This window comes from Acanthochromis polyacanthus, chromosome 4, assembly GCF_021347895.1.
Source record: "Acanthochromis polyacanthus isolate Apoly-LR-REF ecotype Palm Island chromosome 4, KAUST_Apoly_ChrSc, whole genome shotgun sequence".
NCBI classification, from domain to species: Eukaryota; Metazoa; Chordata; class Actinopteri; family Pomacentridae; genus Acanthochromis; species Acanthochromis polyacanthus.
Genome location: NC_067116.1, coordinates 43668171 through 43924127, shown reverse-complemented (window position 1 = coordinate 43924127; position 255957 = coordinate 43668171). Strand labels below are relative to the sequence as shown.

General features: G+C 39.3%; 7 protein-coding genes, 1 long non-coding RNA gene and 8 other non-coding genes across 24 annotated transcripts in view; all 16 read left to right on the top strand.

Annotated features, from left to right (window-relative positions):
- The window catches only part of abl2 (c-abl oncogene 2, non-receptor tyrosine kinase), a 45520-nt gene extending 34968 nt beyond the window's left edge, over positions 1–10552 (top strand). The window contains 2 exon segments of the mRNA XM_051947197.1: positions 3050–3736; positions 3739–10552. Coding sequence (XP_051803157.1) covers positions 3050–3736; positions 3739–4775 — 1724 coding nt within the window. The 3' untranslated portion in view covers positions 4776–10552.
- A 1970-nt stretch (positions 10553–12522) lies between these two features.
- Positions 12523–84224, top strand: osbpl9 (oxysterol binding protein-like 9). Of its 4 annotated transcripts, XM_051947199.1 has the most exons (24): positions 12523–12668; positions 16665–16715; positions 22737–22815; positions 40264–40340; positions 51058–51153; positions 52602–52649; positions 56245–56274; positions 56359–56409; positions 56962–57000; positions 63820–63913; positions 69042–69146; positions 72467–72626; positions 72828–72940; positions 74215–74333; positions 74471–74556; positions 74644–74824; positions 76723–76807; positions 77807–77917; positions 78002–78065; positions 78146–78286; positions 79576–79654; positions 79773–79864; positions 79953–80088; positions 82392–84224. In XM_051947199.1, the coding sequence occupies exons 1-24, from the start codon at positions 12558–12560 to the stop codon at positions 82464–82466; spliced, it is 2223 nt and encodes a 740-aa protein (XP_051803159.1). In that variant the 5' UTR covers positions 12523–12557; the 3' UTR covers positions 82467–84224. The 4 variants fall into 4 exon arrangements, with proteins under 4 accessions (XP_051803159.1, XP_051803160.1, XP_051803162.1 ...); XM_051947200.1 differs by lacking the exon at positions 56962–57000; XM_051947202.1 differs by lacking the exons at positions 12523–12668; positions 16665–16715 and adding an exon at positions 22585–22602.
- Positions 84225–87454: 3230 nt separating this feature from the next.
- On the top strand, positions 87455–93064 carry LOC110946834 (uncharacterized). Of its 2 annotated transcripts, XR_007941402.1 has the most exons (14): positions 87455–87514; positions 88496–88540; positions 89063–89110; positions 89292–89339; positions 89711–89761; positions 89946–89999; positions 90190–90220; positions 90403–90432; positions 90616–90655; positions 90835–90887; positions 92037–92082; positions 92261–92290; positions 92511–92563; positions 92984–93064. It is a non-coding gene; the product is annotated as an uncharacterized LOC110946834 (long non-coding RNA). The 2 variants fall into 2 exon arrangements; XR_007941401.1 differs by lacking the exon at positions 87455–87514 and having other exon boundaries at positions 88254–88540.
- On the top strand, positions 87832–87913 carry LOC127533820 (small nucleolar RNA SNORD74). The gene has a single exon (XR_007941696.1). It is a non-coding gene; the product is annotated as a small nucleolar RNA SNORD74 (small nucleolar RNA).
- Positions 89156–89224, top strand: LOC127533828 (small nucleolar RNA SNORD75). The gene has a single exon (XR_007941703.1). It is a non-coding gene; the product is annotated as a small nucleolar RNA SNORD75 (small nucleolar RNA).
- On the top strand, positions 89801–89882 carry LOC127533817 (small nucleolar RNA SNORD79). Its single transcript, XR_007941693.1, has one exon. It is a non-coding gene; the product is annotated as a small nucleolar RNA SNORD79 (small nucleolar RNA).
- LOC127533822 (small nucleolar RNA snR60/Z15/Z230/Z193/J17) lies at positions 90045–90123 on the top strand. Its single transcript, XR_007941698.1, has one exon. It is a non-coding gene; the product is annotated as a small nucleolar RNA snR60/Z15/Z230/Z193/J17 (small nucleolar RNA).
- Positions 90255–90337, top strand: LOC127533825 (small nucleolar RNA snR60/Z15/Z230/Z193/J17). Its single transcript, XR_007941700.1, has one exon. It is a non-coding gene; the product is annotated as a small nucleolar RNA snR60/Z15/Z230/Z193/J17 (small nucleolar RNA).
- LOC127533823 (small nucleolar RNA snR60/Z15/Z230/Z193/J17) lies at positions 90468–90549 on the top strand. Its single transcript, XR_007941699.1, has one exon. It is a non-coding gene; the product is annotated as a small nucleolar RNA snR60/Z15/Z230/Z193/J17 (small nucleolar RNA).
- On the top strand, positions 92125–92190 carry LOC127533827 (small nucleolar RNA SNORD78). Its single transcript, XR_007941702.1, has one exon. It is a non-coding gene; the product is annotated as a small nucleolar RNA SNORD78 (small nucleolar RNA).
- LOC127533819 (small nucleolar RNA SNORD47) lies at positions 92351–92425 on the top strand. The gene has a single exon (XR_007941695.1). It is a non-coding gene; the product is annotated as a small nucleolar RNA SNORD47 (small nucleolar RNA).
- A 1421-nt stretch (positions 93065–94485) lies between the features above and the next one.
- Positions 94486–104275, top strand: tor3a (torsin family 3, member A). Its single transcript, XM_022216154.2, has 6 exons — positions 94486–94805; positions 94932–95054; positions 96819–97084; positions 99045–99220; positions 100513–100637; positions 102877–104275. The coding sequence occupies exons 1-6, from the start codon at positions 94640–94642 to the stop codon at positions 103122–103124; spliced, it is 1104 nt and encodes a 367-aa protein (XP_022071846.1). The 5' UTR covers positions 94486–94639; the 3' UTR covers positions 103125–104275.
- Positions 104276–105560: 1285 nt separating this feature from the next.
- Positions 105561–116487, top strand: calr (calreticulin). The gene is made up of 9 exons (XM_022216153.2): positions 105561–105845; positions 106290–106391; positions 108443–108646; positions 108851–108945; positions 110116–110325; positions 110465–110578; positions 111783–111926; positions 112137–112229; positions 114865–116487. Exons 1-9 carry the CDS (start codon positions 105752–105754, stop codon positions 115096–115098), a joined length of 1290 nt encoding a protein of 429 aa, XP_022071845.2. The 5' UTR covers positions 105561–105751; the 3' UTR covers positions 115099–116487.
- A 739-nt stretch (positions 116488–117226) lies between these two features.
- eps15 (epidermal growth factor receptor pathway substrate 15) lies at positions 117227–166279 on the top strand. Of its 2 annotated transcripts, none has more exons than XM_051947363.1 (25): positions 117227–117326; positions 122783–122824; positions 123513–123602; positions 123672–123719; positions 124336–124431; positions 125616–125678; positions 126247–126372; positions 127235–127294; positions 128859–129089; positions 129326–129471; positions 131759–131915; positions 134139–134221; positions 139770–139842; positions 142991–143152; positions 143270–143467; positions 143775–144197; positions 144487–144564; positions 147528–147690; positions 147830–147874; positions 149532–149923; positions 152840–152909; positions 154216–154286; positions 156512–156647; positions 158946–159151; positions 163792–166279. In XM_051947363.1, exons 1-25 carry the CDS (start codon positions 117300–117302, stop codon positions 163930–163932), a joined length of 3327 nt encoding a protein of 1108 aa, XP_051803323.1. In that variant the 5' UTR covers positions 117227–117299; the 3' UTR covers positions 163933–166279. The 2 variants fall into 2 exon arrangements, with proteins under 2 accessions (XP_051803323.1, XP_051803322.1); XM_051947362.1 differs by lacking the exon at positions 117227–117326 and adding an exon at positions 119592–119680.
- A 3605-nt stretch (positions 166280–169884) lies between these two features.
- Positions 169885–229110, top strand: ttc39a (tetratricopeptide repeat domain 39A). 4 transcript variants are annotated; one of them, XM_051947365.1, is made up of 21 exons: positions 169885–170105; positions 172733–172783; positions 172927–172977; positions 173174–173227; positions 184343–184447; positions 201406–201537; positions 202886–202926; positions 211707–211774; positions 211874–211938; positions 212043–212142; positions 215087–215152; positions 217295–217403; positions 217499–217566; positions 217651–217710; positions 219182–219343; positions 220766–220857; positions 221087–221207; positions 221672–221783; positions 221996–222110; positions 222304–222420; positions 227183–229110. In XM_051947365.1, exons 1-21 carry the CDS (start codon positions 170053–170055, stop codon positions 227295–227297), a joined length of 1857 nt encoding a protein of 618 aa, XP_051803325.1. In that variant the 5' UTR covers positions 169885–170052; the 3' UTR covers positions 227298–229110. The 4 variants fall into 4 exon arrangements, with proteins under 4 accessions (XP_051803325.1, XP_051803328.1, XP_051803327.1 ...); XM_051947368.1 differs by lacking the exons at positions 169885–170105; positions 172733–172783 and adding an exon at positions 177615–177652 and having other exon boundaries at positions 172932–172977; XM_051947367.1 differs by lacking the exons at positions 169885–170105; positions 172733–172783; positions 172927–172977; positions 173174–173227 and adding exons at positions 177137–177294; positions 177615–177652.
- A 445-nt stretch (positions 229111–229555) lies between these two features.
- rnf11b (ring finger protein 11b) lies at positions 229556–254801 on the top strand. Its single transcript, XM_051947378.1, has 3 exons — positions 229556–230119; positions 248553–248722; positions 252337–254801. Exons 1-3 carry the CDS (start codon positions 229997–229999, stop codon positions 252506–252508), a joined length of 465 nt encoding a protein of 154 aa, XP_051803338.1. The 5' UTR covers positions 229556–229996; the 3' UTR covers positions 252509–254801.
- The last annotated feature ends 1156 nt before the right edge of the window (positions 254802–255957 follow it).

The following is a 255957-nucleotide window of genomic DNA, read 5'->3' as shown; positions in this document are numbered from 1 at the left end:
CAGGAGTATTTTCTGGTCCACATGTCCGATGAAAACCGTTATTTCTCGACTGTGACACGTGTTCTGTGCATAGGAAGTTACATAATCCTGATTTTGTTTTGTCTTGCTGCATCAATATTAATCCTGTGTTTCTGTTAACATATTAAATGTACATAATGTTGTCTGTTTTTTGCCTTAAGTTATTGATTATTTATTTGTTTTATCTTTACCTGGTCTATAAATTGTCTTTTGTTTGTCTTTGTCTGCTTTTTTTCTGTCCCTGTGGCAGATGGTTTGCTCCAGTATTCACCAATAAAAGCAAAACTAGTGTTTATGAATTCATAAAGGGAATGAAAGTGATGCTGAAAACATGCAGAAACAAAGTACAAAAGCACAAAAACACATTGATTTAACCCTCCTGTTGTCTTCATTTATGAGCAACAAGAGATATTTTTTCCTTGTCTGAAAAAAATCTAAAAATTCCCCTCAAAAAAATTCCCCAAATTTATGAAAATTTGCAAAACCTTCAGGAAGAAAATTCCAATAATTCCTTAAGTTTCCCTGAGAAGTTAAAAAAAAAAAAAAAAAAAAAAAAAAAACATCCCCTAAATTTGGCAAGGTAATTCTTGTAAATATTTTCAAAAAATGAGTAAAAATCCTCCAAAAAAATCTTAAAAATATCTAAAGTGATTACATATGTATCAGTAAAACTTCTAATATTTTCTTTAAGAACATTCACATAAAAATCAACCAAAATCCAGCGAAATTCACTGGATTTTGGTTGATTTTTTTGTGAATGTTAAGAAACATTTTTAGCGTTTCTTTTTTTCCACCAAAAAATGTTGAAAATGTGGACATCAGAAGTTTTTACTGTAGAAAAATATTATTTTTCCCACAATTTCAAACTTTAAAACGGGTCAATTTGACCCGCAGGACGACATGAGGGTTAAACTTTATTCCATCACTTTTTCTGTGAAAGTCCACTTAAGAAAATAACAAACTCACAAACCCTGATCGGAATCTGAGTCTGAATCATCGCACTTATGTCGAAATATTTCCTGTTTTTAGATGCAAACGCGCGTGATGTTGAGGAACAGAGAGAGTTGGGAGTTCACTGTTAGTGTGAAGCTCACAAGTCAGGTTTAAAGCTCACAAAAAGTGAAAATGTGTTCATCTTTGAGCAATGTATTCGGCTACAAAATTTCCACTGTCGCCTTCCTGAAATGCCTTTTTCTTGCTCATGAGAGGAGGAGAGACCCGTTTCCACTGTACAGAGGAGTGTATTTGGAGACTAAATGTCAGCTAGCAGAGGTGTTTCATGACCTGTTTCTTGTTAGATATTCAGCAGTCTGTGAAAAAAGACAGATGTGTTCCTGCTGATTTGGATGATTGTAGTCTGGGGTGTCCAACATGAGGCCCGTGGTCCAAAAGTGGTCCTCCAGAGGGTCCAATCCGGCCCTCAAAGTGTAAAAACTCCAGAGAAGACATTAACTGCAGATTGTAAATTAGTAAAACTATAAATTTAAAGTAATTTCTAGACCATGACAAGTTGTTTTGAACATAAAGTAAAATATTAGATTGTTCTTTTGTGTCTCATTTTTGTAGTATTTTGTCTGCTTTTGTTGCTTTTTGACTGACCTTTGTTGTTTCTGTTTTATTTTTGTTTATCGTTCTCGTTGCTTTGTGTTAACTTTTTGTCTTGCTTGTGTTTTTTTTGTCTTATTTTATTTTCTTCCTTCTTTTGTGTCGTTTTTGTCTGTTTTTTTTGTCTCGCTTGTGTTTGTCTTTTTTGTTGTTTTGCTTCTCTTTTTTCACAGTCTCATTTTTGTAATATTTTGTCTTGTTTTTGTTATTATTTGATTGACTTTTGTTGTTTTGTTTCTCATTTTTTTGTTTTGTGTTTCCTTTTTGTCTCACTTGTGTTTTTTGTCTTATTTTATTTTCTTCCTTCTTTTGTGTCGTTTTTGTTTTTGCGTTTTTTTTGTCTTGCTTGTGTTTGTCTTTTTTGTTGTTTCTCGCTTTTGTCTTCTTTTGTCTCTTTGTCACTGTCTCATTTTTGTCTTTCTTCTCATGCGTTTATTTCGTTTCTCATTTTTGTTGCCTTGTGTTGACCTTTTGTCTGGCTTGTGTCGTTTATCTAATTTTTTGTCGATCTGTGTTTCATTTTTGTAGTATTTTGTCTGTTTTTGTTGCTTTTTGACTGACCTTTGTTGTTTCTATCTTGTTTTTGTTTGTTTATCATTCTTGTTACTTTGTGTTTCCTTTTTGTCTTGCTTGTGTTTTTTGTCTTAACTTATTTTCTTCCTTCTTTTGTGTCGTTTTTGTCTCGCTTGTGTTTGTCTTTTTTGTTGTTTTGTTTCTCGCTTTTTTCTTCTTTTGTCTCTTTTTTTGTCACGGTCTCATTTTTGTAATATTTTGTTTTTGTTATTTGACTGACTTTTGTCTTTCATCTCATGCTTTTGTTGTTTCTCATTTTTCTTGCTTTGTGTTGCCTTTTTGACTCGCTTGTGTTTTACGTCTTTTTTGTCATTTTCTGTTTTGCTTTATTCGTTGTTTTTGTGTGTCGTTTTTGTCTTTTCTGTGGGTTTTTGTCTCGCTTGTGTCGTTTATTTAACTTTTTTGTTGCTTTGTAACTTTTTTGTGTAATTTTTTGTCTGTGGTTTTGTGTTGTTTGTCTTTTTTTGTCGATTTGTGTTTCATTTTTGTAGTATTTTGTCTTGTTTTTTTGTTTATCTTTTGTCCGACTTGTTTTGATCATAAAGTAAAATACTAAATCATTCATTTCCAGGTAGCTGTGACTAAATGTCGTGTTCCTTTGTCGACACTCTGATCTGGAAGTTGTGATGTGGAAATGATAAACTGACTCATGATATTTTGTAAAAAGATAATTCCTTAAATGTGAACATCTACGCTAAAACAAAGGAAAGATTTGGAGTTGTGGCTGTTTTTCGGTCATTATGCTGTGATTTTACTGGTCCGGATCGCTTGAGATCAAACTGGGCTGAATGTGGAACCTTTTGAATCCTCTGGTATAACCCCTTCCTCTCTCTTCTTCTTCTTCTTCTTCCAGGCTGGACTTCCACGTTACTCGGAGGCGACGGCCGGTCCAGCAGCTCTCCAGCTCTCCCCAGGAAGCAGCAGCCGCGGGATAAATCTCCCAGCAGCCTCCTGGAGGAAGCACAGGACATGGGCACATTCACACGAGACCGCAAGACGGGCTTCTTCAGCTCCTTCATCAAGAAGAAATCCTCCTCCTCCTCCTCCTCCTCCTCGCCATCCTCTCAGCTCCAGCAGAACCTCCCGACGCCGCCCAAGAGGAGCAGCTCCTTCCGGGAGATGGAGACCCAACCCCACAAGAAGTACGAGCCCACGGCCGACTTCAGCGCCCCTCCTCCCCTGCCCCAGTCGGACAGTTTGGGGGGCTTCTCGGCCTCCCCTTCCCACTCCCACGGGGAACCCACCCAGGCACATTCCCGCTGCTGTGGCGCCGCATTCGGACAGAAGCCTTCAGGCATCGGGTCGCAGGTGACGAGTGGCAGCAGCTGGGGGGGTCTGGCGGGTTTTTTCACCCCCAGACTCATCAAAAAGACTCTGGGGCTACGGACAGGAAAGACGGCCTCCTCAGAGGACGGTGGGAGTCTAGTCGGAGGACCTAAACCCTTCCCGAGGTCTAATTCTACCTCGTCCATGTCTGCCGGGCTGCCGGACCTGGAGCGCATGGCTCTGACTTTACCCCGGAACCGCAGCGCCAAGCCCCCCTGGAGAGGACGGCCTCCACCACCTCCCAGCCGGAGAACGGGGCCGCCCGGCACTCCGAGAGCCTGCTGAGGAGGATGGACGAGGGCACGGCACAGATCAGGGAAAGGCCCAAAGCCAAGCTGCTGCCCCGGGGGGCCGCCGTGGGGGTGAGGGCGCCGGGGGTCGGGGGAGAGGCGGGGGAGGGCCGGGAGGAGGGCGGAGGGCTGGAGCGGCAGCAGAGCTGGTCGTCTCCCTCCAAGAGCTCCGGCGTGTCGTCGGCCGGAGCGCCGACCCACAACCACAAAGTCCCGGTCCTGATCTCGCCCACGCTGAAGCACAGCCCGGCGGACGTGCACCTGGTCGGCCTGGACTCTCAGGGGAACCGCTTCAAGCTGCTGTCTGAGCACCAGGCGGACCGGGACAGGCCACGGCTGGTCAAACCCAAGTGTGCTCCGCCTCCTCCTCCCACTCTGAGGGGCCTCCAGCACTCCTACAGCGGAGACGGCGAGGAGCAGGGAGGAGGAGCGCCCGTGGAGGTGAACGGAGACACGCTGAAAGGTCACAGGTCGGGCCGGACGTCGGGAGGAGGAGGAGCTTCGACAGGCAGACCGTCAGTGCCGCCACCACAAGTGCCTCCTGCATCTTCTGCCAACACGACTCCCACCAAAATGGCCAACGGAGCCACCACCTCCTCCTCCTCCAAGGTGGCGCTGCGGCGGACCCGGCAGCAGGTGGAGCGGGTCCCCCTGGACCGGGTGAGCCGGGAGGCCCTGCTGGAGTGCGCCGATTGCCTGAGCAGCGCCCTCCACGCCAGCTCCGACAGCCCCTCCAGCAGCCAGGTGTTGGACGCCGGCCACCAGCTGCTAGACTACTGCTCAGGTTACGTGGACTGCATCCCTCAGATGAGGAACAAATTCGCCTTTCGAGAGGCGGTGGGGAAGCTGGAGCTCAGCCTGCAGGAGCTGAGGGCCTCCTCTTCCGGGCTGAGCGGGTCCAACACTGTACTGGACAACCTGCACAGCTGTATTAAAGAGATTAGTGACGTAGTGCAGAGGTAGCCACGGCGACGGTACCAGACGTCACCGCCGGCTACCCGACAGATCGCTTATATTCCGTTTTTTTTTTTTTTTTTACGTTTTTGGTTCTATCGACAGCTTTTTGGGGGACGACATGAGATGAATCTCTACAGTACCTCACAGAAATCACTATAAAATATAATCTTTTTATTGTTTACAAAAATCTGTTTGATAAGACGCCAGTGTGGACACTAACTTTGCTCTAAACTGTACATATTGAGAAATGTTATACCAAACTAAATGTGGTTTCTGTCGCACCATAAGTCTCCGTCGGGCCGCGATAAAAAGGCCTCTTTGTTAACTGAATGTCGACTTTTATCAGCTGTGTGTAGCCAGTGGGAACGTAGGTCCGGCTCACTGCTTATCTGCCCCGGCTCACTAGAACAACAAAATGTTTTCACCGACTTTAACTCAAGCATTGTTTCACAAACATGTGACTCGTCCGCCGGGTGTTTCACCGTGTTTTAGCTCCACGTCTGGGGAACCGAGTGACCATAAGCCATTTTTTTAAAGCCATGTAGTAATGAAACAGTCAAAGGTTTGGAGGTCTCAATCTGACATTTTTTATTTTGTGTGCAGATGTTGTTTTTTTATTTTTACTTTTAACTTAAGACGGTATTTGTCAGTAGTCGGACAAATGTGATAGCTATAAAATCTCCCCAAAACTGCTTGGGATGAAAACGTTTTTTTTTTTTTTGAGAATAATCAACTGCTTCGACGGTGACATTCCCAAATGTCCGCCTCAGGTGAGACTGCTGAGAAACGAGGGAAGGGATCACTTTCAGAGTTCTGACAAGCGTGTAAATAAGCTTGAACGAAACGCCGAGTTTCAGTAATACCAAATACAGGCTTCTCAGATCGGAACGGATTCTGTCATGTTTGCCCCCCCCCCCCATCCTGAAACCTAACGAGTGAATGTGGGGCGTCTTATCGTGCACAGCGTTTGTCTTCGCTTCAGTGACCGATGTTCACAACTTTATTAACACAGTGCCACAAACGCTACCGTTCAAAAGTTTGGGGTCATCCAGATAATTCCATGTTTTCCCCGAAAACTCCCACTTTTATCCATGTGCTAACATAACTGCACAAGGGTTTTCTAACCATCAGTGAGCCTTTCAACACCATTAGCTAACACAATGTAGCATTAGAACACAGGAGTGATGGTTGCTGGAAATGTTCCTCTGTACCCCTATGGAGATATTCCATTAAACATTTCCAGCTAGAATAGTCATTTACCACATTAACTATGTCTGGAGCAGGGATGTCATTTCAGTTCAGCCCAGTTTGATCTCCAGTGACCAGTAAATCACAGCATAATGACCTAAAAATAACCACAAATCTGAATAGTTCCTTTGTTTTAGTACAAAAAGTACATTCTGAACATTTCCATAGTAAAGGAATTGTGTTTTTTATTTTACAAAACATTATGAAGAACCTGAAATTTCTGAAGAAAATTGAGTTCAATTTCAACATTATGTCTGAGTTTATCATTCACACGTTACCGCTTCCAGATCAGTTTATCTAGATAGGAACAAAACTTTTAGTCTTCTGGAACTGAACAGTGTAGTATTTTAATTTATGATCAAACCAACAAAAGTCAGACACAAAAACTACAAAAATGAGACACAAGATCACAAACAGACAGATGCAAGTGAGACAAAAAAAGACAAAACGCCAAAAATGAGAGACAAAAGGACAAAAAATTAGACAAACGACGCAAACAAAAGGAAACACAAAACGACAAAAACGGGAAACAAAGAAAAACATGAGACAAGCAACTAAAGTTGGACAAAAGAAACAAAAACAAGACAAAATATTTTAAAAATGAGACAAAATGACAAAGACGAGAAACAAAGCGACCAAAAAATGGAGAAACAACACAAGCGAAACAAAAAGGAAACACAAAACGGCAAACAAAGAAAACATGAGACAAGCAACTAAAGTCGGACAAAAGAAACAAAAACAAGACATTTTAAAAATGAGACAAAATGACAAAAACGGGACACAGAAGGACAAAAAATTAGACAAACGATGCAAACAAAAGGAAACACAAAACGACAAAAACGGGAAACAAAGAAAAACATGAGACAAGCAACTAAAGTCGGACAAAAGAAACAAAAACAAGACAAAATATTTTAAAAATGAGACAAAATGACAAAGACGAGAAACAAAGCGACCAAAAAATGGAGAAACAACACAAGCGAGACAAAAAGGAAACACAAAACGGCAAACAAAGAAAACATGAGACAAGCAACTAAAGTCGGACAAAAGAAACAAAAACAAGACATTTTAAAAATGAGACAAAATGACAAAAACGGGACAGAAAAGGACAAAAAATTAGACAAACGATGCAAACAAAAGGAAACACAAAACGACAAAAACGGGAAACAAAGAAAAACATGAGACAAGCAACTAAAGTCGGACAAAAGAAACAAAAACAAGACAAAATATTTTAAAAATGAGACAAAATGGCAAAAACGAGAAACAACACAAGCAAAACAAAAAGGAAACACAAAACAACAAAGAAAACATGAGACAAGCAACTAAAGTGGGACAAAAGAAACAAAAACAAGACAACATATTTTAAAAATGAGACAAAATGGCAAAAAGGAGTAACAAAGTGACAAAAAATGGAGAAAGGACACAAGCGAGACAAAAAGGAAACAAAATGACAAAAACAATCTAGTGTGTTACTAATTGAGCAAAAACACCTGGCCTTGGTGTAGAAATCATTTATAAAAACACTAATTTAATGTCTTCTCTGTTATTTCTACACTTTACAAAGTCGGGCTGGGTTGGACCCTCTGGGGGGCCTTTTTTGGCCCGCAGGCCGCATGTTCCACACCCCTGCATTTCCGATTAATTTAAAATGATCCTCACTGAGCAAAAACTGCTTTTATTTCAAAAATACGGACATTTCTGAGTGACCCCGAGCCTCTGAACGGTCGTGTAAATCCAGGAGGGACGTCAACGGTCCCCCCCAAAGCGTTTCAACGTTTCTGTCCAGTCCTTGCACATTTCTTCCTCGTACGACGGATCGCAGACGAGCGAGGGGAGGGAGAGCACAGGGTAGCGCATGAGCCGGTGGCCTGAGCCGGTGGCCTGAGCCGGTGGCCTGGGCCGGCGTTTCTATAAGTGTCCTTCTGCGTACGGACGGCGCTGGATTCCCTGTAGCCTTGTCGCGGCCTCAGTGCCTCAAATTCTTCGACGCTGCAAAAAGAGACCCGCTTCACGCTAATCACACAGTACTGATCTCTCAACGAAACAGAACTGCAGTATGTCTTCAGCACATTTGTACATTATTTGGTTCAAAGAAAAAAAAATAACGCTTTTCAGAATGTCTATGTATGAACTTGAATTTTAAATTATTTGTTTTGTTTTTCTTTTAAAGCACAGACCTATTTTGAGAGAAAAAAAAGTTATGTAAATATTTGATTTATTTCATATCCAGGAAACGTAAAGATTTATGTGAGGTCACAGCGTAAAGAGCAATGTTTGTGAGTGAAGAGAGCCCAGACACCCAGATCTGAACATCTGCTTTATGAATGTATTGTTCTTCCGTTCTGAACCCGGCCGAATGTTCAACTGCATGACTCTGTTAAGGTGCCATACATTTTATTTATTGTTATTTTTTTAACAATTACTGGCCCGGATTTTTTTCATTTTTGGTCACAGTGAAATAAAAAACCCAGAGATTGCTGCTCTGTTTTTTTGAGCACAAACAAAAACTGTGTACAGCACACACACAGACACACAAACACACAAACTCACGGTTGTTTTGTTTTGTTTGTTTGCTTCGGCTCTCATCTTTTTTGTACACTGGACAAGGCCTCGGACACATCGGTTCACTGACACATAAATACGACACTTGATGGGAAATTTGTATCATTTTTGTGGTGCGTTTTATATCAGCATTTCTTGACGTTGTGTGTCGGCATAAATTAGCCTTTTTTGTTGCCAAACGGGACGCTTTGAGACGTTTGATTTCTGTTCACGGTGCATTTCAAACAACACGCCATCTCTCTTTTTTTTTAACGATTCTTGGTGCCTTTTTGTGAAGCGGTTTATGTGCGGAACACGATCACAGCCTGCGTTCATCATTAAAGCATTCATGTGTTCTCTCTTGCTTTTCCCCATGAGGTTGTGCGTTTCTGTCGTTTTGGAGGTTGTCGGTCAGATGCAAACTTGAAGCCGAACGGTGCACTTTGTCTATTAAAAGTGGAGTGTTTGAAAACTCGGTGGCTGAGGTGGTTCATTTGTGGCGTTTTATCACTGTGAGTGCAGCCTCACAAGCGAATTGGGGATGCACGACATCGGGTTTTTGCAGACATTTTGCAGCCCTTTTTGGCCGATATATGCACATTTTATTTTTCTGTTAACCCTCCTGTTGCCTTCGTTTATGGGCACCAAAACATAATGTTTCCTTGTCTGGAAAAAAATCCAAAAATTCTGCAAAAAAAATCCACAGATTTCAGAGAATTTGCAAAACCTTCAGAAAGAAAATTTAAAGTTTCCCTTAATTTTATTTTTTTTAATAAAATCACCCAAATTTGGTAAGAAAATTCTTGTAAATATTTTCAAAAAATGAGTAAAAATCGTCCAAAAAAATCCTAAAAATATCTAAAGTGCTTACATACATCAGTGAAATTTCTAATATTTTCTTGAAGGACATTCAAAAAAAAAAATCAACCAAAATCCAGCGAATTTCGCTGGATTTTGGTTGATTTTTTTTGTGAATGTTCTTAAGGAACATTTTTGACATTTCTTTTTTTTTCCACCAAAAAAATGTTTAAAAATTTCCCAAAAATGTTGGAAATGTGAACATCAGACGTTTCACTGTAAAAGTATTTTTTTCCACATTATCAAACTTTAAAACAGGTAAATTTAACCCGCAGGACGACACGAGGGTTAATTGCAGTTCCTCTTGAAGTGGAATTAACATATTATTCTTGTTTCTCACAATAAATACAAACACTACCTAGACATCAAACATGCCGTATTTATTTTTATGCAACATTTTCAGACTAAGTTATGAGTTTTTAACCTGACAGGCAATGTCTTCTGTAACTTTTTAATGTGCGGATATCTTCGTGCGTCCCTGCTGCACTAAACCCAAGCTGCTTTTTTGCCTCCAAATCTGGCCACATTGGAAGTTTAGTCTAAGATTTTTTTTTTTTATTAACTTGCACCAGTCTGGCCTTTACCTGTTGTTGATTTTTATTGCATCTCTGTGGAGCAAATTTCCTCAAAAAGCCTTATCAAACACTAAAATTTCTAGCCTGAACTGTTTTTTTTTTCAGTCAAACAGCGACTTGCCACCGATAGTGACTTTATTTTTTCCCTTAAATCTGATTTCTAGACCGATGCTGTTTAACATTTGAACTGACCACGAATCTCTTCTGTCATCATCAGTCTTTCACGTCGTCTTTATTTCTCTGTTTCCTGCGTTTATATGCGTTCTATGTTCTCGTGTCTCCCTGTTTTTGGAGAGCAGCTCTGGAGAACGTCATTAAGCCAAAGGCCACTTTTTCAGTTGTATGAGTGCAATGTAAAACCGACACACGCATACAGACACGCCGTCATGGAATATGTGAATCTAAACAGGGATGAAAAAAATGGCAGATGTTAACATTAACTTTTTTATTGTACAAAATATATATTTTGTGTTTTTTTTTTTATTTAAAGCTCACGTTATATTACTGTGAAGTTCTGCTTATCAGTGTTAAGCCTATTGTAAATAATAAAGATATTGATGAATACTGGTTTGTTTCTCGTCATCTGGTAGAATGTGAGAGTCTTGCAGAAATATCTATTTCAGTTTTAGAAAATCAATGCCTGTAAAGTGTTTTTAGCCAAGTACTAGAAGAATCAGATAGTTTACTGAGGTTCAGCTGAGCCAAAACCCTTCAATTTCACAGTTAGAAACACATAAGGCAAGATTTGACAAAAAATGTCAAATAATGCATAATTATCTCAGTCAGTGATGCATTTTTTTGGGTCTAGAAAGTGTCTGAAAATAGAAGAAATTGACTTATTTCAACAGCATTTTACCAAATAGATGATCTCACATCAAAAATATATTTCATTTCTAGAAAAAACCCTTTTGCAATCAAAAAATACTGCATTTTTTTTTATTTCTTGCTTTAAAAATTAGCATACAGTTGCTAATCACATCTGCTGCTAGTTGACATTTCAGTTATTTGACTAATTCAGCTCTAGAAAATGAATAAAGTCAGACATTATTTGTTCAACACACTTCTTACAAATAAAACAAATAATTGTGCTTTTTCTGTCCATCACACAAAAAGACTGTCAGAAATACAGGACTCAATAAAAAACAGGGACTTAGAGAAATGCTTTCATGAATAAATCTCATAAACTCAAAATAAGCAAACACCAGAGTTAAAACTAGCCTAAAATTTAAATTAGCAGAATAACACAATAATCAAAATGTGAGGTACCAAAAAAGCAAAAATTAAATAAAATTCATGACTGAATAGAATTGAGTTTGTAAAAAAAAAAAAATACATAAAGGGATACAGAGTCCCTGGATGTATGTTTCATCCCACTGTGGAACATGGTAGTGGCATCATGATGTAGAACATGGTGGTGGCAGTATTATGATGTGAAGCATGGTGGTGGCAGTATTATCATGTGAAGCATGGTGGTAGCAGTATTATGATATGAAGCGTGGTGGTGGTATTATCGTGTGAAGCATGGTGGTAGCAGTATCATGATATGAAGCATGGTGGTGGTGGTATTATGATGTGAAGCATGATGGAGGCAGCATCATGATGTGAAGCATGGTGGTGGCAGTATTATGATGTGAAGCATGGTGGTGGTGGTATTATGATATGAAGCATGATGGAGGCAGCATCATGATGTGAAGCATGGTGGTGGCAGTATTATGATGTGAAGCATGGTGGTGGCAGTATTATCATGTGAAGCATGGTGGTGGCAGTATCATGATATGAAGCATGGTGGTGGTGGTATTATGATATGAAGCATGATGGAGGCAGCATCATGATGTGAAGCATGGTGGTGGCAGTATTATGATGTGAAGCATGGTGGTGGTGGTATTATGATATGAAACATGATGGAGGCAGCATCATGATGTGAAGCATGGTGGTGGCGGTATTATGATGTGAAGCATGGTGGTGGCAGTATTATATGAAGCACGGTGGTGGTGGTATTATGATGTGAAGCATGGTGGTGGCATCATGATGTAGATTAGAACATGGTGGTGGCAGTATTATGATGTGGGAATTATACTTTAATTAACTGACTTCACTTTTGAAGAAATCTCTTCTCATTTTGACATGAAATCATCTTTATTAGTAAGTTCTTGTTAAAAAGAAAGAGTTATTAGTTGATAAGTAATAAATGAGGGAAACTTTATCTACTTTTTCTAAGCTCTGTAATCAGTGTGATACAGTATTAGTAGAATGAACAGTATGAACATGCTAAGAATGAGAATAAAATAAATTATAGACAATAAAAGCACACAGGAAAAAACTAAACTATTAAAAACAATGAAAACATGATAAATACAGGGATAAATGATAGAATGACTATTGGACATGCTAATGTACATTTTGTTGCTGCTACTTTCTGATCAGTTAGCGTTGCCTGTAATGAAGCTTTTTTATTCTAAAACTTTCCCTCAAGTTTGTGCTATCCTCTTCATCCTCTTCATCCTCGTCTCGTGCCGGTGACGTGATCAGCTCCATATCCGACTCCTCCCAGTCGGAGCCTGGTGTAAAGATGGCGTCCATCATGGAAGGGCCGCTCAGCAAGTGGACTAACGTCATGAAAGGTTGGCAGTACCGCTGGTTCGTCCTGGACTACAACGCCGGCCTGCTGTCCTACTACACGGTAGGTTCCTCCCGGCGGTCCGTAAGCCTTCCAGCGGTCCGGTGAGCGGGTCAGAGTGCGGGAGAAGGCGCTGGTTGCCACACAGAACTGGGGCAGCGGCCTGTGTTTGTCAGGAGACTCAGCTGGCTCCGGGGGGCGGGTCTCTACGTCGACGGATCCGCGTCTTCGCCAATCAGAACTGCTTCTCGACACCAACTGACCAATGGATCGGCCTCATTTTCTCCTCACTTCAGCTAATGTTGCTAGCTAGCAACGGTTTCAGGAGAATTACTGGTCGAAACATTGTTGTTAGGAGTTTACAGTTTCTACAAACAGAGAAATATGCTTGAATATGAGTTTCTGAGACGATATTTGTCTCCTGCCGTTAAAAAACAGTCTAATTCTCAACGGTTTTGTAGGCAAACAGCTATCAAGACACCGCGGGAGGAGACAGCCGTCGCTCGTTGGATTTTACCTCAGTCTCATAGCAACGAATTCACTGTGTTGTGCTTAACATTTACAATAATCCAAAATACACTTAAAAATATAAATAAAAATTAAAATTTACTCATAGGGAGCCCAGAGTATTTGGGGATTTCTTAAAGTTAATATTTGCCACTGAAATAAACTCAAATTCAGTCATATGTTAAGAAAAAATGTCATTTTAGTTCCCCAAATGTGACATTTATCTGCTTTTCTTTGTCTCATATACAAATTAGGAGTGAGAAATCATAAAGGTGTGTTTTTCTCGAACATATGAGCACAACAAAGTAATATAAATATAGAACAATATATAAAATACTAAATAAAAAGACATAAAAGACAAAGTTTGCTAATTGGAAATGCAGGGATTCTTTGTATTTAAAGTGTGTTAATGGTAGCTACACAGATCAACTCAGTTTCAGTAATGTTTTAGGAAAAAAACGGCAATTAATCTGACGTTTCACCACCTTAAATATGAGAATTAACTGCTTTTTTGTCACATAATAGTTAAGAATGGTACTGTTCAGAAATTATAAGATGCTTTTTCACTTTTATGTGAGCAGAAGCAAAATAATATAAAATAAAACAATCAAATATATAAAATACAAAATAGTACACATAAAGGGAATATATAGAATCCTTGGATTTGTTGTGGTTTCTTGTCTAGTTCTTAATTAGTCAGATTAATCTCCTTAATTAATGACACTGCATGGTTTTCATCTTCATATTTACACTCATCAGGTTAAATTATGATCTTAATTTCCTGCTAGAAAGCATGCTGTCTCAACAATTGTTGCTTTTAATTTGCTGTTTAAACACCGGTGGCTTATCTTATTTTTATTTGTCTGATTAATCACAAAATAGCACACATAGCCATAAGAATATAAGCAGAGTTTGCTCAAATGGACCCAGATACTCCCTGAATTTGTTGATTCATAACTTTATTTCAAAACTCCTGAGGTTAATCTTAAATCTTAACCTCAATATTTGAACTTAGGAGGTTAATTTGCAATGATGGTGTTGCTTTAAATGTCTGTTTAATTTCTAAAGCAAACCGTCAGTGCTGCAGTTAGTGAAACAACTTGTAAAAAAATTAATTAATCAGACTTTTGTAAGTGGAATGTAATAGTGATGTACAGGACAAAAGCAAGAATAAGGAAACAGTAGACGATTAATGCCCCACACCTCCTTGAACAATGTCTTATAGAAGAATGACTCCACCAGAACAGTAGCTGGGGAACTGAGGAATAAATACTGACATTAGTAAATAATTTTAATAATAAAATATTAGCTTAATTTATTCGAAAGACTATATGAAAGGCATCGGATCCAGAATCTTGTCCCACAATTTATTTGGTACAGATGGTGATGGATGGAAGAGTGATTTATTTCTCGGCATGAAATAAAAAAAGACAAAATAGAAGTAAAAGTAGTCAGTAAAACAATCTGACAGTACTTGAGCTTACTTCATTAAAGCATCCATGCACTTTCCTGAAAGTTTTAACCACAATACAAACATAAGATGTCCCAAACAGCTGTGATACACCCCCCACTGTGACATACTACCCTAATTGAATAACAAAGGTAGGTTAGAAGGTTTGTTTTTTAACGCTCCATGGTTTCCTTTTCAGTGCAGTGGTTTGGAGGGAAACGTGCGCTGCAGCCTGACAGGGTGAGGTTTTATAGCCTCCTGGGTGTGTTTAGCAGAAGGACAGGGAATGCAGTGCACACTGTGGAGACTTCAGGTGAGGGTAGATGTTTGTAATTTTAGCAGCCAGACTAAAAAAAAGTAGGTGTTGAGTTGGCTTTTTTAAAACATATCCCCACTCTCTGCTGCCGTCGGGTCTTCAGGAAAGCTGCTCCAGAGAACATAAGAAGAAAAGGAAGCCTCAGTGTGGGTTTTGTTTTAACATTTTAATTAGGAGGACACAGCTGGAAGATTTTAAAGTTGAGTAGGAAAAAAACAAATATGATTAATAATCAGTTTTATAGAGCTTCATAAGAGGTTGTTAAAGTCACAGCAGACATGTAGGCAGTGCAGAGGCTTTAACACCTGCAGCTGGGTTTGGAAGGAGATAGTAGAACTTTACAATCCTGCATATAATAAACAAAGAGCGTTCTAATGTCTCTGAGTTAGCTCTAGAGATAAACTAAGATAAGTAAGAGCTGACAGGCGATCAAAGCCTTCATTAATCTTATTTTAATGTTACACGCTTCATTTTCTTAACCGATAAAGACACACGAGTCCGATCCCTCAGTGAAGGAGGGTTTTCTTTGTTTAATGCATTAAAGAAGTCACTTTTAATGGTCAAGACGTGGTGTTGAGGTGTCAGAATGCAATGAAAATATATTTATTATGTTAATAAAATAAAGTTTAGTGCTGCTTATGTGTTAATATATATTTATAAAACCCTGACAGGAGCCATTCTGTAAAGAATACATTGAGTTTTGATGCTGAATGTGCAATTTGTCGCGAATTCTCCCCGCATTTACGCCAGTTTAAGGAATTTTACATGTAATTAATGATGTAATGGTTCATTGCTGCATGAAATCAGTCGCAGGGATGTTGTCGAGGTGAGAATAATTCAGCCGTTTGTGTACATTTAAGGCCAAAGAAAGTTTAATTATGTATTTACATACAATCATATGATGAGATTTTTGACTCGAGTCAGAGAAAGTTTAAGTCCTGAATCTGTCGAATGAAACTGTCTGGACTTAGAGCTTAGACAAGTTTCAGTGCATTGATAACTGATTAGTCATTTGAGTCATTGAAAAGCCAAAACTCCAGCATTTACTTGATGAATGCGAGCATTTTATTAAACTTACAATCATGCATTTGAACTCTGGACTGTTGCTCACACAAATATTTGCTTCTTAAGTTCAGTTTGCTCACTGCTGAGACGTGATAAGGCAAATAAATAAATCATCTGAAAATTATTAATTAGTCTTAGTCTGATGCATGTTTCTAATTGTTTTCAATCAAGATATTAAAGGAGGAAAACTGCTTTAATTTCAGTGCCTTAAGCTTTAAAAATACATTATAGATGAAGAACTAACTGAACCAAAGCTTGTCTCAGACTATCAAGTGAAGCAGTCACCATCCAGTGTTTGATTTTAGGACAAATGATCTGTTTTCTGAAGTAATTTTTCTTAACTGTGTAGCACTCCAGTACGGAGCAGAAGTTTAGAGAGAAAAGCTTCAAGTTTTGACTGTTATGCAAAACAGAAACTGTAGCTGAATATAGTCACCATGTAGAAAATGTGGAGCTGACCAGTTATGATCTCTGCATACTGATTTGCATAAGATGTTCCTGAATTAACCAGAATAACTTGACGCTTCAGACGTGTATGGTGCATTAAAGGCCTTTTTGTAACAGAAAAACTACAGTCAATGCTAATACCATCAGCAATGTCTCTGTTTTATCAAAGTGAGCTAGAATTATTATTCACACAGGTGCTTTTCATGTGTTTATTGAGAGTCCTTACCGTGCACCTCTGCCTGTATTAATCCATGCTTTTTGTTTTCGTTTACAGTCGAAGGATAAGATGATGCGGGGATCCAGAAGAGGCTGCGTGCGACTCAGGGTAAGATTCTCAAACCGTCTTATTCCTGACAGTGATAATTAAACCAACACTCTGCCTCCCTGCTATTCTGCTTCGTTGTGTGTCTGACATGAGACAGGATTTGCTTTGACAGCGCAGTCTGTGAGACCACGCTCAGCACCGAGCAGGTTTCATCTGAACTGCCAGGGAGACGGATTCAACGCAGGAGGATAGAAACTGTGCTAATTGCCTGATCTGATGGCCTACTTCAACAGGTTTCAGTTCTTTTCCTGCAGCAGTATCCACAGCCTGATTGTCAGAGTCGGTTTAGTCCGCAGCAGATGAGGCGGAATGCTTATGATCGGAGTTGCAGGACCGCATTTCTGGCACCGTGTTTTTCATGAACTCATTTTTCAGGCTGGGTAGCATGACGAACACTTGTTTACTGTAAAGGAGAAGGAGCTGTTGTAGCCCAGACACTGGCAAACAAAGAAATAAACACAGTTTGAGGTGGGATAACCTTTAAACCTAAAACTTGTTAGAAAATATTTGTTTGGAATAAACCTTTAAAACTACGAGCACATGGAGAGAAAGAAGTATTTTGAGTAGAAATGCACCTTTTAAACGATGTATTTTTGGACAAGGGTAGTATTTTGGGTGGAATAAACCTTTAAACTATAAGCGCTTGAACAGAAAGTAGGTGGAATAAAAGTTGTGTCTTGGTTGGAATAAACCTTTAAAACTGTAAGTACACTAACAGAAAGTAGTATTTTGGGGTGGATGAAACTTTCAAACTACAAGTACTTGAACAGAAAGTTTTGGGCAGAATAAACCTTTAAAACTGTAAGGACATGAACAGAAGAAAGTATTTTGGGTAGAAATGCACCTTTCAGACGACAAAGGTAGTATTCTGGGGGGATTAAACCTTAAAACTTTAAATATTTGGACAGAAAGTAGTATAAGATAGTCTCTTCTTAATTCCCCAGCTTTGCAATTATTACTGTTACAGTAGCAATGGGGATAGTAGTTTGGGTAGAAATATACCTTTATACCTTTAAAACTGGAAATATTTGGACAGAAAGTAGTATTTTGGGTGGAATAGACATTTAAGCAGATAACCTGTTTGTTAAAAAGTACTGTTTGGGTAGAAAAAACCCTTAAAACTACAAGTACTTGGACAGAAAGTGCTATACAATATCATTTATTCATTCCACAACATTGATGTTTAAAGTTTAGTAGTTTAGTTTGGGTACACCTTATAAACTATGAGTTTTTGGACAAGAAGTAGTGTTTTGGGTGAAATAAACCTTTAAAAGTAGAAGTACTCGAACACAAAGTAAAAGTACAAAAACAGTGCATAGTATTTTGGATAAAATAAACTCAATTTGTTTGCTTCAAGGCACCATTTGGGTGGAGTAAACCTTTGTAAAACTAGAACTGCTTGGACAGGAAGTAGTCTACGATAAGATAATTCCTTATTGGCACAATAGTGCGGAAGCTTGTCATGCTACATCAGCAATGGGGATCATAGTGTGGGTGGAAATACACCTTTAAAACTATGAGTATTCCAAGAAAAAATAGTCTTTTAGGTCCGGTAACCTTTCAAACCCATAAGTTGTTAGTTGAATAGTACTATTTGGGTGGAATAAACCTTTAAAACTCTAAGTATTTGAACAGAAAGCAGTATTTTAGGTGGAATAAACCTTTAAGCCCATAACTTGTTTGTTAAAAAGTTGTATTTGAGTAGAATAAACCTTTAAAACTACAAATACTTGGACAGAAAGTGGTATACAATAGGATGATCCTTAATTTATGCCACGGTGTTGATGTTTAAAGTTTAGTAGTTTAGTTTGGGTAGAAGTACACCTTTAAATCTATGGGTATTTGGACAAAAAATAGTATTTTGGGTGGAATAAACCTTTAAAAACACATAATTTGCTAGTAACTTCGATTTGGGTGGACTAAACCTCTAAATTATAAGTACATTAGCAGAAAGTAGTGGTTCTGGGTGGAAATAAACCTTTTAAACTAGAAATATTTGGACAGAAAGTTGCACTTTACAGATAATTATTGTATTCCCACACTGATTAGGTTTATTTTTCATCAAGTATTTTCCTCTTAGTGTGTTTCAGTGTTGAATCATGTCCACTAGATGGCAGCCAAACTACAATAAATGGTTTTACGTCTTCATGTAAGGAGAGGAAGGTTGGCTTTTCAGGTGTCTGTATTGAAAGTATAAGCTTTCATTTCGTGAAAAGTAGGCCAGTGTGTTCGTCCAGAGAGAAGCGGACAGAAGGTCAAACTTAGAAGGTAGGAATATATACTTAGACTTGAGCTGTTTGTCCTTCGTTGTGAGGTGAATCTGTGTTTTGTTGTAGTCTGGTTTACGTTGAGGTTTGGAGAAAATATGATATCTTTCTGATCAACGATCTGGTAGATAATCAGACAGCAATGGACGTCTAATCGCTGAGTCACTCCCTTTAAAATCAACAAAATCTAAAATAATTCCTCCTTGACCTTATCAGAATCGGCTCATTTTTTATTTACAGTAACTTCAGCGTCTTTATTGTAGCCGTGTAGAATTTTACCTTCACACTATAAATATTTTCTGAGTTACGGACCCTTGAAGTACATAGAGATGGATGGAAAGTTTGTGCTTTTTGATTAACCTTTTCCAGTATATCTTTATAAGTACAGATAGAAGTTTGCCATAAAATATTAAAATTTAGGTCTCGCAGTCTAAAAACTAAATCTTGTTTTTGTTTTGCGTGATTGAACACCATTATTATGGGATATGTTGTAGTTTTCAGTATCAAAACAATCACTGGTACCACGGATGTGTTTGTGTTTTCTGTTAATTCACAGGAAAAAGACTTTAAAAAGTGCATTTTGGATAAAGTTTCAAAGTCATCTCACAATTTCTATTACTCTACTCTGAGAAAAACGAGGTTTTGCCCTCACATTGTGACACCTGGAGTGGATGTAAGCTTGACTTGGTTGTACTTTTTAGTAGAACTCAAAGGTGTTTTTCAGTCTTTACTCACAATGCTGGAAATAAAACCAACGTGAATTTAAAAGCACAACATTTCAACCACTCCATGTGCTCTTCAGTGGCCTGTAACTCAGAAAATAGTGATAGCATGAAGGTAAAATTCTGCATGGCTTCATTAAATGTACTGAAGTTACAGTACATTAAAGGCCAGCTGATTCTGAGTCGATCAGGAGGAGCTGTTTGATTTTTCATGGCGTGATGCAGCTGTGTGCAAAAATCAGCTTGTGTGTCTTTGTCCTGTGTGTTTTCTGTACATCCTAACATGACTGTGATTAAAGCGTCTGATGTCAGCTTTGCATATCAGAGACCGGAGTGGAGGTTGTTAATATGCATGAGGTTGTAGTAAACAAAAGAACATCTTCTGCAGGTGATGAAAGATTAAAATGGTTGTCCAAGCCCATCTGACGTCGTCTCTGTTTGTGTGAAACCTGGTTGTGGTTCCTGCTTCACGTCTTTAATGTAAATGTGAACTTTTTCTGAAAAGGTGAAGTGAACTTTTAGAGCCTCCAGCATCATTTTAATGCCAGAGCCTGCACAGCTAGAGCCACATATTGACAGTCACTCTGGGTGAAGCTGGCCGGTTTTTATGTCCTGAATATGCTGTCAGTTCTCACTAAAAGGAGGAAGTATCACCTGAAACTACCTGAAAAGAGGATCCGGTTTTATAAATGCACGAGGTGGTTACAGGACAAAGGTTTCAGTTTTGGATTTAGGTCGGATCATTTCATACAGTTTACCGTGGATAACAACTACTTGACTTATTCTACAACTAGTAAATTCATTAAATACTCAAAATTCTCAGAGAGCAGCTTCTAAAATGTGAATATTTTCTAGTTTCTTTCCTCCTCTGTGACAATAAATTCAATATTTTTGGGTGGTGGTCAAAACAAGACTTTTTAGGATGTTGTCGTTAGCATGACAGTTAGCCTGACTATTCAACTGTTAGCCTGACAATTAGCATCACAGTTAGCCTGACTATGCAACATTTAGCCTGACTATGTGACAGCTAGCATGGCAGTTAGCCTGACAATCTGACAGTTAGCATGACAGTTATCATGACAGTTAGCCTGGCTATGTGACAGTTAGTATGACAGTTAGCCTAACAAATAATCTGACTATGTGAGCGTTAGCATGACAGTTAGCCCAACAGTTAGCCTGACTATGTGAGAGTTAGCATGACAGTTAGCCCAACACTTAACCTGACTATGTAAGAGTTAGCAGGACAGTTGGCTCAACAGTTAGCCTGACTATGTGACAGTTACCATGACATTTAGCATGATGGCCTGACAATCTGACATGCAATGGCAATTAGCCTGACAGTTAGCATGACAGCCAGCCTGGCTATGTGACAGTTAGCCTGACTATGTGAAAATTAGCATGACAGATAGCCCAACAGCTAACCTGACTATGTAACAGTTAGTATGACAGTTAGCTGGACCACATGGCTCAGTGGGTAGAGTGGCTCTCTTGTAACTGGCCGAGGATCGAACCAGTCGATCCTCGGCCCGTCGAGCTCACGTCGAGGTGTCCCCGAGCAGTTAGCCCATTACTTAACCTGACTATGTGACAGTTGGCATGATGACCTGACAATCTGACAATTAGCATGACAATTAGCCTGAGAGTTAGCATGACAGTTAGCTTCACAGTTAGCATGACAGTTAGCTTGGCTCTGTGACAGTTAGCCTGACTATGTGACAGTTAGCATGACAGTTAGCATGATGACCTGACAATCTGACAATTAGCCTGACTGTTAGCATGACAGTTAGCCTCACAGTTACAGACTGTGACAGTTTTTTTTTTTTACCATTTTCTGACATTTTTAGACCAAATTACTGATCGATTATCCAAGAAAATAATCACCAAGTTAATTGACAGTTGAAATAACAATGTGTTGCAGCAATAGTTTATTGTGATTAAATAATTAAAAATAAATTGCCCCAGCTGTTAAAAGTATTCGCTTCCAGACTTGCTTGGACACTGATCAACAGTAAAAACTTATGCATTTAAAAACGTATAATTAAACATGCAAACACTGATTTTTATTTTTCCAGATTTTAAGCCTAAGAAAGAGTATATAACTTTGTAGAAGTCAGTCCTTTTTTCAAAACCAAACTCTGCATGATATTATGTACCAAACACTGAGCTGACTTGTGGTGTTTTCAGTTTTTCACAAAGTGTTTTTCCCGCAGGCTGCATCTGTGCTCCTGCTGAACCAGGCATGCTCAGTCTTGTCTGAAATAAACAGTGAAACCATATCCTTTAATGTAATAATATACTTGTTTTTAATTGAGACACATGATTCTGATTTACACCTGTCAGAGTTTGGGGTGGGACTCCGTAGACTTTCAGAGACCATGCGTGTGATGCAAATATCAAAGTCTATTTCAAAAACCGAAGAAAATGGAATTAAATCATCTTTTTGGTTTGACTGAATTGCATCCTAATGTGGCACAGAGTTATAGTCAGTTTTATGGGGGAATATTTATAGAGAACTACTGTGCAGGACTGCAAAATATTTTCCACCTCTTGTAGTTGGTGTTATTTTTGTTATTTTCAGGTTTGTCGTCTCAGAAAGCTCTGAGTCACACACCCTGTTTCTGTTGCTAGGAGCTAATGCCCCAGCTAGCCAGCAGGCCGTTCCTCTGCAGTTCTGTCTGCTGTCGGTCCCTGGTGACTGCCTCTCTCCTCCTCTCCTGCCTCTCTCCTCCTCTCCTGCCTCTCTTCTCCTTCCCTCTCCCAAATCCCACCTCCTCCCCTCCCTTCGTCTCTCCCATGTTCCAAAAGGCTGCACTCTTATGTGTTCGACAGCGACAGAAAAACGCAGGCTGATTGTGGGAAAGAGATGATGAGGCAAGAGGAGATTTCAGAGTGGATAGAGTGAGCAGAGGGGGATTTATAAATGATGTTAGAGGGCTGTTGGGACATGTGGAGGACACAGGGATAGAAAAGGAAAGTGGAGTGTGACGTGTCCCGCTGTCTGACTGCATGCTGTTCTCGCTCTGTTTGAACAGGGAGCTGTGATCGGCATCGATGACGAGGACGACAGCACATTCACCATCACTGTGGACCAGAAGACTTTCCATTTCCAAGGTGAGCTGTCTCCCTCCTCCGTCCGTCCATCCGTCCTCTCGCTGCCCTCCCTGTCCTCTCTGATCTCCTTTGCATCCATCCCTTTCTGTTCATTCGCTCTCTCACTCCCTCACCCCCTCCTCCCACCTTTTAAAGACTTGGATTGGTTTGCTCTAATGCCAGGAAACACATGCAGCACGCAGGCATCTACACAATGTCAAAGTGTGCTGCTCGCATCCGAGCCGTTCATGCCTTTTTCCGCGGAAGCGCTGCCAAGTTGGACTGACACATATTCCTGTAGCTAAACAAGATTTGTTCCACTGCGAGCTCAACAGATTCCTCTGGAGCAGAAGGAGAGAGTAAGACTTTTTTTTCTTTCCCCCTTCCTGGCTGAGGCTGAAGAGGAAGATTGCTGCTCGTGTGTCTCTGCAGTTGAGCCTCTGGGAGTAATAAGGGAATACTGCTGAGCTGGAAGCTGAGAAGCTGAGCTCAGGTCTCTTCTGGCTGCTGCTGTTCGCCCTTCGCTGCACCACTGCTGCCGTCGCCACTTGGTATCTGACATCCAGTCACTCCATAGGGACAGGATTGGCTCCCAGCTCCAGCATCGCCCCCCCTCCCGTCCTGTCAGCCCTTTCTGACAGCGAGCCGTCCACTCCACCGCAGACTCCCTTTTTTATTCTGTCCCTCGGCCAGGTCTTTAACTAACCTCTAACTTTCCTTCATCTCTGTCCTCCCATTTGTCCATTTGTGTCCGTTTTGCCACCACCAAACCTCCCGCACACTTCACCCCCTGTTCCACCTCCTCCTTTGAGGGTCAGTAGCCACAGTCCATGGGCCCCCGGCCCCTCTCACCACCTCCATGCCCTCTCCCATGTCTGTGTTCCGAAGCTGTATGCTGTGGTTCTACAAACGCAAGGGTAAGATGAAAAACCATGCACGACTCTCGGTCAGCATGCATGCCAGGCCCGGGCGAAAGGATTTGTGCAAGGAGGCGTTGTCTGTTTGTCTTCTGGGATGTAGCGTCAGGGTGGAGCAGCGGTTTGTTATCAAGGTCCAAGGACGGTCCCGAACAGACGGAGGTTTAGGAGCTGAGAGGGATTACTGAGGAGAGCAGAATCAAGTGTTTGCTCAGACTAGGTGTGTTATTCAGAAAAGGTTGTTTGCTTAGCCTGGTGGTTTAGCTAAACAATGACGTCATCTTCCCCCTCAGGATGCTAATAATTGTATGTTAATTTCCTCAGCGAACTCTTCATCAGTGCTCAACAGCTGAAAATGTCTGCATTTTAATTTATTCTGGAACTTTCCGTGTCGCGGTTAATCAGTCTTTGGCGTCAGCTGTAGTGCCGTCGTGAGTTAAAGATGCATTTATTCCATTTTGTTTGTTGAGTTGTCTGTAGATATTATCAGTTACCTGAGTCTGACAGATTTGTACATCAGAGAGAAGAGCGGTAATGTATGTATGCTAATGATATTCTAACTTAATGAGTTCAACTTCAAGAGCTTCATTCAAAGAAACTTCATTAAAGCAGCCAAAGAAGGAATCCATTTCAGGCAGAGTGTTGTATAAAAAGGTAGCCGAGACAGCAAAGAAGATAAACGTGTCGTAAATATGATGATGCACTGATTTTTCCAATTTGTAGAGATTGTATTTCTGCTATTTTTAGATCAGCTAAATCCCCTCTGTGGGAATAAATTAACTTTGAGAGCGGCCTATCCCTGCACAGGACACTCTGTGTATGAACTGTGCATCACGTTGCAACCCCAGCGGTCATCTCTGTGTTTGAGAGGAAACAATGAAATGTCACTGTGAGATGCATCTGCTCTCCAAACACCCGGAGGAGCAGCTCATGTATCACGGCCGGAGGAAGGGGCAGAAAATTAGCACTTAACGTCAACGCTAGAACGCGAGATTCTGGATGCATCAGCTGTTAGTCTGGATATCAGCAGAGATGCACAGGATGTCGGGCAGGAGTACTTTTCTCTGTTGCTGTAAATGGATTCCGGTCTAAGCGTGTTATGCAGTCAGTCTCCCAGGATTCACAGCAACATCTGAACGTATCCGACTGTATATATAGATGTAGAGATGTGCCACTGCGTACGGGCCGCGGTAGGGTAGAATGTGTGGTGGGCAGACCGTCAGGTTTAAAGGAAGGAATTATAGATTATTGCCAGAATCATTAGAGAACATAAGTGTTTTTCATGTCGTAAGGTAGGATAATGCTTTATCAATCCCACATAGGGAAAATTTGCAGTGTTTCTGCAGCGAAGAGGGGAATAAAATACAAAAAAATGTATGGTTATTAAAAGAAAATAGAAAATGAACAAGAAATATGCACAAGTACTGTTTATTTTGTGCATTTTCTTCTACTGTTTTCGTAGAAATTCAACTTTATCCATCCCTCACATTGAGCCACGCTAAGTAGTATTATGTGCTTTTCATGCCATAAGATAATCCCACATTGGGGAAATTTGCAGTGTTATAGCAGCAAAGGGGATTGTGCAAAAAAATGGAGAAACATAATCAAAAAAAGTACTGTTGATTATGTGTACAAATTCTGTTGCTGCACTTCCTTTTGAATGTGGAATAAAAACAATATTGCACATGGTTATTGTAACTGTAGAAACGATTTGTCTTGTGGAGTATTTTAAATGTACAAAGTGTACCTAAAGCACAGGTTGAAATGCGGTGATGTTGCAGCAAAGTGAAACATGACAGAAAATGCTTGGACTGATCGTTGGTGCTCTGTGTGGGGACGGTGCTTCCTGCAGGTTCAGATGGAGCTCACCGGCCCTGTGCTCGCCCGGAGTGCAGCTCTGTACTCCTTCTATTTAGAGAAGCATCCATTATTCATCGGCCCCTCTCCCCCGGCGGTGCATAATAGTTGCCTGAGAGCCCTTTTCCTCTTTCCCCCCACTTTGCTCCTTGCTCGCCTCCTCTCATCTACAGAGGCTAGCAATCTCTCGTCATCTCCTTTTCCCACCGTCAGGCCGCCTGACCCGGTGGGAGCTTCGGTCCAGGATGAGAGACCCCCCCCATGTTCGCCGTCTTCGCTCTCCAGGATCCCCCTTCTCACCTTCACATCACCTGCACCGTCAGCTTTCGTTTTCTTTTTTCGAAGTTCTCACCTTGTCTCCGTTTTTGACCGCCTCCTGTCTCAGCCAATCCAAAGCAACATAATCTTTCGTTGCCACACCACTGGAGCTTACGAGATTACCTCCATCAAATTATTTCCGTAATGAAATTGTGGTTTCTCTTGCAGCACGTTTGCACAGCTGCAATGACTCATCCAGCATCAAACTCCGCGGCCTTGTGCAGGAGCATGTAGGAACACGTTTTATCTGCTTGTCTGAAGGAGAAAGAAGGAAAAACGGAGGATGAATAATTCACAGAGGCCCTTTGGAGAGAGGAGGAGCTGCATTATGAGCAAAGGCTGAGCACTGTAAAGGGCATTGATGGTGATGGATACTCTGAGATGAGAGTCCAGGGGTCAGCGATGCGTCACGGCTGCCGTTAGCTCAGAGTGTGAATTTATTTTGCACCAGTCTGGGCATCATATCTGTGTAACTGTGCCAGGGCTGGTGCACATGTTGGCACATCCGTCTTTGTTTACGTATCGATGATGGCTTCGTCTGCAGTCTGGGTGACTGTAGCTATCAGTTGCTTCATTCATCTCCTCGACTTCAGCTGATTTCCAGCGCCGTCTGCCAGATTGTGGCAGCTGAGTCGTTTATTTACAGTTGGACAGGTATCAGCATGGAAAGGATGCTGGTCCAATAGAGCTGCACAATATTTAGTAAGGGAGTGTGTTTGCATAAAAAATAAACAAATATTAGGTTTGTAACGTTTCCTACTTGGTGCAACACCAGCAAAGACAGCCAGAGTATTTTTTTACAGAGCTCTGTGGTCCTGATTTGATAGGCAAACCAATTGTTTCTCTGTATGGTGACAAAAATCACAAGGAACTGCCAGAGAGTACGTGTGTTTGGTCAAGCCGAAATATTTCCACACAACGAGGTTTTATTTTTTTGCAGCCAGATCTTCCTTTTTGTTGTTTCTCTTAAGCTTATTCCTTATTTTGGTGTACACATGTGCAGCCTGCATGCCAAGAAAAACTAAAAATAGCCAAATGAGTTGATCCCGGAACCCATAAATCAGAGTAAATGATGTTCTGTCAGATAGCTTTTCTTTTGGAAAAGCAAATCAAGCAACAGAAAAAGAAACTTGATTGATATGTTGGGGGATTTTTACATTTTGTTTGCTTGCCTTACTTCACATTGTTGATTTTGAAATCATGTATCGTGCAGCCATGTGCTCCAATAATGCCATTAGCTTCCATGTAGATAGCAGCTGATGCCACATATTCATCTCCATATCATAACGCCGTTTCGTTGCATTTACAGAATACAACACAAAATGAATAACAAAGTATTCTGCTCGCTAAAAGGGTTTATACACAGCCTGACGACTTTGGCCGTTCCTGCTTCCTTCATGTCAGTTTCAGTTTATGTAATAAATCCAAAAACGGCCAAAAAGTACAAGAAAAGCCACAGAAAATGAGAATGAAAACCATGCAGGCGGTCACATGGGATCATTGTTCAGGAGTTTCCCCTGAGAGTCGAACACATGAACACGTAGCATCTGCTGGGTTTTTCCTCAGCGGACCGTGTGCTGGAAAACATATTTACAGCTATGCAGAGGTGCTGCAGGATTTACGACCTACTGTAAGTAAGCCGAGGAAGAATTCAGGTGCAAATGGATCACCTGAGTATAAATTTGTCACCCTGCTTCCAAGACATGCAGGTGTAGCTGCAGTTTTATGGAAGTTATGTCACATTTGAAGACATTGAAGTACAAAGGAGCTCCAGATTCTTGTCATGGCTACGTTCACACTGCAGGGCTTAATGCTCAATTCCAGTTTTTTTGGGAAATCCGATTTTTTTGCGAGTTCGTTCACATTTCCAATTAAATGCGACTTGTATGTGATCTCCTGTGTGAACCTCACACGACCCAAAAGATTCCCGCAGCGCACAAGAGGACACAACAACGACACGCAGAAAGTTCAGTGTTTACGGAAGTAAACATGGACGCTAACAGTAGAGCATGTCTGGCCATTTTAAAGTTGTTGTCCAGCCGGAGCCAGCATATTTAGAACTTAATCGTTTTAAAGAGAAGGTCAAGAAGGAAGAGAGCCAGGATTTTGGCCCTGGCGTTTTGTGGGGCAGTGGCAGCAACGTCTGTCCAGAGAACTGTGTGGGTGCGGATGCAGGAGTGGTGGATAGTGATGTGAGAGGTTTCACAGATGTGGATTTCGTTCAGAATTTTTGAATGACAAGAGCGACGTTTACGTACATATGTGAGCGCCTCTTTTTAACACTCTCAAGGCAAGACACACGTCTTCGGCAGCCCGAAGACGTGTTTTGCTTGAACGCAGAATAGTGACGTTTGTCGTGTACCAATGACGTATAGGTCGGATAAATGTGACCTGGCCGTTCAGACTGAAGTCGCATGGCGAAAGATCGTATCGGAATTAGGACCACATATCCAAGTGGCCTGGGTCGCATTTGAAAAAACGGATTCGTCTCGTTCAGACTGTCATGATAAGATCAGAAACAGGTCGCATAGGGGCAAAAAAATCGGATTTGGGTCACTTGAGCCTGCAGTGTGTACGCAGCCTGTTGAATGATGGGGAACTTTCTCCACTGTGGGATCAATAAAGTTTATCTGTAATAAATGTATATAACAACTTTTAAAAGTTAAGATTTTACAGTAATTAGAAAAACACCAGAAAAGCAAAATTGGACAAATAGTTAAATATGTCAAGATTTTCAAAATAAATCAGCATCATTTGATACGATTAAATAATAAAAGCACCAAGAACCCCATATCAAATTAAGGATTTTTTCTTTATGCGGTTGCAGGATAAAAATTGGAATTTAATCATTTAGATAAAGTTGCAAAGCTTTTTTTTTAAAAATGTATTTAGTCTGAGGAGTTGGGTTGCTGCATCAATTTAATATTGTGTGTAATTTGAACACAAATATCTGCATTAACTGATTTAGAAGCATGTTTTTCCCAAAAGTGACTTGATAACTAAATTTTAAGTCAAATTTCAATGCAAACCCCTGACCTACCTAACAATACAGCAACTTAACGTTTTATATTTGACATCTTAAACATTTAATTTGACAGTTAAGTACAAAATCATATAAAATACTTGTTGGAACAAGTAAATTTTATGAGTAATCAACTTAAAAACTTGTATTTACACAGCCTATTGTTAGATAATTAAAAGATATCTTTCACTAATTCCTCTAAGTCGGTGTAGAGTGCTCGTTGTCTTTACTGTTTGTTTCATTTTTTGAATTTGTCGAGCCAAAACGTTATTTTCTGGAGCGTCCACTATCCGTTAAAGGTTGTTTTGCCGTTCGTTGGTGCTGACATCAGTCGTATCATGTGGAAAATTACAACAACACACCCTCTATGGCAGAGTCTGGTATCGGTTCCCCGTGTTGGATATGAGGTCAGTCTGCTGCTCTGTAGGAGGAAACTCTGCGTTCAGGTGTCTCATCTTCACTCGATGCTTTCTGCGGCTCTGTGCTTGTTTGTGTTGTGCGTGTCTGTCATCCAGCCTGTGTGTGATTATTAGAAAAGAGTGTGTAGGTGGATGGTTTGGAGCTTATTGGTGTGAGGCGCAGTGGCTCCGCTGTGTCCTTATTCCTCTGCTGTTTCTGCAGCAGAGAACCATCACAGGCTGCAGTAAAAAGGTCCTTTCTGTACACCTTCCTCTGATGCATCGCTGCTTATCAGTGCATCATAAAACAGACAGTGGTGTTGTTCATGTTTGTGCAGAGATACAAGGAAGAAAAGTGTTGAGCTCAGTGACTTTTAGACTTTTGGCCCATTTGTTTGTCTGTTAAATTACATTATTGCTGCAAAATGGAACACAACATACCCTGTAAACTCGTCACCGTGCAGCATTTTCACTCCTAAAACTTCTCATTTCTTCTTTTCTGATCAAGAAAATGAGCAAAAAGCACATCTTTCTTCTCATTTCTTCCTAGATCTATTATATTTAGGCAGGTTTTTACTCTGGTCAAGCTTTTTAAATCCCCTTTAAGTTTGCAAAAAGCCTGTAAACCCTTCATTGTGCAGTGTTTTCAAGCAGTTTAATGGCGTATGTATCTCTAGTATTATCAGATCAGATGACGCCACTGTTTTCACTTGTAATTGAGTGTTTTTGTGTTGGGTTTGTGCAGAGCTACAGGTAATAAAAACATTAAGCTTAGTGACTTTTAGATTTTTGTCTCTTTTGTTCCTCTACTAAATTTGAAAATTGTCCTAAAACGGAACTAAACAAGCCTTTAAACGCTTTACTGTACCGTGTTTTCAGTCTTAAAATATGCTAATTTCTGATCAGTAGCAGCTGAGTCTACCCTTCTGACCAGGTTGTGTCTTTTCTGAAATGACGTACAACTTGCTTGCTGTTAGATTATGAAACTTTCCACATTAAAAAGTAGTTTCATGGGTCATTTTATGTGAAAACACACAACTTTCAGAAAAGTGGTTGCTGCACCATTGACAATTTTCTCAGGGTTTTATGTGCTGAAAGATAGTTACAATAGAACTTTGCATGCAAAATTATAGATCTCTATCTCTACTAGTTCCAAAGTTATGACTTCTTCAAATTTCTGGAATTTGGACCTTTTCTTTAGAATAGGACAGAGCGGTTCTTGGGTCAACATTTATAACATTTCTAGTAATTTTAGACCCCTGAAACCTACTCGCGAGTGTGTTTTTCTTAATTTTTTAGCGTTTTTAGAAGGCTCCTGTGGTCTGTAGAGAGTAGCTAGGAGGCTGCGAGGCTACATGTGATGTCAGATGGTTGCTGTGAGCTTGTCTGCCAAATTTTAGCCATCAATTATGTCTAGAAGCTGAGAAATAAGCAGTTAAATAATGCAAAATCCTAGGCGAGGATTTAGGGGGTGGGTTTAGGTCCAAATTCTAAAAAATTCAAGATCCCATAAGTTTGGAACTAATAGAGCTAGAGCTGTAGTTTTTTGCATGGAAAGTTGTTTTGTGTCTATCTTCCATCACAAGAAATGTAGCCAATTTCTAGATGGTGCAGCAACACCCATTATTGAAACCACATGAAATGACCCTCATGTCAGATGCTATACGTGTTGTTCATGTTTGTGTGGAGCTACACAGAAAAACATCAGGCTCAGTGGCTTTTACACTTTTGTCCCATTTATTCCTCTATTGAATTATATTATTGTTGCAAAACAGTCTGCAACAAGCCTGTAAACTCTTCACTCTACATCGTTTTCACTCTAAAAATCAAGCTTTTTAACTGACAAATAACTGGCTTGTTGTTAGCATATGTAGCTTTCCACATTAAAGTATTATCGTGTCAGATGACGCCACTGTTTTCACTTGTAACTGAGTGTGTTTGTGTTGGGTTTGTGCAGAGCTACAGGGAGTAAAAACCTCAAGCTCAGTGACTTTTTGTCCCTTTTATTCCCCTGTTTATCCTCATGTTCTGCGGGTCAAAATTGACCCGTTTGAAAATGTGGGGAAAAAATTTTTTTTTCACAATGAAGCTTCTGACACCTACATTTTTAACATTATTGGGAAATCTTTGAACACTTTTCGGTGGAAAGAAAATGAAAGAAATGTTACAAATGATTCTTAAGAACATTCAGAAAGAAATCGACCGAAATTCACTGGATTTTGGTTGATTTCTTTGTCTGTTCTTAAAGAATATATTAGAAGTTTTACTGATAAATATGGAATCATGTAAGATTTTTTTTAGGATTTTTTTTGAAAGATTTTCATTCATTTTTTTTAAAAGATTGGCAATGTTTTTTTATTTTAATTTTTTGTCAAATATGGGGATTTTTTTTAAATAAAGGTTTTAAGGTAAACTTTTAAGGAACTTTGGAATTTTCTTCCTGACGATTTTGCAAATTTTTAGAAATTTGGGGAATTTTTTTTTTTGCAGAATTTTTGGATTTTTTTTTTTCATAGAATAGAACAATATTTTTGGTGCCCATAAATGATGACAACAGGAGGGTTAACCCTTTAAGCTTCAGTCAATTCCAGCCGTTTTCAGTACAAAAAATCGCTAATATTCTATTTTTAAATGAAAAAAAATTACAAAAAATACAGGGAATATTGGACGCACATCACGAGGTGCATTTCCTTGAAAACGACCGATTCGTGGATTTTATTCGTGGAAGCCGTGTATAGAGAACGGATGGATGAATATTCGTTTTTGTCGGACAAATGTGTTTTTCTCACCCGCTGTGGTAATCACATCTGAAAGTGGTTTATACTGGCGGATTCATGAGAATCTAAGCTTTCCATCGGTGTATAGTGTTTGTATAATCGTGTTTGCAGCCGTCGGACATTCTTGAAATTCCTATGCAAATTAGTAGGTGTACCGCCGGGGGTACACCTACGACGCACTGAAGCGTAAAGGGTTAAATTATTTTATTATTGCAAAATGCCACAACACAAACCCTATAAACTCTTCACCGTGCAGCATTTTCACTCCCACAGTCTTCTGATTTCTTATTTTCTGAATGAATGAATGGAAAAAAAAAAACATATTCTTTCTGAGTTCTTCCTGGATTTATTCTAATTTGGACGCTGTATGATTATGAGTCTTATTATCCTCGGCATCGCTAAGTTTTGAGGTTGCGGCAGCTAAATCTGATCCTGTTGTATCCATTCCTAACTTTGTTCTTTGTCAAAACAAACTGCTTCACTTGCTTGTTGTTGGAATATGTAACTGTCCACATTAATGGAGTAATTTCCTGTCACTTGTGATCATGTGCTGTTTGGGTTTCTGCAGAGCTGCAAGGAAAAAAAACATCGAGCTCAGTGGCTTTTACACTTTGACCCAGTTTCTCCTCTATTAAATTAAATTTTTTGCTGCAAAATGGCACACAGCAAACTGTACTGTTTTCACTGTGCCGAATTTTTACTCCGAAAACGTCTCATTTGTTTTTCTCTGATCAAATCGAATGAATGAAGAACGCGTCTTTCTTCTCTTTTCTTACTAGATCCGTTACATTCAGACAGGTTTTTCCATCTTTACGCCAGTAACCTTTGGATAACACTCAGTGGTCAACTTTGGCTTGTTCTTTTTGACATTTCTGGATTAAACGAGCTTTTTAAATCCCTTATAACTTGCTTGTTGTCAGCATCTGTGTAACATTAACAAAATAGTTTAATGTCATATCATCGCTTGTGGTCGACTGTGTTGGTAGTGTTGGGTTTCTGCAGGGCTGCAAAGGAAAACGCATCTAGGTCAGAGACTTTTATTATAATTTATTTCCTTATGTTCTGTTTTAAAATGTGATTATTGTTGCAAAACGGGACACAATAAGCCTGTAAACTCTGTTTTCACTCCTAAAACTTCTCATTTTCTGATCAGGAAAATGAATGGAAAACACATTGTTTTTCTCATTTCTTACTAGATCTACTATATTTAGGGAGGTTTTTTACCATCTTTGCACCAGTAACCTTTGGATAACAACCCGCCTCTTGCTGGAATCTGTAGCCTTCCACATTAACAAAGTATTTTAATGTCAGATGTCATCGCTTGTGGTCGAGTTTGTTGTTAAATTTGGTTTTGTTCCTCTATTAAATTACACTATTGCCAGATCACAGTCATTTACAATAAATGCTAATCTTAGAATGTTACAATATCAGTGGATTATGAGAACTTACATCACATCCGTTAAACTTAATAGATATAATAAGGATATTTCTGATTTATGTGTGAAATGTGGGGCAAAGGGTTCATTTCTTCATTTCCTATCGCAATGCCCAAAAATAGAAACTTTCTTGAACGATATTTTAATTTCAATTCAAGACATATTAGCAATTGTAATACCTAAGGATCCAAAATTGTTTATTCTTGGAAAAATACCGGAAAATATTAATTGGAACCAGAAAGAAAGGATTTTTGTGGAATTAGATATCGTGTTGGCAAAAAGACTTATTATGAGACATTGGAAGGATACTTTTGGGCCGAGTGCAGATGAATGGTTCAACGAGTTAATAACAACTTTACCTTTGGAAAAAAATTACATACACTCTTAGAAATAAACAACTAAGGTTCTATGACATATGGGGACCATTTATACACTATTTGGGAAGGACAGACTCAACCTATTGTGATAACGTAAATATAAATAGCTGATGTGTTTGTATTAGCAATCACTGACAAACTTCCATAAGTGACCATAAGATGTAATTGTAACCTCTACAAAATATAGAATAGTCTTACCTTATCTAGGAACATTAATAAGAGCAATAGGATGGTGATTTTTTTCTACTTTGTTTTTTTTTTTTTTCTTTTTTGGATGGTGGATGGGGGATTAATTATGTAAGCTTATTATTTATGTTTGTAATTTTCTTCTTTAAAAATAAAAACATATTGAAATGAAAAAAATTACACTATTGCTGCAAAATGGCACACATCAAAGCCTTTAAACTCTTCATTGCACTCCTAAAACATCTTATTTCTTATTTTTTGATCAAGAAAATAAATGAAAAACACATCTTTCATCTTATTTCTTGCTGGATCTATTATATTTCGGCAAGTTTTACCATCTTAGCACCAATAACCAGCCTGCTGGGTAGCGCTGCGGTCAGAGTGGTTATCATTGCCTTGTCATTTTTGCACCTTTTCGGAATTAAAACAAGCTGTTTAAATCCCTTATAACTTCCTCTTGTTGGACATTTAGAAAGAATTTTCATGTCAGATTCCATCGCTTATGATGGAGTGTGTTGTTCATGAGGAGTTTGCAGAGCTACAGGAATGCAAAACGCTGAACTTTGTGACTTTTCTCACTTTTGTTCCTCTGTTGAACTAGATTTTTGCTGCAAAATAGCACATTACAAGCCTCGTAATTTCTTCCTTGTGTAGTTTTTTGTTTCTGAAAATCTCTTTTATTGACAATGAATGAAAAGCACATCAGTAACAGCCGAATCTTGTCCTGTTGTGTCTATTGTTTGACTGTTCTTCTCCCCCTTTCTGTTCAGACACAAGCTGTTGAAATCACATTCAGCTCGCTTGTTGCCTGAGCATGCGACTCTCCACGCTATGAAGGAATTTCCGCGTCAGGTGACGGCCGCTTAAGTCCCGCTCAGCTGGCCGAATGTCCACACCCACCTGAGAAAGTAAATCGCGTCGTCCTCGGTGTCACAGACTACGACGAAGACGGGACTCGGTTCGTGCTAGTTACAGCATTTGTTTTCCTAAACTGACCCTGCTGCCGTCTCTTTCTGTCGCGGATGGGGCCAAACGACATTAGCTGCAGTAATCTGTTCCTCTGGAGAGTCTGTTTGGCTGAAGGGAAAGCGAGAGGGCAGTGAGGCGCTGTCTGAGTGGATTGGCCTGAGCCTCGGCTGCCTTTTAATGTCTTTAAAAGCTTTTCTGCTGTAGCGCTGCGCAGCCGTTCATCTGCTGCACCGTCCTGGTTCCGGCTCGCTGAAAAACGACCCTCACGCCGGGTGTAGTTTGCCGGATAATTCAAGGAGAATAAATCTTAAGTCCTGCTTTCACATTTTAAAACACTGAGGTTATTTTTGACTATGAGGGGAAATCATTCAGCTGCTTTACCTTTTGCTGCTGCTCTTGAGTCTTCTCAGAGGATGCGATATGTGTACGATTCTGGCACCAGAAAGTGTGCAGCGGCCATTTGCAGTTCGTATCTGTGCATCAAATCTGCCAGAGCCTGTGCTGGGTCGCTGTTTAATGTCGCTGCCGGTCTGTTTGTTCTCTGTCTTTGCAGCCTCTCCCTGCTCTATTTCACACTCTGACCCTAAAGGCTTCATATAAAGAAAAACAAAAACGTAGACTCAAATCAGTGCTGCATTTCTACAGAGATCATAGAAGATGAATCGGATTTTTTTGGTACCGATTTACTGTCATAAAGTCAATATGAGACACTGCTTTTACCAACCAAGAATGTTTTGTGAGTGCTTGGTCAGTTTCAGATTGCTTTTGTGTTGCTGAACCGATCTTTTAAGGTTGTTGCTAGAGGTACGGACCCGTACCCGTAGCCTGTGGACTACGGATACGGCATTTGCCATTTGCCAATCAGATACGCGAGATCTGGTCACGTGACTCCCGGTAGACGCTAGAGGTACGGACCCGTAGCATCGGTACGACAGGTACGGACCCTAAACCTGACCCTAACACTAACCCTAACCTTAACCTTTGCTTACCTTTCAACAGTTTGCAGTGGTTAGCAGCTTCTTGACTCGCGAGACTCGCATACGGGTCCGTATCTGTAGACACTACCATCTTTTAACCCCCCTGTTGTCCTCATTTAGGGGCACCAAAAAATATTGTTTCTTTGTCTGAAAAAAATCAGCAAAAAAGTTCCTCAAATTTTTTGAAAATTTGCAAAACTTTCAGGAAGATAATTGCAATAATTCTTTCAAAATTTCCTTTAGAAGTTTTATTTTAAAACAAAAGCCTTAATTTGACAAGAAAATTATTGTAAATATTTTCAAAAAATGAGTAAAAATCCTCCAAAAAATTCTAAATTCTAATATATATCAGGAAAACATTTTCTTTAAGAACATTCACAAAAAAATCAACAAATTTCACTGGATTTTGGTTGATTTTTTTTGTGAATGTTCTTTACAAATATTTTTCTTAACATTTCTTTCTTCCATCAGAAAATGTTCAAAAATTTCCCACAAATGTAGAAAATGTGGACATCAGAAGTTTCACTGTGAAAATCGATTTTTTTCCCCCCCCCCACATTTAAAAAAATTTAAAACGGGTCAATTTCGACCCGCAGAATGACACGAGGGTGAAATAAGTGGCACCACTTCTCAGAGACAGAAACTGTAAAAATAGTAAAAAAAAAGAAAAAAACATTGGGTCTTCGGCTAGTAGATGAACTATTCCATTGGGAAAATTAACCAAATCTGTGAATAAAATCATGATTTTCATTAAATTTGCATCATTCTCCGTGCCTCATTTAAAATTTCACCACAAACCAACCATTTGAACAATTCACATTCTGTAAAAAATAAAAATTCTGCACTCCTCCACACAACTGTGAAGCTTTCAGTGACTCTGCTGTGACCAACAGGCGCTTGGCAAAAATTCAGAGAATTCTTGGCTGAACTGCAGGCTGTGTTTACACCGAGCACAGAGCGCATGAGGATAGAAAGTAATTTAGAATCTAAAATAGTAAAATATCTACAGTATGTAGACTCTGTTCTTTTCCAGTATTTGTATCCTCTGTGGCTAAATGTTGAATATTGATTCCAGTTTTTTATTCCCTTTTTAATAAAATAAATAAACCTGAAGGGAGAGTCCCACAGATATAGCAGGCCAGATTGGAAAGGATGCTGGGTTAACGGGTCAAAATAAACCCCAATGTATGAAGTTGACTGTTTTTTTTTTTTCTGGAGTACTTTGTACTTTTCGTAAATAATTGTGTATTTCAATGTGCAGAGTTTCTGTCCAACATAAATTTGAAGGAAAATCAGCCTCGAATTGGTGGGACAATAAAGCACAAGGATTTTTTCCTACTGTTTCACGATCAGAAGTACCACTTTTTTTTGGGTTATATTATTGGTTAATCACATGAAGGCTATTGGTAATATGATGCTGTAACTTGTGTTGTTACTTCACATAGTTGAAAATGGTCAATTTACTGAGAATGCAGATTTTGTGCCCTACACTGGAAAAATGCTCCTCTCAAAACAAGAAAAAAAGAATTTGTTTCAAGGAACTTTTACCTTGAAATAAGGGGAAAAATCTGCCAACAGAACAAGTGAAAAATGGCTTAGGAAGATTTCCTGAAATAAGATTTGATATTTAGAATATTGAGATCTTAAAATTAGCTGGGAAAACTATATTTTAAGCTCTATTTTACCAGGATTGTCAAGCTTAGGTGTCTTAAAATAAACCAGGCATGCAAAAAAAAAAAAGAGGCAGTTTTTCACTCAAAAATAGATTTTGCTTTCATGTCAGCTCCTAATTTGGGAAATATTAAACTTATTTTGAATTTTCATGTAAATAACAACTCAAAACAAGATAATTTCAAGATTGTTTGACTTAATGAGGTATTTAAGATGTATTGTCTTGAAACAAGTCCCTCCATCTGCTGAAATATGACTTAAGTAAATTTATCTAAAATGAAGTGGGATGAAACATTTTGACTGAAAATTAGGACTGGCCCGAATAGTGGTTTATGGCCTCCGAATATTCGGGCCCTATTAAAGACGAATATGACTCCACCTTAGGGTGGAATAAGTCAGGTGGTCCAAAACCCTCGATATATCTAGCCAGACTCTTCTCCTCTGTTGTTTCCAAATGGTGGAACAAACTCTGTGTGTTCTGCTGAGTCCCTTTCTACTTTTAAAAGACAACTGAAGACTCAGTTGTTCAGAGAACACCTAGGCACTTAATATGACTCCACCTTAGGGGTAGAATAAGTCAGGTGGTCCAAAACCCAGCACTTACTTAGCGCTGATAAAGTTAAAACTTCTTCTTCTGCAACTTGATGGCAACACCTTTGACCAATGGCACTTGAAGCACTTTTTGCACTTACTACAGGTTTCTCCTTAAGTCTGAATTCTTGCTTGTGTTGTACGTCGCTTTGGAAAATAGCGTCTGCTAAATGAAATTGTAGAATTGTAGAATATCCGAATATTCGTTCCCCCACGTATGTCCGTCGGGGTGGGGGGGTGGGGGCTTGTGGCGGAGACGGCCCGAATATTCGGATCCCTTCATCTGGTCTCCCGGGTCCAAATTTTGCCTTTGTTTTGTCTTCAGTTAAACTGAAGAATTCCCAAACAGCAGAGGTCTTCAGCATCTTGTCTTGTGTTTAAGCAACGAAGTGAAGCGTGACGTCAGAGTCGGCAGCAACCCGGACATTCAGGTGGTGGTAAGAAACACGAATGGAGGAGCCAAGATGAGCCGAACACGACGGGATGACAGTAACGCCGCATATTCTTTGTGCGGGGGGGGGGGGTATTTTTTCGTCTTCACCAGGTTTCAGAATTTTGTGAAGCACCTGTAGGAGATGTGTTGTGTAAAAAGTCAAATCCTGTCGGATTGGAGTGTTTAAAGCACAGAAAAATTGTGAAAGTTTTGAAATTATAATGTTAGATTGTTGTTATTCACGTTGTCACAAAAACTCAAGCGGTTTGTTGAGTGTGCTTGAGATTCAGGTCAATTCTTTTTAATAAATTCAGAGACAGTTTTGACATATCATAGCTCAAATAATATCTGACTATAAACTGGATTCAAGGAGAATATATTGGATGTATAAAACAGGTTAGCCCACTTTAAAGGCATTAGAGGAGATTTAATTTCCTACGACTTTGAACGTAGCATGCGCACATACAACCTCTCCCTCACCCCCCTCTAACCTCCCCCCTCTTAACATTTACGAAGAAACGCCCCCCTCCAGAAACTTGCGTAGGACTCGTGAAGTTGCCTACAGCTGCAGTATAATCAATAGTCAATAATTTTCCCTGTCCAGAAGGAATTTAGCAACCAAGGCATCTGTCTTTAGGTCCATTTGTTGCTTGAGCTGACGCCATCGCCCAAATGACTCGCCAATAATCACTTTTGTTTTTGCATTCTCGCGATCCAGTTGTCTTTTATTTTCTCTGACCTCAAAAAATGCCTTTCTTTTACGGCTGGGTCCCCCTGGATCTTTATCTGCCATCATGTAAAAAAGATGAGCAAAACAAGTCGCCAGCTAACTACGAAGCTATACCAAAGCAACACATACAGAAAACACGTAAGTCCAAGGCGTACGTAATCTACGTAACTAGGCCTGAGCCGGAAGATTTTTGATTGACAGGAAAGGGAGCAAAGCAAACGCCTCGGTCCGAGCGCGTTGATTGGCTGATGTTTTTCAGGTCCTGCCATGTCCACAGTTTATTTTTTTATTTTTTTAGAAACCATATATACAAGTCCACTAAAGGTCAGTATATTCATTTTATGTGAATCAGACAAATTAAACAACAAAAACATCCTCCGTAATGCCTTTAAGCCCAGGTATAGTCTGGGTTTTGTGCTGAAATGGACGCAGTAACTTTCTGTAATTTTATCCTCACTGAAAGACGCTCTAGATGGTGATGTGTGGAAAAAAAAGACCATCACATAACACTCATTTAACAATAATGCACCATTTTTATGCTTTTAAATGGATTAAAAATTACAATATAATGCGTGAAAATGTGCATTAGTGAGCTCTCAAAGACATTTTAGTTAACTAAGGTGTTTTAGATAAGAAGTATGCCGTCGTTTGCAGCTGAAAACACGGCGTCCACTGCGTCACCATTGCTCATGTCATGTCGGTGTTGTGTCCTGGTGTCTTCAGAGTGTAACGCGAGTGTGAGCTTCGCTGCTGCCGACGTCTGTGTGGAAAACGTGGCTCACTGGGTGTGTCTGTTTCTTCTGCCCTCAGCTCGCGATGCAGACGAACGGGAGAAGTGGATCCACGCCTTAGAGGGAACTATCCTCCGTCACACCCTCCAGCTCCGGGTACGTAACCAGCCTCTTATTAGAGTCCAAGTGTTGAATCTGAACAAGAAGCAGAAGAAGCCGTTTTGCTTTGGGGCTCCTCGGTGTTTGCCTGCCTGTTTATGCTAAGTCCTGTGTTTGTACTTAAACCGTTTACTTTCCAAAGTAAACATGCTACTACTTCTTCTCTGTAGTACTTGAACAGTGTACTGGTTTAAATAAAGTCAAAAAAGAGGATCGGTGAGCGTATTTAGAGGCCAAATATGGTGCCTGGATAACAGAGCTTTCAATGTGAGATTTTTATTAAGCTTCAGATTGTAAGCATTTGCATACTCGAAAGGATGTGATGTGTTTGACCACAATGCTCATGTGATGGTTTTGCATATTGGGTGCGTTTAGGCTGTGTGTATCTTGCTTGTACCTGAAGCTCCAAGATCTGCCTTCTTACAACAAATGGAAATGATAATTCTAAGAGATGCAATCATTTTTTTTTATTCTTACGTAATAAACAGTAGCGTTATCAATCAGTAATTGCTCAGTCGTGCAGTAGACGTCATTTCGTATGCTAATAAGAACTTCTTTAACCCTCCTGTTGTCCTCATTTATGGGCACCGAAAAATGTTGTTCCCTTGTCTGAGAAAATACAAAAATTCAGCAAAAAGTTACCCAAATTTCTGAAAATTTGCAAAACCTTAAGAAAATTTCAATAATTCCTTAAAAGTTTTTCTTAAAGGTTTTATTTCAAAGCAATCCCCCAAATTTGGCAAGAAAATTTTTGTAGATATTTTCAGAAAAATGAGGAAAATCTTCCTAAAAATATCTAAAATAATTACATATTTATCAGTAAAATTTGTGATGTTTTCTTTAAGAACATTCGGGGAAAAAATATCTACCAAATTTTTTATTTTGATTTTTTTCTGAATGTTCTTAACCCTTTAAGCTTCAGTCAATTCCAGCCGTTTTCAGTACAAAAAATCGCTAATATTCTATTTTTAAATAAAAAAAATTATGAAAAATACGGGGAATATTGGACGGGCATCGCGAGGTGCATTTCCTTGAAAATGACCGATTCGGGGATTTTATACCGACTTCAGGACATGTTTTGGACAAAATAGTTTACTGGCTTGTGTCGTCTGGATGTAAAAGGTTGGATTATGGCCGTTTTTTGTGGAATCTTTTTTTTTGTGTGTAATAATGAACCCGGAAATGTGAGTCGCGCTGTGTGCGTTGAAGCCGTGTATAGAGAACGGATGGATGAATATTCGTTTTTGTCGGACAAATGTGTTTTTCTCACCCGCTGTGGTAATCACATCTGAAAGTGGTTTATACCGGCGGATTCATGAGAATCTAAGCTTTCCATCGGCGTATAGTGTTTGTATAATCGTGTTTGCAGCCGTCGGACATTCTTGAAATTCCTATGCAAATTAGTAGGTGTACCGCTGGCGGTACACTGAAGCTTAAGGGGTTAAAGAAATGAATGTTCTCAAAGAAACAATTTCTTTAACATTTCTTTTTTCCCACCAAAAAATGTTTTTAAAAAAATCCCAAAAATGTTGAATTTTCACTGTGAAAATATATATTTTCTCCACATTTTCAAACTGTAAACGGGTCAGTTTTGACCCACTGGACGACACGAGGGTTAAACACGAACACATTTTTGCTGTAAAAATGATTTCACTGGAACACTGGAGGCCATTAAACCACACTAAGTCTTTGTCATGGTGGCCCCTTTGCGAGCTCAGTCTCCCACAAAATAGGTGAAATTATTCATGGCAATTCATCGATTAATTATCCATCATTAGCATCCCTAGAAATAGCACAAACAATCTTTATTTATGTATATAAATTATTTAAAAAATAACTTGAAAAATCTTAAAATCTAGAATAAAACCACAGAAAACAGATTTATGGTGCAGTATCTTCTCTTGTCTCTATATCTTTTAACATTAAGGTATTTCTGAAACATTTCTCAGGTGAAATAACAGGATTGTAGATCAGCACTGCTCCAAACTCAGGTTGGCGTCAAACCGAGATTCTTTACAGCAAGTTTGATCTAAAAGAGAAGCAGCTGATTAATCTGTCACCCAATAGCCAGAATCCCAGACTGTGTTAAAAATCACGTACTTTCTTCTTTTTACTACGACCTGAGCTGTCCTCACAAACTAGACAGTTTCAGTATTAAACCTTAAACTTCGACTGTTGCAGTCTGTAGAACGAAAGGAGCTGCCATCTGAGTCAAGTTTGTTTAAACTCACGAGACATCAAGCTTTTAGTCTACGCAGTGTTGGTGCTTTATCATCAAATAAAATGCATCTGGAGTAATGAGGATAGTTGAAGGTACTCTGAGCAGAAAAGTACAACAGTCTTTTCTGTATCTGAGACATAAATGAGAGGAAAATGCACGAGTAATGACAGGATAATTACTGACAAATGTGTCTATATGTGAAATATAGATCATAAAACACACTGTGAATAACGGTAAATAGACACTGCATGTTCCCTCTGTTCTGCTCGTCTGGCAGAGGACGTAAAATCCAGCTGTGCCGTGTCAGAAAACAGCGATCAGATGATCCAGCTGTGCCTCACGTCATTTTAAACTGACGTCACTTTGAATTAACAGCTGAGAGACGAAGGGTGTTTCATTCTGTTAAGCCCCTGTTGCCTCGACTCCTCACGTCTGTGACCTAACTTTGCAGAGGATTGTGGGTCCAAGTAGCCAGATAAGCACGCTGCAGTAGAATATTCTGGTGTTTCTGCCTTGCTGTGTTTTATATACTCTGCATTTGGACCCGCTAAATGTTTTTCTGGTGTGGTATAGTGCGGTAGAATGGATGTTGGAGCCTCTGTTTGGTCTGAGAAATAATGGTGACATCTGTGCCACTGTAAATGGAGGATGTGAGTTTGGGCTGGTCCTGGAGAAAGGCTTTTTCACTTTAATGGAAAGTCTATTTAACTGCTGACCTGCTGGCAGTTTTTTTTTTTTGTTCCACTGGTGTTTGTCTGTTTTTTACGCTCTCTTTCTTGCCTCTCCTCCCTTAAAGCAAACCTTCCTCCTTGCTCCCTCCCATCGTCATCATCATCTAGAACACTTCTTCCTCCTCCTCCTTCATCCTCAGAACCAACCTTGTCATTTTCCTCTCCCACCCTCCCTCCTTCCTTCCCTCCCTCCGTGGCAAATCCTTCTGATGTGCGACGTGTTCCTGCTTGCACACATACACGCACTTATGCGGTGTTAGCGCGCTGCTGTCGTAGCGTCACGTGACCCCGGCGTCGCCCAATCCCGCGCCCGGTTGCTCGATCAACCAAACATCTGCCCCCGCCGCCTCGGCCAATCAGAGCGGCCGTTGCTGCTGGCTCCTGTCAGCCCTCGCTGCTGCTGCTTTGTGTGTTTTCTGTTCTGCCTGTGCAAGAGGAAGTGTGCCTTTCCTGCCAGGGGAGGGTCCCGGATTAACTGGGCTCTGTCCGCCTCGCACCAAACGCTCAGCTGATAACCGCTGCTGAAGGATACGCTGGAGGCTCGCAGTCCGATTGCTGCTGTGGTTTACACTGGCAGACTGCAGTGGAGAGCAAGAGGAGGGGATTGTTTCCTGCCCGGAGGAGGGAGGGAGGAGGAGGAAAGAATGCTAACTTCACTAAAACTGGTGATTTGTTGCCGTGGGGAGGAAAAACCCTGAGTAATGGAGGAAGAGATCTTGTGTCAGGCTGCGTGAACGGCCTGAGAGATGAGCAGGGTTTAATGCAGCATGTCCATTGGAGCGAGGCACCCAGTAAGTACAACAAACAAACAAAACGCCACTGCAGCATGGCCGGGAGAAGTTTAACGGCTGCAGTGCGCTGCCGGGGCATTTTAAAGTGGGTCACACTGTGTGGAAAGACAAACAGATAGGGGAGGGAGGGAGGCAGCGTTGTTTGGAGAGTCTGGGTTGGTTTGGTAGCTCCGTGAGCGTTCAAGATTCCGCTGTGAATATTCCCACCATGTGACGGGGATGCAGAGGCCGGGAACGAGTGGGAGAGGAGGCGCAGACGTCTGGGAATATTTCTGGAAGCAGCAGCGTTATGACGTGGCTGTTTAGAAACCCAGCACCTGCCTCTGACTTCCCACTTTCCAAACTTATCTGCTCCGTCTTCCCCTCCAGTATTGTGTGTGGACAAAACATGAGATGTGGTAATAATAGGGCACTGTCCTGTTTTTGCTTCCACCGTATCAGCCACTGCAGTTCGGTTTCCGATCACGTGTATTCAGGCCTAGAAATGTAAACATGTCTGATGTATGAGCAGTGGAAGTAAATGGCATGTCAACGGTACTATACTTTCATGAACATCAGGTCGACTCTGCTCTTTTTGTTGTCTTTGGGGAACATCTTCCAGAAAATATTGCGATCTGAGTCACAAGTTTAGCGTGAGCAGCAGTATTTTAATATAATGCGATCTTTGCTGCAGTCTGCAGGATTTGCAGGCTGGTGCATTTCTGCAGCGCCCCAATGCATCATTTAGAACGGTGCTCTCTGACACATTTTACATTTTTCACAAAACTGCAGCTGCTGCATTTCGGATAATGCACTTTGAAAGTCTGGTAGTATTTCAATTTACTGTGCCCTTATAGTTTTCTTACACCGACTGTAAATAAGCACAGTGTGTTTGGATGCTTTTTGTGAATACTATATTGTGAATGCAGTATGTTTTTACGTGAATATCATGTTTTAAATCTACTCTTTTAGTTTTCTGTGGGGCTAAATGATGTGAAAAAAACAGTTGCATTCATTTATTTTGGAAAGATAATTGCAATTCGAGTCACAATTTTAGCAAGGAGCCCAATATTTGCGTTGTTTTCGACTCTGAAACTGAACACAAAGTGATTTTTGCTGTGGTCTGCACCAAACAAACGCATTCCCAAATATCCGCGGAGTATGATTTGTAGGCCAGAACATCTTTGTAGCGTCACAATGCCGCATTTATATCGATATTTTGTGACATATTTTACCTTTATCCAAAAATTACAGTTCCAGAAACGCTAAGATTAATTGTTTGGAGTCGGTTTTATTACACGAAATCTTTGGACGATGTAAATTGCGTTATAATATTAAATGTTTGCTTGCTTTTTGCAAATATTATATTGTAGCTGTGGACTGGAAAAAATGCCCCTCTGAAAACAAGAAAAAAAAATATTTCAAGAAACTTTAACCTTAAAATAAGTGAAAAAATCTGCCAATAAAACAAGTAAAAAACGGCTTGGTAAGCTTTCTTGAAATAAGATATGATATTTAGATCTTAAAATTAGCTGGGAAATTTTATTTGAAGCTATATTTTACCAGGATTGTTAAGATACCTAAGCTTGACCCTCCTGTTGTCCTCATTTATGGCACCAAAAAATATTGTTTCCTTGTCCGAAAAAAAAATCTAAAAATTCAGCAAAAAAAATCCCACAAGTCTATCAAAATTTGCAAAATCTTCCGGAAGAAAAGTCCTCAATTTTCCGTTAAGTTTTATTTTTCAGAAAAATCCCCAAATTTGGCAAGAAATAAAAAAATTAAATAAGAAAATTGTAAATATTTTAAAAAATTAAGAAAAATCTTTCAAAAAAAAACCCCCTAAATATCTAAAGTCATTACGTATTTATCAGTAAAACTTCTATTTTCTTGAAGAACATTTGGGGGAAAAAATCATCAAAATCAATCAAATTTTGCTGGATTTTGGTAAAAAAAAAATCTGAGTTTTCTTAAAGAAACATTTTTTTCTTCTTCTTTTTTTCCATCAAAAAATGTTCAAAAATTTCCCAAAAATGTGGAAGTTTTCACTGCGAATTTTTTCTCGACATTTTCAAACTTAAAAACGAGTCAATTTGAACCGCAGGACGACACGAGGGTTATAGCAAGATAATTTCAAAACTGTTGGATTTAACAAGATATTTAAGATGCATCGTCTTAAAACAAGTCCCTCCATCTGCTGAAATGTCACTTGTAAAGCGAATTCATCTTAAATCAAGTGGGATGAGACATTTAGACTAAAAATAAGACAAACAGACTTGATAAGATTTTGAGTTTTTGCCTTGTATCGTTCAGTTTCAATGCTTCTTTTTGAGATCTGTGGTGTTCATTTAGTGCACTGCCTGTATTTACAGAGCTGCCTGTAGATGCTTTTGCACTGCTCTCTGTCTGACGTTTAGTTTTTGGCTTTTTTCAAGTAAAATCATCTGTATTTAACGCCTAACTAGAAAGATACACTGCAAAAACTCAAAATCTTACCAAGCTTATTTGTCTTATTTTTAGTCAAAATGTCTCATCCCACTTGATTTAAGATAAATTCACTTAAAAAGAGACATTTCAACAGATGGATGGATTGTTTTGAGACAAAGCATCTTAAATATGGTCAAACAATCTTCAAATTATCTTGTTTTACACACGTGGACAAAATTGTTGGTACCCCTCAGTTAAAGAAGGAAAAACCCACAATTCTCACTGAAATCACTTGAAACTCACAAAAGTAACAATAAATAAAAATTTATTGAAAATTAAATAATCAAAACAGCCATTACTTTCGAATTGTTGATTAACATAATTATTTTAAAAAACAAACTAATGAAACAGGCCTGGACAAAAATGATGGTACCTCTATAAAAGATTGAAAACTATTTGACCAGAGTGACATGATTAACTCAGGTGTGTCATTTAATTGACATCACAGGTGTTTCCAAACTCATAATCAGTCAGTCTGCCTATTTAAAGGGAGACAAGTAGTCACCCTGCTGTTTGGTGAAAAGGTGTGTACCACACTGAACATGGACAACAGAAAGCGAAGGAGAGAATTGTCCCAGGACATCCGAAAAAAAATTATAGACAAACATCTTCAAGGTAAAGGCTATAAGACCACCTCTAAACAGCTTGAAGTTCCTGTGACAACAGTGGCTCATATTATTCAGAAGTTCAAGACCCACGGGACAGTAGCCAACCTCCCTGGACGTGGCCGCAAGAGGAAAATTGATGACAAATTGAAGAGACGGATCGTTGGAATTGTATCCAAAGAGCCCAGAGCAACCTCCAAAGAAATTAAAGGTGAACTCCAAGGCCAAGGTACATCAGTGTCAGATCGCACCATTCGTCGTTGTTTGAGCCAAAGTGGACTTCATGGGAGACGACCAAGGAGGACACCACTGCTGAAAAAAACTCATAAAAAAGCCAGACTGGAATTTGCAAAAATGCATGTTGACAAGCCACAAAGCTTCTGGGAGAATGTCCTTTGGACAGATGAGACCAAACTGGAGCTTTTTGGTAAGGCACATCAACTCTATGTTCATAGACTCAAAAACCAAGCATACGAAGAAAAGAACACTGTCCCTACGGTGAAACATGGAGGAGGCTCAGTAATGTTTTGGGGCTGCTTTGCTGCATCTGGCACAGGGTGTCTTGAAAGTGTGCAAGGTACGATGAAATCTGAAGACTATCAAGGCATTCTGGAGAGAAATGTGCTGCCTAGTGTCAGAAAGCTTGGTCTCAGTCGCAGGTCATGGGTCTTCCAACAGGACAACCATCCAAAACACACAGCCAAAAACACCCAAGAATGGCTGAGAGAAAAGCGTTGGACTATTCTAAAGTGGCCTTCTATGAGCCCAGATCTGAATCCCATTGAACATATGTGGAAGGAGCTGAAACATGCCATTTGGAGAAGACACCCATCAAACCTGAGACAACTGGAGCTGTTTGCTCATGAGGAGTGGGCCAAAATACCTGTTGACAGCTGCCGAACGCTCATTGACAAATACAGAAATCGTTTAATTGCAGTGATTGCCTCAAAAGGTTGTGCAACAAAATATTAAGTTATGGGTACCATCATTTTTGTCCAGCCCTATTTCATTAGTTTGTTTTTTTTAAATAATTATGTTAATCAACAATTCAAAAGTGATGGCTGATTTTGATTATTTAATTTTCAATACATTTTTATTTATTGTTACTTTTGTGAGTTTCAAGTGATTTCAGTGAGAATTGTGGGTTTTTCCTTCTTTAACTGAGGGGTACCAACAATTTTGTCCACGTGTGTAAGCCTCGTGTCGTCCTGTGGATCAAAGTGACCCGTTTTAAAATGTGGGGCAAATAAAACATTTTTTTTCACAGTGAAACTTCAGATGTCCACATTTTGAACATTTTTTGGGAAGTTTTTCAACATTTTTTGGTGGGAAAACAAGAGATGTTTTCTTTAAGAACATTTGTGAAAAAAAATCAACCAAAATCCAGATTTTTTTTTCCCCCCAAAGGTTCTTAAAGAAAATGCTAGAATTTTTACTGATATATATGGAATTACTTTAGATATTTTTAGGATTTATTTGGAGGTTTTTATTCGTTTTTTGAAAATATTTTTTAATTTTTTAATTTTTTAACTTTTATTTCTTGCCAAATTTGGGTATTTAAAAAAAAAAAATACAACTTGCAAGGGAAATTTTTAAGGAATTTTCTTCCTGAAGATTTTGCAAATTTTTATAAATTGGGCGAATTTTTTGCGGAATTTTTGGATTTTTTTCAGACCAGGCAACAATATTTTTTGGTGCCGTAAATGAGGACAACAGGAGGGTTAAGACACCTAAGCCTGACAATCCTGATAAAATACAGCTTAAGATAAATTTTCTCAGCTAATTTTAAGATCTCAAGATTCTAAAAATCACATCTTATTTCAGGAAATCTTACCAAGGCGTTTTCACTTGTTCTATTGGCAGATTCTTTCACTTATTTCAAGGTAAAAGTTCTTTGAAATAAGTTTATTTTTCTTGATTTGAGACGGGCATTTTTTCCAGTGTAGCAACACTTCTGATGATCTTAGTGTAGCGAGCAACCAGACCAGCAGGTTTATGTCAGTGGAGTGACTTCCAACCCTTCGTTCAGATTTTTGCTCAGGCCTTTCTGTGGCCAGCTATGTTTTTGGGAGTCACACCGACAGGGAAAGCACCTTTGATCCCTGGAGGAAGTTTGCCCCGTTAGCTGCAGGCTTCATGGCTGCTGAGTCAACGCAGACTTTGTTCTCTATAAAGTGTTTCTACCGGTTTAAACTTTAGCAGCATTTGGTTCTGGGTTAATGGCTTTCCTTCACATTCCTATGAAACCGTCTCCAGCGGGAAGAAAAGCCATGTCGAACTCAGGACGCAGCAGGACAACGCGACGCAGCAAATCCCAGAAAGCAGCAGCAGCCGCCAAACACAGGGTTTGATAAGAGCTTGTTTTCCTAACAGCTGCAGGAAGCTGTTTATTTCACTTTCAGTTTTACCGTTTCTCTGCATGCTTTTTCGCTTGTAAGAGGTGTTGTTCTGTGTTTTTCCATGTCACTGCTGTGTAGGAACAAATCGCAATGACACACGTTAGTCATCTGCTGAATGGCCTGGCTTGACATAGAGGGGTTATTGTGTCGCCCTTGCCGTCGACAGGCTGATTTTTCTAAGGAAGTGTTGTCCATGTGTACGTTTATATGGAATTGCTTTGATATTTTTACTCATTTTTTGGATGATTTTTACTCATTTTTTGAAAATATTTACAAGAATTTTCTTGCCAAATTTGGAGGATTTTTTTTAAAGGAAACTTTTAAGCAATTATTGGAATTTTTCTTCCTGAAGGTTTTGCAAATTTTCATAAATTTGGGGATTTTTTTCCTGAATTTTTGGATTTTTTCAGAAAATGAAACAATATTTTTTAAATGAGGACAACAGGAGGGTTAGGCAAAGAAAAGCGGCACATTGTAACATTTGAGAAGCTGTAACTGGAACAAATTTGGCATTTTTACTTCACAAATGATTGAAATGTCTGTGAATGGATAAATTGGTTTGTCGACTGTTAGCTGCAGGATGCTAAACCTGCTATGCTTTACATGCATTACACTGTTGTTTATTACAAAATGTAAAATAAGTCTCAGATTCAGTCTCAAATCGAAGTTCAGTCAAATATTTTTGGCTCGATTAGGAGGATTTTATGCGTTCAGACCTGTCAAATCGCAATGACACACGTTAGTCATCTGCTGAATCGCCTGGCTTGACGTAGAGGGGTTATTGTGTCGCCCTTGCCGTCGACAGGCTGATCTTTCTAAGGAAGTGTTGTCCGTGCGTACGTTTATCATCCATCTGCCCGTTTTTAGCTTTGTGTCGCAGCCAGCTGGGTTGTTCTGGGTGAGCTCAGACGGATAGAGACAGATGCCCGATCACGTCTGCTCTGTCAATACTCTAGTAATTACCTTTTAATGGATATTATGTAATGAAATGTTCAGCTCTCTCTCTCTGTGTGTGTGTGTGTGTGTGTGTGGGGGTGCTATTAAGGGAAGCTAATTACCAAACACTGAATGTGAGTGCACCTCAGCTCCATTTATACACACCGTCCTCCGTCTGTAGATAAAGCTCTCTGCAGCCTTGAGTTTCCCGATTTAGCTTTGTTGCAGCCTGAAATGCGTTGGCCTCCAGTCAGGCGCTGAGGCAGACAGACCTGCCGGCCTTTCATGAAGCCGTCAAACAATAGTGTTCATATCTCCCACCGGTACAGTACGATGCTGGAAGATTCCGCCGGACTGTTGACGCTTTTGTCCACCGTTTTGTGCGACAGTTTACAAAGCCTACCTGGCCGTGAGGCGATGGGGACGAAATCATGTTTTTATGAATGGATAATATTGGCCGTGGTTGGGTATTTAGCTTTGAATATGCAAATACGAGCATGCCTTCTGTCAGGGATTTGGTCAGAGCTGCGCTAATGCTCGGCTTTGTCTGCTTTCTTGTCTCCAGGAGGCCGAGGCAGGATTCGTTCCGAGCGTTCAAGACTTTGACAAGAAGCTCGCTGAAGCTGACGCCTACCTGCAGATACTGATTGACCAGTTAAAGGTAGGATTCAGCAAAAAGATGCACCGACGCCGTCATTTCAGCCGGTTTATGTCACCCTTTTATGGCTGTCTGCTGCCCACTTTCACCTTTGTAGCTACAAATAAAAAGAAATATGGTCTATTTGAAAGAACTGCACCTGAAATATGCCCCCAATCTGTTCATGAATCCACAAGAATAGACAGAAGCGTAGTCCATTTGAAAGATTTGCACCTAAAGTTCACACTAAATCTGTACATCAATCCACAAAGATAGAAAGAAATGTAGTAAATTTGAAGTATTTGCACCTGAAATTTACCCTAAATCATTATATTAATCCTAAATCTGTACTTTAATACATAGAAATAGAAAGAAATGTAGTAAATTTGAAGTCTTTGCACCTGAAATTTACCCTAAATCATTATATTAAACCTAAATCTATACATTAATCCACAAAAATAGAAAGAAATATAGTAAATTTGAAATATTTGCACCTGAAATTTACCCTAAATCTCTGTTTTTCTCTGCAAAAATGGAAAGAAATGTAGTTAATTTCTAGATTTGCACCTGAAATTTACCCGAGATCTGTATATAATCCTGAATCTGTACAATTATCCTCAACAAAAAAGACAAATATGGTCCATTTGAAAGATTTGCACCTAAAATTTACCTTAAATCTGTACATTAAGCCACAAAATAAAAAATATAGTTAATTCAAAGATTTGCACCTGATCTTTAGCCTAAATCGCTACATTAATCCTAAATCTGTACATTAATACATAGAAATAGAAAGAAATATAGTGAATTTGAAATATTTGCGCATGAAAATTACCCTGAATTTCTACAATAATTCTAAATCTGTGCATTAATCCACAAAAACAGAAAGAAATATAGTTGATTTCAGAGATTTGCATCTGAAATTCACCCTAAATCTCTACATTGATCCCAAATCTGTACATTAATCCAGAAAAAGGGAAAGAAATATAGTTAATTTCAAAGATTTGCACCCGAAATTGACTCTAAATCTATACATTAATGCGAAATCTGGTCACTAAACCACAAAAATCAAAAGCAATGCAGTCAATTTGAGAGACTTTCACTTAAAATCCTTCCTAAATCTGCACATTCACCCACAAAAATAGACAGAAATATAGTCAATTTGAAAGATTTGCACCTAAAACTCACCCTAAATCTGTACATGAATCCACAGCATGGCTCGTAATCAAATCTGTGTCGCCACTTCCGTCGTGAGTTTTAAACAAAAACAGAAGTTAAAGATTAGATTTGCGGCGGCCCAGTGATGAAGCAGAAAGCGATGTTTTTAGAGAAGCACATCGCGTCTGTCAGACAGGACTCCTTCCAGCGTCCCTCCTTAAGATTCACCTCCTGATCCTTGAACGCTCGTTTTGCCGTGGAGTCGTCTCAGCTCACATTTCCATCTGTGTCTCTTTTAATTTCTTGTTCCCACACAGCTGTTTGATGAGAAGATCAAGGACTGCAAAGAGGATGAATCACGCAGAGTGAGTACCGACGACGCGACGCCGTCCTCGTGCCTCGGTTCTCTGGCCCGCCCCCATTAACACCAAAGCGAAATAAAAAGGGTGCTTGTGGTGCATATGTGTGAATTCTGCTTTTAGAGTGTATTGCATCGAGTCAAAAAGGACAGAACGCTATGACTCATCTGCCAGCTAACGAAGCATAATTTAACTTTGCTTTAATTTGCAAACAGTGTTTATGCAGACGGACAAACCTGGATCCTGCAGAAATGCTCAGCTGCACCATAAACTGTTCTCAACTCACTGACGAGCCAATTATCAGACTTGGATCAGACTAGAGCTAATGGTTGTTTTCGTTATTAATTAATGAGTAAATTGTCTTGTCTGCACAACTGCTTTAAAGGCAAAAATGTTCTGTTTTTATTGATATTAACCCTCGTGTCGTACTGCGGGTCAAAACTGACCCGGTTTAAAGTTTGGAAATGTGGAAAATATATATATTTTCACAGTGAAACTTCTTCCACATTTTCAGCTTTTTTTTGGTGGAAAAAAAGAAATGTTAAAAATGTTTCTAAGGAACAAAAAAATCAACCAAAATCCAGCAAATTTCACTGGATTTTGGTTGATTTTTTTGTGAATGTTCTTACAGAAAATATTAGAAGTTTTACTGATATATATGGAATCACTTTAGATATTTATAGGTTTTTTTGGAAGATTTTTATTCATTTTTGAACATATTTACAAGAATTTTCTTGCCAAATTTGGGGGATTTTTAAAAAAATAAACTTTTAAGGAATTATTTGAATTTTCTTCCTGAAGGTTTTGCAAGTTTTCATAAATTTGTGGAATTTTTTTGCTGAAGTTCTGGATTTTTTTCAGACGAGGAAACAATATTATTTGGTGCCTGTAAATGAGGACAACAGGAGGGTTAAAGAAAAGCGGCACATTTTAACATTTGAGAAGCTGTAACTGGAAAAATCTGGCATTTTTACTTCAGAAATTACTGAAATTTGTCAACTGTTAGCCACAGGATACGAAACAGTACGTTGTTGTTTATTGCAAAATGTAAAATAAGTCTCAGATTTATCCTCAAATCGAAGTTCTGTCAAATATTTTTGGCTTGATTAGGAGGATTTTGTGCGTTCAGACCTGCAATTTTTTTATTTTCTTTTGTAATATTTGCCCTCAACAAAGCGTCTTACCTTTCAAACAATTTTGAGGGATCAATATCTCCTGAAATATATCTCTCTCAGCCATGAAATTTAGTGTGGATATAGACAGAACAGTTTCCAAATGGCTTCAGCAGATGATAAATATTTAACCATTGGTCCTTGAAAATGGAAAAAAAGGTGCAACATTTTCCAACTGATGTGGTATTTTGGCCCCAGAAGCTTCCTGTAGCTGTGTGTATATATATATATATATATATATATATATGGATGTTTCCATATTTCCCACTGAAAATACAGCCTTTGGTCGACATTTCACCAACTTTTGAGGCCTTTTACTTCAGGGGAATGCGATGTGTTGCAAGTATGACAAGACAAAGTTCCAGTTTTTTGCTATTTGAGAAAACTGTGAACTGATCTCAACACACAAACTGCTGTTTATTTGGGTCTGTGCGTTGTGATTATATGTGCAAACTTACCGGTGGCTTCCATGCTGTTTCTGTGGTAAAATTTATTCAGTCTTACTGGATGTCCCGTGCATTCTGTACACGGGAACTCAAACAAAATGAGCGAAATCTGAGACATTGCCGTGCCGCAGCGATCTAAAATGACACTTAATTTTGCTTCTCTTGGCCGTTTCTTCCACAAAGCAGGTGTTTTTTTGTTTTTTTTTGTGTAGCCGAGTGAAAGAGGTGTTGGGTTTTGTTGGAGGAAGCGGTTCAGTTTCAGGGCGTCTCTGTAGCCTTTTGTGTTTTCCTACCACACTCTGCTCACTTCCTGTCTGCGTTTAACAGCTTCTGGTCACTTCTTGATCTCAGTGACTTCACCAGACATTTTTTCTTTTTTTTGTGTAGATTTAAAGGGCAAAAGGGGGAAAAAAGCTGCTACAGTCAGTCCTACATGAGTTACCTTCACTGGAAAAAATGCCCCTCTCAAAACAAGAAAAAAAAAACTTATTTCAAGGAACTTTTACCTTGAATTAAGTAAAAAAAAAACTGCCAATAGAACAAGTGAAAAATGGCTTGGTAAGATTTCTTGACATAAGATGTGATATTTAGAATATTGAGATCTTAAAACTAGCTGGGCAAACGTATTTTAAGCTCTAGTTTACCAGGTTAGGTGTCTTAAAATAAGCCAGACATGCTAAAAAAAGAAGCGATTTTGACTGAAAAATAGATTTTTGCTTTGATGTAACCTCCTAATTTGAGATGTATTAACCCTCCTGTTGCCCTCATTTATGGGCAGCAAAAAATATTGTTTCCTTGTCTGGAAAAAATCTACAAAATCAACAATTTTTGAAAATTTGCAAAACCTTCAATTCCAATAATTCCGTAAAAGTTTCCCTTAAAAGTTTTATTTAAAAAAAAAAAAATCACCCTTGAACATGATTTGGAAATGGGGTACTTAATGCCCTATTTTATTTTATTGTAAATCTTTCTTTTGCTTTGATTGTATTTTTTTCTTTTTATCTATCTCTTTCTGGTTGTGTCCATGTATATGTCTTTAACTGTTACATTGTTCTAAAATTTAATAAAATTGTTACTTTAAAAAAATCACCCATATTCGGCAAGAAAGTGCTTGTAAATATTTTCAAAAAATAAGTAAAAATCTTCAAAAAAAATCCTAAAAATATCTAAAGCAATATATGAAGAGTTCATTTGCAAAAACAGGTAACTCCATTTTCAGAAATCTCCTTTTTTATTGTTTACTTGAGATAATAATAATAACACTAATTTATTTTCCTCTATTTTGTCATGTAATTTTCTACTGAGTCAAATCCACTCAGCTTTAGTTTGATTGATATTATCTCAAGTAAACAATTAAAGAAAATTCTGAAAATTTATCAAAACAGTGTTACCTGTTTTTGCGAATGAACTCTTCATATACATATATATCAGTAATACTTCTAATATTTTCTTTAAGAACATTCACAAAATTTTTTTTTGTGAATGTTCGTAAGAAACATTTCTAACATTTGTTTTTTTTCCGCCAAAAAGTGTTCAGAGATTTCCCAAAAATGTTGAAAATGTGGACATCAGAAGTTTCACGATGAAAATATATTTTTTTCCACATTTTTAAACTTAAAACGGATCAATTTGACCCGCAGGACGACACGAAGGTTGAACTTATTTTGAGTTTTCTTGTAAAATTCAACTGAAAGCAAGATAATTTCAAGATTGTTTGACTTAACAAGATATTTAAGATGCATTGTCCTAAAACAAGTCCCTCCGTCTGCTGAGATGTCTCTTGTTAAGTGAATTTATCTTAAATCAAGTGGGATGAGACGTTCTGACTAAAAATAAGATAAATAGACTTGGTAAGATGTTGAGCTTTTGCAGTGTTGATGTTTCTCACTGCTTTGTGTTTCCTGTCCTATTAATCCAGTTTCATCAGCACTTCTGCTTTAGTTTTTTTGTGCTTACAGCCTGTTTTCTTTGTCTTTTTGACAGAAAATTGAAAATTTGAAGGAGACTACTTGTGTAAGTCAGACTTTACTAACATATTTTCCATCCTGACTTCCTGCTCCAGTCCAAATGTTTAACAGATTCCTTTCTGTTTTTCAGAGTATGGTAGAGTCCATCAAGCACTGTATTGTACTGCTGCAGATTGCCAAGGTAAACCCAGTCTCTCCTGCATGTTTTGCTTTCTCTCTCTCTGCAGTTTTTGGTGTGCCATCTCTCCATAATCATTGTTCTTGTGAGACCACATGCGCTGTGTGTTACCTTTGGTCCCCGGGGTAGTTCCCTGCTTACAGTTGCTATCTGGGTCGCTGGTTGATGAGGGTGTCGCCCGGTGCTCGTTTCATCACATGTTCCCTCTGAAAGGAAGTGGAGCAATCATTTCTGCTTCATGTGGCTGTGAGGTGCCTCTTTTGTTAAAACCAACAGCACTCTCACTTTTGAAAAAGATTCGAGGAAACGTGCATTTTTTGTTTGGCAATCTTGGTCTTTTTTGTTTTTGTTTTTTTTTGCAACACTGAAATAAAATGAGGATTTTACCGTGTGATGAAAGGACCGCCGCATGTGGCAAGTTTGGGGAATGTGATGCGTCTCCGTGTGATGAGAGGGACGGACCTCGTCGCCCTCTGCTCCGCCGACGCTCGGGATGCTTTGTGAAATGACTCTTCCTACACAAGCAGTCTAACGCTGTCTTCTTAAAATTTTAAGGACCAAAGTAACGAACAACAGCACGCAAACGGACTTATAGTAAGTTTGACACTTTTTGTCCATGACAGAAAAATTTTTTAAAAAATCAAAGAACCTGCTAACCTTCTTTTCTGGCTTAATTTACTCCCTCCTGTATGTAGAAAAGCGGATAAATCAGACCTGTTTTAGTGCATGCCGTCTAATTTGGAGATAAGCTCTATCTCAGGCTCTTTCCCCTCGTTTCTGCCACTGCTCTCCTCTTGATTAAGTTCATACTTTTCCTGACCTCATCTGGGATTTCAAGTTTTCTACCGTGGTTGGGAACTATTCTTTCACTTCATCAAGACACAAAATGTGTGTTTGTGCCACTAAAATACACATTTTTGCAGAGTGTGTGTGTGTGTATGTGGACTGTACGTGTGTGTTTGCATGTCTGCATATAGGAGTGCTGCACATCACCTCACCCACTAATCACACTCACCATTGATTTATCGTGCACACTGCCTGCTTATTGAACCACTCAGCACTAATAGCTGCAAAGCCGTGCAGAGAGCAGGATGGAGGCTTTGCAGGTGCTCTGTGTTCACCGTCACCAAGAGATATGCATGCTTTAACCAACGTACGTCTGCTTTACGTTGATGAAAGGCATTTTTCAAAGCGTTTACTGCAGGCTTTCAGATTGATTTCCCACCGTACGGGCAGCTTTTGTTTTTCATTCAGATAAACTTGCAGTGGATGGATAATCTGTCACAGACTTAAGCCCCTTTCAGACACAAGATTTACACCCTGGAAAAAAATGCCCCTCCCAAAACAAGAAAAAAAACTTATTTCAAGGAACTTTACCTTGAAATAAGTGGGAAAAAAATCTGCCAATAGAACAAGTGAGAAATGGCTTGGTCAGATTTCTTGAAATAAGATGTGATATTTAGAATGTTGAGATCTTAAAATTAGTTGGGAAAAATTATTTTAAGCTGTTTTACCAGGATTGTCAAACTTAAGGGCGGACTTTGACGCGGGGGGCCAATTGCCCCATACTTTTCACTAGCTGAGCTGCTAGCTGAGCTGCTAAGCTGCCTGCCTGGTTAAATACTGGAGCTATGTAGAAAATTCATTTCTCCATCACTCACATGTATGAAATGACAAATGAAAACAGACCCCAGGTTGAAAAAAAACAAAGTTCCCCTTTAAATCAAGTGAGATGAGACATTTTGACTAAAAATAAGACAAACAGACTTGGTAAGATTTAGAGTTTTTGCAGTGCAACATTGCAGCTTCGTCATCCTGTTATAGTGACGGCATTATGTCATTCAGATATAAGCTGCTTTTATGGGAATTATTTTCATTCTTGTAAGATTAAGCAGAGCATGTATGATACTTAATGCAACAAGAAGCAAAAGTCTGAATCTAAACTACTAGCAAACTGAATCACAGCATAGTTTATTGTTTTTAGAATCCAAAACACTGACATTTTACATAATCTAACTGCTACTTTACTAACAGTAAAATAAAAATCATTGGAAAGCTGTGAGGACGACCGCTATATAACTAATAATAATTTACCTGCAGCTGCTTGGCTTTAACTTTTTTGTGTGACATGAAAAAAGGTTCCCAGTGTGACCTGCTGTTAGATCCTGATCATTTATAATCATTAGTAGTGAATACAGTTACGGCTGTTGTGCATGAATGCATTTTGTAGACCCTCATATTAATCCTGCTTAGATATTTAATAAACTCAGAGGAAAATTGTGTACAAACAACTGGAAGCAACAACCAAAATTTCAGCTCCCGTTAGCCCTCCTGTTGTCCTCATTTTCGGGCACCAAAAAAATTCTTTCCTTGTCTGAAAAAACATCCAGAAAATCACCAAAAAATTCCCCAAATTTATGAAATTTGCAAAAACTTCAGGAAGAAAATTCTAATAATTCTTGAAAAGTTTTCCCTAAAAGTTTTAATTTAGGAAAAAAACTCTCCAAATTTATGAATATTTGCAAAAACTTCAGGAAGAGAATTCTAATAATTCCTGAAAAGTTTTCCCTAAAAGTTTTAATTTAGGAAAAAAACTCTCCAAATTTATGAATATTTGCAAAAACTTCAGGAAGAGAATTCTAATAATTCCTGAAATGTTTTCCCTAAAAGTTTTAATTTAGGAAAAAAACTCTCCAAATTTATGAAAATTTGCAAAAACTTCAGGAAGAAAACTCCAATAATTCCTGAAAAGTTTTTAATTTAAGAAAAAAAATCTCCAAATTTGGCAAGAAAATTATTGTAATCATTTTCAAAAAATGAGTAAAAATCTTCCAAAAAATCCTAAAAATAGGATTTTTATATGTAGTCTAAAGTGACTACATATACATGAGTAAAACTTATATTTTCTTTAAGAGCATTCACACATAAAAATCAACCAAAATCCAGTGAAATTTGCTGGATTTTGGTTGATTTTTATGTGAACGTTCTTAAGAAACAGTTTTTAAAAAAAATTTTCCACCAATAAATGTTCAAAAATTTCCCAAAAATGTTGAAAATATGGACATCAGAAGTTTTACTGTGAAAATGTGTATTTTTTCCCCACATTTTCAAACTTTAAAACGTGTTAATTTTGACCTGCAGAACGACACAACAGTTAACATGTTTAAAAAAAAAAACAAAAAACAAAAAAAACAATAAAACCAAAAATCTAACATTCTTAATTCATGGATATCTTTAATCTAAGGTGTGAGGCAAAGTAACATTTAGTTTTTATTGACCTTTTAATATAAAATAGATGTAAAATTAAAAGAGAAAGAAATTATTTTAGCAGCCAAGTGTGTCTTTTGCTCCTTGTGATGCTTTTGGATGAATATTGGTGCTGAAATGTGGAAAAATCCTTCCATAATTTGCTTCACACACCTAAAAGTAACGTTGCTGTGTGCAGGTCAGAGTCTTAAGGAAATGTTAGTACGTCTAACTGAGATTACTTTTGCAACTTTTAAAGAAAATAAATCAACACATTCAGATGCCGTCAGATTTACAGAATGTAATGAGGCTCCAGTTGCATGGAAATATGCCTCTTATTTAAGGAAAATCTGATTATTGATTTGCAAATGAGCCAAAACAATAAACTTTAGAAGTGGAATAATCAACCAAATTCATATTATGCTTTTCACATGTCGGCGTTGGGTGTTGCTCGTTTGTTTTCCCACCAGCAAACTGGCTCATAACTGTATTTCCACAAATGAAAATATGCAATTTGATGGAAAACATATCTCCATTGAAGCAACTACACTGCGAAAACTCCAAATCTTACCAAGTCTGTTTGTCTTTTTTTTAGTCAAAATGTCTCATCCCACTTGATTTATGATAAATTCACTTAACAAGTGACATTCAGCAAGATGGAGGGACTTGTTTTAAGACAAACAATCTTGAAATTATCTTGTTTTAACCCTCATGCCATCCTGCAGGTCAAATTGACCCATTTTAAAGTTTAAAAATGTGAATTTCCACAGTGAAAACTTCCACATTTTCACATTTTTTTGGAAAATTTTTCAACATTTTTTTAGTGGAAAAAAGAAATGTTAAAAAAAGTTTCTTTAAGAACATTCAGAAAAAAATCAACCAAAATCCAGCGATTTTCGCTGGATTTTGGTTGATTTTTTTCTGAATGTTCTTAAAGAAAATATTAGAACCTTTACTGATATATATGGAACCACTATAGATGTTTTTAGGATTTTTTTAGGAACATTTTCATTGATTTTTTTGAAAATATTTACAACTTTTAGATTTTTTAAATTTTTTAAATTTTTATTTCTTGCCAAATTTGGAGATTTTTTAAAATACAACTTTTAAGGGAAACTTTTTTCCTAATTTGGGGAATTTTTTGCTGAATATTTAGATTTTTTCCAGACAAGGCAACAATATTTTTGGTGCCGTAAAAGAGGACAACAGGAGGGTTAAGACACCTAAGCTTGACAATCCTGGTAAAATAGAGCTTAAAATAAGTTTTCCCAGCTAATTTAAATATCTCAATACTCTAAATATCACATCTTATTTCAAGAAATCTTACCAAGCTATTTTTCACTTGTTCTATTGGCAGATTTTTTCACTTATTTCAAGGTAAAACTTCTTTGAAAAAAGTTTTTTTGTCTTGTTTTGAGAGGAGCATTTTTTCCAGTGTAGATGCCAGGACAAAAACGACTGGAAACGAGTAGAGACAGAAAAGTGAAGGCCGGAGGGCAGATGAAACGCGCACTGAGCGATCAGACGGCCGTGCATTAAGCAAGAACCCAGCAGCTACCTGGGCAGGAGAAAATCGATCCCAAGCCTCTCTGCATGCTTTGGAAAATGCCAGATAATGTGGTAATGTGAATGGTCGGTAGATAATGGTCCAAGCCTCCTGTGTGGCTCTTGAAGCAAGAATCCCACCGGGGGCCGGACAGCTCGCAGGACTCACTGCTCTTATAGCTGACTTAATCTGGCAGTCATTAAGTACAGTGTTACGCCGTATAAATAGCACTGCATACGCTCTGTCTGCACGTATAACTCCACGTGTGTTTATACGCCAGATATCTTTGCAGCTTTAGAGCCTCTGGATGTCTGTGAACAAGTGATAAATGCACCGCAGACCTTTTGTTTTTTAGTACTTTAAACACCAGCAGCACGCTGGAAAAAATGCCCCTCTCAAAACAGGAAGAAAAAAAACTTCTTTCAAGGAACTTTTACCTTGAAATAAGTGGAAAAAAATCTGCCAGTAGAACACGTGAAAAATGGCTTGGTAAGATTTCTTGAAATAAGATATATTTAGAATACTGAGATCTTAAAATTAGCTGGGAAAAATTATTTTAAGCTGTGTTTTACCAGGATTGTCGAGCTTAGGTGTCTTAACCCTCCTGTTGTCTTCAGTAAAAAATATTGTTCCATTGTCTGAAAAAAAAAAATCTGCATAAAATTCCCGAAATTTATTTAAAAAAAATGCAAAGTCTTCAGGAAGAAAATTCCTGAAGTTTCCCTTAAAATGTTTATTTTAAAAAAATCCCAAATTTGGCAAGAAATAAAAATGAATAAAAATCTTCCAAAAAAATCTTAAACATATCTAAAGTTATTACATATATCAGTAAAAGTTCTAATATTTTCTTTAAGAACATTCAGAAAAAAAATCAATTTTTTAAATTTTTTTCTGGATGTTTTTGATAAACCTTTTTTTTTAAAAACATTTCTTTTTTTCCCAACAAAAATTGTACAAAAATTTCCCCCAAAATTTTTAAAATGTGGAAATTTTCACTGTGAAAATATGTTTTTCCACATTTTTAAACTTTAAAACGGGTCAATCTGACCTTCAGGACCACACGAGGGTTAAACTTATTTTGAGTTTTCTTGTAAAATTCAACTCAAAACAAGATCATTTCAAGATTGTTTGACTTAACAAGATATTTAAGATGCATTGTCTTAAAACAAGTCCCTCTGTCTTGCTGAGATGTGACTTAAGTGAATTTATCTTAAATCAAGTGGGATGAGATATTTTGACTAAAAATAAGACAAACAGACTTGGTAAGATGTGGAATTTTTGCAGTGCATGTGTGATTGAGCTCCGTACCTCCCGGGGAATCGCTCTAAAGTGCAGGAATCACTTAAACCCAGCACACAAGAAGCATTTATGTATCAAAAATGATTTATGTGATGTGATTGGGCAGAGCTTTTTGCCACATTAATATTACATTCTCTAAAAAAAAAAGAAAAATATCGATCGTGGCGGTGTTTAAAGCCCCATTTTTTAGCTGATGAGCGGCTGCCTTCCTTCCGTCCTCCTCTCCACCGGGCTGGTCCCACCATGACACACCGGTATTTCTGCTATAATTAGCAGCCCTCGACTTACTTTTGCGAAAGCACGTGGACGAATTAGAGAGGAAGGAACGGAGGCAGGGAGCAGAGATCTCCAAACTTATGTGTGTGTGATTTTTCTGCTCACAGTGGCCCTTTTCTTAACCGTTCAGATATTTCGGTGGCATGAAAACGCAGAAAGCTGCACCAGAGAGTCATTCCTGTGGAGGAAAATGTCCCATTCTGAAGAACAACCACAGCTCCCGTTTCTCTTCTTTGGCTCAGTCATGCAGTGACTCACCGTGTCTGTTCCTGTTAATCTCAAACGATGTCGAAAACTTTCCTAAGAAAAAAGAGGAGAAAAAAGCAAAGCTGCAAAAACCACACACCAAGTTTGAGTAATAGATAACACATCAGAGAGACTGGATGTCATTTCAGTGCTGCCAGGAGCCCCGAGGGTAAGTTGTTGTTGTCGGGACAGGAAAGGGTCGATATGTTTCGCTTTAGCTCGTGTTCCTGTCAGTCGAGTGAACGGTGGTGGTGACCCCATTACAGGAAGCCAACAGGCTGCTTTTTACATATATATATATGTGTGTGTGTGTGTGTGTGTGTTTGTATTCAGATCCTGGTTGGTCTTTCTTTACAGCCAGAGAGTTGAAATGTGTTACAGACTTAGAAAGCAGCCCGGCGGAGTTAATTAGCTCAGAGTTGAAGAGACAAAGCTGGTTATTGTGTAAGTCTGCTGCTGGTGTGATCGGTTTCATACTGATGAAACTGATCTGCACAGACTTGGTGGTGCACATGTGAGTTTATTGTTCTGGTTGTCCCATAGGTGGACCATTAGTCTGATCTATAACCAGAAGCTTGGATGTCAGAGGGATTGATTTTTCCTTGTAGTTAGCACGTCTGCACTTGAATATAGCGGCCAAATTCTGCCAGTTGCATCAGAAAAAACAGTTTTTGTTCCTTCGGTGTTTTGCTTTGGTAAGCAGGCAGTGATGTGGGTGCGTGCAGCAGACGTCTGTTGTCGGCTCAGGCAGGCGTTTGTGCCGTTTTGATGCCGTTGTTGTTCTTGTTCGTTCCCTGCAGAGCACCATCAACCCAGTGGATGGGATCTACCAGCCCCCTCTGGACACTCCTGTAGTCAACACCACGATGCCAACACAGACCACACTTCCCACAGGTACTCCTCACCACGCCTCGTTTAGGATCTTTTCACCTAGTTAATAATGCGCTAACAGGCTGAAACCGCAGCTTTAACCCTCCTGTTGTCTACATATTGTTTTCTGGTCTGAAAAAAATCCAAAAATTCAGCAAAAAAATTCCACAAATTTCTGAAAATTTGCAAAACCTTCAGGAAGAAAATTACAATAATTCCTTAAAAGTTTCCCTTGAAAGTTGTATTTTAAAAAAAAAATCCTGCAAATTTGGCAAGAAAATTCTTGTAAATATTTTCAAAAAATGAGTAAAAATCTTCCCAAAAAATCCTAAAAATATCTAAAGTGATTACATATTTATCAGTAAAATTTCTAATATTTTCTTTAAGAACATTCACAAAAAATCAACCAAAATCCAGCGATTTTCGCTGGATTTTGGTTGATTTTTTTGTGAATGTTCTTATGAAGCATTTCTTTTTTCCACCAAAAAATGTTGAAAAATTTCCCAAAAATGTTGAAAATGTGGACATCAGAAATTTCACTGTGAAAATGCATATTTTTTCCACATTTTCAAGCTTTAAAACGGGTCAATTTTGATGCTTATGCAATTTTGCCTTGAAACTTTATGCAAGCCTTAAGTCTTTTTGAATATTTTTTGGTCTGTTTGGACACATCCGTTAACCCACTTGTGCCTGTTTTGATCGTAGAACTTTTTGATTTCAGTAACTTTGCAGCGTCTTCCGTTATAATGCAGTTAATGTTTTGGGTTCTCGGTCGGACAGAGCAACATATTTGTTGATGCCAGCTTTGATTGAATTTGAGAAACTGTGTTGAGCCTTTTTCATGGTTTTCTGATATTTTCTCAAGATTTCGGTCAACTTGGAGCATCAGTATTATGGGATGTGTCAAAAACGGCAGTAGTTTAATGTTTGAGGTAAAGTCATGGAAGCAATCATTGGTACTCTGGATGTGTTTCTGATAATTCATCAGTGAAAACTTACAAAAATGCATTCTGGCTAAACTTTAACCCTTTACGCTTCAGTGCGTCATAGGTGTACCTCCGGCGGTACACCTACTAATTTGCATAGGAATTTCAAGAATGTCCGACGGCTGCAAACACGATTATACAAACACTATACGCCGATGGAAAGCTTAGATTCTCATGAATCCGCCGGTATAAACCACTTTCAGATGCGATTACTACAGCGGGTGAGAAAAACACATTTGTCCGACAAAAACAAATATTCATCCATCCGTTCTCTATACACGGCTTCAACGCACACAGCGCGACTCACATTTCCGGGTTCATTACTACACACAAAAAAAAAGATTCCACAAAAAACGGCCATAATCCAACCTTTTACATCCAGACGACACAAGCCAGTAAACTGTTTTGTCCAAAACATGTCCTGAAGTCGGTATAAAATCCCCGAATCGGTCATTTTCAAGGAAATGCACCTCGTGATGCCCGTCCAATATTCCCCGTATTTTTCGTAATTTTTTTATTTAAAAATAGAATATTAGCGATTTTTTGTACAGAAAACGGCTGGAATTGACTGAAGCTTAAAGGGTTAAAGGCTCATATCAGAATGTGTGATAGGTGGTTGGTCGAAACAAGTTCTGGACAATAAAAGATCTCATTTTTACCTACGTTTGATACCAGGATCATCTTCTAGCCAAGCAGAATTTGCAGTGTAGGCACCGATTAATTTTTCATGACATCACCTTAATAGACTCCTGGTTAAAAAGCATCAACTTCTTTATTAAGTACTGAGTCAGTAAAGTTTTAAGAGAAGTCGTTAAGCCGTCAGCAGCTAGATGGACTCCTCCTGATCAGTGAGCTGGTGGGTTTTTATCAGATATTTCCCTAATTGATTAATGAAGCAAGTTCAACATATGCAGGATATCTATTTGATATCTTGATTTACTGAACCAAACATCTGCAGTCACACAATCATTTCAGGGTTTCTGAATCTAGATATTGATGTTTGCTTCACCAATCACAAACGGGTGTAGAGCTGCAGATTTCTAACAAGAGGAACAAAATAGAGTTTTATAATATAATGAAGCAACACAGCTGCTGCAGCCAACGTCAGGAAGGAAAGCTGCAAGAACCTACAGATTGTGTAAGCTAACAGGCTTATTGACATCTTAGCCTTATATAACACAGATTTACCCTTCGTTTAGTTATGTGTAAGTGGCTGAGACGTAGGTTTCTTATTTGACTTTCAAGAATCAGTTTAATTATCATGATGATGTCACTAAATTACAGATATAATGCCGTTAAGCTGCTCACAAAAACAGATGGATTGTTTAAGTAGTAAACATACAAGCAGTTAAATGTTGATGTGGACGATAAATCTAGAGGTGTCACATTCAATCTCATGTTTACAACGTGTCAAACAGATTCAGCTTCATTCTCTCTGCTGCTGGTTTTGGTAGCAAACGTAAAAACTCAAACGAGTAAGTCGGTTTACTGCCAATCCTAGAAGTTCAGCAAGGCTTTAGTGCTTTATTAGTCTCTGTTTTAGGATTATGTTGCGCCACAGACATCTGTAGAAGAATGAAATGGCTTTAAAAGACGATGCTGTTTTCCAAGAGAACTGATGAGTCAGTAGATGTGTTTAAATATGCGTTGATGTTATAATTGCTCCAGAACAAGATGTGCCGCCTTAGTTACCATGAATATGCATCCCAGCAAGAGATTAACCAGAAAAGTAGCCCTGAAAACCCAAATTGAACCCAAAGTTATGTCGATAACCTCAGATACAAACTTCTGAATCCCAATCAGTCACTTTGAAGGCTTCTTGCTCCAACCGTCGACATTAAACCCTCCCGTTGTCCTCATTTACAGGCACCAAAAAATATTGTTTTCTTGTCTGAAAAAAAAATCCAAAAATTCAGCAAAAAAATTCCACAAATTTATAAAAACTTTGCAAAACCTTCAAGGAGAAAATTCCAATAATTCCTTAAAAGTTTTATTTAAAAAAATTCCCCTAAATTTGGCAAGAAAACTCTTGTAAATATTTTCAAAAAATGAGGAAAAATCTTCCAAAAAAATCCTAAAAATATCTAAAGTGACCCCATATATATCAGTCAAACTTCTCATATTTTCTTTAAGAACATTCACAAAAACTTCAGTCAAAATCCAGCGAATTTCAATGAATTTTGGTAGATTTTTTTGTAACATTTCTTTTTTTTCCACCAAAAAAATGTTCAAAATTTTCCCAAAAATGTTGAAAATGTGGACATCAGAAGTTTCACTGTGAAAATATTTTTTTTTTTCCACATTTTCAAACTTTGAAACGGATCAATTTGACCCGCAGGACGACGCGAGGGTTAAAGCCACTCTGAATGCTTTAACCTTTTTGTATAATCTGCATTTAAGATTATTTTAAATCAGGTTGTTTATGTTTTATAAGACACTATAAGGAGATGACGCCTCCTCCTGTTGTTCAGATCTCCACCTCCTCTGCAGCACAGTGACGATGTTACAGATATTTTTATGTGCTTGTTAACAAATGTTTTATTCTTCACAGAGTGTAATTTTCCAACATTCTGCCCCTCAGCGTCATTTTAAATCTTCATATTTCACCGTAGAAGTGCATTGCAACCTGAGACAAGTTCTAGTTTTACCATCAGTATCGGTTCTGACAAATATATTGAATGTTCTGTCAGTGTTTGAGTGTAAACTGATATTGTTTAGGTTCCTGATATATTTATCGCCATCAGGATCCAGCAACATGATACCTGCTGTCATTATTCCATGCAATTGTGTCGTTATATTTATTTTTCAGATGTGATTGACGCTAAAAATGAGTCTACACTGGAAAAAATGTCCCTCTCAAAACAAGAAAAAAAACACTTATTTGAAGGAACTTTTACCTTGAAATAAGTGAAAAATCTGCCAATAGAACAAGTGAAAAATGTCTTGGTGAGATTTCTTGAAATAAGATATGATATTCAGAATATTGAGATCTTAAAATTAGCTGGGAAAATTTATTTTTAAGCTATATTTTACCAGGATTGTCAACCTTAGGTGTCTTAACCCTCCTGTTATCCTCATTTATGGCACCAAAAAATATTGTTGCCTTGTCTGAAAAAATCCAAAAATGTAGCAAAAAATCACCCAATTTATAAAAAAAAAAAATATTGTAAAACCATCAGGAATAAAATTCCTTAAAAGTTTGTCTTGCAAGTGGTTTTTTTTTTTTTTTAAATCCTCAAATTTGGCAAGAAATAAAAATACAATTTAAAAAAAAAAATCTAAAAATTGTAAATATTTTCAAAAAATGAATAAAAATCTTCCAAAAAAGATAAATCCTAAAAATATCTAAAATGATTACATATGTATCAGCAAAAGTTCTAATATTTTCTTTAAGAACATTCAGGAAAAAAATCAAGCAAAATCCCGCGAATTTCGCTGGATTTTGCTTGCTACTTTTTTTTTTTTTCCCTGAATGTTCTTATAGAAACTTTTTTTTTCAACATTTCTTTTTTCACCAAAAAAATGCTCAAAAATTTCCCAAAGAATTGTGAAAATGTGGAAGTTTTCATTGTGAATATAAATATTTATTCAACATTTTTAAAACTTTAAAACAGGTCAATTTGACCCGAAGGACGACATGAAGGTTAAAACAAGATAACTTCAAGATTATTTGACTTAGGATATTTAAAATGCATCGTCTTAAAACAAGTCCCTCCTTCTGCTGAGATGTGACTTGTTGAGTGAATTTATCTAAAATCAAGTGGGATGAGATATTTTGACTAAAAATAAGACAAAAAGACTTGGTAAGATTTTGAGTTTTTGCAGGGTATTAATGTCCTGTCCTCGAGTCTAATTATGTTTAAAGTCACATCAGGCAGTACGTAATTGCCTGAATTTAATCCTGTAGCATGACTAAGATGTGACGACTTTTTCTTTTTTTGGTGGCTATTTTGGTCAGATGACTAGACGGTTTAAAAATGCTGTGAAAATGAACGGTTGCAAAGTAGGCCGTTCTAATTCTGGCCTCCTAATAGACTGTGTAATCCCCCTCACAGCTGAAGCCTCACATCATTTTCCTCCTCGCACGTGGGACGAGACGCCGGCTTTTAAACGCCGGCTTTTCGTTTCGCCGCTTTTGCTCATCTGCTTTCTCTTTTCTGCTAAAGACGCTTCTCAGGTGTGTAAATCAGACCAACGACCCTCCACGTTACCTGTTGGTCCCGTCGTCACGGTGATGGGCAGTTTGCAGACCCCAACTCCCAACAGCACAGGTGAACGCTCACTCCAACGCTGTTTTTGTCGTTAATGAATGATCACTGTGAATTATAACGTCAAAACGTTCTCCTGCTTTGGTGTTTTGGTGCAGTCACCCAGCAGCAAATTAAGTTTATTTCCCGAAAATACAATGAAAAGCAGCTGTTTTTCTCTTAAAAAAGGTCATATTATGCGTTTCTCATGAGCAGATGGAGTGTTTGTTAGATTTCAATTTTTACAAATCGCCTTCATCTTGGCTTAAAAGTTAAATCAGCTCATTTATACAGTAAATTTAAAGCAGCTATTGTGTTGAGGGGCTTTGAAGCAAACAAAAAGTCGTTCAAAATTCACCTAACAGCTTTAACTATTGAGGTTAAGATAAGATAAAGCTTTGTTCTTCCAAAAGGACATTCTTTCTCCACATATTGCTCAGGAAATCAAATTACATAACATAAGAAACGCAGTGCTGAGTGTGATGGGAATTAGATAAAAGTGCGATATATTCCTACAAATAGCAATAAAATAAGACCAGAATACAAAAAGAATACTTGCATTGATTCTGAGGTAATAAATGAATATCACACATCACAAAATATTGTGCTTTAAAGTGAGATATCACACAAAAAATGTAAATATTCCATCTGAAGAACGGAGTATTGCACCTTATGTTAACATTTGTCACACACAAACTCAGCCTTGTGTTATTTATAGTGTAAAATGATCGAAATTAATTAAATATTCTGGATTAAAACTGTACAAAAGTTATGTAAAATACAACTTTGCCTGTCTGTAATGAATATTACAGCAAAAATCGCACAGGATTATTATTTTAAAGATAAATTTAACTAATTTAGAGCAAACGCTTTGCAAAAATGTACACGAAAGCCCGACAAACGCGAGGAATTCCTGGATCCCAAATAAGCACATTTGGTTTTTGTTTTAATTTTCAAATGTGTTTTTTAGGGCTGGCCCCAATAGTGGTTTCTGGCCTCCGGATATTCGGGCCCTGTTAAAGACGAATATCCGAATATTCGTTCCGCCCCGTAACGTCCGACGGGGGAGGGGGCGAATAGGCGAATATTCGGACACCAAAACTAATATCCGGATACCACCGTAGCGAACGGATATTCGGGTCCAGCCCAAGTGTTTTTGTGTTTTGTTCACTATCTTTTATATTTTTTTGTTCATAAATTGAGGTTTTAAGCAGCTAAAAGTGTAGAAACTTATAATACAAAACCAAATGTGAAAGGTTTCTGTCGTAGTGATGACCCTGCAGTATGTTTTCAGCTGAATCTGCAGCTTCAATTCACTTTATGAAGCATTACAGAGAGTTTCAGCTCTTCTTTTTTTTTTTTCCCCCCCTTCACTGGTCCAATTCGTCCATTTACAGATCCAGCTCTGCTCGCTTAGTGTCATTTTGTGCTGCAGAAACAGCTGTTTTTAATGATAAACACTATGCTGTACCTTCCCAGCAGCAGATGGACACAATTGGTGACTATCTGGTGAACAGAGCAGAGAATTTAGCAGCTAAATAGCCACACTTTCCCCCCAGAGACCACGGTGAATATCGGACACGTTGCTCAGTAGCTGCTTGATGTTTAAAAATAAAGTTCAATATATCAGCGTACGATGTGAAAGCTGCGTTTTCTGCTTGTTCCGCTGCCCCCAAGTGGGCAAAAAAAACAGTTTCTGCAGGGTTAAAGTTCATTTTTGGCCTTGAAAACAACATTATATGACATAATCTTCATTAGCAGACAATAGGAAACTTGTTAAACCAGCTGCTGCTTGTCCTGTGTTATAATTTTCATGGAGCAGGAAGAAAACAGCAGTTAGTTTTTATAGAAAGAACATCGTGGGTCCTCTGCCGAACATTATCGTTAGATGCTTCAATTTGCAAGCAACAGGACGCTAATGTAATAAAGGCCGAGCCACTTGAGGAACAGCAGTAATATCATTAACTATTGCTGTGCATCCGTGTCAATGAGCATAAGGGGATTAAAGAGCCAAAGTGAAGGAGAGCAGAGGTTGCTGCCTGTTCGTCTTGTGTGCTGAGGCAGCAGTGTTAAAACGCTGCGCTGTGCAATAAGGAGGCCGGCTGCTCGCTGTCAGTAACGCTCTGCAGAGAAACCGTAGCAGCTTCACGCTTCTGAGAACAGCCTCAGAAAAGAGCAGCAACATGATGCTGATTCCATCACCACACTGGAAAAAAATGCCCCCTCAAAACAAGAAAAAAAAATTTATTTCAAGGAGCTTTTACTTTGAAATAGGTGGAAAAAAATCTCCCAATAGAACAAATGAAAATGGCATGGTAAGATTTCTTGAAATAAGATATGATATTGAGAATACTGGGATCTTAAAATTAGCTGGAAAAACTTATTTTAAGCTTTATTTTACCAGGATTGTCGAGCTTAGGTGTCTCAAAATAAGCCAGACATGCTAAAAAAATAAAGTAGTTTTCCACTGAAAAATAGATTTTTGCTTTCATGTAACCTCCTAATTTGGGATGTATTAACCCTCCTGTTGTCTTCATTTATGGGCACCAAAAATATAGTTTTCTTGTCTGAAAAATATCCAAAAAATCTGCAAAAAAATCTCTGAATTTCTGAAAATTTGAGAAAAAAAAAACCCAGGAAGAAAATTCCATTAATGCCTTTGAAGTTTTCCTTTAAAGTTGCATTTTAAAAAAATCCCCCAAATTTGGCAAGAAAATTCTTGTAAATACTTTTCCAAAAATGAGTAAAAATCTTCCAAAAAATCTCTTAAAAATATCTCAAGTGATTACATGTATATCAGTAAAACTTCTAATATTTTCTGAAGAACATTCACATAAAAAATCAACCAAAATCCAGCGAAGTTCACAAGATTTTGGTTGATTTTTGTGCGAATGTTCTTAAGAAACACTACGAACATTTTTTTTCCACCAAAAAATGTTCAAAGATTTCCCAAAAATGTTGAAAATGTGGACATCAGAAGGTTCACTGTGAAAATACGTTTTGTTTTTTTTCCCACATTTTCAAACTTTAAAATGGGTCAGGGTTAAACTTATTTAGAATTTTCTCGTAAAATTCAACTCAAAACAAAATAATTTCAAGATTGTTTGACTTAACAAGATATTTTAGATGCGTTGTCTTAAAACAAAAGTCCCTCCATCTGCTGAAATGTCACTTGTTAAGTGAATTTATCTTAAATCAAATGGGATGAGACATTCTGACTACAAATAAGACAAATAGACTTGGTAGGATTTTGAGGTTTTGCAGATCGTGAAAGCAGAAGCCTGATGTTTTATTGGATTAATCACATCAAACAGAGCTGACTCGTGTTTTCGTTGTGTCTTCAGGGAGCGGTCCATCGGGCCCCAGCAGCGGCGTCGCCTCCCCGGCTCACATCCCCCTCCCGTCGCACTCGGTGCCAGACTTCTCCTATTCCTCCAGCGAGGACGAGTTCTATGACGCTGACGAGTTCTACCAGAGCAGCACTTCCCCGAAACACTGCATAGAGTGAGTACAGCATCCTCCCCCCGCCTCCCGCCTCCCCTGAGCAGTAAATCCATTGTTTATGGCTTGAAAGCAGCTCTACCGTTATCGAGTTTAGCGGCTCGGGTGGGGAGAACGAAAATCGAGTTGCATAAGAGGCTTCAGCTGCCTGCGAGTTTTCAGTTCATCATCTTACGTCTCCGGCTTCCTCTCCTCCACCTCCAGTCCCTCGGGGCCTCCTGCTGCATCACCGCTCACTAATGAAGAAACGGCGCTGAAGAGACCCGACACCACCGAGTCCCTCAACTCGTCCATGTCCAACGGGACCACAGACGCAGGTACGCAAGGAATGCACAAAAATAAATTGAAGCCTCACCCGTTAGACGTAAAACTGGAGATGTGATGTGCTCGAATAATGTACGTCCACATGGCAAAACTACACGATCGGGTTAAAGTTGCACTCTTTAACCTTCATGTCGTCCTGAGGGTTAAATTGACCCGCTTTAAAGTTTGAAAATGTGGGGAAAAAAATAGATTTTTACAGTGAAACTTCTGATGTCCACATGTTCGACATTTTGGTGGAAAAAAAGAAATGTTTCTTAAGAACATTCACAAAAAAAATCTACCAAAATCCAGTGAATTTTGTTGGATTTTGGTTGATATTTTTGTGAATGTTCTTCAAGAAAATATTAGAGAAGTTTTACTGATACATATGTAATCACTTTAGATATTTTTAGGATTTTTTTGGAGGATTTTTACTCATTTTTTGAAAATATTTACAAGAATTTTCTTGCAAAATTTGGGGATTTTTTTTTAATGCAACTTTCAAGGGAAACTTTTATGGAATTATTGGAATTTTCTTACATTTGGAGATTTTTTTTGCTGATTTTATTTTTGTGATTTTTTTCGGACAAGGAAACAATATTTTTTGGCACCCATACATGAGGACAACAGGAGGGTTAATAAAGACACCATTGAGATTTTAGATAGCTTATCTGAGAAAGTTTAATTACGAACATTTTAGATTAAAAATTAATTATATCGATCAGTCAGAAGTTGTAAATTCAGATTTTAATTACACAGCTTAGCCTAACCTACAGTGTTACTATTAATACTGAAAATTAACCCAATTAATCACAAATAAAACAGCAAAAAATGAGCACGCAGTTTTTCTAAATGTGTTTTTATTTGTGTCATTTTTAGTTTTTTTTTTTCAATTTGTTTGTTGCGACATCATCTTTTGCCAATTTACAATCAAGTCCTATCAAAACTCCCCAAAAGAACTACTCAGCAGACTCATGCTAACGACCACCATTAGCACACGAGGACTCGGTGACATCTGTGCATTTCAACGACCCCCACCGATACTCACAACGACCATCGTTGAGTAGTCAGATGAATTTTGGTATCGGTCGTTGGAATAATAGCCCTGAACACACCTCACAGAGGTTTAAAATCTGAGGCAACACCAACCACCACCAGAACTGAAGAAGCCTCTTGGATGAGAGGTGAAACGTCTTCAAGGAACTTTCTTAAAGCCCAGTGGATTGATTTAAACAGTTGTGTTTATCACAAACAAGCCATTTAACGACTCCTATGCTGCTGTCTTCAGATCAGTTTGACAGCCACGATGACCGAGACGACGACGGCGAAGGAGAGTCGGTGGAAGAGCACAAGAGCGTCATCATGCATCTGCTCTCTCAAGTCCGTCTGGGCATGGACCTCACCAAGGTAGAGACCTCTTTATCTCCCTGATCTGTGAATGCTCTGTCTGCAGTGATTCCTCCTCAGTTTGCTTTAAAACATCACCTCTGTTAGACTTTTTCACCCACATAGCTTCAACTTTTCCCCTTCTTTGCATCACACAGGTGGTCCTGCCCACGTTCATCCTAGAGCGGAGATCTTTGTTGGAAATGTACGCCGACTTCTTTGCGCATCCGGACTTGTTTGTGACGTACGTACCATTTCAGCAACACTTCATCCAGATGCTCCAATACTGAGAACTGTAAAATTAATTTCTCATTCTTGTGACTCCCACCAGCATCGCGGAGCAGCCGGAGCCCCGAGAGCGAATGGTTCAGGTGGTGAAGTGGTACCTGTCGGCTTTCCACGCAGGGAGGAAAGGCTCGGTGGCCAAGAAGCCTTACAACCCCATCCTGGGCGAAGTCTTCTACTGCCACTGGGATCTTCCCAGCGAGACGGAGGAACCTTCTCCACAAACGGTGAGACCAAGTACCACCGCAAAGGAAGAGCCAATATTATGCACATTTACAAGTTCAGATTTTTATTTTTAAGGTGTACCAGAATCTGTTTGCATGCTTTAAACAAAAAAAAAACCTCTCATACTGTAGCATCTCTTCCAAAACGCACCATTTTAGCTCCTTTTTCTTTAAAAACGCCTCCTTAACCCATAAGAACCCACGGTGACACCAGTGTAACAAGCATTTTGAGAGCCCCAGTCTCTTCCTATTAAAGCTTTATGTCTGACCTGAACTCATTAAGTCCTTTAAGGAAAAATGGGTCTGGGTTCTTATGGGTTGAAAGCTCAGTCTGCTTGAACTGCATTGGTTAGCTGGAAAACTAAAAGCAAGGCAACACTGGTGGTAAATGAATGTAGCAGAAGCAGCTCTAACGGGAAAATAGTGACGAGAAAGCTGCTCGTTCTTTGTGCCAAAATAGACAGAAATTATGCAAATGTGTTACATGATGACACTAGCTGGGTTTCCATTAGTTTTTCGCAAAATAAAAGCGGTATTTCTAAAATTTCGACAAAGTCTATTTGCGCTTTGAACGTGTTTCCATTGAAGGTTGTTCTGGGCAGAAGCATCGTAACTCTCGTAAAATATCATCCCGCGAGATTTCACTGCAGGAAGATGGACGCCCAAAACCTGTTTCTATCTCCTTCTAACACTCTGCGTTCCTCTGCTGTTTGCTGTCTAGTATGGCAGCGATGTTTTTCTCAAGAATAATGGCAAGAAAAGTCTCGGTCTCCTCTTCTGTCCACACGTACCGCGCCATGTTTACTCTGAGAGAACTGGTCATGTGACCAGGTACGTCACGTCCGGTGACGTATAATTGCGGAAAAAGCGTTTCCATTGCGCTTTTGCGATATTTTTCAATATTGAAACGTCTGAAAATCCACTTCATGAGAGCGTAAAAACTTTTTATCGATATTTTAGTCCTTTTTCAAAATTCAGGTGTTTCCATTACCAGTTTTTTATTGCGCTATTTACATTTTGCGCATATCTAAGAGTAATGGAAACGCAGCTACAGATAAGTAGCAGGAAATAAACCTGGACTTCAAACGAGGTGTTTCAGAAAACACAAAACTTTATAACAAACTAAAGGAAAGAGAAAACCTCCAAATAAAAGCAGAAAATGGCTCTTTAATAAACTAGTGTGCCTCTTTTAAATCAAGTTGTGTTATAAAATTGTATTTTTTTTTACCTTAGATTAATACTGAAGATCACAAAACGTTTGTGCATCCCTGCTAAGGTTGTCTGGTTCATTGTGCTTCAGCATCTAAAAGGTCCTTTAATTGTGTGTTTTTTAAACAACCTGTCAATTTGAATAGCTGTTTTGAGCCTGTAAGGAGCATAAAGACACTGTATTATGTTCATGTAAATGTAATTAACTTTAATTACAAGAATTGTTGTCTTAGTCGTTTTAGCATCAGAGCTGGTTGGTTTTTATATATATTTTTTACTATTTCTCAGCTTTCTGCTACGGCAGTATCCGGATATTAATTTTGGTATCCGAATATTCGCTTCACTTCGTTGCATAAACACAAGACAAGATGCTGAAGACCTCCGCTCTTTGGGAATTCTTCAGATTAACTGAAGACAAAACGAAGGCAGTGTGCAAAATTTGCATCCGGGAGACCAGACGAATGGATCCAAATATTCGGGCCGTCTCCGCCACACTGCCGCCGCCGCCCCCCCCCCCCCCCTGTAGGACGTTACGGGGCGGAACGAATATTCGGATATTCGTCTTTAATAGGGCCCGAATATCTGGAGACCAGAAACCACCATTCAGGCCAGCCCTACTTTTCCTATTGTAATGTGGTGTTCTCTGTTCCTAATCCTTCCTTCTATGTTCTGCTTCTGGTCGTTTCCTCCAGGAGACGGTATCAGAAGGTCCAGTTCCCTGGTCTTCAACCAACAGTGTGTGTTTTGTGGCAGAGCAGGTCTCTCACCACCCACCCAGTAAGTACAAAACCTGCTTCTTCTGACTCGTTACACAACACAGAATATTGTAATATGCAGATCCCAAAGACTATGGTGGCATCTCTGATTTTAAAACATGACTGCCAGCTGTAAATATTTAGATCATTTCTGTTAACGTCATTTAACCCTCTGAACCCCAAAACCCATCAGCAGGTTTTTCTTGGCATCTTGTCTTACATAAAAATCACACAAATGAGACAGTTTGTTAGACACAGAAACTAAAAAAACAACAGAAAGAATCTTTGCATTTTCAACTTCATGACAATCCTTGAACTCACCATCTGTGATGTGGCGTTATATCGGGAAACTAAAAAAAAACCTAAGCTCAAAATCACGATATTTACTTCAAAATCATTTTATTCTACATACCTTATTTGAGAAGTTACCAAAAATAAACTGTTTGCTCCAATCAGAGTCTGTAAAAAACAAAAAATTCTTCATTCTTTGTCATAGTCAGAAAGTTTTGAGCTGCAGCCAAAAGTCATGTAGTAAAACTTCAGAGACTTTTCGCCTGAACAGAGCAGACACGAAACACATTAAAAACTGTAAGAAGTAAAATATCTACATTATAGAAATAGAGCCACTGTTTTTCTTGCCAATGTCGCTAACACCCGTGGGCATTTGGAAAAGTGGTATTCAAGTAGTCTTTTTTTTTTTTTTAATGGCATCATAGCTTTAGTATACTGAACAATAGACATTTTTGGCTCTCCATACTTTGAGCCATGCTTGTTCAGTTTCCACAGAGGTGCAGGACTTTATATTGCAGTGAAAAATGAACCCACAGTGAATAAAAATGTGACAGCCGCAACAAATTTCGAGGAGCCGAGAAAGTCACAAAACAGATCTGATGAGTCCAGGTGTCCAAATCTTTAAAAATAAAATGAACAAAACTGTTTGATTTTTTAGGAAAAAACGTGTTTGCTTCATTTTGTTATCTGCGTGTCCCAGTCTTGAATGTTTTCTCTTTTCTCTCTGCAGTTTCTGCATTCTACGCAGAGTGTTTAAATAAGAAGATCCAGTTCAACGCTCACATCTGGACCAAGTCAAAGTTTCTTGGCATGTCCATAGGAGTCCACAACATCGGCCAAGGTACCCTAGAATCCTAGCTACACATTTTACACTCTCTGTTCCACCTTCATGGAGCTGTAAGAAGCCTCTCTGGTCGTTTTCTAGGTTGTGTATCGTGTTTGGAGCACGACGAACATTATATTCTCAACTTCCCAAACGGATACGGCAGGTGGGTGTTGACGTGTCGTCGTGTTTTGTCTTCGCTGATTTTCTGCCGTTTGCTTCACTGATGCGATCCCGTGTTTGCAGGTCGATTCTGACGGTGCCGTGGGTGGAGCTGGGCGGCGAGTGCAACATCTCCTGCTCCAAGTCGGGCTACAGCGCCAACATCGTGTTCCACACCAAACCCTTCTACGGCGGGAAGAAGCACAGGATCACCGCCGAGATTTTGTAAGAGGATGACGATTTTGTAGTTTCACCCTCTGAAGTTATCGCTGCTGCCACATTTTTCCTCGCCGTGGGCTCATGTTTCACTGAAATATGACGTCCTGCAGCTCTATGGAAACAGAACAGCCATGGCTATAAGGAGATAAAATTTAAAAAATGTTTCTGTTCAGTACATTCAGGTTTTGTCATGAATTATAAAAAGGAAAAAACTGTATTTGTTTAAAAAAAAAAAAACTGCAAATTAAGTGTCCACAGCTGTTAGCAACACTGGAAAAATGATAGTAGCTCCATAATATTTTACATTTTTTTTAAGTTACCTCTGCTCTGTGTAAACACTGCCTGCAGTTCAGCAAAAAAAGTCCCTGAATTTTTTTCATGTGACTGTTTTTCGCTACTGAATTATTAACCCTCCTGTTGTCCTCATTTACAGGTACCAAAAACTAGTGTTTTTTTTGTCTGAAAAAAATACAAAAATTCAAAAAAATTCCCCAAATTTCTGAAAATTTGCAAATATTTCAGGAAGAAAATTCCAATAATTCCTGAAAAGTTTCTGTTAAAAATTTTATTTAACAAATAAAAAAACACCCCTCAAATTTGGCTAGAAAATTCTTGTAAATATTTTCAAAAATTAGTAAAAACCTTCCCAAAAAAGCATAAAAATATCGAGAAATACCAGCAAAACTCCTAATATATTTTTTAAAAACATTCACAAAAAAATCAACCAAAATCCAGCAAAATTCGCTGGATTTTGGTTGATTTTTTGTGGATATTCTTTAAAAACTTTTTCTTTTTCAACCCAAAAAATGTTCAGAAATTTCCTAAAAATGTGGACCTCAGAAGTTTCACTGCGAAAATTTATTTTTTAATCACATTTTCTAACTTTAAAACGGGTCAAATTTGACCCGTAGGACGACCCGAGGGTTAATCGCTTCGCTGTTGCACCGAGGAACGCAGAATTTTTTTGTTTTTTTAAAGGATTTGTTTCGTGCAAATGTTTTTTTTTTGGCATTTTCTCAAATAGAGGCAAGTAGAATAAAGCGATTTGGATGAAATATTTCGATTTTAAGCTTAGATTTGGTCGAGTTTTCCACAAGAACAGCACGTCACCGATCAAAATGTCTGGTGTTCCCGTCAGTTTTTACCGTTTCTGGTTCAGATAAATGGTTTTGGGATTCAGGGGGTTAAAACGCGTTTCACAGACTGTCAAAAGTCAGAGTAAAAGTAACAGATGGTGGACTCTTATTGAAAATACGATCTCTTTAACACCAGATTTATGTGTGTTTCTCTTGCAGTGCACCTAATGACAGGAGGTCCTTCTGCTCCATTGAAGGAGAATGGAACGGAGTGATGTATGCCAAGTGGGCGACTGGAGTGAGTCCTTTATTTCTTCTTCTTTCTTTTGAAATGAAACGAGTAATCCTACGTTTGTTAAACCAAAATCCAGCTGTCTAACTGAATGAGCGAGTTAAGGTTCTCTGTGTGTTTCCAGGAGAACACGGTGTTCATAGACACTAAGAGGATGGGCATCATCAAGAAGAAGGTCAGGAAGCTGGAGGACCAGCTGGAGTACGAGTCCCGAAGGTGAGAAGTTCTCATCGATCTCTAACCTGCACGTCTCAGAAACGCAATGACTCGGAAGCAAACCCTGTGTGACTTTTCATTCTGATAGATTATGGAGAGATGTGACTCTGAACCTGAAGCTGAAGGACATCGATGCAGCAACAGAAGCCAAACATCGACTGGAGGAGAAACAAAGAGCCGAAGCCAGAGAGAGGAAGGAGAACGAGCAGCAGTGGGAGACCAGGGTGAGACTTTGTGCCTCCAGAAACAACGAGACCTGTGATAAACTAGATGTTCCTGATACAGCGACGCAGTGATGCTACTGCTGCCAAACGATGACATGTTTAATCAGATTAATCACAGGGTTGCTGTGGATTCATTTTGATTAATCACGATTAAATATCATTCATTTTTAACTCATTGGCTGCCAGCTGTTTTCAGAGCAAAGAGCCCCCTACTGCCAGAGTTTTTAAGAATTTTGACAGATTTTTCAAGATCTACAGAATATCAAGTTTTAAGACTACATAAACATTGAAACTATCAAAAGAAAGTGTAGATTCTCTTCTTTCATCAGGAAAAAAAAGTTTGTTTCTAGCATTTTCGGTTCTAAAGTTATCGGCAGCAGAACATAGGGTAGTTTCAGCAAAAACACCTGTTTTTGACCAAAAAACAGAGATAACAAGCTTTTTGTACAGAGAGGCACATCAATCACTTTGATGCCAATATTTTTTGGTTTAGTGACATCCCACACAACTGAACAGTTGTTTACTCAAATGAAACAACAAAAACAACTCTGATAAAGCATTTTGAGGTCAACTTTTTAACCTTTTGTTAGCTAAATCATTTCTTTACAAACAAACAACACAAGTTAACATTTTGGTTCAGAACAATACATCTTACAAAATGTAAACAATCTATTTTTAGGTGTGTGTGTGTCTGTGTGTCTGTGTGCTCTCTCTAAACTCATCTGACTCGGCTTCGTCAGATAAGCTCAACAGAGCGGTGGTGACGAAACCGAAAACTAGCGCGGCTTTGATCGCCAGCGGCTGTTGGTAACGGCACTTTTTGCTGTCGGCCCACCATGGTCACTGTCTTTGTCATTCTTTTGGCCCACCGCAACACTCTCACGTTCCAAAACTCCAGGATTTTCACCGACAAGCTCCGACAGACTGTCCTGCAGCCCCCCCAGTCAAAAAACATGACTGACGTCTATAGACGTCATTGGCAGCGAATAAGTTAATGTAAATTAATCGCGTTTCATTTTGCATGTGCAAGCAGATTCAAGAAAGAAAAGAAAGTATATATATGTTCACGTAAGGTGTTTATTAAAGCCCTTTAAAGGTTCGTGTTAGAAACATGATTCACGTTAATGTGGGACTTTAAGCTGGAAGTGCTTCGGTGAAAAGAAAGCTTCTTCCTGCAGAGTGTGAATATTACTGGATGTCAGTCGATTGTTCTGTCTTGGGGGTTTTTGGACCCATGTAGATTTTTTGAGGCGAATGCTGATTCCAATATTCGGTGGAAAAAATTCCAATAACTGATTAATTGGTTTAACTTAGAAAATATAAAACGAATAATATAACTTCTTTTTTGGTCCCTTTAACACTTCCAACAATACAGATAGGAACTACAGGCAGAACATTTTACTGTTTTGCTGTACTTTGTCCGTTCGTATTTGTTTATTTATAACAGAGAGGATTTTTTTGCAAATTTATGGGATTTTTTTTCAGATTTTTTTGGATTTTTTTCAGACCAGGAAACAATATTTTTGGTGCCCGTAAATGAAGACAACAGGACGGTTAACAGTAAGAAATAAAAATCTTCAAATTTTCAGTTGAACTGCAGGCAGTGTTTACACAAAGCAGAGAGGAGACGAGTGTTGAAACTATTTGGTGAAAACCGGTTCAAATAAGAAATAAAATGTGTAAAATATGTCGTATCACCATTTTTTTCCCACTATTGGTAACACCCCTACACACACTGCTGGCTGGTTTAACCCTCCTGTTGTCCTCATTTAAAAGCACCAAAAAATATTGTTTTTGTCTGAAAAAAAAATCAAAAAATTCAGCAAAAAAATTCAACAAATTTCTTCAAATTTGCAAAACCTTCAGGAAGAAAATTACAATAATTCCTTAAAAGTTTCCCTTGAAAGTTGTATTTTTTAAAAAAAATCCTGCAAATTTGGCAAGAAAATTCTTGTAAATATTTTCAAAAAAATGAGTAAAAATCTTCCCAAAAAAATCCTAAAAATATCTAAAGTGATTACATATATATCAGTAAAACTTCTAATATTTTCTTTAAGAACATTCCCAAAAAAAATCGCTGGATTTTGGTTGATTTTTTTTTGGGAATGTTCTTATGAAGCATTTCTTTTTTTCCACCTCCAGGAAGAAAATTCCAATATTTCCTTAAAAATTTCTCCAAAAAGTTTTATTTAATAAAAATCCCCTAATTTGGGCAAGAAAATTCCTGTGAATATTTTCCAGAAAAAGCGTGAGCTAATCCAGCTGTGTGAGTGTGATCCCTGCTGTGTCTTGTGTCTCTGCAGCTGTTCCACGAGGACGGGGAGTGTTGGGTCTACGACGAGCCGCTGCTGAAGAGATTAGCGTCTCAGAGGCACTGAGGAGACTCGCTCTGACAAACACAAACACACATATGCATAAAGAAATGCACACAAACACAACAACGGAGTCTTCATAAGAACTCTTTTGCGAAAAAACCCACTTGTTTATCCAAGCCTTGGAATGACTGATGATTGATTATGTACACTGCTTTGCATTTGACTGTAAACCAATATGGAAACGAATGACGAGCATCGAAGATGTAACATGAGTATTAGTGAAGCTCCACCGAACACCCGCCGCCTGCCAACACGAGACTCGGCGGCGCAGAGCGAACAGACGAGTCTCTCCGCCGTCCGTTGGCGTCGCGCCGCTGCAGCGGGACGAGCCGGAGAAGCACTCCCTTCCCTACGTTACGTGGTTTTGTTTTTTAAATCCCGAGGGGGGACGAGAGGTGTGCGGTCGAATAAAACAGCGCTCTACATCTCAGGGAATCTGGTGACTGAGGAAAGAAAGCTGCTGCCCCCTCCAGAGTCTGACAGCCTTACGACGGTGGACGGATGAATCCTGAAGGGGCCGGAGAGAACCTCTCTGCTTGCCTGCAACTAGTTATAACTGTTGTTTATATATAGATATACATATGACGGATATATAAATATATATTCTTTTTTATTTCCAATGCTCTTTTTTGTTTATTTTCTTTTTTCCTTTCTGGCAATAGTGTAAAAATGTTTGAGAATATGATCTTTGATGGCTTTACATCTTTAGGAATCATTCCATTTAGCCTTTTTTGTTTTGTTTTGTTCCCATTTTTTTTCAACCTATCCGGTCACTCACACTGTTCTGCATTTTGATTTTTCATCCAGAAGCAGATCCCTTCATGAAGCCATAGCGTCTGAGCTCACACATCTGGAGGTAGATTTTAAGGAATATATGCAATACAGATAGAAGTAACTTAAAATGCCTGCAAAAGGACACGTTTGGATGTCCACGATGCCAAAAAAAAATAGAGAAAAAGGCTGAAGGGACTTTGAACAAACAGTCGAAGGTTTCGCTGAAGGCATTTCTGAACAAATGATTGTTTACATGTTTTTGTCTTTCTGGACTGAATAAAGTCGTGTTGTCAAAAAGAGCGAAGCCGAGAAAGAGTCCCAAACACCGCCGAGTTCTCCCGCTTCAGTCGTCTTGTTATATTTTTTATTTTTGTCTGATGTTTTTCAAGATTGAGAACCACACGGAGGGCGACGTTCATCCCGCCGAACACCTCCGCTACCTTCTGATTCACAGCCGCACATTTAGGATCTAAATGCAACTATATCCGGATGAGACGGAGAAATGAAAAGCATTTTCACCTGGAAGATTCTGTAGCGACGCTCACAGCATAGCAGCCCCCGTGTTCTTATCTTCGTGTGTTTTTTTTCCTACATATTTGGTTCAATAAATTAATTCAAATCAAGTAATCCGGTGAAGGGATCTCTGAAGTTATTTCTGGTGCTGTCGTGCAAATCTGGTGAACTTAAAGGTTCTCGTAGTCGTAGCCGACGATTAAATCCTGAATGGAATTTTAAAAAATGCCTTGTTTGAAATACGCCAACTCTAAAATCAGAGCTAAACTGGACGACTTTGTCTTTTTTCCTCCGTGTTCTGTCTTTGTACATTTTCTTGAATAGAGGCCTTGCCATTCATTTCAGTTTCGCTCAGTATTGCCTGATAGAGAGCAATCAAAACAAATGTATTTTTTATTTCCTTCTCATCATAACCATTGATTGTATCCGATTCTCCTGTTTATTGATGCATAATATTAAATCTCCATGAGTTCATTCCTGCCACGTTTTGTCCTCGTTCTTTCAGGTGAGCTGCTCAAGTCAGATGTCTTCAGGATGAGAGTCATTCGATGAAAAATCGATCTGTTCTTCCAGCCTGACTTCCTCAGAATCAGCTGCTTTTTTATGTACAATAACTTCAGTATTTTTAACGGAGCCCTGTGAAATTTTACCTTTGTACTGTGAATATTTTCAGAGTTAAAGGTCATTGAAATGCGTAGTCTGGAAAAAGTGCCCTTCTCAAAACAAGGGGAAAAAAAGCTTATTTGAAGGAACTTTTACCTTGAAATAAGAGAACAAATCTGCCAGTAGAACAAGTGAAAAATGGCTTGGTAAGATTTCTTGAAATATATTTAGAATCTTGAGATGCTAAAATCAGTTGGGAAAACTTATTTTAATCTTTCTTTTACCAGGATCGTCAAGCTTATATGTCTTAAAGTAAGTCAGACATGCTTAAAAAATAGTTCTAGACAATTAAAGGCATTAGAGGAGATTTAATTTCCTACGACTTTGAATGTAGCATGCGCATGCGCACATACAACTGCTCCCTCACCCCCCTCTAACCTCCCCCCTCTTAACATTTATGAAGAAACGCCCCCCTCCAGAAACTTGCGTCGGACTCGTGAAGTTGTCTATTACGGCTGGGTCCCCCTGGATCTTTATCTGCCATTATGTAAAAAAAGATTAGCAAAACAAGTCGCCAGATAACTACGAAGATATACCAAAGCAACACATACAGAAAACACGTAAGTCCAAGGCGTACGTAATCTACGTAACTAGGCCTGAGCCGGAAGATTTTTGATTGACAGGAAAGGGAGCAAACCAAACGCCTTGGTCCGAGCGCTTTGATTGGCTGATGTTTTTCAGGTCCTGCCATGTCCACAGTTATTTTTTATTTTTTTTTATTCTTTTAGAGACCAGACATACAAGTCCACTAAAGGTCAGTATATTCATTTTATGTGAATCAGATAAATTTAAAAAAAAAACATCCTCCATAATGCATTTAAAGGATCATTTTAACATTTGATACCAGGATTGAATGATTGTAAATAAAACAATCATCAGATTCTGAGGGAGGAAGGTGGGAACCGATTGAGGAATTTGGAGGCAGAAGAAGCTTCTGTTGGTGACACATCTTCAATATTTCACCCCCAGATCAAAACTGCCTGGTCTGTAAGCAGAACTTTTGTATTTTCACTCCCCTTAATGCTTGTGATGCACCGTTCTGATCCATATTAGAGTCTGTTACGTTAATTCCCAGAGGAGCTGAACTGATCTTCCACCCGACGACACGTTTAATCAGCAGCTTTAACTGCACCTGCGAGGCTTTAAAAATAGAAACACTCTGCAAGAAAACACCTAAAGAATAAATAAGAACGCAGCGTACCTGACACGATGCTTCAGTAGAGCAAATCTGATGTTATTTTGGGGTCTAAAAACAGGCCATGAAGAAGCACGTTCTCAGGGAGTCTGATGTGCAGAGGCTGCGTTTAACCGAACAACACATATTTTGCTGCACTGTTCTAATGCTTGTGTAGGTGTAATTTGCACAGACATACTCATCACCTAAATATATCTGGTTGCATTAGATGACTGGGTGAAATCCGGCTGGTCAATATTGAGGACTGTTTAATTTAAATATTGGATTTTTACATGTTTTTTTCAACAAAAATGAAGGTGTTCCTGCATGATTATTCTCCCTCAGTAGCACTTAAATGCAGCAAACTTTCCATTTTTATTCATATCTATATTCTGAAAATTATTGTCGAAGTTTTTTCATTTTTACTTTGTCAAAGTTTGATTCACAGAACATTTTATTGCTAAAATAGGTTTTTAAACATTAATGGTGGAGGCATACCTGTATATTTTTTTCTAATACTCTTTATCATGATGAATATTGATATTGTAATGTATAATTTCATACATTTTAGAGCTGTCATCCACCTGTTTTGTTTTGGGTTTTTTTTACATTTCACAACATGTAATTGGAGTTTTACATTTATGGGCACCAAAAAATATTGTTTCTTTGTATGAAAAAAATGCAAAAAAATTCAACAAAAAATTCCACAAATTTCTGAAAATTTGCAAAACCTTCAGGAAGAAAATTCTAGCAATTCCTTAAAAGTTTCCCTTAAAAGTTTTATCTTTAAAAATTCCACAAATGTCTGAAAATTTGCAAAACCTCCAGGAATAAAATTCTAGCAATTCCTTAAAAGTTTCCCTTAAAAGTTTTATTTTTAAAAAATTGGCAAGAAAATTCTTGTAAATATTTTTCAAAAAGTGAGTAAAAAATTTAGAAAAAAAAGAAATCCTAAAAATATCTAAAGTTATTTCATATATATCAGTAAAACTTCTAATATTTTCTTTAAGAACATTCACAAAAAAGATCACCCAAAATCCAGCAAATTTCACTGGATATAGCAAAATTATAGTTTTTTCTGTGGAGTGACAGTAATTACTAATTTATGAAGGGAAAACGGATATCAAAAAGCCCCAGTGTGAAAGCCTTTCATTTTAATATGACAACAATATAAAATTCTATATCTATATAATTCTGGAGCTGTTTTAAGCAATGTTCCTGCAAATCCTGACATTTTTAGATCTATAATTAGTTATTTGCATATTTAAAGATACATTTTTTTCCAACACGTAGAATACAAATGTTTTTCTGATTTTAAGTAATAAACCGGGGAAGTTTCAAGGTGCTATTTTGGAGAAAATTTATTTTTTTAACCTGTTGTGTCTCCTCTGTATTATGGAGTCACAGGAGTACCACATCAAAATATAAATAAATAACTAAATAAATAAATGTGGAAATATAAAAGGAAATAAATAAATAAACAAATGTGCAAATATAAAGATAAATAAATAAATAAATGTGGAAATATAGAGAAATACATATATAAATAAATAAATAAAAGGAAAAAAAAGAAAAGTTAAAAGCAAAGACAAAATTTTCCTTTATATTTATTTATTTATTTATTTGTCTTTATATTTCCGCATTTATTTATTGATTTATTTGTCTTCATATTTCCGCATTTATTTGTTTATTTATTTGTCTTTATATTTCCACATTTATTTATTTATTTCTCTTTATCTTTCCACATTTATTTACTTATTTATTTATATTTTGATTTGGCACTCCTGTGACTCTATACTGTATGTTCATATTCGGTCCTGCAGGGGGCGCTCCTCATCAAGACACTTTCTCCCATCAGCCTTTGCGGCATCGAGTATAAAAGCTGCATTCACCCGTTTCCCTCCCTCAGTCCTCCGCTGTCCGTCAGGTAAATATGAGGCGTCTTATGGGCTCTAACTCTAACATTTTAGGCTGTAACTGATGATTTTTACTGTAAACACATCAGGCGAGTTTTTAGGTTGATATTAATTTCTTGAGGCGGGTTATTTTCCTGTATTTAATGTGAAATGACGCAGTAACGGATCGCTAGCATGTCAGTTAGCATTAGTATGTCTGTTAGCATGAGCGTTAGCATGTGAGTTAGCAGGCCTCCACCACGTGTTTTATCGCCACATGTCTGGATGAGAATTAGCCGCCCAGCAAACCCGTTTCCACCGGTTAAAAGTCACCGCTTTGCAGCTTCGTCCCGTGACTGAATGATGAAATAAATGTTGGTAGGGACATCTGAGTCAATGTGAAGAAATGCCAACATTTCTGACCTCATGGGACGGAGGCTGCAGAAGCTGCTGCAGGCCGCAAAAACTAGTGCAAAAACTTCCCCTCATGTCTCTGAATTACTTTCCTGCTCCTGTGTGCTAATTTAGAAGTAGTATGCTTGTTTTTACTGGCTGTAATAACAATTAAATGCCAATTCAAGCCATGAAAATGCGGCGAAAAAGTGACTGCAGCTCCTACACTGTGATTAAAATGGAATTAATGGATCAAAGTTAATTGATTTTTAATAATGAAAGTGTGAGAATTATCTATTGGTTAATTACAAAATGGACAATTTCTTTACCTTATGTGTTGAAAAAACTATTTGTAAGTTGTGTTAATGATGATCTTAGCAAGAAACTTATCTACTACTACTACTAAATACATGTAATACTACTACTACACATATTTGTCGTAATTTAGGACACAGACCAGGGCTAATAAAGCTTAGACATGAGGGTAATTTCTATGCACATAGTACATCACCAATTGGATTTAACTGTACAGCTTCTGATTGCGAGTGTGTGGTGTTTAAATGAGTTTAAAATTGTGTTCTTTTTGCAAGATTAATGCGTGTATTTTTATCTGATTGCAGGTCTGTGGACTGAAAGTTTCTAGACATGGAAGTGAACATGAAATGGTAAGAAACTGAAGTTTTGATTGTCCAATTAACTTTAGAAGTAATTTCTAACAGTGCTCTAAACAGAATAGAAATGCAGCTTGCCGATAGTTTGTAGGTAAGTTTTAGTGAAAATAAACTTGGATATGATTAGATTTAAGACCATTGAGTCACTCCAAACTCAAGTCGGATGAGATTTAGTGTTGGCAGCAAACTCTATAAAACAGTGAACCCTAAAAGCATCTAAAAATGCAGCTTTATTAAAATTTCTGCTAGCCAGAGATCGGAGAAAGATGAAGGAGCTGCTGGATGGGATTGTTTAGGTTGTAATCAGACACTTGGACGTCCACAACTCCATCTTTGTTGCCTGTAGAATGATTTCAGACACATCTGGACAGATTCTGGATTCCATACGTTTAAAATCTACCGTGCTGCCTTCATGTTTTAGTTCAGTATCCGTCACTGAGGTTCAGATGGCTTGATTTGTTTCAGCTTCAGTGAAACACGTGAAGCTGTGAAACTAAGCAGTTTTTCTGTATTTAGGTTCACGATGCACATCCCAACATCTGGATCTCATCGGATATTTAATCGGTAAGTGTTTTGTGTCACTTCGTAGCCCTTTTTATCCTGAATTGAAGTCGGTGATGATTCAAAGTGTAAGAGTAGTGGACAGAAGCGATTTCTGAGAAACTTTACGCTGAGGCTTTTCTATTAGACCTGCTGTTTGCTCATTACACCGCCGGTACAGCGCTAATAAGATGAATCTCCACAGGTGTTGGAAAGGTCTGGAGACATGAAGAAGCTGTGAGACATCAACGAGGTAAGATTTAAACTTTCTCACTTTATAGACGGAAAAGATTGATTAATGCTTCCCTGAGGTGTTTCCTGCAGCCAGAACTGTATCTGTAGCTTCAGAAAGCCGCAGTTTTGTTGAATTGTTCTTATTTCCTCGTAGCTAGCAGCAGCTCTGATGTCCTAAACAACATAAAGCATCACCTCAGTGAAGCATTAATCTGCCTTTATCTGCTTTACGTCGTCCGTGCTGCTGTGATGACACTTATTTGCTACTCTTGACAAGCTGGATGACGAGATATTCAACCACCATGTTAAACCGTCTGAGGCACCGTAAACCTCGACGTGTTCGTCCTCAGCTGAAGATGTTTTGATCTCATTTTATGTCTTTACTTGCAGGTTTATTCCTTCGTGATGATCAGAATCGACTCTTCAGACATCCACAAAAAGGTAAATAACCAGAATTAATGAAACGGTGTCCTCGGAACAAACTGTCAGTGATGATTTTGTTTTAAAAACAATGGGAATCTCTCTGAAAAAGAGTGAAAGAGTACTTTTTTCTGATGCAGTGCAAGCTAAGACTTAATGTTTCAATCAGAGTTTGAGCTTTTAGTAACGTCTGTTTGATTCACAGATGGTCCCGATGACGTCGTCGGATCACATCTTCGTATTTTGGACTCTGCTGTAGGTGAGTTTGAGCTTAAAAGTCGACTTGCTGCTGCATTAAACGGGTCGGATGCAGTGATGAGTGCATAGTTCAGCTGAAAACTGTGACGAAGAAAAATGTCTTTCGCTCCTAACTGATGCTTCGACCTCCAGAAACGAGTTCAGCCGCTCAATTACGCCTTGATTTTTCATTTTATCCTTGTTCTTTTCAGAAACAAGAGTCCAGAAAAGCCTGAAATGAAGGTGAGTTGACAGTCTGATGTGCAGGTTTTATTAGTGAAGCTCGATGATGACCGCATAGTTCAGCAGATTGAACCGTGAAGATGATCTGTTGTCTTTCGCTCCTAGCTGATACTTCGACCTTAATAAACCCGAGGCTGCTGGAGTTCTGCAGCGATTTTAAATTTTGTCTTTGTTCTTTTCAGAAACTGGAGTCCAGAAAAGGCAGACTTAAGGTGAGTTAAAGTCTGAATAAACGTGTGGTTACAGTGTGATGCAGTGATGACCGCATAGTTCAGCAGATTAAACCGTGAAGATGATCTGTTGTCTTTCGCTCCTAGCTGATGTTTCACCTGTAGTTCTTCTCTCATTCTGAGGCATTTAAATCGGCGTGTTAACATAAATTCTCTTATTTTCAGATGCGTACGCCCTCCTGACTGACTCCTCGATGTTTTTCTGGTGAGTTTTCTGTCCTTTAATTCACAGTGTTGAGCTCGGATCATTCAGATGTGATGAATTTGAATCAGGTCGCTGATCCAGTTGAGGAAATTCGTCTCAAATTCTGATCTGGATTTTTCTGACGTAGTGAAAAGTACGTTATTTTTTAACATTAATCTTAAACTGTTCTATCTTTACAGGCAAAGTGGGGTTGGTCGTGGCTGTTCACGTCACAGAAGGTTCTAACAAAACGGTGAGTTTGAAACTGTCGTTTAAAGCTCCTCAGACCCAGATGACGGCAGGTTGTTTTTTTTAATCTAATCTGAAAACTGAAACCCTCTGAACTCCTAGAAGTCATGCATGAATTTTTTTCCACACAAACTGAGCGTGTTGGCATGTAAAAAGCTGTCATTTACTAAAACACTGAGTTTATTCCCTTAATTGCCTCATATCTCATCTGTATAAGCACAGCCTGCATTAGAGCCAAAGTATTCCTAAATTTTAGCAGCATTAGTATTGTTTGCACCTGATTCTGTTATGGCTGCTTAGTGAGGCCGACAAGTGCAGAATTTTTTGTATTTTACAGAATCTGATTACGACACGTGGTTTATTTTTCGCTCATTTTTATCAGTCGTGTTGTCCTGCAGTTTAAAATTGACCCGTTTGAAAATGTGGGGAAAAAAATATTTTGAAAGTGAAACTTCTGATGTCCACATTTTTGGTGGGGAAAAAAATGTTGTTTCTTTAGGAACATTTACCAAAAATTTACTCTAAATGTTCTTTAAGAAAATACCAGAAGTTTTCCATACATATATGTAGTAATTTTAGGTATTTTTAAGATTTTTTTTTTTTGAAGATTTTTACTTTTTTTTTTTTTTGAAAATATTTACAAGAATTTTCTTGCCAAATTGGGGGAAAATTTTAAAAAAATATTTAAGGAATTTTTAAAATTGTCTTCCTGAAGGTTTTGCAAATTTTCAGAAATTTGTGAATTTTTTTGCTAATTTTTAAAAAAAATTTTAGACGGCAAAAAAAGTTTTTTTTTTTTTTTTTTTGCTGCTCACAAATGAAGACAGCAGGAGAGTTAAATTAGTGATTTAAACTAAGTGTTTAAATTTTTTGCAACAAAACCTACAGTCACAAGATGAAGTGCTGCTGGAAATGTAAAAATCTTTGCATTTCTAGAGGAGTTCAGAGGGTTAAATGGTTTAAATGTGCCTGCTGTGGGTCTTTTGGAGCTCCCTGTGTGTTGGTGTGATCCTGAACCTGGCCTGTGTGATGACGTAGTGCTGCCTGACTAAACGGTGGAGATGTTTTATTAGCTCTGGCTGACCCGGTCAGTGGAGAATCTCTCATCTTTAAGCTCGCTGTGCTTGTTTGACTCATGCTGTCGTCTTTACAGGTTGTGGATCTGGACGTGGAGGAAAGTTTGAAGGAAAGAGACTGAGGTGAGAGATCAGAGACTTCAGAGTTTGAAATGATGATGGTGGGTTCAGTGATGTTTAACAAATGTCTGACCTGAACTATAATGTGGACAAATATCTGTAACTGAGAAACCCAGTGAGCGAAACCTTCATCGGCCAATCACCGACGTGTAATAAGGTTGTTTTTGTGTCACATCTGCAGGAAAGAAGACGGATTTCACGTCTTAAAATGGTGGGTATTTATTTTTAAAGAACCTAATAAATTGTCTTAATTGCTTGACTTTGGCCACTCGTCCTGTGATGAAGAGATTCTGCCAAATGATTTCTGCTGATTCTAACCCTTACCGTTCCATTTTTGTCTGAGGTTTTGTGGTCTGTTAAATGTCACTCTTCTGCTGTGGCGCTACTTTCTTCCTTTATTTTAATGAGAACTCTTTATTCTCTTCCTGCAGCTGTGAAGCTTTTTAGGCAAAGAGGAAGAAACCAAACATCAGTTTAAACTCAAGTGAGTATAAATCAGCAGGTAAAGTCTGAAGGAATGTGCTTTTTGTTGAATGTTACATTTAAAAACCCTTCAAGCTGATGTTTAACTGTAAAAATGCATAAAGTTGTGGCTGGTAGTTGATTTTTAAAACTGATATCTACTCACGACAGCACAACCGTATTTAAATCTTTTTTTGTGAATAAGGAAATAAACACTACAATGTTAAATTTTGATAATTATTTGCTCAGTAAGATCGGCTCTAGAACTGAAATGATCACATTTTCATTTATTTTATTTGAAATTGATTGATTTAAAAACATTAATAATTGCTGAATCAGTAAATTCCTACTTTATACTTAATAAAACATTTGAATCTTTGCATCTAAAGTTTAGAATTTGTTGGATAAATGAAACTGATTTGTGTTTTTGTTTGTTTCTCAGGTCTTTGGACGGTGATGCAACCTGTGGAAAAGTCAATTTGTCGTACTTCTGCACGGATGTCAATAAAGTCTAAATATTTAATCTGACTGTTTGGTGTGTTTTGTTTCAGCTGTTTGTGGATGAAATCTGAATAAATAAATAAAAGATGTTTGGTTAAATGTGGCCAAATCCTCTATTAAAGAATAACTGGACTAGATTTGGAGAAAATTGATCACTAGTAAATAAGCTGCTGTCCAAACTCAACATGGGAGGAAAGAGATCCAGGACAGGAAGAGATGCTGAGAGGACTACCGGAAGTGACGCCACTGTCTGGTCTTTTGCATAAGCGAAAGCAAACAGAACAGCTGGAGGTGGGTTCGATTTATACACCCGGTTGTTTTTCAAGGGCGGAGATGGTTTTCTTTGCTCATGAAGATGAGAATATCATTCTGCTGGTGTTAGATGGAGACGAAGTTGTGAATAAAAGGTACCTGAAGTAAATGTGGTATAAAAGGTTCATTGGATTAGATTAAAAAGAAATAATTTGAGAAGTTCCTTAACACTTAAATACAGCATTATTTAATGAAACTTTCCTGAAATACATTTTTAAAATGTAACTGAGTAGAAATTCCCCAAGATATAGTTAAAATGTAAACATTCCCTTAAATATTCAGAAAACTGATTTAAATGGATTTAAAAAAAAAAACCCTCTAAGTCAGCATGGCATTAAGGTTCCTTGAAGTAAATAAATGTGTGGCATTATTAAATATAAGTTCCCTGAAATAAATATACATAATTAAAAGGTGCCATTAATTAAATGTTCCCTGAATTAAATAAATGCAAATAATAAAAGTGTCAATATTAAATGTAAGATCTCTGAAAAAAATTAAAAACTAAATAAATAAATGTGCAGCATTAAATAAAACTTCCCTATTTTTTTTAAATGTGGCATTGCTCAATAAATGTTCCTTGAAATAAATAAATAAATAAATGTGTATCATTATTAGATAAAGGTTCTCTGAAATAAGTAAATGTAAGTAGAATTAATTTTGGGGAAAAAAAAAGCAGTATTATTAAACATAAAATCCCAGAAATAATTGAGAAAAAAGTGTGGCATGATTAAATTAAAGTCCCTAAAATAAGTAAATATAAATAAATGTGGCATTATTTTAAAAAACGTTTATTGCTTTATTTTTTATTCAAATACATCTTTTTTTATGTATTTCTGTATTTATTTCCTGCTTTATATTTTTCAGGATGTAATTCTTAGCAATATCTATGAATTAATGTGGAATTATTAAGTAAAACTATATTTTTTCGTTAATGTTTTAATTAATTAAAGCTTTTTAATCCATTGCTATATTTATTGCCTCTTTATTTCAAGGTATATTTCGTGTCAGTATTTCTTCGTGTATCTATGTAATAATGAATAATTATGCACTTTTGTTCCAGAAAACAGTTTCCTTAACATGATCAGTCTCCGCCCCTCTGATGCGGCACCGGGCGCTCCCGGCTCATTAACCGAGCGCTCCTCCTCGGCCACCATCTCCAGGTTTCGGGGCTGGATCGTCCACACGGAGCAGCAGGCCGCCGGTCAGCGAGCAGCTCCACATAAATGGGACAGAAGCACCGACGCTCAGCGCTCGCCTCGGCCGCCTCGGATCGTCCTCCTCCGGGATGTGGCTTCGCCCGCTGCCGCTGCTGCTCTGCGCTCTGAGCGCCCGGGCGGACTTCTTCCAGTTCGACAGCCTCTGCAACGTCTCCACGTACTATTTTAATTACATTTATTGCAACATATGGGAGGGGGAGTGTCAGCCGAACCAGGACGATGCCTCGCAGCAGGGTAAGAGGAATAAATGTTTATCATAAGGAGGATTTCAGAGCGTTTCTGGAGCTGTTGTGTAACATGGGACACATTCTGCTGCCGGTTTGCACATCGCACCTCTGATTCTGTGTGTTGCTGTTTCAGTTCCTACCAGGGATCTGTGGGCAGGTTTTCCTCAGGACTACTTGAGCCTGCTGCACCAGTGGTACTGTAGTCTGGGTCAGTGCTGCGAGTCTGGAGACTGCAGGATCACCAACAACATCACAGGTACAGGCTCCAGGCTCAAACCGTCAGACTGGATTTAAATCAGTCTCAGGATGCAGGTCTGTGGTCTGATAGCAGCTGCTCAGTGCAATAAACAAACTGGACTTGTTTTGTTGTAGTTTTACAGTTTGTCATGCAAGTTGATGAAACATAGGCGACTTCTGAAAGCTTTTATCGCAATAAAAGTTGCATTTGACTCTAAAACTTGCAGCTGTAGATCACGGCCAGTGGTTTAAATATGTTTTCCACAAGATCAGACAATCACGAAATAGGTTTTTATGAGACTTTCTGCAAAGATGAAGTTGTTCTTTATCATAAAAATGGTCAGAACAGCTGATTTTCTTGCACAAGCTGCAGAAATGCACTTAAAACTGAAACTTTCACACATTCTCAGACTAGGAAAAAACGGTCACAGAGTCTTTGTATTAAAGTTTTTTTGTTTTTTTGCAGAACCTGCAGGTTTTATTGTCATGGCTGTTTAAAATTGCACATATAGAGTATAAAAATCACTTTGCAGCAAATTTCATGACATCTGTTGGTTGTTCATTCACTGTATAGTAAAATAAGAGTGGATATTATCACAAAATGTGGATTTCAGATGGAAAATATTAGCAATCACACAACAGTAATCTGTATTTGACTGTAAAACATGCTACATGAAAGCTTGAGATGCCATTTCTGGTGCTTTGGAATGAAATCATTTAAAATCTACTGCATAAAGTACGACCTACAAACCTTGCTGAACTGTGAGGCTCTGTTTTATTTATTTTTATGAATTGGTTGGTGCATCAGTTACGTCAAATTTGTAGAGAGAGACATTTGATACTGGAGCCTTCAGATTTTCCGGGACCCGAGTGAAGGAATATGGTGTGACAGTTTGTGCATTTGAAAAAAAAAAATCTCTATTTGGCTGTAACTACACACTAGAAGATGTTTGTTCTGAAATACATGAAGGGTTGAGATGTCATTTCTGACGTTTTAGGAGCATATGGTGTAAAATTTTGTATATATCACATGACTTTGCAAAGCTAGTTGACCAATGAGGGCCTGTTTTTGTCATTTCCATATACAGTTTTCAGATATTCTGGGACTTAAAATCCAAACCGAACCTATCTTCAACTCTTAGAAATGGGTTTCAGTGTCGTTTGCCTCAGAGATTTTCCACAGAACCTGCAGACTTTGTTTTAACCCTCGTATCGTCCTGTGGGTCAAATTGAGCCGTTTTAAAGTTTGAAAATGTGGAAAAAAATATGTTTTCACAGTGAAACTTCTGATGTCCTCATTTTTGGGAAATATTTGAACATTTTTTGCTGGGAAAAAAAGAAATATTAAAAATGTTTCTTGAGAATATTCACAAAAATATCTTTATTGATTTTTTTTAAATTATGTGAATGTTCTTAAAGAAAATATTAGAAGTTTTACTGATTGTATGTAATCACTTTAGATATTTTTAGGATTTTTTTGCAAGCTTTGTACTCATTTTTTGAAAATATTTAGATTTTTTTTTTGCCAAATGTGGGGATTTTTTAAAAAAAATAAAACTTTTAAGAAATTATTGTAATTTTCTTCCTGAAGGTTTTGCAAATTTTCAGAAATTAGGGGAATTTTTTAGCTGAATTTTTGGATTTTTTTCAGACAAGGACACAATATTTTTTGGTGCCCGTACATGAGGACAACAGGAGGGTTAGGTGGACAAAATGTTCAGAGTTCCCAGCTATGAATCTGTTGCTGGTATTTAGTTTTTATCTGGTGCCGTCCCTGGTTCAGGTTTGGCCAGAGACCTCCAGACGAAGCTCCACGGGCAGCACCTGGCCCAGTCGGTGGTTCTGAAAGCCATCCAGGGTTTCATCAACAACCCCGAGTCCAACAAGCCGCTGACGCTCTCCTTCCACGGCTGGTCCGGCACCGGCAAGAACTTCGTGGCCCGGATCATCGCCGACAACCTGTACAGGGACGGGGTGAAGAGCGAGTGCGTCCGGCTGTTCATCGCCCCGTTCCACTTCCCCCACGGCCGGCTGGTCGACACGTACAAGGTGAGTCCGCAGAACCCAGTTGGCTCGGAGTTCTCAGTTCTGTGCCAGGAACACGGCGGCCGACTGACTCACAGGTTTTGTAATCCGGCATTGCGGTCGTGCTTTGGACGAAATCAAACAGTGGTGATTCAACACGTACAGGATTTTGGAACCTGGAGTTTGTCCCACGCAGACCCGTATTTTTTACACAATCACTGATTTCAAAATGTTGTTGACTCAGGATTATTACACAAAATGTTACAGGCTGGAGTGCGTAGAGTAACCTTTAAACTAATGCCCTGGAATCTGCTTCAATCTGGATCAAACCAACAGTAGAGCAGAGGAAAGTACCGTCTTTTCACATGACAACAGCACAAGCACAAGAATAGGGTAGATATAGAAGTATTTACCTGGTAAGATATGTAAGGGGTATTAACCTACAAGTAACACCCCTACATCACCTACAAGGGGGCAGAACTTACAAGAAGAGTATCCTTAGAGGGTAGAACTTACAAGAAGAGTATAACTAGGGGGCAGATCTTACAAGGAGAGTATCTGTGGGGGTATAACTTACAAGAAGACTATACATGGGGGTACATCTTACGAGAAGATCTACCCCCTATGTAGGGGGTAGAACTCACGAGAAGAGTATAACTAGGGGGCAGATCTTACAAGAAGAGTATCTGTAGGAGGTACAAATTACATGTAGGCTATATATAAGGATATAACCTACAGACAGAGTATGTATAAGGAGCATTAATGTCCAAGGAGGGTATACAAGTGGTTTTAACCTACAGGTAAATTATATATAGTGGGTGTAAAATTACAGGTAGGGTATGTATAGTGGTATTAATGTACATGTGAGGTATTTATAGGAGTATGATGAACAAATTAGGTATATATAGGGGCATTAAGGTACAGGTAGGGATTAAATAGGGGAAGTGACACATCGGTTGGGTATAAATAGGAGTATTACCTATAGGTAGGGTGTACAAAGGCACATTAATGTACAGTTAGGGTATAGATAGGGGTGTAATGTACATTCAAAGGGGAACTTGGTTTTTTTCAACCTGGGGTCTGTTTCCATGTCATTTCATACATGTGAGTGATGGAGAAATGAATTTTTGACATAGCTCCAGTATTTAGCCAGGCAGGCAGCTTAGCAGCTCAGCTAGCAGCTCAGCTAGCAAAAAGTATGGGGCAGCTGGCCCCCCCCGCATCAAAGTCCGCCCTAACGTGCTTTTTTCCCCACACTGACCGGCTCAGATAGTCTCAACGAGTGTCCCACAACATAGTAGAGATGAGAAGTGAACGAAAACCTCCACATTACCTGGCGATCTCTCTTTGTTGTGGTCTGTATCCAAATATCAGGACGCTAGAAAGCAAATAGCGAATAGCTCGCGCGATTTCGGAACGAGAAATGAAATTACATATGAAAACAGACCCCAGGTTGAAAAAACCCAAGTTCCCCTTTAAACTACAGATAGGGGTGGTAACCTACTGATATGGTGTATATATAGGGATATTAAGTGACAGAAAGGCTATATATTTGGGTTTTAATGGTGAAGTCATGCATATAATCATGATATTAATGTACAGGTAGGGCATACATGTGGGGTAAAACCTACAGGTTGGGTATATATAGAGGTAATAATGTATAGTCGGGGTATATAAAGACAAATGTGGTAATTGTGGTTGTGCCACATGTGAAAGAGGGCAAATATGTGCTGGTTTTAGGCTATAAGTTCCTTTCTGTGTTATCATTCTCAGATGGATCACATTATTATTTACTTCTCTATATGTTTAGAACAGCTATGATTGACTTCTTCTCTCTCTATCTAAAACCTGAAATTAGTTTATTTTCTTCCAAGTGGGATTTCAGAACCAAAAGAAAGATGAAAACACATTTGATTCTTTCCGCTGATCTGACGGTTTCAGTGATTTTTGACGCTGTACTTTCATTTTCCCTCCATGTTTTCAGGGTCAGCTGCGAGAGGCGATCAGGGACATGGTGCTCCGCTGCCCCCAGACCCTGTTCATCTTCGACGAGGCCGAGAAGCTCCATCCAGGCCTCATCGACGCCATCAAGCCCTACATGGATCACTACGACAACGTGGACGGAGTCAGCTACCGCCGAGCCGTCTTCCTCTTCCTCAGGTTTGTTCGCTGTCCTGACCTCGTCGGCCGTAAACTCGCTGCTGCTCCGGATCTGCTGGCAGCTCCTCTGTGATGAAGGATGCTTCTCCCTCCGTCTCCATTAGCCCTCTGTACGGATTTTTTATGTTTTCCATTAGTCATGTCTGATTTGTCCTGAAAAATAGTCTCTTCGGTCGAATATAGAAAAGCATTTCTCACTGCAGTGATATCATGTAGGATGGAAACGACCTGAGATTTTACATTTCTACGTGACATTTTCTAATAACTTCTTGTTCTGACCTACTTTTTGACTAAATGAAATTAGAATTTTCTTTTGAGAAGTGGTCTTCCCCTTTAGTTTTATCTTTTTCTAGTCATTTTGTGTGTGTGTTTTTTAAAATCTTTTGGCAATCTTTGTCTCTTTCCCGTTGCTTTGTGTCTCTTTCTGGTTGTTCTTAATCTTTTTTTAAGCATTTTGTGTTTTGTGGTGGCTCTTTTGCATCACTTTCTGGTCATTTTGCATGTAGTTTGTGACATGTTATGATTAGTTTCCATCTATTTCCGCTTCTTTGAGTCATTTCGTGCGTTGGTATTTTTTATCCCTCGCCTTCACGAAGTGGAAAAGGGGGATATAGGTTTGGCCTCCCTCCCTCCGTCCGTCTGTCCGTCCGTCCGTCCGAGATGAAGGGGACAACTTTTCTGGGAAACTATTACAGCTAGGATTGCGAAATTTAGTGTGTAGCTTCACACCATGGACACCTTGATCAAGTTCGAAAATGAGACCTGTGTGATAATATTTAACAGAGTTATGGTCCTTGATCACTATTTTGGATATAGACTCATAGACATCACATGTGGCGGGGGATATTGATGACCATGTCATCTTGTTGTTTTTGCATCTCTTTCTTGTTGTTTTTGTCTCTCTGTGATCAGTTTGCTACTCTTCATCAATTTTGCAGTTATTTAGTGAGTCTGCAGTCACTTCTTTTGAATTATTTTGGCATTTATTTGAGATAATTTGGCAAACAAGTACTTGCATGTGGTTTGTGTCTTGTACTCAGTCAATAGTGTCTATTTCTGCTCGTTTTGAGGGTTCGGTCTTGTTTAATTTCCTCTTTGTGTCCATTTTGTGCCCCTCTTTCACTGTTTGAAGCATGAAGTCAGTGTATTTGTGAGCTTTGACCAGCTGTAATCTGTAAAAACAAGCTTTTGTTCCACTACTTTGAACCAACCACAGACAGAAATCCTCCTATAAATTCGGCAGCTGCGCAGATCTGACGTCATGTTTTTTGCTGTGCCTGTTCTCCCTGCAGTAATATCGGAGGTGCGACAATCAATGACGTGGCGCTGGACTTCTGGCACTCCGGTCAGAATCGAGAGGACATCGGCATGGAAGACCTGGAGCACCGACTGCGAGCAGAAACGATGGAGTCTCAAGGTGCGCTGCAGGTTTAGGTGTCTCTTTAGGGCAGCAAACGTTCTCATTTCTTCTTTTATTTTGCTTTTTGACACTAATTTCAGGCGTTGTGAGGGTGAGAGCTGCTGATTTGGCTGACGATAATTGGAAATAATTGGCTGAAACCGACACGGAGCTGCAGTCGGAAGCATCAGTTCTCAGCAGCATCAGTGGGACTAAGCACCTTTTTACTTTAAAGCAAGTCCTTTTTTATCCTGATATAAAACACTCATGGAATTTTAAAGGTTTGAAAGACGTTTACTTGAAAGAATTGCTGGAATTACACCGTCTATCACTGCATGAAACCATAACAACATTAAAACAGAGTTTCACCTTTTCTACGGTCCTTGAACTACTCATCTGTAAAGCAAATCTAAGCTTAAAATTCAGATATTTCATTAAAATCACTTCATCCGTTTTGTCTCATTTAAAAAAAATGGCTAAAATTAACAGTTTGAAAACAACTTTTATCTTCTCCCCATGTTTGAAAAAAATCAAATGTTGTATTTCACCTGCTGCCCGAATGTTTTACCATTTTTCATTTTCTGTTGTGCAAAATAAGAATAGAAAAAAAATCACCCCTGAACACAACTGGGAAGGCCTTACTGTCTGAAAAACAAGCTCAGACTCACAGTGTACAATCAAAATCACGATATTTTACCTTTCATTTAAATAATCATCTAAAGCAGACTGTGTGTATTAACCAGGTTTGAAAAAAATTAAAAATTCTTTGCTTCTTTATCCGACTGCAAAGACACTAGTGACTCATCTGTGAACTACAGTCAAGTGACAAAAATTCAAAAACTTTTTAAGTGAACTGCAGGATGTGTTTACTTATGGTGGGGCATCTTTTCATTACTACGTCCCCCGCTCATGGAACCACCTTCCTGAAGACCTGAGGGCTGCACATAATGTTAATGTTTTTAAAAACAAACTTAAAACCTACCTTTTTAGTCTGGCTTTTACTTGAATTACCTTTTAGTGTTTTTATTCTTTATACAACTCCCAATTTATAATTATCACTATTATTATTATTATTTTATTTATTTATTATTATTTTATCTATCTTTTATTCTGTTTCAGTTTTTTTATTATATGATATATTTAATTGAATTTATTTACTTATTTATCTATTTATTTTACTGATCTACTTATGGATTTTTTTTATTTTATTCATTTATTTTTATTTATTTGTTTATTTTACACTTTAAACTAACCTCCAGTGTTTTCCTATTTTAAACCTTTAAGATGGCGTTTCCTCAGTACGTACGGGGTATGATAATGTCCCTGATTTATTATTGTCTTTTATTTATGCTGCTTTTTAACAATACAGTGTATGGATTGCGGGGTGGGTGGGTTCGGGGCTTGGTGGGGTGGATTTGGGTCATAATTTCTTTCATCTTATTTTAATTATTTGTCTGTTTGTAAAGCACTTTGTGCTACAACTGATGTATGAAAAGTGCTATATAAATAAAGATTATTATCATTATTATAGATTATTTACACAGAGCAGATCTGGAGACAAACTAAAAATATGTGATAAAATATCTGTCGTATCTGGAGCCACTGTGTTTCCATTTTTGGACACTTTGGAAAATGTTGTACACATTGAATCCAGGTTTTTTTAAAAGAAATTCAACCTTTTTTTAACGATTTGTGGCATTTTAACTGTGCAATCCTGCACAGAAGATGTTTTTGGGTTGAAACTTCTACATCATCCTACAAGTTTTGCTTAATTTAAAATTAATCAAAACAAAAGCCGTGTGCAACAACATTCTGTAAAAAACTAAACTGTGCACCTCCCAAGTCAGAACTGAGAAGCCACAACTGACTGATCAGGAATCACGTCAAAAACTCAGGGATGTTTAGGCTGAAGTAAATGAAAAATGTAAGTCATAAAATATCCGTAGTATCGAGCCACATTTTGTATTCCAACATGAAAAAAAGTGCTGTGTGATTCCAGGTTTTGTTGATGTTTTTAAAATAAGAAACTCAACTTTAGTTCTTCTGTCATGTCTTATTGAATTCCAGCTCGCTGCACAGAGGACGTTTTTGAGTTCTCTCTTCTCCTACTCATGGCTGTGCTGTCTCCGTAAAGTTGTAGCACTTTTATATTGCGACGAAAAATGAGGAAAAATGTGACAGGAGCAAAGAAAACCCCAGACACGACTTGGGGCTTATTGTGTTCGTCTCAGCAGTTCTTCTGTCTCTCTCCCTCCAGGCGGTTTTGCTCAGAGCGAGCTGATGTCCGGCCACCTCATCGACTTCTTCGTTCCCTTCCTGCCTCTGGAGTATCGCCACGTCAAGCTCTGCGCTCGGGACGCCTACGCAGCTCGAGGCCTGGAGACGGACGAAGCCACGCTGGACGAGGTGGCCAAGGCGATGCTGTACGTCCCCAAAGAGGAGAGACTCTTCTCAGCCCAGGGGTGCAAATCCATCCCTCAGAGGATCAACTTCTTCCTCCCCTAGACGGAGACACTCACAGACAGAAAGGAAAGCAGAAAGAGAGACCTGGAGGAGGTGTAAGATGCTCGACCAGCCCATCTGCATGCAGAGCCTCGGAGGAGATGCGCTCTGCTCTGCCGGCTTCCACCCACGGATGAAGCGTCCATCCAGGTCCCTCAGAGGAGGCCAGGCAGCGGGGCAGATGCAGCGTCTGTCGGAGGGCGGAGCGGCATCCTGCAGAGATCAGCGGCGGGCGTTCGTCACGTGGAGGGCGGCTGCTTCTCCTTCACCTGCCTGGTTCACTCCTCACAGCGTCAAAGCCAAGAAGACGGTGCAGCTTCTGCAGCGGTTCCCATAGAAAGATGCATCTTCTGTCACACTGTTCACGTCTGCTTTTTAAGTTCACAGCGTTGTATTTGCATGTCGCTCACCGTGCTTGAATTATTTATTGATATCATCGGTGCCATATTTGAACATTTTACATTTTTTATTTTAGGATCTGTTGGTTCTTGAAGTCTAATGAGAGTATTGAATGGCCAAATGTTGGGAACAGTGAGGAGAACAAGGATGGAAATTGTTCCTAGAAAACCATTTGTCAGAAAAAATCAACTATTTCAGAGTCAGTTTTATTTGTGTCACGGTATTTAATAATAATGTGTTTATTTGCTCCTTTTTAGTACAGTAATTTTAGTGACTTTTGTAGGAACCTGCATCATCTTTCCCTATTATTCAGGATGCTACTTTGGGTTGTAGTTTATTTCTCATTCACTGCCACACAGGTCCTGCTTTAGTGATTTAGTTTTTTAAAACTTCACAATAAGAACACGGAAAGAAATTCTGTGAGACGTGGACAAAAGGAATAAACAGTACACCAAATCCATGCAGTGATTTGAAGGCATTGGTTGGTTTGTAATGTAAATGTTCTCAATTATCTATTTGTTATTGTCTGTGGAGTTTTGTTTTTTTTAAATGTGCGTCATACCAGAGGTGGTTCCTGCACAAATCTAGAGCTGGAGGGATTTGTTAATAGAACAGTTTTTAAATCCACTGGTTTCAGCTTCTCAAAAAGTGCATATTTGCTGTGTCTTTGCGACCTCCAGTGACTGTTGAGAAAATCTTTAAATATTTGAGTGTTCATTGGACAAAGCAAGAAATTAAAATCCGACAGCCCAACACGTCCAGGTGTTTTTACTTCATGCTGTCTCACTTGGATGCTTCAGTGTTGTTGTGAAGATTTCTTTTACTGTTTACCATCTGCTAAAGGGCAAATGTTTGTCAGACTTTACCTGAAATCAGATTTTAACCTCACAAATTCTCAAATTTATACAGTGAGCATGAAGTTCAAGGAGGAAACATCTTGTGTGTTTTGCAGTTCAGTTTCTCAAACCGGTATAGTTTTCATGCTCATAGATTGCAGATTTTTAAATAAGAAGTCATATCAGGAACTGTATTTTAACCAGAATGTTGGTATATGTCAAACCATTTCCATAAAGAATAGCCAGCAAAACGTTTTTCCAACAGCATCCCTTATGTAGCTGGTGAAGAACTTCGAAACTGCAACATCAAAAACTGTTTTTTAAAAAATTTTAAGTTTGAAAATGTGGGAAAAAATAATATCTATATATATATTCACAGTGAAACTTCTGATGTCCACATTTCAACATTTTTGGTAAAAAAAAAAGGTAAAAAAGTTTCTTCAGAACATTCACAAGAAAATCAACCAAAATCCAGCAAATTTCACTGGATTTTGGTTGATTTTAATGTGAATGTTCTTAAAGAAAATATTAGATACATATATAATCACTTTAGATATTTTTAGGATTTTTTGGAAGATTTTTACTTTTTTTTAAAAATATTTCCAAGAATTTTCTTGCCAAATTTGGGGATATTTTTAAATAAAACTTTTAAGGAATTATTGGAATTTTCTTCTAGAAGGTTTTCAGAAATTTGTGGATTTTTTTTCAGACAAAGAAACGATATTTTTTTTGGTTCCCATAAATGAGGACAACAGGAGGGTTAACTAATACTTATATTTCTTTAAAATGTGCTTCTTGTCAGTGTTTTACTGTCATGCACCAAAACACCAAGTCAATCAAACTGATTCTAATATGTAGATAAACTTGCTCGATTGCTTCTCCTGAAACACTTCGGGTGACCACAGTAAAATATGCAAATTAATTCACACCGTTTGGGCTCAGAAATACTGTTACATAACCGGCAATTCATCTATTTGTGCTTTTTTTAATTCAGGCACGCTGAGATTTCAAGTGTCTGACGGAGATTCTTCCTCCTCCTCATGTGATTCACTCGCGGCGCATCGCCCTTCCTTGGGCGTGTATCTAGCGAACGCGTGGTCTACTGTCATTGGCTGCGATGCGCGTTCGTCAACATTTCTACCGCTCCGATTGGCCAGCGGCGGCAACGCTTCCTTATTGAGGTTCCCGGCCGTCGTCCAATCAGATTCAGACATCTGTTCCGAGCCGAGAGGAGAGCAGCGCATCGTCTCGGCGGCTTCACTGCCTGTATGAGTCTGGACGAAGCTGTACAGCAGCCGCACCTACCGCGTAAAAATACACAGATTTATACCCTACACGTATTCGCAGTTGTAGTTCGGTAGTTTTACGTTCGATCGGGACCTCCAGCTCGTCGCCATGACCGCCCTGTCGCTGCTTTTGTTGGCCGTGTCGGCGGCATCTGCGCTGTCCGAGTCCACTGTGTATTTCCGAGAGCAATTTGAAGATGGGGGTGAGGTCTCCAACACACATTACACCTTATTTTTATGTTTCAATGTGTGCAATTTTGAGATGTTTATGGCTGATTAGGTGCATGAGTGTAAAAAAGACACTAAAAATGTTCATTTCCAGTGTGCTGGAATGGATTTTCCCCGTGACATTTCATGTTGTGCATCATCTGCTCCCTGCACAGGTTGACATCCATTTAGCGCACAGGCCCCAGCATTTATCTCTGACCCAGCCCTTCGTTCCTCGCCTTTCTTTGCTATTTCCCACCTCCTCCCACAGCCATCATCAAGCCCTGTCTGTCTCCCCCTTTCCCCACCCCAGCCCCGGTCCCAGCTGTCCTGTTCTTTCACCACAAATCCTGCAGAGCTGCACCTGCAGTCACTGATGCATCCCCACAGGTGGATTAGCAGCCGGTTTTAATGTGATTGCTGTTGCATTGTCTGTTCAGACGCCTGGAAGAGTCGCTGGGTGGAATCCAAGCACAAGTCCGACTACGGCAAGTTCGTCCTGACAGCAGGGAAGTTTTACGGAGATGCAGAGAAAGATAAAGGTGAGTGGAGAGGTTCAGGTGTATCCGGTGAGCAGCTTGCACTGAAATTTGGCGTCTGGGTGCAAGTGAAGGAGCATTAAATGACAGTAATGGCTATTAGTGCAGCACATCCTGTCTATAAACATCCCAGAGAGTGCAAAGGACACAGTTTATGTCTTTAGATGACAAAGGTGACTCACAAACCAATAAATATTACCAGGAAAGGAAGTTTAATTCACTGCTTCCAGTTGTTTGTAGGATTGTTTCCTCTGAGTTTATTAAATACTTGCAGGATCAAAATGAGAGTCTGCAAAGTGATAAAGGTGTTCACATTTTTTATTATTATTATTATTATTATTGGCAGGGTGACACAAAGCTGAAAACAATAACAGGAAGTGAACTTTTTTTTTAATTGCTGCCGGCTGTTTGTAGGAATCTTTCCTTGAAATGTATTAAATCCCTGCAGGATCCAGATGAGTCTACAAAGTGATGAAGGTGTTCACATTTATTGTTGGTGGAGTAGATATAGACCTCAAAACCCTTTACAGGAATAGAACTTTAGTTTGTTGCTTCCAGTTGTTTGTAGGAGTCTTTACTCTGAGTTTATTAAATATCTGCAGTATGTATTGCTCATAATCATTAATTATCCCCAACATGGAGACAGGATTTTTTACTTTTCTTTACACTTAACTTTGTATATAGTACTTTGTTTGATTCTTTCTATTTTTTAAGAGTATGTTTTAAATCTATTTTCATTCTTGTTTCCACTGCTGCTAATTGTTGTGTTCTTCCATACAAATTTTGTTGTAGTTCTGCACAATCACAAAGTCTCTTTATCTTTATCTGGGATTGATCAGGATATGATAGTAAATAATACGATGTACTTTTGTTTACCTCAGACAGGTGAGCTGTCACATTTTATTAGCTGTAGTTAAATCAGACCTGTATTATTTTATTATAAAAATAATTAGTGAAGTCACAATAGTTTTCCGTCACATTTGTTTTGTTAGTTTAGGAGATTTTTCCTTTTCGCTGCAGGATATTTGCATTATTATGTACACCCCCTGTCAAAGGTTTTAGGACGCCTTCTTATTCATTTGAATGAGAAAGCGTCCTAAAACTTTTGACAGGGGGTGTATATGGATGCTTTATAGAATGTTGCCTCTGTGATTATTAAACCAAAATATTATAGCCGGCACCTAGTAGCAAGAAAAACAGATTTTATTGCACCGTAAGCTGCTGTAGTTGATAAATTCTCATCACATATAAACCTGATTTTCCAGAAATATTCTGGATGTTTTCCCCTCACATATACCCCAGCATCTTTTCTACTGGCATGTTTTGAATATTCATCACTACAGTAACCAAAGTCTTAGTTTATACACATCAGATAATTAGTAACCTTCACTGTAATTAAGGAATGAAAGTTAATTCAGAATGTGAATTCCTAACTTTCATACGAACATAGTTTTCAGCTTGCATCTGTTCTACAGCAGCAGAATAGAATTTCTGAAATTGACTTTTTGGTTTTTGTGGCACCTCCAGATATTGAACGGCCCCATCCGGCTCCCCACACTTCTGGAGGCGCCTCTGATCGCATCGTCCAACTAAATCAGGTTTAGAACTGATGCTATGTAATGACAGGATTTTTCTCAATTCTTCCGTTCCTTCTGCAACGTGTGCACATGTCTGAGGAAACGTGTAACCTGGATTAAAGGCAAGAGTCATCCAAATGTGCCAAAAGGATCTAGAAATCCAAGCTGGAAATGAATCTTGTTATCGTTTGAGATTTTCTAATCAAGTGAGTTTCCTCTGGGTGTAGCTGTAAATCTGAAAATGTGCCCATATTCCAGTGAAAACTCCACGTTTGCTGCCAGAGTGTCTCAGAGTTGCTTCATAATTTAAAGCTTGTTGAGCCGCGATGTTATTTTCCTCTGCATGTCGTCATCGTACGACAGTCTGTCGCTCCGTTGCTCAACTTGAGGAGTCCAAAATTCACTTTAACTTGTGCGATATCATTGGAAAAAAAAAAGACAAACGAGCTGTTCTGAAGCTGGCTGTTCTTGCCGCAGGCCTGCAGACCAGCCAGGACGCCCGCTTCTACGCCGTGTCGGCCCGTTTTGATGACTTCAGCAACCAGGGCCAGCCGTTGGTCATCCAGTTCACTGTGAAGCACGAGCAGAGCATCGACTGTGGAGGAGGCTACATTAAACTGTTCCCCTCTGAAGTCAACCAGGAGGACATTCACGGAGACTCCGTCTACAACATCATGTTCGGTGAGTTTGAGCAGATTCGCAGTGGACAGAAGGACAAAGTCTGGAAGAACACTCTCGCCTTTACAGTATCTGAAGATGTGAGGTTGCTGCGTTGTTTTTATTTCGCTTTTCCCTCCATAACTATATGAATTTGAACTCATAAAGTACTACTGCTGCTGCTTTCTTCACCTAACTCTCTACTTTCTTACTTCTGTGCTTCTTCAGGTCCTGATATTTGCGGCCCGGGCACAAAGAAAGTTCATGTGATCTTCAACTACAAAGAAAAGAACCATCTGATCAACAAGGACGTCCGGTGCAAGGTGAGACATCAGGAAATGGGTCTTGTTCTCGTATTTAATTGGTAAAAGCTTTTTGTAAGCGCCACTTTATAAGGTTTGCATATTTCATGATTGATCAATTTATATACTCATTTTTGATATACATGGATTTGTATTTTTTTGGTTAAAAAGAATGTTACATTTCATTTGTATTCGATTTCATGGTTATTTACAGGAAAATCTGAGTACATACACTTTTGCTGTAGAGGGCGCACTCATGTTCTATCTGTCATTATCCACGAAGAAGACACTTGCTGGGTTTCCGTTAGTTTTTCGCAAAATAAAAGCGATATTTCTAAAATTTCGACAAAGTATATTTGCGCTTTGAACGTGTTTCCATTGAAGGTTGTTCTGGGCAGAAGCATCGCAACTCTCGTAAAATATCATCCCTTAAGATTTCACTGCAGGAACACGGACGCCCAAAACCTGTTTCTATCTCCTTCTAACACTCTGCATTCCTCTGCTGTTTGCTGTCTAGTATGGCAGTGATGTTTTTCTCAAGAATAATGGCAAGAAAAGTCTCGGTCTCCTCTTCTGTCCACACGTACCGCTCCATGTTTACTCCGAGAGAACTGGTCATGTGACCAGGTACGTCACGTCCGGTGACGTATAATTACGGAAAAAGTGTTTCCATTGCGCTTTTGCGATATTTTTCAATATGGAAACATCTAGAAAAACCACCTCATGAGAACGTAAAAACTTTTTATCGATATTTTAGTCCTTTTTCAAAATTCAGGTGTTTCCATTACCAGTTTTTTTTTTTTTTTATTGCGCTATTTACATTTTGCGCATATCTAAGAGTAATGGAAACGCAGGTATAGTTGTTTCTTTGACTTGAATGAGAGAATAAATGATGGCTGACGGAGCAACACCGTCTTTTTCCCGTGCTGTGGCGGCGAGAGTTGTCACACACGTAAAAGATAAGCCTCTGTGTCGGTCATTCCAAAGAAGAGGTGAATGAAGAAAGCAACAAGCCAAAGATTAGCCTCTACTCTACGCTTTAAGTCCAAACTAGCTAATCCAATCTGTTTATTTAATCACTAGAATCTGATCAGCTGATGCAACAGAAAAGTGTTTTTAAGTGTAAACACAACGTGTAAATCACAAATGACAACATTTACACACAGTTTACATTTATTTCCTTCCCTGCAGGACGATGAATACACCCACCTGTACACGCTGATCGTCAACCCCGACAACACCTACGAGGTGAAGATCGACAACAAGAAGGTCGAGTCCGGCAACCTGGAGGACGACTGGGACTTTCTGCCTCCCAAGAAAATTAAGGACCCCGAGGCCAAGAAGCCAGAAGACTGGGATGACCGGGAGAAGATCCCCGACCCCGACGACAAGAAACCAGAGGTCAGTCTGCTGGAGAATCTAGATTTAAAAAAATACATCACTTAAATGACAGTATTTATATTATTTGTATGAAACCTAGATGCCTTTGTAACATATGGGTTGGTTTAATCATCTTTTAACTCGTATTTGTTTGCTGTAGGACTGGGACAAACCTGAGAACATCCCCGATCCTGATGCCAAGAAGCCCGACGACTGGGACGACGAGATGGACGGAGAGTGGGAGCCTCCGATGGTCACCAACCCTGATTACAAGGTACACAGCAAATAACAATAAACACTCAGTCAGTAGGTTCAACTGTTGCTGCATTATCACCTGTTTGTAGGGCTGGCCCGAATAGTGGTTTCTGGCCTCCGTATGTTCGGGCCCTATTAAAAACGAATATCCGAATATTCGTTCTGCCCCGTAACGCCCGACGGGGGGGTGGCTTGTGGCGGAGACGACCCGAATATTCGGATCCGTTCGTCTGGTCTCTCGGGTCCAGATTTTGCCTTCGTTTTGTTCCCAAACAGCGGAAGTCTTCTGCGTCTTGTCTTGTGTTTATGCAACGAAGTGAAGCGTGACGTCAGAGTCGGCAGCAACCCGGCCATTCAGGTGGTGGTAAGAAACAGGAATGGAGGAGCCGAGATGAGCCGAACATGGCGGGATGAGCCTAAGTGGGCTGAAGGCGAAGAGACGAGCTCCGAATATTTTCATCTGGGGGGAGGAAGGACTAGACATAGCATACAACATATACACATAGACATATGTGTATATGTTTATGTGGTCACACGACGAGATGAACCGATATGAGCCGAAGGCGGAGGGAAGACGGTCATGCCATATATTCTTTCTGCCTGGTAACGGGGGCGGGCGAATATTCGGATACCAAAATGAATATCCGAATACCGCCGTAGCGAACGAATATTCAGGATAGTCGAGTCCAGCCCTACCCATTTGTTACATAAAACTCGTTGTTCCTTTTGTATTTTAATTGTCAGTGTAAAATTTGTGCCCTATTTAATGGAATTCCAACAACAGACCAGAAAAATGTATCTTTTGCTGTTTGATGGATGTAAAACTTCCCGTTATTTGACACAGAACCTGTCCAGAAACACAGCCTGTATTGCTGCAGGACTATAACAAGAACTGCAATTGTGCAAATATTTAGAATATTTATGGTAGCATACTATATTACAGCTTTTAAAACCACCAGTCAGAATCAGTTTTATTGCCATTTATATTTTCACATATGATGAATTTGATGAGGTGTGTTGCAAGTCATAGACGGAAAGTTTTAGAAGACATGCAAGTGGAGATTTTAGGCAAATCTAAGGGATTATAAGTAACAAAACAAATATTTTACAGTCTTTCCAGCAGCTAGTGCAACATAACACTGCCTCAGTCAACTCATATATTTGCTTTTGTGATTTTTCTGACGTTTATCGCACTGTTTCTCCTTGTTTATTTTTGTCCGCAGGGCGAGTGGAAACCCAGAGAAATCAGCAATCCGGCCTACAAGGGAAAGTGGATCCACCCTGAGATTGACAACCCCGAGTACACAGCCGATTCTGAGATCTATAAGTACGACAGCATCGGCGTGATCGGCCTCGACTTGTGGCAGGTAACGAGACGCCGAAGCCAACTGTGTGTTTACGGTTTAATTAAGAGTGAATTGTAGACTTCAGCTGCAGCAAAATGACCTGTGTCCAGTTTAGCGAGAGGTTATTTCTTCAGTTTTGAATGCAGAGATGCTGTTAAAATGCACTATTCTCTAAGACTGATAGACTTCATAGTAAAATATGCCTTCCTGTTCCTTTGTGTTTTGCTTTAGGTCAAGTCTGGCACCATCTTTGACAACTTCCTCATCACCAACGACCCGAATGTGGCGGAAGAAGTCGGCAACGACACCTGGGGCAAAACCAAGGTTTGTACTTTAACCAGGTTTCAAACTTGATGTTAAAGTTTTGCCCTAAGAGACTGACTGGATAACATATTGACCATTATAGAACACAGAGTCACTGCAAGCTGTGGAATATTTTACTCAGAGAACAGACAGAATGTGATTCCAGATGGTTGCTGTTCTGAAACACAGCTGAGACAGACATTTTAATCACACATGTAGCTCACATTTAGGAAGAATAAGGACAGGTAAAGTGCAAAAGAATGTGCAACGAAGTCATATTAGTTGCTGAAATGAAGAGCAACATGTAATAAATGCTATGAAAACATAATATCAGACTGTGTTGCCAAATGATAGTATTCTCAAACATAAGCGCCAGTGAGCTCCTCATATTACAACATGGTTAGCCTAAGCTAGCTAAAATGCACGATACAAAAAGCTAAAGTAGTTGGCATCAAAGTTGTCCACATACAGACTGAAAAACATACAAAACCGTACACTGTTGGGCAGAAAGCGGAGCTAAAATACAGCAAACTTCCATTTTCTCGGGTTTCTGCACAGGAATCCATCGACTAATGAGTCAGTTAAGAGTCCAACATGCTGCATAAATTAAAAATCTGTACAAATCCTCTTTCTGCTGGAGTGTCAGCTGAAACATGAGACAAATAAATCTGAACAATAATATAAATAAGATGTGCAAAATTCCTTTTCTCAATAGTTTGTGTGGTAGTATTATGCTTAGCATTTTATTAACCACGCCCGACGGGTACGTCGGCGGGGTTATTGCATTCGGTGCGGTATCTGGCTGGGTATGTATGTATGTGGCTATGTCCGGTCCGATATCTCTGCAACCGCTGAAGTCAGGATAATCAAACTTGGCACTGAAGATCAGTCTAAGGTCCCCTGCTCAGTTGTAGAGTTACAGGTCAGCAGATCAAGTAGGGAGATACGTACGATGATCAAAATTGATACATATTGCATCAGTTGTATAGGGAGGACAGGGTTTTCGCCAGCAGAGGGCGTGGTTCTGCCCTCGACTGAGGGTTTCATCTAGTTTTTATGTGCAATGTTTGAATTTTATGTGCAATACTTCATTTAATGTACAACATGTCAGTGTAATATGCAATTTGTTTACGATAAGGTAATCCCACTAGGGCTGGCCTGAATAGTGGTTTCTGGCCTCCGAATATTTGGGCCCTATTAAAGACGAATATCCGAATATTTGTTCCAACGGGGGGATGTGGGTGGGGGTTGGGCGGCAGCTTGTGGCGGAGACGGCCCCAATATTTGGATCAGTTCGTCTGGTCTCCCACGAATATTCGGATACCAAAATTAATATCCGGATACCGCCGTAGCAAACGAATATTCGGATATTCGGGATGTTCGGGTCCAGCCCTAAATCCCACAGTGGGGAAGTTTGCATTGTTACAGCAGCAAAAACGACTGTGCAAACATTTAAGGAGTATCAGTGCAAAAATATGAAATAAAGCAAAATATACAGAAGATACAAGAATACAAGAAATATCTGTACTACACAGATTCTTTCACGATTTTAAATACTGAGATAAGTATGAATATTGCACAGATTTGTATCTTTATTGCACAAAACATTGGATTTTTCAAGTGCAATATTCTAATTTAATGTGCAATATTTCATTACTCTGTGTGATACTTCCCTTCTCTAGTCTTAAATCATTCATTGAACTTATATCTTCGTGCTTTTCTACATTATAGAAGCTTCATTTTGTTTTCTGACCATTAACTGGCAGAACAACCCGAAGGATGAATAAACTTGTTTTTTTCCCCCTTTTTATTTCATCTTATCTTAACCTCAATATTTGACTTATTAATTTAATTTAATGCCATTTTTCTACCAGAAAGCACTTCTGCTCTTGGTACAAAGACAAAAAAAAACTGTGACTTGACTTAACTTTATAGCCAAACTGGTATCTTATTTCTTTTCTCCTAGTCACTGCAATTCTAAGGCTGTGTCATTTTTGAGCGTTCATCAAGCAAAATAATTTCCTTCGGCATTAATAGAGTTTGATTTAACCCTCGTGTCGTCCTGCGGTTCAAAATTGACCCAGTTTAAAGTTTGAAAATGTGGGAAAATAAAATATTTTCGCAGTGAAACTTCTGATGAACATTTTTTGGTGGAAAAAAGAAATGTTAAAAATGTTTCTTAACAACATTCACAAAAAAATCAAGAAATTCACTGGATTTTGGTTGATTTTTTTTTTTTTGTGTGTGAATTTTCTTAAAGAAAATATCAGAATTTTTACTGATATACATGTAATCACTTTAGATATTTTTAGGATTTTTTTTGGAAGATTTTTACTTATTTTTTTAAAGATATTTGCAAGAATTTTCTTGCCAAATTAGGGGGAATTTTTAAAAATAACTTTTAAGGGAAACTTTTAAGAAATTAATGGAATTGTCTTCCTGAAGTTTTTGCAAATTTTCTGAAATTTGAGGAATGTTTTTGCTGAATTTTCAGATTTTTTTTTTTTCAGACAAGGAAACAATATTTTTTGGTGCCCGTAAATGAAGACAACAGGAGGGTTAATGTTGTCTCATAAGAAGAATCCACATGTAGGAAACCACTCCTGCAAATATATTCTATTTTTTAATCTGTGTTTTTTTTGTGCTTTTTCTCCAGGATGCCGAGAAGAAGATGAAGGAAAGCCAGGAGGAGGAGGAGCGGAAGAAGCGCGAGGAGGAGGACAAGAAGAGGAGGGACGAGGCGAAGGATGAGGATGAAGAGGAAGAGAAGGATGAGGAGGAAGAAGAGGAGGAGGAGGAGGAAGAAGGAGAGGAGCACGAGGAGGAGGAGGAAGAAGAGGAAGAAGAGGAGGACGAAGGCACAGACTCTAAACTCAAGGACGAGTTATAAACTCAGGAACTGCTCAGACTGTCGGAGACAAAGCTGGACACTGAGATGATCGACCCTCGTGGCCACCGGGCTGGGCTTTTCATTAGTTTGTTTACAATGCAGGGGAGGAAAAAAGGGCAATTACTGTTTTGTTTTATTATTATTATTATTATTATTGAACAAGGAATAGTAATAGGAATAATTGACATGTCAAAATGTCAAGACCGGAAATTTAAAAAGCCCAACTCAAATATGTAAATTGTCATTTTACAAAACAAACAAGAAAAAGCAAAGCTGGGTTTTTATGAAGTATAATGTCTGTGGTGATGTGAGAAGCTGTGTTTGGTCTGTGGATGATAACATGTTTTGTTTACCTCATGTTCATTTTTTGGGGTTTTTTGTTGTAAATGTTTTGCAGTTTGTCTCACAGGATCGGACCAGCTGAGGTTATAATTCCTGCCGTTATTTAATTTCAAACATCGGTTAATGGCATGGAGGCTGCAGCGCATCAGGACTAACACTATATATCTGACAGCTTGTTCAAAAAAACCACAAAAAAATAGAAGCCGTCTGCCGTAGGATGAAGTCCTCTGCATAGTTTTGTACTGTATAGTTAACAATTTTTCACTTCAGTGCACATACTCTAGTGTCGTTTGTCTTTAAAATAAGCTGTACTCGAACTTAGATGTACGATAAGAAACACTCCAGTAGCAGGAAATCATCCGATCGTTCGGTTTCACTTTAGGTTTTTGCTCATCGTCCACCAGTTTTTTTTTTTTCTGCACTGCTCTACCCAACACACTGTCCTGAACAGTCTGAAAGAGGCTCCTTTTGTAAAAGACACATTTTGTACTAATGGTAGTAAATGAAGCGGGGCGGTTTTCATGTTGCTGTGTTAAAAAAGAAAATGACAAAAAAACAAAGGCAGGTGTTCTGTCAAATAAAAACAACCAGAAGAAAACGAGCAGCGGTCCTCATTGGTTTCATTTGTTTTGGTGCTCCAATGTTCGTTTTGTTTCTCTTTTCTATTTCATACATAGAAACCAAAACTCTGGAGGTATTTTAATTTCTCTTTATTTTCTGCTTATTTGACTCATCAAAAGGGACTTTATAGTAGTTGCACAAAGTACTTGAAGTCATGTTTTGCTCCACAGCATCTCTGATGGAAATAGTGTAAATTTGACATTTTTCTGACCCTTTACAGATTCAGATTTCACATTGTACCAATGAATTACCTTCTTACCATAAATAAAAACAAAGTCTGATAACTTTCAGACCAACAGACGGACAAATATATTATTAATTACCCCACTAATCTGTTTTATCTTTAATTCTGGTGCTGTTGAGAGGGATTTGAAACAATATTTGCATCTTTATGTTGTGAAATAAAATTTGCGGAAATATAATTCACTCAGATGTGTTTCGCTTATTGACATTTGACTTTGTTTTAGCGAATGTTTATTCGTGAAAAAGGACGGAATATTTTATAGATGGAACAGCTATGTAGTGTTTTGGACTCTTTATTGAAAAGTTATTTAAATTTTGAATTATTCTGGGTTAAATGTCCCCTGTGGGTTAAATTGCATAATAAATAATATTGTAAGCCATTAAACGTTTTTTTTAAAAAAACTATTTCAGTAAGACAAGTACATTTACATATCAAGTAATGTTCTGGGTTTTAACCTCAATATTTAACAAATAAAAAAAATAGTTTCATTATTGTATAATTATAACTAATCATATTATTATATAATAACATTTCTAGAATTATTTTATGCAACATGATTATAGTATTTCAATAATTATTTCATAATTTTTATTTCATAAAACAATAATAATTATTTTTATGTATAATAATGTGCATTTAATGTGATGTAGATACCTTAAATTATGCGTATTATTTAATTGTTATTTTTAGTTTTATTAATTTTCATTATTTATCTATTTACAGATAGAAAAATCTAAATATACATGTGTATACATTTAAAATAAGCATAAATAAGTAGCTGTTTGGGCCATGAGTGTTGGTGTATTTTGCTGTTTAAGTAACTAAACGGTGAAAATACGACTTTCATTTTGTGTTTTATTAAATTCTACTATTTTTCCGGGTGATATTTTTCTATTTTCCCCTCCTCTCCGGTCTGGTCCAGCTCCGGGTTTTTCGGCGGCCTCAGCCTGAGTCTGGCAGCAGCGCAGCGTGAAGCGGTGGGAACAGAAACACTATGGCTGCCGCTCTGTCTCTTACTCAGGTAACACTCTCTTACAAGTCTCCTTTAACGGCTACCGACGCTCTCTGCCCTCCGTCTGCCCCGCTCGGAGGCACCGCGGCGGCGTTAGCTACCCCGGGCGGGCGGTAGCGGGAGCTTTCGTCGACGCTGGCCGTTCTTGTGGAAGTTCAGTCCGGCTGTGACTGGGAAAAGTTTCTGCCTAATCTCTTCGGGGACTGCGTAAGGGCGTAGCTAGCTAGCTAGCCCGCTAGCTACCAGCTAGTTTGTATTCTGTCCACTGCCGCTTCATCAAACTTGAGATAAGGCGTGTAGCTAGCGGCGGTTAGCTTCGTTTCGCTCCGGTGCTTGTTTGTAATCATGTTTTGTGCTACCTCGTTTTTGCTGCAGGCTAATTGGTCCCGGACGAACAGATGATGATCCCCATGTGTGGCTCTCTGTTTACTGTCACATTTCTGCTAGTTCAGCTTCTGCTAACATTGTTTTCGGTTCCAAAAAAATGGCAAGTTACAGTCACATTAAAGCGTTTTAGCTTTCAGTTGAGGGTTTTTCTTAGTGGTTGTGTAGCTTGCTGTATGGTCAGACTGAATAATCAGCCTGGTTATTATTGCTATAATTAGAAGTAAACATCTTCGTGGGCTGTGTTGGTGTTTGACCTTTCTGAAGTGGGCAGCGTTAGCCTGTTAGCTGCTGCGGTTGTCCATCTGTATTTACAGACAACTGCTAATTCTGTTGTTTTGCAACCAACAAGAGGAAGTAGAAACCAGCCGCTTCAGCGATCACACAGTGTCAGCAAGCTGCTAGCTTCATGAAACACTTGAATTTGTGTTTGTTAGCCCAGCAGATGAGTTATTTAGCAGGTCTAATAAGTAGGTTGCAGCCCCAGACTTGTCACCTGAGCCAGGGTTGCTGTAACAACAGACTGAAGCTGTCTCCCACCAGCAGCTTTCACATCATTATCCCCCACTGCAGAGTTAACTAACCCGTGTTGATGTGTGAGTTGTGATGGTTCATGGTCCTGTCAGGCAGGAAAGCTTGTTTTTGCATGTCCTGTCAGCTTTACCACCTGCTAATCCTCAAAACTGAACCCATGTTTTGGTGCTGCTGCTGACATTAATGTGTTTTATAGACTTTAATTCATTGTATTTAGATTTTTACACAATCCTTACTGTCTCTGTAAGACTCTTAAAAATGGAAAGCATTGCACCTGTATGTTATCCTACGTTACCCTACTCTGGGTAGCGGTTAAATACAAAATGAATTAAAAGGTGCTTTTATTTGTGGGTTGTCACATTTTTTCTCCCTACTTGACCTCAAGGCCTCTAAGATTGTCAGATAAACTGCTTTTAACTGTTCTTGATTGAGGCTGGTGGCTTAAAAACCTCAAAACGTGCATGCTTACTGCACCTTTTGGCTGCTCTTAGTGGTCCAAAGATTTCATATTTCGTTTTATTGCAGAAATTAATCTTACAAGTTGCATGTTTTAGGATTTTATTCTAGTTTACAAATTGATTTTGAATGTTGTATAATGTCTATATATTTACGTCATCATTTTTTGCTGCCTTTCTGCACATTTGGTCCACTCAGGTTGCCTTTAAACATACTATATGAATACATTAGATTTGATTTATTGCCATGTGTGATCAGGGAGTTGAAATTTCTCCAACAATCTAGACCGTCCCGCCGTCTACCTGCACCCTGATGTGTGTCGCTATCCGCTGCTATCTAGCCGGGGAGTGATTGAGGGGTGTTTTTCCGATGCTAAATTAAAGAGAAGCCAGTACAATGACCACAGTGTTGCAGCCGCCAACAGTTCCAGGCACACTATTGTGTGTCGTAGAGAAAAGTTGCATCGGCCAGAGGCAGATATGTGTGTGTCAACAGTTATCTCACTGTAAACTGGCAGTTGAAAAAGCTGACAGATAACTGTGCCCAGTGCAGGGTGTGTTTTTGTTTGTTTGTTTTGTAGCCTTCACTGCCAGAGCTGCATCAGACATCTGATTTGTTGTAGAGTGTAATTTTGCGTTTCGGTTTGTCCGAGGCAGCGCAAACCTCCTGCCACTCCCTGGTTGATTCACTCTTCAAACAATTACTCCTCTAGCCTTTCCCAGCACCTGCCAATTTGAAACCGCAGCAACCAATAGTCAGTATTCAGCTATATGAAGAAGGAAATGCTGATTTGTTTCCTGTTCAACCCCAGCGGTGGGTAAGGAACAGAGGAAAGAGTTTAGGGAGGATGTGACAGAAGAGCTGCTGCCTGTGGAGGGACGCCCTTTTGTGAATGTCCAGAGCTGACCGTGAGCCTTAGGAAGTGCAGCTTCTATCCTGCACAAGTCATGACTCGCTCTGGATGCAAATCGGCAGAAATCGTCTCTCTCGTAGGTCAACTGAGGAAAATGTACTCAGAAAATGTTCACACCTTTGTCAGGATGCACACAGCAGTTGTAGTCATTATCCTGTTAGTGCCATGTTGTCCTGTCAGTGCTTTTTGTGGTGTTTGAAAGCTTTTGTTCCGTATTTATTGTCTGACAGATTTAAAACGTCTGATTGATCATGACCACGAGACTCCATCAAAATATTAACTTCCCTTTATTCTAACGCTAGAATGAGAATTTAGAGATATAAACAGCGTAGAACATGTGTTAATTGCATTGTTTATTGGCATAGGAGATAGCAGATTTATCACAAAAGGTAAAGTAGAAATGAAACATAAAATAATACAACAAGGTTTATTGCTTAGGAGCAGCATCTAAGTGTCACACGTTCTGCAATACACTGAAATAAAGCTAAGGTGATTAAAATAAGTAAATCCTTAATGAAATGCGCTTCATAATATCCATCCTAAATTGCAGACTTTGTGATTTAAATTGTGATTTGTAATCGATTAATTGTTTAGCCTTACCGACAACTTTGATGATCAAATCATGGTTTTTAGTAATTAAACAAGTAAAAGGCACATCGTTGGCAAAACGTATTTTATTCATTTGGGGCTTGAACGTTGCAGCTTTGGGCGATTTTCGTGGGTATATTTCAGCGTTTTCTCCTTTTTTTAATCGATTTAAGTGTTCTTTAATTTTAAAAAATAGCATCAGTAAAGCTGCTGCTGTTAACAGGCAGAAAATCTATAGTGAGCATTGTTTAATCGTTTTGTTTTAAGCAAAATAACAAAATGCTCGCTGTGCCTGGCTTCTCAGATTTGACTCTTTCTTTACCATACATGATATTAAGCTGAATGTTTTTGGACTGATGGTCAAAGAAAACAAGACAAAGACGTTACTGCTTGTCTGTGGAAAATTACAAGAGGCTTTTTCCTCTATTGTCCGGCTTAATGGATTAATTGCAAACGTGATCAGCGTATAAATCGATTATGGAAATGATTGTTTCTTGCAGCCCTGTTAGGCGTAGTGATCAATAAGGGAAATAATTGTTAACATAGTTTGGAGTCTTTGTGGCCTCGTCTCACCTGCATGTTGTGGAAAAACGTTTCGATCATTTTACCTCAGTGGTTTTTAAGACGTTTTACCGGGAGGAGGGGGGTGTGTGTTTGGCTCCGAGACAAACACTTCATCTGTTGAGGTGACGAAAATGGGAATAATGAAGAAAAATAAAGCTGAGTTTGAACGTATTAGTTGTAATTCCTGCGACTGCTGCTGCCATCTGTAACGGATCAGTGTTGTCTTATTTATTTGACAGCTGTCTTGGCTCAGCAGACGACTCGCTTACTGCCGCCAGGAAACACTTGTGGATCATTTGAGCTCTGGAGCAAGTGAATTTGGAGACCCGAAAAGACATTTTGAATACTAGTTTGTCTTGTGTTAGACTATTTTAGGGGTCATTTTATAGGATTTTTAGGATTGTTGATTTGAACCCTCCTGTTGTCTTCACTTATGGGCACCAAAAAAAAAATTATTTCTTAGTCTGAAAAAGATTCAGCAAAAAAATTCCCCCAAATTCAGAAAATTTGCAAAACCTTCGGGAAGAAATTTCTTAAAATTTTCCCTTAAAAGTTTTATACAAACACTATACGCCGATGGAAAGCTTAGATTCTCATGAATCCGCCGGTATAAACCACTTTCAGATGCGATTACCACAGCGGGTGAGAAAAACACATTTGTCCGACAAAAACGAATATCCATCCATCCGTTCTCTATACACGGCTTCAACGCACACAGCGCGACTCACATTTCCGGGTTCATTATTACACACAGAAAAAAAGATTCCTCAAAAAACGGCCATAATCCAACCTTTTACATCCAGACGACACAAGCCAGTAAACTATTTTATCCAAAACATGTCCTGAAGTCGGTATAAAATCCACGAATCGGTCGTTTTCAAGGAAATGCACCTCGCGATGCTTGTCCAATATTCCCTGTATTTCTCGTCATTTTTTTAAAATTTAAAAATAGAATATTAGCGATTTTTTTGTACTGAAAATGGCTGGAATTGACTGCAGCTTAAAGGGTTAAAAAAAGAAAATTCTTGTAAATGTTTTCAAAAAAATGAGTGAAAATCTTCGAAAAAAATCCTAAAAATATCTAAAGTGATTCCATATATATCAGTAAAAATTCTAATATTTTCTTTAAGAACATTCAGAAAAAAATCAACCAAAATCCAGCAAATTTTGCAGGATTTTGGTTGATTTTTTTTGTGAACGTTCTTAAGAAACATTTTTAACATTTGGGGTTTTTTTCCCACCAAAAAATGTTCAAAAATTTCCCAAAAATGTTGAAAATGTGAACATCAGAAGTTTCACTGTGAAAATATTTTTTTTCCACATTTCCAAACTTTAAACCACAGGGCGACACGAGGGTTAAAGCAATTAATTTGGAACAGTCTGATCCGCAAATCACAAAAGCTGCAATTAAAGAAAACCATTATGCAGTGCATAATAGTTTTCTATATTTGTCCTATTATTATTAGCTTTTATGTCAGAGATTGTTTGCAGAAAGATCCACAATTTTCTTATTCGAATAGTTTCATTTTCCATTCTTATTTATTTGAATTGACACGGTCACAGCTTTTGTGATAGTTGTTCTATGTCTGATGTTATTTAAAAAAAATATAATAAATGCATCAGAAATGCGTGTTAGAAGCTATTTATATTTTTAAGTTGTCATCCTTGCATCACAAAATAGAGCAGTTAATATTCTTCTGGCGTCTCATGTGGTTTTAATCAGTCACATTTGAAATTCGTTACACAATAAATCTTGAAATAGAGCTTTTAAAAATGATTTTGCGAATAAAAATACCTGTCATGCCGATGGTTTCGCAAATTCATGACGCCCTCTTTGTGTCAGTCGCGCTTTTGTTGGTATCTCACGTGGCATTTCTTAAATCCACGACTGGTTGAATATTGAACTGAAGCTTGAGTTACAAAAATCAGATACCCAAGCAGACACATGTGGTTGTTCCAGTTCTAGGAGATGCTTATAAATGTGGTATGTGGTTTGTAATGTTGGTTTGTTTCTCTTCCCTCACAGCTCTCCAGTGGAAATCCCATCTATGACAAATACTATCGACAGGTATGCAACTATGTCTCCTGAAAAACAAGAAGTGAAGTTCACAGAGATTGGTTTGTGGTGTTTTTCCAAAATATAATTTGTCTTTGAACTCGTATCATTAAATTGGGAACCAGTGCTGTTGTTTGATGTGGCAATTTTAATATGTTTTGGCTGTCAACAGATTATGATTTAAAGTTCTCCAGATTAAATGTGGCGAGAGAGATATTCTTCCATTGCTGAAAATCTGTTTTTGTGATTGCGTTGCGTCGACTCTTCCAGCTAGTTTTAGCTGCATTAATAAGCAGGAGTGTTGCAGTGATCTCTCTCCTCTCTTTTCACTTCCAGCCTCTGAGTCCAATAAAGGAAGAACCTCTATGAATTAATAATGCTTCCCTTTGCCCAACATGTCAGGGGAGCTCCCTGAGAGCCTCATGAAAGATTGCTAAGCTAACAGACTGCTGAGAAAATAGCTTGAGTTTATTATCAGTATTGATTCGGGTGAATCAGAGACTCTCCTCTCCCACAGGGCACAGTTTTCACTTCTTCTTTATTTGCCCTTTGCTTTCCCGAAGCTGAGGTTGTAGTTAGACTCTGCTCACTGATACAGCATTGGACCAGATTGGAGTGTTTCGTCTTTGTTAGCAGCTTAGTTATCTTACTAATGGTTCCACGATGATATTAGCTCTAATGACGGTGTGCTCGTGTGCAGGTTGATCCGACTGGCAGCGGGCGGGTGGCGGCGGCCGATGCAGCCCTGTTCCTGAAGAGGTCAGGGTTGGCTGACCTGGTCCTGGGGAAGGTGAGCGTAGACTCAAAAATATCATCTTTATTGTTCATATTGATGCTAACACGTAATCTGTCTCCTTAGATCTGGGATTTGGCAGACTCTGAGCGAAAGGGCTCCCTCAACAAACAGGTAGAAGTTCGTTCCTGTTACATGCTTTTAGCCGCGTGGCGTCCTGTAGGTCAGAATTGACCCGGTTTAAAGTTTGAAAATGTGGAAAAAAATATATGTTTTTACAGTGAGACTTCTGATGTCCACATTTCCAACATTTTGGGAAATTTTTTGACATTTTTTGGTGGAAAAAAGAAATGTTAAAAATGTTTAAGTACATTCACAGAAAAATCAACCAAAATCCAGCAAATTTCAGTGGATTTTGGTTGATTTTTATGTGAATATTCTTAAAGAAAATATTAGACGTTTTACTGATACACATGTAATCACTTTAGATATTTTTAGGATTTTTTTTGAAGATTTTTGCTCATTTTTTAAAAACATTTACAAGAATTTTCTTGCCAAATTTATGGAATTTTTTCAGATAAAACTTTTAAGGGAAACTTTTAGAGAGTTATTGTAATCTTCTTCATGAAAGTTTTGCAAATTTTCATAAATTTGGGGAATTTTTCTGCTAATTTTTTGTATTTTTTTGCAGACAAGGAAACTTATTTTTGCCTGTAAATAAGGACAACAGGAGGGTTATGAATATGTGATCATCACTCGGTTTACTTCATTGCACCTCTTCTCCCCTCAGCAATTCTTCATAGCGTTGCGCTTGGTGGCTTGCGCTCAAAATGGCCTGGAGGTGGCGCTCAAGAGTCTCAACGTGGCCGTTCCTCCCCCGAAATTTGTAAGTCTGCTGCTTAAAACTGTGCTGTCTGTGTTATAAATGCTGCTAAAGTTCCTGAAACTGTAAAGTCAGACGTGTTGGTATCATGATAGGCAACTTAAATTTAGAAAAGAGCATGCACACTGCACTTCGAAATTAAGCTGCATTTAGTTCAAAAAGTAGAAAAAGAAATGCAAATATTTAAAAATATCATAAAAATAATTCTATGAAAACAGTGAGATTAGGGCTGCACGATTATGGCCAAAATGATAATCACGATTATTTTGATCAATATTGTAATCACGATTATTAATCACGGTTGTTCATCATGTTCCAGAAAATATCTGTATTTTTATTGCACTACTTTTAAGCGAACAATATATGAACCGTTTTCAGTGCAAAATGAAACTAAGAATAAATGATGAATAATAGTAAAATAAAATTTGCCCAAGAATTTGAAATTTACCAAGTGCTAACTGAAAAAAAATATTCGGATACCAAAATTAATATCCGGATAGTGCCATAGCAAACGGATATTCGGGATATTCGGGTCCAGCCCTACAAAAAACGCGACAAAACTGGTGCTGTACTCCTGGATTTTGCACATTTGCAGAAATGTCATGGCATTTAGTGGTGTAAAAGCACAAACAAGGTGCAGCTTTATGTAAACATGTGCAGTTGCAGTATATATATAGGAAGTGTATATGCACTACTGTTCAACAGTTTGAGGCAACTTAGAAATGTCCTTGTTTTTGAAAGAAAAGCAGTTTTTTTTTTCTATGAAGGTGACATTAAATGAATGATAAATCCAGTACAGACATAGTTAATGTGCTAAATGACTATTCTAGCTGGAAATTTTTAATGGAATATCTCCATAGGGGTACAGAGGAACATTTCCAGCAACCATCACTCCTGTGTTCTAATGCTACATTGTGTTAGCTAATGGTGTTGAAAGGCTCATTGATGAGTAGAAAACCCTTGTGCAGTTATGTCAGCACATGGATAAAAGTGGGAGTTTTCATGGTGAACATAAAATTGTGACCCCAAACTTTTGAACGGTAGTGGAAATACATAATAGATTCTGCTATCGTTGAGCTGATGGTGATGAACAGTTTGTGTCGGTTCTGCTCTCCTTTTACGTGAAAGCAGTTAAACATATCGTTTTGCATTAAATTTAGACATTGATGATGTTCGTTTCCTTTCAGCATGACACAAGCAGCCCGCTGTTAGCAGGAGGAGGAGGCGTCGACATTCCCTGGGTTGTCAAGGTGAGAAACGTCTTTGAAATTTACTTTGCTTTCCTTGTTTTCCTCACAAGTGAAACATAACAGAAAAAGGAAATGTCTTAAGCAGAAATTAAGCAGATGTCCTGTCAGTGCATTTACAGAATCAGACATTTAAAGAGTGTAATAGGAGATATGCAGATTATATAATATAAAAATGTAGGAGAGAAGCAGAGGACAAGCTTATTCTTAAATGTATTAAAAACTACTTTAACTGATATTACTTCTGGATGTTGCATGCACATAAAGGTGATGGTTTAAAGTAGTGCAGAAAGTGACATGCATTTGTACAGTTTGTGATCTTTTTAATGTTGCGTTGGCGTAAAATGTTAAATCAAATCAGAGGACGTTTACAGCAGTTAACATTACCCAGAAATGCCTGAGCTTTTAGAAAAGCAGGCGTGCTGTTGATGCACACAACAAAAACAGCCATAACACATTTCTGTTTGCAGCTGACAGGCCTGAATTTCTCTGCTTGTTGCTTCAGCAAACGCAGCTTTTTTTGTGATATTTTAGAGCATTTTTATGACTGTTGCTGCCTTTTTTCTCTCAGCCTGAGGAGAAGATGAAGTTCGACTCCATCTTTGACAGTCTGGGTCCAGTCGGAGGGATGCTGACAGGAGACAAGGTCAAGCCCGTCCTGCTGAACTCCAAGTTGCCGGTGGACATCCTGGGCAGGGTAAGATCCTCCAACAGGGCTCTTTAACCCTCATGTCGTTCTGCGGGTCAAAATTGATCCGTTTTAAAGAAAATGTGGAGAGAAAAAATTTTTTCACAGTGAAACTTATGATGTCCACGTTTTCGAAATTTTTGAATATTTTTGGTAAAAAAAAAAGTTATTTAAGAAGATTCTCAAAAAATCAACCAAAATCCAGTGTAATTCACTGGATTAAATTTAAATCTTTTTTTTGTGTGAATGTTTTTACAGAAAATATGAGAAGTTTTGCTGGTATACATGTAATCACTTTAGATATTTTTTTTTAGGATTTTTTGGAAGATTTTTAGTAATTTTTTGAAATTATTTATAAAAATTTTCTTGCCAAATTTGGGGGATTTTTAAAAAAAAATAAAACTTAAGGGAAACTTTTAAGGAATTGTTGGAATTTTCTTCCTGAGGGTTTTGCAAATTTTCAGAAATTTGAGAATTTGTTTTGCTGAATTTTTGTATTTTTTTCAGACAAAGAAACAACATTTTTTGATGCTCATAAATGAGAACAACAGGAGGATTAATAGAATCTGATAAAGTTAATATGCTTGTAGGAAACTAGAATAAGTGAATAGTTTCCACTCAAGCAGATGTTTTCTCATGTCAGAGTCAAAATAACGAATTAAACACCTCAAATCAAAGCTCTCTCTCACATTTTTTTTTTTTGCTTTCTGCTTTGAATTTTAAAGACAGAATCTGAGATCAAAAATCAGTCCGAAAATGAAATCAGAGCAGACATGAGAAGTGGTGATGAGTCAGAGCTTTCAGTGGTTCATGTCATTAGGCAGTGTACAGTTTTGTACTGGCTTCACAATCATTTCTTTGTGTGTTGAAGGTGTGGGAGCTCAGCGACCTCGACAGAGACGGCATGTTGGACAAAGATGAGTTTTCTGTGGTAAGATACGAGCCAATATTATTAATAGAAGAGAAACCACAAAGGTTGCTGTTAGAGCCTGCAAAGAGTTTCAGTTTTAGGTTGTTTTTTAACTTAAATATTCAGCTGTGTAGTGTTTCTGTTTAAGTACCCCACTGGTTTTCTAAACTATCTAAAGATTTTTGCTCCTTATCGGGGCTCCAGACTAACTTTTTACACTGGTGGCACCGGTGCAGCCCACCTCCCATCTACCCACCAGGCAAAACACATCACTTGCTGAACATGTGCTTACCGATAGACGCCACATTTACCGATGTTCCCTGAACGCCCCACATTGCATGCTGTGGTAGCTGCTGCCAGATGGCTGTGGTGCACTCAGACAGGTGTGAGACCAGAAATGATCTGAGAAGAGTACACTGCGGCGTTGTAACGTCAGATTTGTCGCAGATGGAACTGAGTGATTTTTTTTTTTTCTACAAAAAAACAGCTCTTGCAGGTGCGCTCCGTATTTCACGAGAAGACTGCATTATTTTTGTTGTTTACTTAGTTTTTGTTTCATTTGTTGACAAAAGAAAATAAAAGCAGTTCAGTACAAAAACAAAAGTTTCCAAATTCTGAATGTAAGAGAGCAGAAAGAACAACAAACTTATGTAATAAATTCTGCGCATTTTTCAACGTAAATACCGCAATAGACAGTGTTCATGTAGCGGTGCGAAGCTAAAAGATAAGACAAGACGCCTTAATTATCAATGTCGCCCAGACAGTTTAATATTTCCCATGAAAACTCCCACTTTTATCCATGTGCTAACATAACTGCACAAGGGTTTTCTAATCATCAATGAGCCTTTCAACACCATTAGCTAACACAATGTAGCATTAGAACACAGGAGTGATGGTTGCTGGAAATGTTCCTCTGTACCCCTATGGAGATATTCCAGTAAAAATCAGCCGTTTCCAGCTAGAACAGTCATTTAGCACATTAACTATGTCTGGACTGGATTTCTGATACGTTTAATGTCGTCTTCACTGAAAGAAACTTCTTGTCTTTCAAAAACACGGACATTTCTAACTTTTGAATGTTGGTGCATGTGCAAAGTGGATGGGTGGTTAACACTTTGGCCTGCCAGCTAAAAGATCACCGGTTCAGATCCCCGTCCTTCCCAGGATCTTTCTGCGTGCAGTTTGCATGTTCTCCCTGTGCATGCGTGGCTTTCCTCCAGGTTCTCCGGCTTCCTCCCACAGTCCAGAAACATGCTGAGGTTAACTGGTGATTCTAAATTGTCTGTAGGTGTGAATGTGAGTGTGATTGTGTGTCTCTATGTGTTGCGCTGTGATAGAGTGGCAACATTCATGCTCTAGATTTGAAACTTTGTGCGTGCGTTTTCTTGTTTTGTTTGTGTGTATATTTGTTTCCGAGTCACATATATACGTTTTTGGACACTATTACAGGCTGTTAAAGTCACGCCTGTTGTGCCAAATGCAACACATTCAAGACATGTGGAAGGAGTGTGAGGCCTGGATCACTACAGCACTGTTGGGTAATCCTCTTTTTATCATTGATTTTGTTGTTGTTGTGTTCTCCCAGGCCATGTATCTGGTGTACAGAGCTCTGGAGGGCGAGCCCGTCCCCATGTCCCTACCGCCTCCCCTGGTTCCACCCTCTAAGAGGAAAAAACCTGCCGTGCCTCCCGTGATGCCCCTGTTACCCTCGCCCCCCTCCGTCAAAGACAGTCGCTCCTCCCACGCCGGCTCCAAGACCATTCCCCACCCTCCCAAACCCGCTCCAGCTCCTGCCCCTACGCCCGCCGCTGCCCCTGTGAGTACAGGATCTGTGCATGTAGTACCCGAGTAGCTGTCGGATGTGTCAGTTTACCCTGTTTAGCTGCAGCAGCACACATTCAGAATGATTTCGAACTGGCTAGCTCAGCGTGTTTTTCACAAGAACAAAGCCGGAGTGAGTGGGAAGGTAAGTGAGCTGTGTCTTAGCTGTAGGCTCACCCTGTGGTTGTGCAGCGTAAAAACTTAAAGGAGTGTGATTCTGTTTCTGCACAGTGGGTAGTTTCACCAGCAGACAAAACCAAATATGACGAGTTGTTCAGCAAGACGGATGGCGACATGGACGGTTTGGTGTCTGGACCTGAAGTCAGAGATATTTTCCTCAAGACCGGGCTGCCGTCTGCGACGCTCGCACGGATTTGGTAAGAAGAAAAGTCCCCATTTCAACTTCTCTGTCCAGCTTTGATGCACAAAGCTACGCTGTAAACAATCGTGGCTCTGTTTGTGAATTTATTTGTAGCGATTTATCTTTTGACACTTAACTGAAACAAACAAATGATGAACTTTAAAAAAGAGGAAGAAAGTTGAGGAAGAGCTACGGAGGAGGAATTGGAGAGACGTGTCAATAGATGTCGTACGTGCAAAGTAGAAGGAAGAAAATGCAGCGTCCTCAGCGTTTTCTAAATGAGGTGCTAATGCATTGAAAAAAATGCCAGAATACATGCGCAATATCAATTTTTTTTAAATCAGTATTTATACTTCTGGAATAGAGTGCACATTTTCCAAAACCAGAGCATATTTTCTATGGAATATCTTAACATCGAAGCATGTAGGAATCTGTACTTTTTTGTTTTTTTGTATTTACTGTGTACACCCCCTGTCAAAAGTTTTAGGACGCTTTCTCATTTATTTGAATGAGAAAGCGTCCTAAAACTTTTGACAGGGGGTGTATGTTCCTTACGGTTTTGCAGTAACTAAAGGCTTTTCTTACTTTGTCATTTTAATTTCTGTGGCAGTCGACTTCAGTTAGTTTTCACAGTTGAAAAACACGACAAATAAATGATTATTAGCGAGAATACAGAATTTGTACGTGCACAGTAAAAGCAAACAGCAGCAGTGTTATTTCCTCAGTGTAAATAAGTGCTAGTGTATTTGAAAAAGTTGCAAGAATAAATGTGCAATATCAGTAATTCTATTTACTGCTTTACATCTGGAAGAATCTGTTACACTGATATGTGCAATGCTGTTTATTTTCACATCCTGAGGATATTTTTCTGTGCGATAACTGAATATAAACACATGGAAGAAGCAGCACTCATATTTTTTTTGTTTTCTACTGATGTTCCCTACATATTCACGTTCCCTCTTTGCTGCTGTACCTCTGCAAGTTTCCCCACAGTGGGATTAATAAAGGCTGATGTCATCTTATGTCACGTTTTTGTAGCAGTCGGCTTCAGTAAGTTTTTGTTCTGAATAGGTCTGAAATATAACGATTATTAACTTTACGAGAAAATAGGTTTCATATGTGCAGAGTAGAAACAGATAAATAAATATATATAATGTATATGAAGAAGTTCCCAGAGTTCTTGTGCAATATTAGTATTTCTAATTACTGCTTTACATCTGGAAGAATCTCTGTTACACCGCTGATATGTGCAATATTGTTTGTGTTTTTTACATCGAGGACATTTATTTCTGTGCAAAATCTTAATGTAAGAATCAGCACTTGTATATATTATTTTTATTTTCTGCTGATTTCTCTGCTAACCTTACCCTTTTGCTACTATAAAACTGCATTTTCCACACAAGCAGATAAAAAAAAAGACTTCTTATTTTATCATTTTCAGTTTCAGCTTCAGGAAGTTGTCACAGTTGGTAAATTTAAAATATACCGGGCTTTGCAAAAGTTCTGTTACACGGTTTCATGATCTTTAGAGACGTTTACATGTCGGAGTGAAAAATTCCATTAAATAAACTGAAAGTTCTACCTTATAGGCAGGTGTCCTTGATACAAATTTTGTTCTCCGGTGAAGTTGTATCAAGATGGAAGTCAAAAGAGTTGAGATATCTGCTCTCCTTTGTGCTGAACATCAGCCGGATAACCGTCCACAGAGTTGCGGAGAGGCTAAAGAATGGTGAAGATCTTTCAGGTCTTCACCATTCTTGATAGATCATCTGAAAGATCTTCACCATTCTTGAGCCTCTCCATGACTCTGTGGACGGTCATCCGGCTGATGTTCAGCTGCTTGGCTCTGTCAGACTGGTTGTGGCCAGCATGAAGGAGAGCAGATATCCCAACTCTTTTGACTTCCATCTTGATACAACTTCACCAGAGAACAAATTTGTATCAAGGACACCTGCCTATAAGGGAGAACTTTCAGTTTATTTAATGGAATTTTTCACTCCAATATTTAAACGTCTCTAAAGATCATGAAACCGTGTAACAGAACTTTTGCAAAGCCCGGTAGAGAGTTAATTGTACAGTACAAGATGATATCGGTGCAGGATAACGGCGGTGCGTGTTTGGACATCTGAGCATATGGATTTTTGTCCTCACATGGCTGCCTGGCCTCTGTCCTGGTGTGACTGTCCCAGGCATCGACCTCCGTAACCCGCCGAACAGGACGATCAGTCGGGCTATCAAAAACAGTCGTCGCCCGAGGTGTAAATCGTTGCTCCGTTATGTAACCGGTGCGTTTGTGTTCTCAGGGAGCTGTGTGACATCGGAGATATCGGAAAACTGACCCGAGAACAGTTTGCTCTGGCGCTTCATCTAATCAATCTGAAGCTGACCAAAGGCCTGGACCCTCCACAGAGCCTCTCCCCGGAGATGATTCCTCCCTCGGACAGACAGAACATCAAACAGGTGAATAGAATGAGCGCTCAAGTCTGTGAAGGAAGGACAAATTTATTTATATAGCAAATTTCAACAACAAGGCGATTCAGAGTGCTTTACAAAGACATTAAGACAGAAGATGACAACAATTATTAAAAGAAAAACAAAAGAAAACATTTATGAAATCATTAAGAAAAGGTCAGAACAGTAAAAAGATCAAAAACAGAAGTCAGAAAACAAGGGCTGTTTAAAGTAACCGTCATAAAATCAGAGTTAAAATAACTTAAAATAGTTTAATCAAAAGCAGCTGAGAACAGGTATGTCTTCAGAATGGACTTAAATGTGCTGAGAGTTTCAGCTGATCTACAGTTCTCTGGGAGTTTGTTCCCTATATGTGGGGCATAGAAGCTGAATGCAGCTTCTCCGTGTTTGGTTTTTACTCTAGGAACTACTAGAAGACCTGATCCAGATGACCTGAGTGGTCTGGGTGGTTCATACTGAGTCAGGAGGTCTCTGATGTATTTTGGTCCTAGACCATTTAAAGCTTTGTAGACCAGCAGCAGGACTTTAAAATCTACCCTCTGAGTGACAGGAAGCCAGTGTAAGGACTTTAAAACTGGAGTGATATGATCTATTATCTTGGTCTTAGTGAGGACTCGAGCAGCAGAGTTTTGAATCTGCTGCAGTTGTTTGAGTGACTTTGAATGTACTGTCAAGTCTGTGCAGAACAATTAAGGGATGTCTGGATCAATTTTTGTCATTAAATGAACATCCAGAAAGGATTTTAGTTAAGTTTGGGTTGGTTTTATGAACAGTAAATAGGAAACGATTAACCAGCATCTCAGATGCCACTGAGAAGCCGTGATTCGCTCGGCTGCAACCAACAATCACGTGACAAACAAACCCGTGACCTTTTGGCTGAACTACAGAATGTGTTTTCACAAAGCAGAGAGCAGAATATTCAATTAAACACCTAAATAGTGAAGCATCTGTTGAAAGTAGAGCAGCTGTTTTTTTCAGTCCTGGTAACAAAAATGATGCACGTGCCTATTTCATTTTTCTTTTGCAAAAAAAAAAAAAAATCAACTTTCACTCCCTCTTTTTTTTAATGATTTCTGGCATAATGGCTTTATTATTCTGCACAAAAGATGTCCTACTTTCAGCCATGATTATGCTGTTTCTGTACAGGTGCAGGACTTTATATTAAAGTAAAAAAAAAAAAAAGATGTGATGGGAGCAAATTAAAAAATCCAGAAACTGCTTAAGGTTCAGAGAGTTAAAAAGAATTAAGATTATAGAAGACATTGCATCTCTAATAGTGGCATTAATGGTAATAATTGGCTTACTATCATTATATTTTGTACATTATTTCTGTTTATCATCAGTACTGAGTGATAATAAAAATCCTTTTGTGGTTTTATTTTCTCGCTTACATTTCTTCTTTTTCTCATCTTGTGTGTGCATTTTGGATTTTTTTTTACAGTTTGCAGCGGTGCGTCTTTTTCATTTCCTCTTTGTGCAGCGGTTGGTTGCTTTAACTGCTGTGTTTCCTTTTGCTTTTTTTTGTATTTCATTCGCTTCGTGCTCAGTGAGACGATCCTGAGTGAGTGTTTTTGTTCGTTAAGAGTCTCGTTACTCTCAACAGGCTGCCTCTCTTGTCGTCTTTTCTATTATTTTCCAAATTCATGCTTCTCTTGTGCATTTTCTACCATGTTTAACGCCAACAAATCAGACTCACATTTCCATTTGTTCCTTAACCATTATTACCTGTCTGCATCATCTGCTCTTTGGAGAGAAGCTGACAAGAACAAAGGCTGATGTTTTCAGTTTTATGTGAATCTTTGGCACCTCATTTGTTTTGTAGATTCAATTTTGTCTTGTAAAGCTTCAAGTGCTTTAGTTATCTTTGATTTGTTTATCTAAAATTGGCAACAGAAATAGGGTTGTTGCTTTTTCCTTCTTAATATTAGGAAACAGAATAATATAAAGTGTTGTAGATGTAGTTAAACCAGAGCTTTGGACCAGAGCTTTGCCTCCTTCCAGCTTCTCCTGCCTCACAACAAAACAAGCGTCTCCATCAGTGGCTTCAGGTCTTTAATTTTTAAAAGGTATTGATGTAGCTCAGCCCGAGTGTTTACTTCTACTGTGTTTGTGTTGTCTCGTGCTTCCCTTAACATATCAGTAATTTGTGCGTAGCTTTACAAAGTATTCTTAATCCACAGTTTTCTCATGTTTTGTTTTGTTTTTCTCCAGAATAACGCAGTAAACCTGGCAGCTGACTTCTCTGCAATTAAGGAGCTGGACTCTCTCAGTAACGAGATTGTTGAGCTACAAAGGTAAGCTTTTGTTCTGTTCAATTTTGTATTTTTTTGCTAGTTTTTTTTCCCCCCATATTTGGGTCTCACAGAGTTAATTAAGATGTCCATCATCCTTCCTAATAGTTGATTAAGGTGGTTTTGTTTCATAATTCTCTGAACTCTGCCAAGTTTCTGGGCATTTTTTGCTCCTGTGTCATTTTTACTCACTGTGAATTCAGTTTTTACTGCAATATAAAATCCTGCACCTCTATAGAAGCAGCACAGCCGTGGCCAAGTAAAGAAAGCTAAAAAGTAATATCTGTTTTTGCGAAATATGACATAGTATAGTGTCATAAATAATACAAAAAAGTTGAATTTCTTCAATTTACAAAAACAGTACATTTTTAACAGTACCCACAGGTGTTTCCAGTACTGTAAAAAAAGAGAAGATGATTCTACACAGAGCAGACATTCTCCACTTTACATTCATGATTTGTCATTTATTTGCTCTGTGTCAGCACAGTTCATCAAAGTTCATCTGAAAACTTCCTGAATTTTTGTCGTGTGGTTGTTGGTCGAAGCCGAGCGGTTAATGGCTTCATGGTTGTGGTTAGAAGGGCAGAATTTTTAGTTTTTTATCCCCCGCCAGCCGTAGGCACGGAGGGGGGTATTGGCGTGGGCGCGTCTGTCCGTATGTCCGTCCGTATGTCCGTCCGTATGTCCGTCCGTCCGTATGTCCGTCCGTATGTCCGTACGTATGTCCGTACGTATGTCTGTACGTACGTCCACATTTCGTTTCCGGAGCATATCTCTGAAACTACTTGAGGGATTTCATTCATATTGCACCCAGGCCATCTCTATATAGTATAGATGTGCCTTTTGGGGTGTATGACCTTGACCTGACTGTTTTTTTTTTTTTTTTTTATTGTAGTGAAGATGTATCATTTTGTAGGTGTATCGTCCAGTATATATTATTATTTCTTGCACTTAGAGGTACTATATATGAGGCGGGGGATGTTTTAAGCGGAGTGTGTTTATTACAGAATCTTGTCAGTAAAAAAGATTTATTTTTGGCGATTTTTTTTTTTTTTTTTTTTTAAAGTGAGACATGCGCAATGAAGTGATTTTGATAAACAGTTGTCAGCTCAGATTTGAGTTTCTGTGGTCGGACGTTACCGGGCGGAACGAATATTTGGTGTTACTGTCTTCCCTCCACCGTCATCCCACATCGGATCGTATCGGCTCATCCCGTCCTGTGATCACATAAACATATACACATATGTCTATGTGATCGGAGCTCGTCTCTTCCCTTCACCTTCGGCCCACTTCGGCTCATCCCATCATGTTCGGCTCATCTCGGCTCATCCATTCGTGTTTCTTACCACCACCTGAATGGCCGGGTTGCTGCCGATTCTGATGTCATGCTTCACTTCGTTGCATAACAAGACAAGATGCCGAAGACCTTCGCTGTTTGGGAATTCTTTAGTTTAACTAAAGACAAAACGAAAGCAAAATTTCGACCCGGGAGACCAGACGAATGGATCTGAATATTCGGGCAGGCCAGAAACCACTATTCGGGCCAACCCTAGTTTTTACAGTAAAAAATTTGTCTCATTTTTGGCTATTTTTATTCATTTTTTCGTCAAATCCACTGGTATGTTTTGGGCCTCAGAGAGTTAACTGATGTCTGTAAAGCAAATGCAGATCACACAATGTGATGTTTGTATATTTGTGACACAATTGAGGATTAAATTCACTTTCACTCTGCAAGTTTAGGAAATCTCCCAGGACAGTGAAGGTCCAATTTACCATTAAAAGAATGACTTGAGTAACTGTGGAATCTATCTGCTAAAAGTTGAGTTGCTTGTTGCTACTTAAAACCGTGTTTTGACTCCAGTGTGAATCAGACAATATTGAAGGTGCGTAACTTCTGATTTCAAATTGCATCATATAAAACCCTAGCCTAGCCACGCTAGACAACCCACGACAACGAATTTAATTCTCTGCCAGGGTGGGTCTAGTTACCCTCCATAAGGCTCGAGGTTGGATTCTCCTAAAACTGGCCGGACGAATCACCATGAAGTGTAGAGTCAGAAGGCGGGCGTAACGAAGTGACGACAGAGGCACGACGATTCTGACAGAAACAACCGGCGCACAATAAACAGTTATCTTTCGACTCGGCTTTGGCCACAGCCCTTAAAGATTTGAAGCTAAAATTCAACTTGAAAGATAAACAAAGGAGGGCACTGAAGTGTTTCATTGAGAAGAAAGACGTATTTGGACTTATGCCGACGGGATATGGCAAATCCTTAATATAGCAGTTGGCTCCGCTGGTTGGGAAGCTAATGGGACTTAGCCACAATCCGCCGGCGCTCTAGGAACTACGTCAGCCTATTCGTTGTACTGATTGGTTGTATACCTACCCAATTGCTGCAGAGTGATTTGATAGACAACCTTTTAGCCCGCCTCCCTCCCTGTCGAGCGTTCCTAGACCCTTGTGTCTTAAGAGCTGGGTCTAGCGTGGCTAGGCTAATAAAACCCAGAATATCAGCTGTCAGAGCCGCTGGTTTTATCTTTGCATCCTGTACTGACCAGCAGGATGCAGCGTTTCCCCAAAGTTGGGTTTCGTTGCCAAATAAATTTATCACAGTTGCTGGTCTTCGCTACAGTCGGTGTTTGTGAACTAAACTCGGTCTTTCATGTGGGTTCAGGTATGCTCGACGGAATTACTGCCTCTGAACACCGACAGGCACAGCGTCAGTGAAAATAAATCAGCGTTTGTGCTGCCAAACGCAGCAGATGGTTGTAAAGCTGAGTTATGGAGCTGCTGTCTGACAGTGAGATGGAAGGAGGAGAGCGACAGAAAAGCAACACACTCCAGACTTTATCCGTTCACCTGCTCTTACCTTCATGCGCTCCACGTCGGCTTCCGTGTCAGAAACACTTTTCGTTTCATCGTTTACATTTGCATACCCGTTTTGCATGTTCAGTCTTGGTTTCGCCCGTCGCGGATTCAGTTTTCATACTTAAAAGATTGTTGCTTCCCTATTCATGAAAGCTGAGAGTGAGAAGTGAGAAAGTGGCGCTCCACACCACCCCTGCTTTCAGGTACAGAAATACATACACAAACTACGTGACAGCTGTCGCGAAGAGGTAGAAAACATGGATAGAAGCGGAGGTTAAGAGACAGGGAGGCGGCAGATTGAGACGGGATGATGATGTATGTGTGCAGCTGCTTCAAAACGTGGCCTCAACCTTCTGCTGAGGAAGATGATGGGTAAGAGGAGAATGGAAATGGTTCTGCTGCTCGAAGGCTATCTGAGGAGCTGTGCATTTTGATGTGTGGTGAGCGACGGAATATAAAAATAGATGCCGCGTTTGAAGGTTTTTCTGTTATTTTTAGCCGGCATTGAAATGGATGACGAAGGAAGAGTACTTTTATTTGTGTGCGTGTGTGTTTTTAAGGAAATTCTACGCTGCAGATGCTCACAGGGATGTGTTATTCTTTACCAAAACTGAAATAATAACACAAATTTGTAGGTGTAATTTCTAAATCTGGGTTATTTCAGATGTGAAATGCTATTAAAGCTGTTTGTTTGCAATAAGAGACAATCTGTGTGAGAGAACAATGGAAAAATCTGGTGAGAATTACATCGACGAGTACGATCAAGTCGAATAAGAATCTCACTTCACACATGAAAACATTGAAATATAGTTCACAAGCCTGTTCTGTTTTGGAATCAAAATATCAGTAGCTGCTTCAGCGCTTGTGTTTCAGTTTCTCTAATTTCCTTTTTCCCCAATTTTAGTTCTCTTTTTATTGTTTGGTTTTCGCACTTAGAGCTGAAAATATTCAATGGTTATGTGAAGGAAATCACACTCAAAAAAAAAAAGTGTTTAGGGTTTGTTTAACTAGAACAAATGACTGCCTGTTAAATTCGCTGTTAAGCCTGAATAATAATAAAATAAGATGGTTCTTTTTAAATCCTGCACTGGGGAAATTTGCAGTTTTACAGCAGCAAAGAGGAGAATGCAGAAGCATATCGAACATTAATTAAAAGTGTAAAACATACAAGAAATGCACATGAGATTCTTTTATATGTGCAAAATCTGAATGTCGCACAGGTTCCTCTGAATGTGGAAAACGACATTACTGCACAGGGTTATTCTATGTAGGTATATTAGAGTCTTCTAAACGTACAAAATATTGAAAATGCATAGGTTTAAATGCACCAAAGTCAAATAAGATATCAAAAACACTGTATTAATCGTGAAGATGTAAGTTTGATATATTACTGGAAATCCAAATTAGCACCTAAACAGGACTGAAATAGAAAAAGTAATAAGAAGTAATGTAATATCACACTTGATAATGAAATATTCAGCTTTACATTAACACGTGGGACGTCGAAGGAAATATTGCACATGACATTAAGATATTACACATTAAATTCAATTATTGCAGTTGAAAAATGACATATTACACATTGAATTAAATTATTGCAATTGAATAATGAAATGTTGCACATTAAGTTAAAATGTTGCATATTGAATTCAAATATTTCACTTTAATTGTAACTATTGCAGCTGAAAAGTTAAACATTGCACATTACATTCAAATATTGTGCATTAAATTTAATTTTGCAGCTGAAAAATGGAATGTTGCACATTAAGTTCAAATGTTGCAAATTGAATTCAAATATTTCACTTTAATTGTAACTATTGCAGATGAAAACTTTAACATTGCACTTTACGTTCAAGTATTACATTCAGATATTGTGCATTAAATTTAATTATTGCAGCTGAAAAATGGAATGTTGTGCATTGAATTGATAATGCAGAATACACTGACATTGTTCTTCAGGTTTAAGTGTTTAAATTTGACTTAGTGACAGCAGCAGGAATAAAGAACCTGCAGTGTTTCTATTTATGTTTTAATAATTTATATAAAGTGACTGTAATCAGACGATCAATGTTAAGGTGGATATTATCGGTAATAAGTCATGAAAGGTATTTTTAGTGTCTTTTTTTTTATCCTCTACTACTTTCCAGTCAACACAACTCAACATTTCTGGTGTTTCTAATGTACTTTTTTACATTACATTATCCCTGTTTTCCTTCTTCCAACCCCACCCGTCTCCTCTCCTCTCGCTGGGTGCTTGAAGTAGTGAAATATCGAGGACGAGCTAACGGATGATAGATGCTTTAGGTTGGCTCATCATCACTCGTCTCTCCTCCCTCTCTTCCTCCCTCCGTCCTCAAACAGCCATCTGCTTCTCACTCTTCAGCTCCCACTCCTTTCACCGAGCACTTTCTCCGGCGCTCGCTCGCTCGGTCCTCGTCGCGTCCTGAAAGTCTCATAAAAACCCACCTTTTTGTTGTGCTTTCTCTCGCGTACCTGCTCCACTCTGTGCACTGTGAAGTTGAGATTCCAGGACGGGATCATGGTGGTTCAGGGAGAGGAGAAGGTGGTGGTGGCGGTCCGGGGTGAAGCGCCGGACAGTTGGCTGGGTGGGCTGGGAGTGCCGGGTCTAACCTGTTTGTCCTTGGCGGCTAAATACTCGTGTCTCCTGTGCTGGACCCCCAGAGAGAAGAGCTCCGTGGAGGAGGAGATCAAGGAGAAGGAGGAGGCCATCCGAGAGCGCAGCGGCGAAGTGCAGGTAAGCTCTCATTTGTGAGTTTATGCCTGAAAGACTGATTTATGGGCAAACAGAATCAGTTTAGCGGACGGTTCAGCTGCTTGTCCTGTTTATTTTATTTTAGAGAGAGGTGCTAAAGCCGTGTTGTTGCGACGAATCAACTTGAGAAGATCAATAACACGTTTGGCCGTCAGTCTGAGACGCTTGTTTGGTATTACAGTTACAGAGAGGAAGGCGTGTCTGCCTCCTCCTCAGCCTCAGAGATGGGCTCTATTTTAGGAGATGACGGCTTAAAGGGCTCGTCCGCTCTGCGTTTTGGGAAGCCGGTCTGATGTCGGAGAGTGAGGGAGGGTCTCCGGGGAGTCTGGCGCTGATGTAGCTAAATTTCTGAGCTGCACTGCAGAGTAGCCTCAAGTGCTTTCGACTATTTATACTGTATTGTGTTTCCTGAGTTTGTTCCCGGGCGTTGCACATCGTGTTGGTTATTTCCAGCATACTCTGCAAACACTGGAGTTCTAAGACTTCGCCTTCAGTTTTCCTCTGAGGATGTGTTCGTCGCTGCTGCACGAGCTTTGAAAGCGAAACAGCACGAGTCTAAGGAGCTAACGTTTAATTAGTAATGTCATTCTTAAGGTGTGAAGGTTTTAATTTAAAAGAGACGCACAGAGCTGTTCCCATCCTGTACCCTGATATTACTGTTAAAGGCACTCTGTTCACTTATCAGGCCTGTAGAGGTATTTTTGCTTCTTGCTTGCTTTGTAAAGACTTGCATAATGTTTGGTCGATGGATGTTTTCACCGTTGATGCCTCACAGTGTTGAACCCGACATCCTCTGACTCACCAGATGTAGGCTGCACTTACAGATGCTTATTTAATGCAGCTCTTTCTGTGTGCTACTGTTTTCAGAGTTCCTCTCACTACAGGAACCAAAACAACCTCCAAGCAGTAAATCTACACCATGAAAATGACATCTTGAGTCTTATAATAATAATAATAATAATAGCTTTATTTATATAGTCCTCTTAGGAACAGTGGTCACAAGGTGCTTTGACAGTTTAATCAAGCAAGACGCAAGGAGACGAGACAGAGCAGTTAATTAATATAAGTAGTGGAAATGATATGTTGACCCTCCTGTTGTCTTCATTTACAGGCACCAAAAAATGTTGTTTCCTTGTCTGAAAAAAAATCCTCAAATTTCTGAAAATTTGCAAAACCTTCAGGAAGAAAATTACACTAATTTCTTAAAAGTTTTATTGAAAAAAATCCCCCAAATTTGGCAAGAAAATTCTTGTAAATATTTTCAAAAAATGAGTAAAAATCTTCCCGAAAAAAATCCTAAAAATATCTAAAGTTATTCCATATATATAAGTGAAATTTCTAATATTTTCTTTAAGAACATTCACAAAAAAATTAAAAAAAAATCCAGTGAATTTTTGCTGGATTTTGTTTGATTTTCTTTTTTTTGTGAATGTTCTTAAGAAACATTTTTAACATTTCTTTTTTCCAACAAAAAATGTTCAAAGATTTCCCAAAAATGTTGAAAATGTGGACATCAGAAATTTCACTGTGAAAATATTTATTTTTTCCACATTTTCAAACTTTAAAACGGGTCAATTTTGATGACACGAAGGTTAAATGAATAACTAACTAGATTAGAACACGTATCAAACAAGGGAAGAATAAGATGGAGGGTTAAAAGTTGAAATTAAAAATCTGAAAAATTAGGGAAATTAAAGAATTAGAGATGACATCACACAAAGGAACCAGGCATTACAATTAAACAAATAAACAGGACATAGTACAAAATAAAACTCTAAAACTAATTAAGGCTAAAAATAAATTTCACTTTAAAGCAGATCTATAAAAGCGGGTTTTAAAAAGTGAACTTACTGACTCTGAAAGCCTCATCTGCTCAGGCAGGTCGTTCCAAAGTCATATCACAGAAAACAGTTCTGTCCTGTGAATCGTAAACCTTTGCTTATTCGTCAGTGACTGCATGAGTCTTACATTTAGCTCATTTATCTGTTAAATCTGACTTTACTACAGTCACAGGAACAAAACCACTTCTGAACTCGGCTCCTGAATTTCCCGGACACCGTCTCGCGGGGCTCTGTGCTCCTGGGTTGATTTGACAAATCTTTTTACTCCAGAAGAAGCAGCGACACCGATCTCCCCAGTCTGCCGATTCGTTCCGCTTTTCACGTCCTCCTGGAGCCACGTAGCGCTGGAAAATCATCTGAGGTTGGAATGATTCCAGCGAGCGATTATTAAAGTGTGTTTGTCTCTTTCTTTGATCAAAGTCGATTCACTCACAGTTGTCTTTTTGTCGGTTTTTGTGGAGCTGCTGTGGTGATAACATTTTCATCTCCACACATAAAAATGATTAATCAAAACAATCTTTGGGGTTTATTTCTGCCCAAGACAACTGCTTTAAGGAAATCCAAACAAGAGCAGGCGTTCTGTGCTACAAACACACACCAGTGTCTCTGCAATAACATCACGAATATTTATTGCCTGTTTCTTATTTATTACTTGTTTACAGTGATTTTTTTTTTGGTAATCAAGCTGAGCTGTAGACCTGTCCACGATTAAAACCACCTGCCTAATATTGTTTTTGACCGGTCTGAGCCTAAATACAGGAGCTCTAATCGTGGTCTGTGGTGTTTTTGTGGGTTATCCGTCTTGTGGATGCTCCATCAGATTGGGGTCTGGGGAGTTTGGAGGTCAGATGAAATGTGTTTTTTTTTTAAAGTTTCTCTCCATCCTGACCAGTTTCTGCATTGCAATGGAGGCGTTATCCTGCTTTTGGTGCTCAGTCTGTGTTTAGGTTCTCTATGAATAGCAGGAGCCAAAGTTTCCTCACAGAATGTGACTCTGGAATGAGAAGATCAGTTTGTTTGAATGTGTGTCTTAAGATGCTGTCTAGACTGGTTCTGGCGCTGTTTGCTCATTTTCGCTCTGCTGACGAGAAATTTTTATCCCAGTAATTAACTCTAAACTTATGAGAGAACAGAAAATCATCTCTCAATTTTAACCTGTTTCTTCCTCCTTTCTTCCTTCTTCTCCATTCCAGATTATTCAAACAGGTTTCTGTCCTATTCTGTTAGCTGGGTTTGCCTGTAAAAGATTTATTTTTCCTCCTGACTCTCTCTTTGTTAATTGTCTGCAGGACCTTCAGGATGAGGTGGCCAAAGAGAGCGGGGAGCTGCAGCGACTCCAGTCTCAGCGTCAGAAGGTCCAGGAGGCATTGGAGGAGCTGGACCAGCAGAAGGGCTCCCTGGAGGAGCAGCTCACCCACATCCGCCAGCAGACCAGCCAAGAAACTCAGCTTGTAGGTTGACTTTTTCACCTTCAGTTATTTGTTAAAACTTTTCCCACAGTGGTGACAATATAAGGAAATAATAGGGGTAGGATGTTCTGGAAAACATTTGTGATTTTGTCCTTCCAGATCTCATCGCTGCAGTCGGAGCACGAGGACCAGGAGCAGAGGATATGTCAGTATGAGGAGGAGCTGGTCCAGGCCCGAGAGGAGCTGCTGGCCCTGCAGGAGGAGAGCAGGAGGCTGCAGGAGAAAGTCCAGGCGGCTCAGGAGCAGCTCACTCCTCTGCAGGAGTCTGTACGAGACTCCTTCACACAAGTTGCACAGGTCAGAAACTCAGCCTGTTTCTCAGTTTCACTTGCATCAGATGGAAATGACTCACTTCTATTTTAATCAAGCGAGCTGTTGGCACAGGTTGCATAACGGCTCGCATGTAGATTATTTTATAGCTTTACACTTTTCAGTCTGTTTTCTTGTGTTTTACATGTTAAACTACAAAAATTCTGCTAATTCTACACCTTCTGTTTCCACACAGCCTCTGCAGATGTTTTAGCATCTATGTTTATCATATTAAGTATTACTCCTGCTCTTTTTTTCCCATTTTTTTCTCTATTTTTTTCTCTCTGCCATTTAGGTTCAACAGAAACTAAATGACCTTCAGGTGGAGGAGAGGTCGGTGACGGCTCAGCTCAGCTGGAAGAGAGCCCTGGAGGACAGCTCCCCCGTCATGGTCAACGGATCGGCGGGCCCCACCGCTGAGCTGCACCAGGTTGACCTCTTCCACCAGGACCTGTTCCAGGACGACCGGCCGAAAGAGCTGAAGGAGGAAGAACCAGCCGCTGTGTGCGGTCTGCAGAAAGAACATTCAGATCAGAAAGAGACAGAAGGAGGGAGCGAGAAAGAAGATGAAGAGGAGAAGGAGGAAGAAAGTCCAAAGACCCCGGAGGAGGAGAAGCTGAAACCTGATGCCTTGGATGATCTCTACACCAGTCTGGCCTCCACTGATTTGTACAACAGTCTGTCGACACTTGGCAAGCCGCGGGAGAACGCTGTGAGGGTAATAAATGATCCCGTTTTTTTATATGAAAGGCTACAGCATCACCTCCTACTGCTACTCTGCAGCACTGTCGTCTTTTTATGCAACAGTGATTTTAAAAAACCATCATATTGACACCAAAATGATCTTTTTCATCCACAAAACCTGCGAGAACAGTAATTAACATTTGGTGTGATCACAGTTTTCTGTAGAAACACTGGAATTGCACCAAAGTGAAAATGTACTGCATAAATTCTTAGACGATCTTTCTGTCTGTAACATTTGCTGTTTTTTCTTCTAAACCCTCCAGGAACAGAACAGTCCTGCACCCAACATCTCCAGCGAGACCACAGATGACGCAGAAGAATCGCCAGACAGTCCGCTGAAGGTAAAGCGTTCTTCTTGAGATTCCCTGCATTTTTATGATTATCACACTTAAATCTCACATTTAGCAGAAGTTTCTGTTCAACCAAAGTTTGTTTTTCCACCTTGTGAAGCCATTTAAAGTCACAGACACGAGCTGTTTCTGTTTAATTCCATTACGACATGTATGGAACGACACTCTGTTGTTGGACTCGTCAGGATTAAGATAAATATCAGTCGTGAATGTTTTATGCTGCAGCTCAAGCTTTCCCTGCCTCAGTAATCTTTTATAAGCTGGTGATTCATCGTGCTGTATTGTTATATTTTTAGTTGTAACCAGCCACCCAGAACTATGTATTTTCTCATCCTCCAGTCCAACTCTGTCAGTTTTCTGCAAGTATACTTTGTACACTGGAAAAAATGCCCGTCTCAAACCAAGAAAAATAAACTTATTTCAAAGAACTTTTACCTTGAAATAAGTGAAAGAATCTGCCAATAGAACAAGTGAAAATGTCTTGGTAAGATTTCTTGAAATAAGATGATATTTTTTAGAATCTTGAGATCTTAAAATTAGCTGAGAAAGCTTATTTTAAGCTGTATTTTATCAGGATTGTCAAGCTTAGGTGTCTTAACCCTCCTGTTGTCCTCATTTACGGCACCAAAAATATTGTTGCCTGGTCTGAAAAAAATCCAAAAATTCAGCAAAAAATTCGCCAAATTTATAAAAAATTTGCAAAATCTTCAGGAAGAAAATTCCTTTAAAATTTCCCTTAGAAGTTGTATTTTTTAAAAAAAAACAAAACCCAAATTTGGCAAGAAATAGAAGAAAAAATTTAAAAATATTTTCAAAAAACAAATACAAACCTCAAAAAAAATCCTAAAAATATCTAAAATAATTCCATATATATCAGTAAAAATTCTAATATTTTCTTTAAGAACCTTGGGGGGGGGGGAATCTGAATTTTGGTTGATTTTTTTCACAAATGTTCTTAAAGAAAACAGCTCTTGTTTTCCCACCAAAAACTTCCCAAAAAATGTTCAAAATGTGGACATCTGAAGTTTCACTGTGGAAAAAAAAAAAAAAAAAATTTCCACATTTTAAAACGGGTCACTTTGATCCACACGATGACGCGAGGGTTAAAACAAGATAATTTGAAGATTGTTTGACCATATTTAAGATTCATCGTCTTAAAACAAGTCCCTCCATCTGCTGAAATGTCTCTTGTTAAGTGAATTTATCTTAAATCAAGTGGGATGAGACATTTTGACTAAAAATAAGACAAATAGTCTTGGTAAGAATTTGAGTTTTTGCAGTGTAGTTAATCAGATCATAATTTATAGTGTGAAAGGTTTCTGTTTAAGCTTCTGAACTGCACCTGGTTGAACGCTGGTGGTTTATTATCTTTTAAAAAATGGTAAACTTACACCAGTTCCCAGATCCAGAAACTGGAAAAACAGAAAACAACTTACCGTATTTTCCACAGCATAAGGCGCATCGGATTGTAAGGCGCAGTCTCGATTACGGGGTTTATTTCTGTACTTAAGCCAAATAGAAGGCGCATGCTAAAACAAGGAAACGGAAGCAAAACAGTGAGTCTGGTTTAACTTTATTCTACTACATATTTAAAAATACACTCATTATTTTTTGATTAATCTTTTGTCACAAATCCATCAGAGTCCTCGTCTTCTGTATCTGAACTGAACAGCCGGGCAATTTCGACATCAAACATGCAGGGTTCACTCTCCTCATTGTCGGAGTCAGTCTCGTTGCCGGGTGGCTGTTCAGCAATGATGCCGGCTTCCGCGAAAGCTCGGACAATAGTCAGTACTGTACGTAGCTTTATGTAATGTTCTCTAATGTTTATAGCTGTGAAAATGAAAATGAAAAGGCTTTTAAGTGCGCCTTATAGTGCGGAAAATACGGTACAGATTTTCAACTTTTCCAACTCGTGTGACTTCCTGTTCCACCTGGGAAGTTTAAATATGATATTTCACCAAAGTCACTTTATTCTAGATGCCTCTTTTTAACTTCACCAGTAAAAAAAAAAACATTTGTTTTGTCAACATTATGCAAAAAAACCCCTCAAATTTAGCTCTCCTTGACACCACTGAGGAACCATTAGTGACAAAAAATGATCAGGGATGTGTCTAACTGTGGATTTTCCAACTCGGTCTAGAAAATTAACCAAGTCATCAAAATGTTAGTTCATCAAAGTCCCTTTATTCTTTGGGGCAGAGGATAATTTGATTTATCTAAGTGGAGGTGGGTCATTCCGCCTCATTTCACTGAATCCCCCACATCCAATCATCTTTTGTTTGACAGATTTTTTTTTTGAATGAATGCTGATTGAAATTAGTTTGACTGTTTCCATTTATGAATTGGAAAAACATTATTTTTCTTTTAGCCCCACTGACAGTGTTATACAACCACTTTAGGAGTGCTTTAGCCATCGTACCTGCTCAGCGATTGTCCTAATATTTGCCGTAAATGCAAAAAAAAACAACCTTAATTTTCTTATTTTTGTCACCTTTTTGCTCCCATAGGTGCCAATCACAGGGGAAAAAATCCACCTCTTACAGTGGAAAATAACAAAATGTCAGGGTATTATTTCTCAAGTTACAGCACTTCAAACAGCTCTCCCCCAATTGGCACGAAGATAACAATGCAAAAATGGACAAAACTTCACCTTCTTGGGGACTTTTTAACCCAAAAACTGAAGACTCTAGATTTTACACACGGTAAACTCAATCAATATTTGTCACTTTTTAAGAAAATGTGTCAAATTGAAGATTGTCAGATGAGAACTATTTTAAAATTAGAGGATTTAAAGTGGAATGGCTCAGGTGGGAATGTCACGTTGATGCATTCAGGATGTTTGTGATATGTTACTTCGGATAAATTGATTAAAATGTTTACAATTAGAAAATACAAACAAATAAATGCACATAATGTATTCCAATGTTCTCTTCTATGTTGCTGCCCAACAGGTTGCATCACCAGAGCCAGAGAACAAAGACGAGCCAAAGACGGATTCGACAGAAACTCCGTCTTCGTTACCGCCTCAGGTCGGCCCTCGATCGATGCCGCCTCAGACCAGCCCCCCATCCCTGCCTGAGATGGACTTCTTCCATTCAGACCCTTTCACTGACCGTAAGTCCTCATCACGCTGAAGTCAGACCTAAAAACTCCCTCAGACCGATCGGTTTTACAGACGGAGCGTATTTATATGAACTGTAATCGATGCCAAAGCCTTGAAAATGTCAGCCTTCAGATGTCTTTTCCTTTGCAGATGATCCATTTAAGGATGATCCTTTTGGAAAAACGGATGCTGCAGGTACATTTTTTTTGTACTCATATGCCTGTTTTTTACCATTTAAGCACCAAAGTCGCAATATTGCGACAAGCAACATTGCTGAACATAACAAGCCACAGCTTCAAATATAGTGCCTCATGCAGTTACTACTTTATACCAGGAGATGGCGGACATCTGGAACTTCAATCTGAGCATCATTTGTGGGCGTGTTTTCATTCAACGTTTAGGAGTTTACAGAGTTTGAAAACCGAGGAGACGAGACTCGTAGTCGGAGCGTATCAGAGCGCAAGACGCCGCATTTTAGAGCGAGAAAACTCACCGTACCGAGAGGTCTGGTCAACGCTGACAAAGTACTTTGTCAAATAATGGCTTACTCATATTCTGAAGAGGAATATTCACCCTCTGATGAAGATGTTCAGTCGTCCACTGAGACAGAAAGTGATGCTGCGTCTGTGACAGTCCACGAGCAGCACATACTGGAGCCGATGCTTTGCTTCACGGGGTCCGGGGGGCAGGAGGGGACGTGGTGGGTGCAGCAGGGGTGGTTAAAACACCGCTAATGGTGAGGGGGATAGCGGGGATGCAAAAAAACGCGGAAATAGCAGCAGACACGGGAGAAAATGCACCGGTAATAACGGTGGAGGCCGCAGTGGCGTTCACGGCCCCGTCGTAAATGACGATGATGATGGCTGGGTTTGCTTGACAGATGAAGAGTATCACAAGTGGATCAGACATTTTTATAAGCCTGTTGGGTATCATGGAGAAAGGGATCTGACAAATTCTGAACCAAACAATCCCATCTTGATCCATGAACATCAATAAAGTTATGTAATCCGTATGTCCGACGCCTGATGACGTCATAATATGCAAATTAGATGAGTGAATTTACTCCCATCATAAACTTTGGGTCATGCTGATGATTTTTCTCATTTACAGTTTGCCTTTATCTCCAACCATTTTCAAGTTGCAACATTTTGAAAAAATGACATCAAAACTGAATATTTTATTGAAAAAACTCGGGTGCCTAAAGGGTTAACCCGTTAAGTTTCAGTGTACCGCCGGCGGTACACCTACTAATTTGCATAGGAATTTAAAGAATGTCCGACGGCTGCAAACGCGAATATACAAACACTATACGCCAATGGAAAGCTTAGATTCTCATGAATCCGCCGGTATAAACCACTTTCAGATGCGATTACCACAGCGGGTGAGAAAAACACATTTGTCCGACAAACAACGAATATCCATCCATCCGTTCTCTATACACGGCTTCAACGTACACAGCGCGACTCACATTTCCGGGTTTATTATTACACACAGATGAAAATATTCCACAAAAAACGGCCATAATCCAACCTTGGACATCCAGACGAAACAAGCCAGTAAACTATTTTGTCCAAAACATGTCCTGAAGTCGGTATAAAATCCACGAATCGGTCGTTTTCAAGGAAATGCACCTCGCGATGCTCGTCCAATATTCCCTGTATTTCTCGTCATATTTTTTATTTACAAATAGAATATTAGCGATTTTTTTGTACTGAAAATGGCTGGAATTGACTGAAGCTTAAAGGGTTAGGTGATAAACAGACACAAGAATAAATTTCAACCAAGTGCCTCATTATTTACTGTTTGGGATTCTGTCATTTTAAATACTTAAGTTCTGTTTCTGTTGAATCAGATCCATTTGGGGGAGATCCGTTCAAAGGCAGTGACCCGTTCGCTGCAGACTCTTTCTTCACTCAGCCCTCCGGCACCACCTTTTCCTCAGAGGACCCGTTCGCCGCTTCAGCTGATCCCTTCGTTACCACTGCTGGCATGCCAGAACCCGACCTGTTTGCAGCCAAGCTGAACGACTCTGCAGCTGCACCGGCGGCGGGTCCGGATCCCTTCACCTCCAAACCCACCAACCCGACTTCCAAGGATCCGTTCGGCTCCACGGCCAACAACACGGCGGATTCCGACCCGTTCGGAGAGAAGGTGAACGCCGTGGGGGAGGCGGATCCGTTTGGTTCTCAGGAAGGAGGGTCGGATCCGTTCAGCTGCTCCTCACCGAGCTCTGATCTGGCAGTGGTGAGTCGGCCCGCTGACTGAAAGTTATTTAACATTCCTTTATTTTTTCGCTGGTTTTATGCCTTTAGTTGATCGTAAAAATTTGGATAGAAAGCAGAGGAACTGGAAAAAGTGCCCCTCTCAAAACAAGAAAAAAAAAACTTATTTCAAAGAACTTTTACCTTGAAATAAGTGAAAAGATCTGCCAGTAGAACAAGTGAGAAATGACTTGGTAAGATTTCTTGAAATAACATCTGATATTTACAATATTGAGATCTTAAAATTAGCTGGAAAAACTTATTTTAAGCTCTATTTTACCAGGATTGTCAAGCTTAGGTGTCTTAAAATAAGCCAGACATGCTGAAAAATAGCACTCAAGAATAGATTTTTGCTTTCATTAAGCCTCCTAATTTGAGATGTATTAACCCTCCTGTTGTCTTCATTTACGGGCACCAAAAAATATTGTTTCCTTGTCTGACAAAATCCAAAAAAGTAAGCCAAAAAAATTCCCCACGTTTCTGAAAATTTGCAAAATGTTCAGGAAGAAAATTCCAACAATTCTCAAAAGTTTCCCTTAAATGTTTCATTTTTGCATAACACCCCAAATTTGGCAAGAAAATTCTTGTAAATATTTTCAAAAAATGAGTGAAAATCTTCCCAAACAAGCGTGATTACATTTATATCAGTAAACACTTTTTTGGAAGATTTTTACTCATTTTTTGGAAAATATTTACAAGAGTTTTCTTGCCAAATTTGGGGGATTTTTTTAAATCAAACTTTTCAGGGTAACTTTTAAGGAATTATTGGAATTTTCTTCCTGAAGGTTTTGCAAATTTTCAGAAATTTAGGGTATTTTTTGCTGTATTTTTAGATTTTTTTTTTTAAGACAAGGAAATAATATTTTTTTGGTGCCCGTAAATTTGGACTACAGGAGGGTTCAGAAGACCATTTTTTACTAAACTGCTTGTAAATAATAGAGAATGTTGGTACTATACACTGATGCACGCTTTCTAATATTCCTATTTTTGTTGTATTTTTTGTCCACCAGTAGATGACGCTGAAGCCACATCAAATACACAAAATTGTGGATACATTTTTTTCAAATGTGGATGCTGTACCTTGCAAATCTCTAATGTTTTTAGAAAAGTTTGCTCATCTGTGACGCATGTGGTTTAAGCACTTGATGTAAAAATTAAGATTATTATCATTATCAGTCATGAATGTGTGAGGGCACTGCTTCAGCTTTGTTTGATTGCATTTTATAGGGTTATAAATTTGAACCCCAAAAACCTACCAGAGGTTTTTTAAGGCATCTTATCTTCAGAAAAAAAAAAGCCAATATTACATCATTCATCATAGTAAAACCTGCAAAAACAGAAAAAATAATCAGACGTTTGACTTTTAAACACGGGAAAAGTATCCAAATCTAAGTTAAAATCAGGATATTTTATCTGAGTCACTTTATTTACATGTTTCATTTCAAAATTCAGCAAACGTGTGTTGTGGAAGTGCAGCGATGACGAGGCAGAATCTGGAGCCTCAGATGACTCAGGTTGCAAAAGTTTTTTACTGATGTCAGGAGAAGTGACACCGACAGAGCAGCAGTTCATGCAAGCAGCTCCAGCATCATCTCTGAGGATTCTGTATGATTTTCTGGTATATATTGTAGCTGGGAGAAGGTCAGATTTAGATTACAGACTGATATGGAGACAGCTAGTCTGCTTAATCACATCAGAATAGGCAATATCTAATCAACTGCAGCGTCTGCCTGTCTAAAGGCTGTTATCTACTTAGAAAGGGGAAAGAGTCATTTGCACAAAACAGATAAAAGACAAGTGTGGAAATTGTACAGAAACTCCTTGAAGTTCAGACAGTTGAAAGCTTTCTGTCACTGACTTGTGAGTTCAGAGGTTGTTCAGTAGTAATGGTCGTAGTTATTGTAGGAGTATGTTGTTTTAGCGCTTTATTTAAGTTCATACTTTTTAGATCTCCTTCACAAATGACAAATCCAATGTAGAGTTAGAATCTGAAAGTGGTATTAATAAATTAAAAACAACAATTCAGTCTTGACTGGAAAATAATGTGTGGACTTTGCAGACCTGTTTTATTTATCTTTAACCCTCGTGTCGTCCTGCGGGTCAAAATTGACCAGTTTTAAAATTTGAAAATGTGGAAGAAAAAAAAAATTCACAGTGGAACTTCTGATGTCCACATTTTCAACATTTTTGGGAACTCTTTGAACATTTTTTGGGTGAAAAAAAGAAATGATTTTTTTGTGTGAATGTTCTTAAAGAAAATATTAGAAGTTTTACTGATATGTATGGAATCACTTCAGATATTTTTAGGATTTTTTTTTTTTTGGAAGATTTTTACTCATTTTTTGAAAATATTTACAAGAATTTTCTTGCCAAATTATTATATTTTTTTTTAAATGAAACTTTTAAGGGTATGGAAGCCTGTTTCCACCACTTGAAAAATAAAGTCAAATGCTATCTCATAATTATGAGATACAAAGTCATAATTATGAGATAGCAATTCATAATCATTAGATACTAAGTCATAATTATGAGATAGTAAGTCATAATTATGAAATAGAATCTCATAATTATGAGTTAGAAAGTCATAATTCTGACTCTATCTCATAATTATGAGATAGCATTTTTTCAAGTGGCGGAAACGGGCTTCCATATCAGGGAAACTTTTAAGGAATTATTGGAATTTTCTTCCTGAAGGTTTTTAAAATTTTCAGAAATTTGTGTATTTTTTTTGGTGAATTTTTGGATTTTTTTTCAGGCAAAGTAACCGTATTTTGTGTTGCTTGTAAATGAGGACAACAGGAGGGTTAAAATACGTCACTGATGATTCCAGTTGATCGCTCTGTGGCTCAGGATTTTATTTTACGACGTGCTGAATGTGGTGTTTTTGTTGTGTTTTCAGAAGGACATTGCAGCGACCAACGACCCCTTCGCTCCGGGCGGTACGACGGTGAACGCCACTTCAGATGCAGGTATGACCTAGAGTGCCTATATAATGAGAGTGGCAACATGACGGGTCCAAAAAATTGTGGTCACGTGATCTATAGGAGCCATTTTGTTTCCAATTCATGAACGCCGGTTATGCCTGTTAACGTTGTTTACAACGCAGAGAGTAATTCTAGGTCTTTTTTGGTTTCATAAATACCTGAAAAATGACGGGCTGTTATGCCTTTGGGTGCACAAATCGATCGGAGAAGGGATTACACATGTTTAGATTTCCCAGGAGTAGTGAAAGAATGAAACTGGGGGAAAATAAAGTCCGGAGAGTGGGATGGAAACCGACTTCATCATCGTTTTTGTGCCAGGTTAGTCCCATGTATGTACTTTCATGTTATGATGTATGGGTGAATGACAGATAGAAAAGTTTGATATGATTTTAGGCAGTTGTGGTTATTTTGACTTTGACCATTTTCATGCATGGAGATGCATGAAATACGGGCCGCTGAAGTTTAACGGGTTACCCCGTTAAACTTCAGCGGCCCATCTGAGCTTCGACAACAGCCTCCCTGTTCATTCACATGATTTCCAATTCAACAAACAGCTGACAGTTTTCTGTTTCCTATTTTCTGTTTTCCGTCCAACCTGCAGTCACTTATCAGCCTCATATGACCCGAACAGGCTCCGTGTTGTTCACCTGTTTCTGGGCTGTTAGCCGCCGTTAGCATGAGGATGCTGTTAGCCATATGCTTACAGCTGCAGCACCGTACAGGCGGACGGGAAAACGTATTTTACTAAATTGACCGAAGCTGAAAACTCGATGATAGAAACATTATACACCCATGGAAAGCTTAGATTCTCATGAATCCGCCGGTATAAACCACTTTCAGATGTGATTACCACAGCGGGTAATATAAACACATTTGTCCAACAAACAGCAAATAACGTAAACAGCACAACTCACCTTTGAAGGATCAAAACTAGTCACAGATGAAAATATTCCACTAAAAACGGCCATGATCCAACCTTGGACATCCAGACAAAACAATCCAGTAAATTATTTTGTCCAAAACATGTCTTGAAATCAGTAAACAATCCATAGTTTTCGTGAATGTGCACCTCGCGCTGCGCGTCCCATATTGAGTGAATGGAAACAAAATGGCTTCAAATCCCCAGTTGTCGCCACTCTCCTTATACAGGCACTCTAGTATGACCTGTAGCATGGCGCCACCTTCTGGAGACAGAATCCATTACAGCTATTAGAAACAAAGTGCAGTGTGTTTTCTGGACAACCGACCGTGTATTTGTGTGTTGCTGATTTCATCGCCTCGTATGTTTCAGATCCGTTTGCTGCTGTGTTTGGAAATGAATCGTTTGGAGGAGGCTTTGCAGATTTCAGTGCCTTGGCAAAGGTAATTCTCAGAGCTAAGCGGCAATAATTCTATCCTCGCTTCCTATATACGGTCCTGAAATGACACTGAGTCTGAAGTGAAACACGGAGAAGAATGAGCGCCGGTTGAAACAGAAATTGTCGTGTTGTGGTGAGCTCTGTTCTGGTGTAGAAACCAGAACATTAATTGACTCAAGGCTGAACTGGTGAGTGTGTTGTGGTTTAGGGGAGGAAACAGCTGAGACACGTGAACGTTTTCTGCTGAGGGGGGGATATTTCAGACAGTGTGCAGCCTGGCTGAAATGAAATTTGAAATGAAAAGGACAAAATACTGCATTTACTGTGTGTTAAATAATTATTCAAACACAGCAATGATGCCACCTCTGATTGTATAATCTTTGTCATATTTATCTCCCTAATGTTGAGAATAACAAATAGTAGAAATATTAAACTTACACCTCAGCTTCCCCACACTGGAAAAAATGCCCCTCTCAAAACAAGGGGAAAAAAGTTATTTCAAGGAACTTTACCTTGAAATAAGTGAAAAAATCTGCCAATAAAACAAGTGAAAAATGGTTTGGTGAGATTACTTGAAATAAGATGTGATATTTAGAATATTAAGATCTTAAATTTAGCTGGGAAAAGCTATATTTTACCAGGGTTGTCAAGCTTCTCCCTCCTGTTGTCCTCATTTACGGCACCAAAAAATATTGTTTTCCTGTCTGAAAAAAAATCCAGAAATTCAGCAAAAAAATCCCCAAATTTAAAAAAATTCAAAATCTTCAAGAAGAAAAGGTTTTATTTAAAAAAACATCCCCAAATTTGGCAAGAAATAAAAATAAAAAAATATCAAAATTGTAAATATTTTCAAAAGATGAGTAAAAATCTTCCCAAAAAATCCTAAATGTATCCAGAAAAATATTGTTTCTTTGTCTGAAAAAAAATCCATAAACTTAGCAAAAAATTCCCCAAATTTATGAAAATTTGCAAAACCTTCAGGAAGAAATTACAATAATTCCTTAAGTTTCCCTTAAAAGCTTTATTTAAAAAAATCCCCCAAATTTGGCAAGAAAGATCTTGTAAATATTTATTAAAAAATTTGTAAAAATCTTCCCAAAAAAATCCTAAATATATCTACAGTGATTACACATATATCAGTAAAACTTCTAATATTTTCTTTAAGAACAGTCAGAAAAAAATCAACCAAAATCCAGCGAAAATCACTGGATTTTGATTGATTTTTTTCTGAATATTCTTAAAGTAATATTTTAAAAAAATATTTCTTTTTTTTCCCAAAAACTTTTTTTACTAAATGCTCAAAACTTTCCCCAAAATGTTGAAAATGTGGATATCAGAAATTTCACTGTGAAAATATCTATATTTTTTTCCACATTTTCAGGATAACACGAGAGTTAAAACAAGATCATTTCAAGATTGTTTCACTTAAGATATTTCAGATGCATTGTCTTAAAACAAGTCCCTCCATCTTTGCTGAAATGTCTCTTGTTAAGTGAATTCATGTTAAATCAATTGGGATGAGACATTTTGACTAAAAATAAGACAAATTTTTGCAGTGCATATGGACGATATGATTAGATTCTTTTGTACTTTGCTGCATAAATTTGCATGCTAATGAAGTAAAACCAGCTTTTTATGAGCATAATGTGACCATATGTGGTTTATTTCATGAAAAATCAGTCACCACCTCCAGCCTGACCCCTTCAGAATCAGCCAGTTATTCATCAACAATGACTTCAGTGTATTTAATGAAGCCGTGGAGAATTTTACCTTCATACTGTTTATATTTTTAGAGTTAAATATCCTGAAAGTACACAGGAGTGCCTCATAATTTCATTTGCCTTTTTACATCATTTCTGAGCCTCATAACTTCAGCAGAGCAGATCAGAGAATCAATCATTGGTATTATCTGTTTTCTGATAATTCACTGCAGGAGTGCATTCTGGGTAAACGTTAAAGGCTCATGTATCAGAATGTGTGATAGGTGGTTGATCAGAACAAATTCTCGACAATAAAAAGATCATTTTATTGTACATTTGACACCAGGATCGTCGCTTTAACCGTAATAGCTTCTGTGTTAAATTGATTTTCTTACGTTAGGTGCATGAGGAAACACGTGGGACCAGGTGGGAGCTGATATTAAACGATCCACGTGTGCGTCTGTCGTCCTGTTTCTGTTTTTTTTTTTTTTCCCCGTTGATTTAATTTGCTGTGAACCTTCTGTTCCAGTCAAACGGTGCCGACCAGTTTGGCGTCAACAACAAGAATCTGTTCCAGGAGGACAGTCAGAGTTCCAGCTCTGACGTCCCTCCGGCCCTGCCGCCGAAAACGGGTACGCCGACCAGACCCCCCCCTCCACCTCCAGGTCAGTACCCGTTCATCCGACGACGGCTAACGCGCAGTAGTTGAAGTTTGAAAAATTAACCGAAATGCATCGTGCTGCTGCTCGTTTCTGCTCGTTTCCTCGACGAGTCTGCAAGAGAAGTCTGTCAGAGAGAGCGTCCTTTACACAGATTTAAGGATTCTCAGATGCACAAGTTTTATTTCGTTAGCTTCACTGACAAGACACACGTTTGGCTGACATGTAGGTGAACTACTTGTACACAGCAAGAAACAAGAAAGAAGCAGTAAAAAAGAAAAGAATTGGTCGCAAGGCAAAATGTGATATCAGTTACACAGAAATATTTTAGCAAAACAAAGGATTATGTTGACCAAATACACAGAAAAAACGTCATATCTCACTCTGGTGCAACATCAGTGCAAGGAATCTGTACCGTATTAGCTGCACTCATGTACACCCCCCTGTCAAAAGTTTTGAGACACTTTCTCATTCAAATAAATTAGAACCCGTCTCAAAACTTTTGACAGGGGGTGTGTATTTCCTGTTTATTTTAATTTTTCGACTGATGTCTTGACATTTTTGCCTGATTAATAAAGGGTTATTATGTCTAATGTTAATCTGAAAAGTATTTTTGAGCAGCATTTTGCAACCTATTCCATCACATGAGGCAACACAACTAATTTGTCTGTTTAAATCAGCGCCACAAAGCCAAATCTGACCGCCATCCAAAGCAAAAAGCAGTTTTTAATTATTTTTGCCAGCCGTTCCCACATTAAGAGACTCCAAATCCTTTTGTCAGCTTTTTCAAAGATGCTTTTTTCACTTTTGATGCAGATGCCCTCCCCTATGAAGCCACCTCAGTCATTCTAGAGTGATTTAATTCTTTCCAAGTCGAAGTTTTTAAGTGTGTTTTTCATACTTTATTCAGCCCCCCTGGGGAAATTCAAGCTGTCCAGCAGCTCAAACATGTTAAGTTTAAAAAAAGAAAAGATGACGCTGGCACAATTTAAAAAAAAAAAAAAAAAAAAAATGAAAAGTTTAAATACAGGAAAACTAAATATCACCAATTATTTTTCTTAATATCATGTAGTTTTACTGTTGGATTTTCTGTGTAGCTGTCACACATGCAGGGATGTAAATAAGTGGACATGTCTGGTTCTTTCCACGTTACTAATTGCACAGTTCTTTTTGATTTATATTTTTCTGCCTGTTTGTCACACCTTGTACTAGTTCAGGTTCCACATTCAGCCCAGTTTGACCTCAAGTGAACCAGACCAGTAAAATCACAGCGTAATAACCTAAAAATAAATAACCACAACTCCTCATGTTTCTCTTTGTTTTAGTTCAGAAATGTTCAGATTTAATGAATTATCTTTTTTTCAAAACCCTATGAACAACCTGAAATTTGTAAAGAAAAGTCATTTCAGTTTCAACAATATTATGCCTCAGTTTGTCATTTGCACATTACAACTTACAGATCAGTGGATCTGCAAAGGAACACAACGTTTAGTTTCACATATCTGGAACTGAGTGATTTAGTATTTTACTTTGTGATCAAAAGTCAGACAAAAAAAAAACAGAAAACAACAAAAGCAAGACTAAATATTTCAAATCGAGACACAAAATGACAAAAAACAGACAAACTGGACGAAACAAAACAAAAAAGACACAAAACTCAACAAAAATTTCGAGATGACAGAAAAAATGGACAAATGACCGAAACAAGACGAAAATCACATAAATTACACCACACAAACAAAAAACAGAGGCAAAAAATACACAAAAAAAAACACAAAATGGCAAGAACGATGCTGGTCACAGTGAACAAAGCAAAACACAAAATGACAAAATAAGATAAAAACAAAGTTTAAAAGTTTCCCTTAGAAGTTTTATTTTGAAAAATCCCCCAAATTTGGCAAGAAAATTCTTGGAAATATTTTCAAAAAATGAGTAAAAATCCTAAAAAAATCCTAAAAGTATCTAAAGTGATTCCATATATATCAGTAGAACTTCTAATATTTTCTTTAATTTGCTTTAGCATTTGGTTGATTATTTTTTTAACTTTTCTTTTTTTACACCAAAAAATGTTCAAAAAATTCCCAAAAATGTTGAAAATGTGGACTTCAGAAGTTTCACTATGAAAACAGATAATTTTTTCCACATTGTCAAACTTTAAAGCGGCTCAGTTTTGACCCGCAGGACGACACGAGGGCTCATTATTGCTGCTGCTTTTTCTTGAATTTCCCTCATCAGGATCAGTGGAACTCCTCCCTACTCATTAACTGTTAATTCTCTGAAATGAAACCCTGTCTGTGTTATCAGGTAAGAGATCGTCCATCTCTCGGACAGAGTCCTCCGACTCCTTCCAGCGACGAGGTCACTTCCTGGGCCAGACCTCAGGCGACTGCTCCTCCTCTTCCTCCTCCTCCTCCCTGCCTGCAAAGGACCCCGTAGCCGACCCCTTCGCCCCCTCCTCCCCTCCTCGCCACGGCGTACGGGAAGCTGACCGATTTGCCAGCTTTGACAAAGTGAGCACCTCCCTCTCGCCCTCTCCCTCGCCTCCACCTGAATGTGAATAACCGCACCCTCTCCTCTTTGTTCTTCCTGCTCGTCAATCACATCAAAAAGGTTAAAACCACCGAGCAAATCGGGCCAGCGTTTCCAATCCCTCCATCCACTGCCAGAAAACAACCACTAATCCGCTGCTGTTAGTTTCACGTGGTAGCACAGGTTCTTAATGAACGTTTGTATTTGTTTGCTCTGTTGTGCTGCTTGTGTACATTGTAGCTCCTTCTTATTATCCATGCAGTGTTTATTTGCCTTGTAAAGACTATTAAAGGGGATTGCACAGAATTTAAGCCTCACAAGTGAACCTGCACTGTCTTCATTGTGACTAAATGTACAGAAACGCCCTGAAAGACATTCTATTAATGCATTAAGTCTAAAACATTTTTGGGGTCCAAATGAATGAATTAGAGCTGTGTATCTATAAGTCCCTAATGTTTGGCAGTGAATGGAGAGATGAGAGGCTGCTTGTATTTGGCATTTGTTCGCCATCCCAGCTCAGCACAGACGCACGTTTAAGAAGAGTCTGATTCAAAAATGACATTTAAGCTGGTATATAAAGCACTGAAACTCTTTTCTCTGAGAGATTTTGTGCTACTTTTAACACTGAAGTCGACCCTCGGGTGAATTTTCAGCCTCATCAGTGGCTGCGGTGTGTTTCAGAAGCAGCACCAACCTGCAAGAAAGCACCGTTTCATCCATTTTTCAACCTATAAGCGCGACGATTCACGAGGTTCATGCATAGTAACTTAAAAAACAAGCTCCAAGAGAAGCTTTTCTAAGCTGAGCTGCACCACAGAGGCCTTTTTCTATCGATTGCAAACAGTCACATGTCTGATTTTTAAAAAATTCCAGAAGCTGCAGTAAAAATATCGGGATCAAACGAGCTGTGAGTTTGGGATGGACGACCGAATGTGAACACAGCGTTGGTTCTCTCCTGTCACACGACTTCACTCGCATGTTGAACGCCGACCTGCACGCACTAACCGTGTGTTTTGATTGGCCGCCTGTGGTCCACTTACACCACCGCACCGTCACCGTCCCTCCTATCAGCGGCTGCGTTCCAACATCCGTACTTCAGAGAGGCTTATTATGCAGCATTTTCCACTAAATTTACGTCACACATGAGCGTAAACAAAGTGTGACGGTTCAACTTTAAGGCGAGATATTCTGACAAAGTAGGGCAGGATGTTCTTCAGACGAGCAGCTGTTGAATCTACTGAAAGTAAAAAGACAAATTAAGTGATTTGGAACGCAGCCAGACTCATCCCCCCCCCCCCCCCCCCCCCCCCCCCTTTCTGCCGGCTATTTATTTATTCATTCATCCATGCATCCCTTCTGTTCATCCGTTCATGTCAGTGTGAGCCCTTTGCCCGGTCAGCAGCGTGTTGTGGAGAAGCAGATCGCCTGTATTCTCTCTCTGTTTCTGTTAAAGAACTTTAATAAAGTGTTGAATCAAGGCCTCTGGCTTCTATGTGCATCCATGACACCTGCAGAATCCCCCGAGCTTGAAAGGTTTTTATTTGAAAGCTGTGATGACGCTTCACTTCACCGCCGACCATTTTCCAGTTTCTACCTTTTTTTTTTTATTTGTAACTTCTGCATTGTCGTAGTAGATTTGTGCTTTTTTGTCCTCTAAATTACCTTACAAGGGTAACTGTGGCTGTAATAGATGCCTTTTAAATCTCGATGGACTCATCTCAGGCAAGTTTAATGTCTGAACAAGTTGATGTTTGTGTATTTTCTCTAAAGTTTCATGACTCTACGGTGCGATTTGTTTGTATGTGTTTATGGCACTGATGAGACTTGAGCTAAAACGGCTTCAGTAACTGAAAATAAAGAAGGTTAAATGATAATAATAACCAGATAAAGATGTGAAGGTTCTTAATTCTCAGTTCTGGGATTGAAAGCATCATTCTAAGGACTTTACTGATGTCTGGTTTGGTCCATGTCTGAGGGAGTCGGTGCTTCATGGCCTACAAATGCATGCTGAATCCGTCATCTGTTTCTTAAATCGCTTTCGAAACGGCTGCTTTGACGCCGTCGGTTCCTGTTGCTCACTTTCCTTTGCATGGCTCGATCCTCACTGAATGTTTCTTTTGTCTGTCGTTTATTCAGAATAATGAACCCGCTGACAGATGTCCGCTCTGTGATCATTAACCAACTGATGGACTCTTATGTTTTTCAGTTCCCTTCCTGCTCCTTTTGGGTCATTCCATATCATTTCAACCAGTGGTCCCCACCTGACCCTCTCAGATTTTGCTAAGTTTTTACATACATTTAGTACATTATATATGATGGGAAAATCCAAAATTTGAATGCTTTATTGTCATTAGTTCAAAGTTATGCTGTTCATATTTCATGCATTACATACCATAGCACTTTCATTTTATACAGATCCAATCCTTAGATAGCCACATTATACCACATAAAATCTCTAATGGATATGATGATTAGTTTTTGTGTCATGGGTGGACAAATGTAGCAGTTTAGAAGTTCGTAATGGATAAAATTGCAACTTTGTCATTCTCTGTAACATGCAGTTATAAATATAAAGTAAATATTTTCACATTTCTGAGGACTATAGTAGCCTAATCACGCTAGACAACCTACGGCCACAAAATTTAATTCTCTGCCAGGGTGGGTCTAGTTACCCTCCATAAGGCTCGAGGTTGGATTCTCCTAAAACTGGCCGGACCCAATCACCATGAAGTGTAGAGTCAGAAGGCGGGCGTAACTAAGTGATGACAGAGGCGCGACGATTCTGACAGAAACAACCGGCGCACAATAAACGGTTATCTTTCGACTCGGCTTTGGCCACAGCCCTTAAAGATTTGAAGCTAAATTCAACTTGAAAGATAAACAAAGGACGGCACTGAAGTGTTTCATTGAGAAGAAAAGACGTATTTGGACTTATGCTGACGGGACATGGCAAATCCTTAATATACCAGTTGGCTCCGCTGGTTGGGAAGCTAATGGGACTTAGCACAATCCACCGGCGCTCTAGGAACTCCGTCAGCCAATTCGTTGCGTTGATTGGTTGTATACCTACCCAGTTGCTTGCAGAGTGATTTGAAAGACAACCTTTTAGCCCGCCTCCCTCCCTGTCGAGCGGCCCTAGACCCTTGTCTTCAGAACATGGGTCTAGCGCGGCTAGGCTAATAGAAGTCTGAAAATGGTCGAAGATTTCAAGTCTTAATGTTGGCTGCAATAATAGGGTTCCCCCTACCTACTTCAAATGGCCATAACTTTGAAACTAATGACAATAAAGCATTCAAATTTTGGATTTTCCCATCATATATAATGTACTAAATGTATGTAAAAACTTAGCAAATCTGAGAGGGTCAGGTGGGAAGTTTTCTTAAAATTGGTTGATTTCATACAGAATGACCCTTTCGTCGTCCTTCACCTGCACTCCGGGGTTATTTTGGTCGTTTGTCATCGGTTCAAATCCAAACTGCATGTTTTTCTTCCTGATCTGTTTTCTTCCATAATATTTGAACCACATAAAACCAAAAGTTAAAGATTTTACGTCTCATTGTGGACTTTCCAGTTGATTTATCTTTTTTAGTTTTTAAACTTTTCTCTCCGAGCTGGACTGTTTTTCACACAGTGATACACCTTTCTTAAGATGGACATTTTGACTTGACAAATGTGTGAATAACGCCACCGTATTATTTTTAATTTAATGGTTTATAGCTAATTTAAAAAAAAATATTCTACTTCAGATTTTCCCTCATTTTGGTAAAATACAGATATTGCCTAGGAAAATCACAGAAAGACGCCAAATCTACAAAACCTGACTGTAAAATTACCTCATTTTTTGAATTGTATTTAAATCAGATATTTGTTGTTGTTTGAAAAAAAAGGTAGATATTAAAGCTTGAAAATAATTCTTCATTCAAATAGTAAAATTGCAGACAAGAAAGAATTAATTGACATATTGACTATTAAAAAAATGTAAAAAAATTTTAATACATCAGGCCAAAGCAAAAAAAAATTTACCAAATGTTTTTTTGTTATTCTACAATATTTAACATTAAAGTCAAAGATTTAATGAATTTTTACAGAATTTTAATGAGCAAAAAGGTTATTAAATTGCAGATATTTGCCATTAGTTAAATGAAAAATAATGATACTTAGAATTTTAAAGGTGGGAAATATTTTTTTTAATTATTTCATAGAGCTCCCTGTATTGTTAAAGTACACGTGAAAAGCAAAATCTGCATTTTTCCAAATTACAAATTTTTTCACAATTTTTATATGTAAAAATACACTTGTTTATTTGGATTTTGAACATTACAGTAATTTTAAAAATATATATTTTGTCACCCTTGCTGCTACAGTTTAATAGTTTTCCTACAGATTTTAGTTATTATTTTTGTTTATTTTTTTTGTTATTTATTTTTTGCAGTAGCTCCATTCCATCCAGTTGTTTCCTTGAACTCCTGTTCCTGGTCTCGCTTCCTGGTTTACTGTCACAGATAAATGAAACCAGAACCGGTCAGAATGTCCACTTTGAGAAACGCCAGTTTGTCAGTGAGTTTTGAAACCACATCCATTGTGTGCGTGTTTGTGTATTTCTTCTGTTTCCATGGCGCAGTATCCGACCGAGGAAGACATGATCGAGTGGGCAAAGCGCGAGAGCGAGCGAGAAGAAAAGGAGCGGCTGGCAAGGCTCACCCAGCAGGAACAAGAAGACCTGGAGCTGGCCATCGCCCTCAGCAAGTCTGAACTGTCCTGAGGAGCCTCCACGTCCATCCCTCCCCTCCTCTGGCCCGGCCCGGCTCGGCACGGCACAGCACGGCCCGGCTCCGGCCCAGAACTCACCAAAGCAACAGTGGGGATTGTACAGGACTGATTGACCCCATGAAGAGACTTCTCTGAACCTTCTTCCCGGCATTGCAGCATCACGTTGTTCCATCCCGTTGGTGTTGGTCTCCTGTCGTGGCTTCCGACCGAGCTGGAGAGTTGGTTGCTAAAGGACGGATCGTTGAGACGAATCGCAGCGAATGTGGATTCAGAGATTTTCAAGTGTTGTTCAGAGCCAGGCTACAAACGCCGCATTAACCCTCGAGAATGTAATTTATTTAAACATGCACTCAATCTAGATCGAAAACGGCCTTCGTCAAAAGTCCGGTTTTTATCCGCTAACCAAACTCGCTACACTTTATTAAAATCTCTCTTCCTTCTCAAGCCTCGACATTTGGGAGGATTTAGTATGTGCTAATTTTGTAGAAATCCCCAGAAAACTTTCTTCCTGCTCTAAAACAACCACAGAAAGCTGGGAAAATGTCAGATTTTGTAGCTTCTGTAACAGAATTTAGCACCTATATAGCTTTAACATAGCCCCTTTGAAATGGAGTGACCGTGCATTGCAGAGGGCAGATGAGATTTATTAGTTTTTTCATTTTGTTTTTCAGAACAGGGCGACATGATTCAGCACTTCTACGTGTTTAACTGAAAGTTATCGGTCCTGTGAGATGTGAAACGCTTGTGTAGATTTATACTAAAACGGAACAACTACCACATTCACCTCTCTTAGCTTAGCATCTGTTCTAGTTTATTTTTTTGAGGACATAGGGAATGAAACTACACATTGAGTTGCATTAAAAGATCTTGGGTGCACTACAGTGGGTTGGAACAGAAGTAAATAATTTTTCAGATTCAAACATTGTCTTAAGCTCAACATTTGATATCTGAGAGTAGTTGCTAGCTTTAAATTGGTGTAAAACTTTCACTTTAATACCTGAAACATTTTATAAATGTGATCGGACAAGAAAAAAATATTTTTTGTGAAAATGTAGCCACAAAACTGGAGATTTTGGACTTAAACAGGCAATAATGCATTGAAATATTTGAATGAAATATGATTTTTTTGTGAGTGAAACCCACTTAAACTGAGTCTCTCTCTGAGGAAAACCTCCTTAAAGTAGTGTTTTTGCTCAGAAGCCCATCAGCAGCATTAAGTTTGGATGGATAACCACATTTTTATGACACAAACAGCACTAAAAGTGAAACGAGCAGCTTTATTAACTCCCATTTAACTGTGCAATCGTCATTTCACCACATTTGGTCACATTTTTAGTTGGTGCATGGTGGTAGCAGCATCATGATTCGAAGCATGGTGAGTGGCGCCATTATGATTCGAAGCATGGTGGTGGCGGCATCATGATTGGAAGCGTGGTGGCAGCATCATGATTGGAAGCATGGTGGTGGCGGCATCATGATTGGAAGCATGGTGGTGGCGGCATCATGATTGGAAGCATGGTGGTGGCGGCATCATGATTGGAAGCATGGTGGTGGCGGCATCATGATTAGAAGCATGGTGGTGGCGGCATCATGATTTGAAGCATGGTGGTGGCGGCATCATGATTAGAAGCATGGTGGTGGCGGCATCATGATTTGAAGCATGGTGGTGGCAGCATCATTATTAGAAGCATTGGGCCTCTTGTGTATGAACTTTCACATACCGGGATGTTTTCCAGGAGACACAAATTCACCAAAAGTCATGAAGCTTTTCTGTGGATTAAACTTGCAAAACGCTCACTCAGCTGGCCAGTGGTTCTTCTCATTGTGAAGTTACTCAACGCTGAACTGTGACAGAAGGTTTCCAATGAGAGTCGAGTGCAGGAGGCCTTTCGTTTTCATTTTCTCTGCTCATTTCTGACCAAATAATGCACAACACTTTGGACAGCCCTCTCTGTTCCGTCTCGAGCCTCGTTCAGAACAAATAGTTTTCCTCGTTTTGTATTTAACCAGTTCACCGTCTGTGGTTTAATGCTGTCTTTCATTGTGACGTTTGTTGTAAATACAGGAGAACAGGAGTCGCATGTCTGTTCTCTCGTTACACTCTAGTTTCGTTCTCTCTCATTCAAAGGTTCACATTGCTGTCATTTGTACAGACTCTGCAGATTTTACAGATCCAGAACCACTTATGTTTCTAGCTTACCCCATAAAGGCTTTTTAAAACTCAAGCTAATGGTATTTTGTTTTGTATTTTCTAACTTGTAAGAAGAATCATTATCGGGAGGTTTGGACAGAATATGTAATGCATTTAATTGAAACAGAATAAATATTAAAAATGTGTAGTTTTTCAGTTTGTGCATCTTTATTTCCACCTGTTGTTGGTGTCCTCAGCTGCCAGCGGAAGAAGATGAATTTACAACCTTTAAAGCAGTCAGTGTGAGTATTTTGCACAACAAACAAAATATGTTTTCAAAGTATACTTAAAAAGGATTCAGTTAACTGGGTCTAGAAAGTACAGTTCAGTACATAAGGACAGTTCTTTGACTTTGGAATTTTCCAAAACTTGGGCTTGTGTTTATTTAAATGATCAGTTAATTTACACTTATGCTAATGCTAACAACACTGAGAGGTTGACTGTTGGCTGTTCTTTACCAGTCAAAGCTGTATGGGAGCGACAAAGAAAAAGCCTGTTGGAAAAAAAGTTCATCTTCAAACTGGACTAGAGTTCACCAGAGGACATGTGGAGACGCTGAAGGCTGGATGAAGATTCTTTGGTCTGAGGAGACCAAAATTCAGATCGGTCGCTGTGTTTGACAGACATCAACCACGGCACATCGTCACAAGCACACCGCAACCTCTGTGAAGCATGGTGGTGGCAGCATCATGATAAAAAGCATGGTGGTGGCAGCATCATAACACAAAGCATGGTGGTGGCAGCATCATAATTCAAACCACGGTGGAGGCAGCATCATAATAAAAAGCACGGTGGTGGCAGCATCATAACACAAAGCATGGTGGTGGCAGCATCATAACACAAAGCATGGTGGTGGCAGCATCATAACACAAAGCATGGTGGTGGCAGCATCATAATTCAAACCACGGTGGAGGCAGCATCATAATAAAAAGCACGGTGGTGGCAGCATCATAACACAAAGCACGGTGGTGGCAGCATCATAACACAAAGCACGGTGGTGGCAGCATCATAACACAAAGCATGGTGGTGGCAGCATCATAACACAAAGCATGGTGGTGGCAGCATCATAACACAAAGCATGGTGGTGGCAGCATCATAACACAAAGCACGGTGGTGGAAGCATCATAATAAAAAGCATGGTGGAGGCAGCATCATGATGTGGGGATGTTTCTTAACAGCAGGTCTTTGAAGGCTTGTAAAGTTAGAGGGTAAAATGAATGCAACAAAGTCTAGAGAAATCCTGGAGGACAACTGGATGCAGTCTGAAAGAAAACCAAGACTTGGGAGAAGATTTGTTTTCCAGAAAGACAATGAGCTGAAACAAACAGCTGAAGTTACACAGAAATGATTAAAAAAACAAAAAGGTGAAAGTTCTGGAAAGCCCAGACCTCAATTCAACTGAGAATTTGTGTCTGGACTTGATCAGTTTTACAAACATGAATGCTGTCCAGCTTTCAGAAGAGATCCAGGTTAGAGAGAAGCATCTATTTATAGTTGTTTTTGTCCAATCTGAGATTTTTTGAAATGTCATTTTATTCGTTTTGTGTAATTTAACATCTCTTTATGCTTTTTTTTTTTTTGGTGGTAACTTTTGCATCATATATTTGCATAAACACACTTGGACTGGGGGGGAAAGACATTTGAGGTGCTTTTATACATACTGGTGTTCAATTTACTGGAAATTATACTCGAAGTTGTTTGTTTTTGTTTTCCTTTAGCTGCAATGATTTAATTTAAACACAAGGTGGAGCTGCAGACACAGCAGGTGACACTGATCAGGACTGATTGCTGAGGGAGGAAATGATCCAGCAGGATGCGTTGTGTGATGTTTGAAAATGTGCATAAATCAGTAGTTGCGTTGTGTGACTGAATGATGATCTGTTTCGCTCTAACTGGTGCAGACAGCTGCTGTGTTAACCACAGCATTGGAAAGTAGTGCTGTTAGAACTTCGGCATGCGGTGGTATTTACGCACCTGCAAGTGTTGCTTTTTCCTCTCATAGAAAAGAGCTCATGTAAAAAAAAAAAAAATCACTCTGTTTCATCAATCTGACGTTAGAAAGCCCTAGTTTAACTCATAAAAGTAATCTGTGGTCACACACCTGTCTGAGCTCACGGCAGGAAACATGGGGTGTTTAGAGTACATCGGTAAATTGTAGTGTCTATCATGAGATGTTCAGAAAGTGATGTGTTTTTCCTGTGACAAGATGGGAAGTGAAAAAGTTGGTCTGGATCCCTGGCATGGTTCTCACTATGCCCAATCTCACCCTGACTGGTCGAGGCTTTCCTGAGCCTGGTTCTGTCTGAGTTTTTTTTTTTTTTTCATTCCTTCCCACCATCTCTTGTTGGAAAGCCAAGGGCAACTTTGTGTTGTTGGGTTTTCTGTTCTCGGTTTGTAATTCCTGAGGTCTGTACCTTAATATGCTAAGCACTGTGAGATGACATTGAATGCTCCACTGTGTTGTGATGTTTCAGGATAAGAACAGGAAGCAGCTCTGTTTGGAAGTGGCCGTCATGCTGAAGATCCAAGCTGGACCAGTGAGGACGTTGGTGCAGTGTCATAATGTGGAGCACGGTTGTGACAGCATCATAATTAGAAGCATGGTGGTGGCAGCATCATGATTAGAAGCACGGTGGTAGCAGCATCATGATTAGAAGCACGGTGGTGGCAGCATCATGATTAGAAGCACGGTTGTGACAGCATCATAATTAGAAGCATGGTGGTGGCAGCATCATGATTAGAAGCACGGTGGTAGCAGCATCATGATTAGAAGCACGGTGGTGGCAGCATCATGATTAGAAGCACGGTGGTGGCGGCATCATGATTAGAAGCACGGTGGTGGCGGCATCATGATTAGAAGCACGGTGGTGGGGCATCATGATTAGAAGCACGGTGGTGGCGGCATCATGATTAGAAGCACGGTCGTGGCGGCATCATGATTAGAAGCACGGTCGTGGCGGCATCATGATTAGAAGCATGGTGGTGGCAGCATCTTTGGAAACATTGACCTCATAACTAGAATTCAAATTAAGTGTATTTAATAAATGATTCAAATAATGCTGAAATACACAAAAATAGATTGAAATCCATGAAGAGTACCAGGAACAGTTTGATTGCAACGACAAATCAGGTTCAAATTCAAATTTACATTTGGGAAAAGACTGCAGTTTAAGTTACAAGAGGTGTGTCCAATAAATTATGAGACTAATGCTGGAATTTAATTCTTTTAATTTCACTGTGGTTATGAGCCCAGTTTGATGATTTAATAGCGACGCCTCGTACATCTGACAGCTCCTCTGATCCAGAGTTGAAACGTTGCATTAATGGTTGAATAAATTAATGGCGTTGTGTTTGTCTGACGCTCACGCTGCTGATGGCATCATGTGACAGAAGCTCCATCACATGTTTCAGATCTATTACACAGTAAATGGTCAACTGAAGCAGGACTTTAAAGCTTCTGAAAGCACAAATCACAACATCTGTCAGAAAAATCACACAATTGTTCAGCCTGACTCAGTGATACAGAAAGTTGACAAAGAACAGAAATAATGATGGTTCACACACCTGTTCTTTCCTTATCGTCATGATCCAGAGCAGCAGGAACGGAAGCCTGTGGAACATCAATAAAATAACATCAAACATTACAGTTAAAACAGTCATTTTTTACAGTGTAGTGGAGCGTAACCTTGCTGTGTAACCCGGAGGGCTTTAGGACCTGGGAGCAGCGGCTTCACTCTAAATAGAAAGTGATGATGATGGTGGTGGTGATGATGGAAGCAGCACCTTTTCCACGTCACGGAGGAGGAAGAAGCTCCGCGGCGGAACTAGCGGCTCTTCCTTCACCTAAGTCCGAGTCAGCGCCGCTCTCTGCCGGGGTGAGCCTCCCTCCATGCCCGCTGAGTGAACCTGCCGCCCGGGGGAATGAGTTTCATCGCCAACTGGAGGCGCAGCGTGAAGAAAGATGACAGCAAAAGGTGAGCAGAGAGAAGAGTTCCTCCGGGAACCAGAGCAGCTCCAGACTCTGTCGGAACACGTCTGCTTCCATACTTTAGGACTGACTGTTGATCATGAGCCAGATGTGAGGAGGCTCAGTGCAGGTCTGTCCACATTTATCAGAAATAAATCCTCAGAATGGATTTAAACTCTTTGAGACTGAAGAGAAAAGGTGTGTTTTGGTGTTGAGGAGCCTTTAAGCTGTTCTCAGCTCTGTGTTTTGTCATCAGTGTGCAGCCTGTTGGACAACATTCATGATGTTGTCGATCAGGAAAGAATTACAGTGCGCTTCACCACCACTAAAGTACACTTTGAAATACTTTAGTAATGGAGTATTTCCAGTTTGTGAATTGTTTTCCTGTTTCCTGCATTATGAGTTTAAGAAAAAGTTTAAATCCAGAGGTGGAAACAGGGTGTCAAACATGCGGCCCGCGGACCAAAACCGGCCCCCCAGAAGGTCCAATCCGGCCGGGACGAATTTGTAAAGTGTAAAAATTATAAAGAAGACAGCAACTGCAAACTGTAAATTTATAACACTGTAAATTTAAAATAATTTCCAGACCTTGACAAGTTGTTTTCGTCATAAAGTAAAATACTAGACTGGTTATTGTTCTTTTGTCCTTTTGTGTCTAATTTTTGAAATATTTTGTCTTGTTTTTGTTGTTTCTTTGTCTGACTTTTGTCATTTGTCTCGTGTTTTTGTGGTTTGTTTCTCGTTTTTGCGATTTTGTCTTGTTTTTGTTGCTTTTTGTCCTTTTTTTTGCTAGATTTTTGTCATTCTTCTGATGTTTTTGTCATTTTGTTTCTTGTTTTAGTCATTTTGTGTTTTCTCTTTGTCTCTCGTGTTTTCTGTCTTAATTTTGTTATTTTGTGTTTTTTGCTTTATTTGTTGTTTTGTGTCACGTTTTGTGTTTTTTATGTCTCGCTTGTGTAGTTAGTCTATTTCTTCTCATTTTCTTTCTTGCTTTTGCCATTTTTTTGCCTTCTTTGTGTCCATTTTTTGTCGCTTTGTAACTTTTTTTGTCAAGTTTTTGTCTCTGTTTTGTTTTATTTCATTTTGTTTGTCTAATTTTTATCATTTTTTAATTAGTAATTTACATATTAAGCATCAATACTCGATGAAAATGTAATGAAATGCTACTTTACTTGACTGTAACACATATTAAGGCTAAAATCCTTCAGTATTATACATCATAGTGATGTATAATATTAGTCATTATATTATAGAATCTTCATTATATTACTATATTAGTTTATTCTCTAATAATGACACTCAGCTTTTATGTGTGTTATGGGCAAATAAAGTAATATTTTGTATAATTTTTGTAGGATTTTATTCCCTGATATGTAAATTATTCAGGTAAAATCTCACCATAAATAACACTATATTGCCTTAGCCTCAAAATTGTTGTCTTAAATATGAAACAGAGCGACTTGTTTATTTTGCAAGTTTGGATTCTTTCTTTTTTAAAAAAAAATCGTTTTCAGTATAATAAGACATTTGCTTTTCTTGAAAGCACTTTGTAACTTTGTTTTCAAAAGGTGCTGTACAAATGAAGTTATTATCACTAAATTATGGAGATTACACTGACTAGTTTAAATATAACACCCAACAGAGTTCACAGCTGTGGAGATTAGATTATATTAAGTTCTGATTCCTTTGTTAATGTCTCCCCTGTTATCAGAAACTTCATCAACTCCCCATTGACTATAATTCAATCAAATCAAATTTAATTATTAAACGCATTTCAAACAACGTGAGGTGAGCCTGTGATCAGTCAGGCAGCAGCATAAATATGTGTAAAATATCACTTAAAAACCTTTGAAGAGCCTGTTTGTACAGAGAGGCATTTGTATTTTATGTTTTCTGATGTTATTGCTCTTCTTAAGATTTTGCTCCTTTTTTATCGTCAGTTTCTCTTGTTTTTTATAGTTTGTTTTTTTAAAGCATTATATAACCGCACTTATAAAAAATGCCCCATAAATAAACAGTTATTGTGATTATAAAATCAAATTCCATGAAATATAAATTACATAATTGATTAGAGATAAAAATAGAAGTCATTTTTAAAAAAAAAATCAAATATAATTTTGTAAAATATTAATGATATTGATTAATATTAATAAGGAAAACTAAAAAGGGATTCAAGAAAACATATATAAATAGATAAGAAATTATTATATAATATAAATGCATAATATAGAATTGATAAATTAATAATTAAATAAATAGATATATAAAATAACAAAAATGGAGAAAAAAATATTAAATGTCAATACGATTAAATTGTAAAGTAAATGACATAACACTAAAACATTAAGACCATCTGAAACATGTATTAAAATCATGCATCTTGAGATTTTTTTGTAAAGATGTCAGTGACGGAGTGACATTTAAAGAAGAGAAAAAGGCCAGAACGACAGCGTGTTTGAACTTTTCCAGCTTCTGATATCTGTTCTTGCTTAGCAGTGTTTCTGAGCCAGTTTTTGAACAATCCTGAGTCCTCCTCAGACCCTCAGACTTCCAGCCTTCTTGCTAACGTCTTTTCTCACCATCATGACATCTTTTCTTACGTTCTCTCTAAGTGGACCTCTGACCTCTTTGCAGGGATGCTGTGCCGGTACAAGACATCACTGACAGCCCGACCTCCCCGAGCCGGTACGTCCACATTCACCTTTACCAGTAACACTAGGAAACACCAAGCCTTCTGTTGCTAACAGTAGAAGCTAATAACTCTGAAACAGCACATGTGAACCTTTTCAGTTCCAATTATTCAGACTGAACTGTGTCTCTTTTCTCAGGCTGTCAGTCGTAAACAGTCCAGACCTGGATCCCATCATCACAGACTTCAAGTAAGTGATTTTATTATTCAAACAAAGTCATGTTATGAAGCTGTCGGAAGATATTCATCTGCCTCGGAGGTCCGCGTTCATCACCGTCCATGATTCTCACGATGCTCTAACAATAGCTGCCCTCTCGGCTGGTTTTCGTCCCTAGAGATTCGCTTCTTTTCTCTGAATCAGCCTCGATTTTGTTCCTGTGTTTCAGGTTACAGCTGCCGGACAACGGAGATGTTCTGGAGTCAGCAAATCCGTCAAATGGGTAAGAAAACGCACAGCTGAAGTTGGTATAAATTACAGAAATAATGAAAGAAAAACTTTGCACAAGTCTTTAAAAGCTCGTCATATGCAGGGGGTCCTTGACTTAAGTTCCGTTCTTACAGATTGACTCAAGTCGATTGTCGCCATAAGTCAGAACTCTGGCGAAAATGTGAACAAAGCCGTTACGTGCATGACGATATCGATCAGTTCTTTGGAAAAGTCATGAATATCAACGACTGTCATGCATGTATGAGTCATTTTACAAGAAGACAACAAAATATGTTGCACTGTGTTTACAACTTGAGTGTTTCATTCTATCTAATTTCTCTTCCATGAGATGGCTTTCCTTTTTTTCAAAGCATCAGAAGAGTCTGACTTACGCTTGGCAGCCATAATAAAGGACAAAAAGTTAGTAAATGTAGCACAATCCAAGGTGGCGAACAACCAGAGAATGTAAACAAAGCCGTTTTATAGCGCCCCGTGACGACATGTTCATACGCTCCGCTCGCCAACTAAATCCACGAAACCAGTTCCGATGTAACGACGAAATGCCGTAAGTCGAGGACGTCATAAACCGAGGACCCCCTGTATGCTTTCCCATACTAGTCCTGTATTAGAGTAAATTGCAGTGAACGGATTAGAAACTACAGCAAACACAAAGAGCTGCTTATTAGCGACATGCTGAGGTAAAAGTCAAAAGCTTCTCTTGCTGTTCATAATATCAATAATTCAGACCTGAGAACCCGAGAATAACATCATCTCTCAGCACTCTGTGTGATTCGTTTGATGGTTAGAAGTGAAGGAAGTGATTAAATGCAGTGCTACCAAAGTGCTATTACTGTATTATTCTTTTAAAAAAATCACAAAAACGCCCTCACCTGGAAGCCTGGTAGCTTGTAGCTTCCTTTACAGTTCAGTTTATTTTAACAAAAGTTTAATTTGGAAGGAAATCTGCTGTTTATTGTTGATTTAGAGCACCAAAACCTTTTGCTGTATGGCATAAAATTCAATTATAGCCCTTTATTTTATTTGTTTTAACAACTACTGCCAACTTTGAAGTTACAAGTAAAAGCAGAAATACCACATAAATAACTCAAAACAAGCAATAAATAGCATCGCTTATGCCCATTCTATTATGTATCTACTGTATTATACACTTATTTTTGAAGTACAACCATTTTACACACCAAAAACAGTGCAAATATGCATCATAGTGCGTCAGTTAAGCTGCAGCTTCGACAACCTGATGTCACCGTCCGCAATTTATTAGATTGTTTGATGTTTGTTTCCTTTGTGCACCAGTTTGAGCCTCAATAATTTACATTAAATTCTCAAAAATCAAGTCTTTTAGCTGTGGTGTTCACATTAAATAACCGCAGTTTTGTGCAGAACAGTTTTAGATGTTTTATTATTATTAGATTCAAGTTAGAACACTTTAATTGTTTTCAAGTAGCAGCACTTTTGAACTATCAGATCTAATTTTCTCACACTTAAACACCATGACTGCTGGCCTCCTCGCTGCACATGCAGGAAACCATTGAGTTTTTTTAACACTATGCCCTAGAAAAGCTTTGTGAATTTCACCTCGTGTTTGTGCTGAAGCCAGAGTGCTTCACTCTTGTGTTTTTTATGGGACACTGTGTGGGAGAAAAATATGTCAGATGTGATTTTGCAGTTAGACGCGGTCACATGAGTGCGATTTTTATGCTTTTCTGATGTTAGCAGTGTTGCTAATTGAGTGTGTACGTGTGCTGTAGAGCCTGGCTGAGTCATATTCCGTGTTTTCAGTGAACGATATTGGTGCTCGTGGCTGAGATGAAAGTTTTAAAGAAATGTGTAATAATGAAACAGTTTTTTTTTTTTTCATTTTCTAAACATTTGCCTGACACAAAACCAGACTCAGACTGAGCTAAATGGTAGAATGCCAACACTGGTACGTTTCCTCTCAGTGCTAACTCCTGTTTTATTAATATAAGAGTTCATATAATCCTGCTAGCCACTTCTTGAAAGGATGAATCATCTGAACATTTTTCTAAAACACCTTTAGAGCAGCTTTGACTTGTCATAGCAGGATAGCTGGCGCTCACATTAGCAGGAGCCTGATTCTTGTAAATCTAAATGGAGCGTAAGTGTTACTGATATCATGAGCTTCCTGTGGTTCTGCTGCTGTTTGTCCTGTCACAGTGTGTGGTTAGAACGATCTGTTTGTCATGAACCGCACGTTTCTAGTTAATACTAATGTTGGCTGCTGATGCGAGATGTGGATCTAGTATGTAAAACATCAGAAAGGAATTTAGTCAAACCAACTCAACTGTTCTAATTAACTTAATGTAAGAGTTCTGCTCATTTCTAGTTAATTGAACTTAAAATGTATTTTCATATTTCTATACTATTATAGGATTTAAAACATGAGTTCTTACAACTTGAGACATTTCGACATAAAATGATGACTTGAATGAATGAACATTTGAGAGTTCACTCAACTCATTAAATTAAGCTTAGCAAAACTAGTACATGAGCAGATTTCCCAAGATGCTTTGCAGAAAGTTAAAACCCTCTGGAAACGTTTTTGCAGCTGTGGAAACTTGCTACGTAATGTAATGTAGCATAGCATAACACAGCATAACATAACATAGCGCAACATAACATAGCATAATGTAGCGAAACATAGCATGGCATAACAGCGCAACAGCATAACATAACATAATGTAATGTAGCATAGCAGAACAAAGGATAGCATAGGATAACGTAACGTAGCGCCACGTAACATAGCGCAACATAACATAGTGCCACGTAACGTAGAGCCACATAACATAGCGCAATGTAGCGTAGCATAGTTGTGGAAACTTACTGTGCGATTGTAATGAAATAATATGACGTAGTGTAATGTAGTATAGCATAACATAGTGTAACATATTGTAGCGCAATGTAGCGTAGCATAGTTGTGGAAACTTGCTGTGTGTCTCTAATACAATGATACAATGTAATGTAATGTAGCATAGCATAACGTAGCATAGCATAATGTAGCATAACGTAATGAAATGTAGCATAGCATAACATAATGTAACGCAACATAGCATAACGTAAGGTACCATAGCACAACACAACATAGCGCAATGTAGCGTAGCATAGTTGTGGAAACTTACTGTGTGTTTCTAATACAATAATATGACATAGTGTAATGTAGCATAGCATAACATAGTGTAACATATTGTAGCGCAATGTAGCGTAGCATAGTTGTGGAAACTTGCTGTGTGTCTCTAATACATTTAAAATGAATTTAGGGTTGTTTCTTTTCATTATAATCAAAACAATTTGAAGACTAGTGCTGAATTCAGTGAATAGTTGATCTCAAAGCAGCCTCAGTTTGTCTTTGTACTGACTCTGGAAGCTTCAAGTTCTCAAAGTTAAATGAAGACGAAGCACTTTAAAGTTAAAAAATATAAGTTTGCCTGCAACTGTTTGTCACCAGTTGATTCAACTTAAAATCTTGACTTCATTTGGCTTGTTTCCTCAAGTTTAGCAAATTTAGTCTGGTTTTACACTTCAATAACTTGTAAGATAATTTTGAACCAATCAAACAGTTATCCAAAGTGCATTTATGAGACACTGTAAAGGCTGCAGGGGAGCTGGAATGAACTTAAAATGATTCACTGCTCATTTACACACATCGGAAGTGTAAATCTGCTGTCTGTGGTGATAAAAACTTGGTGGCACCGTGCCTGCTCTCCATTCACTACTTCTTGAACGTCTCCAGCTGCTCGTGCTGCATCTATGTGTTCTATTTCTGGATCCGCTGCAGTGTTCTAACACTGCAGCACGCCGGACCAGCCGAGATCCTCTCAGCACAGCAGCTGCACTTTCTAATCTGTGGCTTTATGACCTTCCTTCCTTCCTCGTTTGCTTTTTTTCTGTGTTTTTGACTAGTTTCACATCTTATGTGTAGTTATATATAAATAAAAAAGACAATCCTGAGGCGGTGGGCATGTTAGCTCCACCTCTGATTTAGCTCCGACCAATGGGAGCGTGGACTGCAGTGTGTAGCATAAGGGGTGATGATCGGAAGAGGTGGGATAGGTTTTGTGTTTGTGTGTTATTCTCTCTCCTCATGTGTGATAGTCATCCCAATCTCATTAAGGGCTGCTGCTGCTGTTGCTGCTGTGTCCTTCCTCCTCCTCCTCCTCCTCCTCCTCCTCCTCCTCCCTCCTCCATTCATCCTTCCTCTTCTCTTTCTGCCTCTCTCTGCCCTTCTGCTGCTTCTGCTCCTCCAGTAACAAACCATTGCACTGCGCTGCTGGAAAGGCCTCGGGGCTCACACTTGTGCATTTTCTCTCTCTGACTCGCGTGTCTCTCTTTTCTCTGCCTTTCACACTCACTCACTTTGCCAGATGAAAATGTCAGGAGAGGAAGCGACTCTGTCAAACGGGTAAGACGCTCAGCTGCATGCGTTTTGTCCTTCCCTCGGCCTCCCGTCATATGTTGTTGTTTTTCTTTTTTCATTTTGACACTCAGGCATGTGGACGCTCCGGTTTGCTGTCGGGCTCTTTTGTGTCTGGAATGAGTGCGCTGAAAAGCCCTGTGAACCAGCAAACTAATGCTTCGTCACTCTTAGGAAGAAGAAGTGCATGAGCAGATGCAGCAGTGTGTGTGTGTGTGTGTGTGTGTGTGTGTGTGTGTGTGTGTGTGTGTGTGTGTGTGTGTGTGTGTGTGTCTGAACAGTGGTTTTATGTCTACTGGTAATAATCGACGTTGTGCAAGTTGCTCTCTGGAGAAATCAACTCAGAATTTCAGGCTTGCTGACTCGAAATTGAATTATCGGGGGGACAATACCCGGTATGCGACGGACTCTCCCTTATTGTCGCTTATTCCAGAATCCTGCATCTTTTTCACTTTCCTTTTCAGTGTCCTCAGGCCTCGGATTGTGTTTAAGCTGCCAATAATCCTCAGATTTACCGTCAGCCGGTTTCCAGCTACAAGGAAATGATGATTGCTTCATCTTTTTCACCTTCACTGATTAGATTTCAACTTTATTCCTAACAATCTGAACAACAGGCGTCTGAAAACACTAAAATATGTCGTTTGTGTTTGATTCTATCGGAGCTGTTATGTAATATGCACGTGTTTCGATGATTGTTCATTAAATTAGTCGTCTGATTTCACTCCGACAGGTGATGAGACTCCGACAAGTGCAACATCTTCTCAATAATGTGAAAAAAATAAGCACGGGCTCAGGAATTTGCTGTAGTGTTTTGGTTGTTGTTTATTTTTTGGCTATGGTTAGATCTAGAGGCAGGATTTGACATGTTTTTAGCAGTTCATCCAGGGAATGTGAATTCAGTGAAATAAAAGAGAAGTCTGATGTAAATGATTATTTAACGCAACCTAAACCTCACGTCCGAGTCCAAATTTAGCCGTTTTTCTGCTTGAAAGTAACTTCTTCGTGCCATTAATTGTAACTCTGCGCTGTTGCTTCCTCTAAAATGTGCGGATCAGAAATGAAATCTGCACCTAAACGCTCTAAACTTTGCCACCCTGCACAAAAGCAGCTTGTAACACTGGAGTTATTCAGCCAACCTGATTCTGTACAAGAACAATGATCAGGAAAGTCCCTCGCTGCGAGTTCACTTAATTAGTTCCTTAAATTTGTTTGGGATGAAAACCCCTGAAATTTTCAACTTCAAGGTGGAAATGCTCCACCATGATGGCTCCCTGCATGTAAAAAAACACCAAACTGACATGCTAACAAGATAAAAAGCCAGATTTTCACTGAAGTGAGGCTCAAGTGACAGCAGTCATGACGCAGTAGAGAAAGCTCTGGTTGGACTGGTTTGGTGTAATCAGCGGGAGAAGACACGTGACACTTCAGCAATATCCGAAAAATCAATGACGTAAATAAATAAACACCTCGTTTAATCACCTCCTACTATTATTAATGGTTGCATTATTGAGCCCTCTATCAGTTTAGTGTCTGTTGGCACTAGCTAGAAGTGGTTATATCCTCATGCTGCTGTATGCTGTCATACTATCAGTGTTTTTTTCTTGTTTAACAGTCATTTATGTGTAACAGAAAACCCCATTTTCCTACGTAGCCGTGCATATGTTCTGTCTGTGGTTTGTCAGTTTGCAGCTGTGGAAATCTTGACACACACTGATCATACGTTTGCTTGTTTTCGTCACAGTAGTCGTCTGTGTTATCAGGAAGCTCGGCTTGCTGCTGGTCATATGTCGAACACGGCAGTCACCCGCATGTCATTAGCCGGGTCTGCGGCAGTGTGTGTGCTCCTTTATCGTGGTGGTTTGAGTTTACAGTCCCTCTGTGTTTCTAATGGACAGGAACGTAAAGTTTATTAGTCGTAGCTGCATTCGCTGGTCAGTGTTCGCTCTTCTCTTCTTCTGCATGCGTCTAAAGTTTGCTGCCGGCCTCATGTAGTTTGTGTTGGAGGTAAAAGTTGCTGTTCTAGCTGTTAGATGTACGCTACTGTTCAAAAGTTTAGGGTCACCTGGAAAATTTCATGAAAACTCGCACACCATTAGCTAACACAGTGTAGCATTATAACACAGGAGTGATGGTTGCTGGAAATGTTCCTCTATGGAGATATTCCATTAAACATCAGCCGGTTCCAGCTACAATAGTCATTTAGCACATTAACTATGTCTACACTGGATTTTTCATTCATTTTATGTTATCTTTGTTGAAAAAAAACTGCTTTTCTTTCAAAAATAAAGACATTTCTCAGTGACCCCAAACATTTGAACTATAGTTTATATCAACTAAAGTTGCTCTATTTTACTTAAAGTTGCTCTACATGAGTTAAGGTTGACCTACAACACCGTTAAAAATTTCGGGGTCGCTAAGACAATTTCAAGTTTTCCATGAAAACTCCCACTTTTATTAATGTGCCAACATAACTGCACTAGACATTTCTCAGTCACTGAAAACTGTAAATTCCAAATTATTGTTGCTCAAAACAGAAATCACGTTCTGATTTCTTGCAACAATTCAGATCAGATTGGTTATTTTTTGTTTTGCACATAAATAACCAGAAAAACCATTGAATACAATTGTTAATACAAATAAGTGAAATCAATCAGCTTAATGTTGAGGACCATTAATGCGACGCTCCCGTCAGCCATTAGCGCTTTCGGTTTTACATTAACTTAATCCCCTTTTTCTGCTCGTCGTGCTGAATGTGTTTTTCCACACGCTGCTCGCCTCCTGCAGTGAAACGCACATTTACCACAGATCCATTGGAAGCACAGTGAGTGAAAACACAGAGCCTGGTCATGAAAAAGTCGTGCGTGATTCTTCAGTCATGACTTGCGTTCAGTCGTCACGTGAGGGTCATGTGTGACGAATACAAAACGACATTATCATCAGCCATTAGGGGCATCTGTTCTTGACCTGTAGTCCTGTTCCAACTGCTCCCTGAGCAAATGCGAGGGCCGTGATTTACACTCATTCCTTTTGCTACTTGCGGCGCAGCGCAAACAGAAACAACGTTACCAGCAAAGCATTCCCAGTTTGTCTGCTGGCCTGTGTCTGCCTGTGCTCCCGTTTCCCGTCTGGAATTGTAGATGAGTGCGACGGATTTAATAAAAGAGAATTTGTAAGTAAACAGAGAAAATATCAAGGCTTGGAAGGGGATGGCAGAACAGGATCTTGTCCGAAAAGTTTCCCTTTAAAGAAAGTCAGTAACCCTTAACAGACACAAATTTGTAAAAGTTTCTCAAGGTCCTCAAAGACAAAAATGGCCATGTCTAATAAACAAATATCAATATGATTTTCCACTCTCACTAAGGGCATTTTTTTTAACCAGCATTAGTCTTCATCTTACATGCCAAATGTTCATTGCAAATGATCATTAATTTTCCGCATTTCTACCCTTTAAATGCCAACTCTTTTGACATGAAGAAAGTGCTGAGATTCATGAATAGTGGATTTAGAGCTGCTCTGGTGGACAAATGATGTGATTTTAAATTACCCCAAGCATCTGTTTTGATGCTGTTTTGTGTGAAAGAAAGCTTAAATACCGGCATGTATTGGACATCATATCGATATGCCAAAATAACCCTGTAGTATCGATTAATCAGTCTGGAATATGTCAGTGATTCGCAGCAACATTCATTCTGATAAACTGTTGTGTGCAGACATGCTCTTAGGATCTTAAGGACAAAAATATCTCGTCAAAAAATACTCCCGTTTTGCTGGTATGTGTTAGCATTATTTTCTGTTTTCACAGCGTAAGATTTTTAACCAACATTAGTCCTAATCATGACGATGAAATGTTCATTCATTTTTAGGATTTTAACCCTTTAAATGCCTGTTTGTTTACTTTATTCCATGATTGTTTTAAATGAGAACAAACAAACAACGATAAAGATAAAGACAAAGATAATATGTATGAGTATGATAAGTGGACAGTTTCGTCTTTAAAAAAAGATCACAGTCTGGGATGTGTTCATGATCAGCGTGTGTTGTTGTTATTTTGCATGCAGCATCACTTTTTAATAAAAAATAAATAAAATCAAAATCAGGACCTGAAAGACAAAAATATCTGCATCATAGAGAGTTTCCTGAAAATATTTTATATCATTATTATTTTGTTTTCACTGAGTAATGTTTTGAACCAAAGTCAGTCCTGGGCATCACTGTAAAGTCAGGACCTTTAAGACAAAAATGACAGCGTCAGAAAACATTAATGGCATCATTATTGTTTTTATTTATGTTTTAAATACGAAAACATTTTAACATTTCATGATCTCATTCTTTTATATGTCAAACATTAGCAACAATATTTTTTCTGATTATTTTTTACATTTTTGTGCAGGGATTTAAAAAAAATAACTCACTCAGGACCTTAAAGACAAAAATGTCCACATCACACCTACACACGTGGACAAAATTGTTGGTACCCCTCAGTTAAAGAAGGAAAAACCCACAATTCTCACTGAAATCACTTGAAACTCACAAAAGTAACAAAAAATAAAAATTTATTGAAAATTAAATAATCAAAAACAGCCATTACTTTTGAATTGTTGATTAACATAATTATTTAAAAAAACGAACTAATGAAACAGGCCTGGACAAAAATGATGGTACCTCTATAAAAGATTGAAAACTATTTGACCAGAGTGACATGATTAACTCAGGTGTGTCATTTAATTGACATCACAGGTGTTTCCAAACTCATAATCAGTCAGTCTGCCTATTTAAAGGGAGACAAGTGGTCACCCTGCTGTTTGGTGAAAAGGTGTGTACCACACTGAACATGGACAACAGAAAGCGAAGGAGAGAATTGTCCCAGGACATCCGAAAAAAAATATAGACAAACATCTTAAAGGTAAAGGCTATAAGACCATCTCTAAACAGCTTGAAGTTCCTGTGACAACAGTGGCTCATATTATTCAGAAGTTCAAGACCCACGGGACAGTAGCCAACCTCCCTGGACGTGGCCGCAAGAGGAAAATTGATGACAAATTGAAGAGACGGATCGTTGGAATTGTATCCAAAGAGCCCAGAGCAACCTCCAAAGAAATTAAAGGTGAACTCCAAGGCCAAGGTACATCAGTGTCAGATCGCACCATTCGTCGTTGTTTGAGCCAAAGTGGACTTCATGGGAGACGACCAAGGAGGACACCACTGCTGAAAAAAACTCATAAAAAAGCCAGACTGGAATTTGCAAAAATGCATGTTGACAAGCCACAAAGCTTCTGGGAGAATGTCCTTTGGACAGATGAGACCAAACTGGAGCTTTTTGGTAAGGCACATCAACTCTATGTTCATAGACTCAAAAACCAAGCATACGAAGAAAAGAACACTGTCCCTACGGTGAAACATGGAGGAGGCTCAGTAATGTTTTGGGGCTGCTTTGCTGCATCTGGCACAGGGTGTCTTGAAAGTGTGCAAGGTACGATGAAATGTGAAGACTATCAAGGCATTCTGGAGAGAAATGTGCTGCCTAGTGTCAGAAAGCTTGGTCTCAGTCGCAGGTCATGGGTCTTCCAACAGGACAACCATCCAAAACACACAGCCAAAAACACCCAAGAATGGCTGAGAGAAAAGCGTTGGACTATTCTAAAGTGGCCTTCTATGAGCCCAGATCTGAATCCCATTGAACATATGTGGAAGGAGCTGAAACATGCCATTTGGTGAAGACACCCATCAAACCTGAGACAACTGGAGCTGTTTGCTCATGAGGAGTGGGCCAAAATACCTGTTGACAGCTGCAGAACGCTCATTGACAAATACAGAAATCGTTTAATTGCAGTGATTGCCTCAAAAGGTTGTGCAACAAAATATTAAGTTATGGGTACCATCATTTTTGTCCAGCCCTATTTCATTAGTTTGTTTTTTTAAATAATTATGTTAATCAACAATTCAAAAGTGATGGCTGATTTTGATTATTTAATTTTCAATAAATTTTTATTTATTGTTACTTTTGTGAGTTTCAAGTGATTTAAGTGAGAATTGTGGGTTTTTCCTTCTTTAACTGAGGGGTACCAACAATTTTGTCCACGTGTGTATAAACACTTTCATAACAATTTTTAACTATTTTTTTATACGTAGATATTGTTTTCTTCCTTCACTGAGTACACTTAGCGACATGAGTCCTGATCATTATGATCAAATATTTGTGCATTTTTGGGATTTAAATGCTTTAAATGCCAGTTTGTTTACATACTGTACTACCATTTTTTGGTGGAAAAAAACATGAAATAAAACTGAATATTTTACATTTTTACTAAATGCTGACATTTAAAATGCTTTTTAAAAATCACAGTCAAAGATATGTCATTAATTTGTCCCATTGATTCTGATGGATTACCATATTTTTGCAGTTTTTTTGTGTTATGTCACATTAAAAATCAAACACAGTCCTACAATTATGTAATTTTATATAACAAAAAATATAACTATTTAAATATAACATTTTGTCCAGGAGATGGCAGGTTTAAAACTGTCTGTTGTAATATAATTAGAATTTTTCCTAAAAGTGATCAAAGATTCTCGGTCAACAAGTAACTGATGTAACTCTCATAGCCTAATCTTGGTATTTTTGTGGGATAATGACACATTCTCAGCACCTTTTCATGCAGACCTGTGTTTGTTCTGCAGGTGCTCGCGGTCCGACCTGTCGCTGGCTCTGGAGGACTGCATGGCTGCCCTGGATCTGTTCCTCAGAAATGACTTCGAGGAGGCACAGGCTCGCCTCAGATGCAGGTAGGAGCTCAACCTGCATTACAAACTAACAGAGCTAGACTAATATAATGAATCACCTGCTTATCTGCGTACAAGCAGCTGCAGCGTATTTTTAGTGTTTGGTTGAACACACGTGCAAGCCTTTGTAAACATGTCACAGTCAGAAAGCACAGGTGTGAATAGCAAAATTAATTAAGGCTGAATTTTGTTCGGCCGGTTGGGTTTCAGATCCTGTTAAACTAATGGTGAACATGGCAAACACAGCACCTGTTAATGTCAGCAGGTTAACGCTGCCTTTGGGAGCTGCTGACTTCAGCATCACCACTCTGCAGTCCCTCCGTACAAAGCTGTGAAGAAGTATTTGACCCTGCTTCTTGATTTTTATCTATTTTTATGTGTATCCTGCCCTCGCACTTTGCTAGGCAGGCAGATAACCATCACCTCAGAAAAAAACTACACCGTTGTTCCTTTTGTAGCCTATTTGTTTGCTGGATGCATGGCATGGATTTTTGATGAACGAGTGAATGTGGTAAAACTGTAAACAAGAAACAGAATATTGTGTGTAAGCTGATACGTAAAGAATAAATCATAATGTCTCCCGACTACTATACACAGCAGAGTACATCTAAAAAAAACGCTAGCGCTAGCGAACGGCTAATTAGCGTCTATGTTAACGTCTCGTAAAACATATTATTTTGGATAAATTACTGGCATGAAACATCTTATAAAACTCCTAGCAGTTAGTACTAAGCTTACACTTGCAGAACATATTCCACTAACTTGCAGGCTGTGCTGGCTTAAAACACAGTGTGGCAGGTACAAAAGAAGGGCTGTGTCCGAAATGGCATACTAACGTACTACATACTCAACGAGTATATACTGTATACTACGTACTATAAGTATGATTAGAATGCCAACCGTTCACACTGTAGTGTACTACTACGTTTCCCATAATGCATTTCAAACCTCCGACCACAAAAACCGGAAGTACGGCTATCAAATATCTCGGCTGAATGCCGGCTTCAGGTCAATTTTACGCTAACAAACAGTCGCATAATTAATGTGGCAATTTCAAGCCGGCACTCCTCATGCAGTTATTAGCCAGATTATGTGAATCATTTCAATTGTAGCTGCAGGCTACTGGAGGTAGCTGCTACTTGTTCTGTATGCAAAGCGAGCTGCTGCAACTAGCTGCTAGCATTCAGTAGCATGTTGTGAGGCGTCTGACAAATTTAAAACGTTGGTCAGAAAATGCCTATTTCTCAAATCTGTGGGGTGATCTTGGTGACTACTTAACCACATAAAATAAAAATCACCCCGGTCCGGCCACATATCCCGCAGAGGCTTCCATTTCGGTGGATAGCTCGCAAAGCATTATGGGGCGGTTGAGTATGACTAGTGTGGTCACCGCGCATACTTAAAATTTTCCGGAAATAGTATACATCCGGGTATTTCTCGCGTACTCAGTCTTTTCATACTATCTAATGTGAACGCACTACATACTTATTTTGACATCACACTTAGTATGAGTAGTACGTTAGTATGCGATTTTGGACACAGCCAAGCTTAGCCGTTGTCTGTTGCCGTTAGACAGGAAGTGGTCGGCAGCTTAACTTCCGATGTCACACCAAAATAAACCGGACAGTGTCAAACCATCACAACACAACAAATAAAGTCCCTATGAACACATTTTAACACACAAAAGAAATATAGTTGGCGGCATGGCTCAGTGGGTAGAGTGGCTGTCTTGTAACTGGAAGGTTGCCGGTTCGATTCTCACCCTGTCGTGCTCATGTCAAGGTGTCCCTGAGCAAGACACTGAACCCCTAACTGCTCCTGATGGGTTGTGGTTAGCGCCTTGCATGGCAGCTTCTGCCATCAGTGTGTGAATGGGTAAATGTGACATATCATGTAAAGTGCTATATAAATACAACCATTTACCATTTTAAGTGGCTCTTATGGAGCCAGAACATGATGGCCATCTCTCAATTGTACAGAGTCCTTCAAAACAATCCTAGATCCAGACAGTGATCCAGATCACCTCCAAAATCTAATCGATTGTTACTTTTGCTCTTCCGGACATTCTGTCAAAATTTGGTGAAAATCCGTCCATGACTTTTTGAGTTATGCTGTTAACAGACAAACACACACACACACACACACACACACACACACACACACACACACACACACACACACACACACACACACACACACACACACACACACACACAAACAGACAGACAGACAGACAAACAAACTCCGGTGATTACATAACCTCCTGGCGGAGGTAATAAATCAGGCAGTAAATGGGTCATTCCAGAACTATGGGACATTTTACGTCCCACCCATCAAATTTCAAATAATCCAAAAATAGTAAAACATGCAGTTGTTGTGTAAATTTACTTGTCCTGAGACCAAATCTAAAAATAACTAGAAAAAAAAGGAAAATCTTTTTAAAAAATAGCCAATAACTCTGGAGTTCCCCCTAAAATATCATTTTTCTCTTGATGATGACCAAATTGAATCTCAAACGGTAAAATTAGATTTAACTCAGATTTTTTTTTTTTTTTTTTTTGGTGTAATTTGTTTTCATGAATGTCTCTTGTAGTCGTGGGACATTTAAAAAAAAAATCAGCATTATATTTTGATTAATAATTATTATGCATGGAACATGTTTCCCACAGCAACCCTGTTATCATAACATTTTTAGCTGATAGAAGAAAACACATGAATCACATGAAACACTGGAACTCACATCATCAAAGAATTTTCCAAAGAAATGGGTCGAGAGCAAAGCTGTGTCGTCTCTTCTGTTTTCATATTTTCATTACATTGTCAGCCTTGATTGGATGTCTCTCTCTACCTCATATTATCAGGATCAGACTGATTCTTTGGACTGTTTTCCATCAGTGGTCAGCAGTAACAGCTAGCTAAATATCTAGCTTCTACTGCTGAGAAAAAGATCACATTAGCATGGATTAGAGTAGGGTTAGCAACAACACAGAAAACATGGAATAAAGATGGTACCATTGATGTTTAAGCTGAGACAATCAAGCCTGTGATAGTTTATTACCTGTTATTGATGAATATGGAGCAGAAAACTGTAAAAGAGAAGGTTTGTTTTTCAAAACTTTTGAAGCCCAAATGTCCTCCACTTCTGGAATGACTCAAATCACAAGAAAACAAACAGCAGGACACAGTTAAAACAGTTATATTCAAGAGCAGAGTAGTTTCTAATAGTAGTTTAAAATTCATCTGTAATTACGATTTGTTAAATTTTAACATTTGCACAAAAACTAAAAGCAGCTACTCGGAAGTGAAGGTGAAGTCCAGTTTAACACAGAAGTTATGTTCTTTCCATTTGGTGCCTTGGAAATAAAAAAATAAACCAACGTCTGTCATGTGTTACTTCCAGAGATGGCTGGCCAACTTTTTTATACAATAAGCCGCGATGAGTCTAATAACTGTCACAAGTTGTGAATCTTAGAGCGACGTGGTGAACTCATGATATTCTTGCGACTTCCCAGTTGAGACGTCACTGAGCTCTTGGAGGAATTTTGGAAGGTCGGATACTTTTTGGAAAATTTAGTGTTCATTAACATTCATTAATGTTCTGTCTGTGGATGTGTAGAGTCCCAGATTCTCAGACATAACGAAGGATTCCTTCCCAGACTAATGTATTTCAATCAGTTTGCTATTTTGATGCTTGGCATACTGTGGAGACCTTTCAGCCAAAGTCATGCTTCGATAAATGGTCTATTTAAGGGATGATTTGATTGAACAGGGGTGTTAGTAATCATTCCACAGCAGCTGCAGCCATTTATCAGTGAAGTTTGATCAATTCTTGATTTAATAACTAAGGAGATGATGTGTTTTTTTCCTCACACAGACCTTATTACATTGCAAAAACTCTAAATCTTACCAAAAATGTCTCTTCCCACTTGATTTAAAATAAATTCACTCAACAAGTGACATTTCAGCAAGATGGAGGGACTTGTTTTAAGATAATGCATTTTAAATATCTTAAGTCAAACAATCTTGAAGTTATCTCTTTTTAACCCTCGTGTCGTCCTGCGGGTCAAATTGACCCATTTTAAAGTTTTAAAATGTGGGGAAAAAAAAAAGAATTCACAGTGAAAACGTCCGCATTTTCAAAATTCTTTGGGAAATTTTGGAAGATTTTTTGGTGGAAAAAAGAAATGTTAAAAAAAAATGTTTTCTTAAGAACATTCAGGAAAAAAATCAGACAATTTCAAGTGGGAAAGATTTTTTTCTCAAATGGTCTGAAATAAAATATTAGAACTTTTACTGATATATATGTAATCATTTTAGATATGTATAGGATTTATCTTTTTGGAAGATTTTTTTTCATTTTTTTGAAAATATTTACAAATTTTAGATTTTTTTATTTTTTAAATTTTTCTTTCTAGCCAAATTTCAGGATTTTTTTAAAATAAAACTTTTAAGGGAAAGTTTTAAGAAATTTTCTTCTTGATGGTTTTACATTTTTTTAATAAATTGGGGTATTTTTTGCTGAATTTTTGATTTTTTTTTCAGACAAGGCAACAACATTTTTTGCTGCCGTAAATGAGGACAACAGGAGGGTTAAGACACCTAAGCTAGCAATCCTGGTAAAATAAAGCTTAAAAGAAGTTTTCCCAGCTAATTTTAAGATCTCAATATTCTAAATATCATATCTTATTTCAGGAAATCTCACCAAGGCATTTTTCACTTGTTCTACTGACTTTTTTTTCCACTTATTTCAAGGTAAAAATTCTTTGAAATAATTTTTTTTTCTTGTTTTGAGAGGGACATTTTTTCCAGTGTAGTATGAGATAACCTTTTTGCTTCGATACATACAATAATCATTTAGAACTTCTATTCTGTGTTTACCCGGGATAGCTCCGTTTTATATCTGAAGATTGTTTAGTTTAAAAATACACACAAACATAGACTAAACCAGGAGGAGGCTGAATGTTTTTTCACATCATTGGTCAGTCTCTCACAACTGCTGGCACTGCTGGGGACTCTGAGCTCGTTTTTTTCCTCTGATGCGGTTGTGGCAGTCCGCATTTGAAAGTCAGATTGGAAGGGAGGAACGTATTGCAGGATGTGCAATAATGTCACCAACATTTATCTTGCTTTTTGCTTTGTTGATGACACAGCAATCACAAAGTAACAGTATTGTTTTTTTGTCAATTTCCTCAAAGGAATTCTATAAGTTTATAGGCTTAATAGAAATGTCGCAATTCCCTTTTAAGAATGTCAGACTTTTGGAAGATTTGGTGCTTTAAAATGATGCAGGTGGTGAAATCAGTGTAGTATCTGTAATAAAACCTGAATGTGTAATTCATTTTACACATTCAGATGCATCTATTAGTGGTGGGAAACATTTTCCAGCCTGAAACAGTTGAATAAACCTCACATTTTTATGAAAGCAGAATGCTACAATTGCCTGAGGAGCCCTGTAGAGTTTAAAATATCCCATTTATGGCTCGGTAAAAGGTCAGAAACAGAGATCCCAGTGTCCATATCATGGCTGTCTGAGGTTTTACATGATTGATGTGCTGCTTTAGCATTGATAAACCAAAACTCTCTCTAGAGAATCACGCCATGCCTCCAGTTTTGTACACCAACACCATGTTATCAAGTTACTCCATTGTCCACTGCTTATTATCTGCTCTATTATCAGAACCTTTATCACACTGTTGCTATTATTTTGCGGCTCTTTCTTTTCTCTCCGAGGCTTTGGGCCACTCCTTAGCCCCAGTTTCTTCTTTTCAGTGCCGAGATGCAAGAACAGCCTCCTATCAGCCACACTTTTGTGCTGAAATCCGGATTGCAGACGTGGCCAGCAGCCCAGTCAGTGTTCAGGGTGATTTTATTTCTTAAGCCAGACATAATTTTACACACTTCAATTGCAACTGCACATAAATATTCTTTTAGCTAAGTGTCTTTCCTAGTGTCATAAGTATAAAATGCTTCACTATTTTTGAATTAGGATTTGTGAAATATTCCAACATGGTGGACAATTTGTCAAAATCTACTCTGGCAAAACCTCAGGCTGCAGTGGGTGTTTTGATTTCTGACTTCTTACTGAGTAAAAATGCTCCTTCAGCAGCTGATGGCCACGAATGTGTTGCCTCCATGATTTGTTTGTGGCTGTTTTGAGTAGAACTCAAACGATGCTGGATTTTTTTGGGTAGAAACCATCTTTTGGAAGTAAGAAATTTTGGTATCGATATTGTTTTGACATATATCAGAGTTACAGTGGATATTAAAAGTGTACACAGCCATGTTCAAATGCCAGGTTTTTGTGATGTGAAAAAATGACACCAAGAATAATAGTTTCTTCCTTATTCTGCCTTTAATGTGACCTATAACCTGTACATCGCAATTGAAAAACAAACTGAAACCTTTAAAGGAGAAAAATAAAACACTTCAAATAGCCTTGTTGCATAAATATGCACACCCTTAGGCTAATACTTTGTTAGAGAACCTTTGGCTTTTATTACAGCATTCAGTCTTTTTGGATAGGAGTCTATCAGCGTGGCCTATCTTGATGTGGCAATATTTTCCCACTCTTCTTTGCAAAGCTGGTCCAAATCTGACAGATTGCAAGGGCATCTTCTGTGCACAGCCCTCTTCAGATCACCCCACAGATGTTCGATCAGATTCAGGTCTGGACTCTGGCTGAGCCATTCCAAAACCTCAGTATTATTCTGGTGACGTCATTCTTTTCTTGATTTTAATGTGTGCTTTGGGTCTGAAAGATGGTGAAAGATGAATTTCCTCTTCAGCTTTCTTGCAGAAGGTTTCGTGCCAGAACTGACTGGTTCATAATTCCCTCCACCATGACTAAGACCCCAGATCCAGCTGAAGAAAAGCCCCCCCCCCCCCCCCCCCCCAAAGCATGATGCCGCCACCACCATGCTTCCCTGTAGTGTTGTTTTTACGCCAAATATACCTTTTGGAAACATGGCCAAAAAGTTCAGCCTTGGTTTAATCGGACTATAACACATTTTCCCTCAGGCGCTTGAGAGATTTCAAATGTTTTTGTGAAATGAAGCCAGCCTTGGATGTTTATCTTCATAAGATAAGGCTTCCATCTTGCCACCATACCCCATAGCCCAGACATATGAGGAAGGCACGAGATTGTTGTCACATGTACTACACAGCCAGTACTTGCCAGAAATTCCTGCAGCTAATTCATTGTTGCTGTTGGCCTCTTGGCAGCCTCCCTGACCAGTTTTCTTCTTGTCTTATCATCAATTCTGGACGGACGTCCTGTTCTTGGTAATGTCACTGTTGTGCCATATTTTCACCACTTGATGTTGACTGTCTTCACTGTGTTCCATGGTATATTTAATTCCTTGGAAATTCTTTTGCACCCTTCACGTGACTGATATCTTTGAACAATGAGATCCTTCTGATGCTTTGGAAGCTCTCTGTGGACCGTGGCTACAAAATGTCAGCAAAAGACTACTAGAACAGCTAAACTTTATTTGGGGTTATTCAGATTCAGAAAACTTTATTTGTCCCCAGGGGGCAATTTAAATTAAAAATTCAGAGGTGTGTGCTGACTCCAATTTAACATCAGTTTGATTGTAATTTGTCAGATCTGAACACAGTCACATCCCCAGTTAAAAGAGGGTGTATACACTATCTCAGTTGTTTATTTTTACTTCAGCTCTCTGAAAGGTTTCAGTTTGTTTTTTAATTGTGTTGTACAGGTTATAGGTCACAGTTGTGTAATTTTTTAACTTAGTGTCATTTTTTATATCACAAAAACCTGCCGTCTGAACAGGAGTGTGTAGTTTTTTTTTTTTAATATCCACTGTACATTGATAAAGGGAAAAGATGGGAGCATAGTTTATTAACTTTCCAGCTATGCATTTCACAAACTAGTTTGCTACTTCTAATAAAGATAAAGCTTGTTCTCTGCTGCAGAAAGTGCTTAGATTAGTAAACAATGGATTTAGAGCTACTCTGGTGTCCTTAAAATGTACCCGAGAAAATTATCAGACACATCTTTTTCTATATTATCTTGTATAAAAGAACATTTTTCAGTCGGTATATATTGGACAACATATACACACGTGGACAAAATTGTTGGTACCCCTCAGTTAAAGAAGGAAAAACCCACAATTCTCACTGAAATCACTTGAAACTCACAAAAGTAACAATAAATAAAAATTTATTGAAAATTAAATAATCAAAATCAGCCATCACTTTTGAATTGTTGATTAACATAATTATTTAAAAAAACAAACTAATGAAATAGGGCTGGACAAAAATGATGGTACCCATAACTTAATATTTTGTTGCACAACCTTTTGAGGCAATCACTGCAATTAAACGATTTCTGTATTTGTCAATGAGCGTTCTGCAGCTGTCAACAGGTATTTTGGCCCACTCCTCATGAGCAAACAGCTCCAGTTGTCTCAGGTTTGATGGGTGTCTTCTCCAAATGGCATGTTTCAGCTCCTTCCACATATGTTCAATGGGATTCAGATCTGGGCTCATAGAAGGCCACTTTAGAATAGTCCAACGCTTTTCTCTCAGCCATTCTTGGGTGTTTTTGGCTGTGTGTTTTGGATGGTTGTCCTGTTGGAAGACCCATGACCTGCGACTGAGACCAAGCTTTCTGACACTAGGCAGCACATTTCTCTCCAGAATGCCTTGATAGTCTTCAGATTTCATCGTACCTTGCACACTTTCAAGACACCCTGTGCCAGATGCAGCAAAGCAGCCCCAAAACATTACTGAGCCTCCTCCATGTTTCACCGTAGGGACAGTGTTCTTTTCTTCGTATGCTTGGTTTTTGAGTCTATGAACATAGAGTTGATGTGCCTTACCAAAAAGCTCCAGTTTGGTCTCATCTGTCCAAAGGACATTCTCCCAGAAGCTTTGTGGCTTGTCAACATGCATTTTTGCAAATTCCAGTCTGGCTTTTTTATGAGTTTTTTTCAGCAGTGGTGTCCTCCTTGGTCGTCTCCCATGAAGTCCACTTTGGCTCAAGCAACGACGAATGGTGCGATCTGACACTGATGTACCTTGGCCTTGGAGTTCACCTTTAATTTCTTTGGAGGTTGCTCTGGGCTCTTTGGATACAATTCCAACGATCCGTCTCTTCAATTTGTCATCAATTTTCCTCTTGCGGCCACGTCCAGGGAGGTTGGCTACTGTCCCGTGGGTCTTGAACTTCTGAATAATATGAGCCACTGTTGTCACAGGAACTTCAAGCTGTTTAGAGATGGTCTTATAGCCTTTACCTTTAAGATGTTTGTCTATAATTTTTTTTCGGATGTCCTGGGACAATTCTCTCCTTCGCTTTCTGTTGTCCATGTTCAGTGTGGTACACACCTTTTCACCAAACAGCAGGGTGACTACTTGTCTCCCTTTAAATAGGCAGACTGACTGATTATGAGTTTGGAAACACCTGTGATGTCAATTAAATGACACACCTGAGTTAATCATGTCACTCTGGTCAAATAGTTTTCAATCTTTTATAGAGGTACCATCATTTTTGTCCAGGCCTGTTTCATTAGTTTGTTTTTTTAAATAATTATGTTAATCAACAATTCAAAAGTGATGGCTGTTTTCGATTATTTAATTTTCAATAAATTTTTATTTATTGTTACTTTTGTGAGTTTCAAGTGATTTCAGTGAGAATTGTGGGTTTTTCCTTCTTTAACTGAGGGGTACCAACAATTTTGTCCACGTGTGTACATAATGTCACCCAACGATTTATCCATCAGGTGCTTGTTTTGAGTCCAAATGATTAGATTTGCAACATGAATTAGGAATCAGTTCAGATTTAAGTGATAAGACACGTGGGTTCATTGTGAGTTTGACACGTATAAAGGTTAAATTAATTACATGTAGACTGTTGAACATTCACGGTCACACATAGAACTGACAATAAATTCAGTAGATAGTAAGAATGCAGTGAAAATAAAGTGTTGCTTTACATTTGAATGCAGCACTCCAATCTAATTGAGAAAAACCTTCTCAGTAACACACACAGCCTTGTTCAGAGTTTCCCCAATTTGTCCTCAGAAAGGGGTTTTGTGAGGAGGCTGATGGCCTGGGGTTTCAGACTAATAATGTGTGGTCTCATGTGAAGTGTGAGGACATTTGCTGCATTGTGCGAGAGAGAAACACTGAATGATTAATCTGTGAGAACCAAAAAGCCCCGAGGATGTGAAGCACCAGCAGAAGCTTTTCTTGTCTGTTCTCTGTTCACTGTAATCCGTGTGTGCTTTCCGGTTCTGTACATCTTCTCTCTGTGACTCCTTTCAGCGGCTGTTTGGTGTGTTGTGATAGCCTAGCCGTGCTAGACAATCCACGGCAACGAATTTAATTCTCTGCCAGGGTGGGTCTAGTTACCCTCGGTAAGCCTCGAGGTTGGATGCTCCTAAAACTGGCCGACGAATCACCATGAAGTGTAGAGTCAGAAGGCGGGCGTAACTAAGTGACGACAGAGGCGCGACGATTCTGACAGAAACAACCGGATACAACTAGCCTAGCCGTGCTAGACAACCCACGGCAACGAATTTAATTCTCTGCCAGGGTCGACAACAAAAACGACAACAGTCGTTGAGCTCCATTAGCACCGACTCTGAATAATCTTTCTGTTAACATGTCTGTAATATACTTGAACTTCACCCATTGACTGTATAAATAAGGCTTCACCGAACTACCGCATCCTCTGATTTCCGGCGCTCCAGGAACTATGTCAGCCTGTTCGTTGCGCTGATTGGTTGTATACCTACCCAATTGCTGCAGAGTGATTTGAAAGACAACCTTTTAGCCCGCCTCCCTCCCTGTCGAGAGTTCCTAGACCCTTGCGTCTTCAGAGCTGGGTCTAGCGCGGCTAGGCTAGTGTTGTGACGCAATCAGGTGGAACAAGCGCAAACACACATGCGTATCTGTGACTTCAGAGGACATTCTGTTAACTTACAGTCATTTTCTGGAGACCAAATCTAGCTTAATGACTCCACATTAAAACATATTGATTTACATCCACATAAGGATGACATGTCCCCAGACTGTGACTGTTTGTACGGATATAGGTCCCCACAACGTAGGAATACCAGAAGGTGACACACTCAGAAACTCACATGCTTTGAACACTCTTTCTTTCTCAAATTGCTTACGCTGTGGTTCACATTAGAAAGTGTCACCAGTCACAGACTTACTCAAAGTCGGTGATTAAAAAATCATTGGGAACAAAAACAAGACACGTGAATAGAGTTTTAATTGAATAATTGTGACATAATGCTACAATAAAAACTACAATTATTACTTCATGATTTTATGACTGCACCAACCAGAAGTAGCAGTTTACTCATGTAATATGTGTAGTGAAGTGGTTTAACAAAAACAGTAGAACTCCTTGCATGTTTTCATATATTTGACCAATAAAGCTGATTCTGTTTGAACATGAGATTGTAACCATGACAACAGATGATACTTCAGTACGGAAGTTGCTGCAAGGAAGCTCCAGATTCTAAAACATGGAGGTATCACATGTTATGTTATAATCCACATATGAGTTCTTCAGTCAAAAACATGTTTCATGGGTTCACAGTGGCCTTGATCTTTTGCCTTTGAGCACCAAATTATCATCAGTTCGTGCTTTAGTCCAAGTTTGTGCAAAGTTTGTAGAAATTCCCTCAAAGTGTTCCTGAGTTGTCTCAAAAATATCCACAGCTGTGCAGAGTTATTTTTTTAACTTGTGTTATTTGTTAAAAATAGATGTTTGGGCACCAACAAAATGCACTGCGTCAATCTTTTTAAGTTATGACAATGTCTAATGAAATCATGTTCAGCCAACAAACTGCACTGAATTAGTGTAATACGGAGCCCCCTAGGGGACATCCTTCCTGTTTGTGTTATATCCCTTCCTGTTGTACTTTTTCTCCTCCGTGTTTGTATTTTATTCCTTCGCGTTTGTGTTTTTTTCCTTCGCGTTGTACTTTCTCTCCTCCAAGTTTGTGTTTTATCCCTCCGCGTTTATTTTTTAAGGAACACTTTTGTCATTTTTGCCCTCCGCCTTTATTTTTTAAGGAACACTTTTGTCATTTTTGCCCTCCGCCTTTATTTTTTAAGGAACACTTTTGTCATTTTTGCTGTTGACAAGTTGTTTTTCAAAGACGGAGTTGGCGTTCAAAGTCGAACTCCGCGTTCAAAGTCGAACTCCGCGTTTAAAAACGAACTCCGCGTTCAAAGTCGAACTCCGTCTTGGGCCCGAGCAGTGTCACTCAGTCTGTTGAGCGTGCAGCAGGGGAGTCAGAGGACGGATTCCTACGGTACTACTTCCTGTCCAAACTTAGTTTGGAGGTTTGCTTTGCCTGGCACACCGGCTGATCATCACCTTGGGACATTACACGCCAAACGGTAAATAATTATTTTAATGAATACCACAGTGCTTCGTCTATTGTTCTGAACTCTGCTGATCTCAAGTCACATTAGCCCTTTCTGTATTTATCGCAGTTGGACTGCTTCGGTTTGCACGCCGGCATGAAGCTAAAAGGAGCGCTCGTTTTTGTCAACGTTTCTACTGACCAAACCGCGACTGTTTCTCTGAATGTATAAAAAGCGCACCGTCCCGCGCGCGGTCCCACTGAACAAAAACGAGCATTATTTTTGAAACATGTGAAAAAATCATTAAAATTACAATTTGTTACTCGAAATTCATGAATTTCGCTGGATTTTTGTGGATTTTTTGTGAATGTTCTTTAGAGAATTTCAGAGGTTTTACTGATATATCACTCTAGATATTTTTAGGATATTTCTTTGGAAGATTTTTACTCATTTTTTGAAAATATTTACTAGAATTTTCTTTTTTTTTAAATAAATTCTTTCAAGGGAAACTTTTAAGGAATTATTGGATTTTTTTCCCAAAAGTTTTGTGAATTTTTTTTTTGTTGAATTTTTGAGTTTTTTTCAGACAAAGAAACAATATTTTTTGGTGCCTGCAAATGAGGACAACAGGAGGGTTAAATGACACAATCTTCAGGTGATGGAACATTGTTATGTCACAATTTAATTCAATTTAATTTGAATTTTTTTTTGCAGTCATGCATTTTATTAAGTGGTAAAAATAGGTCCCTTGAATGACTTGTGAATGACTGTTTTTTTTCCACTGGCCTCCTTTACTGCTTAGTACTTCTGAGCTACATGCGCTTCCCTTACATCGATACCACTGCAGTTAGAAGCTCATATCGTGTTTCATCTCTGGAAACACCTTCTCTGTTGCAGTGTGCAGATATCTGAGACTCAGGATCTAAGTTTCTCCTGCTCTGATTTACAGTCAGGGAGCTGCTGCAGATTCATGTACAGCGTTGTGTGAACATGCTACCTAAGTAACAAGTCGAGTGTTTTTCGTCGTGTTGTTTGTTTTTTGTTTCCATCCTTTAAATCCCGGAGGTATTCAACAGCAATAGCAGGCTTAGTTGTATTTGCCAGTTCTCTGTTCAAGCATGCCGGTGCAATTTAATTCTCCCATCATTCTGTCCCGCCCCATTCCTCACAGCAGAGAGGGGGGACAGGACGTCCGTGCTAATGCGTACAGAAATAATAATATTAATATTAAAAGTGACAGAGGTGCCTTTTGACAAGAAGCTGTGATGTTGTTCTTCTCTAGGCTTCGTCTTTGTCCCTCTGTGATTCTGTTTTTCTCCAGAAAATGGGTGCACTTTTTAAAGATTTGTGTCTATTTTAACCTTCGTGTCTCTTTTAAAGTTTGAAAATGTGAAAACAAAAATATATTCACATTAAAACTTCTGATGTCCACATTTTCAACATTTTTGGGAAATCTTTCAACATTTTTTGGTGGGAAAAAGAAATGTTACTTAAGAACGTTCACGAAAAATCAACAAAAATCCAGTTAAAATTGCTGGATTTTGGTTGATTTTTATGTGAATGTTCGTAAAGAAAATATTAAAATTTCACGGATATATATGTAATCATTTTAGATATTTTTAGGATTTTTTTGGAAGATTTTTACTCTTTTTTGAAAATATTTACAAGAATTTTCTTGCCCAATTTGGGAGATTTTTTAAAAACTAAACTTTTAATAGAAACTTTTAAAGGAATTATTGGAATTTTCTTCCTGAAGATTTTGCAAATTTTCAGAAATTTGGGATTTTGTTTTGCAGAATATTTGAATTTTTTTCAGACAAGGAAACAATATTTTTGGTGCCTGTAAAAAGACTTTGCTGCAAATATCTGCTTATTTGACACCATTTTTGGTCATCTGTTGCAGTCAAAACTGATGCTTTTAGTCTGAAATTGTCCATTTTGCATGCAGTCATGCTCTTGCTGCTCCTGCGTTTCCTGATTTACAGAAACGTGCAGAAATGAATACAAGGCGTGTCTCTGCACACGTGTTGCTGGAGAAATTACAGAGCAGCTCCTCCCTTGCATCTCGGAACATTACGGTGAAAATATGTGGGAGGCCCGGCTTCAGCGCCGCCAGAGGCCTTTTGTATCACCGAGATCTGAGACGATGCTGACTGGAGTTACATAAATATCTGACATGCCCAGGTGCAAACAGCTGAATGAACCTCGCAGCTCCGTCTTTCAAGGTTCCTCAGCTCGAGTTTGTGTTGCCGTCTTACTTAAATAAGCGTGGTGCAATGGAAATGTAAGGCAGGCAAATCTCCCTCCGCCTTCTTTGCTTCTCGGCTGTTGCTTCCTGGTTGTTACTGGGAGTGTTCTTTCTTTCTGTTTGGTCACCGAGATAGAACTGATATTAAATTCACTTAGGCAAACAGCTGAAACCTTGCAAATGCTGTCTTACTGTTAATTTACAATAGCCCTTTTGTATTATTACAACAATTATAGCTCATCACAAGCTGAAAGTCACATGGACGATCCCGCTTTAATGTCCCGTCTGCTTTCCATTCTCCACCATGAACCCACAAGTGTCTTCTTTGTCCGCACAGAAAAGTGAATGTCAGCATTTTCAACAATCGCTGGAATGTGTTTGTGCTCAGTTTCCATGGATAGAAGAAATCTGTTTACGGTAATTTAGTCAACGTGTCTGTGAGGGAGTCGGAGCTCGGAGTAACGTCACAGAAGCCGGTCACATGAGTCGATCTGCCGGTGAACAGCGGCGAAATGTCAGTAATGCAGACGAACAGCATTCCTCTCTACACACCTCTGTCCTTTGTGTTACCTATAGCATCTTTGTGTGTGCATGCATGGGTGTAATAGGTGCACAAAGCAACAATAAATACAGGAGCTAAAGCTATTTAAAGCCTCACGAATGGAAAACTCCTCCTTCTGTATGTTTTGAGTAATGACTAGTTATAAAATGCTTTCGAACTGGAACAGCAAGCTTTTTAACTAGTTTAACAAGAGCTGAAAAACATATGTGACACAAACACTTTTGCTTGTCTATATAAACACCCCGGGTCAAAAGTTTTGAGACGCGTTGTAATTTATTTGAATGAGAAAGTGTCTCAAAACTTTTGGCAGGAGGTGTAGCTTTAAAAACCCTTACGGCAGCTTAAAATAGACCCTTTTTTAAAATATAGTGTTGCAATTTTAATCTTGAGTAGCACCTGCCTGATAGCAGTGATTTGATTATTCTGTGGCCACATCTTTGCTAATCTGTCAGCTAATCTCTCTCATAATTAAAAGGTTTTTCTATCCAGCACAACAAAGCAGGACGTTATCTGTATGAAGCAACGTATTGTTTAACATCCATTTTTCTTTGTTTAATTTTTGAGGCCGGCGCAGCATCGTGGTTTTTCCTGCTTCAGAACAGGCGTTTGGGGCGTGAAATGTGCGCTAACAGCGAAGGAAATGTGTCTGTGTTGCTTTATTTGAGAGAAATCTGTTCTTCTTTTGTATTTCTATCGGCAAAATATCTTGTTTGTCTTGAATAAATGAAACGGCAGTTGACAAAATTGGTTTAATATATAAAGGATAAACTATAAACTATAAAGACGCCTCTCATCAGAACAGCGTCTGTTTTCTTTTAAAATGTATGAATGTTTTCAATTTTAATATAATATGAACACAAGAAGCACGATTGAGTGAACAAATCTAGACGGTAATGAATGTAAAATCTTAAAAGTGTGCTTTTTCTTTCCTCATGAGGCGTTTTAATCAATACAAACATGAACATATGATCAACTATATTCTCAAATTATTCAGTTATTTCAACTTAAACTTTAGCAAAAATGTTAGATAACACACACAGATTTCTTTAATGATTTCATTATTTCCACTTCATTTGGAATTTAGCAGACTAGCACCAAACTTGCAACAGAAATCAGCGTCCGACCGGAGCGCGATGTCCGTCCGTGTTCCGCGCTCCGGTCGGACGCTGATTTCTGTTGAATTGCGCGCTCACTTCCGCTTTTGATGACGTATCGTGCTCAGACGATTAGTCGACGCGTCATTAGTTGCAGCCCTATTTTTGACTGATAATAACACATTGTTAAGTGCTTGTTAGCTTTTATATTACTGTATTAGATAATATTACACACAATTTATCACAAATGTAACATTAGCAGGACTGCCGTATTAAAAATGATTGATGTTAATGTGAGGCTTATTAGTTTAAAAGTCCTTTTCTTACACTTTTAGATATTATAAAGAAACTGTTGGTCATTTTTTGTTGAAACTGATGGAAAATTGTCCATATTACTCCCATGTTAACAATGCAAAATACTTTGTTTTCATATATTTTGTTGAAAAATACAACACATTGTACTATCAAAATATTACGTCATCATGTCTTGAACCGCTTTTTCTGATTTCTTCAGGCCAGTAAAATGATTGAAGTGCTGTTTTAAAGATTAATAAGAACACTATCTTTCAAATAAAGATCTAAAAGACCCTTTTATCCTCAGTTTCTATGTCATTTGTGGCTGGCTTCGACCTTTTGGATTGAGAAATTTCTCTATGCAGGAAAAATCTAACAGAAAACAACTGTTGCGTGTTTATTCCAGGACCAAAGACAGCATGTACCACGCCCTGACCTACGCCACCATCCTGGAAATGCAGGCCATGATGACGTTTGACCCCCAGCACATCCTGGCGGCAGGAAACACCATGAAGGAGGCTCAGGCGATCTGCCAGCGGTGAGGCTTTTCCCGCAGCACCGCAGCGAAATAATGACCAGCGATGAATCACTTTCTCTCTGGTGGACACGAGGCAGTTTAGAAAGGAGCAGAAAAGTTAGATTTCAGTCCCTGAAGTTGCTCCTGCTGCAGGTTTAGACACTAGATCCGGTTTGCAACCTCGCACCAAAACCAAAGAGCTCGCTGAGATCATCCCAAAGAATGTCACAACTGACTGCCGCCGTTTGTCCTGAAGCTCCTGTGAGAATCCATCATGATTCAGCAGCACGAGCAACACACTCATCATCTCGTTAGTCCATCCGACACACACACTGTTATTCAGACTGATCTGAGGTCAGAGCTGCAGGTTCAGTTTTTAACCCTCGTGTCGTCCTGCGGGTCAGATTGACCCGTTTTAAAGTCTGAAAATGTGGGGAAATAAATATATATTTTGACAGCGAAAACTTCCACATTTTCAACATTTTTTGGAAATTTTTTGGTGGAAAAAAAAAAGAAATGTTAAAAAAGTGTTTCTTTAAGAATATTCAGAAAAAAATCAAAATCCAGAAAAATTCGCTGGATTTTGATTGTAATTACTTCAGATATTTTCAGGATTTTTTGGAAGATTTTTATTCATTTTTTAAAAATATTTACATTTTTTTTTATTTTTTAAATTTACATTTCTTACCAAATTTGTTTTTTTTTTTTAAATAACACTTTAAAGGGAAACTTTCAAAGAATTTTTGGAATTTTCTTCCTGAAGGTTTTGCATTTTTTTTTATAAACTTTTAATATTTTTTTATAAACTTGGGGAAATGTTAAAAAATGTGTTTTTTAAGAACATTCAGAAAAAAATCAACCAAAATCGAGCAAATTTCGCTGGATTTTGGTTGATTTTTTTCTGAATGTTCTTAAAAAAAATATTGGAACTTTTACTTTTTTTGGTGGGAATTTTTATTTTTTATTTCTTGCCAAATTTGGGTATCTTTTAAAAAATATATATAACTTTAAAAGGAAATGTTCACGGAATTTTTTGAATTTGCTTCCTGAAGATTTTGCAAATTTTTTTTAATATATTTTGGGAATTTTTGTTTTTTGGTGTCTGTAAATGAGGACAACAGGAGGGTTAATGTCCTGAATGCTGATGGGAAACACCTTTTTTTTTTTTTGCTCTTTTTCTGCGGAAACTTCACCCTGAAGCAGCTTAGCGTCCCGGAATGAGGCTGAGTCACCGATTAACATGAAAACAAGATGAGAAAAGGAAATACGGGGCAGTGGAATGCTGCTAGAAAACAGCTCAGAGGTTTTGTCTTGATCGATTTGAGATCGATGGTTTTCTGTTTTTTTAATTCTTTGCTCTCTCCGTCAGACACCGGAAGAAGTCGAGCTTCTCCAAAAGCTTCACAGAAGGTCAGTAAAGTCCGGATGTATCGGATGTCAGAGGTTTGTGTGTCTGACAACGTGAATGTGTGAAGCTGTGTCTGTGCACTCACGTTAAAGTTCTGTATACACCCATCAGCCACAACATTATGTCACATTCTTATATTGTATCTCATGCTAGTCACAGCAAAACATGATCATGTATGATCATGTGCATTCAGTTTTCATGGTTATATGCCCTCACTTCTCTAGTTTTTCAATCATTGCACTTCTGGATATCCTACCAGGACAACAAGGGCTTCTTCTAGGTGGCAGTGTTGTATTCCTTGATGTAAAGCTGCCTTTGGACAAACCAATAACAGAATGGAATAAGCTCCTTGTTGAAGTAAAGATAAACACTGATTTTAAAGACTTTTCTGAAAAGACTAAAACATGGATCAGGAAAAACCAAACCTGTCAGAAATGGCTTTTTAAAAAAATGTTTAAATGTCTTTTTGTTTAACCCTCCTGTTGTCCTCATTTACGGGCACCAAAAAACATTGTTTCCTTGTTTGAAAAAAATCCAAAAAAATCAGCAAAGAATGCCCCAAATTTCTGAAAATTTGCAAAACCTTCAGGAAGAAAATTACAATAATTCCTTAAAAGTTTCCCTTCAAAATTGTATTTTTTAAAAAAAAAAAAAATCCCCAAATTTGGCAAGAAAACTCTTGTAAATATTTTTAAAAAATTAGAAAAAAATCTTCCAAAAATCTTAAAAATATCTGAAGTGATTACATATATATCAGTAAAATTTCTGAGATTTTCTTTAAGAAAATAAAAATATAAATAAAAAATGACATAAAAATCAACCAAAATCCAGTGAAATTCACTAGATTTTGGTTCATTTTTTTGTGAATATTCTTAGGAAACATTTTCAACATTTCTTTTTTCCACCAAAAAATGTTGAAAAATTTCCCAAAAATGTTGAAAATGTGGACATCAGAAGTTTCACTGTGAAAATATATATTTCTTCCACGTTTTCAAACTTTAAAACGGATCAATTTTGATCTGCAGGACGACACGAGGGTTAAGAATGCATCCAATGAGGCGTCACGATAAAACCAGGCATGATGTGTGTGACCGGTTTGTTTCTGTCTCTGCGTTGTGTTATGCAAAACTCAGGCGTGCATCTTTTTGGAGGCAGTCTCCATTTATTTTCCGGCTCCTGACATGAAAATATTAACACAAAATCCTCCTGTCAGTGATCGCGACAACACATGCCCCTCTCCCACAAAGATTCATGTCAAAAGGGTAACGTTAAGTTTTTCAAACAGAAAATAACATACCTGACATGAAAATATTAACACAAAATCCTCCTGTCAGTGATCGCGACAACACATGCCCCTAAACAGATCAGATGATAACAAAGTAAGCATCTTGTGACAAGTTTTAGCTTGCTAGAACAGGAATTTCACCGGACAGCAAAACCACTTACCTCTCCCACAGAGATTCATGTCAAAAGGGGAGAAAATCGGCGCGAAAACGCCACTTATAGAGGGCAGTGCTACATAGAATGTGGCTGTAGTAATACAAACCGAACCAAAGTTCCGCTTACTGACAAGGAGGCTCAACTAGTCAGGCATTAACTGAAACAAAAACAAACAAAAACAAATCCACAGACACAGATTTTGTGTAATTATCACAATAACTAAAGTACAATATACTGTATTCCATATACACACACATATATTAATGTATAATTGACCCTGTTACACTCACCCCCCCAGAATTACACAAACATCTGGGCAGCAAAACAACTGTCAATAGCACGCAGGCCATTAAGAACCACAACCAAATATGTGAACCAGCAAGAAGAGCTTCCTATTAAAAGGATTGGAAGATGAGGGAATTGCTCGGCGCCTAGCAAGAACCCACAACACTCCATAGACAAGGTGAGGTGCCTTATACACCACACATACACAGGCCGATGATACAGGTGAGGAAAAAAAAAGGGCCTATACAGCAACATGAAACTATAATAACATAAAGAGCAGCTTATCATAACACGCCACCCTGATTCATACATTTCACACATGAAGAACAGGACGGGATCCTGACTGGACCCCTAGAACGGACTCAAGTTGTGCCATAGACTCAATCAATCGGCACACTGGTTTAATGACTCTGCCAAACCGTGAAGTCAGTTGGCCATCAATATCAGACGCTCGAGGCGGACTGGCAGGTGGTGGTTGCAGCAGGAGAGCTGGGGAAGCTGTTGGGGGGTCCACAGCAGTGGCGGGGTCACCATTAATAGATGAGGTCGCTAAAAGAGGGGGTGACTGACAGCCTGAACCAAGGGGCTCATCAGTGGAGGACTGCTCACGTACCCAGGAGGCAGTGCGACCAATATCCCAGTCACCAATACTCAACAGAGAACCCGTAAGTGATGGCCCAGCCGTTGCAGCTGCAGTATCTAAACCAGATACATCAGTCTCATGCCAAACAGATTCGGGGGGGTTATTGGCCATACTAGGGGTGGGCAAGGACATTGGAGCATCATCATCATCCAAAGCGTCCTCCAGTGGAAGGAAGTTGACCTGAAGCAACAGGTTTCGGTGAACTACACGTTCATTTCCTTCAGGGTCCCTGATCCGGTAGATATGGAGGGCAGGTTTTGAGGCCACCACAGTATGCACAACAGGCAGCCACTTGTCAGAGAGCTTACGTTTCCCCTTTATGCCTTTGTTTGCCAGTAGCACCTGGTCACCGAGAGACAGAGGCTGACCTTTGACCCGTTTGTTGTACTGATTACACTGGTGTTTCTGCTCAGCTGTGCAGTTCTTCTGAGCCAAAGCCATCGCACAGTGCAGATCTTCCAAAAGAGATTTCACATAAGCATCATAGTCACACACAGTCACATCATGGAGCACGTTCTTGAAGAGAAGGTCAACCGGCAGCCTTGGGACTCTCCCGAACATCAAATAGAAGGGTGCAAACCCGGTGGTCTCATGTACAGTGCAATTGTATACAAAGGTCATGGTCTGGATCATTTGCAGCCACTTCTGTTTGGAGCGAAGGGGTAGAGATCTCAACATGTTGCCCAAGGTGCGGTTAAACCTCTCTGTGCTGCCGTTTCCCATAGGGTGGTAAGGTGAGGTGTGTGACTTGTCAACTCCTGACAACTTTAAGAGCTCGGCAATCAACTCACTCTCGAAGTTCGCTCCCTGGTCGGAATGGAGGCGCTGAGGGAAGTCGTAGATGCAGAAGAAGTTGTCCCACAGCTTCTTGGCCACCCTCTTGGAGGTTTGGTCCTGACAGGGAAAAGCATGGGCCAACTTCATAAAGTGATCAGTGATCACCAGTACATCCACAGACTTGTTGTTATTATCCTCAGCAGACCAAAAGTCAATGCTCACGAGCTCAAGAGGGGCAGAAGTTTTAATACTCTCCAGTGGGGCCCTAGCTGAAGGCTCGGGGGTCTTGCTGAGCACACATCTGAGGCAGTGCTTCACGTGATTGCGGACATCCCTTTCCATATCATACCAGAAGAAGCGCTGGCGGGCCAAAGAGAGTGTGCGGGGCTGACCCTGATGACCAGCGTGGTCGTGAACACCAGACAACGCATCTGCCTTCAGGGACTCAGGCACAACAAACTGAAACCTCTTCTGTTTAGTCAAGGGGTCCTTTGTGACCCTATAGAGGATGCCTTCCAGAAGTGTTAACCTATCCCACTGCTTCAGGACCCTCAGAGTCGGCTGACTCTCATTGTGGCGTTCACGTCTGGAAGGTCTGCGTTTCCTGTCGACATAGTGAGCGACCCGTGAGACGACTGGGTCCTGCTGCTGGTGTGACTGAAGCTCAGCGCGAGGGGTCCTTTGTGACCCTATAGAGGATGCCTTCCAGAAGTGTTAACCTATCCCACTGCTTCAGGACCCTCAGAGTCGGCTGACTCTCATTGTGGCGTTCACGTCTGGAAGGTCTGCGTTTCCTGTCGACATAGTGAGCGACCCGTGAGACGACTGGGTCCTGCTGCTGGTGTGACTGAAGCTCAGCGCGAGATAAGGAAGGCAACATGTCCTGGCCAGGGGGTGTGAAAGCGGTCAGGTGGTCAGCCATGGACGCCGCACGCTGCCTGGGAGCAGAGTCCCACTCATCCAAAGAAGAGAGGAGGGAGGAGACATCATCCTCAGACATTGAACCCTCAATGGCAGCAGAGTGAGAGGGGCCCCCTAGTGACTGTGGCTGGCATGTGAGGCGGAAGGCATCCTGCACACGCCTGTCGCTGACATCATCTGCTTGGTCTAGCAGCTCAGAGTATGGCTCGCACAGCAGCCGCTGCCTCAGAGGCTTCACAAATGGGTCTCTGCTGAGGGCATCTGCCACCACATTCAGCCTGCCAGGAATGTGTTTAATCTCAAAGGCATACGGAGCCAGCTTAGAGACCCACCGCTGTTCACAGGCGTCAAGTTTTGGCTTGGTCAGAATGTATGTGAGCGGATTGTTGTCGGACCAGACAGTGAACCTGTGACCCTTGAGCCAGTGGCTAAATTTATCGCAGACCGCCCATTTCAGAGCCAAGAATTCCAGCCTGTGGGCAGGATAGTTGGCTTGACTGCGACTGAGGGTTCTGCTCGCGAAGGCGATTGGTCTTGCCTTCTCCTCACCAGGAGGCACCTGCGACAGGACAGCACCCAGACCGTCAAGGGAAGCATCGGTGGAAAGAATGAATGGCCTATCAAAGTCTGGGTGTGCCAACACCACACTATTGAGGAGTGCGCTTTTCAGATCCTCAAACGCTTTCTCACAGGCGGGAGTCCAATCCTGAGGAGTCAGTTCTCGGAAGGTGCCAGCCCGTCTCCGACCAAAGGAACCTTTGGCCTTCCTCTTCTGCCCCGCAGTCAAGTTGTAGAGAGGCTTGGCGATGGAAGAACAGCCCGGAATGAAATGCTGATAAAACAGCACCATCCCAAGGAAGGATTTGACCCTCTGTTGAGATGGAGAGCAGCCATTCTCGTTCATGAGGTCCTCCCTCCTGAAAGCCGAGATAGCCTTTACTTTCTCCTCGTCGACTGAGACACCACTACTGTCCACCACATGACCAAGAAACCTCACGGACCTGCGTAGGAAGTAGCACTTCTTCTGGGCTAACTTCAGGTTGTTGGCTCGGAGACGTGAGAAGACAGTCTCCAACCGTTTCAGGGCTTCTTCCTCGGACGGGGCAAAGACAAGTAGGTCGTCCAGATAACATAGGAGGCTGGAGAAGTTCAAGTCACCAAACACACTGACCATCATCCGCATGAATGATGCGGGACTGTTGCATAAGCCCTGGGGGAGTCTGTTATATTCGTACAGGCCTAAGGGTGTCGTAAAGGCCGTGTACCGCCTGTCGGACTCATGGAGCGGGATGTTGTAGAACCCCGATGTGAGGTCCATGGTGCTGAAAAAGGAGTTGCCCCCAAGGGCAGCGAGACAGTCGGCTTGGTGAGGTAGCGGGTGGGCGTCCTTGACAGTTTTGGCATTAAGCCAGCGAAAGTCAGTGCAGATCCTCAGTTCTCCTGACTTCTTCCAGACAAGGACCAGTGACGAAGCATATTCGCTGACAGACTTACTGATGATGCCTTTCAACTCCATCTCAGACAGCACCTCTCTCAGTTTATGATAGTGTGCTGGAGGGACACGGCGATATGGCAGCCGGAAGGGGCGATCATCAGTAAGGTGGATTCGGTGGACAAACTCCTTTGCTTCCCCACAATCCAGCTTGTCTTTGGAGAAGACATCCTCGTAGGGTCAGCAGTACCGCCCATGTTACCACTCTCACTACACGGGCAGGCTAGTTTAAATCTGCATTGGAGGGAGAAGGTGGTGGCGTGCCTGGGGAAAGGGAGGCCTGCGGGCATTGACTTCTGATGTGACCAGGACTGAAGCAGTTTAGGCACAATCTATAAAGCCTGCAGTGTGCATGGGTAGTGTGGTCCCTGGAACTACAGACCCTGCGTATTGAGGTCTCGGAAGCCTGCAGGTTACGGGGTCGACCAGTTCGATGGTGGGCGGGCTGATGATTTCCTGGCTGACGGCTGACTGGTCTCTGAGTGGTTCCAAGGGAAGCGTTGCACAAGGCCAGGACTTTGTCAAACATCGCCACAACTTGTTGAACACCAGAATCGGCAGTAGTTGAATCAACAGCAGGGTGAGCTGGGACAGAGATGGCAGAAGGAGGCAGGGACAAGGATGCAGGCTCACGTGAGTTCACAACAACACTGTCTGAGTGGGGCTGACCACAGGCCGGGGCGAAGGCCAGAAGAGGGTTAGAAGGAGGCTGCGGCTGGTGCACCACTAAGGCGGGCTGGGCCACGCTAAGGTCAGGTGGGTGAAAAGAATCAGCTAAGGGCCTCTGACTGTAGGCCGACAAACCCACCGTGCATTGGGACTGGGCTGCTGTCTGTCTCACATTCCTCATGTGAGCATCCAGACGCTCCTGGACCTCAGCTGCAGTCCACTGCTCAGGCACCTTCAGCTGGAATGACATGGCGAGTCTGGGGTCAGGACAATGATTAATAAACATCGAGACCACCTCAGCACTGGGGTCCTCCACAGATTTACCCCGCCTCCGAAGACACTCATCGGCAGCATCAATGGACTTGTTAAGGCGAATCCAGTAGTCCATAGCACTCTCACCAACACAGGGGATGGTGCTGTAGAAATCTTTCATAGGTAAGTTAGAGAATGACAGCTCACTGAAGTTACCTTTCAGTATGTCAAACACAGCTGTGGGCGGGTCAGCTATACTCAGTTCAGGACGGCTGCGGAGCGAAACCTTCACCACGTCCCTAGCTTTGCCAGTTAGTCTCGACATTATCAGGTCAAGCATTTCAGCAGGACTGTCACACTTTATCCTATTTAAGTAACATCTCATCATGTCCTCCCATTCATGAACAGAGAACGCATCAGCATGATCACCCCTGAAATAAGGTGGAGGTCTGGTGTCTGATTGCACAACAACCTTCAAATGTGACAAACCAGCCTCGCTGGATGGCTGACAGGTGGTGGGAGACTGAGGCTGAGCGGTACTAGGCTGGCGCATAGTGTTAATGCTGGCTGAAATGTTTTCTCCAATCTGTTTAGCCAGATTTGCAATCATGTCCCCATAAAAATCAGCAGGCATGACTTGTGTGGGCATGGGATCTGCATGGGAAATAGGGGTGGAACTAGCAGTGGGAGTCAAAGGTGGGTTAACTGTCTGATCAGCTATGTATGAGGGAACACCGGGGGACAACGACCAACCCCTACCAGCAACCTGCCGGCCCCTCCCCACACCAAAAGTGACATTATTCACATTTCCATCCATAACATGAACCTCAAAAATATCCACCCCAAAGAGCTATACCAATACAGTAATATAAGTGCAATACCAGCAAAAAAAAAATATATATATATAAACCTATATTCTTGTACCTAAATGTTCTCTCAAATATTTGACTAAAACAGATGATGAGAACAACAAACCCACTGTCAAAACAAGGTTTCTGCCCCAGTTATAACAGATACTTGTCCTTCACACAGTTTTTTTTTTTTGTGTCCTTTCACACTACAATGATCAAACTATTCCTTCAATTCACTGGCTGGTCACAGCAGTATCGCCAGCATAAACTAACATGACAAAAAAAACGGCGGGAGAAAGAAACGAAGATAAAAAAAATAATAAAGAGAAAAAAAACACACACACTCCTAAACAGGTGGCGAGTGTCCGTTTTACGACCCTTGAATCGGTCAGCAAACCTCTCACACCCGCAGAAGCGAGCGCAGACTCCGACGCCGCAGAGCAGCAGACAGGACGGAGGAGTAGCCGACAGGAGCCCAGTGACAGCAGCCGAACCCCGGGGACCAGACGAGCGCTGATCGGAGATGCGACGGGTCGTCACGGCACCAAGTGTGACCGGTTTGTTTCTGTCTCTGCGTTGTGTTATGCAAAACTCAGGCGTGCATCTTTTTGGAGGCAGTCTCCATTTATTTTCCGGCTCCTGACATGAAAATATTAACACAAAATCCTCCTGTCAGTGATCGCGACAACACATGCCCCTCTCCCACAGAGATTCATGTCAAAAGGGTAACGTTAAGTTTTTCAAACAGAAAATAACATACCTGACATGAAAATATTAACACAAAATCCTCCTGTCAGTGATCGCGACAACACATGCCCCTAAACAGATCAGATGATAACAAAGTAAGCATCTTGTGACAAGTTTTAGCTTGCTAGAACAGGAATTTCACCGGACAGCAAAACCGCTTACCTCTCCCACAGAGATTCATGTCAAAAGGGGAGAAAATCGGCGCGAAAACGCCACTTATAGAGGGCAGTGCTACATAGAATGTGGCTGTAGTAATACAAACCGAACCAAAGTTCCGCTTACTGACAAGGAGGCTCAACTAGTCAGGCATTAACTGAAACAAAAACAAACAAAAACAAATCCACAGACACAGATTTTGTGTAATTATCACAATAACTAAAGTACAATATACTGTATTCCATATACACACACATATATTAATGTATAATTGACCCTGTTACATGTGTTCATTCAACAACAGGAGATATGTGATGTGACCTAGAATTAGTTAAATAGCCCACATATATCCATATCGGTTGATATCAGACTCAGAAATTGAGAGCTGGACAATATCAGCATATCGGTTATTGGGGGAAAAAGTAGATCAGACATCATAAAGTTATGTCTGATGGGTGTATGCATGTGTATGTGTATGTCCCTTTGGTTATGAGCTCTATTTTAAACTGTCTGACTGAAGATGACTTTAAATTTTCTTTTGTTTCTCAGAGGAACTCCATGCAGAAGTTTGCTACGCTGAGTGTCTTCTGCAAAGGGCAGCGCTCACCTTCCTTCAGGTCAGGAGCGAAACACGGCCAGATCCTCTGAAACGTCCACTGATAATAGTCTTATCTTTCCTCATGCTCATCCCTTATTTCTCTCTATTTCCCGCTCAGGATGAAAACATGATCAGCTTCATTAAAGGGGGAATCAAAGTGAGGAACAGCTACCAGACGTACAAGTGAGAGTCTCCGCATTATCGGTCGCATCGTTTCCCTGGAAATCTTAACTTTTTTGCTACTTTGTGACACCGTTAATGCCATCCTGTGATGTATTGTCTCACAGAGAGCTTCACACCGTCCTCCAGTCCTCCGGATACACTCACGGCGACAACCACGGCCATTTCGAAGGCGGCGTTAAACTGGGAGTAGGAGCCTTTAATCTGGTAAGTTGAGGGTTCAGTGTGACGGTTTGTATCTGTTGTTGAACCCTCTGCACACCAAAACTTGTCAGCGATTTGAAAAGCTTTAAAGAATTGTGAAAATGACACCATTTTTCCATGTAAAGATGGAAAGAATGTGTGGATTTTCCTCAAACTAATCACGTGGCACTTGGGGTTTTATCGGAAAAATTGACCAAATCTAAGCTTAAAATAGTGACTTTTCTTAAAATGACTTGATTCTATGAAATTTTGGATGTGTTTACAAAGAGCAGTGTGGAGACTAGTCATGATGGAATTAGTAAGAGTCACCATTTGTTTTGACTACTATACACCTATGTGAAAAATGCTGTGCGTGTTGATTCCATGGTTTTTTCGGTAATTTTTGAGGAATCCTTCTGTTTTTGCCTTTAATCTGGTAAATAGAAATGGTTTGTATTTGTGGTTGAACCCTCTGAACAGCAGAATCTGTGTCAGTTGGTTGGAAAAACTTGAGAAAACTGTCAAAGTTACACCATTTATCACAGCCAGAAACTGCAAATGCTGAAGGAATCCTCATCAAAATCACTTTATTCTGCATGCCTCATGTAAGCATTTTCCAAAGATATGGTGTAAATTGTAGACATATCTGTTGTTGTGGTGCTGTGTGGTAAAGGCACCCCCTTAATTAGAAGGAAGATTTTGAATTTTTAGAGCTTTTGTTTGTGCAGTATCACCAACGACGTGCCTCCTCTCTGAGGCTGCAGCTTTGCCTTCTTAGCTTTGTTTTTTTTTTTTTTTTACCACCTTAGTGGTTTACATTTAGTATCAATGTACCATTGGATTGCGGTACAAAGATTCCTTCAAATAAATCCCTTTGGGAACAACAATAGGAACAATTCAACAAAGACATCCTTGTGAAACTATTCTATGAAGGGCAAAGATATGTTCTGCAAAAAACCCAAGAAAATGAAGCTTTCCTTAAACCGGGCATGTGTGACGAAGCTTATAATTGTGAAATTTCATCACATTTCATCACTTTGTTCTGCATGTCTCATAGAAAGGTTTTCCAAAAATAAGCCATTTGTTTTGCAAAAGAAAAAAAACAAGAAAAAAGTCATTCCTCGGTGTAACCGCACAGCCATAACTCAGCTGAAACATCCAGTCACAGCACAGATTTAAGGGGATTTTTTTGGCTGAAATGCCAGCTGTGTTTACAAAGAGCAGTGTGGAGACGAGTCAGAATGAATTAGTGAGAGTCACCATTTTTATTGCCCAGTATTGGTAACGCCTATGTGAAAAATGCTGTGCTTGTTGATTCCAGGGTTTTTCATTTAGGGAATTTTTGGGGAATTTTTTTCTTCTTTTCTTCATTATTTATGGCATTAGAGCTGTGTCATGCTTCACAGAAGACGTTGCTCAGTTCTCTACAATTCTACTATTTCATTTAGCAGACGCTTTTGTCCAAAGCGACGTACAACACAAGCAAGAATTCAGACATAAGGAAAAACCTGTAGTAAGTGCAAAAAGTGCGATTGGTCAAAGGTGTTGCCATCAAATTGCGGACCAAGTGCCAACCGCCCCCCCCCCTTTTTTTTTTTTCCTAACTTTGTCAGTGCTAAGTAAGTGCTGGGTTTTGGACCACCTGACTTATTCTACCCCTAAGGTGGAGTCAGATTAAGTGCCTCGGTGTTCTCTGAACAATTGAGTCTTCAATTGTCTCTTAAAAGTAGAAAGGGACTCAGCAGAACGCACAGAGTTTGGTAGTTTGTTCCACCATTTGGGAACATCTCTGCTTCTAGCCGTGGTTTTGCTGTTTCCGCAGAGGTGCAGGACTTTTAATTGCAGTGAAAAATGAGTCCACAGTGACGGCAGCAAAAACAAATCCAGAAACAACGCTGGACACACTACCGTTTAAAAGTTTGGGGTCACTGAGAAATTACCTTATTTTTGAAAGAAAAACATTTTTTTGTTCAATGAGGATAACACTAAATGAATAATAAATCCAGTGTAGACATTGTTAATGTGGTAAATGACTATTCTAGGTGGAAATTATTAATGAAATATCTCCATAGGGGTACAGAGGAACCCCAGATAGCAAACTATGGGTGAATCAATGTTGAATCTATGTTGAGACCCAACGTCGAAATTATACAGAAAGCGCAAGGTTGATAAAATGTTGAGTCAACGTTTGCTTACATAGCTCACATGTTTGCAAACATAGATTCAACATTAATTAAACATTGACCTGTCAAACATTTTAATTAAACCAAAATACAATGTAGATTCAATGGCATCTTTTAAACACAAACTTCAATGTTGACAAAATGTTGTTGAATCAACGTTGATCCATCCATCAGTCTTCAACCGTAACCACAATTCGACCTTCTTAACCCTAATTCAACATTGATTTAACATCTTTTGCTATCTGGGTAAAGTGTGATTTATGGTTGAAAAGCAAACGTTGACTCAACTTTTTATCAACCTTGCGCTTTCTGTATAATTTCTACGTTAGGTCTCAACATAGATTCAACATTGATTCACCCATAGTTTGCTATCTGGGACATTTCCAGCAACCATCACTCCTGTGTTCTAATGCTACATTGTGTTAGCTAATGGTGTTGAAAGGCTCATTGATGGTTAGAAAACCCTTGTGCAGTTATGTTAGCACATGGATAAAAGTGTGAAAGTGTCTGGATGACCCCAAACTTTTGAACGGTAGTGTATGTCTGGAGCCTAATCCAAAGTAAAAAAAAAAAAAATCATAGTTTGTGATGCTTAAGCTGCTTATAATTAAACAGCAACACTCAAAGTCCAAAAGATGAACACACAGCAAAGTACCGTTCAGTCAGGCGGTGCGTTTTGCTCCGTGCTTATCGTATTTCAGCGTTTTTCTGTGGAAACCTCCAGAGAAAGTTCCTGTAATCGTGTTTCCAGCCTTTCGGCTCCACTGATTGTCTTCTTTCTGCAGATGATCTCCATGCTGCCCACACGGACGCTGAAGCTGCTGGAGTTTGTCGGTTTTTCTGGTAACAAGGTGAGTCTTCCTGAGAACAGTATCTGGTGTTCTGACGGCAGATGGAGCTTCCTGCTCTGTGGGCAGCGCTGCTAATAATACACTGAAATTCTACGAAGTGTTTGTGTGATTTGCAGGTCATGTTAGCTGCGGTTTGTGGCTGCAGTGCTGATTCTCCTGCGGCACAGCTTGACGTGTCAGAGGCTTGAAAGTTTGATCATTTTGACTAAACACTGTGTCATCTTTGCAGTTTGCTGCTTCCTATTACTTGTTGTGCTACAAAAAAGGACTTCCAATTCTGTCGCTGCTGATTAATTCATGTTCAGAAAATGACTCTAACAGTGAAGGTGGTCGAGGTTTGGGTCCTGGTTTTAGTTTGGATGGTATTCTAGTGACAGATTTATCCTGTACTCCAAACTCATTTTAGTCCAGGTTCCACATTCAGCCCAGTTTGATCTCCAGTTAGCAGTAAAATCACAACATAATAACTTATAAATCACCACAACTCCAAATACTCCAGATGTGTTTTAGTTTTTTAAAAAAAAGGTACATTCTGAAAATGTTCACATTTAGGGAACTATCTTTTTACAAAACTTTATGAAGAGCCTGAAGTTTCTTAGGAAAAATAATTCAGTTTCAACAACATTACGCCTCAGTTTAGTCATTTGCACATTAAAACTTACAGATCAGTGTGTGTTTGCAAAAGCAGAAAACATTTAGTTGCAGATATCCGAAACTGAACAATATAGATTTTTACTTTATGATCAAAACGACAAAAACAAGGCGAAATGTTACAAAAATGAGACACAAAATGAAAAAAGCAGAAAAGAAAATGCCAAAAAATGAGAGAAACGAAACAAAACAAAAGAGACAAAAAACTCGACAAAAAAGAAAAAAATGTACAAACGACACAAAAAATGAAACAAAATGACTAAATAATATAAAAATAATATAAGTGAGACAAAAAAACACTAAATGACAAAAACAATAAACAAAACAATGAAAAGCAAAACAAAAAATGACACAAATAAGATAAAAAAACACGCACAAGACTTAAAGGAAACTCAAAATGACAAAAACATGAGACAAATGACAAAAGTCAGACAAAGCAAGACAAAATATTACAAAAATGAAACACAAAACGACAAAAGCGAGAAACAAAATGCCAAAAAATGAGACAAGCAACGCGAAACAAAACAAAAAAGAGACAAGAAATTAGACAAAAAAAGTTGCCAAGTGGCAAAAGTGGACAAACGACAGGACAAAAAATGACAAAATGTGGAACAAAACAACAACAAATAGACCATACAAATGAGACAAAAAAACACTAAACGACAACAATGACATAAACAATGAATAAATCAAATCACAAAATGACGCAAACAAGACAAAAAACACAAGGAAACACAAATGATAAAAACATAAAACAAATGACAAAAAAGTTAAAAAATTACAAAAATGAGACACAAAACGACAAAAGCGAGAAACAAAATGCCAAAAATGAGACAAGCAACACGAAACAAAACAAAAAAGAGACAAGAAATTAGACAAAAAAAGTTGCCAAGTGGCAAAAGTGGACAAACAACAGGACAAAAAATGACAAAATGTGGAACAAAACAACAAAAAATAGACAACACAAATGAGACAAAAAACACTAAACGACAACAATGACATAAACAACGAATAAAGCAAATCACAAAATGGCACAAGACAAAAAACACAAACACAAAATGATAAAAACATAAAACAAATGACAAAAAAGTCAAAATATTACAAAAATGAGACACAAAATGACAAAAGAACAATCTAGTATTTCACTTTATGATCATAATAACTTAGAAATTATTTTAACTTTATAGTGTTACTAATTCACAATCTGCAGTTCATGTCTTCTCTGTAATTTTTTACGCTTTGCAAAGCAGGCTGGATTAGACTCTCTGGCGGCCCGGTTTTGGCCCACGGGCCTTGTGTTTGTTACCCCTGCTCTAGTTGATGCAGACACACAAACCAACATCTCTGTTCATGCTGGCAGACAAGCAGACGCTGTTCATCCGCCAAACTTTCTGCAAACTGCATTAGTGTTTTCCTACATGTCCTGGTTTTGCTGCTAATCATCCCACAGATCCTCCAACTTAATTCCAACTCTTGTGTGTTCTCGCGCAGGAGTTCGGCCTCCAGCAGCTCCAGGAGGGTTCTGCAGAAAGCACGTTCAGGTCCTTCCTGTGCAACATGCTGCTGCTCTGTTATCACACGTTCATGAGCTTCATACTCGGTGAGCAGCGACACACAAGCACACGAACGCAGCTGCGACGTACCGCGACAGCAGATGAACATTTCAGCTGGTTTTGTTGTGAATGTCTTGTGCAGGAACCGGAGAAGGAGACGTGGAGGACGCGGAGAAGCTGCTGCAGCCGTATCTCAAGAAATATCCCAAGGTCTGCCAGGAGGAGCGTCTGCATTTTCTTTTAAAATTCACCCTAATTTTCCTCAAACAAACTGTGTTTTTCGTCTTTCCCCAGGGATCCATCTTTTTGTTCTTTGCTGGTCGAATAGAAGAGATCAAAGGCAACCTGGATGCTGTGAGTTGTTTCCTCTTCCTCTGGGATTATTTGCCCAGTAAAACATCATTTTCATCAGTTTAACTTGTAGAAATACTGCAGTGGCTCTGTTATATATAAAAACAAATAATTGACCCTTCTTGTGTTTTGCTTTAACCTCTTTCAGGCATTCTGCTGAAAGGTTCAGCTTCATATCCGAATGAGCAACCTGCTCCCGTTTCCATAAAAGTCGCGATTGAAATCTTTTCTGACGTGATTCATGAAAGGCATTTTCCACATTTCAGCACTGATATCAGCCCACACACATCACAGAGATTCATTTTGTGTGACAGAATCATAACACATCTTCTTTTCTGTCAGGCTACAAACAGAAACATCCATAATAATAAACTTTACTGCCATGAAAGCGGACAGCTCAGAGGAATGATGCTCATCAAAAATGAATGTGATCTGAGTTTTATTTCCCCCGCTAAACTTAAAAAAAGCTTTAGTTTGTTGTTTCCAGCTTTTTGCAGTAGTTTATTATGCGTTTATTAAATACCTGCAGCGCCACAATAACAGCAGGATCAGTTTTAACATCTTACAATGAGGGTTAATCCCCCAAAGACAAGAAAACAAAGAATGTCGTCGCTATAACAGACAGCAATGCTACGTTTAACGTGTCTGACAAGGGATTCTGTGACAAGATTCCTGACTTTATTTACAGTTTTTATCACTACCCACTAACTGAATTAATGAAATGTAATGAATATAAAAAGACAGAAAGGCTCAGACTAAAACTATGATTATGATTCTGAGGACGTCCTGCAAATGTACGTAAACTTTTAATAGCTGGTTATGTGTAAAAAAAAAAGTTCTGTAACTAAAGAAACATTTTTTATTTTTTTTTGAAGCAATAGTAACAAAAACAAAATATGTATAATTCGTTCTCGGCCTGCTGAGTAAATATATTAAATGATACAACATTTTGACCCCTGAGTTGAAGGTTTTTTTGTGTTTTGTGTGTCTTTTTTTACATGATAATTAATGTTAATTGGATAATAGAGCTTTCTATAACTAAAGACACGTACACTACCGTTCAAAAGTTTGGGGTCATCCAGACAATTTCATTTTTTCCATGAAAACTCCCGCTTTTATCCATGTGCTAACATAACTGCACAAGGGTTTTCTAACCATCAATGAGCCTTTCAGCACCATTAGCTAACACAATGTAGCATTAGAACACAGGAGTGATGGTTGCTGGAAATGTTCCTCTGTACCCCTATGGAGATATTCCATTAAAAATCAGGCGTTTCCAGATAGAATAGTCATTTACCACATTAACTATGTCTGCTCTGGATTTATCATTCATTTAGTGTCATCTTCACTGAATAAAACTGCTTTTCTTTCAAAAATAAAGAGATTAATAAATGACCCCAAGCTTTAGTCCGCATTCAGACTTAATCTGTGTAAGAAACAGGGATTCTGAATGTTTTTTTGCGTGTTTCTTCAGGCTATCAAGCGTTTTGAGGAGTGCTGCGAGGCTCAGCAGCAGTGGAAGCAGTTTCACCACATGTGCTACTGGGAGCTGATGTGGTGCTTCACCTACAAGAGGCACTGGAAGATGGCCTACTTCTACGCCGACCTGCTCAGCAAGGAGAACTCCTGGTCCAAGGTGAGCCGCCGCGCTGAGGGATTTGAAAACGTCCTTGTGAAATAATAAGCGCAAACTGGAAGTCCTGATAGCAAGCAGCAAAGTGCAGCTTTGGTTTCCAACAAATTCACATCTCTCCTCTCGGTTTAGCTGATCTCAAAGTAGAGGTGATATTTAATGAAACTGCACAACTTCACCTTCATAACAAAGCTGGTTGTTTGTCTAAACAAAAAATATTTCTAAAGTTACACCCCCTGTCTAAAGTTTTAGGGCGTTTTCTCATTAATTTGAATGAGAAAACGTCCTAAAACTTTTGACAGAGGGTGTACATCAAATTTAGTCATAGTTACAATGTTTCAAGTCAATCACCACATACTCTGGATTCTTTATTACAAAGATATTGTTAAATCCGTATTTAAATATGTGTTTCTTTTGACATATTAACCTAAATTTTATCATTATACTTGTGTCCATACTGAAGCGATGACAACAGATCAGACACATCCAAACATCTGCTACTAGCTTAGTTAGCTGCCTTTGGTTGAATAAATCAGAGATAATTTCACAACACAGACCGACTGCATATCAAAATAAACAGCTCAGCTTAGATTTTTCAGATGATACTATTAGATGTTTCTCTGTAATCCAGTTTTAAAGCCATTTCTGCTTTGTTTCCAACATAAATCTGGCATTGTATCCCACTATATAGTCAAAATAAATTTACTTGATTCACAAACATGCAGTGAGGATGCTGGACTCTGGGGGGCGCCGTGTGACGAGCTGGAGCTCTGCAGTAATGGCTTTTATTTCCATTAGACACTAAGTAGGTTTGTTTTCTTCTACTTTCTGAGGCACAGTCATGGTTTGATATTTCAGATTCAGAAAGATATCGCTACTGTTTGCATTTTATGTGAGATTCATGTAAAAACGTAACAATTTTATAACAGCAGATAAGTTTACCTTGAGTATAAAGGCGAATATTAAATTATCTGCAAGTTTTATTATACCTGGAACAATGCAGTGAATTAAATAATGGCATTTATTTCCAATAGATAGTATGCATCATATATAAATACATACAAAATCATCAGAGTTTCATAATAAGAAATATTTTTTCCCTCTTTAAAAGGCTAGTATAAAAAATCTGCAAGTATTGTCATATGAAATGATAGAAGATCAGGATAACGTAGACAAAACAAACAGGCTACAACGTGTCGCATCTTAAATTAGCCTGAAAACAGCCTGGTAGGGTTAAAGACTTAAAGACCACGAAAGAGCTTCAGTAAAATATCTGTTTTTTCTCATCTCACCTATAAAAATCCTCGTCGCTGCAGGCGTCTCCGTGTTCCCAAATATTTGTGGGTTTTTTCCGTCCTCATCTAACCTGAAAAACAAAGATCAGACTGCAGTATTTTTTTTTAACCACGTTTCTCTTCCCCTCAGGCCACCTATGCATATATGAAAGCAGCCTACCTCAGCATGCTGACTAAGGATGATTGCCTAACCTTCGGGGAGACGGCGCTGACTCTGTTCAGGTATGAACTTGCTGCTGGAATTACTCACAGACAGCCATAGATGATTCACTTTGAATTTTACATATGTGTGATGTCATCATCCAGGAAAAGACTGTCCCCGTTAGAGAATGTGTGGGACTGTCAGTGATGTGAAAATAGCCAGAATTTAGTCATTTGTGATGTTTCAAATTGTCTTTGAGATGTGTAACTTATTTTCTCCACCTATATGTGTGTGTGTGTTAAATTTCAGGCAGGTTCCAGGTCTGAAGCAGAAAATAGCGGGAAAATCTTTACCGACAGAGAAGTTTGCGATCAGGAAAGCCCGACGCTACTTTGCAGAAAACCCCATCCCTCTTCCTGCTCCTCCACTGGTCAGCGCTGGATAAAAACTACTTTAAAATCACATATAAAACGCAATTCAGTTTAATTCCAGCAACGTCAATGAGATGAGTTGATTTTGAGTTTCCTGAATGTGTTTTTGCAAGTTTACTCGTTTTACACTTTCGCGTCTCAAAAGGAAACATTAAACTAAATTATCATCCAAAATATTCACATTTTTAAGGCAGTACAGGAACGTCAGCTCTAAACTAAATGAATTTAAAATGATTTGTAGCTTTTAGCCTACATTTGCAGGACTTATTGGCTGTTTGATCTGCTGAACCAGTGCAGTTTCACAGCTGTTCAGCCCATTGAACCAGTGATATCACGTCAGTTATTGTCAAATTGAGCTCCAAGGTTTGCTGCAGAGATTTGTTTTCATATTCACCTACATCAGTATAAACTTCATTAATTGTCCTCTGTGCATGCTCCATGCTTGTGTTTGTTCGTCGTCTAGGAGATGATGTACATCTGGAACGGCTACACGGTCATCGGCAAACACAAAGACCTGACTGAGGGCATGCTGAAAACACTGGACGAGGCGCAGGCTAAGCTTGAAAGCATCCCAAGTACGCTAATGCATTAACCACATTCGCAAAAGCTGGTTCTAATGGGATAAAATTCTAATTCTGTTTTCCTCCGGAGTGAATCAACCAAATGTGTTTGATGCTGTACAGATGCTTAACTTAATTCAGGCATGTTAGAATAGGATGTTGTGTGTAGATGGAATTACTGAGCATGTGTGTCCAGAGTTCAGCTGCTACTTGGGTTTGTTTCTTAGGGACGGAGTTCACCATAGATGATCAGTGTCTGCTGAGCCTCCTGAAGGGACTTTGCCTCAAACACCTGGGACACCAAGAAGAAGCCGAACACTACTTCACCCTCGTCCTCTGCAAGTAAGTCTGCAAGACATGTACAGACGAAACCAAACGAGAGAAGCAGATGTCGTCTTGCTGCACGCATCACCAATTTGTCTGATTTAATTATCTTCTGCTGGTGCTGACATTTAGCTCCGTTTTGAATAATGAACAAGAGTTAAAGGGAGTCTTTGTTCATCCACCACCGTGTGGATTTGTTCGTTGTGTGCAGTGAGACTCAGATCAAGTACGACCACTACCTGGTTCCTAATGCTCTGCTGGAGCACGGGCTGCTGTGTCTGGAACAAGGCAGGAAAGATGAAGCGATCAAACTCCTAGAAGCTGCAAAGTAAGTCTTTAAACCAGAAAAACATACCAGTCGATATATAACTGTGGGACTTTTTGCATCATAGTTGACATTTTTGCTGTATTCAGGCTTAAAATCAACATTTAAAGTTATCTATTAGGATATTGTAATAAACCTGTTGATATGCGATAAATCCAAGTTTGACTCACACACTACTTTATATTAAATACGTCAGAAAGCCTTGGAGTCTGGCCAGTCTTTTCTTCAGGAGGAAATGACATCATGTGGAGCAGGTCATGTGATCTGGAATTAACACACTTCCTGGAGAGGAGTTTATGTAATGAAAGTGATCCATCCATCCATTCTCTATGCACTGCTTTATCCTCACTAGGGTCATGGGGGGTGCTGGAGTCTATCCCAGCTGACTCTGGTGAAGGCAGGGGACACCCTGGACAGGTCACCAGTCTGTCACAGGGCTACATATACAGACACACAATCACACTCACATTCACACCTACGGACAATTTAGAGTAACCAGTTAACCTCAGCATGTTTTTGGGCTGTGGGAGGAAGCCGGAGTACCCGGAGAAAACCCACACATGCACAGGGAGAACATGCAAACTCCATGCAGAAAGATCCCAGGCCCAGGCCGGGATTTGAACCGGGATCTTGTTGCTGCAAGGCGAAAGTGCTAACCACTACTCTACTGTGCAGCCCTAGTTGAAAGTGATACAATTTGTTATTTTTTTCTATATAGATTTGATATATTGCCAAAAAAAATCTATCATGATCATCTCAACTTAATAAAAAGAACACAATCCAAACTATTTATGAATCAGCTCATTTTGTTATTGTTTAGCTCATTAGAAGGTGGTTGGTATTAAATTTGGACGGTTATTTAGTTGATATGTTAGTGAAATCCAGTCATTTTTTTATTAATAAATAATTGTTTCCTTATTAAATAATTATAGAATTTTTAAAGACATGATCATAATGAACATTAAACATTATTATTTTTTTACTAGTTATATCCCATGGACTTCAAAAGTCACTTAATTATACATCGACCCATGTTAAGGTCATCTGTTCTCATGGAGAACCTCTTAGAAGATCTTTCCTTCACTTTTGGGTCATCCCATGAAAAATTGATAAATCAGTGCCTCTAACCCTTTCCCCTCAAAATCAGAGAATTTTTTTTAATGTACAACAACTTTAGTATGTATGTTTAATGGAGTCATGTCAAATTTTACCTTCATACTATGAATATTTTCAGAGTTACAGGCCCTAGAAGTACATAGAGCTGAGATTTTCATGTGTAAACTAAGTCCTAAATCATGGAACAGAGACGTGACTGTGTTCAAATGTCCAAACAGCTTCTTTTACCGTTAGATGCACATGTTATTGCACCCTACATTCTTTCATAAGTGGGTCAAAAACCACTCGTACAAGAGTCATATCTTATCACTAGCATAGAAAATAAAGGTTTTTATTTAAGGACGAGCGACTGAGTGCTTTGAGTTTGAACAGATTTTGCGCAAAAATGACTCGTTTGTGCTCCTCTAATGCTCGCTCAGGAATGAATAAATCACATTTAACCCGTACACCCCCTGTCAAAAGTTTTGAGACACTTCCTCATTCAAATAAATCAGAACCCGTCTCAAAACTTTTGACAGGGGGTGTAGATGTGTGAGTGATTTGGACAGTGGGTCAAAGATTACCCAAATAACAATCAGTGTGTTTTTATGGCATTTATTTGTTTGTATTCTGTTTTTGTCCACACAAAAATGATTTCATGTTTGAAATATGTTTAATTTTCACTTTATAACAGATTTTGAACACTTTGATAATTGAAAAATAAGAGCATTACTCAGAACAGCAATAGAAGAATGTCAAAATCCATTTTACAGACATTTTTCCACTCGTTTCCTCTTTCTGCTCTCTGTCCCTTCATCACCCCTTGTATGATTTTATCAGTGATAAAGAGCATGGGGCAGGAATGCACTAATTTCCTAAAAAGGATCAAAGGTAGCTTAAAAATTTGAATGGAATGATGTGGAAATGTTTTTTTTTTTTAACAATAGCTGGAAAATGAGATGATAAAAACTTCTCATGACAAAGACATTGGAAGAAAACGGCTTTACCGGGTCATCTAAGGGTTAAAGATCTTTAAAAAATCACCAGGAGAAGTCAGCATTCAGAGGCAGCAGGATTTATTGTCGACAGAAAATCCAGGAGCAGTTCTTAGCAGTCATAAAACCCCAAGAAATGCTGAAAATACTGGGCTGTGCATCGTCTTTTATGCTGTGAGAGTCGGTCGTTTTTTCCACACCTAGAGGGCGCATTTTTGATAGACCGCTTTGACACCATCATACGTTTTTGAATCTATTGGTCAGATCTTGACATCAGCTTCTCATATTTCACCACTAGGTCACACCCCAGAGAGGACATGAGGCTGTCAGTAGGTCATACTCAAAAGAGAGAGAACATGTCCAGACATGTTCAGACTTTGCTTCTGCCCTCGTACACATTTATTATTTTGTGACAGATTTTACGGATATTAAACCGTTACGTATTGTCATGTTTCTTATGCATTTGTAGCAGTTACACCCCCTGTCAAAAGTTTTAGGACACTGTCTCATTCAAATAAAGTAGAACCTGTCCTACAACTTCTGACAGGGGGTGTATTTCATCATATGGATGTGATCAGGGCAGGACTCTGATCATACATGTAAAGTTTCAGGCAGATTGGAGCATGTTCAGGGCATTTACACAGCATTTGAAATTTCACAGCGAAGGATCAAAATTCCAGAGGCCGCCACGGACACGCCCTTTAACTTTGGAAAAAGATTTTAATAACTTTGGATCATTAAGGCCTCCTGTATGTACTGGCCCAATTTGAGGTGAATTGAAGTTTCCCCCTAGGAGGAGTTTGCTCTAGAAAAAAAAGAAAAATGGGCAAAATCTGACATTCAACGCAAAATGATGTCACTGACTTTTTTGTTCAGCCTGATGTGCTGCATATGTGTACCAAATTTGGTAGATACAACCCCTGTCAAAAGTTGTAGGACAGGTTCTACTTTATTTGAATGAGAAAGTGTCCTAAAACTTTTGACAGGGGGTGTATATTGCCTTAAGTGTACACCATTATGTTTTGTGTACTCCATATTTCATTATTTTACAAAGCATATGATTTGTCTTTATACCAAAAATATATGTTTTACTTCATGATCTTCCATCTGTGTGTGTGTGTGTGTGTGTGTGTGTGTGTGTGTGTGTGTGTGTGTGTGTGTGTGTGTGTGTGTGTGTGTGTGTGTGTGTGTGTGTGTGTGTGTGTGTCCTCCACAGACACACAATCTCATCAAAACAAGAATCATTACTAGAATATTAATCATTTTTAGCCTGTCGTACCCAAAAGTATTACACAACAATTTTGTGCTTTTTATTTCATGTTACTTTTCTGTTATTTCTAAGCAGACTGACACACATTTGACTGAAAAACACATTTGAGTTCTGTTAAAAACTGCAACCAGATCAAGTTCCCGTCCTCTCCAGGATTCACAATCTCGATCCCAAATCTAATTTGTCTTCTTCAACCAACTTTGAGCCTCAATCTAATGGTATTTATCATAGTTTGAACAGTAAAACTGCTGCAGTTTCATATCTGTGACATGGATCCATAGAGTCAATTGGTACCCTGGATGTGTTTCTTTTTTTTTGTTCTGTTTTAATTTGCAAGACGGCAAGACTTATACCAGCATGTGTGATAGGTGGTTAGTCAGAACAAGTGCCTGGGCTTATTTCAACACTCACAGTTGTAACTTGTGGCTGTGAAGTGGAAGGACGCTTGTGTTCACGTGTTTTATAGAACAGTTTGGATAAATCTCACTGATAACTGGTATGCAGGATTCAGCTTATCTGAGAGTCTTTCAGATTCTCCTCTGTTAGCGTTTGGGTTCTGTCAGTTTGTTCTGTTTCCTACCCCAGATCGGGAACAACAGTGATGATGATGATAATGCTGCAGGAAGTACCAAGGCTTTACTTAATTGATGATATAGAATTTGGAATTTTACATTTTGCGAGTGTTAGAAAACAGTTTTGTTGCAGAAGAAATTAAGTCTGAAAGCTGATCCTGGTGTCAAATAGGTACAAATGATCCTTTCTTTTGATTTTTTGATCAACCATCTATCACACATTCTGACAGAACCCCTGAAAGTTTACCCTAAACGCACCTTTGAGAGTTTTCTCCAGGGAATCAAGGAGATTTTGTCTTTAGATTGTGACACCTGCAATGGATGTAAATTTGATTTGGTTGCAGCTTTTAACAGAGCTCAAATATGTGTTTCAGCCATGGAAATTTCATGTGTCTAACTGATGTATTTATGAAGATATGAGGGCTCAAAATGCTTTTAATATGTAAAGTGAAGTGAAAAGTACAAAATTTAAACTTTTTCTTATGTGCTTCAAGGGCCTGAAACTCTGAAAATATTCATAGTGTGACGGTAAAGCTTTCGATGGCTTCAATACACATACTAAAGTTATTCTACATAAAATTTCGCTGATTCTGAGGGGACTTTTTGTCACATATGTGCACATAATGTTTAACTACAAGTCATCACTTATGACACTGCATTTATGTAAATATTAATCCATTCATCTTTTTGTTTTTCATTCAGTTTTATATTGAACTTTGGAATAAAAATCAAGGTTTACTTTGGAGTTTACTGGGCTTTACTGTAAATAGTTTTGTGATTTATGGGGTTTGATTTAGTTTCGCTGTAAAATTCATCTTTTTGCTTTTTTCCAGGCAAAATTACAAAAACTACTCGATGGAATCACGGACACACTTCCGTATCCAGGCTGCTCTGCACAAAGCCAAGGGATCCAGGGAGAACGGCATCCATGTGCCCTCCAGCCCGTAGCAGACAGAGGAGGGCACCCGAGGGCAGTGGCAGCGTTCTGTTTCTGCAGTCCCACAATGCAACACTCAGCAGACCAGAGCAGCTCCGCCTATCAGGGCGGGCGATTTGTTTTTTCATCGAGAGGGTTGGAGAAGAGGGAGGCTTGTTATTTCTTGCGTGCACCACCTTTAAGGGCATCTGCAGCTCTGCAGCGTGGCCCCCGACCGGCTTCGATGGATCAACTGTGCCCTCTTCTAAAGATATATTACAAAGAACTTCACCTCCTCATGTGGTTTTAAATAGAGATTAATTGAGAAATGTGCCTATATTTATGAAACGCTGCTTCTAGCGGGCTTTGATTAGCACAGTGGCCACCCATAAGGGGCGCAGTAGAGTAGATAAACAAGGTCAAATGTGCAGACGGAGAGTAAATGTGCCGTGCAAGCTGCTGGGGTTGATTGAGCAGAGCACCACCTCCATATGACTGACACTTGCTCCACCCAGCCAGCAGCCCCAGTTGACCTTGTTGCTACGAAGCTTTCCCACTTTTCATGTGTAATACAAAGCAGAGATGATTGATTTGATGACACCAGGTGTCCACCACATCATGCAGGATTATTCTTTTATAACGTGTCTTTGATCAAAACCAATATGACCAAATGAGGTGTAAATTCTGAATGTTGGATTCGCCTTTTTACACTACAAAACCTGTGTTTGTGAGAATGAGTGAGTGAGAACGTCGGTGTGCATTTTACATTTTCTTCCTTTCCTTGAAACATCGAAACACACCATTTTATTTTTGTGGAATATTATCACAGTCTCCTTCTGAAGAAAGGATCAAATCTGAGATCTTGTCGTCTTCGCGGTTACATTTTGTGGCTTTTGCACAGAGCTTTGTAAATCAGCCTAACATGCAAACTCTCCAGAGTCAACAACAACAAAAAAAGAAAGAAAGAAATGCCTGTAAGACTTGCAGTGAGAGTTGTTCTTTACATTTATGTACCGTAAATGGCACCTTTTACACAAATTGTCCCGTTTTAAGAGGACAGATGAATGTGTCTTTTAGAAAGGCAGACTCCCTCCTTTTCTCCTCCTGGTGTGTGGGACAGACTCCAAGCAGTACTTGAGCTTGAACAAACGGGCCATTCACGGTGAGCGGCGAAGGCCTGCACGCTTGTCCGCCTGCTGCATCTTTAGTAGGTGAAGAAGCTCCGAACCAGAGCAACCACCGCAGCAGTCCTTCCTGCTTTGTGAACATCCTCCGCTGCTCCTGTATCAGGCATGAACCACCTATAGAAGCACTTGAAGATTATAACCACATCCTGTATCAAATAGTACTCTGTATATGAACAAATAGAAGAAAAGGAGGTTGGTAGTTAGGTTATTGGAAAGGCTGTGTGCCGGTGGCTACAAAACCTAGAAACTCAGGTGGTGTCTCAAGTGATGGAATTAGAGTGCTGCTCATTAATTCATGATTAGAGTGAGGTTTTCAGTTCAATGTGATGATTAGGAGTCAGTTTCAGGTTTTTTTTTTCATAATGGTGGAGGAAATGTATTCTTATTATTGTTCTAACAGCAGTTGCTCTTCAGAATATTTCAATAACAAATCACATTTTGCTTTACCGTAAATAATCAATCTTTTTTCCTTTGTTTTTCTTTTCTTTGGTTTTACACATGTAACCAAAAAAAGAAATTCTAACCAAATCTAGTGGCGTTGCGATGTTTACAATCTGTATATTTTACTGGGCATGACTACCACCAAGCAGAATGACATTCCTGTACATACTGAATGTTTCTGTTGTAATTTAAGATGAAATGATGATAAGCAACTAAACATCTCGTTTTGTGTTGTCCTTTTTTTGCGTTATCTGAGCAAAATGCAATGTGTACAGTACAAAGTGGTGTTATTTACAGAACAAAGAGGCTCTGCTTGCTTGCAGATCTTTGTGTCATCCCGTCCATTAGATGCATCTCATTGTGTTGATATGCAAGACAATGGCAGCCAGGGATTAATGCATCCTGCATAATGCTTATTTAATTGAAAATGCACAAACTGACCAGCAGGAATATTTTTAAAAAGTGAGTTGTTTTTAAATGGCAGTACTGGGGAAAGCAGAAATGCCCTGGAATTTGCTGTTACAACGACTCATTTATCGATTTTACCCTGTGTTTATGTTTTTAGCGAAGGACAATTTAATGGCGAGCCCGATTGGTTGTCAGAAAGAGCATCCTGAACGTAGGCGAGAGCTGATTGGCATCGGGGGCAGACGGGGCGGGGCCTCGTGTTGCTACATCACCAGTTTTTGTGAGCAGCTGCTGCCTCTAAACTGGAAAGTCCCTGACAGCCGGAGGGGTTCGAGGCAGGAAAAACAGTCGTTAGCTTTGTCATTTTAAATTAGCGACATTAGCGTTTTCGTCGCCTCGTTCCCTTCCTCGGGTGTGGAATTCCACGAGGCTGCTTCGGTCGTGATTTTCCCAGCCCGCCGAGTAGATGCTCCCTTCTCCGACTGTTAGCTGCTGTTAGCCGGGCTAGCTCTTTGTGTGGCTAGCTGCTAGCCGAGCGATGTTTTGTTGTTGTTGAGCCGAGCAGCCCTCCTCCCGTCGTCTGGGAGAGGAGATCCGTCAGCTGTGTGTCCGGCCGCCGTGAAGAGTGACGCCCTGCGAAGCCCCCCGTTAGCGACACCGACTACAGCGGGGAGTTTGACCGAAGAAGGGAGGAGATGGGAAACTGTTTGAAATCTCCCACCTCGGATGACATTTCTTTGCTACACGAATCTCAGTCGGACCGGGCCAGCTACGGAGACGGAGCAGACCCCGACCAGGAGCCACCGCCCCCCTACCAGGTGAGTTTATCCAACCAGCCAACCGTTGTGTTTCCCCACAACCAGGATTAATGAAGTGTTGGCAGATTCGGGGCAGTTTATTCGTCTATTTTTGGCATTGTCAGACTTTGAAGCAGCAGAAAACGCCAACAAGCTGGTGCTGGTTCGACAGTATGTGAGCCTGGATCAGCTGTTTGCAGATCCAACATCAGCCCAACCCACTGACCCCGTCCCTGCACGGCGGTCACACTAATCCGCTTTGTTATATCCCAAGGTCCTGTCTGTGTCCATCTTTTCCTGAAGTCATTTAAATAATCTTCCACTAAAATAAAATGAGCAGGACTTCATTCAAACATACTGAACTGTGTTGTTGTGGCTCGTTTAAAGAGGAAGTGAACTGAGACAGCTAACTGATGATCTGAACGACTCATTTCCTTCTAAGAAAAGCAAAATGACTGTCTCATTCAGCTTGATTGCACAGTGCCCAAATGTAAACAAAGCTTTGAATGTAAGACTGTAGAGTTAAACTAAAACCTTCAACATAATAATATAAACAAGAAGGTTTACTGTTTCTGTCAGGAGTGCAACTACTAAGCAAATTCCCAACCACCCTTTTGACAAAGCAAGTAAAGAGTAAAATGGAATTTTTTAAAGTCTAAGTGACTATTTGCTTCTTCTTCTTTTTTTTAAAAAAAAAAGCAAAATAACTGTTTCATTCAGCTTAATTGCATAATGTCCAGGTTTACAGCAAGGTTTAAATATTTACACGTAAAACTGTACAGTTAAACTAAAACCTTCATAATAATAAAAACAAGAGAGTTTACTGTTTGTGTCAGTAGTGCAACTGCTAAACAAATCACAATTTTCCAATTAACCCTTCAACAAATACAAAAAATTAGTTTTTTTGTATTAAAGAAGGTGTAACAGGGATAGTTTTTAATCTAAATTTCCTTCAAAGACAAATAAACTGATGATTTAATTTAACTTCATTTCATTTTGTCAAACTATGCCATTGCATAATTCCCACTTGTAAACAAAGGTTTACATATGTACATGTAAAACTGTAGAATTGAACTAAAACCTTCAACATAATAAAAGTAAGAGGGGTTACTATTTAAATCGGTACTGCAACTATAAAGTAAATCCAAATTTCTAACAGACTGTTCAACAAAGCAAAAAAGTTTGGTTTTTTTGTGTTAAGCAAAGTGTATCATGTCCATATTGTTTTTAATGTAAATCACTATTTCCTTCTAGCAAAAGTAAAATGACTATTTCTTTTAACTTCATTTCATTTTGCGTAACTTTGTTATTGCGTAAAGCCCAAATGTAAACAAAGGTTTTTGTATTTACATGCAAAACTGTAGACTTACTAAAATCTTCAACATAATAACTTACTATTTAAGACGATTATGCAACTCCTAAGCAATCCAAATTTTCAATAAACCCTTCAACAAAGTCAAAATGTTTGTGTTTTTTTGTTAAACAAAGTGTTATATGGACATATTTGTCAACACATAGCTGCTAATTATTGCACAGTTGTTCTGACTTTGGTCGTAGCTTCAGATTCTGTTCATGTGCAGCCAAATTCACACAACTCTTATCTTTAACTTCTGTGTATCATGAGTTTGCCAGGTGACACTGCAGTGATAAAATCAGAATTTTAGCAGCAGGTAGATTGCCTTGTAGTCATAATAAGCTGCATTCCAATCACTTTTTCATACCTGTTCTGTTGCCTGACAACAGAAAACGAAAAAACACGCAAATGAGAGCAGCCTTGTTGGGAATTCAGCTGAATTCAAATGCAGTTAACGTGAGCCCAGAGAGCAGGAGAGAAGCTAGTCAATGTAAAGTGCTTTCTGTGCCATTTAAAATCTATGCAGTTTGCAAACCACCTATGATAAGATAAGATAAAGTTCTGCCAGTGCTTTTGAAGCTTTGGATGTTTGGAGTCGAGTTGGATTTTTGCGCCGCGGCCATCGTCTTAAACTGCAACGCTGGAGCCGAAAACAACTGATGCAACACTTACTGAAGAAGAAAACATCTGTTGTATGAGTAAAAATAAAAAAAACATGTCTGTCCATTAAGCCAGCTAGTCGCAGCAGCTCTAGTCTGTTGCTAAGTTTAACAGTCTGAACTTTAATTTTAAAATGCATGAAACAAGCCCCAGTTCTGCATTTTTAAGAGGGAGCTTTGTAGTTTTGGATAAAGGTGACTTTCATAAGTTTCCAAACTGCCTCTTTGACTGATCCCCTCCAGGGCAGGCGCTTTGTTTGTCTGCCGTCCTTGTTTCCTGATTTAGATCATCTCCAAACAGACCGGGCCACGCTGTAACTGTAAATATGATGCCCGCTGTTATCCAACTTTGTGCTTTTCTATGTTAGGAGGCAGCTGGTATGTGTTATGCAAGGCTTTGGCAGAGAGTTTGCCCATTACTGGGTTAAGCCAAGCCTTATCTCTAGATTTAAGATAAGTGTTTTTAAAGCGCTGCAGACTGGAGGCGATCTCAGGTCAGTGCAGCGGGAAAGCGCTCATTGGAGGAAGCTGCATAATTCTTTATTTTAGGTTCAAAATGATGTAACCTTTAATGTAAACTATTTGCTATAGAGATTACAGCATAAAGGGGAACATTTGTTCTCACATAAAAATAATCTAATTTTACATTGTTGGTCATTTAACTGGATTTACAATGCAATAAAATCATAAGAGACGCTTACTGATTTCCCAGTTGAAGATAGAATTGCTTTATGACCAGAAAATCTCCAGAAAATCACCACGCATGTTGATCAATTATCAACTGCGTAAATGCTGCTTTTCACATCCCTTTGCCTCTTTATGTATACGTTCCTTTAAAAGATAAAAAGTTATTAATAATTCCAAAAATCACAGCACGTGTATAGCAGGAGTATATTTTCCATTTCGCAAAATATTCCTTCAAAAACTGTCTGTATGCTAATAGAATTGAAGCAGTTTTTGTACGTCTTATCAGCGTCGCTCCACATGCTTAGAGATGTTGTTCTATGTCACATTTTTAGTTTTATTTTGCGTATTTGAGTCGTTGTTGAGAGCTGTTAATCTGATTTAGGGTCACGTTTTACGTCATGGGCTTGCATTTTTCAGATTTTCAGCCTTGTTGTTTTTTAAATTTGTCATACTACCATACTTTTTACATCTCAGGCCGTCAGAGCTCAGCCAACTCATGAAAGCTTCCATTTTTGCAGCAACAGTGCCCAGGAGACCTATTTAAAGGACAAAATCAACTGGTTACTTGCCCTTCGCTGTAGAACTGCGTCTGAGTCAGTGTTACGTTTCAACAGACCCTGTCTTGCTCGTTTTGAATGCTCGTCCAGGCGTGCCAGTGTGTGACGGGCCAGAGCAGCCAGCTGTTGGATCATAGATGGTGTAAGAAATGACACAAGCATTGCTCAGTTTCTGTGGAGGAGCTCTGAGGAAACTTTCAGGTGTATTGAGAAAGCCTGAGTGCAGCGAGTTTCACAAGAGGGTTTTCCAACTAGTTAAAACCTACTTATAAAGGACTCTTTGAGAGCGGCCAGCTTCTCCCTGGTGACCGCAGTAATCAGCACCTTCACTATCGAGTTCAGCTTAAGACTCTTAGGAGGTGCTGAGCGTGGTAGAAAGGGGGCTAAATTCTCCATTATGCTCGGTTTGAAATTTAGTTTGGTGCGAGCGTTGGGTGCAAATGCCTGTGGATCTGGCTGGAGGTCTGTCCTCCATGCAGAGGGTGGGATTAGCTAGCCGTGGCGCAAAACTTGATGCTGGCAGAGCGACCAGTGAAATCCAAAGCAAAGACAACATGAGCTCCGGCTGTGCTTCAGTTACAAAGTGAATCAGAAAAGGAAACAGGATGAATGTACTTTCATCTTGTTGTCAGTGACAAATAAGAAATATTTTATTTCATGAAAAAACTCTCGGCTGTTAATAACATTTGAATTACAATGTAGCTACAGAAGAATTAGCTTGATAGCCCCCCAGACCCAAACATATGATGACAGCGAGTTTCAGCTGGGATTTCCACTGAGGCTGTTTACTGAAACGGGTGATGCAGTAATGAAGAAGCTTCCTGCCTGGAATTGACGAACTGAAGTGCCACAGTCATTCTTAGCTGGAAATTCTGTAAAAATTGAATAGAATTTAACACAGAACGTTTGTCACATGTTGTAGGAAAGAATGAAGTGGGGAGTGGTGAATTACAGGTTTGGACTGACAGCGTAGATTACTTGTGGCAACATGCCATTGATTTGATCTCACTTTGTCTGTGTTTCTGCATAACTGGGATGTTTAAAACCCTTAAAAAACAGTGTAAAAGCCTAATAACAAAGCTTGTGTTTAGTAACAGAAGTTTAAGTGATGCCGTGCATGTTTACACAAATTTGAAAGTGGTCGCAAAGTCGTATCTGCTGTGGACGCTCTGTGAATAACATGCAAGCACTCGTACAGCACTTAAAACTCTCTAAGTGAATGCTACTCTTCAGACACGCTGATATCGATCGGACGGTGTTTCCTGAGTATCTACAGTAAGCAGTGAGTTCCTGCGTCTGTAACTGTGTCGGTACACGTCCCGCTCATAACCTGCGTTCAGTGCTGCTGAATAAGCTCGTTAATAATTTCAAGAAGGCGCAGATCTGCTAGGTTCAAGTCCAAGACAAGACAAGTCCATATGAGGACACCAATCCTAAATTCTGACCCATTTAAAGTTTGAAGATGTGAAAAAAAAGTCACAGTGAAACTTCTGCTGTCCACATTTTCAACATTTTTGGGAAATTTTTGAACATTTTTTGGTGGAAAAAAGAAATGATCAAATATTTCTTAAGAAAATTGTGACTGTTTAGATAGACTGCTGTAATTAATTTTAATTAATCTTATTATTCCACCAAGGAGTTAGCTGGAATTACGTGACAGTCGACGTACGTTTGTCTGTCTGTCTGTTCGCGACATTACTCAAAAACAGACAGACGGATCGGGATAACATTTAGCGGCATGGCACAATACCTGTAACCATGACAACAAGTGAACACTACGTCGACGATCACATGATTGCGATGCCACTAAAAATCCTCGTATTGGGACTTATGTCAGAAATGATACAACTGACCAGCTTTGGAGGAGTGCTGCGATCTCTGAGTGCTTTTGTTGTTCTAGTTAAGACAACATTTTTATCATGTCTGCATGATTTTGTCAAAGGATTTCTGCCATGCTACCTAAATGTTAGCTGAATTCATGTGAGCCATAAAGCTCACATCAGATTCATGCCATTGGGAAAATGGTAATTGCTCTAAGGGGCAGTAGGAAAGAACTTTTAATCTCTGCTGCTGCTCCTTGGCCCATCATTTGCCCAACATTGATTAAAAAAAATCTAATTTGCCAAATTAACGTTTAAGGAATTATTGTAATTTTCTTCCTGAAGGTTTTGCAATTTTTCAGAGATTTGGGGTATGTTTTTTGCTGAACTTGTGGATTTTTTCAGGCAAGGAAGCAATATTTTTTGGTGCCCGTAAATGAAGACAACAGGAGGGTTAATTATGTGTACAATAGCCACAGCCTTGTTTAAGATCAGGAAATGCTCGCCTTGATTAGCTACAAGTCCGTGCAGACAGTAGACTGAAGATGGATGGATGGAGATGAAAGCTAAGTGGATGAGATCAGTCCTCTGAGCCGACCACTTAGACAGCGTACCGTTTAATGTCTTGTCAGAATGATTTCGGATCGAGTGAGTCTGTGTCAGGGTTCGATTCACACGGGAAGCAGCTCTAGCGTTTGCTGTTTGTGGTCTTGGTCCCCGTGTGTTTGTGTGCAGACGTGTGTTTCGAGTTTAGTGTTTTGGGCAGCAGCTGGTGAGATGTATGCTGAGTCACCGCTGTGGGTGATAAGACACCCCTGTGTGTTTGTATTCGAGAGGGAGTGTGTGTTTGCGTGTCTGGGATTATGTGTTTCTGTGTGCGTGCTTTTTTTTTTTTTTTCCTGTCCAGCATGACCTGTGATACTCAAAGTAGTGACAAGTTAGTTTGTAACCAAATCTCACAGGCTGGATCATCCTGAAAACTTGAAAAAATTCACTGTCTTTCTGTGTGTTTACATGTATCTGAACTCTTTTAATACACTCACTGGCCACTTTATTAGCTACACCTTGTTAATACTGCTTTTTAGATTCAACGAGGTGCTTTAACCCTCCTGCTGTCCTCATTTACAGGCACCAAAAATATTGTTTCCTTGTCTAAAAAAAATCCCCAAAAATCAGCATAGAATTCCCCAAATTTCTGAAAATTTACAAAACCTTCAGGAAGAAAATTCCAATAATTCCTTAAATGTTTCACTTAAAAGTTTTATTTTTAAAAAAATCCCCAAAATTTGGCAACAAAATTCTTGTAAATAATTTTCCAAAGAAATGAGTAAAAATCTTCCAAAAAAGTTTTACTGATATAAATGTAATCACGTTTTTTTTGGGACGATTTTTACTCATTTTTTGAAAATATTTACAAGAATTTTCTTGCCAAATTTGGGGTATTATGCAAAAATGAAACTTATAAGGGAAACTTTTGAAGAATTATTGGAATTTTCTTCCTGAAGGTTTTGCAAATTCCTTCAGCGGGCTTCCCTTAAAAGTTTGATTTCAAAAATTTCCCCCAAATTTGGCAAGAAAATTACTGGAAATATTTTTTAAAAATGAGTGAAAATCTTCCAAAAAAATCCTAAAAAAATATCTAAAGTGATTCCATACATATCAGTAAAGCTTCTAAAGAAGAAGAAGAGAACTGCCGCTCACTGAATGTTTTCTCTTTTTCTGGCCATTCTCAGTAAACCTTAGAGATTGCTGTAGATGAGAAGTTACTGAAATCATCAAACCATATCTTCAAAGTCACTGAAATCACTTTTTCTTCCCCATTCTGATGCTCGGTTTCAACTTGAGCAGGTCGTCTTGACCACGTCTACACGCCAAAATGCACTGAGTTGCTGCCAGGTGATTGGTTAATTAGATATTTGAGTTTTTGATCGGTTGAACAGGTGAACATGAGCCCCAGGGGGTAAATAAATACCCTTAAACATGTGAAATAAGAGCGTTTAGTAGACTGCAGGGTACGCATCGGTGACTTGTAGATTCTCACAGTTTTCTGTCAACCAGCTGCTTTTCTGTCTAGATGTGAAGTTTTGCTGTCAGCAGTTTGCTTTAAACTCAGTGAGTTCGCCCAGAAGAAGTAAGGACGGAAAGTTTTCTTTGGAAGTTGTTTCTAATTGGCTGTCAAACCTGGAGTGGATACGAGAGAGAGAGAGAGAGAGCACAGGAGATAGAAGAGAAGAAATGAAGATCCAAAAAGTGATTTCTCTGAATCATTCTCAGGGCATCTCTGAGTGCACAACAAATATAACAACATCCATAAAAAATGCATGGTGGAATGCCAACAAAACGCACTCAGTTGTCTTTTCAGAGGGAGAAGAAGCAGGTCTCGTCCCAAACTGTACTTGCAGGTGTGCTTCGAAAACACATTTTAGATCTGTTTTCGCTGCTGCTATCTGCAGATGTCACAATGAAAGTAGCGCAGCTTCCTCATTGTGTTCGCGGCGCCGTAACGCGCTGGCCAGATAAGCTGAACCTTCACCACAGGTGTGATGAGGTCACTTGTGTCTGATATAACGCTGGTTGTTTGTCTGGTGAGGCAGCGGTACTCCATCAGAGAGCCGCCTGTGACCGATTACCTCCCGTCTTGTCCTAATATGGTAACAGAAACACTGGAGGGGTGAAGAGGGCAGCGCTGACAAACAAGTCATTGTGCTGCAGGTCAGTGACACAGTCTGTGGGCTTTGTTTGACACACTGCTGCATAGAGATTGCCGTTTGCGACTGCTTACCACATGGGTCTGCACTCAAATAACCACCGATTAATTCTTTTGTCCTTCTCACGGCTTCTTTTCACAGTTAAACTCTCATCTGTGTTTTATTTGAGAGCCGTCGCTCACTATTGGAGGGGTCAGAATGGTTTTGGGCATTATATTACAGCAGCAAAACTAAGTGCGAGGCCGTTGTGGGTCTGTGTAATGTGGTAGAGAATAAGGATAGTCTAGGCCGATACTGATGCCAATTACTGGTTAACAAGAAAGGCTGATATACATTAGAGGTCATGTTTTAACAGTATGTGATAGCAGAGAACCTGTCACTGATAATGTAGACCCTCCAGAAAAACGCGATTATGCGATCGCATGAATTCCCGCATTAATCACCAAAATGCCGCTGATTATGCGGGAGTTAATTATTTCCCATAAGGCCGTATAATCCCCGCAAAACAGCGCATAATTCCCGCAAGAATCTCACATTTCCACGAAAAAAAGAGAAATATGCGGGTCCAGCTTGATTTCACAATTTCCGCATAAAATGAAAAAACTATAACCAAAAGAAATGGACTTGTGAGTTTTTATGTGACGCCTGGCATGATGTCATCAGTTCGCGCATTCACACACACACTAGAAGCACGAGCTGATGCGGAGCGCGGCGCCAGTGTTGCCAACTTAGCAACTTTATCACTAAATCTAGCGACTTTCCAAAGCGTCCTAGCGACTTTTTGTCAAAAGCGACTAGCCACAAATCTAGCAACTTTTTCTGCCGTTTTGGAGACACTGACAGGAAAACTCGGATCATTCTGCAGCTACTGTCCTCAACAAGCAGCAGGTGCTGCTGTGAGCTTCTCACCGTCCCAAAGCACAGGCTGTCAGTCCAGTAACCCCGCAGCAGTCCCAGTGTCTCATTAGAGGACACATCCCTCCGCAGCCAGACGGCAGGTGAATCGTGCATATTTTTGCATATTTCACAACTATTTGCATACTTTGCAACTTTTCGCAATTTCCCTGCATAAAATGGCATTAAAACCCCGCATATTTATTTGCATAATCAAGGATTTTTGCCTGCGTTTTTCTGGAGGGTCTAATAATTAGGCTTCTTCATTAATAAGGGTGATTGTAACTTAATATGTAAATAGAAATAGGAGTGATTAAATTAGGATGTTCACCTCTGTTTATATGCTGTTCTTCTCTATTTTCTTTATCTTTCACCGTTTTGTTGCTTTTACTGCCCGCTAAGGTCCATATCTTAAAACTTTATTAATCATTGTTCACCAGACTTGCTTTCTGTTTTTTTCTGTCTGTTATATATAGAATGCTTTCCAGAATTAGCCGTTAGCATAGCCTTGGACACTGTGAGACTAGCTAATTTCCTGATTTGTGGCGATGGCTTGTGTTTCTTGCTTGAGAGACATTTTTGGGACAACAGAGTAACGCCAGACAGAGAAAGGAGGCTGCATCGGACCATATTTAATTTATCAACAATTTCCCGATACCGACAATAGGAAAAATCGGTGATTTATTCGGCCAGACTGATCGTCGGTCTGTCTGGAGAAAAGGTGTTGTGGGTCTATATAATGTGGTAAAGATTAGGGATTTACCAATTATCACCATGGCTGATTACCAGAGCCAGTATTCTGCGTTTTTCAATCATCAGTATTGTTGTTTTTTGGCAGATTCTCAATAAATACATTAAATGCGCTGCTTTGGCTTGGATCGGTTACCCATCACAAGCAATACCCAATCACCAGCTGAAGCTACAGTGGTACAGACGGTTAAGACGTGCACTGTGTTTGCCGGTGAAGTAGCAGGTGTTGCTGAAGCTGCAATAAACACTGCAGTCTTACACAAGCATGCCCAGTTTCCCTGTTACCCTGAAAATCCCTGACAAGGTGTCAAGTGCTAGGCTAAGGCTATCAGTGAGCGGTTTGCTGTCAGGCCCGTGGCTAACGCTATCTGGACCCGTCACGTCTTTGTAAAGTAAGATCAGCTTCAGCGATCTGCTCTAACCACCCGACAAATTGAACAAGAAGTACAGCCATCGCCACAAGTCAGGAAATTAGGTACTTTCACAGACGCTACGGCTATGCTAATGGCTAACAGCTAAAGTAGGGTGCAGCCATAGATTCATCTGAAACGGTGTCGGGAAAAGTCATAGAACGGTGAAAGATTTAGAAAACAGAAGAGAGCACCAGACATAAGTGCAGGAGACAATCGATTTCGCAGTGAACAAAGGAGAACGTTTTAGCATCACATAATGCTATTAATCCATTGCTTCTATTGCCACTGTGCATATTCAACTCTCGTAATATTTAGTAATGAAGTAACCTAGCCATGAATATCCTCTTCCATGCTATGAGCTGCTGTTAATAAATAAGATTTAATGCTTTTGAGTTCTGAATATCATTTATTAGTCTCCTTAAGTACTATTAAGCAGTACCAGCCCTCAAAACACACATCAGTTGGTTCCTAGTATATATGAAGAGTTTATTTGCAAAAATAGATCACTCCATTTTTATACATTTTTCAGAAAACTTATTATTTTCTTGAGATATCAATCAAATTGAAGTTGAGTGGATTTGACTCAGTAGAAAATGCTTGACAAAATAGAGGAAAAATAAATTATTATTATTATTTCAAATAAACAATAAAAAAATAAGTTTTCTGAAAATGTATAAAAATGCAGCTATCTGTTTTTGCAAATAAACTCTTCATATTTACCATAACTTCCCTGTTTTTATCAGTTGATAATGCTCTGGCAATGTTAATTTATGGCTGCTGGTAGAACTGAAAATGAATAAAAGTTTACGCTTCTCCACCAAAATATGTTCATTATCATAATTCTTTGTGCCCCTGTAATGAAGTCTTTGTGTCGCATATAAAGACTGGGGTTAGCACACTCAGCCTGCACCAATACCCCAACTTCCTGCTTTGATGAAGTAATGTGATGCGCACATGTCGTTATCGTCACGCTGCCGGCCTCCTCTCTTATCGTATCAACAAACACATCCTGCGATGCTAATGTCCATCCTTCGCCCATTGTTGTGCTTTTTGTGTCTGTGCATTGTGTGCAGGTCTTGTTCAAAGCTTTCGTTACTCTGCAGTCCTTAGATGGAGAGCTAAGATTTCAGACGCTGCACTGCAAACGCTTCATGTTTCAGGTGTAGCTTCCTCCTAAGTGCACGCTGGCGTTGCTTAGGTTGCACAAAAAGACACAGCCACAAACGGCGAGGAGTAAAGTGGGTATTTGCTGCCCTGGAGAGATTCTGCATCTTGTTTTGTCACAATGCCGTTTTCATAGCATGTGTTCAAAACAGAAATTATGCCCGCCACAAATACCGCCTGTCTGCAGCTCCTAAATACAACCATTTCCCACGTGCACATTAGTCCGTAAACGCTTTGGCAGGTTTGCATCGCGTCTGTGCAGCCGGCAGCTTTCAGCGGCCGCTGTGGGGTTGTTTTACCATGTTAGCAGTCCAGCCGTTTGACTGTAAAACAAGATTCTGATCCATAAATTAGTCAGTGAGCGTGCAGAAGTCCTCTTTTGCTGTCGTTTTCCAACTCATTGCTGTTTAGTGAGCAGAAGCGAATTTCCTGTATCTGTGTGGAGCCGTCATTTAATGTAGGGATGAAGCTGAATACTGGGGATTTGAGTGTAAATAGCAAAAAACACCTTGTCTGGATGAATGAATCAGTGGTGTTGCTGTTGAAAGGGTTTTGTGTGCATCTTTCCCTTCCTTCTCATGGCTAAATACGTGTGAGAATCTGTGCTGTTGGGTGTTGTATCTCTGATCCAAATCCATTGCTTGTTATTGAACTTGTGGGTTGAGAGTGCCTCTGGTGTTCGTTCGTCCGCCCACTCCTCTCTTTCCTCCGAATTTCTATCAATTAGTGACGGATGATGGAAGAGGTAGGGTAAGCGCCTCCCTTTTTTTGTTTGTGTTTCTTCTTTCACGTTGACCGTGCGCATCTGCTTTCCCTCCTTGTTACCTGTAATTTTCACCTCGCTTGCCGCTCGCCATTAGCAACCCCGCCTGGTAGTCCTGACAGCTGCTGCTGCTGCGTGCTTGGCTCAGCAGCTTACAGCGTGTTTGGCAAAGGAAACCAAGGTCTGTTTTTTTGGCAAGGCTCATTCCCACCTTGCGTCCTTCCCGCATTGATTCCTCTTTTCGCCTGCTCCAGCCTCTCAGACTGTTGTCCTTCTGGTCAAATCGAGGTCAGGTAATAAACAGTTGTTGGAACCCAGCTGACATGCCAGAGAAGCTTTCAGTTAGTAAAATGAGATTGTGTTCCAAAAGGGGTTTCTGTGCTCATTATGCTGGCTAATTCTAAATCTAAGAATACCAGTGTACCACTACTGAATCTATGTCTGTTATGATTTAGCTAATGAAGGTGTGCTTTCCTATGCTGCAGCTAGTATAATCCTGGCTAACTTTGTTTATCGTGTTGTGGGAGATAGTATCTCATATTCACAATCACAAAAACAAGGTCAAACAGCTTTTGAATGTCAGCATGAGATGCTCTTTCAGCTCTGATTTGGTTTAACAGACTATAAACTAGTGTTGAACTGTATATTCTAACATGGTAAGCCTCCGTTGTTCTGCTTCTGGAGACACAAACGTCTCATTTTTCATCTTATTTTGCTGCTTTTAAGTCAAAAAAGGTCACATTTCGTTCCTTCGTTTTAAAAATAAACCAGGAGTTACATTTAATGTCATGTTTAGCTGCTGAAAAATGGTGATTTGGCTGCAAAACAAACATTTAAAGGGCTCTAAAACGCGAGAAAAACGCTCATTAATCTCCTTGTTTGCTCTGTTCTGCTCAAAATGTGTCCACAATGACATAAATCTGGTCAACAATTACCAAAAACTAGTCCAGAATGTCAAGGCAATTCAAGTTTATTTGTAAAGCCCAATTCATAAACAAGATCCTTTACAATGGCAAAGAAATGCGTTCAGGAAAATGATTTAAAGGTAGACATACTTTACAATCATAGAAATAAGACATAAAAGTAGACATTAAGATCATAAAAGTGCATTAAAAGGCAAGAATATAATGAGCATCTAAGAGAAAGCTGCAGTAAACGGTCTGGTTTTCAGGCCTGATTTAAAAGAGCCGAATGTTTGAGCAGACCTCAGGTGTTCAGGAGGTTTGTTCCACAGCTAAGAAGCATAGGAGCTGAAAGCTGCCTCACTATTGTTGGTTCTGATTCTGGGAACACACAGTAAACCTGTCCCTGATGACCTGATGGTTCTGGAGCTAATAAGTCCAGGACGTATTTTGGCCAAAGATCAATCAGTGCTTTGTAGACCAGGAGTAAGATTTTGAACTCTATCCTACCAAAAAAAGTGTTGTGTTTAAAAAGTGGCGCTAAATCTCGCTTTATTAGCACCAATACTCTAATTGTTCGGCCGTGTTTTGTCACAGAGAATTATTCCTGATAATTAACGTGCAACAGCAGGGCAGTGTGTATCTGCAGCGGCCTGCTTCCAATCCCTGCAGGCATAGTGGGTGTACCAACTGCTTTTTATCTCTACGGCAGCTTTTATATTCCAAACACATGGCTGCAAATTCAGGAGCTGATGCTGACCAGCTTGTGGATGAGGCAGACGCACCAAGAAAAATACGGAATTATTTCAATTATATGGCGACGGTGCGGAAAAGCAAACGGACATCTCGAAGTCCGTCTGCAAAACATGTTGTAAAAAATTATGCAGAGCTTTTGCAAACCGTCTCGCTGACATACAAGTGGAGTTATTTCGTATTGCTCTTATAACACAGTGAGAAACGTACAATGTCATTTTCACTTGGGAAAAACTGACATACTACACTTGCACTAGCATTTAAATTAATATTTTTAGAGTATTGAACCCTCCTGTTGTCTTCATTTACAGGCACCAAAAGATATTGTTTCCTTGTCTGAAAAAAATCAGCAAAAATATTCCCCAAATTTCTGAAAACTTGAAAAACCTTCAGGAAGAAAATTCCAATAATTCCTTAAAAGTTTTATTTTTTTAAAAAAAATCCCCAGATTTGGCAAGAAAAATTTTGTAAATATTTTCAAAAAATTAGTAAAAATCCTCCAAAAAAATTCCTAAAAATATCTGAAGTGATTACGTATATATCAGTAAAACTTCTAACATTTTATTTAAGAACATTCACACAAAAATCAACCAAAATCCAGCGAAATTCGCTGGATTTTGGTTGATTTTTGTGTGAATGTTCTTAAGAAACATTTTTAACATTTCCTTTTTTTCCCACCCAAAAAATGTTCAAAGATTTCCAAAAAAAAATGTTGAAAATGTGGACATCAGAAGTTTCACTGTGAATTTATTATTTTTTCCAAACTTTAAAACGGGTCAATTTGACACGGAGGCTAAGCTAATGATGTATGTCAAGCTCAGTGCTAACAAACAGCAGCCAGTTCAGATGATAAGAAAGCAGGAAATATAGAGTCACTTTATCTGTTTTTGTGGAGGCGAATCGCAAAATTGGCTAGCAAACAAAAAAAGACTGTGGTTAGATACGTAGGCCTCTGTCTCTCCAGCTTCATTCGTGGTGCTTTGAGTCCTAGTGTGTGGATAATGACAGAGGTCGCTTAAATGGCATTAGCTCGGAGTTGACACACTTTGGCACTCGGTTGAAAGTAGAAAGCAGTCGGTGGCCGTTGGTGGCTCAGGGGAGGAGGATGAGGAACTCGTGAACAAACCACAAGAGTCTGCAGTGAGTGTGTAAGAATCTGTTAGAATAGAGGGAGGAAGGGAGGGGAGGAAGACGCACAGACCGCCAAGTGAGACCGTTGAGTGAATAGAAAGCAGTTCAGAGTGTAGCAGGATACTCTTAGAGACGCAGGTTGTGCAATCTACTGTCTTAAATGCGAGGACGTAAAGGAGGGTCACGCGAGGTAGACCCAATTAGATGCTCCCGTTGGGCTCGCAAACCCTTTTGAACGTTTCTTCTACCAAGTCAGCCATATTCAGAATCAGTAACAGTTGAAATGAATGTAAAAACAGAGGATGTTTTTTTTTATATGCAGATAAGGCTGCTTTTGTAGCCACCCAGCAAAAGTTTTCATACACTCGTAGAGACCATAATATTCTTAAATTTGTGTCCTTAGTATCCTTGCGTTCTTCTGTTTTTCTTATGTACATATGACGTTTGTTGTCGTGTTAATTTTTTAGGTTTTTTTTGTCGGTAGTAAAGTTTCTTTCAGACAGACATGTTGCAGAGTTGTACCTTTAAATAATCCAATAATATATACTTGCAATGTGATAAACGGTGTAGGCCGGGGTGCAATAATACCAGGACTGACTCATTGTAATCCACTACTGAAACCCATTTCGGTTTTTGCTTTGATTTGATATTACTTTCAGTACACTTCAATCATTTACTCATGTGGTTTTGCATTCCAATATGTGGAACAGAAATGGCGAAAGACTTCTTACGTTGTATTTCAGTTGTTTCAAAGCAAAAGACAGCTTCTTGTTGGCCGAAGCGTAGAGAGACGAGGCTGTGGCTGCTTTGAAGCTGGATTCAGACCGGCACTGGGTTTCCACGCTTCAAAGAGTGGAAATGTCAGCTGGTACACATAAGATGATTGTTCTGAAAGACGTGGGCATTGATCAGGAAAGTGCCAAGATGCTGTATTTTACGGTCAGTCGAGGCTTCATCTCTCTTTAATCTATCCTGAGAGAGTTAAATTAGAGTCAAGTGGAACTTTTTCAATCATCTGTGTGACACCAGCACAAAAAAAAAGCACAGTTATGTTCATTTTGTTATTGTCTGACAGCTTGAAAGCTTTTCTTCTGTCTAGGCAGATCACGAAGTGAACAGTAGCTGCACTGGCTGCTGGTACAAGGTGTGGGGAAATGCTACCACCTGCTGCCTCAGATCAGAAATGTAGACAGGCGTAGTTACTGGGAGCATTTCACTTCTACAGACTTTTTTTTTTTGAGAGACACAGTTGTATCTTAAAGCAAAGAATTGTGGATTTGATTGGGAAAACCTTCCAGAATTTTGTCAGCTGTTCTATACGATGAAAAAGTTCTCATCAGCACTCTTCTGAATTAACTCAATAACTTCAGTATATTAAATCAAGCCAAGTAAAATCTGACTTTCATACTGTGAATATTTGCAGGTTGTTACATCCCTGTAAGCCGGGGGATGACACGAGCAACAACAGGTATAAAGAAAACCAGATTAATGAGGCAAAAAGCGATATATTTCTACATGAAAGCAAAAAATAAATCAACTTAAAGTGAGATTCTTGTCAAAAAAAAGTACAGAGTAGGTGAAAATGTCGTACTTTTAATTACGCTTTATTTTTTCCAGCATTTTTGAGCCTCATAGTCAGTCTCTGTTATAGAAAGTCTTAGAAACAATCATTGGTACCCTGGATGTGTTTCTGTTTTCTGATAATTCACCAGAGAAAACCAGGCGTAAACTAACCGTGACGTCACCCGCTGGTTTCAACGCCGAGAAAATGAAGCCAGGATTTTGCTACTTCCTGGTCACCGTTTTGGATTTTTTGGAGCCAGTGACGTAAAAAGCGTCATCAAACAGACTGGACCGGAGAGCAACTAGGGGCAGGATTGGCTGAGGACTCTCTTATCCCGCCCACATTTTACCGCAGAGGCTTCTGTTGCTGTCTATCAAGTATAGCCACGCCCCCTGGCTCCGCCGACTTTAACGATTTATTTAAAATTCAGTATTGATTTAATTTAAGATCGGCCACCTGATCTCTCATTTTGACCATGAAAACTAACAGGAAAAAAATCCTGAGCTGTAGAACATCAGTCTATCAAATTTTATTTTTTCCAAAAATGAATTGGGGTCTATGGAGAAAAAGCTTTTTGGAGCCAACCCTAGCGGACGGCGGGATATTGCAAGTTTTTGACACTTCCGGGTGGGCTTCAATTCTGGAGCCAGATGCTACGTCCATTATATATACAGTCTATGGAGAAAACTTTAAAAAGTGCATTCTGGGTAAACTTTCAAGGCCCATATCTTCACGTGTGATAGGTGGTTGGTCAGAACAAATCACAGACAATGACTCATTTTTACCTCTGTTTTGATACCGGTGTCCATCTGTCACCAAAAAAATTCTATTCTTGATGATTTATTCACATTTGGTTAGTTAAGTACAGCAAATTCATAGAATCATGTTTTTGAGCATTTACAAATCAATTAAAGACGGCTGCATGTCGTACAAAGTTTAAACTGCAACCTGCTTTAGATGCTGACTTACAGCGTGATGTCTGCTCTGTGGTTTTATTTAGAAATAAAAGTGTTTAAATCAAGTTCTTTCAGCCTATTTTTTAGTCTAATTTAAACATGACACGCGGTGTGTAAATGAATAAATAAATGAAACGGGTTAAACAAATGAACATGAGCTTTCCTTGTCAGTGTTTCTGTTCTGAATGATGAGTAATTTCTTAAGTTCAAAACGACTTTGTTCTTTTGGCATCGTCCCACTTAACCTGGTTTAGTCAGCAGTCATGCTCCGGTTTCAGTTGATGTTTTCCTTCAGCAGGTGCACCAGCTCACCCTGCTAGATACAAAAACAGATTCATGATTTCCCTTAATTAGAATTCCTCATTTACATGTTGTTCCTGTGCATTGGCCTTTAACTCTTTTATATGTTACTGTAATTCTGTCTGGTGGTGTTAACCCTCGTGTCGTCCTGCAGGTCAAAAATTGGCCCGTTTTAAAGTTTTAAGGAATTATTGGAATTTTCTTTCTGATGTTTTGCAAATTTTCAGAAATTTGGGGAATTTCTTTGCTGATTTTTTTTTTTTTTTTTTTTTTGATGGGGGATTTTTTCAGACAAGAAAACTATAGTTTTTGGTGCTCATACATGAGGACAACGGGAGGGTTAAAATCAACCTTTAGGTCCATGTTTACATGATGTGTGCAGGCTATACTCAAAATAAAGTTTCATAAACTTGGGGCTTATCAGCTCCATCAGACTTGCAACTAAAATGATGACATCTTCTGCTTGTGTTGAAATAAAACAGGAAAAAAAAACAGTGGGGAGTGACATGTTGGTGTCAAACCACAATATTTGCTGCATTAGTCCAACCGGCTGTGAGAGTTCTTCCTCAGAAGTGCACTAGAAGTGTGTGTGCTTGAGCGGTGATTCATCATGAGTTCCAGTAATTCCTTACGAGGCTAGCCTGTTGTTTTCATGCTACATAATTGTGAGGAGGCTGCACAGCAGCTTGGTGGTGAGCACCGTCTTCCAGCTAGAAGATCCCCGGTTTGCGTCCCGGCCTGGACCTGGGATCTTTCTGCGTGGAGTTTGCATGTTCTCCCTGTGCATGCATGGGGTTCCTGTGGGAACTCCGTTTTCCTCCCACAGTCCAAAAACATGCTGAGGTTAATTGGTTACTCTAAATTGTCCATGAGTGTGTTTGTTTGTCTCTATATGTAGCCGTGCGATACTGTTTCCTGTCAGGTGTCTCCTGCCTTCACCTCAGTCAGATGGATAGACTCCAGCCCTCTATGACCCTAATGAGGATTAAGTGGCGTATAGATGATGGATGAATGGATAACTATTAGGTGCGCCTTCTTAGGAAAATAACGTCTTTCTGTGGTCTTGTCTCTCTCCACAGGAGCAGATCCATGTGCCTGTTTACCACCCAACACCCAGCCAAGCCCGTCTGGCCACTCAGCTGACCGAGGAGGAGCAGGTCCGCATCGCCCAGCGCATCGGACTCATCCAGCACCTTCCGAAGGGCGTCTACGACCCGGGCCGGGACGGCTCGGAGAAAAAGATCAGAGAGTGAGTCGAAAACATCTGTGGGTAGACTCGGGAGATGCAGAGTCATCAATACCTGACTCACCGGGGCTTTCCAAACGTTATCTTTAAAAACATGCCTCAGTGACCGCATTCATCAGGCTGAATCACTGAAGCTTTTACAGGGTTCTTGAGGAATTCACTATGACATACTGTCTGTGGCACTGAAAATGATTCAGCACAAAGGGTACAGTTACATTTCCTCATGTGCATCTCATTTAAAAAAACAAAACAAACAAAAATTGTTTGTGCCATTACAACAGTCACACTGCATTAAAAAGTGTCGACTGTACAGCGAGTCAGGATTGTGCCGCTTCCACACAAACGTATGACTTCATGCTGCAGCAACAGAATGAGTCAGACCAAAAAGTGCCTCGGCAAAAAGCACATCAAGAAGCTGTTCAACCAAAAGAAACAACATGAGAGATTTGAGACTTTCAGATTAGTTTCAGTCACACAGCAGCGTTCGTGTGCTGAACTGAAAGACGAGCACCAAAGTTTTCTGTACAGATCTGTGTAAGGTCACAGTGGGATCAACACTTCGCTTGTTTTGCGTTGAGCTTTTCCTTCTCCTTTACTATTCCCTACATTTTTTTGTGCTTTCCGTGTCCAGTGCCACCAAACCGTAGTGCTGTTTCTGAGGGAAATATTGAATACTGATAATCAAGGGTGATTATCTGCATTTTTCAGATTATCTGTAGTATTATTTCTATTAATCCAACGTCGTGGACACTGGAAATGCTGCACCAGTTAAAATAGAAGCGTCCCGTCAAATTTAGAATTTAATTTATTGATTTTAGGTCCTGCTCCGTGTAGGATGCTGTCTTGGTTTGGATTAGTGACCTCTGGTCTAGTATGCAGCGATTAAACGAAGCCTTGATTCAGAGAAGTTTAGTAATTGAATCTCTCACAAAAGGAATCGATTCAGCCCTACATTGTAGATAAGCACTGACCTGCTGGTATCCTTTGTTAAAAAGAATACCAGCAGATTAATGTTCATCTACAGAGAGGAGAGAAGCACATTTAGGCTGTGTCCGAAATGGCATACTAACGTACTACATTCTCAATGAGTATATACTGTATACTACGTACTATAAGTATGATTAGAATGCCGACCGTTCACACTGTAGTATACTACTACGTTTCCCATAATGCATTTCAAACCTCCGATGACAAAAACCGGAAGTACGGCTATCAAATATCTCAGCTGAATGCCGGCTTCAGGTCGATTTTACGCTAACAAACAGTCGCATAATTAATGTGGCAATTTCAAGCCGGCACTCCTCATGCAGTTATTAGCCAGATTATGCGAATCGTTTCAGTTGTAGCTGCAGGCTACTGGAGGTAGCTGCTACTTGTTCTGTATGCAAAGCGAGCTGCTGCAACTAGCTGCTAGCATTCAGTAGCACGTTGTGAGGCGTCTGACAAATTTAAAACGTTGGTCAGAAAACGCCTATTTCTCAAATCTGTGGGGTGATTAGGATGACTACTTAACCACATAAAATAAAATAAAAATCACCGCGGTCCGGCCACAGATCCCGCGGAGGCTTCCATTTCAGTGGGTAGCTCGCAAAGCATTATGGGGCGGTTGAGTATGACGAGTGTGGTCTCCGCGCATACTTAAAATTTTTCCGGATATACTATACATCCGGGTATTTCTCGCGTACTCAATCTTTTCATACTATCCAATGTGAACGCACTACATACTTATTTTGACGTCACATTTAGTATGAGTAGTACGTTAGTATGCGATTTCGGACACAGCCTTAGTGTATCACTGAACATCTGCCTCCAGTACGGGGTGTCCATAAAACCTCTTTACAGTTTTAGGACTTTATTACAAAGGCAGTTGATGAGATATCTTAACCAGATTTGTTGTATTGTAATCAGTGGTTGTCAAAGTTTTTTCTACTTCATTTAATACACCTCTATATCGGTACCATGAGTTACATGAAGCACATCAAGACGGTACTTGATTTCTTGTCATGTTCGCTGTAGCATAGCCTCATCAGTGGTGGTAATGGCATCAGAAATCTTTTGCTTCAAGTCAGTAATTTCTAGGGCTGGACCCGAATATCCCGAATACCCGGATATTCGTTCGCTACGGCACTATCTGGATTTTAATTTGGTATCCGAATATTCGCCCCCCCACCCCCTGTCAGACGTTACCGGGCGGAAAGAATATGCGGCGTTACTGTCTTCCCTCCGCCTTCAGCCCACATCGGCACTTATCGGCTCATCTCATCATGTGATCACATAAACATATACACACATGTCGATGTGATCACTCCCTCCTCCCCCCAGACGAAAATATTCGGAGCTCCTCTCTTCCCTGCACCTTCGGCTCATCCCGCCGTGTTCTTCGGCTCATCTCGGCTCCTCCATTCATGTTTGTAAACACCACCCGAATGGCCGGTGGCTGCCGACTCTGATGTTACGCTTGATTTCATTGTATAAACACAAGACAAGATGCTAGATGCTGAAGACCTCTGCTGAAGACAAAACGAAGGCAACGAATTTCGGTTTACACTGGGTTCAATCTGTCATCAGGAAATGCTGGCCAGAACTTTCTAAAAATGAAAAAGGATCCGAATTTTCGAGCAGTCTGTGTCACAAGCTGCCGCCACTGCCACTACCGCACCTATGCCGCCGCGCCGCGCCCCCCCCAACCCGTCGGACGTTACGGGGCGGAACGAATATTCGGATATTCGTCCTTAATAGGGCCCGAATATTCGGAGGCCAGAAACCACTATTCGGGCCAGCCCTCGTAATTTCCCGTATCTTTGTTCCATACACAATATCTTTACTCTTTAAAAAGCCGGGTATAAGACCAAGTATACTCGGTACACGCTTATTCATACACACAGCCGAAACCGAACATTCTCGGCTCGCTAATTAACCTAAAATATGCACACACCCGTATGTTTAAGTCGACCAATGGTAAGTTATAAACATTGGCCCCAAATTTGCTTATTTCAAACGATAAAGCCGTATGAGCCGTTATAATGAAGCCGCAATTGCGAAGCTCTTATCGGGGCCGCGTACCGTAATAACACGGCTGAAATTCACAATGGTGAACGGCTAAGGCAATGCGATCTCGCAAGACTTGATCGATATTTTTAGGTGGTTTTAGTATATATACTTCTCCAGAAATATGGCTGTACATGCAAATGTATATAAAATAACATGGCCTTGTAAGGGTTAACATAGCTCCATAGTAACAAGACCAAGGCAGCGATATCTGGTGAACGTGGCGGCCAGGGAATTGGTCCATCCCTTCCTATCCACCGGTCTGAGGAGTCGCCGTTTTTAGGGTTTCATTTAACGTCACCTCTTTCACCAACAGGATACCTGAAACACACAATTTCAATGTGATTACAAACTTTAATAAACACAGATTACAATAAAACAAATCTGGTTAAGATATCAACTGCCTTTGTAATAAATTCTTTCAATCGTGAAGTGCCTTCATGGACGCCCTGTACATCTTCCCCAAATATCACTTATTGGTCTTCCTTGACTGCCAATAATTGGTGTCTGCCCCGACGACCCCACACTGGTCGATCCTTAACTCAGAGTGTGTGTGTTTGCCTCTGCAGGTGTGTCATCTGTATGATGGACTTTGTTTACGGAGACCCCATCCGGTTCCTGCCCTGCATGCACATCTACCACATGGACTGTATAGACGACTGGCTGATGAGATCCTTCACCTGCCCCTCCTGCATGGAGCCCGTGGACGCTGCGCTGCTTTCCTCCTACGAGACCAACTGACACAAACACGGCTCGGACCAGACCGGACACCACACACACACACACACACACACACACACACACACACACACACACACACACACACACACACACACACACACACACACACACACACACCTACATACATGGAATATGCACACAAATGGAAATGCACCAAACTTCCATCTTGCTAACTTATATCCTGCATTAGTAAGATGGTGATATCAAAGCAAGTAAAAGATGTGGGGTGAATTCTGTGTGTTTGTGTGTGAGCATGAGTGTGTGTGTGTATATGTGTGTTTGTGTGGGTTCACGGTGCACAGTTTCCTCAGTTGGCCTGCTGGACAGGATTGCATGCTGGGTAAAGGACTGGAGGGAAGAAGCGTGTCGGTGGTGAGAAGACGGGAGCCAACAGCAGGAGGGGGGAGGACGGATGACGGTTGTTTCCGAGATCTGCTTTTAGATATGCGATACGTGCACACGAGCGTACACGTTTCCTTTATTTACTCCAACTCAGAAGTGAGTCAGAATGCAGAAGGACACTGCAGATTGTGTTTGTCGGACTGCTGACGCCTGATCGATGCGACGTCGTACTGCAGGACAGCGGGGGGGGAAGAAGCGCCCTGCTGAGTCACACATGCTGCAAAAACTGTCACAGATGCAGATATGTGGTTTGAAGACTGCTAGAGATGGACATCGGACTCGCAGAGGTCTATCCTGGAGCCGTCTCTCTGTACAGATCTTTCCCGAGGAAAAGCAGAAGGGTCGGTGGACTGGTGGATCGATTGTCCCGTGGCTTTGTGAAATCTGTTCTCTTGTTTGTTTTATCAGTCAGCATAAGGGCTCCGTTGAACCAACAACACAGACATGACAAAAAGGAAAGTGCTTCTAGTCACCGATGTGATGGAGAGACGGTTGCTGTTGAGCGTTTTTTTTTTTTTTTTTTTTTTGACTCCTCGGTGGGATCTCGGATTATCGGCCAAAGCACAAGCAGACCAGTTAACAAACCATCGATTATAAATTAGATATTTGCACTTCTTAATCATTACGTGTGACAAGAGGACCACCTGCATTCAGTAATTATGTCAATGTGAAGCTTCAGATTTGCTTTATGCACATCCTCATTACTGATTTGTAAAGAACAATGTGGAGCAGGAGTGGGTACTTAATTTATTACAGGTGACGATAATCAAACTACTGAAATAATTCCAAGGTTCGTGTCCACGTACGGCCAGAAATATTTAGAGGTCCCATATTGTGCCGCTTCATAAAATACTTCAAAGATGCTTTATTTCACCAAAATCTCTAGTTTTAGGGATGTTCTAAATGAAAACCAATGAGCTGCTGTTGTTTCCTTACAAGCTTGTATTTTACTCATCTTGAGAGCTGCGTTACAAATTTTTACATTCCTTATTGTTCTTCATTAAAACGGCCTGCCAACTAAAGAAGAAGAGTCACATGTTGTGTAAAAAGACCTTTTTTATGGGACTCTGAACCAGGAAGTCTGACATAAAGGAGAAAAGGTGATGATACCTCTTATATCTGACGGTGATCTTATTTTTTGTCAAAAAGCCCGACTGTGTCAAACTTGTTTCGAAGTGCAGCGGCTACAAAACGCAAGAAAACTGGATTTTCACCATATGGGACCTTTAAAACTTCCACAAGGTTGGACTCTTTTAATGTGTTTGAATCTATAAAATCTGCGGCGAACATGTTCATGAAACTCGGACGTAGAAATCGCTCACGCTGGCCGGTGCCGCCGTCAGAAGCTGGGTTTGGGTTGCATGTCAGATGCATTTTTGCTTTGTTTGCATTGAGTTGACGCCTCAATCTAATCCATTCTCCTTGCCACGTTTTAAAAATGTCTACGGCACAAGTCACCCGGTTCTTACTGTAAAAGCACAAAGAAATGCGACTGCTCGGCTCTGCTTTGTTTCTTCTCCCTGCTAACTTTGGCCCGTGGGCGAGTCCATAAATCATCGGACGCAGATCAGTTTGCCTTTCGTGATCTGTGCGTGTTTGAGAAATGGGTGGCAGCCAGCACCTTAGTTTTTGCACAGTACTTTAATGTACTTAACTCTTTATGTTGTACCTCCATCGTGAAGGTGGAGCTTCATGGCCTTAGGTTAAGTGCAAGCGACGGTTTGGTACCAGCTGCTAAAATCTGAGCGAAGTCCGGTAGGAATACGAGGCGACGATACGCAGACTGTTTAGATCGCAAATGCTGTCAGTCATTGTACATGTCATGTCATGAAGAATACAGAGAATTGTCCTGCTACATTGTCACACAACTAATAAATAAATTGTCAGTGTATCGAGGTGTTTGGATTTCTGTCGCATCTCCATCCTCTGTCTTGCAGCAAATAGACTGTGCCAAAGATGTGGAAAAGACAGCGGTAAGAAGTCACACATCGACTGCTGCAGCTTCTTGCTGGCCTCTCTGCGTGCACGGTGAAGATCGCTTCACTGGCTTCCAATTCAGAACTCTGACACTTGCATTCAAAATTATGTTGAAAATACCGGGTCTACTCTCCCGCCAAAAAAAAAGAAGGCGCCAGATAAAACCCCCACAACACCACAACAGGAAACCAGGTCGATAGCTCGATTCTTCTCTGTGGTTCCCCGGTGGCAGAACAAGTTACTAAGCTCTGCTCAATCTGCAGAATCTGAAGTGTACAAACCCAGCTTCTCTCTGAATGCTGTTGGACTTGACAAAAAAAAAGCTTCTGTTGCCTTCCACACTGCCTGTGCACACCCAGGTCTGATTATCACATTTGAACTTGGTTTATGGCTCTTATCCAGGTTGTTTTGACTCGACCCTGGCTTGTCCTTCTGTCAGATGTATGTCACTTTGGATAAAAGCGTCTGCTAAATTGGAATGTAGAAACTAAATGACAGTTTAGGGCTTTGTGTAGGTCGCTGTATGCAGCCCAGACAAGTTTTCTCAGACACCAACACCTCCATGAGCTGGAAGCAGACTGCACGATAAAACAAGATGCACAAACCTTTCCACAGGCAGGTCTCCATAATGTCTGCGCCCCAGCAGCATTACCCACTGGGTTTATTGACTACTAGCCCAGCATTAACAGCAGCTTGTGACACCAGAGAAAACCAAAAGTGAATTGGTGGACTAAAAAGTTTTCTCATGCAGGAGGGTTTCACGCATATTAGCAATGTGTGTGCAAGCGGTTAAAAGCTGATGTGTTAAATATTTTTGGTGACTGCAGAGGAATCTGTGGATTATTACTATAAATAATGTATAAGCATTGAAGCACTTATTGTTACTCTATAGATTCTTCCAACATGATTTTCAGCCTCTAACTGAAGAGAAAACCCATTCACATTATACCGGGCTTTGCAAAAGTTCTGTTACACGGTTTCATGATCTTTAGAGACGTTTACATGTCGAAGTGAAAAATTCCATTAAATAAACTGAAAGTTCTACCTTATAGGCAGGTGTCATTAACACA

Coding starts and splice junctions, on each gene's coding strand:
- osbpl9 (XM_051947199.1), top strand. CDS start 12,558: ATGGCGTCCATCATGGAAGGGCCGCTCAGCAAGTGGACTAACGTCATG. Junction 69,147..72,466: donor CCCAACTCCCAACAGCACAG/GTGAACGCTCAC, acceptor TTGTGTCTTCAG/GGAGCGGTCCATCGGGCCCC. Junction 78,066..78,145: donor TTCCCAAACGGATACGGCAG/GTGGGTGTTGAC, acceptor CCGTGTTTGCAG/GTCGATTCTGACGGTGCCGT.
- tor3a (XM_022216154.2), top strand. CDS start 94,640: ATGTGGCTTCGCCCGCTGCCGCTGCTGCTCTGCGCTCTGAGCGCCCGG. Junction 97,085..99,044: donor GGCTGGTCGACACGTACAAG/GTGAGTCCGCAG, acceptor CCATGTTTTCAG/GGTCAGCTGCGAGAGGCGAT. Junction 99,221..100,512: donor GCCGTCTTCCTCTTCCTCAG/GTTTGTTCGCTG, acceptor TTCTCCCTGCAG/TAATATCGGAGGTGCGACAA.
- calr (XM_022216153.2), top strand. CDS start 105,752: ATGACCGCCCTGTCGCTGCTTTTGTTGGCCGTGTCGGCGGCATCTGCG. Junction 105,846..106,289: donor AGAGCAATTTGAAGATGGGG/GTGAGGTCTCCA, acceptor TTGTCTGTTCAG/ACGCCTGGAAGAGTCGCTGG. Junction 112,230..114,864: donor ACACCTGGGGCAAAACCAAG/GTTTGTACTTTA, acceptor CTTTTTCTCCAG/GATGCCGAGAAGAAGATGAA.
- eps15 (XM_051947362.1), top strand. CDS start 119,639: ATGACTCGCTCTGGATGCAAATCGGCAGAAATCGTCTCTCTC. Junction 119,681..122,782: donor CGGCAGAAATCGTCTCTCTC/GTAGGTCAACTG, acceptor CTTCCCTCACAG/CTCTCCAGTGGAAATCCCAT. Junction 122,825..123,512: donor ATGACAAATACTATCGACAG/GTATGCAACTAT, acceptor GCTCGTGTGCAG/GTTGATCCGACTGGCAGCGG.
- ttc39a (XM_051947365.1), top strand. CDS start 170,053: ATGAGTTTCATCGCCAACTGGAGGCGCAGCGTGAAGAAAGATGACAGC. Junction 217,711..219,181: donor TCAAAGGCAACCTGGATGCT/GTGAGTTGTTTC, acceptor GTGTTTCTTCAG/GCTATCAAGCGTTTTGAGGA. Junction 222,111..222,303: donor TTCACCCTCGTCCTCTGCAA/GTAAGTCTGCAA, acceptor CGTTGTGTGCAG/TGAGACTCAGATCAAGTACG.
- rnf11b (XM_051947378.1), top strand. CDS start 229,997: ATGGGAAACTGTTTGAAATCTCCCACCTCGGATGACATTTCTTTGCTA. Junction 230,120..248,552: donor AGCCACCGCCCCCCTACCAG/GTGAGTTTATCC, acceptor CTCTCTCCACAG/GAGCAGATCCATGTGCCTGT. Junction 248,723..252,336: donor TCGGAGAAAAAGATCAGAGA/GTGAGTCGAAAA, acceptor TTGCCTCTGCAG/GTGTGTCATCTGTATGATGG.